Source organism: Mustela putorius, unplaced genomic scaffold, assembly GCF_011764305.1.
Source record: "Mustela putorius furo isolate JIRA1106 unplaced genomic scaffold, ASM1176430v1.1 tig00000281_pilon_pilon_pilon, whole genome shotgun sequence".
NCBI classification, from domain to species: domain Eukaryota; kingdom Metazoa; phylum Chordata; class Mammalia; order Carnivora; family Mustelidae; genus Mustela; species Mustela putorius.
In genome coordinates this window covers 27,070,163-27,358,520 of record NW_025421343.1, presented here as the reverse complement: position 1 = coordinate 27,358,520, position 288,358 = coordinate 27,070,163, and the positions used below count along the sequence as shown (strand labels likewise).

The following is a 288,358-nucleotide window of genomic DNA, read 5'->3' as shown; positions in this document are numbered from 1 at the left end:
ATAGGCAATAGGGCCCCTGGGTGGTTCAGTCGGTTCAATGTCTGCATTTGGCTCAGGTCATGATCTCAGGGTCCTGGGATCGAGTCCTGCATTGGGCTCCCTGTTCAGCAGGGAGTCTGCTTCTCCCTCTGCCTCTGCCACTCTGCTTACTTGTACTCTGTGTGTGTGTGTGTGTGTGTGTGTCAAGTAAATAAATAAAATCTTAAAAAAAAATTTATGCAGCAGCTAGAAGCAAAGGACTACCTGTGGGGCTTGAGCGTGGATTCCCCAGACCAGATCGCCTCAGTCTGCCTGTTGGTCTCAGCACCTGACATTTGACAAGTAACTTAACCTGTTTCTTAGTTTCTCCATCTATAAATGGGAAAAATAATAAAACCTATATTGCAGAGTTATGACAATTAGAGGAATTAATATTTGTAAAGTTCTTGGAACCTTACCTCATGTGAGGCAAATATGATATTAGTGTTTTTTAATTAAGTACAATGTATATCCAATACTGCTGTATTCATTTTACGTTGCTGGGTAAAGTTAGGGTCTTAAGACAACAGCCGCTTAGCGGCTCACAGTTCTGTGGGTCGGAAGTCCCGGCGTGGCCTGACTGGGTTCTCGGCTCAGGGTCTCAAGAGGCTGAAATCAAAACATCCCCTGGACTGGGCTGTCGTCTAGACTCCGGGAGAGAGAATGCACCTTGAGCTGGCTCAGTGGTTGGCGGAATTCAGCCCTTCAGAGCAGTGGATCCTTGGCTATCAGCCAGGGGCTGTTCTAAACTCCCGAGGCCATTGTCTGCCCCCACCCTGTTACCCCACAGGTGCCTCCGTGTTTGTGCCCGTCATGGCATGCTGTATCCTTTTCACGCTTGGCTTCTCTCTGACTTTCTCTTCTGCAACAAGCCAGAGGAAACTGCTTTTACTGGGACTCTGTGAGGAGTTTAGGCCCACTGGGATGATCTTCTTATCTTAATGTCAACTGATTAGTAACTCTAATTACACCTACAATGTTGCTCCGCCTGAAACACAACATAATCGTGCCCCAGGGGCCAAGATCATGGGCCATCTTAGAACTCTGCCTGCCCTAGTTATTGGTTTTAAAAACATTCCTTTGAGGGAAAGTGAGAAGCAGAATGAGAAACATAATACAATATTGAAACGGTTAATTTTATGTGTCAATTGTATGCGTCTAACTTGCTGAAGGTGGATCCTAGATTTCTCAGCCTCCATGTTATCTAATTCCTTAGAGTGAATCTCTCTCTCTCTCTCTGTGTCTCTCTCTCTCCCCCCTCTTGGTTCTGTTTCTCTGGAGAGCCCAGACTATTACAAATGCAATTATGAAAATTAAAATGATGCACATAAAACAACAACACACATTTTGCAAGGAACACTTATCAGTGAATGTATACTCAGCAGACCCAGGGTGCTTCCGAGCCTTGAGCCTTGTCCTAGCCATTCCTGATGGCTTCTCTTGGATAGCCGCACGGATCACGTGCTCGCCTTCTTTACCGCTTTGCTCACATGTCAGATCCTGAGTGAGACCCTGCTTGGACACCCTGTTTGAAATGGCCCCCACCCGCCAGCAATTCCTCTTCCTCTCCTCTGCTTTCTTTTTCTCATAGTGCATATCGCATTTAAACAATATTTACTATTTAATTTTTCATTGTGCACCCTCTGCTAGAATGGAGGCTCTGGGAAGGCAGAGGTTTTTATCTGTTTCGGTCACTGACCTATTCCTCCTAGCTCTTTGAACTGACACGTGATAGTTATATGGTGGGTATTAGTTAAGTGGTTATAAATACGTTAGAATGCTTGCCTGGGGGGAACAGGAATGAGAATGGGGAATTGGAATTAAATGGAATAATAAAAACATTGTAGCAGGTGTCCCGGTTTCTGGTGTGGATCAGCGATGATGGTGCTGAGAATTGACTGCACCCTCCACACCCGAGGCCGGCAGGAGCCATGCCCGAGCAAAGGTCAAGCTGGGAGCCCCAGGGAAATCTCTGAAGCTCTTTAATGAAAATGCAATCACAGCTTCCTGGTAAATGGCCTTGAGCTTGCTACATGGCATAAACTGAACTTGTAGATCGTCCCCAGATGAGAACAGAATTGGTGATGTTTGGTTTTTCCTGATTTACTGCTTGAGATTCTGTTTCACTTATAAATCACCTACAGATGCTTGAAAGCATCAATTCTTTCCTAAATAACTGTTTGTTACTACGTAAACGTAGTGTCCTGGTCTTTACTGTATCCAAGACAAAACCTCAAATCTCTCTTAGAACATTCTCTTTTAAAAGTTTTTATTATTGTCATAAACATTGAACTTGATGGCTCTTTAAAACACGACCTTATATATTTTTTTCCACTCTGGAGATAGAACTCGGGGAAATCAATGCCCTCTTCATATCACAAATCCATTATTTTATGTGACTTTTAAAAATGCAGGATGGCAATTTAAGAGGCTAAGTAATGAGGTAGACTTTTCAGACCCTCCTGATACTTTTACTGTGAGCAGTTATAAAACACAAGAGTTACGCCTTTTATAACACAAGTTCACGGAAATGTCTAAGGCTGTCTCGTGTTTGATGCTACATCAATTTTTCATAGAAATATGATTTGCCTTGGACTCATTTACAGTAGTTTTGAGGCTTTTTTCTCCCTGCATTTTGGTAGAAGCTTATTGCAATAATAAGGTGTTATTTCTGTTTCCTGGACACTTTTGAACATTACTTCCAAGTACACCTGTTTTGTGGAGTGTCAGTGTGAGAATTTGCTACCACAATTAACTTTTGTTAAATTTATGGTCTTGTCTGTCGGAAGCAAAGAGGTTATTACAAGAAAAACACAACTTTCAAAAAATGGAAGGAGAAAAACTGAGAATAAGGATCACTTTTGAACAGATAGACGATGAATTTTGCCATGGAATATAAAAAAGCCTCCAACACTGGAAGAAAGCATTCTTAAGAATATATCAGATGGAAAAATTGACTAGAAATTAGAAAGGAGTTATTAATTATGGAACAAAAGATAAACTCAGTGGCGCAAAGGCGATAGTGGACCCATGGAATTCATCTTTCTCAGCCTCTTTTTTAAAAACAATGTTAGAAAGATTACTACTCCCAAATGCCTCCCTAAAAGAAAGGAGCCGAAATCACTGTAGCAAGTGTTGGACAACACCCCCACTATTCTAGGCCAAATGGACAAAAAAAAATGAAAAATGCAGATAAATCACTGTGTTTGCATTAGCATAAAAGAGATTCAAAGACCTAAAGGATGATATTTGGAACTGGAGGCTCTAACATAGATCCTAGCATTAAAAAAGGCTGCTGGTCTGGCAGATTAGTAAAATGCAAAAGTACCTTATTCAAAACAAGGGCTCAAAATGTTTGGCAGGAGATCATAGGCCTTATATCTCCGTTTTATGCCAAGTAAGCAAATGGAGTCTAAAATAAAGGACTGGCCCATTGAACACCCGTCAGCTGGGGCTCTGTGGGTCTAAGCCGTGTTGTGCTGTGCTCTGCAGCTCTGCTTCTCACTATAAATCTGTGGGTTGGCTGGTCAACCTCTCTTCTATGTCTACTTTTTCTGGTGCCTATATTGCAGAGCAATAGCTGTACAGGGAAGGACTTCTCATGGCAAAAATGGCAAAGTCGGAAGAAGGCAATAGGAAATCTGTCAGGTGTCTTAAGGTCCAGTCTCAGAACTGGCTCAAGGTTCTATTGTTGGCTCATTCCACTGACCAAAACAAATTTCATAAACAAGCCCCCAGTTCGGGTACAGGATATAAGACTCTGCTCATAAACAGGCTATGGCAAGGGTGTGAATGAAGAGAGGAGGGAAGACTTTCATCACTAATATGCTGCCATATTTTACCAGGGTCCATGTTTGCCATGATGTCTTTCTTCTCATGTCTTCTGTCTGGATTCAGATTTCTTCTTGCTGATAAAAGTATTCAAGAATGCAAGAATTGATGAGTACTTTAACATAATAAAATACAGATGCCTTAGCTCTAAAATCCATCATCTTATTTAATGGGGGTACTCTAGAGGCATGCCTACTATACCACTACATAAAGCAGGATATCTATGTAGCCTCAGAGTATCTCCCCAGAAAGGAGTATCTACGAGGACACCTACTATCTCTACAACTATTCAGTGCTGTACCAGCGATGTTAACTAATGCAATTCAACCAGAGAAATCTATTAAAAGAAAGAAAAACTAGCAAAGAAGGAGGAATGCTGTCTCTATTTATCAATACAGAAGTTTTAGATAGATGTGTGAGTGTGTGTACATACACATATGTCTTTGCTCTGCCTCCTGGGGATACCTAGAAGCAATAAAAGCCCATTGCCAACGAGCCTATGTAGAACAAGTGTTGTTCTTTTGTTGGTTTCTGAATCAACTCTTGTTGGTTTCTAAATACCATTCTTCAATAGACAGAATCAAATATCCTTAGAAAATACCTGATTCTGGGGCTGAGAAGGGGAGAGTACAAGATGTTCCAGATGGAACATTTTGGAGCCAGTAAGTGAAGAAATGATGGTAACACGTCAGAAGGCTACAGGAGCCACCAGGAGGGAGCTCTCGGTAGCCAAACCTGGGACAACTGGAAGAACAAAGTGAATAATGGTATTAATGAATTAAAACACAAAAATACAATAATAATTTCAGGGTTTGCACTAATATAAAAAAAAATAAATAAATGGGGGAGTGGAACAGCTTCTCTTTACAAAAGAGTTCCAGCTAATAAATGAAGAAAGGAAGATGGAAAAAGAAACCAAACCGTTGAGCAAATAACAGAGCAGAATGAAATGATGATGAGATACAGGATATTTAGGTAGCCTCAGAGTATCTCCCCAGAAGATCTGTATTAATTAAGTAGGGGGAAATAATATCTCTACAGTGGAAAGACTAAAAGATGTTGCCTGACCTAGCAATTGCATTTTACATCACCAGTAATTAGACAAATGATAACACGTGCCTCTTAGTATGCACTGGGAACACATCACTTCCGTGGGATCCTCACCAAAAATGCATAACTAATGTTAATCACAAGGATGCATCAGACAAACCCAAATAGAGGAACGGTCTACGAATGAACTGGCTAGTACTTTTCAAAAGTATCAAGTCATGAAAGACAGACTGAGGAATGATTACTCATTCGAGGAGAAGGAGACGTGACCATCAATGCAACAGGTGATCGTAGATTTGATCTTGGACAAGAGAAAGGATGTTAATAGGAAAATTGGTGAAATTTATATGAAGTCCAAAGATTACATAATGATGCAGTGTCAATATTAATTTTCTGATTCTGATCATTTTATGTGAAATATTAGTACTAGGGGAAGCTGGGTAAGAAGTATACAGAAATTCTTTGTACTCTTTTTATAACATTTTTGTAAATCTGGAATTATTTTAATATGAAGGGATACATTTTTTAAAAGGGAAAAAGATAATGTACATATGTAAAGTTGGGTTAGAAAGCCATAAGTTTCAAGAGAAATATCATATTTGTACCAGGAGACCTATATTCACGTCTTTTGGCTCTTTAGCCTCAAACAGGTCACGCGGACAGTCAGATTTGTCATTTGTAAAGTGAGGAAGATAATTGGCTTGCTCATTTTGAATATCAAATGGGATAAGTTGATTAACAAAACACCCTATAATCTGGAAATTGCACAAATTATAATTATTAATAACAATGTTGATGGGGCCTTGTTCTGGATAAGATCAGAGTGAGTATTCAGGAATCACATCCTTTTAGTACTATTTATAGTGCTCTGGAGAAGAAGTGCATCGCACATTTTCAGGTTTTCTAATAGCAACAATTGTGCTGGCTTGTAAATCTATGCCGATGTAAAGCCGGTGGCAGCCAGGCTGTGATGCAAGGTGCTGCACCTGGAGAGAAACTAAACTCCTGCCATGGGCTGAAAGGAAAGGCTCCGTGTACCCTGAAAACAATATAGGAAGAGGGCCTGGGTCTCTTTTCAGGAGGGCCCCAGGAATGCCTGCACAAAGCCCACGCAAGCCTTCCGCAGAGGTCACACGGACCAATATGTTTGTCATAATGCTGGGTCTTAATGGGGATTACCACCTGGAAGAGCGTGGCCAGGTGATCCCTACCAGGGTGGAGGGAGCCGAGTGGTGGTAGTTATGCTGTGGGAAGGTGGTCCCAGCAGCCCCCATCAGCAGTGCAATGAAGAGAGCTTCTGTTGGAGAGAGCCAGGTCTGAGATAGGACAGGATGGCCGTGAAATCCACGAAAGAAATGACATAAAAAAAGATCCTTTGGTTTAACAGTATTACCAGTAAGACTATGATATGGTCTGGAAAAAAAAAAAAAAAAACAACCCACACACACACAATGAAAGAATCAAAAGACAAATGACCAAATGGGAGAAGATATTTGTAAGAAATATGACAACTGGTTAATATGTGTAAAATACAGAAATACTTAAAATCAATAAGAAGACTTCGAAAGAACCACCAAATGGAAAAAGAGGCCAATGGCATAAACAGATACATACACACACACACTATAAATGGGCAATAAACAGGTGTAAAAAACCCCATTTAACCCATCTGGACATTCAATAAACACAAATTAAAGTGATACTGAAACACCATTCTCAGCCTGTCAGGTTGGCACGATTTGTTAAGTATTTGGCATCAGTGTGGGGGAAGACCAGTATTCTCGTGGACTTCTCAGAGCAAGCAGGAGTACACCAAATATGTAGTAGCCATGTCAGAAAACATTTTGGCAAGCTGTTCCATGAGGTGAAAAGAGTTTGTATTCTTCGACCAAGAATTCCCCTCCTAGGAATCGATGCTGAAGAGAAAACGAGAGATGTGGTTGTATCTAGGTACAAGGCAAGTAAAAAGCATAATTTATGCTGCTTTCCTGAGCTGAAGGTTACCTGGCAAACATCCGGGCTCTCACTGGGGTGCGGGTGGGGGCCTGGGCGGGGCCTTTCCAGGGTTCTTGGCACAGAGCGCATCCTTGATTCAGTGCCACCCAGCATCCTCCTGGGCATTCACTAATGTCCTGGGTGGTGCCCCAAAACCTTGTTTGATATCAGTCCAGGAACCCAGTGGAAAGCATCGGAACTCCTAATGCAAGATATTATGTGTAATTTGAGAAGCTTTGCCTTTCTGTGCCTCTGGTCTTGGGAAACACTAATAATGATGATAATGACAATATAAGTAATATTTAGTGAGCATTTACTCTATACCAGGTAGAGTTCTGAGCATTTTTCATAACTGAATTCAGTTAACCTTCAAGCAACCCCAGTGAGTAGCCATCATTTTAGAAACGAGAAAACATAGGTAGAGAGAGAGAGTGACATGCCCAGGGCCACATAGCTGGGGAAATGGGGTCCAGGTTTAAACCCTAGCAGCCGGTCCCCTGCCCGTGCTGTTTCTATATACACTGCTATGTGAATCAGGACAGAAAAAAAGATGTAAAAGAGATTGTTTAAAATCATAAAGCAGGACTCACACGTAGGGCCTATTTATTGCTTGAAAGGTAATAATAAAGGACATAATTTGGAGCACTTCCCCTGGCAGCATTTGCAGATAATTTCACATTTAAAAATCAAATAAAGAAATCCTGACTAGATCCAAAAATGAGTATTGAAAATCTTTTTATTTTTTTTTTTGAAAACATAAGCCACTTGAGGAGGAATACCTTGCTAACTGAGAAAAATGGGGGAAAGTGTGGTTCGGAGGAGCTTATTTTTCCAATTTTCTGAATGCACCATTTAATGCAGCCTGGAGAGTCTGTTTTTCAGCCAAGGCCCGTTTTCTGTGGCCTGGTTTGTCTGGCTCTATTTCCACGCTGCTTTTAGGTTGAAAAAGCTTAATTCAATTTGCTAGTAAGAAAAATGTTTGCCTTCCCGTGTTTTGTGATATATTAATACCTAAAAAGATTAATTAGCTTAAAAGATTAATTACAAAGCCCTTGAACTAAATGAATGCTAATTATGATGAAAGCTGAACATAACCACTTCATTAGCAGAACACGGAAAACGAAGATGGCAAGATGGAGAGATCATGACGTTCCCAACCACGTGACAGGGGAAGCCTGGGGGGCATGTCCAGTGGTGGACTGAGCCATGGGGCCATGGCAAGGTTCCAGAGTCCTGGGTGGGTGAACGTGACCACCAGGATTTGCTGATTTAGCAAAATCGTGTTTAGAAATACCCTCAGGAATTTTGAAACCCTGAGTTGGGGCCACTGCTGGAGTCAGTGGGTGTCAGCGTGTAGATTCACCTCTTTCTGACAATTTCTTCTCATCCTCCCTGGAGGGCACGCCTCCTGTCTGTTCCTTCAACAAAACTTTCCTTCCCAGGTCTAGCCCCAGCCTCTTCTCTCTTGGCCCAGGTGCTCATCTTTGTTTGTTGGATCCACTTCAATCTATGGAAAATATATGCTGAATTCTATCAAATCCTAGTTCCCCCAGCTATGGTTCATTACCATCTTAATACTTAACGGGCACCTCAAACCAAATTGTCCAGAAGAGCTTGTCATCCCTGCCCTGGTTTGTGGGTAGCCCCACAGGACAAAATCAGAGAAGTTTTACTACTTGCTCTCATTCCAGTCTCATTGTTTTTCTTTAAAAAAAAAAAAAAGTATATATATATATACATATATATATATATGGGCACCTGAGTGGCTCAGTGGGTTAAAGCCTCTGCCTTCAGCTCAGGTCATGATCCCAGGGTCCTGGGACCAAGCCCCGGCAACAGGCTCTCTGCTCTGCAGGGACCCTGCCTCCCCCTTTCTCTGTGCCTGCCTCTCTGCCTACTTGGGATCTCTGTCAAATAAATAAATAAATAAAATCTTTAAAAAATATATGCATATATATATTTAAAAATTTTTTAGTGAGGTGTAATTCACATGTCATAAATTCTCCTTTTTCAAGTGTACAATCCCATGGCTTTTAGTATATTCACAGAGCTGCGCATCAATTACTGCAATCAAATCTAGAACATTTTCATTATTCGGGCTCCCTCGCCATTCTCCCAGTCTCTCCTCCTCTCAGTGCCTGGAAACAACTCCTCTACCTTCTACCTCTATCCGTTTGTCAATTCTGGACGTTGCCTATGAATGGAGTTACAGAGTACATGGCCTGTTGTGATCGGTTACTGTCATTTAGCAAAATGTTTCCAAGGTTCATCCACATCGTAGCATTTGCCAATATTTTGCCTCCTTTTATGACTAGATAATATTCCATTGTGCTCATTAGTTCTTCTCTGGATGATTGTATAAATTCCTAACTTGTTCCTTTGCTTCCGGTCTGATTCATCTCCCCTTTCTCTGTGTTATTGCCAGAGGCATCTGCGAGCATAAATCTCATTATATCCCGCTTAAATTTTTTTGGTGGCTCCCCACTCCTTGAGGAGGTTCAAACTCCTGGGCATGGCACGTGAGTTCTAGGATGCGTCCATTGACCTACCCAGCTACTTTGCCAGCCCGCTGCTCCTGTATCCTAGGCATGGCCAACGGGGACCACCTGTCCCATTTGTTCTGTGGGAGGACATCTTCCTCTGTGTGTAGGTGCAGCCCTAACACCAGGACCACCTTTCCTCCAGACACTGTCTAGCATATTCCTGTGCATCTTACTCTATTTCCTTTCTAAAAATTTGTTTATTTTATACATATATATATTTGAGAGAGAGTGCTTGTGTGAGTGGGGTTGGTGCAGGTCGTACGCAGGCTCCACAACCAACACGGCGCTGATGTGGGGCTCAATTTTCATGACCCCAAGACCACGACCTGAGCTGAAATCAAGAGTCCAACGCAAACCGCCTCACCCATCCAGGCACCCCTCCTACTCTGTTTCTAGATCATCCCCTCTTCAAGTTTCCATAGGTCCTAGAAGGCAATTCTCTTGGGGTATGTGTCGCTTGCTATAATTATGTGTGAATATCATGAACTTGAGTCCAGAAGCTAATTGTGCTCCTGTCTCTATTCTCCAGGCCTCGTACAGAGCCTGGAATAGAGGCAGAAATTGATAAATGTTTGTCAAATAAATGCTTGGAAATAGAATATAGTATTTTTCATGTTTCTGTGTGTAGTTTACAAAATAATGAAGAATGTGAATATTTTCATCTGGGCAACCTGTGTAATAACTAGAGTGACCATATAGGAGACTGTTCTGTAAAAAAAGAGGCAAAGCTACCACTAAGAAGAGTAGACGTTTCATTGCTTTGGAGTGGCTTAATTTATTTATCAAAGATTCTCTAGGCACTTTGCCCACCACCCTATTTTACTCTAACATTAATAGCACAAGGATCTTAGCAAATAGCTAACTTGTAGAAAGAGTCTGTTTTTGAACTTGAATGTGCAAAAGGGCTTTTACCCACACACAATAAATTTTGATTGTGAAATTCTTATAGAAATCTTGTAGGCATGATCATGGGGTCTGTGGGTGGCTCAGTCATTAAAGCTCTGCTTTAAACAAATACAGCTCAGGTCATGATGCCAGGGTCCTGGGATCAGACCCCTAGTCAGGCTCTCTGCTCAGCAGGGAGACTGCTTCCTCCTCTCTCTCTGTTCCTCCCCCTGCTTATGTGCTCCCTCTCTCTCAACCAAAGCAGAGCTTGTGCTCTCATGAGCTCTCTCTGTCAAATAAGTAAAATCTTTAAAACCAAAATAAAGGCTTGATCACTATATGTAAGCACGTGTTTCTACACGCTAAGTCTAAAAAGGCAAAATAGAATTTCTTCTTTTTAGGAAGTGAGTGACTGACTCGCTTAATTGATCAGTGCTCTACATGGTGTTCTGCTACTGGAGCTAATTTCCATGGTTTGTGTTTGATATTTTTGAGGATTTCATAAAGACTTCAGTTTAATAGAGTTCTGGCTCTCTTTATTTCGTAACAACAGTAGGAGAATGTACTTTTGGAATTCTCAGTTGATGGTGGAATTGTAAAAAGTTAATCGACTTGGCAAACAGATTTGCAGGTATGTAACATTCAAAGGGAGATTGAAGCCTTGTGTGCCAAAGCACAAGAAGTCTAAGTGAAGCAGGGTTCTCAAACATCAGATATGTTAAAATTAAGTTAGGTAAGCTACCCGAATAGTTCTTCTTTCTCTTGTGACTTTCTCCTTCTCTTGCTGGAAAATGACTTGAATGAGCTAGTGGTACTCTTAGAATTCAAATTCTGATTAGTAAAATCCTACAGATTTCCCTCAGTCCCTCTCCACAGGGCCAGTCTCAGTTCTCCTAAATGTTTTTCTGGGTGAATCTATGGGATTTGATGGCTCGGAGGCTTCAAGAAGGATAATGAGTTTCTATGAAGGGCTTTGATTTCAGTCCTAGCCAGGGCAGAGTCTCATGCGTGTTATCGAGATGATCATTGCCTGACAAGATCCAGAAATCCTAGTCCTCTGGCACCTGAGCAGTAACAATGACACTCAGCTTCTGAAAAACCTGACCTTGTGCGTACTCGAGGCTAAACAGAATTTTCAAGAAAAGGGTTTGGGGATGGCATGCAACCTTAGGGTTCATTTATAAAAACATATTTGATTAAATTATTTTCTTTTCTGAACTGTTAAAGCATTGGTTGGTTTTATTATCCTGGTGTAACTAAGCTATACCTTGCCCTTTTTGTTTTCTAGTTGCCTCAAGGGTAAACCTTTTCTTTCCAACTGGATTTTAAGAATACTGACAGCATGGGGTGCCTGGGTGGCTCAGTGGGTTAAAGCCTCTGCCTTCAGCTCAGGTCATGATCCCAGGGTCCTTAGATCGAGCCCCGCATCAGGCTCTCTGCTCAGCAGGGAGCCTGCTTCCTCCTCTCTCTCTGCCTGCCTCTCTGCCTACCTGTGATCTCTGTCTGTCAAATAAATAAATAAAATCTTAAAAAAAAATACTGAGAGCAGAGTCTGGGATTTAGAATTTTCATTTTCTGGCAGTCTGACAAATACAGTCACTACTGAGCAAGACTGGTACTTGTTTTGGACTGACACTCCTACTAGTTAAAATTTTAAATTCAAAAAATGTCAAAAACTACTCTTGGTCTCAACCCAAATCCCAGCAAGTTATTTTGTGGGTACTGATAAAATGATTCAAAGCTTATATGGAGAAGGAAAAGACCCGGATAGCCAACACAATATTGAAGGAGAAGAACAAGTTTGGGGGACAAAGTACTGGACTTCAAGACTTAGTATAAAGTGGGGTACCCTGGTGGCTCACTTGGTTAAACATCAACTCTCTCTTTAAAAAAAAAAAAATTATTTATTTGTTTTTTTGACAGAGATCACAAATAGGCAGAGATGCAGACAGAGGTGGGGTGGTGAAGCAGGCTTCCTGCTGAGCAGAGACCCTGATACGGGACTCGATCCCAGGACCTTGGGATCATAACCTGAGCTGAAGGCAAAGGCTTAACCCACTGAGCCATCCAGGCGCCCCAAGCTTCCAAGTCTTGATTTTGGTTCACATCATGATCTCGGGGTTGGGCTCTGTATTGGGTTTGGGACCTGCTTAAGATTATATCTCCCTCTCCCCTCTGCTCCTTCCCTGTCCACCAAGAAAAGAAGAAGACTTAGCGTAAAGTTATAGTCAGTGCAGTGTTGGCAAAAGCATAGACAAATAGATCAATGCATCAGAATCGAGAGTTCTGATATAGACCCACATAAAGAGCCAACTTTGATCTTTGAGAAAGGAGCAAAGACAATACCATGGAGAAAAGTCTTTTCAATAGATGATGCTACAACTGGACCTCCACGTGGAAAATAAAATGAATCTAAACTCAGACTTCATACCTTTCACAAAAATTAACTCAGAAGGAATCATAGATCTAAATGTAAAATGCAAAACTGTAAAACTCCTAGGATATAATGTAGGAGAAAATCTGGATGACCTTGGGTATGGCAGTGACTTTGAAATACAATCCAAGGCATAACTCATGGAAGAAAGACTTGATAGGCTGGTCTTCATTAAAACTGATAACTTGGGACAGTTGGGTGGCTTAGTGGGTTAAAGCCTCTGCCTTTCAGCTCAGGTCATTATTTCAGGGTCCTGGGATGAAGCCCCACATCGCGGGGGGGGGTCTCCGCTCAGCGGTGAACCTGCTTCTCCCCCACCTCTCTGCCTACTTGTGATCTCTGTCAAATAAATAAATAAAATATTTTTTAAAAATTAAAAATTTAACAAAAAAATCGATAACTTCTACTCTCAAAATTGATAACTTCTACTTTCTCTACTTGAGAAAATGAGAAGATTAGCTATAAACTGGGAGAATATATTTGTGGAAGACATAACTGATAAAGAACTATTACACTGAATATACAAAGAATTCTTAAAACTTAACAAGAAAGTGAACAACCTGATTAGAAGGTGGCAAAAGACCTGAACAGACATTTCAAATAATCCAAATAAGATATATGGATGTCATATAAGCATATGAAAAGATACTCCATATCACACAGCATAAGGACATCATAAGTTAAATCAATGATTAGATAGTACCATGCACCAATTAGAATGGCTAAAATCCAAAAAACTGACAACTACACATGTTGGTGAGGACGTGAGGCAACAGGAACTCTCTTATATTGTTGGTGGAAATGAAAAATGGCAGAGTCACATTAGCGGATAATTTGATAATGTCTTACAAAATCAAACATACATTTATCATACAATTCAGCAGTTGCTTTCTTTGGTGTTTACCTAATTGAGTTGAAAAGTTATCACCACACAAAAATCTACGCATAAAGACTTATGGAAAATTTATTGATAAATATCAAACCTTGAAAGCAAACAAGATGTCCTATTGTGGATAAATGGATAAATAAACTGTGGTACATCCAGACAATGAAATATTATTCAGTGCTAAAAGGAAAAGAGAAAGTCTACATATTGGGTAATTCCAACAATATGACATTCTGAAGGAGGCAAGGTTATGGAGACGGTAAAAAGTCAGGAGTCAAGGGGTAGGAAAAGAATAAATGAAACAAGATGGGATCGGGAGGGAGACAAACCATAAGAGACTCTTAATCTCACAAAATGAGGGTTGCGGGGTGGGGGTGTGGAGAGGGTGGTGGGGTTATGGACATTGGGGAGGTATGTGCTATGGTGAGTGCTATGAAGTGTGCAAACCTGGTGATTCACAGACCTGTACCCTTGGGGCTAATAATACATCATATGTTAAAAAATTTAAAAAAATTTTATAAAAGTCAGGAGTCAGGGGAGAAGGAGGATGAATAGGTGGAACACAGAAGAATTTTAAGGCAGTGAAACTATTCTGTGTGATACTCTTTGTGTTTTTAATTTCGCCGTTAATGGAGCATTCTCATCAGCATACTAACATGCTCTAAAATCTTCCATCTTGAAAAATAGACCAACAAAAATTGTTTCTCCCATGGCTCAGTAATCCCATCTAGGTATGACTTCAAAGCTTGGCTCTACTTCACGTGCAAACTTCTTGAAAGTTGTCCGTATTTACAGTGCCCTCTTTCTTATTCTCTCCCCCACCTTTTCTTTTCTTTTTTTTTTTTTTTAAGATTTTTATTTATTTATTTGATAGAAAAAGATCACAAGTGGGCAGAGAGGCAGGCAGAGAGAGAGGAGGAAGCAGGCTCCCTGCTGAGCAGAGAGCCCGATGCGGGACTCGATCCCAGGACCCTGGGATCATGACCTGAGCCGAAGGCAGAGGCTTTAATCCACTGAGCCACCCAGGTGCCCCCCCCAACCTTTTTAATGGGACTTTGGTCTTCACGACCCTTCTGAAACTGCTCCTGCCAAGGTCACCTGTTACCTCCACAAGGTCAAGTACAGTGACCACTTTCTTGTTCACTCTTACTTGACCTTGCAGTGCATTTGACACGTCCTCTTTCTTGAAATACTCTTCTTGCAGCTACCCTAAGAGCATGACACCCTTTCTGATTTGTCCCACCTCATTACCTCCCCTCGCGATAGTCCTACCTGACTACTCTTCCTTCTCTCCTTTGTTGGCATTTCTTTCTTTGCTTTCTTCTCTACTTGTTGGTATCCCCAAGGCTCAGTCCCAGGCCCTATCATCCATTTTACTCACCTCCTAGGTGAGCCATTGAGTCCCATGATTTTCTCTTTTCTTAATGCCAATAACTTCTTTTCTGCATGTGAGGGTCTCTGACTCCAAGCTCTAGACTTCTGATAACAGCATCAGGGCAGGTGGTACACACAGAGTGTGTCTCTTTTCCTTTACCACAGCAATGACTGTCCTGCCTGGTCAGCAAATTAAGATCTGTCTGGAGATAATAATAATAATAATAATAAAGTAAAATTTATGATTTGGAAAGACTATTACTTATCATTAAAGAAGATTTCTTATGATAAGTTATTTTATGATTTCAACATAAGAAAGCTCATTTCTTACCACAATAGCCGAATGCATTGCAATTTGTTTTAGTCTCAAGCTTCCTGGCTCTAAATATAAAAGTGAACCCAAGTCAAACAGAGTGCACATTTTCTATGTGTGGCCCGCCTTCCCTCTTCCCTTAATTTTGTAGTTGGAAACACCTTAGAAGGAAAAATAGCTGCACTTTGGGCAAAGTGAAGTAAAAATGTAAACCGCATCTTGTGCGATCTTGAACAAACGTATGTTTCCCATCGCTGCGTTTCGTGGCTGGGAGTAGGCTCTGGAGAGAAAATGGGGAAAAGAAATAGAAAAATATCAAAGCACATGCATAAAATCATAAAAATAGAAGAGGCGGCTGTGTGAGAGCTTTAAAAAAAAAAAAGTAAACTGATCTATTTAGTTCTCATGCCAGCTGAATTTTTAGCATCTCTAAGAATAGGTTGGTAAGAATGGAAGATGGGCTTTCTCCATCAAGCTTCCCTGTCTCTGCTGAATTCAGGTTGCTATTTACTCTCCGTCTTTTCAGACAATTGATTCAAACCCTAATTCAGTCCTCCTACCCAGAGGACTTATTCCTTCAGCAAAATTTCCCTTAGCTCATCTCAGTACAATCACTACTCTGCCTCCCCAAGCAAAGGAGATATTCTCTCCCCCTGCCGCCCAACCCACACCCCCCCCCACCTCCAGATCTGCCCAAATGCCTAGTTAATACTCTGGAAATTCCTGCAGAAGCGCCCACACATTGAGCCTATAAACTTTAGAAGCGCTGTAATTATGAATCAATGTGGGGTTGCTAGTAGGTTTAGGAAGGAGAAGTAAAGGATATTGCTGTGAAAGTTAATTTTGGGGACAAGTGGCTGTTTTCATACTACTCTGCAAAAATGTCTCCATTATGCTTTGTTCACAATTGCAGAGGTGGGCTTGGGGGTGAAGAAGAGAAAGAGAGGGTGTTTCTTAAGTAAGATCATACAATATGCATTTCATTGTTGTTCAAATTTTGTGTTTTGCGGCCATAATCTGTGAGGTTATAATCTTTAGGCTATATTCAAAGGCACAAGAACACATCATGGAAAGAAACAAACCTCCCTATCCCTGCCCTCAAAGAGTTTTGCAAGGAAGCAGGTAGCATAATGAAAAAGGTTGTTAAACAATGAAAGTCTAAGGAGCATGCAGTAAATTCTTCCAGAGAACAAATAGTGCAGGATCAGAAAATACGGTAGTGAGTAAGATTGAGACCAGGCAAATCAGTGCTGAAGTTAACAGCAGGAAGAACAAAAAGAAGTTGGGGGAAAGTGAGCAGGCACTGCACTCTTCATTAGCTCTGGGAATTTGGGGGAAAGTGTCAAACTATTATTGAGCCAGAGAGAATTTGGCTTAGCCCAAGAATGGTAATTACTAGAACGCAGAGTCTGACAAGAAGAATGAGGCAAAGCTGAAGTTCAGATATTTTTTCCTTTCTCCTTAATTTTGAACAGCTTTATTGAGATGTAATTTATATACCATAAAGTTCACTTGTTTAACGTGTATAGTGATTTTTTTTTAATCATGAAAAAACTGTATTTAGATTTAGCCAGCTGGACTCAGTTTAGATGATCCCAATTTTGTTGGCAACATGCAAAGCATCATAGTCAGGGGCCAGCCGAACGTATGCCTTCTTCTCTCCATCAGGCCTGATTAAGGTGTTGACCTTGGCTACATCCATGTCATAGAGCTTCTTCACAGCCTGTTTGATCTGGTGCTTGTCGGCCTTGACATCCACAATGAACACAAGCGTGTTGTTGTCTTCTATTTTCTTCATGGCCGACTCAGTAGTCAGGGGGAACTTGATGATGTCATGGTGGTCAAGCTTGTTTCTCCTGGGGGCGCTCTTTCGAGGGTATTTGGGTTGCCTTCGGAGACGCAGAGTCTTGGGTCGTCGGAGCGTAGGTGATGTGCGGATCTTCTTTTTTCTGTGACTGTGGACGCCTTTCAGCACCGCTTTCTTGGCTTTCAAAGCTTTTGCTTTGGCTTCGGCTTTGGGAGGGGCAGGGGCTTCCTTCTTAGCTTTCGGCACCATCTTCGTAAAAGGGCACGTGTACAGTGATTTTTACAGAGTTGTGCAATCACCAAAACCTAATTTTAGAACATTTTTGTCATCCCCAGAATAAACCCCAGACCACTTAGCAATCACTCCTCTTCTCTTCTCCACCCAGCACCTGTCTCCATGGATTTGCCTATTTTGTCCATTCCATATAAATGGAATCATATAATATATGGTCTTTTGGGACTGGCTTCTTTCACTAGGAATCAATCACAATTACAAGGTTCATTCATGTAGTAACATATATAAATTCTTCATTTCTTTAATAGACAAATAATAATCCATTGTTTGGATAGATATACCACATCCATTTATAATGTCATCAGTTGATAGACATTTTGGAGTGTTTCTACTTTGGGGCTATTATGAATAGCCATGTACATTCATGTACAAGTTTTTATGTGGACATTTTTTTTTTTCATTTCTCCTGGGTAGATATCCAAGAACGAAATTGATGGGTCATTGGTAACTCTATGTTTAAGATTTTGGGGAACTGCCAAACTATTTTCCCAAGTGAGTGCATTATTTCACATTTCCACCAACAATGCATGAGAGTTTCGATTTTTCCACATCTGTGTCAACACTTGTTACTGTCTGTTTTTTGATGTTAGCCATCTGAGTGGGTGTGAAGAGGTATCTTATTGTGGTTTTGATTGGCATTTCTATAATGACTAATGAAATTGAGCATTTTCTAATGTACTCATCGGGCATTTTTCTTCTCTCTTGTTACTACACATTTATCCAGTATTCCTCAATCTTCCATCCTCTCTTTTCTCTGGAGATCTGGCACAAAACCTGGATACATAGGACCTATATTTTCTGTGCTGAAGCTGTCTTCCAAGGAAACTCAAGGACAAGTTCATTACTATTGATTCTGGACAATTGAAATTACTAAATTTGGTTCAATTCAAGCCAACAGACTTTTATTAAGTGCTTTGGTGGCATTTGCATTCAGACTATTGAAATATTATACACTTACTGACCATAAGGCTTGAAATTTACTAGAATTTATAAACTATAGGTTAAATCCATTAGTAAGTATAAAATAAGAAAGAGCTAAGTAAATATTATAAGAAAATCACAAAAGTATCTATGAGTGAAGTGAAAGCCTTCAAAATATACTTATCTTTGGTTCAATAATCCACCACTAGAAATCTACCCTAGGGAAATGATTGCATATTTCTGTAAATGGTTAGGTAAGGTGATGTTTGCTTGAGGATTATTTCTAATTGTACAAAATCAAAGAGTTTGAAAGGTAAATAAATTATAACATATTCATAGAATAATTACATATTTATTTAAAATACTTTACAAATACATTTATTATAATATGCATAAAGTATGGGAAATCTCCAGTGACCAGAAAAAAAAAATGAAAACTAGAGTAGTAAACAGGAAAGCTGGTGTTGTAGTTGGCCTGGGGAGAAGGGGTTGGGGAGGAGATTTTTTTTTGTTTGCTAGGGATTTGGGTTTTGACACTCACATAGGGACAAGAGATGAGAGCTAGGATACCTGACTACATAGCATCCAGCTGGACTCCTTGAAAGACTACAGCCACAGGAGTGGGGGAAAATTCTCTTCAGGAGCAGAAATGACATGGAACCATCTGGTTTGGTTAGTCTCTGGGGAGAAGCAATAAATATATTTTGAAAATTTGTAGTCATGGACCTGTAACTCCTGTAAGATTGGGGCCCACATTATACTAAGGTCAAGAGGACCCCAGGGTAGGAAATTAAAAAAAAAAAAAATCCTCCAAGCAGAGGCCCCAGGGTACCTGTCAGAAGACAAGAGACATGTGCTCTGAGGACACATGTCTGCAATGCAGAATGTACCAGGTCACCAGCAGATCAAGTTCAAGGAAGAAAAACACATAATCCACAATTCAAGGTCAGTTTCTTTTCCTTCATGATTTTTTTTTCTTGCAAGATTCTTCATTTTTCCGAAGTTTTAAAGGAAGAACCAAATTCATTTTTATCACTTTCATCTTTAAATGGTCTTTCTTGTTTCTCTCTGGCAGCCTGGAAACCCTGCCTTTGTTAAAGTATAAAATCATGACAAGTCTGTGTCAGTGAGGATGATTTCTGAGTGGAACTGAATGGGCTTTTTAAATTGGCTGAATAACAGCCTGCCACAACTATCCATCAGACGGGAACCAGTTTTCTGTTTTGCCTTTTTTTTTTTTTTTAATGTCCTTGCTCATGCTTTCTTTGTTGTTGGCATTTTGTGATTACCTATTTGCTTGTGGTTGCCGGTGCTTCTAGTTGATACCCACCTGTCTGAACCGTTGTCATCTATTTGATTCACTGCGCGTCAGTCTGGCTTCGCAGATCCCCGGCACTCTATCTGTAATTGCTTTGCTTTGCAACACCCATTCTAGCTCTTAGTTTCTCCTCGGTGTTTACAAGGGGGACACATTCTTTGGCTATCATGACACATCCTGCTTCAGCCATCAGTATTCTTTTAGAGGAGTTAATGTGATTTAATTCATGCCTTGTAAAAAACAGTCTCATTCCTGTTCCACTTAGTTTGGAACATTCTGCTCCAGGTTTCTGCTGACTTGGACTTCTTCAGTGATGGTATAACCTATTTGAACAGAAACTCCTGTTTGTTGAAGACTTATTCGTTGCTTGAGAAACCCACCTGGCATTTTAATTCCTGTTTTATATTCTTGCGGATGATTTTACTTGTAAGTTTTAGTTTAAGCTCAGAGGTGGTGTGCTTCCCAGCAGTACCCCTCTAGATTGCAATGTGGACGGGAGAAGCGGGGAAGTGATGTCTTGTGAGGGTCTGTTCAAGGGGACTGGAGATAGTTCACCTGAAGAACAGAACACCCAAGAAAGTCATAAGGACTGTCCCCAATATTGGGATATCCCAATATTGGGATAATGGGGGAGAGATAGGAATAATTAAGAAAGAAGTTGTAGCGTTAACATGCGGAGCAAAATGGGAACCAGACCTGCAAAACAACCTCATAGATGACTTTGCAAATGAGTGCTTTTTAACTAACCGTGGGGTTTGAAGAATCAAGCACAGACTTTGAGCCCAGATGCAGGGCTTCGCTCCCCTTCCCACCTGCATAATACACAGTCCATAGTAGGAAGAAAAAAAATAGGTGTATGAATTATATATGCAGTTCTCTTAAAATTTAATTGATTTAATTATGAGATGAAGCTTGGAAATAGGGTGCCATTATATTTTATGCTTTTTTGTCTCTTACCTCTAGGGGAAGAGAATTTTGTGATGTCTCAATATTCTTTTTATGATTTAAATGTCCTTACCCTTGGGGTATCGTGTGAAGAAATGAGACAGCACTTTGGACAAGTAGCTTTTATTTTCTCTTTACTCTTTGGACTAATCACTAAGGTATACAAGTTAAGAAATATGAAGAGTATTTTGTTTCTAAAGTAACCTACACTATGTATGTTAATGTACTCGTCGATATGATTGGCTCCTTGCTTTTTTCAACTCTTTAAGAAATTGAGTTACAGTTTCTAAACTAGAGAAAGTTTCTCATATAAAGAGAAGCCCGTAGAAGAAAACAACACAAAACCAGGCAAAAAGAAAAAGAGCAAAACCCTGAGTAGAAGTCAGTTGTGCCATTGTTCCACAATGGGGCACTCTTGAGTTTTGCAAATTGCCCTTTTAATGGGCAGAAAGGGAACCTTGATACAAAGGATCACTTAAAAGGTAATGCTTTGGTTTCCTACAATGAGTTAGGTAATATGTATTTTTCTTAAGTGAGGATAACAAGTCCTCACCAAAGAGCTGATTGTATATTATTTCCCTTTAGAAGTGCCACAATCTCCTGCTGAATGGTATCAGTTGGGCTTGAATTCTTTGGAGATGTGAACAAGCATACAGAAATGTTTAAATTTGCAAGTGATGTGCTAGGTTAACATTTTTCCTCGAGGCTTTGCATCTGTGAATACAGCAAGAGTTATTTCAGTCATTAGACTATTATGTTTCCCAAAGGCCCTGAAGTCCCACTGATTTCTGGTCTTTTCAAAAATAGTACTGGACCAATATTAGGTTGAGGTGCTATGATACAGAATTAACCTGTGAGTTCAAATAATTCAGTGAAGTAGCCAAAAGTTGCTTGGCATCATAGACGTAGACCTAATGATTAACTTTTTGGTTCTATTTTCCTTAAAATGTTTTCTTTTGTCATCATTAATGAATATATTTAAGTACATATTTTTCTTACTAGTGTTTTCATTCCTTTTGGATAAACTAGCTCTTGCATAAAAGCAATTTTGAAAAGAAAGAAAAATTAATGTGTTATGGAAAACAAGCTTTTGTACCTATGTATTACTTCAGAGAGGGGAGACATGTACTCTGTGGGGATCTTGCTCTATCCTTCTTAGCCTGTTGGTTAAATCACTGACCCAGAGATGAACTCATTGGAGAAACACATGGTACATGGAGATAGGAGGAGAGATTGAATGGAAGTCTATACTAAGAGACAGTGTACACATTTTGTAAGTCTTGGTTGCTCTCGGCTGACTCTTGGGACCCTCCCAGTCCTCCCCGATCTTACAGAAGGATGGTATTTAGAGAAGTTCCAGAAGATACTCAATCTGCCCTTGCATCCAATGGGATCTTAAGTATCCCAGAAAGAAAGACAGGTGGCTTTGGCTTACCTACAACCCTGGGGAAGACAACAATTTGCCTGCCAGGGCAGTCTCTTCCAATGGTGAATTTAGGAAGGTCTTATTACTGTGGTCTAGGAAGGGTATGTCACTGTTATGTTATTTCAGATTTGCTGGCCTCTGAGTGACCTCAGAGTTGCAGTAGCTCTCACCATCTATCTCCCTTCTGTTATGTGACCTCCTGTAAGAGAGGACAGCTCCTTAGTCATTGTCATGTCCCTATCACAATGCTTGCAGAATTATAGCTGTTAAAGAAATGTTGATTGCTGTATTAATATTTCTGGGGACTGGAATGGTTTGTGACACCAGACTGTCCATCACTGTTTTGTTACTATTCTCACCTGAGCATAATGGGTCCAGTCCTTAAAGAATATCACATGCAGAGAGGGGCACTTGGGTGGCTCAATTGGTTAAGAGTCTGCCTTTGATTCAGGTCATGATTCTGTAGTCCTGGGATCAAGTCCCACACTAGGATCCCTGCTCAGTGGGAACTCTGTTTCTCCCTCTCTGTCTGCTCCTCCCTCACTAGTATGCACTCTCTCTTTCTCAAATAAATAAAATCTTTAAAAAAAAAAAAAAGAATATCACATGTACGTACCAAATAAAGCTAGTTTATTGGGGAGAAGGAGAGCCAGAGATTTTACATTTGCTAGTTAATTATTTTTCTGATCATAAAAGTAAAATTGATTCATTGGCAAATATTTGTAAAATACAGAAGAACACTGAGAACAAAATGAAACAATGTGTATTTGTATCCCACAGAAGCTTTCTTTCTGCACACATGTGTATATGTACACGTGTGTGCGTGTGTATGAGTTTGTGTGTGAGTGTGTGTTTGTGCATCTGTAAATCCTGAGAATATGTCTTGTATCTCTTCTTGAATGTGTGAACCATCATCTTTGTCTCTGGGAGTCACAGAACGTGAGGCAACATAAAAAGTCCCACTTAATTTTTTATCTTCATAAAATATGTTATAATATATATTTAATATAATGGAATGATTATTTGAAACAATAATTGACTTATTTTTTTCTCCCCATACTTCCTGCTACCCCTGTAACCTTTCCTTAGATGGGTCTGGAGACAGGAAGCCTCCTTTCCAGGGAAGCTTTTTAATATCCAAAACTATAATCTAGGTGTGACACCAATGGATCAGGGAAAAAATATGTGATGAACTCTACTCTCCTCAATACTATTTCCTCTTTCCACAATGAATGTGAGGAAATATAACAAAATATCCTGGGGAGGATAACAAAAGAAAGATCTCAATCCAACTGTAAAAATAACAAAAATTATAAAAATTAGCTTCAAAAGAAATGCACAAGACTAACATACAGAAAATTATTATAAAAATAACTCTACTAAGGGTCTAGAAAGAAGATAGGAGGAAATATAGAGCCCTGTCTTGTTTTTGATAGGAAGGCTTAATATTACAAAAACGTTAATGCTCCCAAAATTAATTTATAAAGCTCATGCAATCCCAAAGATAAATTGGAAGAGCAAACATGCAAGAATATTTGAGAAATTCTGAGTTGGGAGTGGGGGGAAATGTGCTCCACCAGAACTTAAAATGTAGTATGGAGCTGCAGAAACGTGTCCATCACACTCCTGGTGTGAGAACAAAACGTCAGATCAATGGAGCAGAACTGAGATCTGAAATAGAGTCCAAGGTATGTGGGAGTTCTGCTTCCCCAAATCTAAGTCAGTCATTTCCCAATTTTTAAAATTTATTCATTTGACAGAAAGAGATCACAAGTCGGCAGAGAGGCAGGCAGAGAGAGAGAGGGGGGAAGCAGGCTCGCCACCGAGCGGAGAGCCTGATGTAGGGCTCGATTCCAGGACCCTGGGATCATGACCTGAGCTGAAGGCAGAGGCCTTACTCCACTGAGCCACCCAGGCACCCCTCATTTCCCAATTTTTTAAAAAAGACTTTATTTATTGATTTGAGAGAGGGAGAGTGTGCAGTGGGAGAGGGAGAAGCAGACCCCACACTGAGCAGAGAGCCCCACCCTGGGCTTGATCCCAGAACCTGAGATCATGACCTGAGTCAAAGACAGACACTTAGCGGACTGAGCCACCCAGGCACCCCTCCCAGTTTTCTTTACTGTGGTCCTCCTCCTTCTTTTATTAGCCTCTTTCTGTCCTTTCTCCTCCAAACATCTGGAGTCATTGTCTAAAAACATAACTGAGTTTATGTTTTTAGGCTCCTTCCACATGGGCTGCTTGTCCCCTGGTTCTTTGCAAGGGGGACACAATCTCATTTTTTGAACTTTGGTTTAAAATCAATGGAACTTCTTCAAGCAGTCTGTAGGAGGAAGCTACCCTGCATCTCTATCCCATCGTCCTCTCTCTGTACTGTATTTGTTTCCTTCTCAGCATTTTGCAAAGTCATGCTTGCTTGTTTGACTGGTACCACACCACATACCGCCCTGTATGGCACTGCATGGCAGGGACTGTGCTCTGCTTACCTCTGCACTTCCGGCAGCTAACACAGTGCCAGCACTTGTAACTGATGTTTGTTGAGTGACAAAAGGAATGCATGTATAAATGAACAATAAAGGTAGATCTCCAAATCAGTGGATTATTGAAAACATGAAGTTTGGGCCACAGGATAGCTCTTTGGAACAACAAAAAAATAGCATGAACTCTTTATTTTCTTATAAATGATTTCTTAAAAATAATTGCTTAAAAATAAATTTAAGGTGAATCAAATTTTTACATTTAAATTGTAAAACTATAACATCTTGTAAAGAAAACATAATTGAATGTTTTTTGTGTTTCATGAGCTAATACGTGAGTATGATTCTTGGTGAAGACACGAACCTGAGATATCTCAGAGATGTCTAAGAAATTGCTTCTATCTTAAATTAAAATTTAAGCATTATTCTCTCTTATGTTAAAATACACGTTTTGCATTTATATATATAAACCTATAAGCAACATCACTGTCCCTTGTCTTTCAGTGTAAGTTGTAACAGAGACGACTCCAAAGGTAGTGGCTTAATCAAGATAGGAACTTGTTTTGCTTTTAAAGAAGTTCCCAAGCTAGGCAGTTCAAGGTTGGTAGGGTGACTCTTTATCTCAACCTGTACCTCTATCTCCTGGCCAATGGGAAGAAGGGAGGGTGAAGGGAAATATAGATCATTTTATCCTCTCATCACCTAGAAGTTAGTCACACAGACCTTATGTGCATCTTTTTGGTTCATATCCCACTTACTTGAACCTGGTCATGCCTAGCTGCAATGGAAGCTGGGAAATGTAGTTTTTACTTGGATAGCCCCCCCCCCCCAATTCAGAAGTTTCTTTCCCAAAAGACAGGGAGAATGATCACTGACGGATATCCTGGGGGTTTTGCCACAAAGAAGCACTCGACCACAATACACCAAGTTTCGTTTTCCCCTCTCACTTGTGTTTTGCCATATGTTAGTTTTTAAATCTTGCTTTATCTGGATTTTCCTCTTTCTGAAACTCAAAATGCAAAGTTTATATGGAGAGTAATGCTCTTCTTGCCAGTTTCACTTCCCCTGGACTTTGCAAAAGTTTTTCACTCTACCTTCTGTTAAGAAACCCATTGCCCTTGTACTAGGGACAGACACAGCAAGCCAAACCTGATGTTTTAGCACATCTTTGCTCAGCTCTCTGCTCTCAAGATCTTTTTCCTTCTCCTAGAATCATGTCCATTAACCTGATTTTATAGAGCAGGGGTCAGCAAACATTCCCTGTAAAGGACCAAATAATAAATGTTTTAGGCTTTGTGGGTTAAATATGGTCTCCAGGACATAATTTTTTGTTTGTTTTGTAATTGTTTAAAATATACAATTATTGTTAGCTTTCAGACTGTACAAAAACAGAGTGTTGGGCTGCCTTTTGCATGCATGGTATAGTTTGCCGACCCCTCTTGTAGAGCAATGAATGGCAATGTGTGTCTGTATATCTCTCTTGACCAGTGAGGGTGGCAGGTACGGTGTTCCTACACCAGATGATATATACCAAAGATCTAGAAGGAACATCTTGGTCCACCTGAGTAATGACTGTAACTTGATATAGCTATGTGTCCTGCTAAACCCTGAGCTGGATGGCCAAAAATTATGATATAGTCAGTATCATAAAGTTTTATGCTTTTTAAAAAGATTTTATTTATTTATTTTAGAGAAAGAGAGAGAGAGCGCATGAGAGAGAGAGAGAGAGCACGAGAGAGAGAGAGAGAGAGAGAGAGAAAGCATGAGCAGGAGGAGGGGGAGAAGGAGAAGGAGAGAAAAAAAATCCCACACAGACTGTAGATGCCGCATGGAGCCTGACACAGGGCTGGATCCCAGGACCCTGAGATCATGACCTGAACCAAAATCACGAGACAGACACTTAGCTGACTGAGCACCTGAATGCCCCATAAACCTTTGTGTTCTATTTATAGCATATCACCAGATGAAAGTCAGTTTTGTTACATATATCTCAGTGCCTTTTTAAATGTTATAAACATGAACCTATCTATATATATCTTTGTTAGAAATATGATATATCCTAATAGCTGACAATATATAGCTGAGGAATGATTTTCTAATTCCTAACTTAAAATACCTACAGATCGCATTCTCTCTGAACACTCACTAAGCCATTCAGTATATGATTAATTCTCAAGGGTTTCTTGAACAGCGATTTCTACAATACAGCAGGCACTGTACTAGACCCTGGGACTGCAACAGCGAACAAATAAAGTCACTCCCTACTCTCCAGTAGGGGGAGCTCACATTCTAGAGAAGAAAGAGGCAGTTAATCTTAAGCACATTCATTAATGTGTAGGATACTGACAAGGGCTACGGAGAAAAAATAAAATATGGAAGTAAAGATATGGATACTGTTTGAAGGAGCTATCTTAGAGTGGTCAGGAATCTCCAAAATAAGGTGAGAGTTGAACTAATTCCAGAATGCAATCAGGGAGCAAGCTATCCAAGCTTGAAGGGACCACGTGCAAAAGCACTCAGGAATGCTCAGGACCAGGAAGGGGTCAGGTGTCTGGAGTGGACAGAGTGAAAGGGAGGGTGTCATAAGGAAGGTAAGAGGGCTAATGAAGCCAGATAGCATAGCGCCTTGTAACATGGATTTCATTTTGAGTGAGATGGGAAGCCTTTCGGGGGTGTTGAGCAAAGAAGGGTTTTGATCAGACTTAGTTTTTTAAAAGGACCACTCCAGTTGCTGTGTAGGGAACAGACAAAAGGCAGGAGGAGAAACAGGGACACTGGGTGGGAGGTTATTATAACAGGGCAGGTGAGACATGACGGTGCTTGGACTGGCTGGTGGGAGGAAACGTAGCTGTTTTCACGTGGCTCAACACCCATGAAATAGTTTTAACTTTAATTGTGTATATTTCTAATCCTGGAGGAATCCCATACCACCTAATTGTCTATCCCAGAATAGACAATTGGTAACCGAGGTCTCTTTCAATGGAAAACAGGCTAATTAAACTAGGATTTATTATGGTTTACTTATATCTCAAAATCTAGACAGTGCCATATTATTATTACTAATAAAGAGTCCGGGCTATAAATTAGGATGACTTCATGAGGCAGTGCTTCCTTTAATATTGAAAGAGTTGATGGAACGCTATTTAGAGCTGAGTTATGTAGGACACTAATCTTTCAGCAATGGCTTGGTTTCCAGCCCTCTATTTACATCATTGGATTGCTCTGCAGCAATAAGGAATGAACACAAACAAATGTAACTCTATGCCTAACAATGCGAGGCAACAACTGCACATAAACAAAGCTTGGCTCATTGTGGACCTGCAATTACTTGTTGGGAACGACAACTGAATGATGACTTTGAGCATTTAAGAATTAACACGTTCAAGGGCTGAGGACATCTAGGAAATCAGAGGACTCTTATACCCTCCAAATTGACATATTTTTCTTATTTACTGTCAGGAAGTAGTAGGTGCAGAGTAAATGGAAACTCTCATTTTCTGCTGTTTTTTGAAGTTCACTACAGTGACGAGTTCGGGATTTATTTTTTCCTGTCCAGCATACCCCAAACTTACTTACTAGTTGATTTTTGGGTGGTAGCCTCTCTTAAAAAACATGAAGAGAGTATTTTATCAATGCAAATGGGTCCTTTTGTTAAGGCTAATCTTTTCTTTTTTGGACATTTGCAGCTTCTATAAAGGAAAATGTACAGATTTAAATATACTTACAGCTTGATTAATTTTCACACATATATATACACTCATATAACTACTACCTGGGTCTAGTCATAACATATTTTCAGTATTCCTGATAATCCTGCATTTCTTCCAGTCAATACTCCACCAATGGAAATCATATTCTGACCTCTAGCTCCATAGTTTTGCCTTTTTTTAAAATTTTGTAAAATGAAAATTATATAATATGTGTTCTTTTGTATCTGGTTTCCTTTACTCAATATTATGTATATAAAATTCCTCCAAGCTGTCAGGTGTAGCAGAATTTTTCTTTTTTTTAACAGCTGTTTTGTATTTCTTTATGTAAATGTCCCACAATTTACTTATCCATTGTAGTGCTGGTAGACTTTGGTAGTCTCCAGATTGGGGCTACTATGAATAAGGCTGCTATGACTCTCATACCTGTCTGATAAGGAATATACTTACTGGTATATGTTGACTCTGTACCTAGGATAGAATGCCGTGTTAGCAGGTCTCTGCATTGCGGACTTGCATCAAGCACACAACAGTGTTTGATGATACTGTGGAAAGAATTTGAAAGAATGCTTAATTGGATAACTTGGGGTTATTTGCTTGGGTATTATTTTTCTCTTCACAAAAATAAAAAGTGAGGAAACACACTGAGATATCACCCTACAACTGTTAGGATGTTATAAAAAAAAACTAATAAATTCAGCAGCAAGCAACTTGCCATTCAACTTTATCTACATAGAGGACAGAAACTGGGATGTCTAATTAAAATAAGAATAAGGGACACCTGGGTGGCTCAGTTGGTTAAGCGTCCAACTCTTGATTTTGGCTCAGGTCATGATTTCAGGGTTGTGAGATCGAGCCCTGTGCTGGGCTCTGTGCTGCAGCTCCTCTTTCTCCCTCTGCCTCCCCACCCCCCAAATCAGTATAAAGTTTATTTCTAATTATTAGGAAAATAGTAAATAACAAGTGTTGGCCAGGATATGGAGAAGTTGGAACCCTTGTGCTCTTTTGGTGGGAATTTAAAATGGTGCCGCTGCTATGGAAATTGATATGGAGGTTCCTCAAAAAATTAAAAATATAATTGCATGTGATCTAGCAATTCCACTTCTGGTTATATTCCCCAAAGAATTGCAAACAGGATTTCAAAGATATATTTACACACCACGTTTATTGCAGTATCACTCACAATAGCCCAGAGGTGGAAACAACTAAAATGTCCATTGAAAAATGCATGGAAAAAGAAAATATGGTTATCTATCTGTACAATAGAATATTACTCAGCCTTTAAAAAGAAAGAAATCCTACACCATGGAGAGACCTTGAGGATATCATGCTAAGTGAAACGAACTGGTTACAAAAACACAAATAAATTATGATTCTACTGATAAGAAGTAGTTGTGTAGAGTCAAAAATCACAGACACAGAAAACAGAACAGTAGTTGCCAGGGGCTAAGGAGAGGGGGGGAAAGTGTGCTATGGTTTGGCGGATGTAGTTTCAGTTTTGCAAGGTGAGAAAGTTCTAGAGACTTAATGAACGATGTGCCTGTAGTTCATATGACAGCACTGAACACTTAAAAATGGTTCAGAGGGTGAACATAAAAGCAAGTATATGTGCTGCCGAAGCAAGCACTGAACCAAAAAGCTGGATGTTAGAGTTAACATTATCGCTTGGACTGAGAAATACTCCTCTCTGCTTTCAAGCAAACCTGTTTTCAAGAAATGAGATGCAGGACAGCGTCTACTAGATTTCCGTGGTTCCTAAGCATTGTAGAACATCAATGTATTTGGTCGCACGGGCTTCTCTGCTCCCTTGTTACCGCGTGGATAGTTTGGAGGCAAATAAGGTGCTAATATGAACAAAATTCAAAAAGTAATTTTTCTGAAGGTAGTGGAGGAGATATGGCTGATTTATAGAGACTAATAATTCACGAGTACAGGATCCTTATTTTAGAGTTCTCTCTGATTAAATGAATCTGTTTTTGTACTTCTAATCTTGGCATGAAACAAAAAATTCTGAAGTTACAGCGACTCGTAAATAATCTTAGGGAAGCGTTCAGCCCATGACCTAGCAGGTTGCAGGTTGTCAGGAGACGTGATGGAGTGTTAAGGCCTCTGAACAACAGCTGTGCATGAGCAGAGGCCCCGCCCCCCACAGAAGAGACAAGCCTCTGCAGGGAAGCCTCTGCCTGTAACTCTGAGGCCTGGGGGGCGGTGAAGGCACCAGAGATGTTGAGCAAAGCTGAGGCCTTAGTGAGACATCACGGCTTTCCCAAAAGGGTCATGAATTTAGGTAAGCCAGAGAGCATCACAGGCACGCCACTGTTGATGAGGGCAGGCTTTCCAGTCAAGAATATTATTGGCTCTTAATTGTCCTAGACTCGGCTTTCTGAGTTGATCCCACTTGAAAATAGAATGGGCTATTCAGATGCTCAGAAAAAGTCACCATGTAGTACCATGGAATTTGTGAATCTGTTTTTTGTCTCTCTTGGGGCATGAGCCTCTGGGTTTGTCTTGGTACACCCTATGACCTTGGGCCACATGCTGCCCACCTTACCCTTGCGGTGGGTGGGGCCAAGGATCTAATTTCAGAGTTAAAGATTGGAACACTGCCTCCATTTTACTACTTCCTAAATGGACCCCGATAATAACATCGTAATGGCTAAAATAAGCAGCGTTATTTTTCTCATCAGTACTGTAATTTTCCATAAAGCAGATAATCTGCATTATAAAATTGTAATATTATACATTTTCAGTGGGATGAAATAAAGTTATTTTTATTTGGAACTTTAAAAATATCATAAGTATTTTGCATTTTTTCCCCTGAATTTATCTCTTTCCTTTACCTTCTTTCCTTCCTCTCTGTCTCCGTCTTTCTTTCTGTGTCTCCCCCCACCCCCAACTTGGACAGCAGTTGAGTCAGTTTGGAACACAATGTGAGCCCCAGATTCAGACAATCCCAATGGGTCTCTCCTTGGTTGTATAAATCTTACCCCCTCAAGCCATCCGTTTCTCCTCTTTTTTTTTTTTTTTTAAGATTTTATTTATTTATTTATTTGACAGAGAGAGAGAGATCACAAGTAGGCAGAGAACCAGGCAGAGAGAGAGGGGGAAGCAGGCTCCCCACGAAGCAGAGAGCCTGATGCAGGGCTCGATCCCAGGACACTAAAATCATGACCTGAGCTAAAGGCAGAGGCTGAACCCACTGAGCCACCCAGGTGCCCCCATCTCTTTCTCCTCTTATAGGATAAAGATGAAAATAGTATATCCTTTAGAGTTACTCTGGTGGTCTTGACAATCACATAGACATTTTGTGCCTGGCTTATAGCAAGGACTTGATAAATGTTAGCTACTATATAGTATTAACATGCTGAGACCACATAGTATATGCAACATCAAGAACATTGATCTCGAGGGGCGCCTGGGTGGCTCAGTGGGTTAAAGCCTCTCTGCCTTCAGCTCAGGTCATGATCCTAGGGTCCTTGGATCGAGCCCCACATCGGGCTCTTTGCTCGGCAGGGAGCCTGCTTCCCTTCCTCTCTCTCTGCCTGCTTCTCTGCCTACTTGTGATCTCTGTCTGTCAAATAAATAAATAAAATCTTTAAAAAAAAAAACCAACCTTGATCTCGAGTAAGAAAACGAAAAGGGAAAGATCATAAGCTAAAATCAAAGCTAAATGAAAAAGATAAAATGATGGCAAAGCTGTTGAGACAGATCTTGAAACTATAAATTAGATACACAGGAAATAAGTAAGAAGTAGGAAAAATACATACTTTTAGTCAATGAAATAACAATAAGATTGTTGCATTAAATGAACAAAAATTAGTTCAGGCCCTAAGCTAAGCAAGAGAATTTTCCTTATTGTGATCAGCATTTCCATTGGGAAGACTGTTTTAGGGGATGATACTTCTTTGGATTTTATGGGAGATGAAAAAAACTGTGAGCTTACAGATCTCCTGGTCCAACTCATTCCTTTTCCCAGGTCAAGAGACTAGGGTTCCAAGAGATTAAGCATCTTGCCTCGGGTTACTCATCTCCTGATAGCAGAGCTAGATCAGAACACAGGTCCCCTGGTTGGAGCCCAGGGGGATATCCTACTGGGACACACAGGTTTCAAATTGTGACAAGATCAAAAAATCCAGAGAACTTTCATGCTGGAATGAGAACAACATTGCCTTCACATCAGGGATCATTTTTCATCCATGGAATTCAAAGCATTCTAAAGAGATATCATTATATCCATTTTCCATAGAACAGAATGAGAGATAGGCTCTTGGTTGACTGGCTTTGCAATCCAGCCTCAGGCACCATAAATACACCCATCATGCCCATGCAAGCTGCTATTTTAACCAGCAGCAAGTCCCTGCCCTGACTCTGTGCCACCTAACAGCTTGCTTTCTATTGTCGATAGTTTAGCCATTGTCTCCTTTCTACCAAATGTAAGATTCCCAAAGGAGTATTTTCTGTTGTTCATAGAAAGAACCCCAACTTCTTAAATAGTGTCCAGCATGTATTTAGCTATCAAAAAGAGTCATGCTATTTCTTGAATAAATGAACAAAAAAAATTGATAATGTGGGTTTCTATGTCTAGCCACTTGAATTGGCAGGTGAATTTTGGGCCATATGTGTAGACTCTGATTTGGAGACCTCTACTATATATTGTCCAATTCCATGTCCTGCAACCTTGGGTCGAAAGTACCTGCCCTTGGATCATACCCTGGATTCCAGGATACAACATACTGAGCACATTCCATGCTCCACTCAGGGCTAACAGGAAAAAAGATAAGACAGGTATACTCTAGAAGACTGGACTTGTATATTTCAGAGCTATAAAAGGGAATCCTCCAATCCCTATGCATGGTGAGAACTTTGTTGATGGTTCCTTAGTGAGGTCAGTGAAGTCTCCCCTTTGGGAGAAGGAATAAAACCTGGCGCCCATGGACACAAACCCAGCGAATCCAAACAAGTCTTCCCTCCAGTGGAATCCGCCAACCACCATTATCAAGGTTAACTCCACCTTCAGATTGGATGTACAAGGTTTCCTTTAGCCTAAAGTTGTACTTGATTTTCATTTGAAGCATACTCATCAGCATAAGAAGTTTGTTTAACCACTGATGCCAGAGTGGGACAGCAAAACAGCTTTAGGCTTTTGCTTTGTTTCTTTAAGCAAAACAGCTACAGTCTCCCTGATCAAACAGTCCCTCCATCAATGACCTCCAATGTAAACAGAAAACCCTCCACACACTCTGCCTTACTGCAGAACTGTTACAACTCGTGAGTGCCTGATGTTGTCTGTAGGATTCCCCCAACAGGGCCCGAGGGTTCACAGTAACTTAACGGATGTGGTCACCTTACTAGATGGCATATTTACCCCCCAAGGTCCCTGGAACCCACCCCTTTGAGGGATTTCATGTCGTGTCAAAGGTAGGCTGAGTAAAACCTTCTTATGACACATGCCACAAGAAGATGATCAGAGGATATGACGCCTCGGATGTTAGCAAATACACTGCTTATCAAGGAAACACCTCAGAGTGGATATTGTATTTTCATTTCTCACCCAGAAAAAAGCAACCTCCTCCTCCTCAACTGCGGCTGAAATGGACTGATCAAGATCAAAGAACTGACCATCGTCAGGCTGAAACAAACCCCACGGATCACACAGGTAACTGGTGGCACATGGTGCTCCTAGAAAGGATAGACAAGCCATCCAATGGATCTTCAAGATGGCCAACACTTCTAGGCCTTGGGGATGTTTTCAGTGTACTCTCTGCTTCAGCCTTGGTTGCTCCTGTTTTTATACTGTCTTGTGATCAACAGTAAATATGAGGTTTAGAAGGAAAGATGCTGATAAGTAAGTTGAATTGAGAAAAAAACAGCATCTGCAACATGAGCTACTCCATGCACATACCTGACCATGTCTTCCAACGGTCAGATTCTTGCTACCCAGGCCACTAGCAACACCTAATTGGCAGACCCTTCAAAATATCTTGTCCAATCCCCTCAAAAACTGACCTTAGGAGTGCCTGGGTGGCTCAGTGGGTTAAGCCTCTGTCTTTGGCTCAGGTCATGATCTCAGGGTCCTGGGATCGAACCCCGCATTGGGCTCTCTGCTCAGCGGGGAGCCCGTTTCCCCCTCTGCCTCTCTGCTTGCCTCTCTGCCTACTAGTGATCTCTCTCTCTCTCTGTTAAATAAAGAAATAAAAATCTTTAAAAAAAATTGACCTTAATTTCTGACCCCAAGACATGATAATTATAAGGTTGGGAGAAACCTTTTCCTAAAGCAATGCTGGACCCCTGTTCAGCTCTAAAGATAGTTGGAATAAGTGTGAGCGGAACTGAGTTACTATAATACCTACTGTTGAAGAACACCATTTCATGGACTTGGAACATTTGTCTCTCACAAATATGTCCTTTCAAAAAAAGGAAGTCCTTCCAAAAAAAAAAAAAAAAAAGAAGTAGAGGTGGCTTTTGTGGCTTTGACAGGGTTTCATTTCATTCTATACCTGTTTCCCTGGTAAACCATTCTGCCATACACTTGTTCTTGCACTTGTTGGGGAGCCAAACTTTGTGGGTCATTGATGGGTCTTTAAAGAGAAGACCAGTATGGATCTCCCTTCTTCTGCCTGGCCCCCAAGACTAACATGGCAAAAATTCAGATTATTCTACAGGTCATCAGGCTGTAGGCTTAAGACAGGAAGTCTCAAGAATTGTTTTTGCAAGTAGCTTATTATCAGAGGAAATGTCTGCTGAATCAGGAGCTTTATTCTTCAGATGGACCTGGGTGTTCAGGGATTTAATTGGGGTGAATAGTTGAGTGAGACAAAGATGGTTTTTCCTTGGGGACGCATGTACTCTATAAAAGGGCCAAAATAGAAATGCTTACGCAATGACTTTTTTCCTAAAAATTCAGAGCACTTCAGAAATGCCCATTAATATATTCTCAGCTTGACTCTGAAGGTTAGTAAACTTATGACACAAATAAGTTTTCTGGGAAGTTACATATATGCCCATAACTCCTTGTATGGCAATGTATAGTTAGAAAAACTGACAAGTTTTGAGTACCATCATTAAGGACTGCAACAATAAACCTTGTGCTGGGAGAGGAGAGTTTAGAGATATTGGGAGGGCTCCGGAATAATCAGCCCATCAGGTCTACCTACAATTTCTATTTTTCAATTTCAATGTTTAAGCACTGGGTATTTTCCTTTGTTTGGTCTTGTGTGGAGGAATTTGATGTTATTATAGTGGGTTTGCATCTTTCCGTCTTTTCTGCTTTAGGAACATAGATGCTGTATTATTTGGTGGGTAGATGTTTATGATGGTCACAGCTTGGAGTCTTTAACGTTATAAAGCAACACTATCCAAAGCACATTCTAGGACACCCAACCACTTTCTGTGGTATCCAATAGAACTTTTGTGATGATGGATACGGTTTCTGCACTATTTTAGTTAATTAATTAAATGAAATAAAAAATTCACGTCTTCAGTCTCATTACCCACCCTTCAAACGCTCAGTGACTTGTTGCTAGCTGCTGCTGCATTGGACAGCATGGTTATAGAGTATCTTCTTTGTCTTGCCTGATACTTTTTTGCTTGAATTCTATCTTGCCTGTTCCCCAAGACTCGACCCCTGCTTTCTTTCTGTTTGCTTTTGACTGGCACAATTTGACTAACATTTTATTTTTCACCTTTCTGAATCACTTTGTTTTAGGCAAGTTGTCTTGTACAGAGCACAGAGCCGAATTGTTTTTATCTTAGGTTGAGTCCATTTGCATTTATTGATATAACCTCTATGTTTGATCTTACTTCTTTCATTTTTCCATACATATTAGAAATACTAGTCATGCCATCTCTTTTTAGTTAATGCGTGCTGGCTTCATGCTCTGAGCTAACCAAAATTAGCTTGCATCCTCTTCCTTCTCTCATGTCTCATCCGGTTTCCAGCTTTAATCAATAATATTATCTTTCGTGGTGTTTACCTTTGTAGTCTTAGGCTTCTACAGTTCAGTTTGTCAGCATTAAATGATATCCTATGACTTCCTCCAACTGCTTATGATGCAAGGAACATTCTACTTAACACATTCTCTGCTCTCTTTTTCCTTCCAACATTTTATTATGAAAATTTCCAAACTGACCAGTGAAGTTAAAAGAATTTTTATAGTGAACATCAATATACCCACAGGCCAGATGCTGTCACTAACATTTTACTATATTTGCTTTATCAGTATGTGTCCATTCATCCATCTGTCCATCTGTCCATCTGTCAATCCATCTCATTCTTTCCTGCACTTCAAAGTAAGTTAGTATGTTGACCCTTAAATACCTCAGCCTACATATCACTACCTAGAGTTTAAATATTTATTTAAGGTATTTTCCTTTTGGTGCAAAATGCACATGTTGTAAAGCACCTACGTCTTATGTATATCTTTGCTAGTTTGAAAACGCATACCTCTGTGTAACCTGACCTCCTAACAAGATATAAAACATTGCCATTGCCCCCAGAACATTCCCTAGCGCTCCTTTTAAGTTAATCCCCACTCATCAATTCTGACTTTTTTTCTACCATAAATTAGTTTTACCTGTTTTACAACTTCACAGAAATAGAATCAGACAGTATGTACTTTTTTGGGCTAAGGCTTCTTTCACTCAGCATAATGCCTTCGAGATTTGCTCAGGTGATTGAGTCCTATTTGTTGCTTGGTACTATTTTATTGTAAGAACATATGGCATTTTGCATATTCTCTTATTAATGCATACTTTGCTTCCATTTGGGGGGCTATTATGAGTAAAGCTTCTATGAAGATTTTTAAAAATGATTTTATTTATGTATTTGAGTGAGAGAGAGAGAGAGCAAGAGAAGGGGTGGGGCAGAGAGAGAGGGAGGAATGGGAGAAGCTGACTCCCCACTGAGCAGGGAGCCCCATGCGGGACTCGATCCCAGGATTCTGGGATCATGACCTGTATATGAACATTTCTGTATAAGTGTTTTTTTGTCAGCTTCTATGAACATTTCTGTATAAGTGTTTTTTTGTCAGCTTCTATGAACATTTCTGTATAAGTGTTTTTTTGTCAGCTTTTGAAATTGCTCTTTGGTTGATATCTACAAAGAGAATTAACTGGGTCATATGGTATGACATAGGTGTATTTTACGTTATGAGAAACTTGGGACTACTTCTCAACCAGTCTATATCCACACCAAGAATGCTGTTGTCTTCATATCTTCACCAGTATTTGCTGTTGTTAACCTTTTTAAACTTCAGCTATTCTGGTGCAGATATACTGGTATCTTATTGTTGTTTTAATTTTCATTTCCTTGATGACTAATAACATCGACCTCTTCATTTGCTTATAGCCTGTTTGTATGTTTTGTCTTATGAGCATGTATTAAAATATTTTGCCCATCTTACAACTGGGTTGTTTGCCTTTTTGATTTCGAATTGTAGATTTATTTTTTCTAACATGCTGGATACCAGTTATTTGTCAGATAAATATTTTGTGACTATTGTCTTCTATCCCTAATTTTCTCATTCATTTCCATAACAGTATTTTTGATAAGGACTTTTTTTAGTTTGATGGCATTTAACTTTTTGTTTCAAAAATTGTCTAGTTACTGCTTCCAGTGACCTGCCTAGGAAGATTTTGTCTACTCCAAGTTACTGAGACATTTTCTTATGCTGTCTTCTGAATATTCTATTGTTTTAACTTTTATACCTTGATTTCTGATCCATTTTCTCTCCACTTTCCTCCCATATTTTGTTAAATATGCTAGTGCTATCATATCAGAGTGCATAATAATTGTATATCATATTTCCACCCTTATTTTCAAATTTATTTTAGTCCTATTTCTAATGATTTTATGCCCCACCCCCACCGTCCCTTTGTCAGTATTTCTCCAGTCATCCTGTGGTTGAGTGAAGTTTATCCTCTAGTAAGTTTCTAAAGAAGGGTGCATGGGTACAATTTTCTCTGATTCTTAGCCTCCATACTCAGGGGAGAGTTGGGATGATAAAACATCTTTAGTTCATACTTTCTTGCTTTGATTAGTATTTTAAATATGAATTATTTTCCATTGTTTGTTATTTTTCTGAAGGGACTTCAAGTATATAGGCACTGGATGAGAAATCCATTTATTTTAGACTATTTTCTGAAGATCTACACATAGCCATTTCACCTCAACCTTGTGTTCAAGGCCATGTGGGGGGAGCTGCCTTGTAAATTTCTTTGGTACTGATGGTCAGTATGAATTACTCCTTTGTAACTCTGGGTTTCTGCGAGTTTTGAATTTGTGTGTACCCGTGAAAGTATATAGTAAATGTAAGGTACTAAGCAAATATATAAAACAATAATAATAACCAGTCTTAACTATTTTTATAGTAAGAGGTTTATATCTAAGAAAGTAGAGTCTAGATAATTTAGTTTCTTGTATAAACTTGGGACTTAGATATCAATTAAATCCCAAATTACTGACTCTTAGGAAAGCTTTGAGTCATTACAAGCTGGGTAACAAAGCTGAATTCACGAGGTATGCATTTTCCCCTCAGTTAAACCTTTCTATATTTAATCCTTCCTTACCTGGCAAGTCCATATAGGAGTATACGAGGAGTGAGGAATCCATTATCTCAAAATACAAGAAAGATTTTTTAAAAATCTCTCAGGAATAAGCAATCACCAGACATTAGAATCTGATCTAAATGCGTCAATGTGAGATAATCCATGGAATTCAATATCCTTCTCTATTTGTGTCATATGAATATCACAATATGGTATTCAAACACACATCATTCTGTTTAACAAAATTATGGAATAAGACAGGAGAAAGTAAAAAATGAATAGGTAATTTATAACATGCTGGAATTATTATTTACTTGTTTAAAAAAGATTAAATTCATATAGCATCGTGTTGGCAATGGACATACAAAGACTAATAATAAGAGATTTTTGCCCCTTCACACAAGGACAAGGCTTTTCATGAAGACAGCATATCTCTGTTCATTAGGATAAAAAATACTTAAATCTTTACCTTCCAAGGAAATTTTAATTTCAAAATGGAAGTTGTTTTTTTTTTTAAAGATTTTATTTATTTATTTGAGACACAGAGAGAGATATCACAAGTAGGCAGAGAGAGAGGGGAAAGCAGGCTCCCCACTGAGCAGAGAGCTGATGTGGGACTCGATGCGAGGCTCAATCCCAGGACCCTGAGATCACGACCTGAGCCTAAGGCAGAAGCCCAACCCAGTGAGCCACTCAGGTGCCCCTCAAAATGGAAGTGTTTTTTCTTTTAAGAGTTATACATGCTTCTAAAATGTAAAAAATACAATTGCATATAAAATAGGAAGTGAAAGCGTTCTATCACTTCTATGACTGCTGCCATTATTGATCTTATGCCACAGAAAGATCACTAATATTCATAACTTAGCATTTCAGACATCATATAAATATATATTCTATATTATAAACTTATAAATTGTGTAATTTATAAATATACTCTTTTGCCTTACTAGAATCTGTGAATCTTACCTTTTTCCATTCAGCACCGTATCTTGCACATGTTTTATGTTAGTTAATACAGATCTACCTTCTCCTTGTAAATAGACTTATCTCATATATATATTATATGAAGGTGCCTTAATTGAGTTAAAGAATCTTCTGCCGATGGATGAATAGCCAAGTTGTCCCAGTTTTTCAATACTATAGACTGCATTGTAGTTAGCATTCTTATACATATGTTTATCTACTAAGGGGATTTACTGTATTTTTTAGAAGTGTAATTTTGAGATGAAAAGGAATGGCCATTATCAATATTCCCATATGAGGCCAGATTATACTTTGGGTTATTATAGACCTCGGGACTTTGCTTGGCTTGGGAGATGACCAATGATAGTATAATAGAAATTTAAGATGTTGAAGCCACATTATAATTAATATCTGTTGTTTTTGTTATAAAAAAGATAAGAGGATTGATGACAGGATTCAAGGTATTGGTCAATGCTTGTACCACAGGCAGGCATGATGCAATGAAAGGGATACACTTACCTTTAATAAAATGGCAATAAGTATACGTGCCTTACGGGGCTATTGTGATGATTTAAGGAGCCAATGGTTGTAAAACTTCTACACTAGTACTGACACAAAGCAGGTGTTCAGTAAAAGTGTGTTGATATTTCTATAAAGAGAACTTATTCTCATGACAGAGCCCTTTTTTAGCTTCCATGATCACATTTCCAATAACTCCAATTGCCTTCTGTTTTCAAGTATGAGACATTGGTAAATACTTAGTACAATTTCATGTGATCAGGAAAAAAGTTGTGGCGTCTTTAAAAATGAGTGATTGGATTTTATGCTACAAAATATGGGATGTTAGCGGTTACTAGTCAAGGGCAAAACTTAGGGCCAGGAATATCTGCCATATGTCAAGGGTCAGTGCCGGCAGGGTGAGAGGGACCAACACGAGCTCAGTTGTCAGGAAGTGAAGCAGGCCAAGAGTCAACAAGCAAGATGATTCACAGGTAACAGGACACCCAAATGTTGGAAGTCATAAGAAGCCAGGAGCCTGGCTCTACAACCACAGAAAGGCTCAAGATCATCGCAGACTCAGGCCATTGTACAATCCAATGTTTTAACGTTCGAGGTGGGCATCCAAGGGCCCAAGGGGACCAAAGCATACCTCTGTGCCAAGAGACTTGGCTGAGAGTGTTTCTAGGTTTGTCCAGTCTTGCGTGGGTCAGAAGTCAACCACAGAAGTCCTGGTTCTAGATTCTCCAAGGACAGGTAGGTGAATCAGGCAGCAAAAAGTTAGATCACATATAGGAAGAAAGAAGAAATATATTTTCTGTGATAGCTGCAACACACCGTGATAAAACTCTCCCTCGCAAAGCCTTTGAAAAGCTAAACATGCTTGTGTTAGCAAGCCACACATCTGCTATCCTCTCTCGGGAAATGGAATTGCTGCTGTGTTCTCTCCTTTGTGTTTCTTGAACAACAAATATCTAAAATTCTTTTTTTTTTTTAAACAAGACTCTTTTTTTTTTTTTTAAAGATTTCATTTTATTTATTTGACAGAGAGAGATCACAAGTAGGCAGAGAGGCAGAGAGAGAGAGGAGGAAACAGGCTCCCTGCTGAGCAGAGAGCCCGATGCGGGACTCGATCCCAGGACCCCGAGATCATGACCTGAGCCGAAGGCAGCGGCTCAACCCACTAAGCCAGCCAGGTGCCCCCAAATATCTAAAATTCTTATAGCTCTGCTAAGATTGAAGCAACTATGGTACTAAAACCCTCATTGTAGGTTCTGTCCATGGGTTTCAGTCACCTGTTTCTTTCTGGAAGAGGTCGAGGGTGATGTTGGAGGGAGATGTTGGAGGGAGGTGTGCTGCTAAGAGGTAGATGGAGGCAGGCACGAGTCAACTATTGTCGAAGCCTCACTCTTAGACTCGAACCACAAGATGTCTGGCGACACGTAAATAACAGCTGTAGGCCAATTTTCACAGAAAACAGTACCTGAGGCTAAACCTTAAAATGCTTTATTGGGAAATGCAATCCCATGAAGCAAGAGGGAGGCAACGGAGGAAGCAGAGGAAATAAGAAAGAGCCTGTTATAAAGCTGGCCATGGCTTGATTATAAGCACCATTGATTTCTCGTTCTTGCAGGATGTCTGCAGAGAGATGCTATGAAGTTTTTACATCTCGATTTTGGGGGTGTTGGGGGGAAGAATTATCTTCTGGCTTCCATTTTCAATGGATCAAAGTTTGCTCTGCAGGGCGCTACTAACCCCCCACCCCCCACCAAACTTCCAGGTTGTCCCTCCTGGTCTGTCCATCAGCTGTTGGGGAGGGTAGATCCAAGAGAGCAACTGTGGCATCTGCAGCATAAGCCACTTTCCTCAGGGCAAGCCACAGTGTAGACGCGAGCCACTGGCATTTCCCACACCGCTGCCTGGAGCAGGCAACCTCACAGGTTCCACTGGGTGGGTGCTCAGTGGGTTCTGAATCATTTAACTCAAAGCCCAAGAGCAAGAGGGAAGTCTAGGGGAGGCACTGGCTGGTCATACCCCCAAGTGATGTCCCGGCCACAGGAACGGCACAAGCCACTGATCAGAATGCAAAACATGTGTTCAGATCTGGAGTGACTCTTCAACTGAGCCTGGTACTATGACATTTACATGTTTCTGATCACACAATAACTAACACCATGGAGTGCTTTCAGCCCAAGGCACTTTATAGTCGAATGTATGAATCTCACTTAATAGAAATTATTATTATTATTTAAGATTTTATTTATTTGACAGACAGAGATCACAAGTAGGCAGAGAGGCAGGCAGAGAGAGGAGGAAGCAGGCTCCCTGTGGAGCAGAGAGCCCGATGTGGGGCTTGATCCCAGGGTCCTGGGATCATGACCTGAGCGGAAGGCAGAGGCTTTAATCCACTGAGCCACCCAGGCGTCCTAGAAATTATTTTATATTCTATTTTTTCCATTTAATTTTCTATGGTGAAGATTTGCTCGTCTCATTTGATATTCGTCAAAAGCATTTTTCACTGGCAACAGCATATTCCATAATATGGATATATAGCAGGGTAATTTCACTTTCCCATATCACTGAACACATTGGTTGTTTGTAATTCCCTGCTTTCATAAGTCATTCCTGTGTGCAAGCCAGATTTGTCTAACCTATGTTGTTAAAACAAACAACTCTTAAATCTTGGTGGCTTAAAATAACAGAGATTTATTTTTCACTCACGTATGGGGTTAGCAAGGAATCTCTGCACATCATAGTCACGTAGACACCAAGGGTAACAGAGAAGTATCATCTCAAATGTCATTGGCCACTGTGCCAGAAGGAAAAGATAACTCTGGAGAGATTCATGTTGGCAATTAAATGCATCCTGAAAGTGACACATGCCACTTCTGAACTCATAGGTCAAATCTGTTTGCAAGGCTCCACCCGATCACAAAGGAGCCAGAGGGGAAAAGAACAAGACATGACAAGTATTACTCAGCGTGACATCACTACAAATGTCCTTGTACCTAAAACTTTTTGTGTTTTGCTACTTATTTTTGTTACTTATTGTGTTTTGTTACAAATTATTTTAAGTGTAAACATTTTTATGTTATTGACTCAAGCCTTGGTGTTTGTTTTACACTCTCCTCTGTACAAGGGCATAGGAGCCTGTAAACTACATTTCCCAGATTCCTTTGCCTGCTGGGTAGAAGCCATTTTTAGTTGTTGTTGCGTCTGGCTCCATCAGCAGTCATGAGAGCCAACTGCAAGAGATCAGAGTCTCCAGTAGCAAGCCCAGAAACACCAACAGGGAGTCGGCTTTCTGCTCAGGGTTGGTGGTAGTGCTTGTGGACTCTGGGTGATGTCCACCTTCTCCTATTTGTTTCTCCAGGCCATGAGGGAGAGAGTTAGCTTCCTGCAATTAAGCTTTAACTCTAGGTACCATCATTTTCCCCCTTTGGTTATTCCAGCTCGGCTAATAATTTTCTAGCCAACTCGCGTGTTAGATTTCCTCCACCTGAGATGCCTGATTGGACCCCTACTGATATACCATATGTGCCAACTTCCCCCCAGAGAGTTTGTTCCAATTTATATGCAGTTCCTAAGCATCTGAAAATACCTATTCCTTTTAATCTTTACCAAAAAAAAAAGTTATATATTTTCATTTAAAAATTACCTCATGATTTTATAGGCCCTGAATATTTTGTTGTTTTTAATTTGTATTTGTTAGTTGTTGAGACTGAATTTTTAAATTTGTTTGTTAGCCATTTGACCTTTCACAAATTGATCACTCCTGATCTTTACCTCTTTTAGGGCTATCTCTACTTGCCATTGTTTTGCAAAAGATCTTTATATGTTAAGGGCTTTCATCTTTTGTCTCTTATTTATGTTTCAAATATAATCCCAGTGTGTCATTGGCTTTTTAATTCTGTTTATGGTGTTTTATAACATGAAGAAAATAATTTTAAAAATTAAATCAGTTCTACTAATTTTACTATATGATTGCTGCCTCCAGATTGGATTTTGAAGACCTAATTAAGGCCTTAAAAATTTACTTCACAAAATATAGTTTTAACCTATTATCTGTTAGAGTTTAATAGTAAAATTAGAGATGCGTGGCTTCTTACAATGTTTTTATTATTTCTCCTTCCTCCTTCCTCTTTTTATCCAGATCACAAAGGACTGCACAAAGGGAAGAAAGGCTGATTCAGAGCCACTGTCATGAAGTGAGATTTTCTCCACGCAATCACAGGAGCTCTGCTCTCACTGGCCAATGAGCCCTTCCCACAGTTCCAATGGAAAGTGGTCCATGAAATGGCTCTCCCGTGGGTAGGGCTGCGATGTGAGAAGTAGTGGCTGGAAGCCCAGACTTCCGGTCCCAGCTGTCTGATCCTCCTGCTTTACCGGGGCCACCACTTCCCTCATCTCGATATTCTGGGCTCCTCTCTTGAAAAGTAGTTTTTAATTCGTATACAGAGATTTCTCTGGGCACTATCTCACACCCAAATCATGCTCAACATTGTTAGCTAATACTCTCTCTGTTGTCCTTGCAGATGGTTCAAGGAGATGAAATTATGTGTTGGATGGATATCAATAATTTATAAAAATGTCTACTCAGTATTTCACTGAAGGATGTCATTTTTTTCTCTATTGGTTTCTGCCTTTGCTTTTATGCTTAGAAAACATTTTTTCCATCTCAAGATCAGGAAGCCATTGATCTTTCTTTTCTGTTTGTTTAGAAATAGTAGAGTAGTTATCCTGAACAGTGAACAGTGGTTGGGCCCTAGAAAAATCTTACAGCAAAAAAAAAAGGTATTTGCCTTTTCTTTCTTTTTTTAAAAATTTTTTTATTTTTTATAAACATATATTTTTATCCCCAGGGGTACAGGTCTGTGAATCGCCAGGTTTACACACTTCACAGCATTCACCAAAGCACATACCCTCCCCAATGTCCATAACCCCACCACCCTTTCTTTCTTTTCTAAAGATTTCTTTTTTCATTACGGAGAGCATGATTTTCCAATAGTCTATTTCACTTCATTTCTTTCCTTGAGAATGTTCTGTGGGATCAAGAAGAAAAGGGAGGGCTGGACAGGATGCCCATAACTTCACACTTCTCTGTAGCAAATTCTGCCCCTTCCTTATTACAGTGGTAGCCTCATAGCCTGACGCCTCTAGTCCAGGGGTTGGCATACTTCTCCTGTAAAAGGCAGATAGTAAATCTTTGAGGCTTTGTCAGTCTGTGGAAACTACTCCATTCTGCTTTGTAGGATGAAGCAGTCTTAGGCAGTGTGTAAACTAATGAGTGTGTTCCAGTAAAGCCTCACAGGAACCAAAAGCTGTTGACGCCTAGCCTCCGTGCTGTGGAAGAGGGTAACCTGGTAGATGTGATGAATGGACCCTTCAACTTTTGTGTTAGTCAGGAATGCCGACCAGCTTGAATCTCACAAGTTTGTTTAGTTGGGATGTTCGTTAACGCCATTAGGTAAGACCCTTGTGTCCGGTGTGGTTTCTGGGGCTGTGGATTAACTGCAGTACCATTTTGTCTTGGAGGGGAAGTAGGGAGCAGTCATGAGGTAGGTCAAAGACCTCACCTGAGAAGTGGGCGAGTTCTTAGGCCCCCAAGAGTCTGTTCATTATCACAGGTTGAAGCTGTTGGGCTTCTACAACTCGTCAATGTGTCTGTTTTCCCTGATGTGCCTGTTCTTTGGGAAAACATCAGTGAAATCTGGACAGACTGCAGCAGCCAGCTCCCTACCCCTCTTTTAAACGCTATACCTTAGTACTGTACACTCACCATCTCAGTTTTCACAAAAGAAAGAAACTGCTTAATTTTGCCATTTGTATCCATTGCTCAGAGCAAATTCTAGGAGTCTGTATTCTTCTATACTTTTGATCAGATTCCGTCTCCACATTTTTAATACACATCTACTTGAGAGGAAGAATATATGGGTTATAAGAATGAAAAGTTTTTTTAAAAAACCATTTTATTTTATTTTATTTTATTTTTTTTTTTCCCTCCTACACTGTTGGTGGGAATGCAAGCTGGTGCAGCCACTCTGGAAAACAGCATGGAGGTTCCTCAAAATGTTGAAAATAGAACTGCCCTATGACCCAGCAATTGCACTATTGGGTATTTACCCTAAAGATACAAATGTAGTGATCCAAAGGGACACATGCACCCGAATCTTTATAGCAGCAATGTCCACAATAGCCAAACTATGGAAAGAACCTAGATGTCCATCAACAGATGAATGGATCAAGAAGATGTGGTATATATACACAATGGAATACTATGCAGCCATCAAAAGAAATGAAATCTTGCCATTTGCAACAACATGGATGGAACTAGAGCGTATCATGCTTAGCGAAATAAGTCAAGCAGAGAAAGACAACTATCATATGATCTCCCTGATATGAGGAAGTGGTGATGCAACATGGAGGCTTAAGTGGGTAGAAGAAGAATAAATGAAACAAGATGGGATTGGGAGGGAGACAAACCATAAGTGACTCTTAATCTCACAAAACAAACTGAGGGTTGCCGGGGGGAGGGGGTTTGGGAGAAGGGGGTGGGATTATGGACATTGGGGAGGGTATGTGCTTTGGTGAGTGCTGTGAAGTGTGTAAACCTGGTGATTCACAGACCTGTACCCCTGGGGATAAAAATATATGTTTATAAAAAATAAAAAATTAAAAAAAAAAACCATTTTAAAGCCTCAGAATTGGACTCAGATCTGTGTCAAATAAATTAAGCTTAAATCTTATCTCATCTTTATGGGTTTGGATATCGGCTAGCAGTATATGTTACAGATATCTTCTTTTTAAAGGTTTTTTTTTTCTTTTTAAAGATTTTATTTATTTATTTGCCAGACAGAGATCACAAGCAGGCAGAGAGGCAGGCAGAGAGAGAGAGAGAGAGAGAGAGAGGAGGAAGCAGGCTCCCTGCTGAGCAGAGAGCCCGATGCGGGGCTCGATCCCAGGACCCTGGGATCATGACCTGAGCCGAAGGCAGAGGTTTTAACCCACTGAGCCACCCAGGCGCCCCAAAAGATACCTTCTTATATGGCTTTAATAAAATCTCTCTCCCAGACACACATATAGACTGAAGGACAGCCCAATCACTTGCAGTTTTAACTAAAGCTTTAAAAATTATGTAAATATTAGCATATTTAGCTCCTTGCAAATAATGGTAGGTATCAGGCCATACCTGTTGTCATTAGGTGTCATTCAACCCACCTCATCAGCAGAGGCCACTTGATTAAGGGTTGATCCAGATTTTGTGTACTCTGAAGCTTGTATAACTCTATATTTTTTTTAAAAAGACAAAATTAACTATCAAAGTAAATATTTAGAATGAAGAAAATTTATAATAGTTTATTTTCTTAAAAAGTGACAAATAGCACAAACATTAGAAAATCCAGAAAAATAACACAACACTTCAATGTAGTTAACTTTCTAACACATCTCTATAATACCTGTCCCTTACATGTTGGCTGTTACTCTAGAATTGCCTCCATGAGACTGCAGTTTTGTAACATCAGTTTTCATAAACAATAGAAATAAAAGTTAGTCTTCCCTCTAGCAGAGTCCATCAAAATATTTTTTTTCATTATGGATAGTTTAGAAAAGTTACAGGTTTATGACTTGTAAGTAATTCTGTCAGGTAAATGTGTCAGATTATAGTCAAATTTAGAAAAACTTTTCTCAAGTTTCTTGTATGACTTCTAAGATTTCAGGGCAACGCCAGTGGTTTGTGCCGGGAGTCGTCTTTAATGCTGGGTGAACTGACAGCATTCTTTGCTTCGTTAGGGCCTCTCCCTGGGTCTTGGAAGGGTGTTGTGCAGGTGGCGGGAGGGTCCTTGAAGCTTAAGTTTCCTCAGTCTCATGGTAAATTACTAGATTCTACAGGAAGGTTCAATATTTTTTTCATTTTTTTAGATCAAACACCTGGAGAGGCTGGCTAGTTGCCAGAAGGCTACCTTAAAAAACCTAACCTTTTTTCTGCCTGCCTGAGTCTCTAGATATTGCCTGTTCCTGGATCCCTCATCATTGTGCTGTGCTCATTTGGGAGGATAGAGGGCCCAGTAACCCAATCGAGGTTGTTATAGAATCCATTACTATTTTGTGAACATTTTGCCTTGTTAGTAACTTGGATGTGGCCCCTGCCCCGGCTAATCCAATTCCAGTGGCCGGCCTGGCTGCAGGTTGGCCACCATCCCAGTGTGCCCTTCCTGTTAGTGTCCAGTCTAATCACAGGATATGACATGAGATGACAGTAGTGGGGAATCACAGGTGGGTTATTCATCCAGTAGGAGTAGGCTTGGGTTAGCCAGAAAAGACTACATGGATAGGAATTCTAGATGTCTTTCTGAATGACAAGAAAAATATTAGAGTAGCTGGAGAATATATTCACGTGTTCTTAACATATAAATGGCTTGAGTCCAAGTCTCATGAAAAAGATTTTCATGAGAGAGAACATCGGTGGGGACAGTGGAAGAGAATGAAAGAATGGAGAAATAAATGGGAAACTAGAAAGTGATTAAAATAATTGGAGACAAGGTAGTGGATAGAAAAATGGAATAGAAAAATGTGAATGAATGGGGATAAAATGAGGTATATATGTAGAGGGCTTGGGTAAGCGATGATATTTGGAAGCAGTAGTTGAGCTGAATGAATGAATACATGGATTTAAAAATCATGTAACAGCATCTGGTGGCACGTCTTACCTACCTTTCATTCTAACTAATTAATTAATTAATTAAAGATTATTTATTTATATATTTATTTGAAAGAGTGTAAATACAGGGGGGAGGGGGAGAGGGAGAGGGAGAAGCAGACTCCCTGCTGAGCGGGTCTTGATCCCAGCATCCTGAGATCATGACCTGAGCTGAAGACAGACATTTAACGTACTAAGTCACCCTGAGTGGCTCATTGGTGCCCCTATTTATTATTTTTTTTTAGAGAGAGAAAGAGCGAGATGGTGATCTGGGGAATGGCAGACAGAGGGAGAGGGAGAGAAGACTCTTAAGCAGGCTTCATGCCCAGGGCAGAGACTGGTATGGGGCTCTGTCTCACAACTGAGACAAAATCAAGAGTTTGAAGTTTAACTGGCTGAGCCACCCAGGTGCCCCCATGTTTTAACACCAGGTATTTTCAAGTTATTAAAGTGAGCAATATGGTAACACAATTATCAAGCATGAGAAAAAACTTTCAAAGAACTTCAAAGCCTAATTAAAAGTTCCAAGGATATAAATGAAAATATTATTATTCTATGAAACCAATTACAAGGGTTTTATTTTTCAAAAATAGTTTGATGCACCTATAACCATCATTATTTGCAAATAAAATATGTAGAAGAAGCTAGTAATTTGGTGATCCTTCTTTACTCTTCTGACATTTTTGGAGATGTAAGTGCCATATTTCCTTATAAGAGATCTTCAATTAAAGAATTTAATTTCAAAGAACTAAATATTGTTTTTTATTAGACACTGGAGATGAATCCCTGCTCCAGGGTCCTTTAACATGTGTTATTAAATACACATTAAATCAATGCCTGCTTCAGGGAGTATGAAAAGCAAAGTCTTTAGCTTGTGTCACCCTTTGCCTATGGGACACTTTATTTTAATATCACTTTGAGATATAGAAAAAACTTAGAAACAAATCCATCTTCAAAACAATTCACAAAATTTCCACTTTATAAATTATTCATAGGTAGGACACTGCCCATAAAAATAGAGGCTTATCAGTCTCTCCTTTGTTCTCCGAATCTATGCTATTATCTTTCTATGCATTTTACTAGGCATATAGGAGAGATATTTTCAGTTCTCTGTAACCTAAAATATTTCTTGTGTGCTAATGACAGAGAGGAGATGGTGTCTGCTGCCTCTTCAATTCTGGCTGTTTTTATTCCATTAGTGCCAGACTATTGAACAAATGGATGAAATCCTATCAGGAGTGGGAAGCTATAGTATCTTCTGCCCTATTGTTTTTTCCTTCCTATCAATATGTTCCGTGAATGTGCACAGAGGCATTCCTGTCGGGAGGGCTGGGAAATTCAGGCTTGTGACAAAGCAAACTTGAATAACAAAGGAGAAAAACATGAATAACCCTGAAAACTTTGACAAATAAAAAACGGGCATGTATTAACATAAACTGACTACTTGGCAAAGGAGAAAGGGCCCTTATGGGTCAAACACCAAAGCCTGAAATTTTGAGATAGGCATGTCTGCTGCCTGTGCTGACCTGTATCAAAGGATCTCACAGCAAAAGGTAACATTGTCATTCTCACCTATATTGTGCTTCCTTTCAGATTTCTTTTATTCCATACAGCTGGCGTCTCTGGTCCCCTGTAATTTCCAGTAGTTAATACCCTCCATCTATCCCTCTTTTATGATCGTTTATGGACCAGAAACTTGGTGGGTTTTCCCCTTGAGCTGTGACCTACTGAGAGGCAACACTCTGCATTCTTCTTGCAGCCTGGACTTCTGGAGAATTCTTCATTAGAGGGTCCTCAGCTACGCTTTCATCTTCTGGAACCTATTTCTCCTTAGTATTGTCTTTAACTGGTGGTTGAAATGTAAATTAATTATGCTAGAGGGGTGACAGGTGATCTCAGGCAAGGCAGGCAGTGGGAACCAGCCAGGAGTGGGGAGCATAGAGGGCAGGCATAGTGTCTGTTTAAGGTGGTTGGAGCTGAAGCGGTGAGCTGACATATTGAATTGGTCTAATTCAGGTATGTACAACATGGAAAAGATTCCCTCCCTTTCCACACCATTTCAGCCTGCAAACATGCTCTGTCCACTTTCCCGTCACCACTTCTGACTGGTATGTTGGTCAGATTCCTTAGCTTTTCACTTTCCCAAGTCAGAACAGTCTGATTTTGAGGTACAAAGACGTCCAACTCAGTGTAAATAACAACTTCCATGTCATACTCATGTCAGAACTTCTCTCCCCTGCGAAGGTCGACCTTGGAGTCAACAGAGGAGGGGTTTTGCTCCCCCTTTCATGCCTCCATCAAAACCCCTGTTGCTCTGTATCCCCTCCTCCTAGGCTGAGGTGGTCTCCTGGTAAGGCTCCTCAACCCTGCTCACATTTTTTGGTGGGATCCTCTCAAGATGACTTGAGTCTAGCTTCCTTCTGGCATGCCCCTTGGTTCCCAGGGTAAAATCATAACCCTTGCCCAACAAACCATGGGCTGTCCCTTCTGTTCCCTTCTCTCTTGGCTCTGGCATCACAGGAAGTTCCTCCATTCTCCTCCCTTCAGAGTTCTCTAGGTAAGAGGAAGCCCTAGTTCTTATAAGGGTTCACATATACCCCTGAGCTCCAGGTGGCATACCTCAGGCTCTCCTAAGAACTTGCTCATGGTACCCCACCCTGGGCCCATGGGGTTCTGGGGTCTAAGTCCTGCATCTCAGTAACCATCTTGCTGGATGGAAAGACACTGGTCACCTTTCATACAAGCTCTGGCTACTCTCTGGTTCTTGGCTCTAAACCAAGTTCCCCAGCCCCTGTCCATCTGGCTGGCAGCTCTGTGTCTCCATGATGCTAAGCCATCGTTATAATTTCTAGTCTCTTCTCCTGTAATAGTTAATAGGGTACAGCGAAAGTTCTGGTTTTGTTCTTAATTAGTGAGTCACCCATTTAACATCTTGTTACTGTTATTTCTAGGAAAGATTAATACCCAAGGGTGACAAAGAAGCCAGAAAAAGGAACAGAATCGTGTCACCCCTGAGCTCAAGTAAGGTGCCCTGTGGGAACTCCCAGAAACCACTGATAGGTGACTCTGGGAGATACGTTAGTTTGTGAGGACTGCCATAATAAAATACCATAGACCAGGTGACTTCAAACAAGAGAACTTTATTTTCTCACAGTTCTGGAGGCTGGAAGTCAACGATCAAAGGGTCAGCAGGGTCGGTTTCTTTTGAGGCCTCTCTCCTTGGCTTGCAGATAGTTGCCCTCTTTGCTGTGTCTTCACATGGTCTTTTTGATGTGTGGACAAGCCCCAGGGATCTCCTTCTCTTCTTATAAGGATAGCATCAGATTGGATTAGGGCTGCATTCTAATGGCCTCGTTTTAACTTAATCACCTCTTAAACACCTTAACTCTAAATATAATCAGATTCTGAGGTACTGGGAGTTAGGACACCAACCTAGGAATGTTGAGGGAAGCCTATTCAATCCATAACAGGAGGAGAGGGCTGAGGCTGGAGTTTTCTGGCCCCTTATTGCAACCCTGAGGTGCTAGGCCACCCCCAGCACACCCTCACCCAGTGACCTTTGGTATGGCAGTGCCTGGAGTCCTGTAGGCAGACCAGAGGAGATGACCAAGCTCCTGACTAGGCACCGAGGCTAATTCAGTCCACTGGAACTCTCAGTCTTCCAAAGGGCAAATCAGTCCTTCAGAGTCAACGATTATTTTCTACAACACTTAATTAAAATAACATTTCTTGCTTTAAAAAATAACAAGGAATTCCCCAGACAACTAGACTTAACCATCTAATATCAGATTAGAAACAATTCACTTACTTCTGTGTCTATCCTAGTCAAGTAGAACACTGAGTAATTATGTGTGTGTTTGCTTAAATTATGCAAACAATTATCCTAATAGGCCACATTGTTTTGTTTTTGCAGATCCAAACTTTATCTGACTTAAGTGGTTTATTTATTAGATCCACTGCTTTTTAAAAAATTTTTCTTGTTTTTAATTCCAGTATAGTTAACATACAGTGTTGTATCAATTTCAGATGTACATTGTAGCACTTCAACAATTCTATACATTACTCAATGTTCATCATGTTAAGTGCCCTCTTTGATTGCTTATTTTACCCGTCCCTCCATCCACTTCCCCACTGATAACCATCAGTTTTTTCTCTGTAATTAAGAGTCTGCTTCTTGGTTTGCTTCTCTAAAACTTTGTTCGTTTGTTTTCTACATTGCACATATGAGTGAAATCTTATGGTATTTGTCTTTCTCTGTTGGATCTATTTCACTTAGCTTTATTCTCTCTAGTTCTATCCATGTTGTTGCAAATGGTAAGATTTCATTCTTTTTTTTTTTATCATGGAATAGTATTCCATGTATATATTATTCCATTGTATATATACCACATATTCTTTATCCATTCATCTATCAGTGGACACCTGGGCTGCTTCCATACTTTGCTTATTTGCTTTCATACTTCTCCTCCTACTGTAATAATACTGCAATAAACATAGGGGTGCATATATCCTTTTGAATTAGTGTGTTTGTATTTTTGGGGTAAATACCCAGTAGTGTGATTACTGGATCCTAGGTTATTTCTATTTTCAATTTTTTGAGGAACCTCCACACTATTTTCCACAGGGGCTGTACCCATTTGCATTCCCACCAACAGTGCAAAAGGGTTCCTTTTTTCTCTACATCCTTGCCAACACTTGTTGTTTCTTGTGTTTTTGATTTTAGCTTTTTTAACAGGTACAAGGTGATACTAGATCCATAACATTTTGATGTGGCTATTTTGATACAGCAATATTGAAGAAGCTCTTTTGATGACAAGATATTTTGACCACTCTTAAAAAAACAAAGAAAGAGGGGTGCCTGGGTGGCTCAGTGGGTTAAAGCCTCTACGTTAGGCTCAGGACATGATCCCAGGGTCCTGGGATCGAGCCCCGCATTGGGCTCTCTGCTCAGCCTGGAGCCTGCTTCCTCCTCTCTGCCTGCCTCTCTGCCTACTTGTGATCTCGCTCTGTCAAATAAATAGATAAAATCCTAAAAGAGAAGAATTAAAAAAATAAATAAAAATTTTAAAAAACAAAGAAAATCCTGTTAACTTACAGCTTTCAAGATTATAATACTATGTGTAGAACAGGCATCCCCACTCTTAGTCTCACCCATCACAACCCCACTGACAAAAAATTTTCCTTCTTCAAAGATAGCAAATGAATAAAATTTTAAAGATTTTATTTATTTATTTATTTGAGAGAGAGAGAGAAAGAGAGAAAAGAGGGAGAGAAAGTACACAAGCATACAAACAGGGGGAGGGGCTCTTTTTTTTTTTTTTTTTAAAGATTTTACTTATTTATAGCAAAAGAAATTTTAACATCTCTGGTAACAAAACCTTGGAGGGGGAAAAATAAAAAAGAAGGACCCGAGAAAATACAATTCCAAAGGAGTAGAGCACTCCAATTTTAATGTTCATTCTTATAACACCCTCATCCTTGCAAATTTTGGGGGACTCTGGTTGATTTTGTGGAACATTTCTGGATGCTCTGTTTCCCTTGTCCTAACACTCTTGAGACTATGGAAAATTGGGGACCAATACCTTTATAAGAAATTTATATTAATAAGTATACCAGAAAATAGAATGTAATACACATGAGCAACATTAAATGTGTAACAAATGATCCAGGGATCACACAAAAAGTAAAATCATTTCCAGAACCAGTTTATTTCCTCTAAATGTGACCCAAGCCACCTGGTTTCTCTTTGAAAACTCCTCTGAATTGTCCGCATTTATTCCTTTCGATTGACTGGTGGGGCCTCTTGATGCTACCTGGGTCTCCTGAACGCACCTTGCCAGTCTTCCCTGGTGTCACCTTCTGTCAGTGTGTCACTGTGCTCAATAGAGCTTTCTTACTTTTATTTTTTCATTCATTTTCCTCCCAATTCAATATGAAGTGCACTTTGTGTTCCTGAAGGTTGGTACCTTTTCCTCTTTTCTTCACCTTTTTTCCCATGTGGGCCAGAGAGATTTCTCATCTCCACTGAATTTCTTCTCCTCAGAATCAGTCCCTCTGACTTAAGTCTTCAAATTAACAGTCTATTTTGTTAACCTTGGATTGCTTTGAAGTGAAGTTGATCGACGTGATTATAGTATAAAATCCAGTTTCTTTTTTTTTTAAGACTTTTTAAAAATAATTTATTTATTTGACAGACAGAGATCACAAATAGTCAGAGAGGCAGGCAGAGAGAAAGGGGGAAGCAGGCTCCCTGCTGAGCAGAAAGCCCAGGACACTGGGATCATGACCTGAGCCTAAGGCAGAGGCTTAACCCACTGAGCCACCCAGGCATCCCTAAAATCCAGTGTCAATCAAATGGTAAAATGGAAGAGATGATCAAGTTAGCAATTGTTCAATAATTACCATGGAGAAGGCATGAGCTAATTTTAAATGTCTGATTTGGATCCACTTTTAAGGAGGTCAGATGTTAAACAAGGCACATCTGTATAGGGTGGTTCTAACAAGTGATTTAATAATGACACACCTTTTTTAGAAAAAATATAAATAATATAAATAAATATACATAGGATAAAAATGAGCATTTTAACAAATTTTAAGTATACTGTGGCATTAAGTACATTCATGTGCAACTATCACCACCATACAACTCCAGAATTTTTTACCATCCCAAAAGGCACTCTGTACCCATGAAAAACAGTTCTCATTTTCCCCTCTCCAGCCCCTGGCAACTCCATTATACTTACTGTTTCTATGATTTTGACTACTTCATACAAGTGCAATTATTCCACATGGGTCCTTTTGTCTCTGGCTTCACTTAGCATAAGGCCTACAAGGTTCATCCCCTGTTTGTTGAGTTGCATCCCACTTGGGAGCTTCCCACGTGTATCTGAAATCAGCCTCTTAAGGAGGAAGGCAGGGAAAGACCTAAGAAAGACGAGGCCACTCCAACTTGGTAGATGGCAATTTTAATAAGCAAAGGGAGCTTACATACATATAGGAGGCTTGCCTTTGGTGACAGCAAGACAACAGATCCCCACACCCACCTGCCAAATCTTGTTTACTAAGAGGCCTTTAACTGGGTTCATTCATGGTACACCCGGAGGGTGTTCTCAACGCATCATCAGAAGGCTACTTCCTTGGAGCAGCGAGAGGGGAGGTGGAGGGGAGATTTTCAGTGCCTGGGTCCAGCTCACAGGTCAACTGGCAGTTACACCTTTTCAGTTACCTTCCCCAACACTGTACCAAGTGCTTTGCAAGTATTAATTTACATAATCACTCATCTTTGTATGCTCCCCAGGGTCTAGAAAGTGCTTTGCATGTTTTAGATATAAAATATTTGTGGAATGAATTTCGGTAGGACTTCAGCATTTCCAGGTGGCTCTGCTTGCTCTTCTGGTTGGAAATTTACAAAAGGAGTCCGTTTCTCCCAGGGCCATAATCTGACACTAGGTTGCAAGTTTAAAGAAGCCCTTTATTTAAGTCACGTTTAGGTCAGTTTCCCACGAAGGGAAGCTATTCCTGAGTGACAGAGACTATAGGAAGTGACTCAAGGTAATTAAAGTTTTTCTTTCGTTCTACTGAGACCGCAGTCACCTGGGGGAAGAAAACTCCGGAAAAGGGAAGACCCGCCGGCTGGGCGGTCCGGACAGATCCACGTGGTAGACGGACAGAGGAGGCGGGGCCCGAGGCTAGGCGAAGCCCGCGGCGGGGCGGGGCCTGTGGGGCCTGCGGGGCGGGGCCCTGGCAGGGCGGGGCGGGGCGCGCCACTGCGCCGGGCGGCGATGGCGGCGGACGGGGACTGGCAGGATTTCTATGAGTTCCAGGAACCGGCCCGGAGCCTCCAGGACCAGGAGAACTGTAACGCGAGCCCCGAGGCCGGCGCAGGGCCGGGCGGGGGAGGCGACGGCTTCCCGGCGCTGGCCTGCAGCTTGGAGGAGAAGCTGAGTCTGTGTTTCCGCCCCTCGGGTCCGGGCGCCGAGCCCCCGAGGGCGGCCGTGCGGCCCATCACCGAGTGCAGCCTCCTGCAGGGGGACGAGTGAGTGCGGGCCCGGCCGGGAGCGGGCGGGAGCCTCCCCTGCCCCTCGCGCTGCCCTCGTCCTGTCCTCTGGCCCTAAGTCTGCAGCCTCGGGGGGACTCCGGCCACAGGCTCCTCCCCGCGCCCTCCTTCCGCCTCGCGAGTCCCCGCCCCCTCTGCTCCCCCGCCGCGCTCCCTGGGGCTGGGGGGCGGGGGGGTTCGGCCTCCCGGCGCTCTGCAATTTAAATCCCCTGCTCCCCAGCCCTCCCCGCTCCCTTACCCTCTGCCGCTGCGCTCCTCCTGCTCCCTAGAAACCGACCCAGGTTGGGTTCAGAGGGGAACCTCCTTCCCCCGAGCAGGTAGTTAGAAATTGCACCTCCTCGGGCACATGTGTAGCCGCTCATTCATTCAGCTAGCGTTTATTTAAGCGCTGAGCGCCAGAGGCTGCTTCGCGCTGGGAATACCAAGGTGGCTGAACGTACCCCTCCCACGTAAGGCACCACTTAGGTTGGGGGGCTGGATTTGTAAACAGTATGTATGGGTGTGACAAATGCTCTCCTGGACTTATGCGAAATATAGGATATAAAAGGGGTGTGTGTGGGAGAGCCAGGAAAGGCTTCACAGGGAAAGAAATGTGCAAACTGGATCCTGATGGAAGAGTGGGAGTTTGCCTGGCAGATGAAGAAAGGTCTAGGTTTGCACCTCGCGATATAGCACGTGCAAAGGTACCAACGCTGAAGCAGCATTTATGCCACAGGAGTTTATTGGCTCTATCGGAGAGCCCAGGTGGAGTGCAAATCCCGACAGAGGCAAAAAAAAAAAAAAAAAAAAAAAAAAAAAATACAATAATAAAAAGAAAGAAAGAAAGAAAAAGGCTGTAGTTATTAATAGCACGGATCTCCTAATCTGGTGGGACAACACGTGCAAGAACAGGTAATTAGTACAGAATTATCTAAGTGCAGTGTTAGGACATTCTTAAGGAAATGCACCAACTGGGTAAGGGAGAGGCAGAGTTCCTTGGTGGGGAGGTGTACTTCATTTGGCTATCTGGAACCCCAGTTACAATTTGGCTAAATAAGGGTTCTAATTCTGTACCTCAGTGTCACCCCCAAAAGATAGTAAAAGGAATGGTGAGAGTGAGGATGCTGAGTATGTGGTATGGGTCTCTGGGGAAACCCAGAAGAGGAGGCGAGGGAGCTAGGAGTGGAATGAACACTGTGGACATGGGTGGGGGATGGGTTTTTAGAGCCCCTAAGGAATTCAGAGATTAGAGGTTAGGGAAGGATTCTTGAGAGATAGAGAGGGATCCACAGGCATAGAAAGGGGCTTTCAGCCTGATGGCCTCCTTTCGTCTGTGTATAAGGTAGGAAGCTTGACCAGAGGAATTCTGGAGTGAGGGCCTGTAAACATGGCTTAGCAGTGGTTGGCACCCAGCTGTGTTGGGGACCATGTCGTCTTTTTGGCACCTGTCTGCAGTGTTCTGCCCAGTGTGGAGGGAGGAGCTTATGATTGGATTTTGTATATGGATGTATGCAGCCAATAGCAAAAGATGACCTTTTTGAAAGTCTATTCCTAGAGAAGATAGTTTTATATATACATATGTAGATTTATATACTCTGAATCATTGGGACTCAGGACATACTCTGGATTAAAAAATGATAGTTCTGATGCGTTTAGCTTTGGCAAGAGTAACTTCTCAGAACAGATTAGTGGTTTGTACATAAATGTTAAGGTTCCCTATTTTTCTTCACCTGTACTGTCTAGAAAGTAGTTTATGTTAGTCTTTGCTTAAATCCTAGGTTGATGTAAAACTTAAACAAAATATTTTGTTACTCTTGATAATGGTTTTTAGTAGATGATATGTTGGTAGTAATGCCCGATTCTTAATTTGGGAATGCATAACACATTTCTTTCTCTCTTTTCAGAGGCTGGGGCTGGTCACCGCTCACTGTCCCTTTTCTGTTGCATACATCTCTCCGTGGCTTGATAGAGTCTATCCCTGCCCCTCTCAGAGAGAGTTGAGAATTCTTTCACTCAGATTTGCATTGGCTTAGGACACTTTATATTACTTCTCTAAGCCATATCTTTAGTTTTGGTTAAATATGGATTGCACTTATCTGCTATGGTTTTACCTCAGGGTATCCCATAGAATTCAATGTCACAGGACTTTGACCTCCTTGGAAAAGAGCTTTCTTGCTGGTTGTTTATGACTGCTTGTAATATTTTATGATAAAGATAAAGGCAATTCATGTCTTGACGGGAGAATTCTAGAAATCTTTCTCTTAGGTCAGCCCTGTGTCCTTCCAACTACAATTGTTCTAACCTTGGTGGAGATGGAGGACTGTTAATTGTCCTTCACTTTCTTGGGATATCAAATGTACCCACAGTCTCTCCTACTGGGTGAAGTATTCTGCTCCACTTGTCTTCTTCTTCCAGCCTCATTCAAGAAGAAACTAACAAGCAGTCCCCCAAACCATGGACTGTGTTCACCTACTAGAATATCCTACTCGAGTTCCTAACTAAGGTTAGGTATATAGTCAGTTATCCGGTATCTGAAAGTCTTTTACTCAGGAAGGTGTGGGTCAGAAATGTAGCAAGTGTAGCTGATTTTAAACAATCTGGAGTTGTTGCCTCCAGTTGGAGTATTTTGGCATTGGAGAAGGTTGTGTTTCTAACAGAGAGGAGAATGGGAATGAACTATGCATATGGGAGATGTGCTGGGTAAATGAGCCAGTTTCCTAGAGCTTTTTGGGTTCACAGTTTCATTGAGGCTAATGTGCATTCCAAAGCCAAGCATCATTTCGGGATTTTATGTTTTTGGCAGTTATGGTCCCATTGCTTCTTCCCTTTAGCACCAAATCCCAAATTCATTAAATCAAGTATATTGCTTCTTTATTTTTAAGCTTGCATTCTTATTTTTATGCCTCCAGTGGTCTTGTTTTCGTCTCTCAGTGGCTTGCATGTTTGGAAAAAAAGACAAACCCACTCAGTTATTTAATGGCATATTCATGATTAGATATCTGCCATATACTTTAGGTATTTTTTCTTACGACATCTGTGTATCTCTGCCCATTAAATAGATTATATGTAGTCTTTAACGTACCCCAATTTAATTTCATCTCATTTATATCTCTGAAGTCATGTTTTATTATGCTGTTATTACTTTGGTACTAAATCTGAATTTTGGTCATGAAGTTGGAATTTGCTGTCCTTATCCAGTGTGACTTAGGACGTCCCTCAAAACAACTCATTTGAAATAATGCTTAAGAGTAATAGAGCTGGAAGGGATCTCTGTTACTCAGGCCTCTCATTTTAGAGAAGGGTGGCTCTTACTCAGAGAGGTTAAGGAACATGACCAAAGACTTCACTATTTGAAGAAGAAAGGAAATAGAGTCTGTGTTTCCTGAATTTTAGTCAAGCACCCTTTCAATTTACTCTTTTGCTCCCCCAAAATGCTGTTTGGCAATAAGGAAGGGTGATTGCATTGGCTATAACCTTTGTGCATTTTACTGTGAACTCCCTTTTCTCTCATCCTTCATTTTATCTGTCATAGTCCTTAGCCTATTATTTTACAAAATAGATGTTAAACCCCAGTTTCACATTGAGACTGAATCCTTTCTCCAGGAAGAATAACACATTTTTGGTTAGAGAAGATTATTCACCATATGAAACGATCAATAAGCAAGTGTGAAACCCCGTGTCTGTACTACCCGCGTGGCTCAGGACACATTACAGAAGCTCCCTGTATGTCAGTCTCCTCCTCTGTGAAATGGGGATAATAATGGTTCTTCATAGTATTGTTTTTGAGGATTAAATGAGTAATCTGTGTAAATTGCTTAGGAGGATACCTGGCAGCTAGTATTGTAGAAACGTGACCTGTCAACTTTGAGAGAGTTTTCACACCACTGAATCTTCCTTAGCACTTCTTGTCAGCCCAGGGATTCTTTAGGGGGCTCTTTGTTGGGGTTTTTCTGGAAAACTGGAGGCCTTGCATTGTTTTGCTTTGACATTTTTTGTTCTTTCTATCACTATGGGTTTGGTATTTGTTTAACAAAAGACATGTGGAGGGTGTTAACTTCCATTGATTGTAGTTTTCTTCTTTTTAAGGATTTGGAATGCCCTGACAGATAATTACGGAAATGTAATGCCGGTAGACTGGAAGTCCTCCCATACCAGGACCCTGCATTTGCTTACACTGAACCTCTCAGAAAAAGGGGTAAGTTAGGAATTGAGCGAATAGTTTCTGAATAACTGATTCTGATAATAGAACTAAAAAATAGCCTTGCTATTGAACAGATCAGTGGGTTGCCAGTTATTTCCAAGTGTATAGCCATTGGCGTGGCCTTCTGTTGCCAACTTGGCTCCACCACTGTCAGCCTTTGCTAGCACTTTGCTCCAGTTCTTCCCAAGCATACACTCTCTTTTGTATGTTTAACCAAATCTTTGTCACCTGGGAATGAACAACAAAGATCAGCGGTTTTTTTTGTTTTTGTTTTTTTTCTGAGCTTAACTAGCACAATTTTGGTGTGCTGGGAAAACTGGATAATATACTGAGGGTACTGGGAAAGCAACATTGAGTTAGCTTTCTGATGAATTTAAGGACTTGCTGGACATGACACATTTTCTGAAGACTGTGTGTTCCTGTGAGTATTCGATAACCTTTAAAAGACCTTAGAGCTCTTGGCTACCTGTTTGAGCCTGCTGGGGACTCCTCGGGGTTGTAAAGTGAAGGTGCCTTGGGTAACAAGTGTGAGCACAGGTGATGGGACAGCTGGGGTCGGGGGTGGAAAAGGGAAGGTCATTGTTTTAGGTGGAAAAGCACAGTGTTCGGTTTATCTAAAGGTGATGAGAAACAGCCAAGTTATATATAAGTTTCAGGGGCTGTTTAAGTTCCTTATCATATAACAATGTAAACTCAGGCCAGACCTTTGGGAATGCTCTATGTTTCACTAAGTGTATTTGTGTAATTGAGAGTATAATGCATTGGGGCTGTCAGTACCTTAAATAGTATTGTTAATGTTTTATGAAAACGACTTTCTCAATTATATGACTCAGGACAGCCTGCTGCCTATTATTTTTTAGTAAAATGTGGAGTTCTGCCTGTGTTTCCCAGTATTCTAGTAGAGAGAGGAATCTTGCTGTATGTTCCAGTAACCCCACTAAGCTATTCTGCTGACTGACCTGGCATACATTTTGTGAAAAGGAATAACAGCATTCCTTATGCTCTGTCTTCTCTTTGGACCCTAGCTATCATTTTGGGCTTGGTTCAAGTTTCCTTTCCCCTCTGAAGCTTCCTATTACTGTTTTAGCCTTTGCTGATCTCATGGAATTATACAATTTTAGAGTTGGAAGCGACTTTAAAGGACACTTAATCCAGCCTCTCACTTGGGGGGAATCCCCATCTACGGCCTGTCTGACAGATGGCCCTTTAGCCATGGCCTCAATCCCTGTGTGGAAGGGAAATGCAGCTCTCTCTGTGGGAACTGGTTACACTGGTGGGGGTGTGAAAATCTTCAAGGACTTATCTGTCCCACAGAATTTAGCCCCGTTGTCTCCTGGGTTCTGGTCCCCACAGCACTCTGTCCATATCTCAGACCATTACTTTGTTTTCTTATTAATCCTGTGTTTTAGGGTCTGTCATTGTGATTATGATTTGCTGCTAGCAAATCTTTTTAGTCTTTTTAGTAAGTACCACTGTTCCTGGCACATAGTGAGTACTAAGACAAGTGTTGAGTGAACAAAGGAATAATCTTGTCAATGAGACCATAAGGTTAGTGAATATGATGGAAAGTTCTTTTTTAAAAAATAGGCATTTTCGGTATTATTTAACATAGTACTAAATCCATGATAGCCGATCAATGAGTATTTTTTTTGGAAATACTTAAAAATAGCATAGAAGAGATAGAAGTGCATTAGCAGAATGAATGGGACACTATAATATGGTTTCATTGAATAAAATGTATGTCTTGTATTGTTCTTAAATCACATCTTGGAAAGTTGCTCCCTTTTTCTGCCTTCTGATTGTTATTTTCTTCTAAAAAAATTTTTTTTAGTAACTACATTTTTTATTAAAGATTTTATTTATTTATTTGAGAGAGAGAGAGAAGAGCATGAGCAGGGAGCCCAATGCGGGACTCCAGGATCATGATCTGAGCTGTAGGCAGTTGCTTAACCAGCTGAGCCACCCAGGCGCCCCAGATGTTATTTTCAATGCCAGAGTAATGGTATAGCTAAGGGTGGTGATTTGTAATGACTTGGGAATTTAGTACTAGTAACTGATCTTTTTTTTTTAAAGATTTTATTTATTTATTTGACAGAGAGAGATCACAAGTGGGCAGAGAGGCAGGTGGAGAGAGAGAGATGAGGAAGCAGGCTCCCTGCTGAGCAGAGAGCCCGATGTGGGACTTGATCCCAGGACCCTGAGATCATGACCTGAGCCGAAGGCAGCAGCTTAACCCACTGAGCCACCCAGGCGCCCAGTACTAGTAACTGATCTTAATTATAAAAGCCTTATCTGAAAAACTCAGCAGATTAAAGTGGACAAGTGATCATCCATCTGTCATCTGCCCACCGGGACACAACTACCAGGTGATGAATAAGAACTGAAATTAGAACTCTGTTTTTCAGGAAGGAGTAGCACACATTCGGTTCCTGGAGAACAAGGAGCTATGTAAGAAGGACCTTCACATTCTGTTAGATAGCATATTATTACATTTTTTTAAAACCTGAGTTAGTTTATTTAGCATTGCCTACTGTATGCTCTATTCTTTCCATACTGAATTGTGTTGAATTTACCTTTGGAAGTATCCTTTAGATTATTCCATTTTTAAATAGGATCTGTAGGAAATTTCTTCCTTTTCTTTCTTTCTCTCTTTCTTTCAGATTTTATTTGTTTATTTGATGGAGAGATAGCACAGGTAGGCAGAGAGGCAGGCAGAGTGGGAGGGAGAAGCAGGCACCCTGCCCAGCAGGGAGTCTGACTCTAGGCTCTATCCCAGGACCCTGGGATCATGACCTGAGCCAAAGGCAGCTGCTTAACTGACTGAGCCACCCAGGTGTCCCTGGAGATTTTTTTCTGGATGAAGGGAGAGGACCTTTCTTTTGCATTAGGATGAGAAAAACATTCAGGAAAACCACCATTTGCCACTTTTCAACTTTTAATTTTTTTTCCGTTGAGGTTCAAGATGGCATACTTTTAAATTTGAGGAGTCTTTCTGTAGTAAGGGAACTAGTATATTCCGGATTCTTACATGGGCACATTTTTTCCATTTGAAGCAGCTTCAGTTTCGTACAGGGCAATAGAACCACCAGCTCTGTGTCTAACCTGGCACAGGAAGGAGTGATGGGAATGTTTGGCAAAGAGAAGACACACTGATGCCGAAATGGGAGAGTGAATAATGATACCCATGACAGCCAAGGTTAGTTTTCAAAGCCGAAAGGGATTCCAGCCCTTAACATATGCCATCTCTGTGGGGAATGGACTTGGCTCAGTCCCTGGAAAGATGATCTGGGGTCATTATTTCTCTTGTTATGGAAATTTATTCTAATGGTTTACTGGTATCAGTCTTGTGTTTTGGCAATAGCTATAAAAACTATTCTAAATCCAGTGCCATTTTTGAATATGCTTATATGGGAAAAGGCTTCTAAATAATATTGCCTTAGGAACATCTCATGTGCTGTCTCCTTCCTCCTACTGTGAGCGTTTTTTTTTAAGGACAGAGACTTTGTTTTATGCACCTTTTTATCTTCAAGAGCAGAGGCAGGAAGAAGATAATATCTTCCTTAGGAGTCATTTTTAAATGAAAACTTGGATTTGTCTGTAAAAGGAAGAATAAATCTATGGTCTTCCAATTATAATGAAGATTGATTGTGGGAAGTGTTGAAATTTAAGGATCCATGAAGATAATTGCTAGGTCTACTCCCCATCTTCCATACACCCTTGTAACTAGATTGTGGCACTTTTCATCCCCACTTCTATAATCTTGAAGCCAAACATCCTCTCTCACCAAGAGCCTAAGCTCTTGCTCTTTCACATTCCTTATTAAAAGTTGATAGCTGGAAAAGAAAAAAAAAGATAACTGCATTGGTTTAAAAGTACTAGACCTAGTATAGACCTTATCGTGAAGAAGCAGCCTCTGCCCTCCTTACCCCTTCCTTGCTTTCTGCTTACCAGAGGCAGCCACTTTTAGCTCCTTGCACTGTTTCTGCTGACAGGGAACATGCTTTCATCATTTTACTTGATTTTTTTTTTTCAACTTTAGACTTTATCCATGTACTTTCTACTCATCGGTGAGGGTTTAGGTCTCTCTCAGTCCTCCCACTGTCCCTCAACACCATAACCCTCATGGAAACTTTCCCTTCCCTTGTCTTCGCAATATAATTATATAAAAATAATTGGTTAAATTAATCTTCATCATTTATATTGACTATATAAATATTCACAGTTGACCCATTTCCATACATCATGAGTGAATTTCCTCTTGTAATTTGTTTGTTTTTTTTCTTAGGGTAATAATCATTGTCTTTTTGTGGTTCATTTAAGCTATCATTACCTCATAAATTCAGCCTCAACAGAGTCATAAAACTTGTTTTAGTACGTGATGTGCACCAGAGAACCTGTTAATGTCTCTGCCTCTCTTTCTCTTATCCTTTTCTCGATGCTCCATGCAGGTACCATCTGAGCTCTTTACTCTCCAGGTGAACTTCACAGCCATCATTCTGGAACTTTTATTCCACCATCATTACAAGAATTCCCACATTTCATTCTTGGATTACGTCCCAGGTCTGCTTCCTTTCTGGTTTTCCTTCTGGTTTGAATGGAGCTTATTCTGCAGTAGCTTTCTGAGAAAGGGTGAATGAGGTAGAATACTTTGAGATCTTGAATGCCTGAAAATGTGTTTATTCTGAGCTCCCAACTAATTGTTACTTTAGCTGAAGATAGGATTCTAGGCTGAAATTTACTGAAACATGGAAATAACATTGATTTTTTTTCTTCACCTCGTTTGTTGCTGTTGAGAGTTTAAAAGACATTTTGATTCTTGATCCTTTTCATGTGATGGGTTTTTTCCTCTCTGGAAGCTTTTAGATTCTTCTTTTTCTCACAATGTTCTGAAAGTTCAGAATGATACGCTGAAGACCATGTCCAGGCCTTTCCTAGTCTATGGCGCAGTGAAGACACACAGGCCCAAGGAGGTGTGGCTTCACTGAGTTACAACGTGGACTTGCATTATGTGGTAGGACAAGCCTCAGAACCCTGATGTGGCTCCTCTCCCAGACTGACATTCTGAAAGGCAGCACCTGTCCATTTTTACCTACTGCATTTTCCAGATAAGGCTTTACAATTAGGACTAGTACTTAATTTATGGTCATGATTTTTGGAGTGGGCAGCTTAAGGGACACCAGCTCGGTAGGCATGGTGTGATAACCCAGGGCGGGCAACGGTAAGCAGTGGTAGCACCCCTGGGCATGAAGAGGTAAGGAAAGGAGAAGTTACCAGAACCCAGAGAGAGTAGCTGTAGGGGGACGGGTCTGCTTGACAGGTTTTGCTGCTTTTTGGCAGTCTGGCCAGGAAGGGGGCAGCGGAAGGAAGGTCCAGCTCTCATCTTCAAACCCTCCAGTCTGCTGCTAGTGTCAGCCGGCGGTTTTTAACCCACTGGAAGCCAGAAGTCCAGGCCATCCTTTGATTTAGTCCATAAAGTTCAGCGCCCTGATGCCCAGAGCAGGGTGGAAAATGGCAGTGAGGCAAATGGGAACCCCCAGCACGATTGCACTGAAAGATTCTCTTGGAACCTACAGAGATTTTATTTTTGGAAGAAGAGCGGTTCCTCTGTACGGCAAAGTTCGACTCTTGTGGACAATGCCAGGGAACCAATTCCCAATCTTTTATTCTGAATGTTAGAAGTTAGTTTGGCAGTAATTAACTTTATGTCATCTGTGGAATTTTAAGATACACCAGTCTTACTATTAGATTGTGAACTAAATCACATTTGCTGCTAAACCCGCCTATTACCTCCCTCCCCTGTCTCCTGTAATTCCCCACGACTTCCTAACAAACGCTGTAAGTGACCCTCTTCCCCAGGGAGAAGCAGCTAAGCCTGTGTCCGTATTGGGGACGCATGCGGCACCTCAGCAATTCCATGTTTATTTTCCATTCCCCCCGTTGGTGTCTGAGAGGAGTAAAGGACTTCAGTGCTGCCTGGCACGGAGCGGTCATAATCATTTCTCCCTTTCCAGGGAAGACTTCTTTACCCAGACACTGCGAATTTGTTGTGATCAGAATGGCCTGCTTTTAACAGTGGGTTATTTTGCTTTCAGATAAGTGACAGTTTGCTCTTTGATGCATCAGATGACGAGGAGCTGAGGGAACAGCTGGATATGCATTCGATCATCGTCTCCTGCGTTAATGAAGAGCCGCTCTTCACTGCAGAGCAGGTAGAGACGAGACCTTCGTCCAGGAGGGAAAAAGGAAACCTCAAGCTGAAAAACAGTTTCTTCCTGGGGCAGTAAGGGCTGGGTTGTTGGGATTTACTTATTTTTCCTGCATTTTCTGTGTAGGTAAGCTCATCAGTTACGTCCTCCACGGAGAGGAAGAAGAAGGTATATGTAATGTGAAGCAGATGGGATCACGTTAGTTGGGAAGATTTTTCAGTACAAGCACTTTCCCAGCGCGGGCCTGGTTGAAACAGTGCAGCAAGTTACCGAGGGAGGGTTAGTGCTTCACCTGAAATCAGAAAAAATACTGTGAATTGTGTGCTTTTTCAAGAGTTAACAAGACATGGCAACCTATACCGTATCTGTGTGGACACTACCTACTTTCTCTAAAGGCCTGTGTAAAAATCATCAGCACTTATTAGTACATATTGTGCTCCCAGAAAGAAGTGAGCGTGATTCCTGTGGAATGCTCTGATAACGTCAGCCCTGTATTCATTTAAACCACTTGCGTCGGCTTTCTCAGTGTCCGAATACTCTTCCCACTTGGGTTGGGTTGTCAAACTCCTGAAGTAACGTGTGCCAACCCTGCTCTCACTGCGAACCCTCCCAGAGTAAAGCTTTCGGCTGGAAACGTGAGGTCACTGAAGAGATAGGCTGTGGCCAGGTTGGGAGGAGTCCATTAAACGTGCGCCATTTTGATGCTCCTTCGTCATATTTGTGGCTGGATTATTCCAGGCCTGGAAAGAGCGCGGTGCTTAAAATGCCAGATAATGGGGTGGAGGGCTGTGGGAGGTGGAGCGTAATATCCCCGGGAAATAACACGACCCTGAGGGTTCATTGTCTCCTCGGTAATCTCCCTGAATGCCATAAGCCTTCCTGCTCCCAAGACTTAGCCAAGCAGACTCTGCCCTCTTCTCCAGGGTTTCATTGTGCTCTTTTACAATGCCCGTTTGAGAAAATCTTCTTACTAATTAACATAATCCCCACCTCCTTCAGATTTACTCTTCTTTTTCTCAGTACAAGTATTACCTCTTAAGCCTGCTGATTCATCCCGCATTTTTTTCTAATAGTTTTTTTTTTTAAACTCTTAGATCTATTTTTTCTTAACTGTTGAGTAGTTTTTCTGATTCTAAGTTCCCACTGACTAATGTATCCTTTGGAACTTTTAAATGTGGAGCAGGACAAGATAACTATCGTAAGATTCGAGCAGTGTTGCCCACGACAGTAGATTATCGTTGAAAGACAGATATTTCTGAAATTTTCCTGCTTCTGTGCAGCTCTCTTTTTCTCTTTTAGCTTCTATATTTCGGTTAATTTTGAGTATCTCTTAATCTTCCAATGAGTTAATACATGAAAATATTTTTCTGCTGTTAATGGAAAAATTTGCTGCTGTGGAGGTAATTTTTTGCTTTATATAACAATTTTTTTGCTTTCTTTTTTTAATTTTATGTCAATTTGATGAAATCCTTTAAACTGAGCACAGGCATGTGGCATATGGTATATTTTCTGTCATTTGCTTTCTTTTGACTATAATCTGGCTCTAGCACATCTGAAGTAAATTATACGTGTGTTTTTGTGCCATTTCTAAGACATTGCAAGATCTGATAGGGCTTACTGTATCATGAGGGACATTAAATCATACTCTTTAATTTTGTGCTTAGCATATTGTAAATTTTTTTTTTATTAACCACTCACTCTTAAAAATCAAAATTTTGTTTATTCAGAATACCAGCTCCTCCTGCACACTGTTGGTTAGTGGAGAATTAGTGCATTTCTGCTCTGGTTGCTTCAAGTGAGCACCGTGTGCAGATAGGTTGTTTAGCTGAGTGTCTCTGAGTAACAGCGGTATGTATATTTTTGGAAGGTTATTGAAGAAATTGAAGAAATGATGCAGGAATCTCCGGACCCAGAAGATGATGAAACGCCCACCCAGTCTGATCGGCTGTCCATGCTGTCCCAGGAAATCCAGACTCTTCAGAGATCCAGCACAAGCAGTTACGAAGAGAGTAAGACACCCTCCTTAAGTCCATGCTCTTCATACTTCCTGTGTGTCTCCATCTCCAGGAAGCTCAGACTCGTACAGGCTATTGTACACACCCTTCTTCAGCCCTCCAGCAAAGTGCTCGGGCGTATTTTTATCAGTGCTCAGGGACTTTGTCATGTTCACCTTTGAATCCTGTACTAGCCGGATTGGGCTGCTGTAACAAAGTCCTGTATGCCCCCGTCTTAAACAACAGGAATTTATTGTCTCAGAGGTCTGGAGGCTGGAAGTTCAAGATCAAGGTGTCAGCAGGTTTGGTTTCTTCTGGGGCCTTTCTCCTCAGCTTATAGGTGGCTGTCTTCTCCCCGTCCTCATGCGGCCTTCCCTCTCTGTGTGTGTCTGTCCTTGGCTGGTCATTTTGTAAGACAGCACTCATACTGGATTAGGGCCCAGCCTAACAACCTCATTTTTACTTACGTTTTTAAAGAACCTCCATCCCCAAATACAAGCACTTCCTGACGTAGTGGGGGTGAGTGTTTCAGTGATGTCCTAGCCTCGCTCACATGAGCCTCACTCACATGCTGAGGAAAAACCGAAAGGGGGTTTCAGGGACTAGTCTTTTCTTTCATCTTCCCAGTCTTCAAAAAAATTCACACATCGGGGCACATGTGATCCAGTATGTACTTGGTTTAATTTTTTTCAGTTCAACTCCTGTCTTCTGAAGTGTGCTAGAACCCTGCTAAACTGCGTGCAGTTTCTTGTCAGCAGGTAGTTTCTGTACTCGCCTTCGGCTTTTGTGTGTGTGCTTTTCCTTGTACGAGCTTTTTTCCATCTCGACTGGAGTGCCGCTCCTGGGACGGCCGAGTTAGTTAGGCAAGTAAAGAATGTTGTTACACTTCTCAGCCTTTTGAGAAGTAAGTGTGCCCACCTACCTCTGCTCAGTCCTGCCCCCACCAGAAGCTTTAGGATGACCAGAAGATCTCCCACAGTTTAATTGTTTAGAATATGATCCTCGCTCTTTTGGCCTAAAACATCCCATCGTGCCGCTCTCTTGAAAGGCTTTTTGATTTGTACCTGCCGTGCTCTGCTTTTGGTCACAGGAGTAAAGAGGCTCTCAGTATCTGAATTAAATGAACTACTGGAAGAAATTGAGACGGCCATCAAGGAATTCTCCGAAGAGCTGGTGCAGCAGTTGGCCCTGCGAGACGAACTGGAGTTTGAAAAGGAAGTGAAGAACAGCTTTATTTCCGCTCTCATTGAAGTGCAGAACAAACAGAAGGAGCACAAAGAAACAGCCAAGAAGAAAAAGAAACTCAAGAATGGCGGCTCCCAGAATGGGAAGAATGAGAGAAGTCATATGCCCGGCACAGTAAGTGGTGTTCAGCGAGAGTCCCCCTGCGCTGGGAGCCGCTCCCGTGGTGGCCCCAGAGCTCCCGGGCCGGTCACAGGCGGACAGGGCCTGTGTGTGCTGGAGAGCACCGATGGGGCTCTGGGCAGGGAGACCCGGTGCTCAGCTCTTGCAGGAAGGTGTTTTCTTGGGCAGCACGTAACGGTTATATGGGTAACTCGGCACAGAGAGGTTTAGGAGGGAAGTCCGTGCAGGGAACGGGGTAGGGGGAAGTAAGGAAGGAGGCGATCTTCAAGGCGGCCGCTTTAATACCGCCAGGTGTTACTAGTGGTTACTCAGGTTTGGCTGGTGGGCTCACACGAGGTATTTCCTTGTTTTTGCTTCTCTTGTATGACTGGTATCATAAAAAGTGAAAAGGGGTGCATTTAAAGGTAGCTGAAGTGTGCTGAGCCTCAATCGCAGACTGATGTGTCATCAATTTCCTCCCTATTTACAAGTGAAGCTGGAACGTGGCGGCATTAGAGGCAGTGATGTGGTATCGGCCATTTGCCCAGTATTTGGCAGATTAGGACATTTCTGAAAGAAAAGTTTAGAATATGTGAATCTTTGACTCTTTATATGAAATTTCTAGTTTTCTATCTTTTCACTTTGCTTAAGTGGTCCTATTTTGTGTGATTAAACTCCATCGTAAACATTAACTAATTACATGAGATGCATTTCTTTCGTGATTTTAGAGCGTTTTTATTTTTCTTTGATCAGTTGAGCCCTGTATTGCCACCTTCATTTTGTTTGTCTATGAAGAAATGTTGATTTTATTTTTTTGGAGTATAATTGTTGGGCAAAGGGATCCATTTTTCTAAAAGGAGTGCCCCTTTTTCATTCATAATTTTGATAACATGATAATACAAATGACCACAAACTAGACATTATGGTTTGTAATAATATAAGTTCTGTTTTTGATTTAGTTTCAATTTATTTGTTCTAAGGAATACTTATCAGAGAAATGGTTCTCATTAACCAGACTCTGCTGGAACCCAGGGGAGAGAATGATGTCCTAGGTTGCTGGATCACCAATGAGCAGTTGATGCAAATGAAAAGAATCTCCCCATTTAGCCTATTCATTGTCTGCTTTTAGCCTGGGAGTAAATGGACCTTTCCTTAGTGTAATGTCCATTTGTTTGCTGAGAGGACATAGCTCATAAACGGACTTGGAAAAAGTTCTCAGATATGTGGTACAAAATATTTTTGAGAAATGGCAGTATGGATTGCAGAGGTGTTCATTAGTTGCTTCTAGGGACTACTCTGGAAGAGCGAAAAAAAAAATAAAAACAACCCCAAACCCAAAAAACCCCAAACCCAAACATTTGTTTGAATATACAATTCTAGAAGTTTGCTTTAAATTTCCAGAGCAAAACTTCTATGTCTTATTTTTTTTTAAATTGTCCTGTTATTCAAGTGTGATTAAGCGAAATGCCTAGTTGAAAAGTTGTAGCATTGTTGGTAATTTCTGTCTGCTGTTAAGAATTACACGTAAACCTTCCATTTATTAGTGTTAACACTTGGCTGGGGGAAATAAATTTATCCTGAGAGGTGTTTAAAGACTTCTTTTTGTAACTCCCGTATAAAAAGTGTTTGAGTGGGTTCATGGTGTAATTGTACATGGCATTTATATTGAGAAATGGATTTTGCAAGGCAACATTTAGATCTCACTCAAACCTTTATGAGTCTTGAAATAGAGTTGTAGTAATAGTCAATTTTTTTCACAGTATTTGGACCTGTTAAGGTGCTTTAATCAGGTTTCTTTTTTAAAAAAATTATTTCTTTTTTCTAAAGATTTTATTTATTTATTTGACAGACAGAGATCACAAGTAGGCAGAGAGGCAGGCAGAGAGAGAGGAGGAAGCAGGCTCCCTGTTAAGCAGAGAGCCCGATGTGGGACTAGGTCCCAGGACCCTGGCCGGGATCATGACCTGAGCTGAAGGCAGAGGCCTAACCCACTGAGCCACCCAGGTACCATTTAATCAGGTTTCTTTCTTTCTTTCTTTCTTTGTTTAAGATTTTATTTATTTATTTGACAGAGATCACAAGTAGGCAGAGAGTCAGGCAGAGAGAGAAGAGGAAACAGGCTCCCTGCTGAGCAGAGAGCCGATGCAGGGCTCAATCCCAGGACCCTGAGATCATGACCTGAGCCGAAGGCAGCAGCTTAATCCACTGAGCCACCCAGGCACCCCTAATCAGGTTTCTAATGGCATTGCTAACCTTGCAGTACTGGTTCCCTCTATAAGCTGGAAAAAGACCATCCCATCTGTGACAGAAGGAGCTTGAAATCTGTGATTCTGACAAGAAGGGTAGGAGGCTCAAAAGAACCCTAAAAGGAAACCGCCAATTGGATAAACAGATTGCGGAAGATGTTACCTTGTTAGACATTTTATGTAACATGCAGCTTGGGCAAGGCCTCTCTCTCTGAGTTAGCTATCAGCAGTGATACAAATGTCTAAAAATTGGTGACCTTCCTAGAGCTATCATGCATTACCTGTTTTCTAATAACATTGGTCACTTTTTTCTTTTTCCCTTAGATATTTTTGTTTTATTAGCAGGATTTGGTTTTCTTTCCTTAAGCATGGAATAGCTTCCTTCTGTTTTTTCTTAAACATGTTTCATTGAAACAAAACATTCATTTGTAGTTGGTTTAAGGCTTTATCCATATTTGCTAGCTCTTCTCTTTGGTCCAAAACACTGTAAAGAAATACCTGGATGGGAATAGAGCAGAGTTAAACTTGTTAGGTGTTAATTTTGGAGACATTTTGTTTCAAACATTTTTCTGTAGTGAAAAAAGAATTGGGGCATTAGGGATGCTATTTAGAGCATTAGACAGTGTTGAGGCCATGGGAATACTATTAAATATTAAAGTATTGAGTTTCTTATACAAGTGAGATGTTATCCTGCTGTGTTTTATTTTTACAGTCTGCTGCGTGTTGGATAGGGTAAAGCAGCATACGTTCACTCAGCAGGTGCTTGCTGAATGCCTTCCTTGTGCTGGGCACTGCTGAAGATCCAGCGGCCAATAAAACAGAAAAGGCCTGTGGCCTCTTGGAGTTTATATTCTAATAAGGGGCACAGGCAATGGACAGAGAAAGAATGAGTAGGCAATGTAATTTCTGATAGTAATAAATGCCACCAAGACAATAACATGCTGCGTAAGGCAGTTGATAACAATGCTTTTGGGGATCTGTTTCTGTTACAGCAGTCACCATGTCACTGCTCCTTCTTATGAGCAACGTAGGCTTTCCTTTCTTTTTCTAGTTCTCTGTGTGGAGGGGAGGTCAGAGGAGTAGATACTCTCTTTGGGAAATGAGACTCAAGAGAGCAGAAAACTTTCTATCTCTTTTTTCTGTTGTTCAGCATCAGGAGAAAGAGAGCAGTAGGAGTGGAGTTGGGAATGGTTGATGGGTACTGTCTATTAATCACTATGGTGACTTGCATGCATTTTTTTTTTTTTTTGGAACTGACCATGTTGTTTTGGTGTTTTATTTATTTATTTAAAAGATTTTATTTATTTATTTGAGAGAGAGACAGTGAGAGAGAGCATGAGCAAGGAGAAAGTCAGAGGGAGAAGCAGACTCCCCGTGAAGCTGGGGAGCCCGATGCGGGACTCGATCCCGGGACTCCGAGATCATGACCTGAGCCGAAGGCAGTCGTCCAACCAACTGAGCCACCCAGGCGTCCTGTTTTGGTGTTTTATATATGCTCCTCCCTTTTCTGGAGTGGCCCTCTGTTCCTGTTTTTCCCAGTCCAGTTTGGAGATTTTTTTTCTTTTTAACTTGACCTTCACAATCCTGGACAAGCACTGTCTTCCTTTCTTAGAACCTTCCTTGATGACTCGTCATCCAATGCAGAATTGACTACTCTCTCCTTCTTTGGGGGTTAGTATTATACCTCTTGACTATTTCTGTTGGCACTGTCATACTATATTGTAGTTTTTTGTTTTCGCATCTGTTTGACATGGATCACTAACGATGGGAAATGTTGCTTTATCTTAATATCCTTAGGTATAACATTCGGTACTAACAAATTTCTGCTAATAAGTGTATGAAAGAGATAAACTTGTAAATCTGTATTTCTATTTAGGGTCTTTCTGTCAGGTGCCAAGCCCTCAGAGGCTGAAGAACCTGTTGATGAAGAATTTTAGGTTAAGACCTATATTTGAGGTCTGCTCCTGCTGCTGGGTACATCTCCCTTTGAGATTTGAATTTTGGGAGGGTTAAATGAAATAATGTATGGAAGAGTAGCATACATCCTAAGTAAATGCTAGTTACCATATATCCAACTGCCTACTAGTTATTTGTCTCTGAAATTGATCAAACTAAAGTTATCATTTTCCTAGAGTTGAATTTATTTCTTATGTATTTTTCTTTTGGTTAGTTGAAAAGTCTACTCATTCACTGAAATCAGTGGAATTTCTAAGTCAAAGGATATTTAGTTTCTGGAGGGATTTAAACAACCATCTTTTTATATAGTTCTACCCAAATGATACCCAATAATAGCATAAGTGAGCGGCCATTTCCCACACCTCCAGCCAACAATGGGTATTGTTAGCCTTCTGATATATACTGATCTGAAAGGCAAACAGTGGTTTGATCTGTTGCCTTCTGTATTCTTTTGTGAGTTGCCTATTAAGTCACGTTTGAGATGTTTTCTGTATTTATTTAGGAGGGTACATATACTTCTGATCTCATAGTATCATGCTCTGTTGTTATCATTGGATTAAATCTTACCTGGGAAGCTCATTCACATTGTTTCATTGTTCAGCATCTCAGCTAATTTTTGGTTCTTTGCACATCACTTAATGCCTGTTTGTTGAATTGAAACTTTGCTATAAAGGAGATAGAATCCCAAAGGATTTGGATTTGTCCTATTTGAATTGTTGTTCTATCAAGGATTTTTTGTTGTTGTTGTTGCCAGTCTAATGTTTATGTTGTATAGATTCACAGACCATTGGATTTCAGTGGCAGTTCACATGAGTATAAGAACAAGTCAAAGTATACCACTTATGTTTTAATTTAGCAGTGGTTGGCACCTAGAAATATCTGAAGTTGTAAAGACGTGAGTGTTTACTTTCCTGACATCATACATCAGTGTATGGATGAAATGGACATACTTCCTCCTTTAGGATCCTTAAAATAATGTTTTCAAATTAAAAGTTACATGTAAGATTGTGTTTTCTAAGTCCAGAGTTGAGAAGGTAGGAATCCGTAGTATCTTTTCTGTTTGCCATAATCACTGAGCTTTCAAGAGAGAGTTCTCATGTTTGGACTTAGCAAAAATGAATAGTTGCTTCAATCTAACCTGAAGAAGTTTATTTTGAAAACTCTGTTGTGAAAAAAAAAAAAATTGCCCTGTTGCTTTGGGGGGGGCTAGGGCGGTAACTGCTTAAAGATGGGGACAGCCAGCCTTGTGATACTCTTTCTTATATATATATTTTTTTCACAGATGCACTGCTCTGTTTATGACTCACTTAGCTCATACTGTGATAAATAGTCAAATCTATTCTGTTTCTCTTTTACATGCAAAAATGCCCCACTAATAGTTTTTCATTTAAACTTCGTCAAAGCTGACTTTAAGAGAAGTGTGTTTTCGTTTGGATAGCTCTTATTAGATTGCTCTGAAGTTATTCTAATTTTTGCCAGCTCCTAGTTTAGAAGGATCTATTCTGACACAACTACTTGAATTTGGGGCTTTTGTTTAAAATGAACAAAACTAGCTTTTTTCTTCCCTTTTTAATTTGGAATTTTAAAATTTCACATTTGCTAAGATGACTTAGACGGAGGATTGGCAAAGCAAACTACTGCCTGAGGGCCAAATTGGCCCTCTGCCTGTTTTATAAATAAAGTTTTATTGGAACATAGCCATGTCCATTCATTTCCAGATGGTCAGTGGCTGCTTTGGTGTTACAAGGACAGAACTGAATAGTTGTGATAGACTGAGTAGACTCCAAACGAAAATATTAACTCTCTGGCCCCTTATAGGAAAAGTTTGCCAACCCCTGATTTAGACAAAATGTAATAAAATTAAAAAACTAGAAGAAAAAATATATGCAAACCCCAGTTAAAGTGAATTAGTATAAAAAGATCACTATATTTTGACTAAAATTTATTTTAAAATGTAGCCTTGTTTTATCTAAGAGTGTATTGAATTGTTCCTTTCTTCAGGGCCCCAGTCAGCAGCCTTAGTGGTGGCTGTAGATGGTGATCCCTTGGCCATTCCATCTCCAAGCCACTTGCCTAAGCCCCTCTGCCTAGCAATAGACCTTTGTGTTTTTTTTTTTTTTCTCTTTAAGATTTTATTTATTTATTTGAGAGAGAGAGAGAGAGCATGCCCCGACCTTTGTGCTTTTTGTGTCAGATTCCCAGTAGCTAAGTGAAGATAGCTAGCAGGTAGATCAGTTGACTCTAGATTTGGGGCCAAATGAAAAACTTAAAAATGTTGGCAGCCTTCTGGGTACACTATTTATAGACAGTAATAAACAGTAGTCTGAGGAAGGTAGAGGAGAAGTAGAAAAGGAGCTCATCCCCCTCCACCTCTTTTTCTAAGTAGTGGTACTCAAGAGGATCAAGTCTGCCCTATCTATGTAAGTATAAATATCAACACATTTTCAACAGTAATTTGTTGGTTACATTTGATAGCATTTCTCTGCAGGTTTCTTTTTCTCTTTTTTTTTCTGATAGTTGACACACAATGTTACATTGGTTTCAGGTGTGCAGCACAATGATTTGGCAAGTCTGTACATTATGCTGTGCTCATTGCAAGTGTAGCTGCCTCTGTCACCATACAACGGGGTTACAATAATACAGACTGTATTCCCCATGTTGCTCCTTTCATCCTGTGACTTCCTCATTCCAAAACTAGAAGCCTGTACCTCTCTTCCTCCGGCAACCACCAGCTTGTACTCTGTGTTGATGGGTCTGTTTCTGGTGTTGGTTTGTTTATTTGTTCATTGATTTTTTAGATTCCACATGTAAGTGAAGTCCTGTGGTATTTGTATGACTTATTCACTTAGCATGATACCCTTTAGGTCCATCCATGTTGATGCAAATATTAAGAATTCATTCTTTTTTGTGGCTGAGTACTATTTCACCACATCTTCTTTATCCATTTATCTTTTGATGGGCATATTTTTGACTATTGTAAATAATGCTGCAGCAAATATAAGGGGTACATATACCTTTTTGAATTGGTGTTTTTGTTTTCCTTGGGTAAATATCCAGTAGTAGATCGTATGGTTTTTCTATTTTTCATTTTTTGAGGAGTCTCCATGTTGTTTTCCACAGTGGTTGCATCAGTTTACATTCCCACTAACAGTGCATGGGGATTCCTTTTCTCTTTCATTTTGTTAATGTGATGTATCACATTGATTGATTTGTAGATATTGAACCATCCTTGCATCCATGGAATAAATCCCACTTTATCGAGGTGAATGATTCTTTCAGTGTATTGTTGAATTTGGTTTGCTAATACTGTGTTGAGGATTTTTGCAAATATGCTCATTAGGGATATTGCCTGTAGTTTTCTTTTTTTGTAATGTCTTTGGTTTTGTTTTGAGTAATAATGTTTGCCTCACAGAATGAATTTGGAAGCTTTCCTTCCTCTTCAGGTTTTTGGAGTTGTTTGAAGAGAATAGGTATCAACTCTTAATATTTGGTACAGTTTGCCTGTAAATTCATCTGGTCATGGACTTTTGTTTGTTTAGGGTTTTTGATTACAGATTTAATTTTGTTCCTAGTAATCAGTCTGTTCAGATTTTCTTTTTCTTCCTGATTCAGTTTTGGAAGACAGTCTGTTTCTAGGAATTAATCCACCTCATCAAGATTTTCCAATTTGTTGGCATATACTTTTTTATAGTAGTTTCTTACAATCCTTCATATTTTTCTTTATTGTAATAGGCATTTCTAAAAATTAGTGTTAAGGCCATAGAATGGAAAGTCATTGTAGGGTAGAGAAAAACTTGGATGTGTAATTTTATTGTTTTAATAGTTCATACCTATGAATTATGAATTAGTTTAGATGTAATGCAGGTTTATTTTATGAAAGATAGTATTGCCTAGAGAATTGTGTCACCACCAGTTTTTGTTTACCATTATCTACTATTTGTTTTCTACATTTTTCTTTTGGTGACAGACTGGTAATAGTGAGCTTTCATGACCCAGCAGTTAAAAATCAAATCAGGAGTCTGTTCTTGACTCTTTATGCCTTGGAGAGGTGTGTTTATTGTTTGTTAATATAACACAAATTCACATAAAAGCCACAATATGCCAGCAAACTGTAGTCATATTATATACTGAGAGTATTCGTAAGTATCAGGAAATAATTCATAAAATTGCCAGGGTTAATTATTTTACTCTAATTTTAGTAGGTTTGAAAGTGTTTGCCAACACTTAATTACCACATTAATATTAAATTACATAAAAATTTACAAAGATCTTCAAATAAAAAAAATAGATAGACACTATTCCGTTTAACTCCTAACCTTGAAAATCTTCATACTACATCTTTCTGTTCTGAGAGCAAATTCCAAAATAAGTAGCTTAATATTCAAAACATACTCAACTATTTATCTGCTTTGGTATAACTCCTATCTTCTAATTTACTTGGATCTGCTTTTTTTTATGCAGAAACTAGTTTTTGGTAGAATCTGCATTTGTAACTGCTTTATAGTTCACATTAAAAGTATTTGATTTGAAGAAGTGTCAAAATAAACAGATTCAAATTTTATATCTTAGGTAATACCTTACTTATTTAAATATAATGCTTTGTAATTTTTTTTTAACATTTATTGCTTTCTGTTCTATTTTCTTGTGTTTTATGTTTCAATTATTTTAAGAATTTAAAAATTAAAACTATTGTTCTGTAAGTCAATATTTGAAAATTGTGTCATGCAAACTATTGCAAATGATATAATTTATAAGGAACCATAATTATGTTTGAATTTCACTTTCTTTTGAACCTCTCGAGTATAAAGAATATTAATGGAGTCAGAGCATAAATTAGGATACGAGTCGGGAAATAGATGAAAAGCATTTCTTAATTGCTTTTCCTAACCTTTTTTCTGACACTGAGCTTTGAATTTGGGATTTTTAAAAGATTTCCTGATCCTTAGAGATCTGTGCCATTGGGTGTCAGATAAGGCTAAGAGAAAAGTCTGATAGCAGGAAATGTCTGAATTTTCTGAATTTTTCAGAAAAGTCTGGCCTCCTGGTTAGTTTTTCCCTTCCCTGTGTTGGATCCTGCTTTCTGTGAAATGAGTTAAGCTGGTGAATATGCTGTGCAGAGAATGATTTGATAAGTTTAGGACTCCAGAAGAGAAATAACAAATCACATCTCTGTATCTGATTCTTGTTGCTTTTCGATTTACATAGTGTTTTCTAGTTCTTTTTCTTGTTCAGAAAGACCTTGAATAACCTTCAAGTGTTACTTGTTTTCAGTTCAAGTTTTTTGGCTGAGTTGTGTATTTAGTGTCTTTTCTTCATGTTGTCTAAAGCTCCTTAGGCTAGAGAATATAGTCAGGAGTGTATTATTTCTCAGTTGCCATCTTATTTATATGAGGAGAACTAAAATGACTCATTACTTGTTCTGGAGAAAAGTGGAAAGATGTAGTTACTTCTTTTTGGGAGCTACGTCCCAAATGTTCTTCTAGCCTTTCTAGAGGAATGTTAGGAATATTTTTGGATATTTTTGGATTTCTGTATTTGCTGAACTCTTTGCTAAGTGATTCCCATGGACTGCTTCATTTAATCCTCACAGCAACCCTATAGGTTTTATTAATATTCCTGCCATTTCATAAATGGGTAGACAGAAGCTCAGCAGAGGCCTCAGTGCACAGCACCTGTCCACACTGGCTCGAGCACGTAAGACAGAGGTGTGTGCAAGGGACCCTTGGCTCTGCCTTTCTCCTGGTCAGACGTGTAGGCGTTTTGTCTGTGGGCCTGGAGATCTTGGCTCCTTTCCCTCTTTCAGATTTTTCCAGTTTTTGTTTTTAATCTTCTGTATCTTGTTTATACTTTGTTCCTGGTTTTGTATGGGAAAAGATTCCAGAGAATGACTGATTTGGAGCCTCAATACTACTCACGCCAGGGAAGGAAATGGTCATGAGGTAGCTGTGAGTATTCTCCTTGTAAAGCATGTGAATGGAGCCCAGGACTGAGTAAACTTCCCCTCATCCTTACTGTTACTTGGCACTTTGTCAGCAGTGAGGGAAACAATAAAATAAGTACTGTTGTGCTTAATCATTTTCCTGCTTATAAATGGGCTCATATCAAAAATTCCATTCTGAGAAGGACATTTTTCAGAGCTGCTAACTCCTTTGTAAAGATATGGTGAAAAACAGATGGATAGATCACAAAATTTTAGATCCCCAGAATCTTTGCTAGCTCTTCACTTTGCATTTGAACGTTTCGATCCTTCGAATTTAGAAATGGTAGATTAAATGGAGGAAGGATTAGGTTTTCTGACATATTTAATATTGCAGTTGTTTTGTTTGTTTATTTATTTATTATGTATTCATTCATTCGTTCATTCATTTATTGATTTTTTAAGATTTTATTTATTTGACAGAGACACAACAAGAGAGGGAACACAAGCAGGGGGAGTGGGAGAAGGAGAAGCAGACTTCCCGCCCAGCTGGGAGCCCGGTGCAGGGCTTGTTCTCCGGACCCGGGGCTCATGATCCGAGCAGAAAGCAGCTGCTTCACGACTGAGCCATCCAGGTGCCCCGCAGTTGTTTATTTTAATTAAGCTAAATTAAAGTTAGAAATCCTTAATATCCTTTATTTCATTGCGCATTCCTAACTGCGAGATTTCTGAAAGTGCTGTGACGTGCCTGTGGTACTTTTACCATGAGAAATATTCAACAAAGAAACGCTTCTCTCCTTCTCTTCCTCCCCCTGCCCTCCCCGTTAAATTGAAGCATAGACAAAACCCTCCCTCTGGCCCTGTGTAGTACCCTAAGCACCTAATCACACCACGTCCGCTCTCAAGATTATAAATGTAGTGTTTCTAAATGAGGTGAAGTTTACTAAAAAGTAAATTTAATCTGCCTCTGAGGTTTTATCTTTTTAAAGTTCATTTTGCCTTCCAAAAGGGTGTATTGTTTTCTGGAATTTATAGGGCAGTTGTGAACCCATCTGTTGTGTGCTCTCTGGAGCTCTTTTCCTTGTCCTCTGGCCTGGTCTTTCCATTCCTTGATCCTTCCAGCTCATCGATCTTCTGCTTGCTACTTTTTTGTTATCCTAGGGGTTCTGTATTTCTTAGTCACTCCATTGTTTTACAAACCTTGTCAGCAAGATTATTTATCTTACTTTATTAATCTCACACTGACTTCCTAGACCAGGTTCTTCGGTAGACTTTTTCAGAACTCCGTTGTTGACTTCTTTGACAAATAACTTTGTATCTTGTCATGTCATCTTTCTTCTGTTTGCCTTCAGATTATTTTTGCTTTTAAGCACTTAAAAAAAAAAATTCTCTCCTACAAGAAGTCAAGAGAAAAAATTTGTCTCTTCATGGTATGGTTACCCTAGGCTATAAGACTCTTGGGCTCTGGTCTTAGAGATGTTCAGCCGTGGCTTAGCAGACATATAAATGCCATTGGAGTAGATAACTCTGAATGTGTCATTTGGCCATGCATTTTTTCCTTCTAGAGCACTCACATTCTAACCTTAAGTGACCTTGCAGTCCTGTACTCTTGGGTATGTGTGTGTTTTGATTTGCCATCTTAAAGAAACCATGGGTCATCTTGGTTGAGATAATTCATAGATTGACACGATTTATAAATAAGAGACCTTTACAAATGATAACATTTAATCACCTATTTCACTGGTGTGGATACAAGCGTCTCTGGGTTTAGTAACTGCCCTCCAGGCAGATATCAGTGGCAAGCCTGGGAGACACCTCTGAGCCCTGCTTTCTAGTTCAGTATTTTTCTATCCCAGTTGACTCTTAGAAAATTTTCTGATTGCAAATACTTGTGACTAAGGTGTGGTTCCTAGTTCCATCCGTAAATCTGAAAGTATTTCCCTGGTATGGGTAATAATTGATACTTAAGCCAGTGACTGTCCATCAGATGCCTCCTGCGTGCTGAGGATGGGTTGTGCTTTGTTGGTAACGGGAAGAAGTATCTGACATTATTTCTGCCCTTAACGATGGTGAGAACTTAACTGAATTTATTAAAAATTAACCCAACCTGGGGCACCTGGGTGGCTCAGTTGGTTAAGTGTCCTCCTCTTGATTTTGGCTTATGTCATGATCTCAGGGTCGCAAGGTTGAGCCCCTTGTCATGCTCTGTGCTGGGCATGGAGCCTGCTTGAGATTCTCTCTCCCTCTTATTTGCTCCCCAGCCCTGCCTCAGCTCTCTCTCCCCCCCAAAAAAAAAAAAAAAAATTAACCCAAACTTTTTTTCTTTCTCTGCTGTTTTCTGTAGATATTGTGCCTCACCCCCACTTTGAAAAAAGTCTGGATTATCTTTTCTCTTACTACTATGAGACAAGCATGTACTGATCTCCAGTTCTGTGCCAGGCGCAAGTAGTAAGGATGCAGAGTGAACCCCAGCGCGTGGGGGCGTGCTGCGGGTGCGCGGGGGGTCCTGCTGACAAACCGCGCAGTGTGCTTTTTGCAGTGATTCTCAGCCAGGCCAGGTTGCCTCCCTGTACGATTTTAGGCAGTGTCCAAGCACACTTGTCCTTGTCACAAGCAGATGAGGTGAGGGGCAGTGCTACCAGCATTCTGAGTAGAGGCCAATGATGCCATTCAACATGCCGCCCTGCACAGGACTGCCCCCGCGACAAAGGACTGCTCCCTGACTCCACACGTCAGTACTGTCAAGGCTGAGAGGCCGAGGTGTGCGGTGATAACTGCTGTATTCAGAGCAGCTGCCATGCTCTTGGTGTGTTCTGTGCCTGGCCCCATCTCGTGATGGAGGTGTGGATAAATGACTCTTACCCCTGCTTTGGTTCAGGGGTCTGGGAAAGGCTGAGTTGAATCTGGAGGACAAGAAGAAGAAGGGACAGGCATACCAGGCAGAGGGCATGGTGGAGGCAACCATCTGGAGGTGACAGGCACATCTGGGGCCCCGAAGGTGGTTCACTAAGCCTAGAAGTTGAGAGAGAAAGCTGAAGGCAAGAGAGAAAGTCACTCAGAAGAGGATGTGGAAATAGCAAAGTAGAAGGCGGAAGGAAACCAAAAAGAGGTTTTAAGTGGATCATTCCCTGTTCAGATTTGTCTTTTGGCAGGATAACTTCAGTGTTTCAAGGAGAGCTCATTGGAAGGGGGAGTCAGGAAGGCTGGTGCACTTACTCGGGTAAGCAACGAGCCACACAGTTACAACAGGGCTGGGAAAATGCTTGACTTTCAGAGATAGGAAGGAGGTGGAACATATTGGTTGGGCAGCAGGGAAGAGAGGGTGAAGGGTGGGCCGCTGATTCCCGACTTGGGCAAACGTAGGTGGAACCCATGTGTCCCCTCCCCACACGGAGATACACAGGTGTGGTTAACAGCAACTGCATCAAGCCTCAGGCCCAGCATCTCTGGGGGGATACCTGCCAGTCCGCTCTGCTCCGGAGCAGCCTGCCCTGTTAGCACCTCTGCCCACGCGGCCGGAGCCGCAGTGAAAGCTGCTGATGGGAAGGAGGGGAGATCGAGCTACTCGGGAGCTGCTGTTCCTGTCCTGCTCGGGGAGACCAGCAGGGCCCCCGCGCACTGGCTGTGGAATGAACGCCGGGGCTGGCCCGTTTGGCCACTTTGGGTCTTGTTCTCTGAGAGGCTCTCCTGTCCACTGTTCTTTGTAGCTCGTCAGGGAGGGTGTTGACTTCACGCCGCAGCTTAGACGTCACCTCCTCTGAAAGCTTTGCTTTGACATCTGGAATGAAAGTTGGAGTTGTAGCTCAGGGCTGCGCGCACCGTCAGCGCCCTCGCGGGGTTACCGGTTCTACCCCCGCGGCTCTTGGGGCTCTTCTGCCAGCATGTCGGGTCACCAGGGGAGGGGGCGCTCACTCCAAGTCGCTGCTGCCTGTAGCATCTGGCTCCTGGGTTTTGAACGATTGGATCCAGGAACGAGAGAGATCCAGAATGCTGAAGAGCAATAGGACTTAAAACAAACCAACCAACCCCGTTATTTCCGGTGGCAGAAAGGAAGATGAGTTCAGGTCTGGATGTGGGCAGTCTCAGCAGGATTCAGGTGCAGATGGCCACGAGGCCACTGAACACCCAAGTGACACTCAGGAGGGTCGTTTGTTGCAGTAAAGCTGGCTGACGTGACCAGAGCCCTCCCCCAGTGCTGGGCTCGGTTCTCAGCCCATTCCTTCTCTTGGCAAAGGGAGCTGTACATTCGTGACAGCAGACGGGAAAGACGGCGGCGTGGGACTGTCCAGAGAGTGTGCCTGAGAAAAACGGGGGACAGAACCCGGAGGGCACTGGTGTATGAGAGCTTAGCCCAGAAAGGGGCACCTCTCGGAAGGGGCAGCCAGAGGGGCAGGGGGAAGCTCAGGGCTCTGGAGGGACCTGGGTAGGCGTCCAGGGGAGGGGGCACCGGGGAGAGCTTACCAGGGGCCTCGGGGATCTGAGAAGTGTCCCAGGACCTCAGTGTCAGAGGCCTGGGAAGCCCTGGGACGAGCTGTTTGAAGAAAGCCCGGGGAAGGGAAGTCGGTGAGGGCTGGAGAATTTCAGGTTGGCCCCGCGAAGAGCGGGGAGGGAGGACAGGGCTGTGATTCCCGCCTGGGGGGTGGGATTGATGGCAGCCGGAGCCCCAGTGGAGGAATGTTCTCCGACATCTCTCTCAGCCGGTTTTGTTGTATTTCCTGTGACCCTTTAGATGTCACCGTGCGGTCCTTTCCCCGGCAGGACGGGAGGCAGTCCTGTGTTACCGGCGGCAGCATTGCTTCCTGCTCAGGCCACCGCGGGGACTTGGGCGCCTGCCCTGGACTCAGCTGCCCTCACTAGGGAGAGTTCCTTTACTCCTTTGTGGGATCAGCTGTTAGTTTCCTGCTTTTCCAGGTTGCTGTGGCTTCAGGTGGCTGCATCTCCCCTTGCTTCCCCCCAGCCTGGTCGCTCAGAGGTCACCAGGCAGGCTGCCGGCAGTGGCGGCGCTCAGTGGAGCCCACAGCTGCACGATTAAGAAGGAAACCTCAGTTTCATTCAGCTGGAACCTCGGAGCTTCCAAATGTGCATCTATTTTTTATTTATACTTTTGCAGTGACAGACATAGGTTTCCAACTGGGGAGGTACAGCCAGTGTTTCTAGAACGTGCTGTTCAAATGTAAAGTATACCCCAGTCTCCTGATGCATGGAGGCTAAAAGTCTTCACCTTGTTTGACGGTTCCCGAATCTATGTCTGGCTTTAATATGCCTCAGGATAATGGAGTCAGAGTATGTAGAGAATGAGGTACTTTTTCTTGGTTGCTTTTGAGAGAAAATACATTTGATAGAATTTAAGAAATGACTGTAGCTTCTGGAGCCAAAGTAGTTCATCTCTTGATAATATGCTTAAAAATGTGAGCAAATTATATGATAGCATATGAAAAAGCTACAAAACAAAAATCTACGAAAGAGTTATGCGTAGGTTTTCTTTTAAAACTAGCTTACGTCGTCAAAGGGAATATAGTTATGCTATCAGCAAAGTGAAGCGCATTCAATCAAGGGGACAGGACCAGACATTTTGTTCTTGCCAGAACAAAACGGCCTGCAGTCTGCGGAGGAGTCTGTGGGGAGGGACCATTGAGGAGGAGAGGCATGGATGTATATGTTCTCCAAAGATGGTAACATTTGGTACTCAGATTTTCGATAATAGCATTGAGTACTTGACTGATAAAGAGGCATTTAGCTCCTTCATGACTGAAATTCGTTGTGTTTCTCAACTTTTTGTTGTTAGGACTTATTTTTACTCTTAAAATTCACTGAAGACCCCAAAGAGCTTTTATTTATTACATAAGTCATATTGGTGGATAATTATTATATTAGTTGAAATTATTATATATAGATGAAATTTTTAAAAGATTACCAATCATTTTAAAATGCCAATAAGAAATTCATTGATGTTTATACAAATAGCATGTTTTATGAAAAATAACTCTATTTTAAAAAAATTAGTGAGAAACAATGGCATTCCTATGCATTTTTGTTAATCTTGTTAATACCTGGCTTAATTTAAGAGAGCTAGAGCCTTAAATCTGCTTCTGCATTCAGCCTGTCATTTTGGAATATTTCACTATAAGTCATGAAAGAATGAAAGGGGAAAAAGCAAATCATGCCTTATTATATCTGAGAAAATAATTTTGAGCTCATGGACCCTAAGAGTGTTTCAGGGACGTCGTGGGGGTGTTCCTGGGCCACACTTTGAGAACCACTCAGCTAAACCATACGTTCTTGAAAGCAGAGATTGTTCCCGTGGTTTCCTCTTCTGCTCCTGGGGGCCTGGTAAATATTTGTTATATTGACTCCTCAAATGTGTTCACTGATTCAACTTTCCTCTGCAAAAATCCAGAGAGGGGGCCCATTGGGTGAATCAGGACTAAACTCCCTTTCCAGGATGCCTTCCTCCTTAATTAGTCACACCGTAAGAGCCCATCTCAGGCCTCTGACTCAACAGCCAGAGAGGTGCCACTGGACTCTTTTCCCTGCGTCTGATGACATTGCAGACTGGTCACAAATCAAGATAAGTAGTTGAGGGAAAAAATATCCCTTTATAGTACAGTGAATTCTAGGAAGTCTCAGAGGTTGGTGGGGGAAAGAAGCGAGCACCGTTTCCTAGAAACAGAGTGGGAAAGCCTCTGTGGAAGTGAGAGGGGCCTGCTGGCACGTGGGGTCCGCTCTGCTCTCCAGGAAGCACATGTGCTCCTGCAGTTCGCGCTTTCTGCACCAAGGCGGTGGCGGGCGGCCCGAAGAGCGGGTGGGAAGCCGTCCTCAGCTCTCCAAGTAACGGCATCCTCGTTTGCCAAACGCTACGTTCGTATTTCTCCCAACGGGTGGTAGAAGTATGCCAACTTAGGCGGAAAATATGCATACTGTTAGTATTAAGTTCTCAGACTTTTGATAAAATGTAGGTAAATAATATCAAAAGGTAGCTTAAAACTTAGGCAGTAAATTTTGCCGAAGACAGAGGTGTGTACAACTTAGGCTATTGACGTTGGAGCCAATTTAATTATACGTCTGGTGAGGACAGTCTTCGGGAATCTAGTGGCATGATAGCCATTGTTTGACTTGCAAGGAAATGCAAGCAAAAACTGTTGGAAAACAGCATGATTTTGGTCTGCTTTATCTGAATGAGTAGTGGCATTTTCTAACTGCTTGTCTCTTGGGCACGTAAGTCACCGTGGTGCGATCTTACTAACAGTCTTTGAACTTCTTTCCCTGTCCTTGTCTTCCGGCCGCGCGTTGCTGCCTTTAGCGCTTCAGCGTGGAAGGGATCTCCACTGTCATTCAGAATGGCCTCCGCCACACCTTTGGGAATTCAGGTGGAGAGAAACAGGTGCTGGCTTAGCCTTATTTTCCTCATTCTCTGCTTTATTGTTGCTTGTGTAAGTGAAGGTCCTGAGAGCTGGCAGTTTTACTAATGTACTAAGACTGTTGCTTAAAAAGAGAGAAGTGAAAGTTCACCATTTTTACAGTCTTGATAAAGCACACAGTTACCTTTCACATGTTTCAGAGCTCCATTTTCCACTACCTTTAAACAAATTGCGTTGACACCATGAGATGCATGTATAGAATGTAGAACTAAACTAGAATATGCCACGCTAATTCCAAAAGTTTGAGAAACAAGATGTCATTTTGTGGGAAGAGGAAAGGTAATGTTGGTGACTTTTTGATAAGAGTCCTAGGTCAAACATGTCAGTAAGAGTATATGTATATCTTCTCTCCTTTTAAATGAAATTCCAGTGTTTTTAAGGTGTATCATGTAGTGAGCCAACTTACTGCCTGCCAAGTGCGGCATGCAACTGATTTACGCAAATCTATACGTGAATAGACGTACACAGTCAAATGTGTAGCACTTTGCTTTATATTAACATTTTTGTATAATGATTTAAGGAGGATCGTGAACAGAGGAAACCCAACCATATTAGTGAGTGTGCTTAAAATTACTTTTCACAATTTGAAATTTTCACTTTAAAAAGAAAACTTCATTGTAGCTCTTAAGTGTGAGAAAATGTGCAGAATGTAGCTTTTGACAGTTTATTGAAAGAAAACATTTGAGTGTAGGGTTTTTACTAAAAGATAGTTTCTGTATTGCCCAAGAAGGGCAATAATATTAAATAATCCTTCACACTGACATTTCTAGCTCTATTAAGGGATGGTCTAAAATTTACTTATTATTTTTTTTATTCTGGCACCTCTACCTCTCTCAGATGCACAGGATGGCATAGTAGCCTCCAGACTGACCCACACATGCCAGTGGGACAGGAAGCTTGAGAGCGTAGCCTTCCTGATGCTCTCAGAGGCCAGCTTGCCTGACACACACTCTATTCGTGAAACCCCCGGGGGGCTTGTTTCCAGCTTCTGGTGTATTCTTCATAGAGAAACATTCAGTGCTACCGTTGGGTATCACCTTGGAGAAGTCTACACCAAAAGATAGTGGGAATTTTTTCTTAAACATGGAATAATTCACTTTTCCTACTTATCCTCAAAAACTGCTTTACCTTGTCTTTTGATTACGAGGTCACCCACGGATGAAAGCACTCACGGAGGATTAGGAATAGAGCGGAGATAGAGCAAGGACTGAGTAATGGGTGGGTCTCAAAAGATTCTGAGTAAGACAACAGTAGATCTCCAGATGAGCACATGCAGACCACACTGAACTATAGTGGAGTGGTCAGAACAGGAACATCTGGACAATAATATTTAGATTCTGCTTTCATGGGACATATTTATAGGCCATAACTCTGATACTTGTGAGCCTTTATAGTAGCGAACGAGGCCATTTGTCTCGATATCAGATGTGAATTTTTATTATTCACTGGGCCGTCCTCTCCTTTCACTTTTCTCTTTTCCTTTAATGCCTTTAAACATCCTAACTAATTTAAAATAATAATAATAATAATAATAATAATACACCTCTAAAATTGGTATGTGTGTCTGTGGTAGTACATGACCATTTTGTTCAACCAGAAAAAAATGGTCTGAAACAGAATTTTTTGGGCATTGGGGATGATTTGGTTTATGCAGAACTGTCAAAACTATTAAAACTACATTTTTAGTTTTAAATTACTATTTTTAAAGTGTGTTGAAAATATACAAGGAGAATGTTAGGTAAGACTTTAATAATGAATATATTGAACAGTTCACCCTCAGACCTGATTTTGTGAAATTTTCAATAACTGAAAGGTGGAAAAAAATGGATATTTATGTTAACATTGAGCTTGATTAAAGCAGACAGAGGTGGGCAAAAAAAAGAGCCCCAGCTGAGATAGTAAGATACTTCATTTCATGTTATAAAATAGACCTTTAGTAACTGTATCAAATTTTTGCAGATAAGGTCATTCAGATTTAAGTGACTTTTTTTTTTTTGACTTGGCAGTACTTGACAACAGTCATTCCTTATGAGAAAAAAAATGGACCACCATCTGTTGAAGATCTTCAGATATTAACAAAAAGTGAGCAAAGACAAAATTAAACTCTTACCATATTTACTTTTGCTGATTCTGCTGCTTTCGGTTGGTTGATTGTTGCTGTTATTGTTTTGTTTTGTCAATTTAGGGTAGTAAATGATGGATGATGTCATTATTTACTGAGAATGAAACCATGGATGGCTTATAACATCAAACATGACACTAAGTCCAGAGTTGATTTGTATTTTTTGTGCTTTGTCTTACCTTTTGAAATATTTACAAGCTGAACTTTTGAGGAAAAAAATGTAACTTGGTTCGTCATCATCTCTTGGATGTTTAAGAACATATAATTTTTTTTAAAGATTTTATTTATTTATTTGACAGACAGAGATCACAAGTAGGCAGAGAGGCAGACAGAGGGAGGGAGGGAAGCAGGCTCCCCGCTGAGCAGAGCCCGATGTGGGGCTTGATTCCAGGACCCCGAGATCATGACCCGAGCCCAAGGCAGAGGCTTAACCCACTGAGCCACTCAGGCACCCCTCAGAACATATAATTTATCAATAAATAAGGTCTGTCATGGATCTTCTATAAATATGACTGTCAGTAACTCAGTAGGAAAGATTTAGAATGTGGTCTATAGCACTCTTTTTTCTTAGGAATGTAGAACCCCAAATCCAAGGTAATAGTCACAGGTAGAATTTGAATTGATAGTAATATTTTAAGAAGAGTCATTCAGCAAATATTAAAAAGGCCAATTCTGTGCCAGGCTGTGTTCTGGACATTGAGATGTTTCAGTGAACAAAGCAGAAAAGATACTCCACCTTCAAGACGCTTGTATTTTAAAATAATTTGTTAGACTTAAATATATATTCCCCATTGAATCTTTCTTATGGTAACCATAAATGAGCCATGAATTCTAGTTCAGTCCCTGTTATTTACAGTGATATCCTTGGATGTTACTTACTTTCTCATAGTCACAATGAAAAACAAGGATAAAAATATTTTCTGTTTCCCTCATAGTAAAAAATGAACATATGTGTGATTTGGGTTAAGTCACTTGTTTTCCTTGAAGGGGCTGGATTTGCTGACCTGTTAGATTCTTTGCAACTGTAAGTCTTTGTAATAACTGCTGATTTAAAGAGGGAGCCAAGTGAGAGGGAATCACAGGAATGGATATTGGTGATGAGACCTATTTTGGAATTTAGGAATATGGAGGCATGAATGGGGTGAGCTGTTACCTGAAGCTATTATTCCTTCCTTTGGTGAACAATCCTTGAAGAGCCTTTAATAATAAATCAAATAATGCTAGCCAGTCTAAAATAGAGAATGACGAGATTAACTGCGTGGCCAGCCCTCTGATTTTCCAGAGGAACTCACGAGACGTAGTATCTAAGATCACAAGGGGAATGGTGAATGGTTAATTACAGGGCTGGATCTCTTAATTCCCAGTCCACTGTACTTTTTAATAATGCTAGCTTATGGCATGTGATTTTATGTAGAACTGAAAATAAATCTAAAGCATGATGGGAAGCAGAAATACTGAACAGAGTAGCCTTCTCAGAAGGCTACATAAATATTGCCTTGGAAGCCAGAATTATTGAAAGACCTTGGCTTCTCAGATCAAGGACAGACATACTTGGCCAAACCAAAGTCATCATAATTCCCACACCAAAATGTCCTCAGGCTGATTCTCAGGTGATGTATTTGTTGTAGACAGACACCATTTGGAATCTCTGGGTGAGTGAACATGTATGGGGGCATGAACGAATGTCCAAGTTAGCATGACTTTCACTTTGAAAATAAGTGGTTATCTCGGGAAAACTTGGGGGAGAATGGGCACCTCTGCTTCCACCACCTTGTAGATGTTAGCCACGGGAGAAGCCCCGGGGAGATGGGGCGGCATTTCTGGTTATATAGCCTTCCTCAGAAAAGCTGTTGGAGGAACACAGCCATAGTAAGAAGAGTCAGGATTAGTTGTGTTCGTCAGTACGGCTAATGCTTACACAGCATATATTCCGTGCAGGGCACTATTCTAAGTCCGTCACATCTGAATTAGTAACTTGGTAATCACAAGCCTTTGAGACTGGTCTGGGGATGGTTCTTATTTTACAAACGAGGAACTTGGTGCACTGGGTGGCTAAGGAACGTGCTCCAAGTCCCACAGCGGGGAAGTGGGAAGGCCAGGGTGTAAGCCCAGGTTGAGGACTTGCCAGTTACACCATGTCGTTTTGTTCTATTTTGTGGGGAAAGAGTGCAGCATTGTCCGCGGGATGCTCTGAGGAGAGTACCGAGCGAGTGTAGCATTTCTTCACGTGTTTATGTGTACCTCAGTTGCTGAAAGTTTTAACCATTCTAAAAGCCGATTTTTCTATTTGTCTTTGCTTAGAGATAAAATTGTCAAAGAATTCCCTTAGGATAAGGCTGATTCACCAAGGTTCCTCCGTAGTCTAGAAGCAGCCTGGCTGGGTGCTGCTCTGCGAGGTCAGTCCTTGTTTTGGTCTCTCACAGTTTCCGAGAGGGCTGACAGACATCCTTGGAGAATGTAGCTCACTGGTCACTTACCTTAGACTCTCCAGCTTGTGAGATCTGCAGACTGAGGCTCTCCTGTTCCCTAGGGCCCACGGAAGTGCTCACGGCGGGACCTCACTTCCCAATATTTATGATGACAAACCTGAGGCTCTGTGTAAATAAGCCCCTTCCTCTTTCCTGGTTCCACTGTTTGGAAGTTTCAAATCGGGGAGAGGAGTCTCGGGTAATAGGACCATTGTCACCTGAATAAGGACTTAACTACATTCTTGAGCATTTGTGTTTTTATTTCCACACGGATGTGTTATACCATCTAATTAATTAAGGCTACAATGTAATTGAGATTTTCCATCTGAATTTGAAGTTGTTGCCTTATATTTCTCTCTTTTATTTTGTAGTTCTTCATGCCATGAAAGAGGACAGTGAAAAGGTTCCGAGCTTGTTAACTGATTATATACTGAAAGGTGAGTCTTACGATATGTGTGCAACGGTTGGGAAGTTTTGATGAGTCGATGAATGGATCGACTTGCTAATAGAACAAAGAGTAACTTCCAGACATAGTTTTATCAATGTCATTTGTGCAGAGTGAGAGTAGATGCGTGGCTTACTTATGCTACTTACGTTATGAGTTATAGTATATAAAATTCAACTTTTATTTGGGGTCTCGAGCTAGTGGAAATAAGTTGACAATCAGCCATAAGCATGGAGGCAGGCAGTGGAGGAAATATTATGGAGGCATTCCCACACTTCTGTGAGTCTGAGGTGTTGACTGACGCTGGATGGGGTTGAGTAAGGTGGTCTCTGCCATCTTGGGGACGACGGAGAGGGAAGGACAGATTGTGAGGATGTATGAAAGAGGGGACAGTCAAATCAGTGAAGAGTCCCAGAGGGACTGTGAAAGGGATTGCTATAAGGGACAGGGAAGGGAGGGAGGAAAAGAGTGGATTTTCATCAACTAGAACAGTGAAAAATGAGCCATAAATCTTAGCAAGATCAATATCACAGGTTGGGAGCAGGGATGAGGTGAAGGAAGGTCATTTAAGAAGTTAATGAGGGGCGCCTGGGTGGCTCAGTGGGTTAATAAGCCTCTGCTTTCAGCTCAGGTCATGATCTCAGGGTCCTGGGATCGAGCCCCACATTGGGCTCTCTGCTCAGCGGGGAGCCTGCTTCCTCCTCTCTCTCTGTCTGCCTCTCTGCCTACTTGTGATCTCTCTCTCTCTCCCTCTGTCAAATAATTAAAAAAAAAATTCTATAAAAAAGAAGTTAATGAAGACACTTACTTTGCTGAGGAAAGAAAATTTGGATGATGAAGAGTGAACTGATGAACTTATTATAGGCAAAACTAATACTTTTCAATGAAATTATTTTCTGTAAGGCAGCAGTTATTCAGGTGATGGATTTTCCAAGCATCCTAAAATTCACCCTATAGGGTGTGATCCAATATTGAGAGTAGTCCTCTTCTGGTAACATTTTCCTTTGGGTTCTCTCTCTTCTGCATCCGAGTTGCTGACCGAACCATAGGAAGCTGGGGATTTCTGAAATGCTAGGTAATTCAGATGAGAAGTTTCTTCAACCACAACCTTGTAAAGAGGGAACCTTAGAAGGTACTGGAAGTCCAAACTGAGTGATGTGTTAAGTCTCACCTGTAAGAGACTTGGACTGGAGCCAGTCATTAGTAGGTTAGGGGTGGGGTAGGGGTTTGCAAATAATAAATTGAATTTATACATAAGCTGTGTTCTTCTGATAGAGGGCTTTTTCTTCCTTTTACATTCTGAATTTTCTTTTTTAATACCTGACACCTTGGTTTGCTTTTATGTTGTGCTAGCATTGGTGTGAAAGCTGGATTGTTCTGAGGTTTGTTCTTACACATGTGAGACAGGAATGAGATGAACATAAAGAACATGTCTTGATTTTTAATTCTAGCGGGTTCCTAAGGCACTACCATGAGCACCAGAGAGAATGAGCTTCTGATGCATTCTCTGGCTGTTTTATCATTTGACCGCATGGAAGAATTTTATGACCCAGAGAACAGAGTGTTCTGGGGGCAAATGATGTTGAAGTTTTTCCTCTGAAGACCCAGGCCTATAACTGAGCCTATACCACGGGCCTTAGGGAAGCGGCACTTACCCATTCTGTGCCCCCTGCTCCGGCCCATGAGCCAGGCCAGTCTGTTCCCGGGCTGCTTCTCAGAGCCGCTTGTGTGCATGTGCTGTGGCTTTGTCTCAGCCTGAGGTCTGGGTGGAAAAGCAGCTAGGGTTCAGACCCAGCTAGCGACTCCGCCGCCTGAGCACGGAGTAGGCCTGTGTGTGATGCTCAGGTGTTCATTTGCATGTGAAGGTATGGACGGGGGCTGAGCTGACCGAAAACGCTCTCTTCCACCCATCCTGGAAGTCCGCAGCCAGTCCGCGATTCCTCTACCTCAGAGTGCAGGTCCCCGCCCCACTAGAAGGTTCGCTGGCAGGGGGTCCTCCTCAAGGGAACACCCACCCTCCTTTCGCTTTCTTGGTGGGACTTGCCGTAGTTGTAACAGCAAAGACTATGGCTTGGCTGCTCAATGTTCATTTTAATGCGAAGGTGTGAAATGGAAGAAGGTAGAAAAGGGGCCTCATTTGGCCAGAGAAAGGTGGGCTGGATGCTGTTTGGGCTCCTTAAGGTTTTTCTCATACCAGCTGAATGACCCCGCCGAGGCTTCGATTGTACGGAAGGCTGGCCGTGTAGACAGGCTTGCTGCTCTGTGTGTGTGCAGACTTGCAACCCTTCTTCACTTCCTGGGGAGCTGCTTGGCCGTGTTCTAAGCCTGAAGGTATAGGGCTAACGTTACGGGTTCTTAATCTCTTAAGTGGTACCCTAAGTGACATGGCCTTTTGGTATCTCATTTCTGGGCAATTTTAATAAATGTGTCTTGAGAGAACTTTTCACTGTTGGCTGTAGGCTTTTCAAACCTTTTGTAAAAAGTTGCTACTGTAGATTCTTTGTTCTCATGATTAATAGTATATTTTTGTATACATATAGTGTATATACATCGTGTGTAAATATATATGAAATCTACATTTCTATTTAAAAGTCTTTCTTCCTCCTCTAGTTCTCTGCCCTACATAGGGCAGCTTTGCGTCAGGAGCGGCTTTCTTTCGTGGACTACAAGCGACGTCTCGTATAGCGTTGATCTGAAAGCTGGCTACCATTCCCTTCCTGCCATTGGAAACTCAGCACACTCGAACTTGGGTTTGTGATTCAGTATTACTAGATCATGCTTTCACTAATTCTTTATATTATGACCCATGAGCAGTACGGCACTGTTCTCAATTCTAGAGGTGTTTTTGTGTTAAATACTAACAGTTACGAGCTCTTCTCTCCTCTAATTTGTAGAGGAAGGGGGAGTCCTTTTGTGCATGCGCAGTTGTATTTTTTCTGAATTGACAGTACGACCAGTTGAGTGTTTGACTTTCTAGATCTGAGCTGCACTAAAGAACTAGATTAAAGCACTGAGTGATTTATGTTGTAGCTGTTCTTCGATGGTGGCAAGAACCGACACTGATCTTTATAAGGGGACTGTCAGGATAAATATTACCTACCAGTATTGTCCAGGGAGACGGACGCTGACCTGTGGTCTGTTGTTGGAAGAAGCCGAAGTGGAACGTGCGCTCGGTGGCCGCAGAGGGCCCGGGGGTGGGGAGTGGGCGGAGAGGGCCGACAGGGCGGACGCTGGAGGTTGCTACTGGTTTCTCCACTGTTCACGCGTTAACCATGAAGTTGCCATTCACTTTCAGAACTTTGTATTGTTGAACTCTGTATGTTTTTATGTTTTGCTTCCCATGTCTGCGAAGAAGTGTCCTTTACAGGGAGTCTGTGTTCCTTGAGGTGCTTTCATGTCTGCGCAGCACCCCCCCCCCCCACTCCTGCTCTGTGTCCTTCGTGCCCAAGTGTCCTCCCCACGTGCTACCCTGGGAAGCAGCTACTCATCCGCCTGGCTCTGGTCCTGAGACACTTCTCTGCCAGTTCCAGTCAAGTCATTGCCATTTAATAAATGTTGGAAAAAAGGGTAATGTATGTCGGAGAGATTTTTTTGTGTGTGTTTTTGTTGTACTTCTTAAGATTTTTCTTCCCTCGCAGTGCTAGATTCTCCCCTTTACCATTCTACATGTTGTCCATCACTACGGCGTGTAAGCTGGTGAACCTGATTAGCTTCATGATGGTTAAGGAGGGGCAAGACAGACTTTTCCAGGTTGCCCCAGGTTGCTGTGGGATGACAGAAGGCCTGCTCTTTTCCTGGGTCCGAGACCTTCCCCACAGCTATGGCAGCTCCGTCCCTCAGACCGCAGGAGTGTGCGAAGAGTTACAGAGGACCTGGCAAGGGGCTTTCAGGTTCCAGCTCAGCATCTGGGAGCACACACGGCCCAGCCCTATTCCTCCTTCCACTGCGTAACTGGGACACCAGGGCTGCCAAAGCAGCAGCTCAGGGTGGAGCTGGAGGCTGTTGTGGCATCTCTGCGGTTTCCTGGGGCTTCGAGGGGCTTGCGCTTGTCTTGTTTTGTCAGTAGTTTGACAGTGACTATGGGACTTACTCCCTGCCCTCGAGGTGATGAAGATGCATACATACATAATACAATTAATAACTTCAACTAAATGCAAATTTGTGAAAATAATGCCTATACTAAGAAAAATACTACTTTAGAAGGCATATGAGAGAAGACCTTGAGGATAGGTTTTTTTTTTTTTTTACAAGAAATTTAACAGTGTTTTGTTTATAGTTCATTTTTAAGTTGTTGCTTCTAGAGTCTGTAAGAAAGTACAGTATTTTTTTCCTTTCAAATCCCAGTCACCTGATAATGAGATTTCTCTGATTTTGCTTAATAAATTTGCTTCTTCAGTGGTGAAGGGCCTGTGTTTCCCACCTTGGCCTTTCTCGTCTGCATGATGAATGGATTTTGATACCAGTGAGGAGAGGCTGAGCAGGTTTCTGGTTTGTCACTGAGGACAGGTAGGTTTTAAGTCTAAGAGCAGCACTGAAGTGCCATCTCTCCCGACACAGGATTTTTTACAAGGATTTGCAGGGCAAGGCCTGCCCTCTAAGAGCAGCCCCAGAGCTGCAGGGTCATTGTCAGACCGATAACCTTAACACACAAGGACTGCTAGTCCTTTCTGTGATTGAGATTCAAAGTGTTGATTTGTTGTCAAGAACCCAGCTGCAAATAATTCCCTCATGGCTTGTGGTTTGAGGAAAACAAAATAAACCGTAGGACCCCCAGTGCACTCCAAGTGCCATATATCTATTTTATTCTTCAGGAAATTATATTTGTTTTTCTTTTACAAGAGCACAACAGGAACCAAAGTAAAAGAGTAATAGATACAGCACTCAGAATAAATCATATCTTTAAAATAATAATAAAAAAATTTACACCTCATCCTATATCCTGTTAGTATTTTCATAATATGGCCATGATTGAAAAAACAAAAAGCAAGCATTTACAATTTTTTGATAGAGATTTTTTATGCCAGGAATGGATTAATTGTCAACAAAATTTTATACTAATCAGGCTGATGTAAATCTATTTTGGTAACATCGTATCATTAACAAATTTATTTTGGAAATAGATAAAAATATTGCCCCTTGATAATAAATCTTCTTTTTTCCTTTGATGCAAACAGCTAGAACACCTTTTTCTTTTCCTTTTGATATTCTAAGACAAAAAAAATGGTTAATCTTCAGATTAATAAATTAGGTCATTATAATAATAAATTAATTTTTTTTTAAAGTTCAGCAACCTCTGTCCAAGTATTTACAACAATACTTGAAAGTTCCTTTACAAAACAGAACACATTTTCTTTTCACATTAAGCATACTGGGTATCTGTGTCTTTCACAACAAGCATTTTAAAAAGAAAAATCAATGCACAAATGGGTAATTAGTATAAAAGTGCTAAGAGCTGTTTGAAAAGTTAACACTATAGTATACAGTCAGTTCTATTTGAGGCAAACTACAACAAACTTCCAGCTTATTATGGACAATATTCCAGTAGTTGTTTCAAACAGTTGTTTGAAGAAAAAAAAAATCCAGGAGCTGATTAGTGACGCAGATAAACTGCCATCAGTGTTTCTGGCCGTGAGCAAACTGAAAACCAACAGAAAGCATATCTGAATGAGGAAGATTTTAGTAAAGGAATACCTTCTCCATAGCACGTGTGATGCTGACTGCAAAAGGCGTGTGTGTACACACACTCACACTCACACACACTCACCACACACATCTTTCTTCCCAATTAAACTGCAGGTAGAATGAGATTTTGTGTTCATAAAAATTTGTAGGTGATCAAAAGCATTGATATGGAATGCCTGTTTGTCTTTGTTCTGGTTAAAATCTCATAAAAATACATTCAACAGGAAAACATAAATTGTATGTGTATAAATATATATGCATATATATATTATATACACACGCACACAAATACTTTTGTTTTTTTGAAGCGTAAGATAGTTACATAAATATTCCTATAATTGCTAAAGTTTAAGGAGGCATATTTTTTTTTGAGCTTCAACAAAGGTGCTTGAATAATATACAATTAAAATGAAGTAGTTTCTATTTTGTAGAATCAGTATATAATAAGGAAAACAAAAATCCCCAAACAGTCCTTTTTAAAAAAAGTTTCTTCTTAAGCTAGAGCTTCAACAAAAACTATGAACACCCAACAAGAGAACAAAGCCACGACAGACAATGGAGTACAGCCCCTGGAAATACCTGGGGTCCTTCGCCCCTCCCTCGTTCCTGCCACACTGTGGTAAGAAAAGCTCCAGTGCTCACATCAAGAAATGACCTAGGTCTTGTTCACTCGCTGACTCTGCTAGGAACTGGCTGATTGCTTGCAAGAAAACAAAAAGCAGCAAAAAGTTTTAACTATCTCTGTTACAACCCGCATCAGAGAAACGCGGCAGCGCATTTCTCCTGCTTCCTCACTGCCCACTGCAGCGTGACTGTATAGAAAAGAAACTCATGGCTTTAGCCCGGGGATGGCTAGCGACAGGTGCTGGTGCGCTCGTCTGCAGTCCTAAGGTGACCATGGCAGCTGGATCACAAGGCCTTTGTTTCCCGCTCACTTGGCCCGAGCTTTGAAGCAACCAGTGCAGTCTTCAGAGCAAGAGGCAAAAAAAGCTCCTCTGGGCCACTCAATTGCTTTTATTTTAACTGGATTTCTCCCTCCACCCCCGAGCTCAGCTGACCAATCTGCCTTCCTAACGCCACCCGCCCAACCCATCTCCCCCACTGAACTCACTGTCCCCGCCCCCAAATATCTCTACAGCTATATTACAAGCAAATATATCTTAGCAACTTTGAAAACTTTGGTTCTAAGAAAACGCTTGGTCAGTTATCTTGAGGAAAGTGGGAATGCTTTGTTCTGCACACTGCTGTAGACAGAGCCCATCCCGGGGAGTTCTCAGCGCTGTACATCAAGTCACAATCCGAAACGATCCACTAAGCAAGTGCACGAATTCTAGTTTACTCTTAAAAGCAGATTTAGTCGTTTTCTGTCTCTCAAACCCTCAGCCACGTCGCCTGTCTTCACACTGTCTGGTAGAAATTGTCCGCCTGTAGGTGGTTCTGTTTTTGCATGCTGTAGAAGCCACTGAATCTTGCGTCCGGTTCAGCGATTCTTAGCATCCTCTGTGAACTGTCCACCGGGACTCTGCTTCCTTTCTTGCAGTCCACAGACACCAGCTGATTATTTAAGGAAGAAGGCTATTTAATGAGAGGAGGGAAAACCACAAAGAATTAGCTCTTTTATGTATCCTAAGTTAACAAATGCAGTCCCAACTCAAATGAGGTGATCGCTTCGCAGGATACCAGCGGGCAGACTGGACGGGCCATCTACACTCTGTTCTGGCGCGAGCGGTCGTTTTGTAAGGGGTCCTGCCTCACAAACTGTGTCTGCAAGTGAACTGTCAATAAATTAGGTCAAAGGGAGTGGATGAAGGAACTGAGAAAAGAGACTGGGGAAGTCACGGACTATTTTCAAATCCTTAATGTGCGGTAAGGGCCGAAGGAGGAGTGGGAGTCACCAGAGAGCCCGGCCCCGGTCAGTAGCCAGCCAGGCCGTGCATGTTACGAGCTGGTCTCTTTTCCCAGCTTTGTGTCCTGGGGACTGGGTCTTGCCCAGCCCCCACGTCCTGACCCGCAGGTGCCCAGTAAAGGTGGTGCCCAAAGTGTATTTCTTGAAAGAAAATCAGAGGCCAGATAAGCATCTGACGGGAGTTTTATATGGAAGAATTATCTAGATGGTAAACTGGATTAAAATACTTATTCAAGCTGTTTTCAATTCTTAAGGGTATAGGATTTATTTTTAAAGAAAAAAACCTAAATGTGAAACGTAGACTTATGGTTGGGAGTCATGACTTCCTCCCTTTAATGAACATAAACTTCCTTGGCTTTTAAAATAGGCTTATTTGACAACAAATACATGTTCTTTCTTTCTCAATGTGAAATAGAAATATTTTCTCTCTCTGCCTTTTTGAGTGTTATCTTAGCCTTTCCAGAGTCTTCTGCCACCTCTCCCCCGGGGGGTTACCCTGGGTACGTCTCCTTTCCCTTTGGAGTTCTGGACATGCTCAGGACACTGGGTCTTGTGGCTCTTGCCCGAGTGCTGGCACCCTCTCTCTAGGATTTCTTTCCCGATTCTAAGCTGACAGAGCACTGAGAAATTCAAGTTTTAATTTATAATATAAATAATGACTTAGGGATCAATGCAGAAGTATGTTTTTTTGAAATTGTAAATCCAGGACCGGGACGTGTGGGAGGTCAGGATTCATTAACCAGTGGAGGACGGGGAACCGCCCAGTGCGGGCTGCAGCCCCCGGCAAGGACTCTGTAATGGATGGCTCCAGCGTGCCATGCATTTGAGGCCATGAAGACCACAAAATTTTCACGGGCTAACACAAAAGACATCGAGCAATTTAAGTAAATGTAAGCATGTAAGCCTTCCCAGTTTGGTCACTCAGGAGACAGACTTTTTCGGGACGGTACCTTAGTTGGTGTTCGATACCAGCAAAGCAGTGGCATCCACTGTTTCTTCTGATTGATGTACAGGAGGACTATGATAACAGAGAGGATGATTACTATGGGAACCACAACCAAGGCAATGGAGTCCAGTGAAGAATCTCTGCTTGGATGCAGCCTGTTGTTATCTCTGTAATCGGCCTGCAGGTGACCCATGTCTAGAAGAAAAACAAGTATTTATTACTTAAGCAAGATTTTTCAAGGATTACTTTAGTTACACTGCAAGTGGAGATCGAGGACTTGGTTTCATTTCTTCCCAGTGCTTTCAGGCTACACGATTCAAATGTAATGACCCAAGGAGCTCTCAGGAGAGGGCAGAGCTCTCAGGGATGGATGGGAGACGGGAAATACCAGGGCGAGAAGGTTAATAACTGGGCAGGATAAAGCTGGTTCTTGCTAGCCAAGAAAATAAAATTGCTATGTAGACCGTATAAATGGACTAAAACTAGATTACTGAAAAGTGTCTGATTAACATTAACCTATTTGGTCTTCTGTAAGATTTGGGAGCAGAAACATTAGCTTATTAGCTCCCTGCTTACCAGCAAATAGGAGACTAGGACAAAGTACCTTCTTAGATTCACCTGAGTAACAGTCAAGACTAACTACTAATGTAATAGTAAAAACTAAGCCAGAATCATAGTCCTTTTGGTTGATATTCCAGTTTACTGAGTTTTAAGCAAAAATGCCTCCCTTTTCATAAACCTACTGAAAACTCACTAGGCCTATTAGATTATTTTCCTGCCTTAGTTAATATACTGCACAGGGGACAACATTTAATTTTATTTTTATGAATGCACATGTTTATGTTCCTTTAAATCATCGTTCTTGCCATAAATACTGCAGAGATCACAAGGTTAACTATACCAGTCAGGAGAATGCCCGGAAGTTTCCTTCCTTTTATTTTCTTTCAAATAAACTACTGTGGTCAGGTTGTCTAAATGCATCAAAGACCAGGTTAGTGAAAGATGCAAGAATTACACCATCAAAAATAATTGCTTTTAAAATGTTCTGGAAACTCAGCTCATCGTAGCACAGCTCTGTGATATTAAGACTGTGGTTTAAAAATCAGAGTTAATATGCTTATTAATCTGTTAATATGCTTCTTCCTATGTGTATGGGGGGTGGTTTGGGGTTAATAACTGGGGATGGAAAGAAGAGGACCTTCCTGGTCATTCTATCTAGTGCAGATGGTAGTAAACCCTCATATTTATCAGCATCAAGACAAATGCCAAAGGTTAAAAATAACATCTTATTGATGAATTCAGGTTTTAAATACACAATGAATAAAGGAATGAATTTTTGCCTTACTGCATTCCAAATGATAACAGCAAATGGTTTTGGGAATATATGTTATACAAGAAAATTGAAAAGTAAATTAGGGAAAACTTAGTGAAAGGAAAAGGAAGCTTCAGTTCAAGTCTATTTACAAAATTCAGTCCAGTGCGTAAGTTCTGTTTTGTTGCAAAAAGCAGGCCATAACATTGAGCTTTGGGCTTACTGCAGCCAAAGCAAAAGTGGAAACAAGTATCATGAACAAGATTATAGTGTCTTCAACATTAAAAAAAAATCTTGCCCAGGACAAGTATAAATTTGCCTGCTACTGACACATGAGGAAATGATCTCCTCAGGGACTCTGTAGCGGAGATGCTCCGTAAGCATAAGCTGAGTGAGCGCAGGTCCTCAGTACATCGCAGTAAATAAGGCTGTTCTTATGACGAAAGCCCAGCATCTACAATTGTGTGTGGCACAGAGCAGGCACTAATATCGATCGATTGAATGAATGTAAATGTAATGATAAAGCACAATTCAGTCCCAGCCATTATGCAAGTAGCTAAAACACTGAGTCCAGGAGTTGGGCTCTCTGGTTACCTGGCTTGAGCTAAAGAAGCACAGCCTGCAGAATATCTAGAGTAACAACAGACCACTAATCTCTCAAGCAATGGACACCGCTTCTCCTAAAAGATAGGATATAGAAATGGACTAGCAATGATTTTGAGAATGTCCTTGGAATAGACAGGAGGCTGTGCTGAGTCATGGCTAAGAGCAGGTTTATACTCTTGATCAAGAGGTCTACTTTTAAAGAGAGGGCAATATTGACAGGAACCCTGCCTTGCCTTATCACGTAACTACTGAGAGACAGAATAACGTGCTTGTTATACACAACTAAAAGGGCAGAGCTTGGGGGGAAAAAAAGCATGAAATAAAGCTGATGAGTAGAAAAATCAGCACATGTAATAAACAACTCTGATGGAATAAGAACAATCTAGAAGCAGAGGGTAACCTAATGCACAAATGCTTACTCCAGAGTCCACAGGGACTGAATAATTTACTATTCCTCTGCTTACATATGTACAAATATGAGAGCTGTCTTAGAAATTCCAGATACCAGGCTCTTAGGACAAGGAACATCTTTCTTTCCATCATCACCAAGTCTCTTGAGCATGTGAAGCCAGAAGGAGGCATTATACCCAGTTACCTGCAGACTTACTGTACTATTTTGGGTTAAATATGTTATAGCCAAGCAGGTCTTCCCTGGAGTCATTTTTTGTATTTACTTTGGCTTGCCATTTAACAAGATACCCAAAGGAAGTTAAAGAAAAAAAAAAAAAAGTAGACCATATGTAAGATTACAGAGATCTCAGTTGACTTGGGCACTCACCTCTGGGGAGATGGATGATGTCATTTTCACTGGGTGTAGGCCACAATGGGACCTCCAGGTCAATCTCTCCACGGTGATTGGTTTTCTCAATGGGTATATTGGTTGGTTCTGGGACATACATCTCTAAAAGAAAGGGACATTTTTCATAAGAGATGATGGAGGAGCTACTTACTGTTGACTTCCGTTTCCTCACTCCAAATGGATGGTACAGTCAACTCAGTACACTATGCCCTGGGAAATGAAAGACCCGGTTTCTGCATTTATATCTTTACTTCTAGAGAGTAAACATAAAGACAAACAGTTTCCCTTTGCAAGCATGGGAAACAGGTCTTTTAACCATGTAAAAATGGAAAAGAAAGTTTTCTTCCCCACCAGGGTCAGAACTCTGCTTTGTCATGTTAAATGGTGTTGGCCCTAGAGTTTTGTGCAAGCTGACAGGGACTGGCTGAAATGGAAGGTATAATACTATACCTTAATAACAGTTTCTCTCTCATCCATGAATGTCGAATCATTTATGTAAAATATGTCATAATTATGAGTGAAAAAGTAAAAGCATCTTTCACTCTTTGTGTATTTCTTGGCCAGTTCCCCGCCAGTCACTTCCCCTCGATGGGAACAGACTGTAGGCAGACCTGACCAGGTGTGGCCCGGCTTGAGGATGAAACTTCTGCTTTGTCACTACTGGAACCATGTGGACTAGAAGATGATCTCTAACAAATATAGTTCTATTATCTAACCCGATCATGTGGGCACTTTGATCTATAAGATGTGAACATGAAACAAGACCATCTAAGAAGAACAATATTCTTAATCCCAAATATCAGGGTTTTTTTCTTTTTAAAGCTAAGTTTAAAAAGGGACCAGGTGAAAAAGTTCAGAGCTTTCTTTGGCTCCTAACAAATATATTTATATATTCCTTATCCATCTGATTAATAACATTTCAAAGAAAATTCTTGAGAACCCCTATTTTCAAAAGGTGACACAAAAGTCTGCATCAGTCATATGCTCCTTTTAGCCAGATCCTGCCATATTATTAAACTCACTTTCATAAGGTTACTCAACATTGGTAATGCTAAATATTCACTAGTAGCCCAACTGAGACAAAAATAAAATACATACAGTACAAGTTAGAGAAGTTTTAGAGAAATAGAACCAACAGTCCTCTGCTTCCAGTTACTGCTCTCTATCCCATAGTTCCCTGCCCTTCAAGAATAAACCGTAAGATGAGGTACCGAGAAGGGGAAATGACAGGGAAGAGAGGATTTGCTCTGCGTCCGCTGTGTGTTAACAGAGTGTCTGCCCGGGAAGAAAGGGTAAATGAACTGCCCAAGATGACGCATCCAGGAACCAGCAGACCTGGGATTCAAATCCAGTTCTGTGACGCCACTGCTCGGGTCTTCTGCTGCCCCAAGAATAAAGTTATTTTGGCCTTTGTCCCCGAGTCTTCTGCTTTCTTACTTGAATATGGCTGACCTTGAACAAACGGGTCTCAACTGTGTGGGTCTAGTTATAAGTGCACTTTATCAGTACAGTACTGTAATTTTTTCTTTCCTTACGATTTTTTTTTGCTATTCTCTTTTCTCAAAGCTTACTCTGTTGTAAGAATAGAGTATATAACACATAGAACTACAAAGTATGTGTTAATCAACTCTTCATGATACTGGTAAGGCTCCTGGTTAACAGGAGGCTATTAGCAGTTAAGTTTTTGGGGAGCCAGAGGCTATGCAGAGATTTTCAAGTGCTCGGGGTTTGGCATCTCAGACACACGGCAAGGCCTAGTTACTTAAGAGTTTCAGAGGGATACCTGAAAACTCTAGAATTAAAGAGAATTTACTGACAGTGCAGTATTATTTACAGAAGCAGGGGCTGGAGTGCCACCAGTGAGTCTCAGACTTCTCTGTCCTCTCTGAATCACCCGAAGAGCTTATAAAATGTGCTGATTCTCACGGGTCATGACTCCGTAGACCCGCGGTGGGTGATTCTGGGGTGGGTGGGTAAGCATGGCATTTAGTTTCCCCACTGACAAACCCTGATTCTGTGACAGGAATTTCCAGAAGAGTCTGGAAAGAAAAGTGACCTTGACATTTAGGTGACATCTTTCCATGCCATAGCACCTCTGAGCACCTCCCCTGTGGGTCCATGCAGCCCTGACCTTTCCCGTCACAACAGCCACTCCCCCCCCCAAACTGGTGTCAGGGAGCTCAGCAGAAAGGCCAAAGTGAGATCTACTCCAGCTACAACCTGGCAGTGTCGATGGCTAAGCAGCCAAACCCCCGCGGAGGGCGGGGATCGGTTCCGCTTCACCTCAGGGTTTTCCGGGATGAGAGCAGCAGAGAAGCAGCTTGAAATCTTCCTACCGCCTCTCCGCACACGTGCAGACCGCAAGGGAAACCCCACAAACAGCAGAATGCACAGGTGAGTCCTCCTCCCACAGGTGCTGAGGAAGGTTCAGCTTGGCAGCAGTGGGAAAGGTAGAAGGCTGTGCCCTGGATCAGGGAGGAGGTCCCCTAGGGGGGTTAATTATATCGGCCCTGTCCACAGATACTTCCTGTGTGCTCCGCTGGTCCACATTCTGGGGAGGCAGCCCGGAGTAAGACCAGTCTTGCCCTCGGCCTCTCACCGCTGGGCGGCTCACAGCCTGCCCTTGGTGCTGGTCTGCTCCCCTCACCTCTGTATGGCTTGGATTAAAGTCGCCCCATGCCGCCTTCTTCATCACAAAACACTCAGAGCTTTAGCGTGGAGCCCTCACGCCCAAGGGGAGAGGGTCATTTCCCTTCAATGTGAACTTACAAGGGATGCTGTCTTTTTTTTTTTTGACCAAAAAACAACTTGGACAAACAAAAAAGCTACTCTACTTCCCTGCCTAGACAGGGCTTCGACGGCCAAGGCCTGGGTCTGACCCGTACTCTCACGTACAGCTCTTCTGGCCCTTACTGTCAGAGCCCTGACCGCTGCTGGCACTGCACACACAGCTGGCCAGGCCATGTGGATCACGGGCACGTGGTTACAGTGAAGACCCACAGCTGCGGTCAAATATGTTCTCAACTTCAGAGGAACCCAAGGCCACTTACTGGGGATATACTTCACTTTCAGAGATACCTGGCCAGTTTTAAGAGCCACCTTCCTGAAGATGTCGTTTCCTGGAATAAGGGGCAGGATGCTCGGGGCTCATAAGCCGAGGCATCATTTCTTGGGAGATGGAACCTGCAGTCAACTGAGGACCAGAAAGGACTCCTAGGTCTGCCAACTGCTGGCATGACTTCTGATAATTCACTTAACTTCCCTGAGCCTCAGTTTCTTCTGTAGGACGGCGCAAGCACTGACCGGCTCACGGGTTTTGTCCTCATATCCTAAGACAGCAGAGGGGGGAAGTGCTTTGTAAAGGGTGAGGCTACCCAGATCGCTAGTGGATAAGTGCAGAGGGCAACGCGAGGTAGCAGGAGCTACCTATATGAGGAATGGAAGCCTGGTACGTCGGTGAAGGTCCCGGACTAAGACGACACAGTGAGCCAGGGAGAGAGCAGGGTGGGAACCCAACTTCCGGACGGACGCACTTCATCCCATGCCAGGGGGCCAAGCTAGACTGACTGCAAAGTTTGCTTCGAGAGAAGACGGAGAAGGGATTCATCAATAGTACATCAGGTGTAGAAAAGGGAGTTACAGAAATTAAATTTCAATCCAACAGTAAACGCGAGAAGTCACTGGAGCAATCTCTCCTAATGAACAAGGATGTTACACATGCACTCTCTCCTTTCTTAGTCTCAAACCAAGGAGAGTGCCTCTCACAGCAACGTCGCCTGGATGTGGGGCCTTGTCACACACCTGCGATGTCTGAGATGTGAGTTATGGCTGTCTTGGCCTCTCGTCTCCCCCTGCTTTAGTCCCTCCTACACATCAACTATTAATTCTCCCAAAGCACCTTTCTGACCACATCATTTACCTCAAAAATGAGCCTCCCCACTCCACACAAAGGACGGCGTCTACACTCTTCATTTCACTCCAATAAAGGGGACCCACCTGTCCTGCAAGGTCCACCTCGAGTCCTGGCGAAGCCTGCGAGGCCACTCCCCTGACAGCAGTGTCACTTATGAGCCGTGTAAAAGGGCTGATGACCCGTGTCTCCAATCCACCCTCCTCTCCTCTTTTGAAACCACTTTCATTCGACTTAGCCTCCACCACTGCGCCGAAACGGCTCCGGTCAGGGTGATTAGGACAATGCTAGATGACAGCGGTCAGTCTCCGCGGCTCCTGTGAGGCCCTAACCGCGCCCCTGCCCCAGGTGCCCCCGGCTTCCAGGTCCCAGCGCCCGGGCTCCGGCTGCGTCTCCTCTTCCCCCTGCCTGGTCCTTCTCCCCGGCCCGGTCTCCCAAAGCTGGCGGGTCTCTGGGCGCAGTCCTGGTGGCCCTCCACCACACTCACTCCCTGGGGGATCTTGCCATCCAGTCCCAAAGCGTACGAAGCACTTGAGGCCGGCCCCTGTCTAATGGACAGATGCACTCCCCGTCACCCCTGCACCCCGGACGGCACACGGACCGTCGCTCGCGCTCCGACCTGGACGGACAGCGGAGGCCTCTCAGTCACACCGGCCGAACCGGCCGCCGCACCGCCGCCAGTCCGCGCCGCGGCCCACGCCCATTCCAGCCACCTGCGGCTTCTCTCTCCTCTCGCCTCACTTCTCAAATCGGACGGAGTCTCCCCTCACAACAGAATCCCAGCCCGACCGCTTCTCCCACCTCCAGAGCCACGACCGGCTCTCGCCCGCGTTACTGGGGAGCCTCCGGTTGCTCTTGGCTTCCACTCTGGCCGTCCACGACCCCAGCCCCGACCCCAGCCCCGCGGTCCGCGCTCCACCCAGCACGGGAGGCAGCCCCTGAAGGGGAAGCCACACAGCTTCCCTCCTTTGCTTAAGACCCACCCCTCCCCCTCCCCCTCTGTAAAATCCTGTCACCACAGAGAGACCGCACACGGCAGCTCCCGGCGGCCTCTGCTCGCCTGACCCTCCTGTCCGGGCCCAACCACACAGGGCTCCCGGCTGTCCTTCAACACGCACAGTGCGGTCCCAGCCCAGGGCTCTGCCCCATCTCCACCCAGAGGGGTCTGCCTCTGCCCTGGGAGTCCTCCCTTCTTCTGGGTCTCCTAAATGTCTCCTGTTCAGACAAAACCACCCGTCCCTTCCCCTTTGCCCCCTGACTGGCTGCGCTCTGCTTGTTTTCTGCCTGTCCCTCCCCAGGAAAGTGTGAGCTCCGTGTGGACGGAGCTTTGCTGAATTCTCTGCAGCCCCTTGGACAGGCAGGAGCCCAGTGGGCATGAAGGGAATCGATGCTGAACATACAAGATCAAGTCTCGGCATTTGTACCTCAGAAGCATCTTCGTGGGAAGACGGGGATGGAGCCTGTGAGACACAGGTGGTGTGGAGCAGACAAACCAGTTCCCGGGAGACAAACATTCGTCCTCGCTCTGCTCTGCGTGACCCTCAAGGATTTTCTTTCTGCCAGGTAGAGTGAAGAGCCAGCAGAACAAACCTGCCTGTCCATCTACACCATCTACACATACACGAGGCCCACAAGACAAGCAGGAACAGAACCCAAGGGAAGGCTCTGGAACGGGCTTAGCCTCCTGAGCGGGCAGAAATCTCCCAGCCTTCAGTTGGGGCTAGTCTGCACGACTCCTGAACAAAAGGTGAATGAGTGCAGACAGTGCAACTCTCGGAGCTTAACTGTCCCGTTTACTAGCAGACTCCTAGCTCCCTGCACCGCATGGAACTGGATTCTCTAAGATGATGCAGCAAGGAAACACAAAAACCAAGGTGAAGATGGAAAGGAACCCCGACCCCCTCTTAGAGTGCAGGCGCCCTGCGGTCTGGATGGCAGGTGGAGTCTGTGTGTGTAGGGCCGGGGTTCTGGAATGCCGCCAGCAGCCTGTGCTGCCGAGGGCTAGGACTAGGGCATGAGACCTAGACGTGGAAGGAAAAAGGCCTGGGGGGATCTGGGCAGCTGTGGGGGCTGAGGTTTAAGACCTGGAGGTGGGCTGCTAGTGGATATGAAGGGTGGATGTGGGGGGCAGCACAGGTATGGGGTTCCTTGGCTGCCGGGTGGAGTCTCTGTGGGCAGAGACGGGTGCTGGGCAGAGGGCTTGGAGCAGGCGGCCCGGGACAGGCTGGCTACTGCCGGGATTGAAGAACCGAGCAGAGTGATCGGGGCTGATCCTTGACACGCAGCTCTTTTGCTCTGCTTCTGATGTATTTCACCCTGCACTGGCTGTGAAGCGATTCCCTACTGCGTCCGACCTTGGGCCGTTTTCACCAGGCTGGTCCAGCACGCAGCGACACGTGCCACCCAGACAGGATGTGTGTCCTGAAGAGTCTGTTATGGCCCTGAAGCTGTGCTGCCACTAGTGTTTAGAGACTGCTCATGGGAAGAACCAGAGCAGTTCTAGCAGAGAACCTCGACCAGGCACTCACCCTGATGTCACTCTCGAGCTACCCCCACCCCTGCCCCCTGTCTCCACGCGGGGATGCCTCAGCCGGGCACTTGCGAGGTCAGCGCCACGGCCTGGGAACGCCGGCTGAGATACCTGGGCACATCGGGCAGCAGCTTCCTTCCACGTTGATGGGCTCGACGCAGGGCAGAGGGGGGCAGCTGACGGTGGAGCAGAGGGTCTGGCCCTGCAGGCAGTAGCAGTGCGTGCAGCTGTCAATGTCCCAGCGCTCCTCGTCCGCGTAGGCCTTCCCACTGAAGTGGCACACCGCCTTCTTTGGAATCGTGTCTTCTAGGGGAAAGAACAGCACAGGATGGAGTTGCGTGATGGGACCGAGCGCAGTGTCTCGGGACCCTCGAGACAGAAAGGGGAGCAGCTCTGTACAGACACGACGCGCTGCAGGACTTTGGGATCTGGTGAGATGTCTGCGTCCTGAGGTCCCCATGGCCATTTTCCCCAGCTCGGGACAACCTTGGGCGCTCACCCTATGGCCACTGGAGACCAACGCAGGGCAGTGACGGCTACGGCTGGGTGGGAATGGGACCCACTGGGCAAGGGTCCCTGTATCGTCACTGCAGAAAATCAAATTCAGTCACACTGGTGGCTGGTGGACACACTACATGAAACAACCCCAAATACAGAGACACGTTCAGAGGTTTTATGTGGAAGGACATAAAGAAGTCCTGCTGAGTCTATTTATGGAGACGTTTCCTGAAATTCCTACTTTCAGTTAATGTTTTTGTAAACGATTCAGCGGAGTGCTAAGGAATGACCGTGGTGCGTCACCAGGAACGAGGGGGTGTCAGTGGGGGGCACCAGGGCCGCACAACCACTTCTTTCTTCAGGGATGCTGGATGCATTTCCCTTTTGTCAACAAAGGCATTTCTGCTGTAGAAACAACCTCATTTCAGTTTGGTCCATTTTTCCAGCAGACCATGATTTTTGATAACTATATATATATATATATAATTTCTATTTTTTAAGATTTTATTTTAGAGAGAGACCGAGAGAGTGAGTGGGGGAGGGAGAGAGAGAGAAACTCTGAAGCAGATTTTGTCCTGAGCGCGGAGCCTGACATTAAGTGGGGTTCGAGCTCAGACAGCAAGATCATGACCTGGGCCGAAACCAAGAGTTGGCCTTTTAATCGACTGAGCCACCCAGGTGCCCTGACGATGTATTTTTAGGAGCTATTTCTGTGTGTGATAATTTACAGCTTAAAACCCTCTGCTCTTTATTCTCTAGTCTCTCTTATCATCATTTCCTCCCTCCCGCAATTTTTCTCTAGAAAGTTCCTTTCTTTTGGACTCAATGCCACCTCCTAGTTTACCTGACAGGTAAACTATGTGACAGGTCACATTTCTTTTGGACTCAATGCCACCTCCTAGTTTACCTGACAGGTGAACTATGTGACAGGTCACATTTTATAGCCAGTCCTTCTCCTCAGAGCTCAAGAATGGTGGCTCAGAGTGAGGCCTCAGTGCCCAGCAGAGATGGGGCAGACCAACGGGGAAACGGCGGCGAGCACTTCCTCATCACTGGACAGGCCAGTAACTGGATGACCCCTGCTAGCCTGGGGAAATTTTATGTTCAGATTCTAAAGGCACCTCTGCTGACCACTGGTCACTAACAATTAAAAAACTACAAAGGAATCTGGAAGGAATGTTCCTTGGGAAAGGAGTGATATTAGTGGTTCAGGGTTCTTTCTGTCTGGAAGGCTCCTGGGAGGCTCTAACGGACGCAGTGTTTATTGCCCACAATGGATGGAGCCCAGGATGCCCGTGGGAGCAAGGAGAAACGTGTGGGCATCACGTGCCATGTTCTCCGAGCAACCCCCACTCGGAGCCACATGCTTCAAGGTGGCTAGAAGCTGCTGTCTGCAGAGACCCCGCTCAAAGCTTCCTACTGAGCTTTTCCAGAGGCGGCTTGCAGACAGAAATGTTCTCATCTGTTTTTGGTGTCCCTGTTCTCTCCTGACCAATTACTCAAGCACATGCCCCTTACTGAATGGTGCCGATAATGTCCTATTACTCCAGTATGTTGTATTTCCAATAGCTGTGTCTCAGTCCACTGCAGAATTCTGTAAGCAGGTGTGGGAAGGAATCTATGTCAAGTGTTAGAATGCACAATCTCTCTGTTTCTCAACATTTCTTCACAGTTTCTCTCAGTACTGCTGCCTGAGTTCAACAGGGGATACTGAGTAATCACAGGAAGTTCTAGTTGTAAACAGAAATGCTTTCTCCTTATCTATGAAAAAACACACTTTGCTGTCTTTCTCAATGTTCCACAGAAAGTTTTCTGGTGCACTGACAGTTAAGCTTAAAAACTTAACTGGAGGCTTCTGAACCAAACCCACGATAGAAGTTTCTGCTAGCCTAGAATCCTCAGGGGAGGCCACTTCATTAAGATCTCTCAAATGCACATGTCAAACGGCTCAGTAGAATCATTTAATGAACCCAATTCAAGTAATACTCTGACCTCCAGCCAACTTTACATTGAGGACATTAGATGGGCCATCAAATCTAGAGTCTGTTATGCAGAGACTTCTTTATGAAAGGAAGCATCTCTTTATAAAGCAGTATCACTGATGATATTTTACATAAACCTTGTAATAGCCCCTATAATGGACCAATATCATGGCAAAAAACTTGACAAATGGACAACTGTGCAAGGACCTTAGAAAAAAGGTTAAACTCCTTTCCTATCTTGTCCAGCACTTTCTGCCATGCTTTTCCTCCCAAATATGTCTTGGCCAGTCCTCTCAGAGAAAAGGATCAAGGGAATGAACTCCAGGCATGAACTTAGGAAGGATGGGGACTTCATAAAAAGGGGGTCGAGTCAAGCCCAAGCACTGGTGTGTACTTTTTTAGGATCTAGGCAAAGACACATCTTAAGATATTTAATTGATTAATGCTACTCATATTTACGAAGCTAAAATCATCTGTGAAAAATTACATTGATATTAAGAATAATCACAATATGTTAAACATTATAAAGATGTTCGTTCACTGATTCTACAAACTCTTCTCATCAGTGGGAAGGAAGGCAGGACTATGACCCTGACCCAGAGGACTGCAGAGTCGTGGTGGAACAGGCTTGGGGACCGGACACCTCTCCACAGAACAAAGCAACTGACTGCCAGGGAACGGGGGAAGGCACGACTCCAGACTCAATGTTCTCCCTTCACTTGGAGGGATGAGCAGAAGACAAAGCAGCCGGAGGGAGGGCATTCCCAGTGGAAGACGGGGTGTCCAACAGCTTGCCACGCTGGAAGGGCAGTGAGGGTGTCAGGCTGTGTAATTGTGTGTGTGTGTGTGTGTGTGTGTGTGTGTGTTTGCGCACGTGTACATGCACACACACACATGCACCATGGCCTGAGGTGAAGCTGGGGTCGGATGGTAAGGGGCCTTGAGTAACAACAGACATCTTGAGATTCCTTCCTGTAGAGGAGAGGAGGGGCCTCAGCAGCTTTAATGGTAAAAAGAGAGTTCTGGAAAAGGGCAACAAAGAGGACCAGATGGGGAAAGGACGTTGAGGATCCTGTTCATGGGAATGTGACGTGGGTCAGGTTAGGGCAGCATGCATGCAGCCAGACGGGCAAGGAGAGATCTGAGAAATCGGAGAAGCAGCTGTGAGGATATGGATACTGAGGAAGAGGACACCTGAAGGACAGCCCTTCCTACACGGGAGACCGGGCAGAGGCCATTCCAACAGGTGAGTCATTTCATTGCTTCGCAATGCATGGGGAGTTTGTAAGGGACCCGGTCAGGCCTTATCGAACTTCTCAATATTCCAGTGATTAGTGATTGATTTTTTAGTGCAGCAATCGAGCCTCCCACTCTGAGGCCTCTCTGTGTGACCCAACCAGGAAGCTGCCGCTAGGACAGAGCCGATGTGGGGAACAAGGTCAAAGAGGACAAACTTCAGTCACTGGGAGCTTCGGGCAGGAAAGCGGTGGATTGTGTGGGGTCAGCGGCCCGACTGGCGGAACCCTTCCTGTGACTTGACGGACTTCATGCCCCACTGAGCCAATACTTCTTCTAGGACTCTATTCCAAAGAAATAATCAGAAAAGACCTAAAGTAAGCATTTTCTGGTGGAGGTTCATCACAGTGTTCTTTACAACAGCAAGAAGTTCGGGGGGAAATCTGTATCTAACAATAAGAGAATGTTTAAATGACTGAATGGGATGACAGGAGAGAATACTGGGCAGTTATTAAAATGTACAAGCTCCATAGTACATAGTACAAGCTCCAACACGTAAAGAGGAAAATTAAGAACTGTCTAGAAAGAAAATGTTGATAGTAACTGTTAGAACTGGTGAGCTTTTCTCTTCACTTTTTTTCCCGTAATGAATGTCAGTTACTTTTGATAAGGAGGCAGCAATAAAATGGAAATCTCTCTCTCTCTCTCTCTCTCTCTCTCACACACACACACACACACACACACGAGGAGCACCTGGCCATGTGCTGTGGTGCTTTCTGAATGCTAGCGGCTCAGCTCTGGAGAATGAGCGGACTGTAAGAAGACTAAACCAGGAAAGAAACACCAAAGATTAAACTCTGAGCTACAGCATAAAATTGTGTTCATGTAATTGCTGACTCAGCAACTGCAGGAGATCATTTCTAAAATATTTATAAAAGGACATAAGAGAGTAATGACTCTGAATGACTTGGAGGTGAACCAAGAACTCGGACTATATATTGGGGGGAACTGAAGTTCCTTATTTGATTTTGTTACAAAAATACATCTTTTTCTAAATTCAATGAAGAATTCAAAGTAAATTCAAATTCAAGTAAGAATTCAAAGTACTTAGGCATTCAAAGTAGCCATGTGACAGCAAGGAAGACTGAGCTGCATTCTCTGGGGAGCTCCCCACGGGAGACACTGCGCCATGCCCCACACGGTTGCTTGGAGGGTGAGCCAGATGGGTCCCACGTCCGGGGGCTTCTATGGTCCCAATAAGGCCATTGAGTAGGCTGAAGACATGGATGGAATTTCCAGGTACTGTGACAGGTTTATGTCTATTCCACTTAAACTCTGCTCATCACAGATTATCTCAGAAGCATCTTGCCTTCAAGGTCATTTTCAACTAAGTTCATTTCAACTTGAGATCAGGAAGGTTTAAAAAACCAGGGGAGGGGTGGGGTAGTGCACGTTCACGGCAGCATTATTTACAACAGCCCAGACATGGAAACAACCTAAGTATCCGCTGATGGACGGATGGACAAAGCAGCCATGTTTTATACATAGGGCTGGAATATCATTCAGCCATAAAAACGAAAAAAAAAAAAAAATCCTCACCATTTGTGACAACATGGACAGACCTTGAAGGTATTAGGCTAAGTGAAACAGAAAAAGACAAACACTACACTGAAATGTGGCATCTCAACAAGCACACACCAAACTCATAGAAAAAGAGATGAAAATTGTGGTTGCCTGAGGTGGGGGGGAACTGGAGGAAGGTGGTCGAAAGATACAAACGTCTAGTTACGAGATGAGTAAGTTGCAGGGATGTGAAGGCGACGTGATGACTGCAGCGAACACTGCTGTGGGACAGACAGCAAGGCTGTTAACAGAATACATTCTAAAGAGTGCTCATCACAAGGAGATGGCAGATGTTAACTACACCGATGGCGGTACTCCCGTCACAGTGCATGGAACTCAAACCATCTACCTTAAACTTACTTTTAAAAATACTATTTATTTGAGAGAGAAAGAGACCGTGAGACAGAGAGAGAATGCATGTGTGCACAAGTGCCCGAGCGAGGGCCGGGCGGGAGAGAGAGGCTGAGGCAGATTCCACACTAACAGGGGCTTCCCAACAGGGGCTTGACCTCACGACACTGAGATCATGACCTGAGCCGAAACCAAGAGCTGGGTGTTTAACTGTCTGTGCCACCCAGGCACCCCTGTATGCCTTAAACGTATACAGTGATGTATGTGGATTATTTCTCAATAAAACTGTGAAAAAAAACTGGGGGCGGGGAGGGTAGGTAGGGCACAGAAATAGATACCAGTCAAATGTTGGTTGGCAGCACTGCCTCAAAGAATGAGTTTCTCCTTGGAGGTGCCAGAGAATGGAAAGGGGACCAGTGCCTCAAAAAACACCTCGTAAAAAGGCACTTGGTTGCAGGACTGAGGGACCTCAAGGTCTGCACAAAACTCCGAGCCGATGCTGAAGTTCACGGTGCAGAGCTCAGCGAGGCTCCGAGACCTAAGAACTGAATGACACCAGGAAGCATTCTCACAGCTGACCTTTTTTTTTTTTTCTCCCTAAAAGATTTTATTTATTTATTTGACAGAGAGATCACAAGTAGGCAGAGAGGCAGGCAGAGAGAGGCAGAGGGGAAGCAGGCCTAATACGGGGCTCAATCCCTGGACCCCAGGATCATGACCTGAGCCGAAGGCAGAGGCTCAACCCACTGAGCTACCCAGGCACCCCCACAGCTCACCTTCTTAAAGACTGGAGCTCAGAGGAGACAAACTGCAGAGACAAGAGAAACACCAGAAGGTTCTGACAGAGGAACTGAAGAACTGACTGAAGAACTGAAGAGCACCCAGTGAGCATCCGTGGGGCTAAGGAACTCAGTTCCATTCAGCCTCACAGACACCCTAAGAGGGAGGGCAGTCTATGCTCCTCTTGGGGAGACACAGGTTTGCAGAGGGGAAGGAAGCTGATGTAACCAAATCAGTATGTGGCGGAGCCCACATAACCCCTTGGCTCCACCTGCCTGCAAGGCTCGAGTTCTCTACGCTAAGCGCGACCCAGTGGCTCCCTTCCTTCCATCCCAGAACACACAGAACCCTCTTCATGTGGTCTCCAATGTGCCAGGGCCTCTCTGGAAAGTACACAACACCCTCAGGGGAGGGCCAAGCTGGTTCCAATATGCTGCTGTGTGTGGGGGGGCACGTTAGCTACAGGTGTAATACGTCAGGACCGGCAGGTCTGGGATGCGGCCTTCAATCCCTGAGGAGATCCGTTTCAGAGACGGTGACAGAGCAGTGCTTCCCTTCCATTGCTTAGAGGGAGTGTTTTCTATGGTATCTTCACCTCTGATCAGTTTGAACCACCATATCAGTACGCTTCATAATGATCAAGTTGTGTTTCTTCAAAGGTGCTTTAAAACAAAGCCACACGTTAAGACTACTGAACTTTCGTGTGAAATAAATGGAGGATTCTTGGTTTTTGGAAAGCCCGAACCCTTTCCAGAGTGGCTGCAATGTGGCCCAGATTCGTTCATCAGAGTTTGGTTAATGAGGCTTTACAAAAATATTTCTGCTTTTGACTGAATTTTACCTGAAAGGCAAAGATCTAAACAGAGGCCTGAAACCATGGAGCTCCTTGGGCTGTCTGATGGATTTCGGTGTCCCCTAGCTCGCACACACTTTTTGTGCCTGGTTAAGCCACCGCCTTCCACGGTACAGTTGGGTCAATTTGAGAAAACTGTCAAAAGTTTAAGAAATGACCTGGTCTACAGGGAGACAAGGTGGCCGTTCTATACGATGTGAGGTTCTAAATAATAAAGTCACTGTCATCTTCCGTGGGAAGGAGCAGAGTCTGGAAATACGTATGAAAGTATTTTAAGCACTCTGGCTGAAGAAGATGTAGAAATGGAGACTCAGGAACATCCAACTAAAAGCGGTCTTTGTGGTTTATATCCGGATGTAGAGTAGGCTGGACCGCCTGACTGTTCTATTTATCACTCCAGCTGGTTTGTTTACACTGACAATGACATTATTTTTATTCATTGATACCCAATAACAGGAACTCCCACGTGCTGTACTGGCCACTGTGCTAAGTGAGTTCCAGGAGTCGGTTCCAGTGGATCTCTACAGCCCAGTGGGACAGAGTATTACCCCCGTTCCACAGCAAACCGAGGCAGGGGGGATTATGTGACTTGCCCAAGATGCATGGCTAAAAGGTGGCAAGGCCAGGATGGGAACCAACGTGGTTGGCTCCACAGTCCCCACATACCTTCTGTCCACCTGCCAGCAGGGTAACCTCAGGGAGGGCCACTTCCCGGTGCCACACAAATGAACATGTGATTACTCACGAACTCTAAAAGAAAAAACGGGCCTTAGAGTTCCTGCCCCTTGTATACGTTGGGGCTTAAGGTTTTCATCTTCAAAGGTAATTTACCCTTCAACGGACTGAAACATACGTCTGGCACAGTCCTATGAAGGAACACAGATAATGAAGTGGTTGTTGAGGACTCACAGTCTTTCTTAGGCAAATCTCTCTTTAACATCTCTCGGAAGAAGAGGATTAGAGGAGAATGTTCCAAGAAAAACATGAGGTATCACACTAATATAATGAGGTTTATTTTTAGGACAAACACATCAGGAGTTCTATATCCAAACAAATGTGATCCCCTTCTTCTGAGCAGTCACTGTAGACGGCTATAAATGTCTTCCAACGATACTGCCCTTGCTTCACACGGCTTTGGAATTTTCCTTTTGCAGAGGCGCCCAGAGCCAAATTTTGACACATGCAATGAAGATAGTTACTATTTTATGGCCACTCCTTGGTTTAGATCAGCTTTGGTATTTGGTTTCCTCAGCTCAGGCCTCTCTCATCCATCAGACCAGGCTTGAATTGACTTTTGACCTCCTTCAGAAACCAAGTCCCGGCTGTAGATGGATGGGACACCGTGTGTGGGGACACACTCATGTGTGATGGCTCCTTCCATGGGGCTATCTAACTTGGAGTGCACAGACATGTCTTGTAGTCTTTGGATTCAAATATAAGCAACATTATAAGGCACCATGTAGGACTCGGGTTAAAGTGTGCCATGTCCTTCAGTGGTGGAATCTGGAGAACTTGGGTGTTTTTGTTTTCCCTGATTCTGGTTCATAAAGAGGCCTTGAAATGTTAACTCCTCTCAAGATGACTTTTCCAATCGTTTAAACTTTGCCCTCTTACTTAAAGAGAAGAAGTATTAAGATGCTGTTAAAGTTGAACTTTGCTGTTACTCTTGAGCTATTTTACTAATTATACCATAAAACTAATTAACAGCTGGGGAAACCATAGACTCCACAGCTGTGGTGGTTTCTTCGTCTATGAAGATCCAATTCAGTGTTTCAGAATCACTGATGTGGTGGGGCTCAGGCCTTGCTCTGAATCGGCCACGGTGAGGGATGCACATCAGACCCTGAAAAGGAGGCAGCTCCAGACTTTCCCCCCTTTCCTCCGCGGAAGGATCTGAAAACGAAGATCCACACGAGCCCATGCTAGAGCTGGACTCTTCGGTGCTGCCCGGAGACAACTGTCCTGTAGAGATGCTTCAGGTTCTCACTCCGACTGTGGTGGTCAGGAGGCCAGAGTGGTGGTGTGGGAGCCACTTCCTGGGAGGAAGGTAGGCAGCTTTCGACACAGCCTCCGTTCTTTCCAAGCTCCCCGGTACTACTTAGAGTCCTGAAAGGTAATCTCCTCTGGAATCCCAGAGGCCAAGAAACTAAATGCAGCTCTTATTCTCAGAGTAAGTCCCACCACAAAATAATCCACCATAGGAGTGGAGCGGGAGGCCTGTCCTTGCTACGCATCGCTGTGACAGCTCGGTCCCCAACACCGGAGACACAGTAAGACCCGAGGCCGGTGAGGCCTCTGCCTCCAGGGAGAGGCTCCTGGATCGGGAGGATCTCACCAGCTCTACAGGACCCCAGGCCCAGGCAGACGTGCTGAAGGTTTTGGAAAGCTGTGCAAACTATAGGCCCTGTTAACGTTTCATTTTGATTTGGTTTCCTAACTCTGAAGCACTGACAGTAGCATTAGTGAGAGATCCCTCAGGCAGGTGAGAGAAGGTACGAGGTATACTACGGGTGACAGGGAATTCACAAAAAGGGGGTGAAAAAGGTGACCAAGAGTCACCAGTGAAGCAGCGGACTCTGGGAAGTGTAGGGAAAGTGCCTTCAAAAATTTTCGCTTGTAACTTTAACACTGCACTGCAGTGATCTTTCTCTAACTGCCACAAAGGAACAAAATGCTACTATTCTAGTTTATCTTCTTTTAACGGGTAAAATACTCAAATCCCTGGCCTGTGATCTCACCCTCATTTCTGTATCCCAAAGTCGGGCACATGCTGGGCACAAACTCTATGTCTGGAGAAGAAATCGAATGTGTGTGCCTCCTGTTTGAGAAACCAGCTTTATTTCTGCTTACGTCAACAGGAGACAAACAGAAACAGCAGCGGAGAAGGAGTATGAGCAAATAATTTGCAGGAAACAAGAGGTGCCCAGACTCACAGGCACAGATGAAGACCGATTTTCACCAGGCTGGCCCACTGGGCCTTTCCTGACTGGGGACAAACGGAACAGCAGGACTCGACTGGAGTCTTGCTGAAATCGGAGGGCGCACAAACGATTTCAATGAGGCACACAGCTCTAATATCTGTTGCAAATGATTAAAGCTTTTTGGCTAAAAATGCAAAAAATATTTATTGATTCAATTCAAAACCTGAGTTCCTTATTACTCCTAGCTTCTAATAAACATCTGCTGTTACTTCATTTTTATAAAAAGAGAAAACCTACTGCCATGTGGGCCAACCCCTACCTCTGTATCATGTCTCAAACACTTTGAAAGTGGATCTGAGCACCATTTTAAGACCTTTCTTGCAAGTCCATTTGTGCTTTATTTTACTCTATTTCTTGGGGTGGGAATCTAGGTGTATTTTAATAGCCAAAGAACCTTTCAGGTTTCTTCAACATACTGGAAAAAATAGGTAATAAAGTCACTAGAAAAAATTATAAACTTTCCTGAGCTCCAGGAACAGAAATCTCACCAAACTTGGTAACCACAGGGACTTCTGGCTGATTTCCGGTGTGCACAAAGAGGACAGAATCTCTCAGCGAGGGGACTTAATCCGTGCATTAGCCATCTGTTATGGGTCGAGTATGCACTTCATGGATGGAGGTTCAGGGGAATACTCCATTTTCAGCTTTAACGGAGGTCCCATCTCTTACAAGGCTGACAATCCTTTACGGACATTATACAGGGAAAATACGTAATGTAGTCTAAAAGGCGAGCGGGAGCAGTGAAAGATGAAGATGGCCTAGCTAAGGAAAACCGCACACTTGCTTTAGGACATGAGGGAAGCCATCTATGTGGAATAGTTCAGAATCCTGTCAAGAAAACCCTGAAGTGGAAACCACTGGACTTCTCAGAGAAGGTTCTTATTGTCACGGCCTTCGTGGGGTCAGGAGTGCCCCACCAGGGTCCGCCGGCTAATGTCAGTTCTGATTATGTGCCCTCATCAGAAACGTAGCCCTCTTGTAGGGGGCTCTTCCCCGCCCCCATTAGAGTGCAAAATTGGGGTTGGTCTCTTGGACCGAAATAAGAGGTGAAAGGCATGTGCTTGGGGTCTGTGCAAGAGACCTCTTTCTAATAAGACTGTGTGCTGGAGCCCCGGTAAGGGCGATGCCACTCCGAGACATACTGGGATTTCTGTTTACACAGCTGGGACACGGAGGGGCGAAGAGAAAGCAGCATATGGAGTGAGCAGGACAGGGTGCTTCCCAGGGTGCAGGGTAAGACCTAAACAGACTGAAATCAAACACCGTTTATTTCTGTTGCGACAACTTGAGACCCATTCCAAAGTTAGCACAGAGCATGACAACCAGAGTGTTTGTAGTCTTTTACCCTTTAAACAGCACATCCAGCTCCCTCTCCCTTTCCTTCCGCTTAAATTACTTCAGGGCTATCTGGGACCACCCAGATTGCCGTGCTGGGACCTCAGGAACCCAGAGCTCTGCAGAATGTTCAGGAAGCACACTGGGGTTCTTCCTGATGCCAGTGCCCCTGGTAGCAGATGCCACCTGCTCTGTAGGAATCATGGTGGGTCACGTGCTGTAAGCTCACGGACTTCCCAAGTGGGACTAGCCTCTCAAAGTAAACAGAAATGAAAAGAGCTCCATGCTCTCTCCCACGGCTATGTCCAGAGGCAAGAAAGGACAGGGAAGCTCTGAGGCTTGAGGGCGGGGTGCTGCCCCAACCCAGCGGCACTCCAGGGCCTTGGAAAGCATGCTGCCTCCACCTGGATCACAGTCCGGCCACTCAGCCAGTGCTGGGCTGTTTAAGCCAAGCGTGAGCGGGGCGAGGTGCGCCACGCAAGCGTTGCCTAAAATATTCTTGTCCTTCACTAGGTCATCACTGGGAGGCTCTACCCAGGCCTTCCTCTTGCAGAGAGGTAGGTGCTCCATTTGAAGAGTGATACTAGGACCTATTTGGCATGTTACCCACATCAGCTGCACCCCATGCTGGAACAGCGGTCACTGAACGGCGCTGAGTGTTCACAGTGTGTTGACTAAGCACAGTCACATATGGGCATCATGTCACTTCATTTTACTTCACTTCACTTTAGCGAAGCAGAGAACATTACTGTCTCCATCTCAGGGACAGATGGGGAAACTGAGCTAGAGTCATACTGCAGCCCCGAGACATAAAGCTAGCATATGCCAGAGATGGGACCAAAGCCCTTTGGCTCCAAAGTTTAAGCTCTCTTTCCAAAACACAGAAGTGTTTAAGAAAACACACTGGAGGGGTGCCTGGGTGGCTCAGTGGGTTAAAGCCTCTGCCTTCGGCTCAGGTCATGATCCCAGGGTCCTGGGATCGAGCCCCATGTCGGGCTCTCTGCTCAGCAGGGAGTCTGCTTCCTCCTCTCTCTTTGCCTGCCTCTCTGCCTACTTGTGATCTCTGTCAAATAAATAAATAAATAAATAAAATCTAAAAAAAAAAAAAAAAAAGAAAGAAAGAAAAAAGAAAACACACTGGAGAAACAGCTGTGAAAAATGCTGCAACAGAGATGCCAGTCTCGTAACATTATGGCTTAAGAATGTACAACCTTTAATTCTATGGGTTGTATGTCTCAGAGATGCGGGATTAAATATTTGCTATGTTTGACTCCTGGGCTGAGGTAAATATTCAATGATCAACAGATGTTCCACAGAAATACTATTTATATTTGTAATCGCTAAGAAAAGATACCTAAACAAATTAGCATAATCATACACATACATCTAAACAAAAATGAATGGTGTCTAACAGACTGACTCAACAGAAATCGTAGACACCGCCCTACTAAAGACATTCTTTATTAATCATTTTCTAGTTGAAGGTCACAAGAGAGAGGAAACAGAATCGTACCATCACAACCAACGGAGTGTGCCAAGCCAGCCTGACTCTACCTGAGAACTCTACTTCAAATATTAAGACATATATAATAAATATAAAAAATACCTAACCCCTAAACAGAAGGAGGTACGATCAGGTACCATCCATAACAGAACTCATTTTCACAGACCCTTGAAGATAGAGATACTTAAAGACACTTAATAGATACTGAGAAACATGTAATGAGAGTAATCTTAACTTTGTTCACATCATACGTAGGTATTTTTTAACTTGTATATATAGACTTTCATAACATATCATCTCAGAGCTCATGTATAAACACACACACGCAGACACAAACAACAGACTAGCATCCAAAAAGAACTGACCCTTGGCAAAAGTTTCTTAAGTCAGAAAGATGCACTGACTCAGAAATGTCCAGCCAACAAATAGGACTTTAAATATCTGACCTCAAATATTTTCTAAAATAACACACGGTTACAGATAAATAAACACTTGCCAAATCCCAAGTTTCAAAACAATATTCTGTGCACTGAGTAATCAGACTTGGCCGACAGTGGAGCCGCTTACTCTGGAACAGTCCTCAATCAGACGGGCTCAGTCAACAGGCACACCTGAGCACCTTCATTTCCAAAGTCAACAGCAGGTATGAACAGCAGCAATATGGGCTTGAGGACCCAGGAAGCTAAGAAAGATCTTTATGGTCAGCGTAATGCTCTTTTTCTTTATAATATTTGTCCCAGGAATGAATAAGCCCCTGGACATAGTGAAGACCCACTGGGATGCAGATGGTGGTGTTCCTCAGAGAAGCTGCTAGAATCTGGTCCTTGCTAGAAGCATCACTAGCACAGTCATCAAAGCAAGGGTGACATGGTCAGGGTCAGCATCCCCACAGGCTCTTACTATGTAAGGACTGTTGGCTGAATTGTTTACTGTCATCTAGGAGTCAAGGAATAAAGACCTCACTGAAATCATTTTTGCTCTAGAAAGATCCTAGGAAGGCATGTAGGATGTAGTGATAAGGCCACGACGCTATCTTGCACGGTGAAGTGTGTCACACAGAAGGCATCGCTGTTTATATGAAACCAAATACCCAATTTGCCATCACACATTAGAATTCCCACCAGACCTTTTACCTTCACCTGATTTATGTGTTCAAGTCATCTTCTGATTCTTGACCCCCATTCTTTAAGCGATCATTACAGTAAAAAAGCCTATGAAAATAAAATCTAAATTTGTATTTGCACAGAAAACTGGAATATAAAAAATTAGGGAATCAGAAAGTTTTCCATTAAAATGATTAGGTAATTACTACTTAGTTTCTTTCTAGTACAAGGATGAATTCCCAAATGAGGGGTATTATAAGTAATGAGACAAAGCTGTTCACTTTTCAAAATTAATCACCAATCCTATTAATTATGTCTGTATTACACATTCTATTAAACTGGCACACTAATATGAGGTTTTCACACATCAAAAGAAAAGTATTATCATTGCACATTAGTAACTTGATAATTTAGCTGAAAGGAACACAAATATTCGTAATTATACTACTTTTTGTAGGATCACCACTTTTCAATTCTCTTATGGTAAGAAAAAAGGATACTTCACAAGGTGAAAGAAGCATGCTTTTGTTTAGGGGTTTTATCACTAAAAAAGAAGTCAGATTAAAGACTGGTTTGAGGTTTTCAGAAATCTGTCTTTGAGAGACCTAATTAGGGAGAACATCCATCGAGGGACCTGCAGCCACGGTGAGATCAGTCCTGCAGGCTGGGCTGAGGCATGGAAGCTCCCAGCTAACCATCTAGGTTAAGAACGAGCTGGTTCCAAACTGAGGGAGCCTCAAACAGGACACAAGGCAAGCACTGGTCCTGTGGGCCTAGGAGAAATAATCAGGTGCTTTAGGACAGGCAAAATGATGGCCTGTCTCTTCGCTAGGTGATCTGTGGATGGTGACTCAGGCTTGGCAGCTGAGACACAGTCAGTCACCGCCTGCAGCATGTGCTGGCAAGGCCCAGGCTTGGAGCCCTTACAGAGGGCCCAGGCTGACAGGAAGCTGATAACAGAACGAGCCAGAAGAGGCCAAGGGAGCTACCTGGAGAGCCAGATAGGGAATCTTCATGTCACAGTCATGGACTGAACGTGATTTCGTATGCTTGGACATGACGGGGAGGAAGGATGAAGGCCAATCTAACAAGGCTACTTGCAAAATACATATGATGCATAGAGAAAGGGCTCAGTGACTCGAAAATAAAACATGTAATAAGTGCTAAGATGAAGGAGTAACAGCATCCAGTATTAGTCATCAGATGTTACGTCTCCCCAATGTTACCCTGAACATAAGCCTTAGATTCACATGGTACAATTATACCTACAACTTTTTGTGTTTTTGGTGGTGGTCAGGGGGCAGTACAACCGAAACAATTTCCACTGTACTATTATGAGCTTTACAAACCAAAATTTACTGAAAATGCTTGCAAACTAACTTAAAGTCAAAGTAAAACATTTGGACCAAATTGGTATTTCTCTCTCCACACTAAAGGTCGTATAGTCTAAATCACGAAGGAAATGGAAAAGGATATAGGAAGGCCAAAAAAGAAAAAAAAAAAAAAAAAAAAAAAAAAAAACCAAAAACAAACTCCAAAACAACAGCAAAATACAAGAAAGACACAGAATACTGACTTGAAGGTTCCTTTTCATCAATTTAAGTGTGTTAAATTGGTTTTGAGAAAGGAGTGATTTACTATTTATCATGGAAACAAACTCATTAGTTGAATAATTTACTGAGTACAAATTTATCAGTTAAGTAGCAAAACATAAGAACTTGCTTATCTAAACAAAATAATCTGCAAATTTTCAGGACGAGAGAGAGTCACTGCCAGAGTTTTTCCTCTGAAGGAAATGTGGCATTCGCAGCCTCCTGGGACCTGGTTTCTAAGTATTATCTAAGTACCCCTGACTGATTCATAAACTGCACCGAAGTTCTGACGTTTAAATATGGTAGTCCTGGTTGTACAACTCTCCTCTCCACCAATCCCCTGGCCTGAAATAGTGGCCACTCTACACCTTTTATTTGGATCTCAACAAAGGCAGTGACATTTTTTGTATAAATATTGGCCAGTTCTTTGAAAAGCTATGTAGCACTCAGCTGGATGTATGCCTTGATACATTTTTTTGGCCCCACTTATGAATTACGAAGCTTACGGGTATTCTAGCAGAACCCAACATTGTTTGGTCACTAAAAGATAGGGCAGCCGTATGTCCTGATTTGCTTGGGCCACTCCTGGTCTAGAGCTGTTGTCTCATCCTGATTATAGCTTCCATTCCTCTCTCAAAAGCATCACGGTTGGAAGAATGGATCACCGAGACAGTCATTCTATTAAAAGAAGAAAACTCAGCTTTCAAACACACATTTAAACTCTCTGGCTGTTACATGGAGAAAAATCTAGCTCTGTAAAATTCCTGAGAACAGAAATTGTGTTTTTAGAATATCTTTCCATCTCCCTATATACCAACGTGCAGAATGAGACTCTGAAGTGGTTCCCCGTCTAGGGGCCAGAGGTCCGACAGTCAAGGAGAAGGAGCTGTCCGGATGAGCTCGAGTTACGGCCAACATATACCTGAGCACATTCATCAGTTCATCTACAGGAACTGCTACAAAACACCGTGGCCAGAGTTCCCCTTTTCCTCAAGTTATCACCCCAAATATGCGTGATGACTTATATCTAGAAAGCAGGCGACAATCTCCAGCAGTGAATGCACGGTGCCTGCAGTTAGCATGGCTTGCCTAACCGTCACCTGCTTACTCCGCTTACAGGTTCACTACTGGACTGAGATGCATCATTGTCTTTCTCTTGATTTCACAAGCTTCACTCAAAACAAAAGCAATTAAAGAGAGTAAGAGCCTTGGGAGCAGCGACTGTGCCTTTGAGAGAGTTGCCAGCTGTCTGAGCCCTGCCTTCTGGACTCCAGAGCGGCATCTGGCTTATGTCCCTACAACTAGCTTCAGTACAGACGTCAGGGGCAAACGTACGGACGTCTTCTGTTGACGGGCTAGACCCCACGGGTCACAAGAAGCAGAGGACTCTGTCGGTTTCTCAGGCCTCGTGTTGGGTCTCTAGGCCCTCGACATGGACAACTAAGTGCATGGTTGAAATGGGATCAGGGAGGTGGCAGCAGACACGAGGAGCAACCGGGCCATGAAGTCTGTGTCTCAGAGTTAGTGGATCTCAGGGCAGCAGCAAGCCTCCTGTGCTCAGGGCTCTGTGCACATACAGAAGGACCACTGCAAAGAACAGGGTGAAGAAAGAGAGTTCCATCCTGAAAATCCAAAAAGCAAAGGAGCCCAGCCGGGGAGGACGGCGCGGGAACACCACAGCATTCCGAGAGAGCCTCTCACTCCTCACAGGCTGTCTCGCGAGCACGCGTCTCGCATCGCTCTCCTCCTCAGGCACCCCTTGGGGTCCGTGTAACATGTCACAAACATGAACTGATCTAGTCAAATGGCTGCCAACGTCGATTTAACGGCCACTGGTAGGGACGAAAGGTGTTTTCCATTGGTCTTACCTATGCAGTAGGGACAACACTGGCCTTTTCTCAAGACAGGTCTTTCGCAGGATACTGACGGGCAAGACTCGGAGTAGCAGCTGATGACGCTATCCATGCACACGCAGCTGGTACAAACGTCGGGCTTCCAGGACTCGGCCGCCAGGAAGATATCCCCTTCGTCGTTTTTGCAGTAACTAGGCACGCTCTCGTTATGGGGGGAGGAAGGCTGAGGAGGTTCCTCTGGAAAAATGAACATAAGGTCAGTACGGAAAAGAAGACACTACTGGCCACCAATTGTGTGCAACACAGTGTGTTTCATGCCATCTTACAAAGAGCGCACTCAGTCACGTGGGGCTCTGAGTAACTGCTGTGAAAACAACTTAGACACCAAACAGCAAGTCTGACTGTGCAGGGTCTTCCATTTTAAAAGCCAAACAATAAAGACCACAAAAGACCTGTTACAGAGATTCTGTTAAGTAGTTTGTAACAACATTCACTCTAGTCTTGCTTTAACAAAATCCTGGTTTTCTTGGAGGGAGGGGTTGGCGGGTGGGTGGTTGAGGATTCAGATCACAATGGGTGTAAGTCAGACAAGACACCCCTCCTCCCTGCTTTTCCAGGTGGTCATGTCACGTGTTTGTGGCTAAATGAGGGGGTTTCTGGGAAAGCTTCTACTTTCTTAATAGCGTGCCGCCCACTCTTCCTGCCTTGAATCCAAGTGTGCTGCCTGTAATTGTAATATCCTGATCATACGTGTAGGGTAAGGACCTTGATATCTCTGACACCGAATCAATGCTATCAACACCTGCCTCCAAACTTCTTCGAATGTATGGAAAAGAAACTTCTGTTTGTTTAAAAATTGTGGCTGGGTTTTCTCTGACTTGTACCCGTGTGCAGTCCTAACCTCTCGATACCCAAACAGACTTTCGTTGCACCTACTGAAACACCCCTATATGTCCCACCCCGATCTTCAGGCATTCGTGTTAACGGCTGACAGACAACAGGACATCTACTCATAAGGATGTACCCACAGAGAAATCATCTGCAAGTCATTTGTCTTTGCTGTTTAAAGACTTTGACCAGAGGGCTCCCCGAAACAGTTACAACTTGAAACAGAAAGGAGTATTACCGGGAAACCCAGAGGTCTCTCTGGGTCTTGGCATTCAATGAAATTACATAAAAAGGTATACCCTCGAGCAGAAACCTGACTGGAGTATAACAAAGGATAACATGATAGTGAGGTTCCTAGGTTAGAAATGTCACCGTGCTGCTAAGAGAAAGTGCTGTCAACCACCTTCACCACCCCAGAGCTTACAAGCAGCCATGATGTTCCCCCTAGCAAACCTCTGCATTTTCTCAAGGGCTACACGGTCAAATGAATGATCATGTGCCCCTCTTAGAACCAGTTTCCTGAAGTCCGCCATTTTCAGCCACACAACAGACATAACTAGGATAGACAGGTGGTCATCCCTGTGATGTGGAAGCTTTAATGTTCACATTCCCCTTCTATCCACCTCCTGGATACATCCGACAGCCACGAAACTGGACTTGACAAGATTCTCTCTGTGAAGCAAGGGAACTGCTTTGTTCTGGGCTCTCTCTGAGGAACAGAGGGCAGTCGGCAAAATGGACTGGGTCCGTGCCCTCTTCTCAAAATCACAGAACCCTGTCTCGTACTGCCAGTCCCAAAGTCAGTCCTAAGGGGAAAAGAGACACTGGTCCCACTGCTCCCAGTGCGCTCTGGGTCTGATTTTAGGGACAGTTCCACCGATGACATCTATATGGGTTAAAGATGGGGGTGAGACCTTTTCGGGGTCACCCAGGTCCAGGGATAATTTTGCTACTAGGTTCCTCTGAGCTATCTTCGCCCTTGTAAGCAGTGTCCACCCTCCTCATGTCTAAACATTTAGGAGAGGAAGCAGGGACAGCAATGACGGCGCTACGGACAACAGGTGAAATGGATGCGCTAGAGTCTAGAGGCCTCTTGGTAAAACCCGGGGAAGGCCCCAGGGGACACGGGAATGCGTGATCAGTGCTAGAGGGGGTGCCGAAACGGAGGTGCAGGAGACACCTAACCCAGTCCTGGCTGAAAAGGTCATCCGGGAATCTTGCCCATGGCCTCTTCCTTCTTTAGGCCTCTCCTCCTATTGTTCTGCCACCCCAGGGACCCCTTCTTTATATTTCTGATTCCAACTACTAATGCTTGATTTGTTTTTATCTGCTCTTTCACGGGTGCTCGTTCTTTCTTCTGATTTCTACTCTACCTCCCTCTCCTACGCTATGCTTCTTTCCGCCTCTAAACAATAAAGAAGGAAGGAGATTTAATAAATCTTTAAAAAGAAAGACGTATTATTCTCTTCTCTTCCTGTTCCTACCCTGGTGAAGTGTCACCACCCACAGGGACGCTCCATCTTTCTCTGGGAACCCATTTCTGTTTCCAGACCTTGCTCTAAACCAGGGCAGAGGGAAGGGGAAGTGGAAGGACAGTGGGAATGGTAACACGGCACCCGAGGGGGACAGTCACCACGAGGGACACAGCTTCTCTAACTGCACGTGTATCTCGTTTCTGGACTACTTTAGAATGTAAGTATTCTAAGATTAGAGATGGCCCTTTTCTAGATGTGAAATACACCCTTTACCAAAGCTACTGCTGAAACTTACTGTGAAGAAAATGGTATTTTCATTTTAGGACTTTTAAGAATTGCTGCAACACAACTATGAATGGAAAGTTCAAAAAGATCAATTATGGGGCAGGTGACTTATTTTAAAATAAGAGCATTCCAAGAGCGCTTATTCACAGATCTAAGAGTAACCTCTGGAATACTGACGTATAAAGCAGTAAGTCCTAATGTTTAAGATGAAGGCTGGCACTGATGTATCTCTCAAGTTATACAGAAGGAACAGATGAGCCATCCAGGCATTAAGTTATTAAAGTCAATGCTAGTGCTCAGGGGTGTTAGCCTCCTTTAGGAAGAGAACAGAAAAACGTTACAAGGGTTTGCAATATGAACAGAAGAGTGATAAAATATCAAGTGATGAAACACAAAGGTTTATGTTTTACTGAGCAGAACTACTCTAAAGACAGATATTGAGAAGGTAAATGGTTACTAATTTAAATTAAGAAGACCAAAGATTGGGGTGCCTGGGTGGCTCAGTGGGTTCAGCCTCTGCCTTTGGCTCAGGTCACGGATCTCAGGGTCCTGGGATCGAGCCCCGCATCGGGCTCTCTGCTCAGTGGGGAGCCTGCTTCCTCCTCTCTCTCTCTGCCTGCTTCTCTGACTACATGTAATCTCTCTCTGTCAAATAAATAAACAAAATCTTAAAAAAAAAAAAAAGACCAGAGATTAAGTAACAACAAAATAAACTAGTTATGTTGTCAATTCAGTGATTTTACATATACCAAGTACCTTCTGGAAAAAAGAATATATTCCAGTATTAATTACAAGTGCCACTTTAGTTATAAAACCAGGAACTTAGGCTTAAAATCCTGACACAATTTTGTTATATCTGTCTCATGACCATATATTTACCAGTCAGGGCCAGATTACTTGAGTAGTAAAAGAAAACAATACTCTAGGTGCATGTGTAGTACCAGTCAAATTAATACTTTTGATCTTAATTTATCAATCACCCCAGCTTTGAGGGGGTGAACATGATGCATATTTTAGCAATTTCCTGTTTAACATTCTCAAAAGTATCTTTGCCACCCTTATACATGCAAAGAATTTTATTTTATTTTATTTTTAAAAAATATTTTATTTATTTGACAGAGAGTTAGAGAGAGAGCACAAGTAAGCAGAGCGTCAGGGAGAGGGGGAGGGAGAAGCAGGCTCTCTGCTGAGCAGAGAGCCTGATGTGGGGCTGGACCCTGGAATCATGACCCAAGCTGAAGGCAGCTGCTTAACCAACTGAGCCACCTGGGCGCCCCAAGAATTTTATTTACATGACTTATCAATAACTGCTCTTCACATCTGTGAAAGACAAAGACGACTTTTCACCTTTGCAAAATCATAGGGAATGATTTGGTGCAGCAGGGCTGTCTCTTGAGATGCAGAGTTAAGAAAAAGGAATGGCAGAAAAAGAAACCATCTTCCTTTCCCTCAAAGGCACAGCAGATGCAAGGCACATTCATTACATACATCTGTGGCTGACGGAAGGGAACGAATTTGGGAAGTTGGCTGCCAGAGGTTCCTGCCCAGGTTACCCGCCACTGGGGTTGGCGCGCCGCTGCCCCGTGCGGCTCCACAGGGTGCATGAGACCCGCCCAATGACAGCGCCTGCGCCACAGCCTCCCCCACCCCAGGGCTTCGCAGGGTGCGGCGCAGTCACCTGTACACTGCGGGCAGCAAGAGTCCTGGGTGCGTGCAGGGTTCTGGCAGAGCAGCGGCGGGCACACCTCGGTCTCGCACAGCACCCTCCCACTGTGGCAGGTGCACTGTGTGCACGAGTCGATGTTCCACGTCTCTCCTTCCACAAAGTACTCTCCTCCGGGGGCGTGGCAAATGGAGGGGGTGCTGAGCTCTGGCTTTTGCACCACAAAGTCATCTGGGAAATGACAGAAAATGAAAACACAGGAAATTATTCAATTGCAGTCTCACCAGCTCTCGAAGAACCTGGCGTTGTCTGCTCGAAGGGACAGAGAAGAAGTGGCCGTAGAGGGGCTCCCTCTGCTCTTATCAAGACAACAGTGAGGAAACAGTCTATGCACAGAACAGAAGGTGACAGCAGAAGAGCTGGTTTCAAGAAGGGAGGTTCAAGTGGTTCCAGTCTGTCAACAATAATGACAGAATTCAATAAGGGAATTCAATTACCTGGAGAGGACACTTCCTGTCGTGAAGAGAACAGGGCCTCTTAGGGCAGCTCTGACTGTGTGGAAGTGTCTAGAATAGCAATCTCTCACTTACTGAATGCTTACTGTGGTCCAATTTCCATGCTAAGTGCCCTATTTATTTATTCCTTACACCGACCTTGTAAGGTAGTGCTAGGCTCCTGTTTTACATATGAACAACAGAGGTCTCAGTATTAAGGCCAGAGAAGGAATTTGAACCCAAGACTGTTCTTTTGGATCACGGCTATGCCTCCAGATTAAACACGACTTCCAACTGATCTGTGTGCCCCATCCTCTTCTTTAGCTCTGAGATCCTGAGGACGGTGATACTTGGAAATCCATCCTGCTGTTGAGTGGGCCGCACCCCAACTGAGACCAGCCACCAGCAAACTGAACAGGAATGCTCTTTCAGAATCAACAGTCTGGCAACCCTCACCTGAGACTAAACATCTGCTTGGCGATGTCATCATCAGAAGCAGTCAAGGCCCAGAGACCCGCGATAACTATGATTTCTTTCCTCTGAAGAGAGGCGATTTTGGTGTCTTGGTGAGATGATAATAACAGAGAGGGAACTGAATGTTTACATGTCTGCAGAGGTGCTGGGAGTTGCCCTGAGGCTGTGCCGGGCAAACAAGCAGTATGAGGACCTTAAGCATATTCGGGTAATCCAAATACAACAAGCATGTCAAGAGAGCGTTGGCAGTGGTGAACCCTGCCGAGGAACAGTCCGGAGGCACAGTAGCCAGCTCATGCTTGGGGCTCAGTGGAAACCGGTTCCAGGACAGCCACCCTGTCTGTGCAGGGGTGCTCAGAACTGGAATCTCTGAGAAGCTTCCCTGCGGTGACATTCAAAGTGGTGGTCAGCACGGGAGTCAAGCACTTTGATAACATGCAGTGGTGTGGGCTGACTTCCAGCTCAGAAGGGAACTGTGTCTACAGCTTTGTCTCAACAGAACACAGAGACTGGAACTGTGCATGAACCCATTACGGGGAAGGGACACGAGCCAGGGCTGATGTGCACAAACTCTGCAGTTGTGAGCAAAGGGGAGAGGAACAAAATCGGGATGAAAAGGAGTGGGGACGCATGGTTTGCAGGGAAGACCAAAACTTGGACAAAGCAGCTCTGAACTAATGTTAGAAAAGTCCCCCTTACTGCTACTGCCTTTTTCTTTCACAAAGGACTGAGAGAGGCACCCTCAGTTAGCGCCCTTCCACACGCTGACATGTAGGGCAGTGGCCAGGAGACAGCGATGCGTGTTTGTGGGAGTCTTCTCTCGCTCACCTCTCTGCCTTACTCCGTGCCTCATGGCGAACACAGGAGCAGCAGGAGACACGGGGAGAGAGAGAGAAAACACCTGCGAAACAGTATCATTTGGTAAATCTTCTATCAGGAGAGTTTAGGAGCTGCTCACCCATCCCAGAAAGGAAAACAGCTGATCCCTGAATGGAAAAGGGGAGAAAATATTTAAATAGGAATCCCTGAATGCAACAGCTCTGGGGTCTCTCAGGAGAAGAATGTAAGAATAGATATGGATACCTGCGTATCTTCATGTATCTGTGTGTGCGTGTGTGTGTGTGTGTGTTTATACACATATATCTAGATTTTCACCAATGAAATAATACTTCAATAATCCTGTGTGTATTACAGGAGAATTTTCCTTATCTCTGTAACAGAGAAAACTCATTTTGGTTCCACTGACTTCCAATTCTTAAGTCCATCATCTGTTCTTAGTAACATCTCTGCATTTGAACCAGTCTGGCTGAGACCTCTTCACTCAGTACAAGTTTAGCAAAGACCCGGGTGCAATCCACACTCCATACACTCAGGCCTAAAATTAAAGCATGGGGTCTTCATTGGAACAAATGATTTTTCCTTCTCCAAAGAGTTAACATAGAATTGTTTCATTAAACTGCTCATTTATCTTCTGTGTCAATGGACACTAGTGGTTTTTCATATTTAACTAAAAAAAGTGTGAAAAAGGAAACTTTCAATATGGACACAAAGGACTGAACTATGGGGAAAACAAAACAAACATGATAATCTGGTCCTTTACAGGGGTATGGGGCTGTCTGTCACTTTGATACCTTAGTTACTGAGGGGTGTAGACACTCAGAGCTAACAGGGACATCAAGTGTCCCTCTCCTCACCCTGGTCACGGCAGACGGGGCCACCTTCCCTCTCCGGGCAGGCCTGCCTTACTGGAGAAAGGCAGGTTTCAGGTTCCTGATGTAACCCACTGCATCGGTGGATCCACCCGCAGGGGGATGTGGCGCAGGACTGATCAGAGGAGAAGTAATTAGGGCTCTGAAATCTGATAGCACATCCATTCCAACTTTACGAGATGTGATGCAAGAATCAGAAGACTTCATTTCTCCCTGGCCTTCGGGCATACTATTTGACTTGGGTAAGAGAGCTAGTATTTCTATGTCTGTTTTTCCAAACGAAAAACTGTCTGAGCGCACTTTCCCCTAACTCAAGTAGCTTGCAGAGAGGAAGGAATAATAAACGTAAGACTATGTTGAGCTCTTTGGATGAAAGGCACTAAATGAGGGATTATGGTAATAATTACTGTTATTGACAACCGTAATTCAGACCCCCATGAGTTACATAATCTCATCTGTTCTTCTAGCAACATCTCTTGATTACCATCATTAGGATTTGAAATGTTTGGGACGTGTGGGCCCTCTAAATACCACCATTTGGCAGGAATACCACACAGCCGTTCATTTAAAAAGGGGCAACAGCCAAAGACTTCGATAATTCTCTTCCTCTCAAATATTCCTTTGTAAGTAATAAGCTTTTATGGAATAAAGTTCGCATCAATCCTTTCCAATTAACTATACCCCTCAGCCTTAATATATTATCTGTCAAACGGAGAGCTGGAGTTTAAGAGCATTAGGTCTGCAAACCTTTACAAAGATACAGGTCAAAGACCAGTATCATTGAGTAAACCAACAAAAAAACGAGGAGAGTCGTTTTAGGGTTTGAGCATTTTCCCTGGTCTTTGGCAAATCTTTGATAGCACCTGGCTGACTTTGTGGCCGTTGCTGACAAAAGCCACGGAGAGCGGCAGTGTGCTCCGAGGGTCGTCCCCTGCGTGTCCCCCAGAGTCACAGAGGTGATGAGGCCCTGCAAGGCAGAAGTCATTTGCTTAGGGAGCGCACGAGACGGCAGCCAGCTTTTACCTGAACATGACGGGCAGCACTGTCCCGGATGAATGGCGGGGTTGCCACAGGCAGGCACCGGGCAGGTGATCAGAGCACACATTTCCCGTCCACTGTGGCAGTAGCATTCCCGGCACCCATCGTGCCAGCTTTCCTCATTTTTATGGTGACGGCCGTCCATGGACAGACATGTGCCTGACAGGACAGGTGGCCCGGCTGGAGCAGGGACCTCTGGACAGACAGAAGGCAGCCTGGTAAAGAAGCAGCCACTGCACGGGAGAAACAGCCTGTAGTGCCCTCACAGGTAATGCGACCCAGCCACCGAAAATCACGGGTATAAAGGACGGTTCATGACACGGGAAAGGCTCGTGACAAGAAGTGAACAGGCTCTCACTTTTGAAAAAAGAAAAATCGGAAAAAAACCCTGCAAATATGCTAACCTCTGACAGGACTGCGGTTGCTTTTTACTCCTCTCCCTCTACGTCCGCATATTTTGTAGAGTAGACAAGCACGGATTTCATAGCAAATGGTACACGTATGTTTACTGTATGGAGAATAATCACTCTAGGAGTCACCCAGTGGGAAAATCCTGGGCCTCTTGAAACTAACAGATGTTTGTTCAGTGCAACAATCAAAGCAGGGACTAGATTTTTGTTTACTCTGACCCCTTAAAAACACTAAGGGTGAAAACTGCCTAACTTTGAAAAAAAAAAAAAAAAAAAACAACACATGACAAACTTGCAGGATCTTTTACTCCTGAATCTGTGGATCGTGCTGACAACCAAAGCACCCTGGGGTGGGTGGCCAGGCTGGAGCTGGGGTAAGAGCAGAAATGGCACTCAGGGTGCACGCTCGAGGGGCCTCAGGGATGTCTTGAACAGGAAGACCCAGACAAAATGTATGCCCGGGATTTGTGCGTATGTGGAGACGGAGGCTGGCATGTGCTCATTCAAAAGTTTAAATTCTCATGGAAAATGGAGTTACCAGAAAATAGACAAGCAGGCTGCTTAGCCACGCCGGCCTTCACGGGCCCCACCAAGGGCTCTCTGTGGTATCAACTGTATCCAGCTGCTGCTAGACAGAAGCAGCTGTGGAGGGTCAAGGTAAAGGTGCTCTAGGCTAATGTTCCTAAAATGGGTAAAACTGAAGAACTAAGAAGTCATTCATTTGGTCAAATGTGCTTGTCTGTCACATGCTTGCTTTAAATTCTACTCTGAGCTCTTATACCAATGAGATGGAAAGAAAAGGGATGGGCCCACAGAGAGTGACATTTGTGTCTGAGCAGACAACTGTCACTGAACCAGTCTCATTTACATGATGTCCTCTGTTCTCTGTGTCTGAGCCCTGGCTGCTCTGAGGAGGGAAGGGGGGGGGGGTCATGGTTCGCACTTACCTCTGCACTTGCAGAGAAGGCAGCCGTGACTGTCCTGCTGGAAACCCAGGGGGCAGATTTTACTGCATGGGAGCTCCGGGCATTTCTTGCAGCGACAGATGTCACAGCCATGCTTATTCTTCCTGGGTAATTAAAATGTCAGAGGTCAGAAAATCCGAGTCTCAAGTGATGATCAAGCGCTCAGACCAAGGATCGTCGAAGGGATGCTACTATTAAGCAGAATGACTTGACTTAGGCTCTCAAAAACTTGTGGAGTGATGTGTAATTAGCTCTCCATGGCCATGACCACCACCCTCCTGTGGCCAAGGTTTAGAATTGCCCAAGGAGCGATGTGATTCTGGGATGTGACTGTCGGAGCCTCAAAGACATGACTGTTGTTTTAATTAGGAAAAGTAGTACCGTAATATAAAAAGATGAATGCGTAACTCCATGAATGGGACGGCGAAGGGCAGACTGTTGGTCAATGCTGGGACAGCACGGGGGCCAAAGTCCTCCTTTTGTCAGGGTAAGCCTGCCTCACATGACCACAATCTTGGAGAAATTTCAGACACTAGTAGAAATATATTTTTTTTAAGATTTAAGATATTTATTTGAAAGAGAGAAAGCAAGAGAGCAAGCAGAACAGGGGAAGGTGCAGAAGGACAAGCAGATACCCTGCTGCTGCGGGGCTCCATCCCACGACCCCGGGGATCATGATCTGAGCTGAAATTAGATATTTAACCAACTGAGCCACCCAGGTGCCCCACCAGTAGCAGTACCGATGAGCACTTTACTGACCTCAGAGCAGACAGGAGAACCTGAGGCTCCACAGACCTGGGAACGCTAGACCAAGACTAATAAAGAATAAAAGCTCTGAGAAGCCCTGCAATCAAAGTACACTCATGATCTCACGAGCTGGGAAGGAGTTGATCAGCCGAACAGCGCTCTGGACACAGGGTATAAAGAAGCACGTGGGATAAAAGGAAAAGGCTGCGCTTTAATAAACCGCACTGCCTAAATTTTGTGACTGGAAAGAGGATGTTAAATAAATAAATATGTGTTCATGAAATACATCACAGTAGTTCAAGTGAAGATTTTTTTGGAAAAAAAAAAAAAATTCTTAACAAACATTCCTTCTTTTCTGTAAAAGGAGAATGTCCCTGTCTGTTACAGAGGCGCTTACTCTGGGTCCTGTCCACCAGCCGCTGGACGGAGTCTTCTCCTAGACTCCGCATCTCCTCTGTAGGTTTTGCCCTAGTTGGCTTACTAGGCCTCAGACAAGAAGGAGTTACTCTATTTACCCTGTGATTTCATCCCAAGTAGCCCCAAGTGGCAACAGTGGTGTTCAACTACACACACACACACACACACAGCCCTGTTCTTTTTCATCTTGGATAAATCAAGAGACTCTGAGAGGAGACAGCTCTATGGGAAACCCTTGGTATACCACTGTCCAAGTGACAATTAAACCACAATCTGCTAGATGAAATGAGAGCTGAGTGCTAGCATCTATATATTTAGGTCAACATGATGAGAAGAGCAAATTAAATGAATTATTCATACTCATGACAGGTAAGTCATTTTTAAGGTCTTTCAAGGCTTTACCTGATTTGTTGTTCATTCCTTTAGATACCCCTCCACCTGTCCACCCACCCCTTCTGGAAGGCTGCACACACAGAGGGACAGTCCACTCAGCAGGTATGGGTAAGGGGCACAGAAGGCTGCCTTCATCCCAACACTCCCATATGGTGTCTGGCCAACATTTCTCCTTCAGACGCTGTCCTTGAAACACATTCTAGCCGATAAAGTCCTCATTTGTCTGTGGTGGTGGTCTACCTGGTCCTCCTGAATGTGCTCACCGGCAGGAACATGACACGGACTCCACAGTCCTCTAAGGGATTGCTCTCCAAGGTGAAGGTTGGATTTGAACCTTGATTCTGAGCTGTCGTAATACTGCAGCAGGTGGTTATAGTTATTCTTACTATAACAATACTTTATTGTATGTTAGAAGTGAAGCTAAGAAATAATTATACTTTTACTGGTATCATAGTCATATTTTAGGATTAAGAGCAATGACGGTTTATTAATTTGGGGACATTTTAAGGATAGTGAACATTCTCCATTTATCCCAAAATTAGAGTAAAGATTCCCCAATCCCCGCTAAACTGAATTCCTAAGAGGAACCATAAAAATGGTAACTTAAAGACGGCAGGGATGAGATGATGAATCTACATTCTTCATAATTACTAGCATTACACAAATATATTAAAAATTGGAAAGGCAGATGGGCGCCTCGGTGGCTCTGTCGGTTAAGTGGCTGGCTGACTCTTGATTTTGGGTCAGGTCATGATCTCAGGGTCGTGAGATGAAGCCCCGCGTCAGGCTCCGCATTCAGCGGGGAGTCTGCCTGAGGATTCTCCCTCTCCCTCTGACCCGCTCCCTGCCTCTGCGCGCATGCGTGTGCCTTTCTCTCTGTCTCTCAAATAAATAAATAAATCTTTAAGGAAAAAAACTGATAAAGCAAGATTATGAAAGACAATTTTTTAAGGAACTATCTTAATACAAAGGCAGAAATAGATGTTAGTACAGACTCTAAACAAATGTGAACTGCCTTTCCCCCCTGGAATAATTTAGATTTTCAATGGGGTTTGGCTCAACAAAGAATTTTTGAAAATATAACACAAGTTCTTATCTCTAAGGAAATACATAAAAAGCACTGCTACATGAAGAAACAGGTATCACAGACCAGACCCAGGATCAGACAGGGAGGTGCGGCAAATAAGCACGTTCCGCACGGCCACTGAGTGGCTGTCCGCTGATTTAAAAGTACACATTAGTAAGTAAATTACTGCCCTACAGTCACTGGGACAGTGATGAAAAGTTGCGGCACGGGCAATACTCAGGTCTCGTGGCAATTCCATTGCCCCAGGCCCTGTCCAAAGGCCCCTGCCATGAGGAAGTCTCACAGAAGAGGCCCAGAGGACAGTGGCAGAACGAGTCTCTGGCCCACTCTCATCAAAGAGTAAGAGTACGACCCGCCCCTCGCTGCTCTCTGACTCACTGAACAAAGGAGCACAGGTCTTCTGGACTCCACGCATCCCTGATCCCGTCACACACGCACGAGACAATTAACAAAAATAAGTTTGGACGTTTCCTTAAGTTACGGATGATTAAGAAGGGAGCTTCTGGGTCAGGAAGTACTTACAGGTATCCAAACGGACAATGCTTGTCACAGATTATGGGTCTGCACTTCTTGGGCCGTGGGCGGCACTGACAGATCTCACAGTTGTGGGCATCGGTCAGGAAACCGAAAGGGCAGTCCAAGGTACAGCCTCGCTTGAGGCCCGAGCACAGCTCCTCCCCTGTGAAGAGAGGCGGAGGGTGTGAGGTGCTGGTGAACTTGTGGACACGTCGGGTCCTGCCCCTAGTCTTCCGGTCCTCTTCCGCAGATGCGAATGCTAGCCGGGACTGTACTAGCCTACATTATATGCTAGACTGTATACTGGACTGCACTATGGCATGAGGAATGCTCAAAAGTTATGGAGCCGCCATTCCATGGTAATCCCAACGTAACTCCACGTCTTGGTACTAGTCCAGAATCCAGAAAATAAAGCCCAGAAAAATAGATTTCTGAAGTATATCTCCATCTGGTGCTCAAGAGCAGGCTGGTAATGACAATCGGAGGTGTGGATGAGACAGAGTGCTGTTTTTTCACCAAACTTGCTCTTATGAGTTCCTCAAACTACTGATCACCATTTACTGTTAAAATGTGAGAGTTAGACACTTACACCCCAACAGCATTATATATTTTGCTCCTACTAAACACTCAGGATAAAACACATTCTTCACTGTTCACACAATGTTTTCTCTTAGGAGTTTTACATATGATCCTGGGACACTGCACATTGTATGCGGCCTAAAGCATTTCTTTAAAGAGAAACAAGTCTAACAACATGATACAAAATGAAACAGTCAGTGTTTCATTTTGATATCCACCGCCCTACGAACAGCACTTCTTTGGATAGGCCTAATTGACTAAAAAGTGTTATGTGCCAAAACGTCTACGTTAAACTTTATCCACTATCTGAAATGTTCAAACTCTCCACTCCTAGCAGAGTTTGGTGTGATGTGTGTCCTGTTAGTGAGCAGTAACATTATTTTAGAATTTAAACAAGGCGGGGGGCGGGGGAGCTACAGTGGCAGGTGAAAGGAAGTACTAGAGAGATCAGCTTCACCAATGTCTTCTAGGAAGATTTCCGAAGGTGTGAGGTAGGGCTCTGTAGGGAACACAAACGTTCAGGTAAGAGAAGCATGCGGGATGGTGTGCCGAAGCAACCTGTGGCCTGTCTGCATTGAATGCAGAGTCTGGAAGTCAATCAAATGTAAAGAGTTTGACACAGCGACGGCAATAGTGTGGCAATGTTTGGTGACTGCTCTGCATGGGCCGGCAAGGTGGGAAGAAGAGACTATTTTTGTCAGAATAACCAATCTGTTTTATTTGGATGACCTTAAAGCGTATATGTTGTAAATAATGCATGTTACTAAGAAAAAGAAAACGCACGTATCCCCTCCACACGCAAACCTTGTTTATCATCTAAAATTACACCCTGAACTACAATTAATAGGTGAGATGGGTTCAGGGTTTGCACAAATATTTTAAGAGAGCATCTTTTTGTGAATCTTAGCTGGCAATACACAAACATTTAATCTGCTATCTTTTAGAGAGGAAAATGTGATTTATGGTATAATTTTCTACTCTGTCCTGATCATAAACCTTTCATTACACATATTTAATATAACCCTGTGGGTCTGTATCACACTGCGAAGCAACTGATTACTAATTTGCAACCTTAAAAGCAAAATTCTAAATGGCTCATTTAAAAATTTGTAATTATAGGACTTGAAAGGTCATCAGTTTTCCTTTCTTTCCGTCATTAAGGGATGATGAAGGAGGGAGAAGACCTTCACAGCCACCTTTTTTCCTCTGACACTGAATTCAAAGTTGTAAGCCGATTTCTCTAATCCATGAATTTTTAAGTCACAGCACTGTGGACCGGGCCTGTCTCCGTTCTATTCCCTATCAGAAGAGGGCTCTGGGGTAGGGCCTTATTTTCTTTCTTTATACAGCCTATGTGCCATCACGGTGTTTAGCTTGGAATGAACGTTCAATAAACATTTGCTGAATGAATGAATTGATCAAGGTTCCTGCTATTTACTCCTCCACTCTCGAGGCTGCCATAGAAAGAAAAAAACAACAAAATGGAAAAACTTACTCTGCTAGTACTTAAAATCTTCGAAAACACTGGCACCTGCTACACATCTCAAAATACCATATTCTAACTCAGAAAGGAAGAATATTAAAGACTATAAGGTGGTCCTAGGTCCATGTATCAATTACGGATTTTTCTTAATAAATGTATCATTTCAATGATAAATGTATCATCGAGGCAAACCTTTACATAAAGAGCAGAACCAAGCAGAAATACTTTATTTATAGGTGAGTGGGGTTTTAATAAGTTTGTCCGAGGAGCTTTAGCACACCACTCAAGGTAGCAAGAAAGAAAGAACGGTGGCCTTACGTTCAGAATTTTTTAGCATTATGACTTTACTGAGATCTAAAAATGCTTCCTAATCTATGGGGGAGAATTACCACTGAAGAGAAAGTGATAAGTAACGGCAAAGTACACAGCCTGTGCGTCAGTCAGCGGACAGCAGCTATGCAGTCATCTCTGTTTACTCTCTAGAGAAAAAGTGCTGTTAGCTCCCGGGGCCAAAATATGACACAACTGTACCTGTCCTCCGGGGCCAAAATATGACACAACTGTACCTGTCCTTCAGGTTAAGTGAGTACCACGTAACTACATTTGGAACCCAATGTGACAGTGTCCCTTCTCTGTCCATATTCGTGGACACTGGCAATTCCCACTAACCTGTTAGTCAGGAACACCACAAAGGTGCTGAGATGATTAAATAAAGAAATGCAACACTACAAATGCTTGTCCCAGTCTTGAATCTGGGCTTTAGTTATGACTTTGGCTCTGAGTCATCACGAAATGGAAGCCTGGAGTCTGCCTCCCTGTATTTGTTGCCGCAACCTTCCCTGGATGCCAGATTAAGATAAGTTTTTCATGAAAAGTAGGAAGGCTTCCTCTTCTGGCTCCCATTAATTTGCTATGCCTGCATCAGCTTCTAAATAAAAGCATTATTATAGAATTACAAAATGTTAAAACTGGAAGAGAAGTTAAAAATAATCCAGTCAAATCCACTTGATATAAAGTTGTAGAAAATAAGATGCCAAAAGATGGATGGCATTTAATTGATACAGATGTCACTTACTACATATAGTTCACACGGTAAGCTGAAGTGTAGCGTGTCTATTCAGTTAAAAAGTAATGTTATTAATAGCTTGTATCCACAAGTATTAGGTTACTAACAGTACACTGAAATGATTTTAGTTTTAACTTTTGTAGCTCTTGTACTTAAATGTCTTCTACCATATTTCTTTTTTTTTAAATTAAAGATTTTATTTATTTATATGACAGACAGAGATCATAAGTAGGCAGAGGTAGGCAGAGAGAGAGGAAGGGAAGCAGGCTCCCCTAAAAGCAGAGAGCCCGATGGTGGGGCTTGATCCCAGGAACCTGGGATCATGACCTGAGCTGAAGGCAGAGGCTTTAACCCACTGAGCCACCCAGGTACCCCTATCTTTCTATTCTTTATTCTAAATATGGGAAAATGAGTCAGGGATAATTTAAATTCTCTGTATGCCTTTGATGTATTACTTTGCTGGGCAGTGGTATAAGAACGTTGTTATTTGTTACAGGTTAAAGTAGCAAAGCTATGGTATGTTCACACAAGAGAATATTTTGTCCTACATCTTCCATTTATTTTTTGAAGGAGTTGTTAACACTGGGTTTTAATTTCAATATAAAAGTTTCGATCTAAAGTGGGTGTGTATAATATGCTTAAACCGCAATATCATTACAGTCTCTTATTAGTTGAAGATAAAGTCCATTTTTATCTTTTGCATATCCCTAAGTACATGGCATATGGTAGGCAGTCAACAAATGCTAGATGAAAAAAGGGTGAGTGAATAATAAAGCAGTGAACAGGGGAGAAATTTCTATCTGTTGGGCAATGGTCTGATTTTAAGCAATCTTGATGCCTGTGGTTTATATAAACAAGGTCTAATCCCTAAGAGAAAAGTGAGGTATGGATGGTTAGGGCCACAGCATGTGAAATGGGTTTTGTTGGATGGATGCAAACAAAATTAAGACAAATTGAGTATTTATCAAGTAGCTGCAATGGGAAAGAGAACACACTTATGCCATCTTTTAGTGCAAGGAAGTTTCCTTTTTCTAAAACTAGGTGAAAGAGAATGAGAATATCTGACAGTTAAAATTAAAAGGTAAAGGGGAAGTTGTTCGTGTGAGTGTCCTGAGAGGACAGGAAGAAGCAGAGGTGATATTTGGCGCAAAGGTGGGGAAGCCGGGGGCTTTCCAAATCAGCCAGCCTGCGCTGACTCAGAAGTGGATGGATTGGAAAACAGCGATCATTTTCTGTAAACAGAGTAACAATTACCATATGTTGGCTAGTAAAGCTAGTTTTGCATTCATTAGTTTACTCAGTCCTCAGAATAACCCATTAGTTAGGTATTATTATTTGCCCTTTACAGAGGAGGACACAGAGGCTCTGAGCGACTTGTCATGATCAGCGAGATGTGGCTCAGTCTCCTGCCGGAGCCTGGGAGGGAGTGAGGGGACGAACACTGATGGGGGTCTGACAACTAACAATCGGGGCAGTTTGGTTTACTGACTCCCCTCCTAAAGGTGTGGCTTCCAGAGGTGTCAGGTCACTAATGACACGGGAGTGAGAACAGACTGCTTGATGACCACACTTCTGTAGGATACAGACAAACCAACAATGCCACTTGGTGTTTAATTATGTCCTTAGGTACCAGGTGGCAGCAAGTGAGACGGCAAAAGACTAACCCGGTCAAGAATCTCAGTTTGATAAAATGGATATGTGGTCAGAATGGCAAGAACACAGAAGGGGATCTTAAATAAGAATGATGTCCGATGGCGTCCCCAATTCTGATGGCTCCTTGCTCACTGGCTCAACCAACGCCTGCTAAGCACCCAGCAAGGCCCTGGGAAATGGGTCTGTTCCTTCCCACCTTTGGTGCGAACATGTGCCTGGATGAAAAAGACCAAAGCCTCCTTTTCACAGGATTTGTAAGTTACAGAATTTGACTTGAAATGGTGATATTTCATTAGTGTATTGCTTACAGGAGGACATCTTATACTGTATTCACGTTTGTGGCATGAACACCAAGTACAGGACCAAGAACTTGGCAGGTGCTCTATTACACGAGGCAGAAGAAGAAAGGAAGGAGGAGGGAAAGAAGAATAAGACCAGAGATCTAGCTTCCAACTAAGTAAAATCTGCACATAATGAACAGCCAATCAAGATTTCTATTAAAAAAACTGACAGGAGCACCTGGGTGGCTCAGTGGGTTAAGCCTCTGCCTTTGGCTCAGGTCATGGTCTCAGTGTCCTGGAATCGAGCCCCGCATCGGGCTCTTTGCTCAGCAGGGAGCCTGCTTCCCCCTCTCTCTCTGCCTGCCTCTCTGCCTACTTGTGATTTCTCTGTCAAATAAATAAAATCTTAAAAAAACAAAACAACAACAACAACAAAAAAACCCAAACCACTGACACAAAATGCAACAGTCTCCCGTACCTCTCTCTTATGGCAGGTTAATGAACTGTAGGTGCCAGGCAGTCAGTATACATGCACATTCCTGTCACAAAGCCGGAAGGCAACACGACTGCAAAGACAGGCAGAGCAGAACTGTCCTAACAGCCACCCTGCAAAAAGCCAGTGATCCACTTTTGACTCGCTTCAATGACAACTGGAGGAAAATCGTTTCTTTGGACTTAACTACAAAGGGCTCTTTGTCAAGTGCCAGGGGTCTGATATAAGCATAACCACGTGGTGAAAAAGTTCCTAACAGCAAAGCCCCGGTGAAGGTGGGAGGCGGGGGGATCAGGCGCGATGAAATCTGTATTTTTAGACTTCAAAAAGTTCAGAAAAAGATTCGGATATGCTCCCATGATCAGAGAGCTGTGTAGCTCAAGAGAGTTGAAAACTGTTAATATATAAACTCTTCACAATACAATACAAATTGTGTTGGTATCAAAACAACAACAACGAAGTTGGCCAGTTACACAGACATACGTGGATGCCAAGGCAGCTCCCTAACGAATTTAGTTTTCCAAACAGGACAGCCCCGATGCGTGAAGGCTTCTAGGACATTTAAAGATGGTAACCACCAGGGTCCCAACAACAGTTTTGTAAACTCCGTTTTAGCACCAACTCCAGAAGGCAGGCAGAGTTATGGGGACACGTGAATGGAAAAAACTCAATTACTCAACTCCTATTCAGTGTCTGTCTTCTTCATCAGAAGTATTCTTATAAAAGAAAGTGCTGGGTAATTAAGGTTAAGAGGACATAAAGCCTAAGATAACTAATAAATCAGAAAGTAAGCATCTATCTACATAAGTAATTCCAAGGCTCGGAGCCCAGGATAATTATATCCAGAGGCTCATGGAGAACCTGCTTATTATAGAAGCACTGTCTATGTTTGAGAGATCAGAGGGAACAAAGAGATTTCAGAAAACTCAAGGAGGCCACCAGATGTTAATTCAAAAGGGACAAAGGATTCCAAAGCTACAGAAACCAAGCTGGACATGCCCAACTGAAAGTTCTGCAGAAAGAACTGTTAAACATGTTGATTTGTGAGCAAGGAAAGCAATGACCGCCCAGGAGTCGCTGTAGGTTCATGAAGAACAAGCCGTGCCCCACTAACTTCATTTTATGTTTAAAATAGGGTTTCCGGCAAAAGAGTGCTACAAATACAGTGTGTTTTGATGCCAGAGAAGATACAGATGGGAGTGTTTCCAGACTTTCGTGTGGAGATGGAGCTGACATGTTGGCTGAGGGACCTCGCTGAGGGAGGCAGGATTACGCTTCATTCTGCAGGAAGGTCTTCTGTGCAATGGGGATCTGTCCTTGGTTCTGCACAACTTATTCTCCTTCAGTAGTTGGGGTGAGGATGCTCAAGTTATGCTTATCACATCATGAAGATTTGAAAACATTCCAAATAGTTGGAAAATGGTTTAAAATTCTCAGGATAATATCTTGTTTAATTTGGCCCTGTATTTGTATCATTAAAAAAAAATAAATATTCAAATACAGAACGAATGAAGAACCACCTACCAGCAGCTGATGTAAAAAGCACCTACACGTTCTGCAACTTGTAAACTCAGGATTGCCCCATAATGTGTAATTCAAAGTGCTAATGCAAACTTAGGCCACACCACAGCACTGCGCAAATCAGATCAAATTCTGAAGTATTCTGTTTGTTTCTGGGCCACACACTGACATAAAGATAGTGACGGTTTGTACGTACGTCAAAGATGGAAAGGAGAGTTGCAAAATGAACTTTAGAAAGTTCTAAAAACTAGGTAACGTAGCGTGCAGAATGGTGGAGAGGACTGAAGATGTTTATTCTAGCAGAAGAATCAGGGGGATTCAAAATCATTTTAAACATGAAGGGCAATTCATTCCCCCCCACAACCCCCCTGGGAGCAATGCAATGTACTCTGGCTAGAGTTTCAGAGGGCAGGGCCCGAGACATGATTGGAATTTACATGGAAGAGAGCTGGGATAAACAGTGTGAGGCACATTCTGAGAATTATGGCTGCCACACGTGGTATGTGACAGCCTCTGTGTGGGTGACCGCCTTGTCACTGGATGACCCCAACAATGGTGTCAGAGACAGCACTGACCGGGGGGTTAGGAAGACGTGTCCTCCACAGCCTGGGGGGCTGCCCCCGTGATGCAGCTGGACAGGAGGGAGTATCCGAATACAAGGAAGAATAAAGGAGCACCTCTTTCCCTCCAAATGACTACATATTTGGGGGTGTTAGGTATAAATGTTCTTTTCTTCTTTCAGATTGCTAAGGGAATGTCATCAATAGGAATGAAAAAGATATTCAATCACATAATATGCTTTGACAGTACCCTATTAGGCCCAGAAAAAAAGGCACAATCTTCTGTATACTTACTGTTTTTGCACTGACAAGTTCGACAACCATTGTGATCAAGTTTGAAACCATAAAGGCACTCCTTCTCTGTCAGCGTACAGTTTGATAACTCCCCGCATGCAGGCGGATCAATTGTGATGTAGGTTGGTTCTAATAATAAAAAGAGAAAAAATAAATCAATGAAACATATGATTACCTCTTAGACGCTATTCAATCTTTGAAATCCCACACTACAGTAAGTTGCCAAAAAAAAAAAAAATCAATAATATTCATCAAACCCTAAACTTTTATACTTTCCTAATGTTTTTAATCCCTGAAACAGAAAGATTTTTATTTAGGTTTTTGAAAATGCAAAAAACTCTTTTTCTTTATGTTTAAGCAATTTATTTATTTCTTGGTACCCTCCCATTATACTTCCCTGATGGTTACCACTATAGAAAGCAGACAGGAGAGGTTTAATCAACAACATGTAAATTGTTAACTATTCTTCTATTTCCTCTTGTGTTTTCTGCATTCACCTTCTGTAAAAATCAGGACATAGCTTCCAACTGTCAATTATCTCTCCATTTTGCAACTCTTCTGAAATCTGGATTTCCTATCTTCCAGGGGACACTCCTTCAATTATTACAGGTATGATGGATAATAGTGACTAGGAGCTCGGGGTCCAGGGCCAATGGGAGTGGCAGAGTCAGACACAAGCAGTCAGCAAGAAGAGCGAGCAGCCATTCTGGGAAGAAAAGCCTAGAGGACACCAACACCAAAGGTGATGCTTTACCTTCCCTGCCATGATAATAATGAAGATTTGTCCTGGCGATGAAAGTCATTACACACTTCTGTAAAGTGCATTATGGGTCCATATGTTTGCAATGCTCTTTAAAATGCCTCAAGCTCCATCCCATTCCACGGAGATGAGTGCTCTCATTTTCCCCATTTTATGGATGAGGAAATCTAGGATTGCTCACTTGTCCCAGATTGTAGAGGTTAGCACGTGATGGACCCAAGACTCAAACCCGGCTCCAGGGTCGCCATCTTGGTTTCCATGCAGTACAAAGCCCATTGTAATGATCCCTGCTTTGCAGCTCAGATAGGCGACAACTTCTATGAGAAGGTGGTCAGGGTGTCATCAAAAAGGAACAGGGCCACTGACCTATTTTCTGTAGTTGTTTTTAACCAAAAGATACTATGAACTTCTTCAGAGGAAGCTGGTGCTCACAGTATCTTTGTGAAGAGCGAAGTACGGAATGTCTCTACCTATGTTTCCACAAATGGAAAATATGAGGTGCAGAGAGGCTGACTGGCTTATCTTAGTTTACATAGCAACCCAGTAGCAGGCTGGGAATAGAACAGAACAGAGGTTCCTAACCTCCTGTCCAACACTCTATCCATTAGTTCACACTGTCTTCTCTAGTTTCGTTTCCCGTTACCATGGAAGAGAGACTAAAATAAGTATTTTAGCTGCCACTGCTAAGATCAAGAGTTCTAAATTTTTATCCATCTGCTAAAAGAGGCCAATGATTCAACTCTTCACAGGTAGTGGGCAACGATGACTTCCTCAAGAGATGCTTTGATAAGCATTCTCCCTGCAAAAATACGTATGAAGAGGGTGTAGCACATTCTCTATTTTTACTGCAACACAGTGTGAAGAACATCACCCTGAAATTTTGATGTGAACTTCCCGCCACTGTAAAATTTCTAATTTCCTTCCGCCACTCACGTATCCTTTCTGAAAGGTAACTATAAACATCAAAAAGTCATTTAAGTTTAGGCAAGTTTTATGATGCCGTGAATTAAACACAGCTGTGCCGCTTTCTGACATTCTTGTAAAATTTACTGTCAACATCTTTGGTTTTCGAACCTATATGGTCTTTCTTTTATCACCATTGTTCTTAGTCACCCAAAATACTGATTCCATTTCAGCCTTCAGCCACAAGACAGCCAATGTTTTGTCAACATTAGTCCAACCACAAATGTCAGAACAGAGGACCTTCAAGTAATTATACTCTAGATTATCCCACAGAGAAAGGAGTTAGAGGTCTACGTGCTAGAGGTCTGAGGGCAAAGGTCAGGGCTGGATTCTGAAATCTGTGTTCATGCTTTAGGAAATGGCTATGGGTGAAGAAGTGTTGAGCACATCGACTTGGACCAAAACCTTGTGTTCTTACCTGACATTTAAGTTCATGAACGACTTTTGCCTTCAGAAAATGTATTATGGAAAAATATATTTGGGCAGATTACACCGATCCTGGGCATGCATAAAAATCATAAGGTAGTGAATTTTAGGGATTTGTTAGGAGGACAGTGCTGTAAATGCTACTTTTGATACTTATTTTGTTTAATGCATAAAATCAGAATGGTGATCTGTGGCTAGAAAGTCAGGGGAAAAAAAAAATGGGTGGCTTGAGGATCAGAACCACAACACTGACTTGAAAAGTCCCACGCCTTATCCAAACAGCTTCATCAGCTAAGGAGACAGTCACAGGCCTCCACCAAGCACACATTTCTCCAGGAGAGGAGATACACTGAGTCTGATTTCCCACAGCATTCAGGATGATAACTTTTGTTCAGTTTAACAAATGAAAAGAAAATGCAGAGAAGGGCTGTTTATTAGGTATTGGTAAATATTTCAGATAAGACAAGTCTTACTGGATGTCCTCCAAGTCTCAGATAACGTGTAGAAGGCAAGAACAAAAAACTATTTTGTATCTTTAAAATTATGTTTCCCCTTCATTTATGATACATTAGATGGAAGAAATTGGAAGCGTATACATTTCAAATTATGTCTCCCTCAATATTTAATATTAAAACACAAAAAAACCTCAACAAAACCATTTACTCACGAAAATTATCAATTACTCCAGAACTATTCAATTTCCCCTCAAGAGGTTGGCTGAACACAACAACGTTCACTGTGATATACTCAGTATAGTATTTTAACACTTGTCCTCTCATTTTATGACATTTAACAAATAAGTATTGTTCTCCTTTACAAGTACAAACTGGAACAAATTTTTACAAGCCTTTTGAGGGCAGTGATGCATGACTGGGGTGGGGTACTTACTGCCATTGTCCTAGGTCACTGGAGGAAATGCTGATCTGTAAGAGACACATCTGTAGACCATGAGCTGTCTAACATTTCATCTGAAGTCATGCACTGCATGCTAGTCCCTTCCATCATTCTCTCAACATTGTAGTGCCCAGTGTCCTACCCTGTGAGGCCCTCTCTGTATTTTGGTTAGATTCTCTAAGAACAACATGACAACAGGAATATGCAACTATAAACTATCTAGAAAAAGATCTGATATTATCATGAACGAACTGAGAGTCTGCTCTCAGTTCAAAACATTCACATGTAATCTCAGAAGTGGTCCTTTTACCAACATCACGGCAGTGTTTGGGGAAAGAAAGACCACTGCAATTCAATTTCTTCTTCCTAACAATGAACTCCAAAGTGAGAGACACATCTGATACCATCGTGAATTGGAGCATTTAAAAATCAATGTTACATTTAAGTCCTTACAGAGTAGTGACCAAAAGTTAGTTAGATTGTTTGCCAAGTTTCTATCCCAGGAAATTCTTGGGGTGGGAAGAGGTAACTTTAAAGAATCTAAAATCATGGTATCATAATATGATTATTTCTAAAGCATATACATAAAGAAGCTCAAGGAAGTGTTGGTGACATGTGAGAAATGTGTGTGAGCTGCTTGCTCGAGTACCCTGAACTGCGTTTGTCGGGGACTGTGACTAGCTCACGCTTGGTCTGCGCAACGGTGTTCTGAACATGGAGAATATCCTGATGAGTCTTGGCCTGAACACCAGAAGATTCTCATGTAAATCCTGCATTTCTATGATCTTATATTACAAGGGATACTGAGAGGAAAGGCCAGAGAATACGTGCCTTTCTAAAAGGATGATGGTGATGTTGTGCCCTTGGCAGGTCTGGGGATTATCAGTTGAATGGAGGTCCTGCCAAGATGTCTGGAGACAAAGATGCATCTTGGTATACAATACCTGTTGCTTGGAGCAAAGAAAACTGTCTCCCTTCAAACTGGCCGGGGAGAGACGTGTTAGTGGGCCCCTTTCAAAGGAGAGAAATGGTCTCAGATCTCCTCATTTAGGAGATAGAGCAAATATTTTCACGAAGGTTGGCACCTGGCAAGGGGAAGTTCAGTGAGGTGCTGCCTACAGGATCAGCCTGGAATTCCACAACTTGTACTGAATCAGCTGAGGAATTAAAGAAATACCTTCATGTCCTCCAAAGGAAGAAGGCTTGAAACAGCAGGAATTCACTGTCTTTGGCTACAACTATTTCTAAAGGGAACCCTGGAACAGTGTCTTTGTGGAGAAGAATTCTAGAAATATTTGCTGAGCCTAGAAGCAATAAAGAACAGAAACGGGTGTTTGCTACGTCTGCATCCAGTTTGCTTGCTGTCTCCTACCCCGCGTCTCAGTGGAGGACTGCTGCTCTCCTCAGGCCGCGGTCTTCCTGAGTGGTCTGCAAAGACTCTCTCTGAGCACCTGACGCTCTCCAGAAGGGCTCTTTTGACCAGAACCCTTGGGACCGGGTCTGGAGTGCAGGTGTTGGGCCACTGATTCTCATCCTACGCCTTAGAGAACAAAATGCCGGAAGGAGACCTAGCGTAACATGCAATAACATAAACACACCTTAACTTTTTATTTTACATTTATTTAAAATTTAGGGGTTACTATTTTTCATATCTTAGCCCAACAAAGCCCTTCCCAGTAAAAATCTTTCCAGGAAAACATTCATATTTTTCAAGATGTAGAGAGCCTCAGGAACTAAGTTTCTGAAGAACACCACCAATATTTTACATGGATGTTCGTGTATTTCCTAGAGTAAGTGTATCCATTCAATGGAGATGCTCAGGCCCTGTGGTCCCAGTTAATTTGATCAAGAGTACAAAGTTGTACAAGGCCATAGCACTAGATCGTAAAATCAGATATATTTGATTATTCAGGAGATATATATGTGTTACGCAAATCTAAACTCTCTACTGTCTTGCTTTTTGTTAATTTGTGGAAAATTCTCCAAAAACAAAGGGAAGTTGAAACCTAGTATAACCTTTAAAGACACTGATTTAAAGTTTTAATATCAGTCCTATTGTCATATCAGATAGTTTAACACATATGGGACAACAAAAGAACGAAAAGGAATGTAATCTGATCTTCAGTTATTTTAAAGTGTGTAATAGTAATGTGAATTTGCTCCTGAAATAATTTATATAATCACCAGTTTTTTTATTTTGAGGGGCTATAGCTTAAATGCACATGTTAATAGATGCTTTTAACTTGGGGTCTAATCTGTATCAATCCATTGAACTTCTGGTTTTGAAATAATGCATACAAAGTTTTTCTCATTACCTTGATTACTACAAGCTGTTTCTCTCCTGCAAATAATACTAATTATCTCCATTGAGAAAGGTGTGAAGCACTCTTTCTGATTAGCAACTCTGGGAAGGCTGACAGCCAATTAGTAGCTCTTGAGTATGGGTGGGTGACTCTGGAAAAGTACTTGTGGAAGACATCCAGAGTCATCCCTCCTGAGTCTGTCTAAAGCATGGCCTCCGACAGGGAGGTAATTAACTCTAGTTCCAGACTTCGACCATCTCTAGGGGTGCGGCCTCACCCTGCTGCGGCCCGGGTGTGCGGCTGGGCTGGGGGCCGGGCTGTGGGCAACAGCTGCCTACCAGCACCCAAGTCCCACTAGCATGCCCGAGTGTATACATGTGCGTGCCCACACACATACTAAGAGAAGTTTTTCTGGGAAAAAAACCTCACTATCTGCAAATTCTTAGAAAAGGTAGTTTTTTTTTTTTACATTTTATATTTCACAGTTTTTTACATTTTTACATTTTGCAGTTTTTTACATTTCTTTCATAAGTTAAAAAAATTTCAAGTAGAAGCGTAACAAGATACATGAAGATATCTGTATCTGATTTACCCCTGGCTTTTGGACTTTGATAATGATTTGCATAAGGTTACATGGCTCTTCTCTGCAAATTCATAAGCCTGCTTACTCGACTGTTGAGAGACAGAGATGAACAATTACGTTCTCTTTTCAGTCCTAATTCAAGCATTCTCTTAAGATTCTTAAAAAATTATTGACTGATGAATTGATTGGCTGGTCTTGGCTAAGCTACGTGAATAGCTAATGAGTGGGAGAATTCCAAAGAGTCACTCACTTTCTAAGGCTAAATCTCTCAGGTCCTGGAGCCCAGTAGTTACTGTGCGCCTGGCCAGGACCATAAAACTGGAGATAAAGTTGGATAAGACAGAACCAAAGGAGATAACTTATCTGCTTTACTGTGTCTTCATATGTCATTCTGTTACCACAGTGGCTTTTCAAATGTGACCATAACTAGTCAGAAAACCATCCCAATAAATCACCAAATTGTCAACATAATTTCAGCTTGGGAAGAGAAGTACTATCAAGATGAAATTTTCCCAAATGAAGCTAGAGGGGAAACTATTCATGTAGATGATGAGAAGAGACAGACTGAGGATACAAAACTCCCCTAATCTGAAAGGTGGGGATTTCCATGGGGCATGGATGTGTATTTACAAAAGTCTCATGAAGTCATGGAAAAAAATCTACAGCTGGAGTTTTCAAATTCTTTCTGCCATTACATACTTAGTGATCCTTTTTTCCTTTGTATATACTTCTCATAACAACACCTACATCCTTGTAGTTTTTAAAGTACTTATCACAGAGCAGTTTCTTTATTTTAAGATGAATGGTGTGAAAATGTCCCCAAGATCTGTATTATTTTATGGTCAGATAGAGAAATGACCACATATTTACTTTAGACTTATTTATTAACTTTGTATGCTTTTTCCAAGGAACTTGGCTGTTCCAGTTATTTTTCTTCCTTTACCAATCTCATATTTAATAGGAAAAGATAGTAGTAGGATTCTGAGGTTATTGTTAAAAAGACCAACAAAAGACAAATTAAATTTTTTCATAGAGAAGATGTCTTTTTCCAAGAATTCAGCTTGAGAGCTTTCACAAAATGACTGGACTCCAACAATAATTTGGATCTTTTAAACTTGTCTTATGTTTTATTATTATATTATTTTTATTGTTCATTTTCCTAGAGGATGGATCTTGGCAATCATTACCCAGAAATAATGGGTCATATTTATAAATACATTTGTATATGTGTTTAGGAGCTGTCTTGAACTGGGGTGTGTCAGGTGGTCAGAATTTTGGTATCTCAGCCCAACCCTCTGGAAAATGGCTGAGGACCAGAGAGGAAAAGTCCCTGTGTTAGGAACAATTGTTTATTCATGGTTTAGAACCTCAGCACTAAGCCTAGTACTTGGCCCACAGTCATGCTAAATGAATGAATAAAGAAGAACAAAGATGCCTGAGCACGGAAAGTCAGGGCACACTTTTTTGATGAAGAAGGGCTCCCATTCAGTATTGTCCTCAACAGGCTCAATCTCTAATTTCCTACCTTCTGGAGGACTGGACAGCAAGTCCCTTAGGATTCTCATTGCTGCAGCAGTCCCTTACACATAGTGCATGCTCAATAAATGAGCTTCTCTCGAGCAGCAAGCTAGCTCAGAAGGCTGCTGTGAACCAGACTCTCTTAAAAGTCCCCAAACCCAAGCACTCTCTGTGAGAAACCCCGTGATGACACTCAGCTGCCTAAAGTAGGTGAAGTTGTGATCTGGATCTTTGGCTCGAGAAGGCAGGCAAGTGGCAAAGCATTGTACGTCTCCCTCAAAATTCTTCTTCTTTTTTTTTAAGATTTTATTTATTTATTTGACAGAGATCACAAGTACAGAGAGAGTGAGGCAGAGAGGGGTGTGGGGGGAGCAGGCTCCCCACTGAGCAGAGAGCCCGGTGTGGGGCTCGATCCCAGGACCCTGAGACCATGACCTGAGCCAAAGGCAGAGGCTTAACCCACTGAGCCACCTAGGAGCCAGAGGCTTAACCCACTGAGCCACCTAGGTGCCTCAACCCCCTCAAAATTCTTAATGTAAAATCTGACACCCCAAATTTCAGTTATGTGGGGAATTCACTTCTATGACTATCTCAACTCACCCACGGTGCCGTATGAATAAAGCGTTATCATAATGGTCCTGAAAAGAGCTGGGCGCGCACTCAGTTCAGCAACACAACTCGCAGGGGATGAAGAATGGGCACTCTTGCCGAGTGCTCAGCAAATTTACCTTGCAATGGAAACAAAGGTCAGCCAGAATCAGAAGGAGAAAAGGGATGAGTCGAACACCGGAATGCAAACGAGCACTGATGATGTCATCTCAGGGCCCGGCAGCTGGAGCCCACTTACTTTCCTCAGGGGGGACATGAGTGCCACTGGTCAGGACCCAGCGCCTGGAGAGACGAGCCTGGGCAGAGGGCGACCGCATGAGCAAAGAGACAGCCAGGGAGAGCACATCACATGTCCTTGGGTGGGGCCCGTATCCCTGGGCAGCCTCAACGTGCTTTCCTGGAGGTCAAACAGCAAGGTCCAAATTCCTGAGCCAGATGGAGGCTCAGGAAAACTAGCAGGATCAAAGGTTGCCACGACGGTAACTGGGTCTCTGCATTCAGAACAGAGCCAGGAGCAAGAATGGCTTCTGAATCTGAGCCATGATGGTCAAGCACTTCCACATTCACCAACTTACCTTCCTCAGCCTCTCCCTTCTCACAATGGGGGTCTGAAGAGGAGCAATGCCAAGGACATGGACTTGCAGTCAGGAGATTTAGCCGGAGTCGCTCTTCTCTCACTATCTCACATGTGGTGCTGAACCTCTTTGGGCTTCTATAAAATGGGAATATCCACTATTCCAATGTCACTGTATCACTGTGAGGCTCAAATCAGATCATAAAGAGGGGATGACAAACTCTAGGTGTTCCGTGGATATTACTTGTTGCTAGAACTGCCGTTCCATCCTGCCTGTTTTGGAGCTTGACCTGGTCTCCGAAGATGGCTGAGTACATGAATTATGTGCCCTTTTGCAGGCCTTCAATGCTTAGCTGATAAATGGTATGGCCACAGCTTTGGCATTCTGAACCCTGTCCATTGTACCCTAAGCATCCTTTTCTATCTCCAGTGATAACATGAAAAGCATCTAGGATGTGGGTTGGTCCATGACATCCTTTCATATGGTCTGGTAAGCTTTGGAGCGTGTTAGTGACCAGCCACTGGCGCCTTTCACATTTGCCGAGTGGCAGTCTGATATCATTGTTCCACATTTTGACTGTGTCCATGATGTCTCGAAGAGAACAGAAATCTCTTCATAATCAGCTTATCCAGTGTGAGTGGAGACAATTGTCCTGTGTGCCTGGTTGACCCCGTTCTTCATCCCTCATGATGGGGGCCTTGCTGGATCTTTGGGGAGGAGGGCAAACGCATTACATTAAAATAAATAATATTTTGGTAGCTTTGCCAGTAGTTCTGCTACTCTCCCGTTGCAAGAGGATGCAGAAGACCCATCTCTAAAAGCTGTCTTTGATGAGCAGATCCTAGTTTCAGACGTGGGACTGAATAAGACTTATGTCAACAGTAAGAGACAGTTCAACTGGTACTTTCTTAACAACAATACTGGGGGTATCTCTTTCAAATAATAGAACAAGCTCAGTTGAGCATCCCTACTGAATTAATCTGGCCTAAAATCTCTGTCTGATCTTTCCAAAACTTAGTTCCCAGAAAGGATAAAAGAGTCATGATCTTGAAAAGATCTGAACGTGCCGATCCCTCTCAATTTACAAGGCCAATGGCCATCGCAAATGGTTTATTATCATTGCTAAGCATTTTTTAGATGAAATTTTTAATAAAATAGAGACTCCCTGGATTGTTTTAGAAAGTGAGCTAATGTGCAGGGCAACAGCTTTCTAATGAAGGTGAAAAAGAAGAGCACCATATCTTGTCTTCCTACTGATGGCCAAGGTAATAGCATCAGGACCAAATAAATACAAGGCACAGGCATAAGCTAATGGCAGGTGCCAAATATCTCAACAAACATTAAATATACCTTCTTGCTTGATTCCAAAGCAGATCCAAAGCAGCCTCAAATTATTATCATGCATGTACACTTTTTTAAAGTGAGGAAACCAGGGCCAGCTAAATTTTAGTAGAAAAAGAATTCACGGCAGCCAGTAAGGAGGCCAGCACCGGAGTGCATGCCGTGAGGTCCTGGCAGGTTGGGGACATGGCTCACAGACTCCGCTCTCAGTCTGCTCCAGCTGCCAAGGTGAAAAGCCAAATCTAGAGGGGCTCAGCGCTGGGAGGCTCCCCAGGGACCAAGAACTTGTTGGCCTATGAACTTTCTTGGGGATTCCTGACTATGTTTCTCAGCGGAGCAGCACAGTAAGAGCTAGAGCCTTGTCCTGAATCTTATTTTCGATTGGTGACCAGCATTAAATTCTGTGGTCTCCAGTGGCCTGGCCACCTGAATTGGGCTCTGTTTCAAACAAATATGATAAATCCAGGTATGAAAGTAAAATTCACTCAGCGTGTAAATAGATATTCTGTAGATAAAAACGTTAAGTACAAATATGGTCTAACTGCTAATAATTCAACTCAAATTTAAAAAAGAAAATGCCACGGAATCATTATCGCCTTGTGTTTTGGACAAATTTCAAAAAAGCACTCAACGTTCACTACCCCTTATTACCTACTGAATTTCTCTCAAACTGATGGTAGGACCCTTGGACCAAGATGGACCAAGATGTGGCAGTGCTGGGCCCCTGGTGACAGATACCCCAGTGTGCATGGGGTACATCGGTGTGATCCCGCTCCCTGCCCCCTCAGCAGCTACCTCTAATGGAAGATCCACAAATGGCCAAGAGACACTTTTCGGCAGACATTTTCATTCTTGCAGGTTTTTTTTTTTTTTTTTTTTAAACAATAATACTGTAGCAGACATTTTATACACTTGAGTGACATTTTATCTTCAATAATCAGACAGACACAGCATAGAAAATACTTCTAAAGAGGGCCTCTAAAACAATTCACTAGGTTACAGTCTCTGAAGCTGACCCTCATGTATTAAATAATGGGACATCATTTTGTTCTTATAAGATCAACTAAAGACCATAGACTGAAACGGTTTAAAACGATACCACCAGAAGTGGAGTTAGAAAGCTAGGATATTAAAAACAAATCATGTAGGAAGCAGTACTCCTCTTAAAAGAGTTATTTCTATAAGGAAATTATTTTAGTCTAATTCGAAAATATATTTGAATGGAGAACTTCACGAAAATGTTGTAATACATGGCCACTTAAATAAATGCTTCTAGCCCGTAGAAGTCATAAAAAATACTATGCCATAAGTGAATTGATATTTTTTTTTAAATAAACACACCAGGAGTTATACTTACAAGTAAGTGTTATTGCTAAAAGCACTCACTTTCAGAGGCTATATGCTTGTGCTAAAATGCTTTTCATGTTAAAATTCTATTTGAAACTCCTCTTTGCAGTTGCTTTTCAGAGCAAATTACTATGTCATAGAAGATAATGTGCCTTTATTTTACTGTCCCGTTTTGCTTCCTCTGAACGACTTTACCAAGCTAGATCATCCACTTTTTTTCACTAGACCTTGTACGTGAGTGACTCTGGCTGTTTCCTAGAGTCTGATAAACCCTGAAAGTCAGGGGTCTGCCAAGCTAAGGGCGTTCAAAAGGATAGGCCACAGGCTCCGACACCAGTTTCCACAGAGAAATCCCAAAAATATTTGGAACGACTGTAGTTCTGCAGGAAATTGTGCAGTTTTCCCAGAGAACTATTTTGAAAGGAAAACACTTCACTTAGATATGTAAATCTTGCTATGTCTAAAAATAATTTTGCTACTTGATCACTGGACCTTGTATGGGTATCAACAAACATGCTTCCTATGAAAAGGGCTGTCATGTGCTTTAAAACGAGTGTGTTGAGACAGATCCATTGTCTAGAACGGAGGTCAGCAGTGAAAGGAGAGGAAGCTGAGGGGTCTAAAATCGGACAGTCTAAAGAGCGCCATGGTTAGGTAAAGCAGAAAATCTCTGAAAAGTTAGACAATGTGATTACTAGTTAAAATGTTAAATTCTAACAAGCTGACAAATGCTAAAAGAAAACCAATTCTGCTACTTCTGGGTCAATGCCTGTACCATAAAGAAAACGGAATCTTTCTCTTTTAAACGTCCAAGAGCCTTTTCTGAAGGGCATGTTTCTTAATAACCTTCATTAACTTCTGTTTGGTTGCCTAAGAGTTGTCTCTTATCCAAAAAAAGTTTAACACAGTCTCAGTAGAGATTGTGTTTATTTAAGCTTGTTGGAAAAACATTCCTATCATTTCAAGAATGACTAAATATTTTTCATTCACATAGTTAGCATTCCAGACTATGTTTTCCTGCCTCTGTTGATTAGATGAAAATTAGCAGGCCCAAGTCTGAACTATAAGATTCAATTATTATCTACGTAGGAAAATTAGTGGACACCTATCAGTAGTGCCCTTTTAGGTAAGGGAAGTGGACAGCAGGAGAAATAAAGAGCAGCCTGCCCCTCGCAGGCCACATCCACAGGAAAATGCTTAATAGCCAGGACGACGGGAAACTGTAACTTCAGAGGCAGAGGTTTTTCTAATAATGGGTTTCACAAGATGTTCTCAATAATAACATTCTCATGGTATTCGAAATATCTAAAGCTATTGTAAATGACTGGAGAAAATAAAAATATCATGAGATTCATCCAAGAAAAATTTTTGATGCTTTAGGTTAAATACCTACCTAGGTTAACACACAGGCTTCTGCTATGCATTTGTGACCCAACACAGGACCTTATTTGGACAAGCTAAAAAATAGACCGTGCTGTATTTTAATTCCCATTTATGGAGCGGGTTTCCAGGACACTTAGAGTTAAAGGATGAAACAGCATGCCTAACAGTCTTTGAGATATTATGAGTATTTTATTATTCTTGGCCTACTAATAATAGCACTGAAACAATACCACCCATAAACTGATTTTTGATCCCTGTTTGATGTACCAGAGTGTTAATATCATGTGACCTTGCGGCGTCTTTGACTTCACAGCCTCTTGGGTCAGCCAAACTATGTTTGACTCCTTGCCACAGAAGCAGTAGCTTAATCATTTGAGATACTGTTCAGTGAGGAAGTATTATGGGCAGGGCTGGAAACATTTTTTCTTGTTTTAAGGAATTCCCACCCAGATATGTGCCTGGTACAGACTTTTCTGGCAGCCCAGTAAAAATTTCATTTGAAGGGCGGCTTGATTCAAATGATATCATCAGCATTTATGGGAAAGAATAGGGTGTTTCTATAAAATGAGGTCTCAGGAGAAGGACGACAGTATGTCTGACCGCTGACAGCCCTCCAGCCCTCCAGAGGTACTCAGCATTCGCTCTATTCTGTGAGCTGTTGTTGAAGTGGCTTACTCAAGCCACACAGGTCAAGAAAAGCCTCATGTTCTTCAGCATTGTCCCAAGTAGGATCAGGATTACCCAAGTAAGAGATCCGAGAAAGCCAGGTGCCGGGAAGAAAGATGGTTGATTGTCTGGTTCAATCACATTCTGTCCTAAATCCAGAGATTCAGGAAGAATCAATGCACAGGGAATCTTTTATTCTTCTACAGAGTTGGCTTAGACAGTCTGAAACTACATTCAGTTTCATAAAATAACTCAATGAATAGCACTTATTTCCAGCTTTTATTATGGAAATTAAAAAAAATACTGAAGCAGATAAAACAACATGACAGACCTTTATATACCCATTATCTAGCTTTGATAAGCTACAAATAACTCTGATTTCCTGAGATGGGAAATAAATTTGCTTTTGTTTCAGAGAAAGAGAACTAGTAGAAAGAAACTAGCTGTCTGCCTAACCACAAGCATGGAATTTATTTACTGGTAACCTAAGTAGTGATGCTGAATATTACCTTATTAAATATTACCCACGTTGTTTCTAATTTTTGATAGGTGATACTCTTGGTGTTGGGTCTGAAATCCCCCAGGTCATCAAAACAAATAGATCCTCCCAGCAGGCGACCGCACACACTGGGCCTAAAGAACACTCGGCTCACAGTGGCCACCTGGGCGGGGTCTAGCCATAGCCCAAGATGAACAGGCTTGACATCAAGACTTCAAGTGACAATGTAATTCTTATCTCTTGCATCAGGTGTGGGAGCCAAGCTGGCCTCACACCTGTTCACATTTCTTGCATTTTTCTTACTGAGTCATCCAGGGTATGTCACATATGCCTTAGAGCCAGAATGTCCCTCCCCAACACCTTATCTACCCTTAATTATACAACAGATTTTTTTTTAATAGAAAATAGTACTGTGATCTTAGGGTCTCTTTCTGACATTAAGAATCAGCATAGGCAGCATTTATATCTGATGTTATCGGGGCAAAAAAATTAGAGCATTTTCAATATTGAATTGTGACTGTAAGAAACAATTTTGACTGAAATTATAAGGCAGCAGCACCTATATACTTGCAAGGCAGGTCTCAAAAGCAGTACATTAAATGTGACAGCAAGCATTAGCCTTGTAGGATCTGCACTTAAACTCTGTGATTCTGGATACAGGGGCTGAACTGCAGAGACAAAAAGCCAGGATTCACAAACCAGTCTTGGAAGGCCCTGTAGCTGCCCTGGGAAGTTGTCGAGAGCTCAGTGCCCTTCAGCAGGCTGAGCGGTCTACTTGAAGCCAACTGGGCCAACTTGCCTGCAGACATCTGGGCCCACCAGATGTGCTAAACACACCCATCTAAAACAATGCTTTCCATTCTCAGAGTGTATTTTCAAATAGAAGCATTCTAATGGTCTTCTTTCTTCATCTGATCACACTCTGGTCGAGGAAACCCTTATCAGTATGTCACCTCACTCGGCTAAGACGGAGATCTGTAAGAGGAGTCAGCCTCGATTTCCTATTCCTGAGGCTCTCCCTCACTCCCTAAAACTCACTCACACATCATTTATTCATTCACAACTTCCCAGCGCCTACTTCCATGTCAGGTGCTGTTTCACAGATTCAAAAGAATATGCTAAACTCCTATCTCATGGGGAGCAGCCGTGTTCAGGCTACTGGTAAACCTGGAGTGCAGTGCAGGGTCTGGCTCACGGGCACTCCACCTGCGGGCTCCAGAGCCAAGGCTCTGGGAACACCCTGCTCTGCCATCTTTGAGCTGTATGACCCAAGGCAAGTTACATGAAATATAAACTTTGGGTTCTGTGAGGATGAACTAGGACGGTGCTACCAGAGGGGAGCTATGAGGGTCAATGAGTTGTTGGTCTTTAAAGCACTCAGGCTGGCTCAGTCAGCGTGCACGAAATGTTAGCTACCGTTATGGGCTATAAACTCAATGACGCTAACGGTGCTAGATGCTGAGGAAGACCTCATTCTGCTGCCTTCCTTTTCTGTTGTCAGGTTTTTCATTTTTTTGTTTGTTTTTTAAAGATTTATCTATTTTAGAGACAGAGAGAGAGAGCATGAGTGGGAGGGGCAGCGGGACAGACAGAGTCTCAAGCGGACTCCATGCTGCGCACGAAGCCCAATGCGGGGCTCGATCCCACGACCCTGAGATCATGACCTGAGCCTAAACCAAGAGTTGCACATTCAACCAACGGCATCACCCATGCACCTGTTTTCAGTTTTTGAGGAGATAAGGACATATCTTCCATCTGTACACTTAAATTGCAAACTTTATATACTATTCCATTCTCTCCCATCCTAGCTCTTGAAAAAGGGCAGAAAACTTAAATCATGCGATTGAAAAATAAGAAGAAATGAAGAGAAAAGCCAGCAGAACAAAACCCAGGAATATAATCAGTTACAGACTAACAGAACGGGACGGCTTATCTGTATACCTGAACTGGGTGTTGACAATAATGGAGTAAGACTCACTCACGAGAGTACTTAAGTGCCAATTAAAAAAGCACTTAGGTACTTGTGAATCAAGTTAGCTGTCAAGTAACAGCCAAGTCTTGAAGGGGCCCCAGGTTCCAGTCTCCAGTCCTCCAGGAGTAACCAAACGCGTGGTGTTTGTCACTTGGAAGGTATGGAGCTCCAGGAACAACGATGGTCATAACAAGGTGACCAGTCGTCTATGGCAGGTCCTAACATGCTCTGTTTGGTAATACATAATTTATTTAGACAATCTTTGTGGGGGCTCTTTTATCTCATTTCAGACTCTGAATGTGTACCCTAGGATGACAGCTAAATGTGCATGGAGGAATTTGCTGTGTGCAGACTCATCACCACCACTGTTCCTGGTTTCCTCCAAATAATTGCAGCTGATCATGTATTACACATTAACAACTTGACTTTTTTATTTCATCTAATCTACTCTGAGATCACTTGAAATTCTACTTAAATATGCTGCTGACAAAGTATTTTCAAACAGTTCCAGAGACTTTCTTGAGTCCCCTAAACTAAGCAATAAAATTCATTCACCCTGCTTATTTTATAAGTTTATTATAATTATTAATAAGTAATCTTTTAGGATTCACTCTTAAGCTGGGCACTGTTTTTTTAATCCCATACCAAAAGGATTTTTCTGTCTGCCTATGACATCTTAAAACGAGAGTTAATGGAGAGCAAGAACAATCTTATATGAAACTCACTACTTATGAGCAAAAACAAGAAATTCAAGATAATCTAGTTCTCTGAGGACTAGAAAATGGACTGTGCCAAAGGCTAGATGAGGAAGGGGAACAGAGACCAGCAGAAGCTTACAGCTTGAAATCAAGATGCTGAGTTCTGGTGAGGAGACTGTCCCAACACCAAGGCTCGGGAAGGAACTCTGTGATGGGTCTCTCCAAAGGCATAGGTACCCTAAGCTTCTCAAACTGCCACGCCACTCCTGTCTCCTCCCCCAACATAGGACCAAGAGCCGAAAATGAAGAGAGATGAATAAGGAAACTGGAAATAGGGGTAGGAGCAAACAGATGACATCTGGGAGTGTGAGAAACAGAACGTAGCTGAATCTGACAAGACGTCCGTGTATCCCATCAAGGCTACTTAACCGCCACTGACCTGGGAGGAAATTACCCTCGTCTCTTTCACCCTTAATTTCTTTATCTTTAAATGGGATGATGAAGGCTTCAGCACAGTGTTACTGAGAGGATTCAATGACATCAGGTACAAATACAAAGCACTTAACCCCACAGTACCAAAATATGGGCATGCCTTTTCTCATCTAATTTAAAACAGCCTAAGATATTTTCTCTGACTTGAACAAGGAGTGGTCGCTTATTTCTTTGTGTCCACTGCTGTATTTGGACAACCAGACGTTCTTCATAAACTTTTATGAAGTTTCTCACTCCTTCCTCAGACAGTGGGAGATTAGATTATAACTCCACGTAGATGCAGTGAGACCGAACTCTATGTAATCACACTAACGTTCACTCCCTATGCAAACATCTTCACGACGCCCGAATCCGTCAGTCTGCGTCACACACACAGACGCGGCTCATCCCGGACAGTCTCCCTGCTCTTATCACCGCAGTGGTGGGTACGTGCCTGCAATGCCTGCAAAATGGCTTGCCTTCCCTTCATTTACTTTCAGAGGGAAGGTCTTATTATTTTTTTAATATAAACTTTTTAGTCTTATTTTCAATTTATAATTCAAGACTCATGAAGTTAAAGGATTAGTGTTTGCTGGTTAATACACTTAAGATTTAACTTTCTAGTAAAGTTCCCACACGTATATGAACGCGTAAGTATTTCAAGTTGACAGCAGACTGTCCCCAACCCTCAGGGAAAGATATTTCCATCTCTGTTTCAGCAAGGCACCCTTTCTCATAGAGCCGACCCTATACCATCATCCATATTTCCATCCACTCCTTTTTCCGGCACTGAAGCACTGCCTTTAGGGCATGGGAGGAGTGTCTGTGTGAGGGGTGGGTGATTTCCACAAAATTGGTCATCTGGAAGCTATAAACTTTTGGAGTGTGGCAGCTGCACTCTGAGCAAAGTAACGGTGAGGGAATTGGTGATGTCAGTAGACCTAGAGTCCTCCAGCTTAAATCTTTATATGATTTTTAAGTTCTTTAGAATTCTAAGCCCTCAGGGGTTAATGAAGCTAATCAGGCAAACTCTGAAGCCTGAGTTTCTTACAATTAAGGCAGAAGCAAAAGACTTCCTGATATAGAATTTAGTCAACTGAATTTCGTTTGTTTTTTTTTTTAAGATTTTATTTATTTGTTTGAGAGAGAGAGAGCAGTGGGGAGGGGCAGAGCAAGAGGGAGGAAGGGTCTTAAGCAGACTCTGCACTGAGCGTACCATGGGTCTTGAGCCCAGAACCTTGAGATCATGACCTGAGGAGAAACCAAGAGTCGGATGCAGGGTTGGCCGCTCAATCAGCCATGCCACCCAGGCGCCCCCAGCCAACTCAATTTCTGAAAAGATCTGTCAGTTCTTAAGAGCTGTTTTAAAAAAGTCTAGAAGTATCCACCTTCAACATGATCCACTGTAGTTCAATTTACTATGCAAATGTGCTTCTTAATGACAGATACTCTCTACTGGATCTGTAAGTATAAATATTCACTCCCTTGTCTGTACTAACAGGCACAGAGGATTAAGGCTGACTTAAGTGTGCAAAGACACTTCCCAGGATGGGGCAATTGGGCTGGAGCAGGGCTTGCAAAAGGCTAACCTAGAAGCCTGGGGCTCCTCCCCACTACACAGGAAGAGAGACAGTGAAGGCAGGCAACCAAGACTTAAGGAAAAGCCTCAGGATAGCAGAAGAAGGGCTGCTGAGTGAAGGCAGTTGGGAGAGCAAACTGTCTTTGATGGTGGCAGACTTTTTCCTCCAGCCATCAGGACTCCTGGGCTCATGGAAACATGAAAAGTCAAACGTGCCATGCTTGCGTCATGGGTCTTATTTCCCACTCTATTTCACCACGCTGACCTTTGGATGCTAATTAGGCTTGAAGTGAATGGAACTGAAATGTATATATTCTTACATCATAAAGTCTTGAGACAAGCATGTTGGCGGCAGTAAAAATTAAGACCACACGGTTCTCATTGCAAATTTGCAAGATTTGCCCCAAACGATTAGTTTTGGCCGTATAATAAATTCATCTGCAACTGGTAACAGCATGAAGCAGACATCATGCCCGAGGAAATAAAAAACAAACAAGCACACACTGGTAGAAGCTTATCCAACACGAGACATTTGCCAGGGACTCATTAGAAGCAACGAGGCTTACCTTCGCACACAGGGCAGCACTCGCCAGGCACTTTGACGGGGTTCATGCAGCTCTGTCCGCAGGCCGTTGCCACGCAGTGCGGCTCTCCATTGATGCACTGGCAGAACGTGCAGTCCGTCCTCCCGCCACCGGTCTCCGTGGGCGCGGATCTGCCCATTGGCGTAGCAGCCAGCAGGGTTATTAAAAGGATACACGGGATCTAGATGAAAAAGGTGAGTTCCAGGTAAGATGGAGGGCATTCTAATTTAATCTACATTTTATCTCTGCCTGCTGTCATTGGCAAAAGCTCAGGTTGCATAGTGCCTCCAGGGGGACATGCAAAAGCAGCTGTCATCCTGAATTCGTGTCCACCCCTCCTGACGCTGCAGACGGGGCAGGGGATCTGTAGCATAAAAACCAATGTGCAGGTGTTACCACTGCATAAAGTCACAAAACTGTGGACAGAGCTGTGGGCTGGTAATTACAAAATGCAGGTCCATTTTAGGCTTTTGACAAGGTCTTCTGAGCTGCCAATTTTCATGTTTATTATACTTCAATTTCACCACCTGTAAGGTAGAAAAATAATGCCCCCATCCAACTCAGAGGGAGACTGTGGCATCTCGGATAACTGAAGTCTGTCTCACTCAGGGTGCCTGGAGATCCACGTGGACAGCACGTGGATACTGGTGAGTACAGCAAGCACTTGCTGTGGCCTTGTTCAGGACAAGGCTGGTTTAGACATACCGTGGGTCACGGCTTGTGCCCTGGAGGGAAGGCGGGGAAGCCCGGCCATTTTTCTCCCCGTGAGCTGGGTGGCCAAACAGCAGCCCAGGCTGTGGATCAAGAGTAGCCAAGGCTACTGTAAACAAAACGTGTTTTCTGACATTACTGACCAGGACATAAATACTGCATACAGAATCCCCAGTCACCATTATTTTTTTTTTTAAGGTCCTATAAAGTGTTTATTTTTTAAATCAACATATAATGTATTATTTGCTTCAGGGGTACAGGTCTGTGAATCATCAGGCTTGCACAACTCACAGCGCTCCCCACCCCACTACCATGATAATGAGAGCCACCCAATAAACCACTTCATTTTCTTTTTCAGAAACACATAAAATCTGGCTTCAAAAAGTCAGGGCTGCTGAGCTGGGAGGGAAGTCCAGGCAGTTACGAGTTCGGTCCTCTCCAGTCTAAAGAAGGAACGGCACTCTAAGAAAATTAGAATGTCAGAAGTTAAAATAATGCAGTCCCGGCTTTAGAAAGCCGGGCTGCCAGAAATGGAAGCAGTCAAAGACCTGAGCTAGATAAGACTTAATAAATTTCTTTATAAAAAATATTTACACCTCAAACTTCATTTTCTACTCGGAGCCTGGATCTGAATTCCAGGAAGTAAGACCTAACCAGATCCATGCCCAGACAACTCAATATGATTATTACACAGAGGTTCCTATCTGTGGTTTTACACCAACAACCACTACATGGTTTCAGTGACTATTACCAACTGGGGCCAGCTAGGGAACACATCTTTTGGGAAGGTTAGAAGTTTGATGTGATTTTTAAAAAATTAATCCCCAACGACACCTAAAAATTAAACCACCTTTCTCCCATGTTGACCAAAATAACTGCTAACACGGGAAAGAAGTTCCCTATTATGAACAGGTGTTCAGTGTTAGGAACGTAGTTTGTGTATTTTAAACCTTTTCACATTTTGAATATTATGTAGTAAATAAAGCTGGGACACTGAACAGGATTTTAGGAAAACAGGAAAAGGTACGGAATGTGGCATGGTATTTTGTCCTCCTGTTCTCTGTGCGCAGATAAAGACAGGGTGAATGTCAGACATGAGACTGACGTGTCTGATTCCAGATGGAAGGTCTGTGACCTCGTCAGTCAAGACAAGAAGGCTCACATGATCCTTCTTTCTGGGGAACCAGTGTGATGTGGTCATAGCAGAGACACAGTTAGGTGTGGGGGTATCATTCCTGATTTCATTATCAACTCAAACAAATGTTCTACTTTTCTGAACTTCCACTTCTTAAGCTTTAAAATGGGTGGGTTGTAGTGAATGGATATCCAGAATTATTATTCTGAAATGTTTATTATTTACGAATATCAGAGATAAGAGGATAAAGCCTACTGGAAGAATGTGAAACTATTAGTTCCTAGAGGGGTGAGGGGATCGAGAAAAAGCAGGCCCCTGAGAACCTTCAACCCAGGACCACACCTGACACATGGCTGGGCCTTAAGCTGGTGTCACCACCGTGCCACAGAGCCCACTCTCGCCAACACACATTTTCAAAGAGTGGAGGGCAGTGGAGTCCTGGTCCTCCCTGGAGGGGTATGGGTGTGGAAAGGAGGCAGGACAAGCTCCTCTCTGAGCTGCCTGGCTGAGATGGTCAGTGACTAGGGCTGGCTTGCTCTAGCCAAGCAACGTGAGGAAAGCAGGGGGAACTCTGATGTCAGGGTGAAGAGCACTTGCCCCGGAACTGAGTGAGGGCTGCCAGAACCAGAGGGGAGTAACTGACAGCAGTTGTAGCAGTTGTGGGAAATCTCACGTTGATCTGTGGAAACAGGTGGCTCATTTCTACACCCAGGGCATAACTCTTGGGGAGAGATTTTCATACAGCCTTCCTGGCATTATCAAAGTCCTAAAATATGGACTACGAATGTCAAAAAAAAGGGAACTTCTTCAATATTCCACTATTTTTGGATAAGACTGTTTTGGGTGGATTTAGATACTAAAACCCTGAGCCACGTCTATGCGTATTAATCTTTAATCAGCACCTTTTCTTACCTTCGCACACGGGGCAGCACTCTCCTTCAGGCACGTAGTACCTCTCGCAGTTCAGCTCTCCGCACTGGGCCGTGAAGCAGATGGAAACACCCCCTTGGCATCGGCAGAACCGACAACTGTCCATTCGAAACATATCCCCATCGTTATATTCCACGTTGTTGAATACACAGGCTGGCTTTGTTTCTGAAAGGAGTTAAAGCAAACAAGGCACATTCAAAGTCGATTCTGAGTGGTGTCCTTCTGTTTTCCCAACAACCTCAAGAAAATTATGACAGCAGAAAGTTAAAATTTAATAGAAACGTACTAAACTCAATATAATTTTTTTAAAAAACAGAAGCAATAAGGCAATGCAAAATAAACTAAAATTTAAAAAGTCACATAGCTCTCCTCTTTACCCCAAGGAACTGAAATTCTCCTTAACAAAACCTATACTGCCTTCCCCCTCCTCCAAAGAAAGGTAACCCTCCAACCACGAAACTCACCTATCTGATATGTGCTTTAAAGAGATTACATTTGTTTTATTAAAGAATTCTCTGCCTTAAAAAAATGATCTTGCCCTCACATTAGCTTTTGTTCTGCCTCAAAAAAATTATTTAGGCCTTTTTAGAGACAGTATTTTTGTGTTTTCGCAGTGTTCTTTCCTAAATTCTTTTTTTCCCTCTATCTAGCTTAATAATCTATAATAGTACTTAGACTTTTTTTTTTTTTAATAGTACTTGGACTTTAACAAAACACCATTCCACTTCTTGGAAACAACCTAATTGTCTACAAACTGATGTGAAGGACAGACAAATGTGGTATATCCATACAACGAAATACTTCTTGGCTATAAACAGGAATGAAGTTCTGAGATATGCTACAGCATTAATGAACCTTGAAAGCATTATGCTAATTAAAGGAAGCCAAACAAAAACCCAAACATATTACATGATTCTAATTACACAAAATGCCCGTCATAGGCACGTCTACAGAGATAAAAACTAGATTAGCTGTTGCTTAATACTGGGGGCTTGGGAGGCAAATGGGGAGTGAGTTGGGAACTAACAAGTTGGATGAGTTGGGAACTTTTACGGGGATTCATGAGCGTTCTAAAATTGACTGTGATTATACAGCCCTGTGAATATACTAAAAACTCCTGAATTATACAACTTAGTGAATTGCACGATATGTGCCTCAATAAAGCTGGCAACATAAAAAAACTCCCATGTTGAAGAAAGGTCTCCTGCATTGATGTACCCTGTTATATAAGGTGGGAAAAACTGGATCATGATACATGCATTTCTCACGGGTTTCTCTTCCCCAACATCATTTAATATGTCACCCTGCATGTTCACAATTTAGAGAGAGACTTTCACTGCCTCTTAAATTGAGTATATTTGCACTTGATTTGTATTTAAGGACAATGACTTTCTCATTTGATTTTGTAACAGTCCAGTGGAGAAGACAGAGCAAGTGTTACCATCCATTTCTTTGATTAGGAAAATGAGCCTTAGAAGCGGCTGGGTGACTTGCCTACAGTCACGTAACTGGCTGGAGGTGGCCATGCACCCATTTACACAGGCGGCAAACGCACACGTATGAACCTCCTCCCTGCTGGGGTAGTATATACAGTATTCCTTTTCTCCGAAAATTAAGGTTGGGTTAAGTAGCATCTTATGACAACTCAGAATTCCTCCATATGCTTTCGGCCAACACACTAATCTGAGCTGGGACTGGAAGGAACCGGGCAGCCAGAGCACGAGTTTCCAAGTACAGAAGACGGTGGTGCCCTCACAAATCAAACCTGCAGGCTCTGCAGAGAGGTAAAGCCGTCCACCCTAACGAAAGGCTGAGCACCCGTTCAAAGTGAGAGAAAAATGGAGAAACCATCAATATTAATTACTTGGCTGCATTAGCCAGCCACATCTACCATGTGTGTGAAGCTACAAATCTCCACACAAGATGAGAAGAGGTGAGGAGGGGAGAGTCTGGTTACGAATATCGCTGCTGCAGATGAACCGTCTTTATGGTGGGGTGGGGGGGGGTGGAGGAGCTTAAGCGGGAAGGGACAGGGCTGGATGAGGACTTGGCAATTAAGTCTCACCAGTGAATACACAGAGAGGAGGGGCTGGAAGGTAGAGACATGAGGAGTCCCCAAAAACCCAGTCTGGAAAACATAATCGGTTCTTCAGGATGATGAGGATGATAATAATAATAATAATAATAATAATACCCACACGACATAATGAAATCCGTTTGATGTGGAGAGAAATTTACAGAGGCTCTTGAGAAAATACCTGATAAGAAGGACAGCAGGGGTCTTTGAGGAGCAATGATCAATGACTTCCCCGCCTGCAGGGGATAGAGGAATCGCAGAACAGTGGGGAGATGACCACTGCCTCTCTAAGAGGACAACTTAAGTGGCTGTGGAAATGAAAAATATTACAAAGAAATAATTTACTATGTAATTTGTACTTCTCAATACAGAGATGCATAAAAGTGTCTTTTTAGTCATTTTTTGTGTATGTTTTACATCTGTCCAACTGAATTTTATATTTCTAAGTTCTGGAATCTTCTCTTCCCTCTTTAATATATTCCAGAATTCCCGAAAAAGAACCTTACGGTATAGATGGTTTCACTGCCTACCAAATTACACTGGTTGGCAGATGTGACAGGTATATTATTTTGATGAAGGAAAAGACTAAATAAAGCATAGAACTTTAAATCAAATGTGAAAGGGGAAGAAAAATCCAAACAGATACACTTCTGTTACTTTTTCTCTTCAATCTCTCAGTGAAAAGGCCAGTATCTTGCCTCTGGTCTCATCTAACTGTGGGTGAGCTGTGTAGGAAGCCCAGTGGGTAGACAACATAAGCCAAATGAGAGGTAACTGTATGGTAGACATCTACGAAGATCTCCACATGTCAAGAGCAAACAGACAGGTCACAAAGACAGGGTGCATGCAGCTCTAAATACCTGAAGAGGAAAAAGCCCTTGTCCCTGGGTTGGGGAGAGGAAGATACACTAGAATGCCTTTAGGATAAGGAATCCTTATAAAGGACTGCAAAAGGTGGTATCACTCTTAAATAGGATCAGCTTGATAAGGCCCCAGGAACACAATGGTGCTCAATTAGTGCATGTGAGGAAAATTTCTTTCAAAGTACAGTATTCTCTTCATTACTGTAGAAGTAAATATTTTATCTCAGAAACATTACTGAGCATTATTACTATACAAAGGATTCTCAGTAGATGTTTTTGCACTAATTTCTGCAGGTCTGAGTTTTCTAGGCCAAAATTTTACACGAAGCTTAAGTCAGCCTTGGGTATGGCTCTCCCGTGACTGGTGAATTTCACATGTTAGTGTCTGATGCTGGAAGAGTCAGTTATTGGCTATGACACTTGGACTGAAATGTTCTGCTGTTTCAGAAAAAAGTTCAGATGTTTGTACATACACATACACAACTGATCACTTCCACACTGTAGGCCTGAGATTTCAGATCCGAAGTCCTCCAGGAATGAGGGGGTGGGCTCGTATAAGACAACAGGGTGTATGAGAGCTAAATGGAGAACATGCACCCATCTAAAAGTAGAGGCCATCACTCTCTTCCAGCTGACAGATGATGACAGTTTTGTTAGTGGGCCCGAATCCAGACACAGTCCTGAGGGGACTCCAGACTGCTCCACCCCTGTGGAGGTCACACCTCCAGCTGGTGACCTTGATGCCGTCTAAGCTTCTACAAAAGGAGCTCGAGGGTACCACCCGTTCTTCGGGTTTCTAAATAGGCCTGTCCTTCAACCAATACCTCATAGATCCTTTTAGCTCTCCTCAGAGAACTAGTCACAAACTGCCTCTACCTGGTCTGCAACCCTCCAGTCCCACTGCCAAAACCAAACCAAACCAAACCAAACCAAACCAAACCAAACCAAACCAAACCGAAAATAGTTTTTAGGGAGACTAGTCTATCTATTCATCCAGGCTAATGTTTTCAAAACACAGGAGTTCTCAAATTCTCTGTGAACATTTTTCATTTTGTTTTCACTTTAATGCTCGTTTTAACGTGCTCGCGTGCACGCACACACACACATGGATCGTCTCAGTGGCAGCTCAGGAACCGAGTGCTGACATGCTGTCTCCATTTTTACATGTGGGGTTACTTATGTTAACATGCACCCCACTGTCTCCCGAGCAGGGGTTTCTGGAACTGTTCCCACTGGGGGGTTCTCAAGTCCAAGAGACCATGCTCTCGTCATCTAGGCTCCAGCTGGGTGTCCCATGGATCTCTGAGAACTACTTTCATGAAGTTGCATTTTAATATTTTGTTTCTGCTTTCTGGTGACAGAGGAAACCTGTGTGTGCGTTGGTGGTATGAAAGTAACTCAGGACAGGCCCACTGCATCATCTAGAGCTTTCCAAAAACCCAGAGGAGACGAGCGCTGCCCCCTCCAACAGGCTTCTTTCCTCTAAAAATAAGAATTGTGTATCTGACTCTACCTCCTTTTCTCACTTGGATGGCCAGGAGGTGCTGGGGGCCCGACTGACGTTCAGCCCTGGCAATAACACAGACAGACAGGGCCTACGTACCTGCGGGTGCTTTCTTTTTGGTTTTCACTTTCAACTTTTATGTACCAGTCTAGGATTCCCTGCTTTCTCATTAATATTTCAGCATTATGTTGTTTTTGTTATAAAGTTACCTAAAATCTCTTGTGGATAAGGGAAGTTTTATAAATATAAATATATAGACCCCTTCCTTTCTAAGTGATGACAGCAATGAGTTTTTGATATGTAATATCCTATAATGATGAACTTATGACAGGTAAGATTTTCCCAGGGCACTGGGGAGGGGGCCACATATGCACGCACACACACATATGTGCACGCACACATACATACAGATAAGTGTGTATGCATGTGTGTGTATGTGTATACCTCAAAGTAGTAAAATGCAGACCTGCAGGTATAATGTCTTTAAACATCATTGCTGTTCCTTGACTATGAATCTTCGCAGCGTTACAGTTTCTAGTCTCATCTACAACTCAGTGACTAAGTAATAGAGACACTCTAACAGGACAACCAATAAAGCAAAGATGACCCGCGTTTGAGGTGGGAAGAAAGAGGCACCCCCAGAAACAGCGCGAGGATGCTTTGTCATCTCTGCACTTGCTCATGGCAGATGGCAAGTCCCATTCCCGGACAGAGCTCTATGGAAAGTGAGGCCACCCGCGGGGGCAGGCCCCAGAGATCCCCCCGCAGCCCCTGAGGTGTGGGGCAGTGCTCAGCTGTCTGAATCACACCACACTGGGGGGAGATGTGAAGTCAATGTCCTGATAAGAAAGGCATATGCAGGGACACCTGGGTGGCTCAGTTGGTTAAGCAGCTGCCTTCGGCTCAGGTCATGATCCCAGCGTCCTGGGATCGAGTCCCACATCGGGCTCCTTGCTCAGCAGGGAAGCCTGCTTCTCCCTCTGCCTCTGCCTGCCATTCTGTCTGCCTGTGCTTGCTCTCTCCCCCTCTCTCTCTGATAAATAAATAAAATCTTTAAAAAAAAAAAAAAAAAGAAAGGCATATGCACAAATTTCTATAATCAAGATGTAAGGAAAGAAGAAAGGCACACGTCCTCCTCACTCAGAGGACACAACAGCAAATCATATTACTAGCGGTGGTATTTCCAGGGGACAAGTGACTTTCAAGATTAATGTTTCAGGAAGGGAAGTAAAAGATGGAGGAGTCCCACAAAGTAGCCCCTCTGTGGGCTGGTATTTAACAGCCCCCTCTAGCGGGGGGCTAGATGTCACTAAGATGACATGAATCTGCTTACTCACTCCCCCGAGAAGCCCTGGGTGCCCTCTGTGAGGCAGACAACATGCGCCTGCCCACAGGACAGGGACAGACTCTCTGCCTCTGGCGGTTCAGGTGGGAGAACGAGACACAGACATGAGAGCACGTGCAAAGGAAGCGGTCCTGGAAGGAAGCACCTCTGAGAGGCTGGGAGTCCAGGGGAAGCAGGGACTCCCATCTCCAACGGCAGGAGTTAAATACTCACAAAACGTCACCGACAAATACACGTATGCAGCGGTACCAGACAGAAAGCTGGGCCATTAGCTGGTGTTTACCACACATGACTACAGGTGACGAGAAGCACTGAGAATGGACTTTTTCTGCACTTGTGCCTTGGATTCATTCACAAGGTCTGAGTCAGGAAGCTCCTCTCACCTTCTCTAGCCCCTGGGAACATCCAGAACAGTGTCTGTGGATGTGAATAGGAGGTGGGTCCCCAAAATAAAACCATTTGCTCTTGAGGCTCTCCTGCGAGTGCTTCACATAGAAAACCTCAGGTAAGTGACAGTTATTCACTCCATTTGACAGATGTGGAGACTGAGGCCCAGGGAGACCAAGAGGCACCCAAAGTTACACAACCAGTGAGTAGAGGAACCAGTTCTCAAAGCGAGGTCATTCGGTTCCAGTCTACATTCTCTCAACCATGAAGCCATACCACAAGTGTTTCCTCAAAGCAAAATGAACAGAACGACAGGTGGCCGCTGGACTCAAAACTACAGGACGCAATCAAACAGGACTCCATTTTAATTTTCTCGGGGAAAAGGGCAAGCTTGAGAGAGGGCGGAAATTCTTCCGAACTCTGGTGTCTTAGAGGTTTCTGTGTGATTTTGTTGGACTTGTCCAAATGCATCTTCATTTTCCTTGTAGGTAAATGAAGGTAATTTTCCTAGGTATTGACTAAACAGTGCTAGAATTATTGACATTTCACTTGCTTGGCTTTTATTCTTTGTTTTCCTTCTGAACATTCTGAGGGAGGGACAGGTCTTAGGTTCTTCTCCCTTCTAGCATCTAAATTCAATCAGCCCCATGTCACCAAACACCAAGCCCTCTCGCAACAGGGGAAAGGGTGAGGCAGGCATGGATTCTATCTGAAGGAATCTTGTGACTGAGGAAGGCCTTTTCCAGGCCGCAAGGCTCAAGCCAAAAGCAGGCCAATCCGAATGACCCAGCACGGTCACAGACGTGCTAAGTAGGAAAACACTCCATTGGTCGAGCAACGTCTCTCCTGTCTCAAGTTGTGCAGCTTCCATGTGGCGTTAGTTCCACAGACTGGCTCCTGACAGCAGTGGCAGGATGATCACAGGCTCCATGAGCCTTTCCTTGAAATCCTAACATTCCTGCACTACTGAAACAGCGGAGTGTGACAGCTACATGAATCTGTGCCTCCACCTCCGAAATCCTCTCTCTGATGGAACGAGGATCCCCTATCCTCACCGCCTTTGCTGCACTGTGGGATCTCCAGCAGACCTACTTTCTTGAGGGAGTTGCTCTGAGCCCCTGAGTAGAGGCCCTGCCTTACAAAAGGCAGAAGTGGCCAGACAGACCCCTCCCATCCTCCTGCACGAATGTACACTCTCTGAGAACAAGAGAAACCCCACGTACCATTAACACATTCAAAGACATCACAGCACTTTCCAGGTGTTCCATCTCCACGAGAGACTATGCGAGGAGTGGATCCCACCTCACACACGGGGAAACCACATAAGCCAGAGAGACACTCGCATCTGAAACCAAAGAAAAGGGAAGGAAAACCCCATGAATAAACAACAACATAGAAGTCCGAAGCCCACAAGGTGGCGGGGGCTGTGGCATGAGCTTGTCTGTAGGGAAGTGTCCTGTGTATCTGGGGTCACAGGGGAATGGGGAATGGTGCTAACGTAATTTGCATTCCCAATAACTGAGGCTCATCTCCTTAATACACACCCATATTTTTAATTTTAACCATTTTGACAGAAATATTTCTAAAATGTATTATGTCTTTTCTTACTTGACCAGACCAGCATAACCTGCATTTCCTTGATGGTGTGGGGCCGAGTTTATGGGTGTACATTATGGGGTTATCCACAGATCAGGTAAGCTCACATGGGCTCAGGCCGAAGGGGTGCTCTGTGTAAATGACTCTGTGTCGCAGCTTTGCTGTTGACCTTTTGGTGTTTTTCAGGGATTCTTCTGACCCTTCTTTCAGCTATTAAGTTAGTAGCTTTTGAGTCCCTTTTCGTCAGTGTGATTGTGTCTAGGAGCGCCCTTATCTTTAGCCACATTAATTTATAATTGTGTATCACAGAAGAAACAGACTCTGACTGAAGACTGAGGAGGTCTTTAGAAACAGCATAAGCTTCGGTAAGTGGACTTCCTGACAGTCTTAGTCTGGGGCATCTTCTAGGCTACCACATGCCCATTTATGTCTACGCGCACGCATGAGGTGTTCTGGGAACTGTGAGTTCGCTCTGCCGGCTCTCACCCTTCCTTAACTGCAACTCTGCTGGGAAACCAGCCTAAAGAGAGAAGAGTTGGAGTGGAGGGTATCCGCAGGAGAACCAAATGTCGTCAGCTGCCTGCGGATGATCTGCTACAAGGACCTAGGCAGGAATGAGCAGCTCAGGGCAGCAGGATACAAATGAAATAAAAGGAAGGAGCAGCTGGACTCCAGCCCTGGGGTGGGCTGGAAGTGGGGATCAGAAGGCAGAAAGGGAGTTCCCGGGTTGACAGGAGTGAAAGGAAGGCATCCTAAAAGGGGACACCCATGCAGGAAGTATGTGGGTATTTGGGTACAGTGTGGGTCAAGATCATGGGAGAGTAACACTCCCAGCAGGGAAGTAACACTAGTAACACTCTCATTAATTTTGGTGTTGTTTCCCATCCCCTCTACTGAAATGATTGTTTTGTTCTCCTATTGCTCTCTGGATGTTTAACAAATTAAAATATGCATGTAGTCCACAAGTACCTCAATAATCAGACTCAGAGGTCTAGTTACATTTATATAACCACCAAACTAAAAAGGAAACAAATTTCAATTAAAACTTGCACCAAAGACCATGAAAGCAACTGGAAAGGTGTCAACAACCCCTCTCAAGGTGGGCGCTTTCAGCCTTCCTCCCAGTGGGGCAGTGGTTATACCGGGCACCTGGGGGAGAAGAGGGGTTTAGATAGTAGTAAGGTTTTGCTGCAATGTTGTTTCTTCCTACGCTCTAAGATAAACGTTTGCCTGCTCTGTGTGGGCAGATCTGTATTCCCAGAGGACAATCACCTTACGGGGTTGGGTAAAGATGAACCGGTCTTTTAGCTCCTGCAAAGGTTATCCCATAGTGTCATCTGTATGTGCCTTGTCCCTGCAGCTTTAAGCAGATAATCCTATCCCTGTGATGTTACCGTAATGATATATTATTTACATTTATTCTTGATCCTCTGTACAACCTCAGCTCTGCTGTCTTTACAGATAAATGGGGCTCGGGGACTGAGAGGCCATGCCCTGATCCTGTCATCTGACCGCGATTACAATGAAAGCAGCCTACAAGAAGAGCTGACTCATCTTTTCTTCCACATGTTCCGGGATCCGCCTTCCTCCCTGTTCCAGGGAATCATTCTAATTCAAACACCAAAAGAGTATACAATGAACCAAAAAACACCTCTTCAGCTGTCCTTCAGCCCCGTAACCTTTCCTGGACACGTATGGGCACTCACGTGCCAGGCTCTCTTCTAGGCTGTCAGAAATCCCGTAACGGAGTCTGCCCTGTGGCTTCTTTCTTTTCCTTTCACATCTGACCTGCCTCCCAACATTTATATCTCTCTCTTGCATTTGTAGAGATTCACAAAGGTTGTCTGCGGTATGTTACGGAAGGTCTGAAACTACACACAACTACCTAGTAACCTACTTAGCAAAGGAAAACCCCCGATGCAGAATTTTTACTTCTAAACCCAGAATGACTGCATGTTCAAGTTCCGAGGACTCAGGTGTCCCTGGTTTTGCTGGCTGGTCTGCCCCCAGCTCCCTTCCCCTTCTGCACTAGCCCCTTGGCAAGCCTTCCTCACTTCTTGCTATCTTTTGACTTCTCACAGCTTCCCCTGAACCAAAGATGAGCAGGTTTGTTAGAGACCATTGGCACCTGAATAATGAAGGAACTTACTAGAAAACTAGGACAGGTGAAAACCTGGGCTCACATCAGATATCTATCAAGCAACTACCTATTAAGTTGAAACTTTAGGAAAACTATCATTTTCCTATAGGTCAAAAATAGTCAAAGAGCAATTTCCTGTAGTTCCACACAGTACGACTCACATGGATTATGTTTTGACAGATGGGTTTACACTCTCTGTCTCACAAACCGGAGGGGACTCAGCAGGACTCTTACCTGCCACAGAAATTTGTTTTGTCTACAAATTATGTGAGTCCAATGTAGTTGTAAAAAATTCTGTAATAAGATTATGGCAGATTCCCTGGTTTACCTACACTGGAGGTCGGTATTCTTCCCTTTTACAGATGGAACAGTGAGGCACACAGCCTTCACAACTGACCTGAAATTAAACAAGGCTTCCTGCTCTGTGCTCTCCACTGGAAGAGCCTAGATTCTCTTCCAGGGAATCGTGAAGAGGAAATGCTGAGTGACAAAACAACTGAAGCATGCAAACTGCTCGTTTGTCCTTACGACTTTACCCTTCATTTTTATTCTCTTCATTTTTATTCTGTCTCTGTCCCGTCTCCCCAGTCTTCCTCCTACCCTTTACCTCCTGCCTGGATAAAGAGTAAGCAAGAAAATTAAGAAAACGTGTGGATCCCTGGCAGAGGAAACAGAGCAACACACAAGAAAGAGAAGCTCATGACATCCATGTTAACACTTACCCTCACTTCTAAATCCACCCTCTCCCCCACCGATTTCCATGCTCTCCCCTGGCCTCCCCTGGATCTCTCCTTCCCACCCATCCCGCCGCCCCGTTCCTGTACTTCCGACATCAGAAGTCTTCATGGGCTCCTCATTTACCTGCGCAGCTGCTCAGCCCAGCATTCAACACTGTCAAGTCCACGGGCCTTTCCCTCCAATTCTACTCTGTGGTCTTTCTCTTCATTCTCCTTCTGCTCAGGTCACTTCTCGTCTCCACATAAGCCCTCACTCTGCTGCCTTTGCACTGCTCACCCCTGCTCCCTCCTGAGCCGTCCTTATCCAGCTGTCTGTCCAGACGCCATCTGTCCTCCGGGGCCAACCTCAAACGACGGCTTGTCTCGCAGCCGTGAGATCCCACACTTCCCTTAAACTTCCTCTCAGTGTGTTCTGTGGTGACTCAAGTGCGCATTTTACCACGAGCTCTCCTTGCATCTACTGTGCGTAGTCACTAATAAGTAACTTGTTACATTCAGCAGAACGGGAAATGAATAAAAGAGGGGTAACAGGAACTAAACAAAACAAAAACACAGAAGAGAAAGTGAGAAGCAAAACACTGAGATTTCTGTTCCATGAACTCAAAAAGGCTACTTGAGGCAGAGCTATTTGTGGACACCTAGAGCAGAACTGCTGAAGGCTTTTTTTTAAAAAAGTAAATAAAATAACATCTTTATTGAGATATAATTAGCATGCCATAAAATTCACTTCTTTAAAGTGCAATTCTGTGGTTTTATATTCACAGGGTTGTGCAACCATACTACCTAATTTTAGAACATCTTCATCACCTCAAAAAGAAGCCCTGTATGCCCATTCCCTCCCCCAGACCTTGCAACCATGAATCTCTGTTCTGCCTCTGTGGGCCAGCCTCTTCAGGACAGTTCGTATAAATAGGATCATACAATATGTGGGCTAAGGGCTTTTGAACTTCAAACAAGAAGCAACCTGTATGTGCAATTTGCCGGAAAAATCAAGCTTCTAATGTGATCCTCAGTATTAAGATAATGATCAATCAAGGCACCACATTAATAAATTTTGGCATAATGTAATCACAGCTGCAGCCAGGTGGGCTGCTGAAGCTGTCTTTTTTCTCTAGGAGGTAATGGATGCAGCTTAGTGGGCATCTGAGTGCCTGAATAGTGTGAAGAATGACACTCAGAAACCAGCTAAGCCCCTAGAGGGCACTCCCCTCCTTAGGAGGCCTGGGCTGGCTGGTTGCGATGGCTGAAAGGCAATATACAGTGATGCTTTCCCCTCCTATCCTCTGCTTCCTGGGCGAGACAGACAGCCCCAGGCAGGCCAGAGTCCCAGCGCAGCCCCCAGGGGGCTTGCAAGTCCAGCCTCTCATCTTTTCGAGCTTCCATGTCCTACTGGTTCCTCCATCAGCTGCACCTGAGCAACAAGGGCAATCTGCCAGTCACCAAATCCACTCACCCCGCCGACCCCCACCCAACCCGGTGCCACGGCTCGGATGTGCACTCCGCCTCAACTCGTCTGCCCCTGGTGAATTCCATGCAACCCGAAGACCACCCACCGTACAAGGCCTTCTCCGATCAAAAAGCAACCAGGATTACACTATATGTTCACTAACTGAAATTCAAGTAAAAACTTGAAACCTTAAAAAAAAAAAAAAAAAAAAAAGGCGACCAGGATTAATTTTCTCTCCTCTGACCTTCAGTAATACACATGGGTGCTGAACTCTTGGGACGGAACACACTCATCCTACAAAAATCAAAATCTTACTGCCTCTCCTGTGAATGCCTCTAGTGCATTCTAGTCTTATTTGTCTTGGAAATGAAAAGAAAAGAAAAAAGGATAAAGCCATCAAAACAATAATCTGGAATAAACATTTAATTTATGGTAAGTCAGACATTAAACCACGCATTGTTTTTACAGGCATAAATTTCAGACTGAGAGCTAATAGTTAAAGCACTTTTCCAAAATTAGTGTGTGGAGGGAAAGACGATGAGTCCGTCTAGAATGCTGATTCCAGGGAGCCTCCCTCCAGGAGAGTCTGTCTGTGAGTCTGGGGCAGGGCTCAGCATCCGCCTGCATCACGAGCCCTCCAGGAGATACCACTCAAGGGAACCCGGGACCCGCTTTCTGAGCAACTTGCTCCCGGAAGGGCAGGCTCTCGCTGCCATGGCTTCATGTGCACCTCCCGGTAGAAAAAGCCAAGTGCAACAGATCTATCTTGTTAGTAAGAAAGATGATTCGTAGCACTTGCTCTTAATCATTTACAATACCTCCTTCCTGCCCCAATACAGTCTCTCAGGAGGGAGAAGCATGTGGCGGGAAGAAAGACACAATAGCGACTGGGCCATGCCATCGTCTACCAGGAACCTTGTCACCACTGGCAGCCGCACCGGGATGCATGTTGCTCGTCCATAAAAGGAGACGGCTGGAGCAGGATGAGCTTTCTCTCTTCTCACTCCACAACCTCACCTTTGTTCTTGCCCTTCGCTTTCCCTTCGCTCAACAGTCTGATCCTGGCTTGTGCCCTCCCACTGCTCCTCCTGGCGCCCACCCCGGCTTTGGAGCACCTCACACGCCTGCACTCCCACGCCCTGGCTCCTCCCCCTCCCCCTGGCTCCTCCCCCTCCCCCTGGCTCCTCCCCCTCCCCCCCAGCCCGTGACTTTCAGGCCCAGCTCATGGTGGGCCTCCTGCCCTCTGAAGAAGCTTTCTGGACTTTTTTTTTTTTTTTGAGAAGGAGTATACATACACATCTACAGCTCTCTCTTTTTTTCCTACTAAAGAGGACTAAGCAATGCAGCAGAAGAAACGATAGGCCTGATGCTAGTGTCTCCAGACTCCTGGGCATGTCCTCATAACGGAAGTTAGGGCTGCACAACTCAGCTGAAGACGCAATAGTGTGCTTCACAAGAATGACTAGAGACGCCGTAAAGGAGACAAAGCCAGAGGGAGTTAGAAGAGGCCACAGAAGAGGAGTCCTCTTTGCCACGCCCACGGCCACTCAGCACAGCGCAGGAGGGCCCTGTGGTGGGCGCCACGCGGAGCGGAGGCCAAATGTTACTCTAACATTCCCCTACAATAAACTCCCGCAGAGGAGGAAATGTGAAAGCCACAACCCGCGGAGGCCTCATCTTCCCGGAGCAGACCCATATCCTGGCCCACATCCTGGAGGGAAAACAACTCCACGAGGCCCTCTGCAAACAGTCCCTCCCAAACCTGGATGCACGCCACACCTGACCGAAGCCCGAGCCCTTCGCAAGGGGAGAATCGCTGTCGGTTAATGAAACGCTGCCGTCTGCAGGCGGGAGGAAGCTCTCCCTTTAGCTAGGAAAGGAGAAATGTGGAAATAAAAGGGCAAAAGCACTTGTACTACTAGGATTCCATTCTGCGTATTAATGAAATAATTAGTCGGGAATGGAAATTATAGTGACACATAAAACACACTACTATAAAAAGCTTCAAGTTTAATTAAACTTGGTGCACTATTTTTGTACTGGTTAAATTTTTTACCCCTTCCAGGAACGCTAAGTTAAAATGAGAGAGAGAGAGAGAGAGAGAGAGACTGCAAATAAAACATCCCAAAATAAACAGGTTTCCCTCCTGAGGGTCTAACTATCTTTATGGAGAACGGCACTCTTTCCTTGGGAAGTTTCTCAGGGTCCCAGTTTTTCTCATGGCTCACCATAAAAGATTTGCTACTCACTCGGTAACAAATCCTTAGTCACCCTTTCTGGAGCTATTTCTTGCACGATGTCCGTGCATTTCCACCCCCGGGCAGTTACACATGTGCGTACTTGGCTGCACAAGCACGTGGCCCAGCTCTGAGGATCAGACGCTTCCTTCCAGCAGCTGCTTCCCCCTCAACTTCACAATCAGAAACTGCAAATTCTTCCCCACTTGCCCTTTCAGAGACAACAGTAAAATCACTCCGCACTGCTGTTATTGTTACGTCTTGGTTTTTTTTTTTTCCCCCTGTGGAGAGCAATCAAAGGATATGCTCCAATACACAGAAAATATAAATCGAGGGCAATGAGGTAAAATATTCCTTTGCATTTCTAGTATCAGTCATAACGACAAAGTCCATTGTAAGACCTTTATGAATTCATCATTGAAGCCCTTCTCTTCTCGTGTTCTCAAGAGGCAGATGATTATGGCTCCCTCCTCAAGGTTGGCATGTGGGGTAGAAATCTTATCTTACGGTGCGAAGTTGAAAGAAAAGTGGTAGAAATGGTAGGGAAATGGAACTGGTAAGCACACACGGTTCCTGTAAGATTGACAGTCATGTTCTAGAAGCAGGCTCCACAGTAAGCAGGTGGGTTAAGGAGACAAGGGCACTTCCCACACGTCACCACCTCAATGCGATGGCCAAAGAAAAGAGTCAGATGGTTCCAGAGGGATTCAGTCCTGGCAGCTAGTGAACCAGAGTATGAGCCCCACTGGAAAGACTCCCCAACGCCTGGGATCCTGTTAAACAGGAGAGCTGGGACCTTGCAGGAAACCTGGACCATGCTCCTTGTAGCCCAACAGTCTGACAACAGCCAAGCCCCAGGAATGGAAGGCTCTCTGCCTTCAGGTCCTCAGACACCGGCATCTGCTCTCGTGGTCGGCAGGCCGGGCTCAGAGTAAATGGGCAGGAGTAAGGGATGCACAGAAAACCAGTGAGCAAGAAGAGGAAGAAAGAAGGGAAACCAGCCAGTGCACTCAAGGAAGGAGGAGGACTGGGTTTGGATGTGAAGAGGAAGTTTTCATAGAGCAACACAAGGTATACCCACCTCAGAGCTGGGATCACCGATCGCATCAGAAACGGGTGCTGTGGAACACGGAACTAGCTTACGGATGAACATACAATTGTTTCTTAACCATCTGCCGAGTGAACACAAGCAGAGGGCGCTCGGCTTGGCGGGGCTGGGGATGCACATGGCTCTGGCTCTCCGTTTAGGGAGTTTAGTTTAGGAAGGAGTGGGATATACAATCACAAATGAGAACACAGTAGGATGTGAATTCTTCCATTTCCTCTCCGGAGCACATAAACAACAAACACCAAAGATGTCAGGACTAACCTTCTGTTGGAGAACCTGAACAGCTTGGGTGGCTAGCATGCCTCGAGCCCCTGGAGCCCCCCGCGGCTTGAGCTGCTGTGGACACAGCGTGCATCATGAAGAAGCATGTGCCCACTTGGGCCCGTGTGGGGTGTCAATTCCCAGACCTCTCATCCTGCTCATCGGTGCAAAGTCCGAGACCCAGTGGCCTCCTGTCCTCAAGGGAATGGGCCTCCTCACAGAACATTACTCTGCTTCTCTCACTCTTCCACTCCAGCCTCTCTGCAGACAAACTCAACATCCCAACATCATCGCAGAGCGTGCCCCTCAGATAGGTTCTGACACTCACCTGGTGTGGCCCCCAGATGGTATTTCCTTACAGCTGTCTCCAGTGAGACAGCAAATCGCCCCACACTCACTTATCACTTGGGCTGGAAGGGTGGTCAAGTTCCTCCTAGCTGGCCACCTCCCCCATGCTGCCGCGCTCCTCCCGCATGCAAGCCCTCCCTCTTTGTCTTCCCTCTTTCCTAAGGAGCAGGGGCAGTCAGAGAATGCACCTGAAGACAATCTTAGGTTTGAGTTCTGGCCGTAAGGAGCTATGTGACCTTGGGCAAATGATAGCATCTCTCTTAGCCTCATCTGAGCTACAGGTTAGATAGGGGCGATTCAAGTACTCCTAACTCCTAGTCCTGCTCTGTGAACTGAATAAGCTGATATAGGAGAAGCACCTGGGATAGGACCTGGACCACAGACACGCTCGCCTCCTGTTAGCTATTTTATGTGATAATCTGGAAGGCATCCATGTCCATCTGGACGACGCACTTTCAACACCGACTTCACCTCATCTCTTGGAATCACGTCTTGCCCATCAGCAACTCAATCCTAAGGCCACAGCAATCTAAAATCCCTGAAGCCAACACCTTCCTCACTGATCACAACAGTTCGTGCTCTGGGTCCTGCCATGCCCAAACTCCCACCACCCAACTCTCAGCCTCCCCAAGACAGCTGCACCCCAGAGATCTTTCCCTCTTCGCCTCAGCCTGGGCCTCATCCTGACTGTAACTCCTTAGCAAGATAGCCCCAAACCCAGCATTTCACCTGAGCCCTTATCTTCACGATGTCTTTAAACTTCTTACCCTCTTAACCTTCATCCACATCTGGTCCCTCAACACCAAACCCAAGTCAGCTAAACCCAGAGAGGCCAAACCTGAATGTCTTCAGGAGTCAGACAGGAATCCTGAAAGAGTAGAGGGCTACTGTGTAGACAACTCAAGAAGCTCTGTTCCTTATTCATTCCACAATGAAATGCACACTGTGCCACACCTTCCCATTGCTCAAAAGAAGCCACATTTTTACCTGAAGGATCCCAGTTTTAAAATGTAAGTCATTAAAATGGGGGGGGGGGGAGTGAAGCAAAAAGGACACATCTTTGGCTCAAATTCAGCCCCAAGTCTGCCAAGTGCAAACTGTGGCATCAACTAAGTACCTCCCTCTCTGTGCGGAGACCCCAGGTGTCGGCGGCTGCTGGAGGAAAGCCCAGTCGGCGCAGGAGCGGTTCGACATCTTCAACACTGAAGTCCCTGCTGGGCCTCACAGTCCTCCATTCCCTCCGAGAGTCACTTCCTCCATGATGCCTTCTCTGAGAGGCCCAGGGATAAATGCCTGGTGTTGTGTGTGTGTGTGTGTGTGTGTGTGTGTGTGAGTGAGGTTCTGAGCAGCTGTCAGGCATGGGGCAGGTGCGGGTGCAGGTAGACATTCCAGGAAGAGGAAGAATTTACTCAAATTTGCAGAGGCAAAAAAGGATATAGCATATTTAAGTTGCAGCAAAGGGCTCCGCCCACCGGGCACATGTTACGTGTTGGGGTGGGGGCTCTACTGTAGGGGCATCTACAGGAGATGAGACTAGTGAAGCAGCCCAGGGCTGGGAAAGAAGGGGCCTCATGTACCACACTGTGGAGCATCTTTAATCAAAAACAATAGGAAGGTAATAAACCATGTTAAACAAGTGATATATTCCTGAAAAGGGGTAATTGTCTGAGGGGGAAAAAAATCCACAGTCATGAATTCCATTTTTCTTGAATCATAAAGATAGATGGGATTAGTGATACTGTTTTAAGCTGGAAGTCACATTAAAAGTTTAAAAATCAACGACCACAACAGCCTAGAATGCCCTTTCTTCTTTCTCCAGCTGGTGAACTCTGACTCATTCTTAAAAACTCAGCTCAAAAGTCAAATCCGAGAGTCCTCCAAGTCAGAATCAGTATTTCTTTGCTCTATGAGCTAATTGTTTTTTTCTTCTTCACACTTCTACTGCTGAAGCATGTAGCTACTTTAAACGGTAACGATTTAGACATGTTTGTCTTCCCTTTAGAAGGTAAGCTCCTTAAATCGGCGTCTGTCTTTTATTCCCACCAGGTAGCACAATGTCCTGCACTCCATCAACACTCAAATAATCATTCCCTGAAAAGACCAGAAACACAAAAGGGTTTTGATGCTAGGACTTGGCACAGATCAATTATCTATAAACTATCTATAAACTTAATTAAAGGCAATTCTTGAGTATTTATTTACCTGTGCTCAACACTAATGTGAGAGAGACATAGTAAGGTATATCTTTGCTCTCAAAAGTACACAATTTTAAGTCTCAAGAAGTGTCATTAAGAGTTTTCAGCAATCTGTGACCTACAGAGTACAAGATCACAAGAGCCATGACATACAACTTCTTTCCTTTTCAAAAAACAAAACAAAATTAAAAAAAAAAAAAAACACGAAAACAAAAAACAACCAAGACAAAGTCAGCAAAGCAGCAAAGGGCAATTTAAGATGCACTTGTCTGGGTGATACATTCACAGATTAAGTGAGCATCAGTTCAAGCGAAGCAAGCTGTCTTCGCCTTCCCTGTGGCTGCGGTTAAGCAGTTAAACATCTGCTGGGCCCAGACCACCCTGAACTCTCTGCACACTATGTCCACAAAGCAGTGAGGAGCCCTGTCCCTTACAATGAACGTGCGGGGGCAAACGAGCAGGGAAACACAATCCATGAGATCAGTGGTTGCTTTGGGCATTTCCAGAGGAAGGAGGACTTCTAACATTTTAGATGTGCTTATTAGTTACATGAATAACTTCACAAAACATTTTTGCAAAACTGTGTGGAGCTGCTCTGTTTGCCTGCGTCATGATGATGATAACATCAAATGAGGGTGGGTGGGGAAAGTCCTCTGAGGTTCAATATTACCCGAGCAGTGGAGCCTGCTTTCCAAGTTTCCTGAAAGTTGTATGGAATTCGGTTGCGTCGCTCTCTTTCAGGGAGAGTCAGAGGGCTAGGTATCCAGGGTCTGCTGATGGCCAGGCCAAACTGTAAGCCGCTCAAATAGGGCCTTCAACTTTGTTTCAGGATTTACACAAATGTAACAGAAGACTGGATACTGGTCATTTTCATGGTGAAACACAACAGGCGTAAAGCACCAGCATAGGAAGAACAGGGCTCACACATCTGAAGTGAATTATTAACAAATTAAACTCTCTACTAGGGAGATAATTCATCTCCATGGACAAGGGCTTTACTTCTAGGAAAGCATGTTTTCTTCAATCTGGGGAGAAGTCCAATAACAACATGGAATTCCTAAAATTATTTTGTTTTAAAAACATCAGAGTTTAATATAGACTCTGGCTTTTTTAGTTATGAGTTGACTTGCTCTTTTGGGCCAAAAATTACTGTGGCAGAGGGCAACAGAAGAGATGTTCTTTTCTTAGTTGAGAAAGGAGGACTTCAAATATATTTCCAAATTTTTTTCTGGATATGTTTAAAAACAGAGGGAATGCTACCATGATAGCATGTCAAGAGTCAGGAATGTTTTAGATCTGTGCTATGCTAATGCATATTTTACATATTGTATAATTTCATTTTATATATTCCCCAAAAGCAGCTGGATAAATTATCCAAATTCAAGAGAACATCCAAAAAGTGAACTGAATTAGAGAAATCTGTCCTAACAGACTAATCTTACCCAAAAAAAATGTTACTTTGAAACAATGTCTTGGGAACAGATGGATATGATAATTAATTATAAGGCTCTTAATTTGATGAAGTCCTTTCAAAAATGCCTATTCAGGGACAATTTCCACTGGCCGGCTTGGATAGGCATGATACAAGCAACTTAATTACCTAGCACAATGTTAAAAGCATATGCATCTATAATAAATATCATTTGATGATCTAAAGAACTTAACACTGTATTAGAGAAGGGCCAGAGTGCTCTCTGAGCTCTGAAAAGGACCTATAGGTTCCAAGCCACCCTCAGGCAGTTTTTCTGGTTGGGCTGATGTGTCTGTGTTGAGAGTCTCACCCTCTGTATTCCTGGCCCGTATATGATCCTCCCACTTACCATTCCCACCTCCCAACACCATCCTTGAGGCTTCGACCAGCAGAATGACAGACTGAGGCTTTGGAAATAGAGCGCTGAGGAGCTCTGGAAAGATCAACCACCCACGTGTAAGTACATTAGCAAACAGAAACCTACAGGACGACTACTACAGTCACTCCAAAACTACTACTCAGAAGTGGACAGAGGAGGAAGACAATCCACTGTGTTTCCAGTGACACGGGAACTGTATGATCCCAAGATTAAAAACTACAGGCAAAGAGGGAGAGAGATGAAAAATTATAATCAGCTTTTCTGTACGTGTGCTTTTTGAAGTCCTTGACTTCCGAGTTTACAGAAATTACTTTACAGCTTTTTCTTAAATTCAGTTCCATTATTTGGTAGAAAGCCAGTCTTCTTAGGTGATTCTTTTCTTGAAAACAGATCACTCTCTGTATGTTCCCTCTTTATTACCTTCAAAAGTCTAGAACTTTTTTGGAACTGATAGAGCTGATGTCTGTACGGTGTTGAGTTCCTTCAAGCCTAAGCCTCACCTTATTCATCACCATGCCCCACACCACACTAAGCCCAGTGTTTTCAGCCTTCCATGAGGCCCTCAATGAGTCTTAGACATCTGACATTTTCAAAACTGTACCTTGTTTTTACTCACTGAAGCTTTGTGGTTAAATTAATTTTTTATTTGGGGCACCTGGGTGGCTCAGTGGGTTAAAGCCTCTGCCTTCAGCTCAGGTCATGATCCCAGGGACCTGGGATTGAGTCCCACATCGGGCTCTCTGCTCAGTGGGGAGCCTGCTTCCCCCCCTCTCTCTGCCTGCCTCTCTGCCTACTTGGGATCTCTCTCTCTCTGTGTCAAATAAGTAAGTAAAATCTTAAAAAAAAAAAAAATTAACTTTTATTTAACTCAAGTGCTTCCAAAGGGAAGAGAAAACCTGCCAAAGACTCCATCCTGATAGCTTCATCTGGTAGAGTCGATACCAGACTGTGAATTCTGGAACCTTGGAAAAGAAAGCTCCTTCTCTAAAGATCTACGTCTCTTCATAAGAAACAGTGCAGTGGTAATCTCACAAGAGTCTATTATCAAAATACAACATAGCACCAACAAGACAGATTTTTCGTGAGAGCACAGAGAAACCAAGATTGAGGAATGGGAAAGAAGTGTCCTAGATTCTCAACCCGAAGCAGCTGAATACAAACATCTAGATGTTACAGTGAAAGTAAAGGAAATTTATGACTTTTGTTCTGGTCATGGGCTGTGTATCTGATGTATCCTTCAGATACAATGGGGTTGGCATCCTTCCTTTTATCTTATTTCCCTTCCTGGAATTGCAGCGTTTCAAGCTGTTATGATATGACAGGGTATGAGTGGGAAATTGTCTTCTAAGGTCAACGCCTTAGAGAAATAAAACAGGATCAAACAAAGAAAAGGGGAACTTAATTTAATAGATCATTTTTTTTATTTTAAGAGTCGCAGAAAAAAATGGTCCACTCATAACGTCAGGAGTAGAGCATCTAACGTACTTCCACCCAAAGAGTGCTGGATGTGTGTATGTACACAAGTTAGAGTAAAACACAGAAAGATGCAGTAAGAATATGGAGGAGCTGAATAAACACTGACAGGGAGAACAGATAAAGATAAAAACCTCAGGAAAAGTCAAGTAGCAACAGCTGGGGAGAAACAAGTACAAACATGATCCAGGGGCCAGTAAGCGGGCACGGGCAGGCTGTAGATCATGCCCGAGAGTGCAGCGCCAGAAGGACACGACACATCACATTCTCCCCCAGCCCACCCGCCAGGACAGGCTGACAGGCAGAGGTGTCCACCTTCTACTAGAAAGCAGCTGAAGAGAGTAACCCTTTTCTTTTTTTTTTTTTTTTAATTTTATTTATTTATTTGACAGAGAGAAATTACAAGTACACTGAGAGGCAGGCAGAGAGAGAGAGAAGGAAGCAGGCTCCCTGCTGAGCAGAGAGCCCGATGCGGGACTCGATCCCAGGACCCTGAGATCATGACCTGAGCCGAAGGCAGCGGCTTAACCCACTGAGCCACTCAGGCGTCCAAGAGAGTAACCCTTTTCTTGCAGATTCAGCCTTTGACCAGATATTCTCTAGTCCTGCTATATAAAGAACTCTCTATTTACAGATGTAAAAGGAAAAAAAAAAGGGAAGAAAAAAGTTAGCTAGCAATATTCCATTAGCCATCTACTTTACTAGGCTACAACCTAGCTATCACGTTTCACCCAGACTGATTACCCTGATTTAAATCACTAGTCTTACAAGTTTATTTCATTTTACCTTTCCTCCTTTTTTACAATTGTTTTATGACTTTGTTTAGACTTTCTTCTATTCCTATTACTATGAAACCATGTATCTCTCTCATTATCTTGTGAGTCCTGGAATTTTCTAAAATGTTCCTTCTTCCTCACCCAGGAGTTTCCTAGCACCAGTGGCTTGGGTTCTTTCCTCTCTCAAGGGCTTGGGAAAGTCAAAATTAAAGGTAGAAGTTAATTCTGAGATCATCAAATCCCTCTTCCCCTTTATCTCACTCTGAGAAGAAAACAGACCAGATGACATGAGAAGCCTTGTCCAAATTCATGCAGAAGTGGGTCTGGATTCCAGCACGCAACCTCTGGGTGTGTGCGCTCTCTGTGTGTCACCACGTGATGTGTGGAGGAATATTCCTTCACTGTAGGACAGTTTACTCCCATGCACACGTGGGCTTACAAACATGGGTTACGGACTATCATAACAAAGGGAAGTAAGCAGCCCATGGCATGTTAGGTTTCCTAAGTGGTGGGGCCAAGCACAGGTGGGTGGGGAGTGAGCTCAGGGCCATAGGGGACAGTGAGACTGGTGGCTTGTGCCCTGCCACTCACCAAGCTCCATCTGTGAAACAGGAGAGCCATACAACCTGCCACCCAAGGAGGAGCACTCGGGCTCGGATCTGTCTGCATTGCCGGGGCAGGTGCACCAGGAATGTGATGTGCTCAGGATGTTCTAGTAAACTTCTTGGTAAAGACCAAAGTCACATATTAATCAACATTTTAGCTAAGAGATAATCTAAAACTTTTACAAGACTTTGGATAAGAAAAAAAAAGTTAAAAATGCTTTTAAATCTTAATTTAAAAATAAAACCGGTTTTTCAGGGTAGTGTCTCAGAAAGCAAGAGATATAAATGTTCCAGATATAGGTTCTGGAAGAGAATCAGACCTGTTAGTCAGAAAGAGGCTGGAGCCAGGAGGGAGCTTGGGAACCTGGCTGGCTGCACTGTGTACAACCCAGGAAAAACCCTATTTTAAGTCTGAACGTCGTAAACAATGACTTCGTTCATTTCCATCTCAAAATAACCAGATTGGATTTTTCTCAATAACTTTTAAGGAATGCATGTTTACAGAGAGAAACTGATCACAGAACGGTTTCAGAACAAAAAGTTAGGGACAAATTTCATTAAAACAAATTTCAAAGGGGTGGCTGTCGGTAACATATTCCATTCATTCATCTTAATAAAAATATGGAAGTCGTTAAATACCAACTCAAAAGGCATTAGGATTGAAAAACTTATCTGACTTACAGAGAGAGGAAATAAGGGAGAGGTATTATGGTCTAGATTTTTAACTAGTTAATGTCTTCCCTATCAGCCTATATCTACAAAGACAAGGAAAATTAGAGAGGCAATGGGAAGCTTCTATAAAACCGGGCACATAACCCTGGATATAGCAAAGAGCGAGGAATGTAGAGGAAAACAAACCTGTGATCTAGGAGACATCCTCCTTGAGAAACAGCCCAACTGCGTGGAGGTCTGGATGGGCTGACACAGGGGAACACGGGCAGCACAGACCTCCAGCTGAGGCTGATCTATCCTCCGGCTATGTGTGGTGGGTCTGCTTCAGGCAACCATTACATAACCAACCATTATAGAGGAGAATTTCTACACAACATCTCTGAGTATTTGGTGTTTGTTTTTAAGACTGATCTGGTTTCACCAGGCACATCTTACGGCATCCAAAAATGATATTCCCTGTTAAACCAAGTTTAACCGGGTAGTCACAACTTTAAGGAGAGGAGTTAAAAATAATGATCAGCTAAATGACGGCCAAGCTGGAATGGTGCTCAGGAGGTCCTACATTATGGGTCTACTCCCAGCTGAACTGCCTGCTCCCACTGGTAGGCCCAGAGAGCAGCAGAAAGGTTGCTGCAGACAGAAAAGCAGCTTAGCTACGGGTTACCTGAATTATACTTGAGGGGGACAAACCCCAGGCTCGGAAGGATGTTAGTCTTTGGAAAAGAATCCCATAGTTGCAGAAAGCACTCCACAAATTTCTAGAATCAGAGAATGAAATCTAAAGAAACCTATGTGGTCAAATGTATGTTACAGTGGGTTAAAAATGGCCACAAATTCGTTGCAGCTTCTCCCATTAAGAGGTGGCATCTACTGCCAACTCTTTGAATCAGGGGTCACCCTATAGCTTGCCTGGACCAATGGAATATGATGGAAGGGAGGCCGTGTGACTTCCAAGCCCCATCCGTGAAGGCCTTGCTAACTTCTTCTCTCGCTTCTGCCACCACGGGAGAAGCCTAGGATGAAAGACCCCACAGGGGGTGACAGGCCCTTCCAGCTATCCCAGCTGAGTTCCCAGACCTGGGAGTGACGCCACCTTTGACCATCCAGCCCCAGACAACCTGCCAGTGGACAACGGAAGAACCACCCAGTTCACACACAGAGCCACGAGAAATAACAAACATCTGTCGTTTCCAGCTACTACTTTAGGGGGTGGTTTGGTATGCAACGACGAAGAACTGGCATGTATGCATATTGTGTTAATATAGTAGGATGCTAAAATAAATACACATGTTGGTGAACTATAAATTCATAATCACTGATATATTTCCTGGGCTTAAGAACAACAGCAAAAACACTGATCAAAAACAAACAAACAAAAAACAAAAAACAAAAACACCTGCGGTGGAGAGGGCAAGGCTTTGGATCAGAGAAGCTGGGTTGAAGACTCGGACCCCTGCTCTGATCCTTGTACCAAAGAACACTTAGGATTTTACGTAAGTCACTTGTTCTCTGTTTTCATATCTGTAAATTCCTTGTGGAACCAGAATGATGACAAAGTGAGAACAAAAGGGCAAGCGCTCTGTAAACAGCAGGGCGCACTGCACAGTTAAGCCGGCCTCCTTACTGCTATTTCACGTTACTTAAATATTTCGTCCTTCCCTGCAAAGACACCATTTGGATCGATGTATCTGACATAACTTCCTCTGTTCTAAGTTTCCTTTTGCTTGGAGGTGTTTGCATGCGCGCGCACACACACACACACACACACACACACACACACACACAGAGCCTTCCAAAGACCACAGGTGTTGTGAGCCCCTCGAACAGTCCTGGCTTTCCCTTCTGCCATCATACAGTGTTTAGGCCCCCAGCCACCAACTTTCATTCCTTTTTAGTGTCTCCTGAAAGGTGTGATGAACTCACATCCTATTCCAGAGCCAGGAAAAGAGAGAGGGTAAAAAGAACTGGCAGCGTGCTTGGGAATCTAAAACCTAGGTGAGGAAAGAAGAATTAAAAATGGTTAGGAGATAATTATATCACATGTAAGAATGACGTCAAAATGGGATGAAGTTCAGGAAAAGACAGCGGGAGAGGGGAAAATAAAGGCTAGGCCATGAAGAGAAAGCAGAGATGCAGCAAGCAAAGAAGGAATGAGCTCTCTGTAGAGAGGACAGAAGTAAGGTGCGAAAGCCAGGGTTTGTCAGGAGTAGAAGAGGAAAGAGATGTCCGTGCACGGTAAGAACATCTGGAGGGTAGGAGCTGTCCCTTGGAAGAGCTCAATGTACGCTTGACGAAGGAGCAAGTAACAGCTGTCTGAAAAACAAACTACTCAAAAGAAAATTCACAAACTGTGCAAGGACTCGCGCAGAAATAGGGCATTTAGGGGCCTGAATGGGTAAAACAGTCTCACTGGGAATGAAAGAGAGGAATTTGTTCTTTAAGGTGAGGGACATAAACTCCACAAGCCCCTGTCCTCGTCTCTGGAAGTCCAATAAATCCTTACAAAAAACGGGTTAAGGTAAAGCTCTACTGATAATTCACCTTCACCCTTAGTGCCAATGGCTGTCCCCCTGAATCCTCCACAACACTGGTTTTGATCTGAAATGGCTGTAAGTTCTTAATAATGCTCTTTATAAACATCCGGGCAAGTATCAAACAATTGTAACAGAATTTTATGTATTCTAAAATACTCTTTCTACCTAAACACCATGCTGCTGAAGAAGTAAATCACACAAAAGATAAAGTCATGTAGTTTTTTTCTCTTAAAATACTGTGATTACTCCATATTGGGCGCTCTTGTTTTTATTTCCATTCTCACATGGATTGTTTGGGTTTTTATTCTCCTGCCAAAGTATGACCCGTCATCCTCCTTAGTAAGTGGGGAACCCACTTAATATGCTAAACTAGGTTTAGCTGTAGTCTGAGCATATTCTGAATTTACTGATTCATTCAGTATTAATGCATATACAGAGGAAAAGAAGGAAGACACAATTCCTGACCTCTAGAAATGTCCTTTAGTTGGTAAGACAAGACTATGCATCTAACAGTTAAATAACAATGCAAGGAAATATGTGATTAATTGGCAACACAGAAAAGAATATGTTAGGAGTTCCTAGGGAGTAGGATGGGTGTTGGGTGAAGCATGAAGACCTTCTGGATAAAGTGGAATTTAATTGTTGTCCTGCAGGGTGAACAATATTAGAAAAGGTGGACGGGAGAGATAAAGGCTTTGAGAGGTGACCTTGGTGCTTGGAATGGAGAGTTTCTGTAGTACTGAGAAGTGGGCCATAAAGATGGGGATTGGGGGAAAAGCACAAGGCTTTCAAAGTGAGATAAGGAGTAGTATTACCACCCAACAGTAGGGTGGTAACAGGAGACTAAAAATATTCATTTTTTTCCTTCTCCAATAAGTAAATCAGCATGGCTTAGAGTGCCCCTGCTCTCTCTCTTTCATCATCAACAAATGTAGGTGGACACATTACAGCAATGCCTATTCTAGGTACTAGAGACCATAAAATACTCCCTTCCCTTGAAAAATCACAGAGTAGGAAATACTGGCCAGCATCCCCCCCCAAAAAAAATCAATGATTTCAATTTGTTATAAAAAAGTGCTTAAAGAGATACATGGGAATTTGTTTATAAGCAACAGAGGAGGGAACCTAAGTCACCCTCAGGGCTAAAGATGGAAAACACTTCAAAGAGAAGGAAATGCAGTCCTGCAAGGGGAGCAGGAGTTGTAGGAGGGGAAAGTCAACTGAGCCTGCGTGTGCATAAGCCTGCTTGAGCGTGAAGGAGTGCGAGCCTGCATGACTGTGAGTGAGCGTAAGCCTGCGTGTGAGCCCGCGTGAGTGTAAACAAAGGTGAGCCTCCTTAAATGTGAACCTGCATGGATGCGCGTGAGCCTGCGTGAGCCTGCATGGGTGAGCGTGAGTCTGCCTGAGCATGAACCTGTGTGAGCGTGAATGAGTGTGAGCCTGCATGACTGTGATTAAGCATGAGCCTTTGTGCGAACCTGCGTGAGTGTAAACAAATGTGAGTCTCCTTAAGTCTGAGCCTGCATGGGTGAGCGTGAGCCTGCGTTAGCGTGAGCCTGCGTGAGCATGAGCCTGCGTGAGCGTGAATGAACGTGAGCCTGCGTGAGTGTCAGCCTGCATGAGCATAAATGAACGTGGGCCTGTGTAAGCCTGCGTGAGCATGAATGAACGTGAGCCTGCATGGGTGAGCGTGAGCCTGCTTGAGCATGAACCTGTGTGAGCGTGAGCCTGCGTGAGCGTGAATGAGTGTGAACCTGCACGGACGTGAATGAGAGTGAGCCTGCGTGACCGTCAGCCTGCGTGAGCCTGTGTATGAGCCTGCGTGAGCGTGAGTGAATGTGAGCCTGCATAAGCCTGTGTGAGCTTGTGTGAGTGTGAACGAACGTCAGCCTGAGGGAGCGTGAACGAGCGTGAGCCTAAGGGAGTGTGAGCCTGCGGAAGCCTGTGTGAGCGTCAGCCCGAGTGAGCATGAACGAACGTGAGCCTGCAGGAGCGTCAGCCTGCGTGAGCGTAAATGAATGTGGGCCTGCGTAAGCCTGCGTGAGCGTGAATGAACGCGAGCCTGCGGGAGCCTCAGCCTGTGTGAGCGTGAATGAACGTGGGCCTGCGTAAGCCTGCGTGAGCGTGAATGAACGCGAGCCTGCGGGAGCCTCAGCCTGCATCAGCGTGAGATGGCAGTGAGCGTGAATGTCAGTGAGCGCAGAGAGGGGTCTCATCCAGGTGGGAACACAGGAGGATGTGGAGAAGGGGCTGGGAGGGTGCATGGGTCACTGACTAAAATACAAGAAACTAAAGGCTGTGAGAACTTATCCCTTCCTTGCAAATAATTTACAGTGGGATTGTGAATGACTTCCTTCTCTGTTTTCAATTTCTTCATCAGAAGCGCGGTTAGCTGACTGACCACTCCTCAGCCCTGAATGCCAAAGTCAAAACTATGTCAACACAGTAACAACCATCCTAAGGTTTATGTTTACAAGACTCACAGAAGCTTGGAGATAAAACGGAAGACATCGGAAGACATCGAAGCCGAACGTCCTTTCCAATGTTACATTTCTTCTAAGCATTCCTGGCAGGTGGCCATCCAGGCGGAAAGAAATCTCTCCAGCTCTGGGGAGCTCAGGAAGCAGCCCAATTCATCACTGTACATCATTAGTTGTGAGGAAAATTTACCCTTAAACTGAGATTAAACATGTCTTCCAGGAGCTTTTACCCACTTGAACCCCCTAGAGGGACTGAAAAATCACCTACTGTGCCTCCTACACGCAGATGGTGCTATGTTAGCATTTATAACAATGACTTGAGAATTGTCCCTTTTCCTCACTAAAGGACTTGTTAATTAACAACTGGCTTAGTTTTGATTAATTAGGTTCTGTAATGTAATGTGCCACCTTCCTTTTCATGAAGACCTTGAAGGGACATCTGTTACTGGTAGTAGCACTCCCTCGTCTTCCATTACTGACTGGTGATTCTTATGCCTGCACGGTGCTTCACCCTTCCCAAGCATCTTCAGATACGTTACCACACTGGAATGTCACAAGAAGGGGCTGTGCTATTTGGTAGCTTACCTTCACGAAAATCTTTGTGCCTACTTTATGATACAGTATAAAGGATAGGACAAGTGATGTAAAACACATCTGAGAGACTCCAGAGCTTCTGACAGGAGAAAGGGTAGAAAGGGTAGGGGAAAACTAATGTATCTGAAGAGAAGAGGAGTAATGATCAGAACACACTCTGGATGTCTACTCCGTAACTGGCACCTCCCTACAGACCATACATATTCCTGTCTTGACAGGCCATTTGTAAAATCGCAACTACTCCTGCAACACACACAGATGAGAAGTGCCTGCCACTGGACTGGGACTGGGACAGACGTTAGAAAGGGAGCAAAAGAAGGCACCCTTCCAACCGTGGAAATTAAGTGTAGAGCAGAGTAGAAAGAAATGAACTGACTTAGTCAAAAATGATGTCTTAGCGGCCTGGGAAAGATGGAGGAGAGGTCGCGGCAGGGAAGAGGGGATGGCATCTTAGCAGGAGAAACAGAAAATAAACTCCATATTTCCAAGCACAAGGCCAAGCACAAAGGGCCAGCTCCACGGTGGTGCTCTGAAGACTGTCAAGGACAAGACTTGGAGACTTCACGCTCTGGAGTGAGCCTGGTCCTGCTGGGCTAAGTGCACAGTGTCCTGCTACTGTGACTAAAATGACAGCAACTTTCCCCCCCATCAAGCCAAAGAGAGCTGTGTTCATTCCCAGAAGGCATCAAAAGAATTCAGACTCCTCTTTGCCTCAGCAAATAACAAGTGTGTGTAGATGTGTGATTGCAAACGTTAAGGACCCGTGGGGAGCAGTTCCGTGGGGCAGGCAGTGTTTCATTCCACTGGACACAATGGTAAAGCACCTGTCAGAGTCACTGCGGAGGGTCAAATGCCGTGCCTGCTGGAGCCCACACCTCAGTGCCTCCCTGAATGCATGCTACTGGGGGACGTGTTTGTCTGTGTCGTTCCCAGCCTGCGGAAGTGCGCAGGCACCCCAATAATGCGGAAAGCTTAGTAACATAACCTCATGACACCTTGCTTTTATCCAAGGAACAATACATGTGAATACCAAGTCACACTAACAGTTCCGATTTCTCCCCAGAAACAGGAGAATTTTAGGTTTGTTTCCCTGATTCCAAGGGGAAACAAACTGCATGCCTGGAACTGTGCTGACACACAAGACCAAGGAGAGAAGCTGAGAAACCGAGGACAAACCAACCTTGTTGGCAGGGTGCAGCAACCGTCCGCTGTGAGTCGGACTTGAGTCTCGTAGCTGTCCAGAGGGCACACGGCCTGCTGAACGGAGGGGCACTCCACAGTGCTGCAGTCCACGCTGAAAACTGAGAGGGGCAAACAGAGGCACCATTTACTGTTACATTTACTTGCATTTTTAGTCCCAACACGAAACACTGACCCTTTGCAAAGAAAGGGCTGCAGGTTCCCTGTGTCCCAGAACCCTCTCCTAGCAATGCCATTTTAATTTCAGGCAAGAGTAGAGAATTGCAGTATGTCCTGGATCAGTGCTGGGAAGGCAGGTTACCAGACGTTTAAGAATGAGGATGAGACATAGGGGGAGAGTGACACCAGTGGCTGTTACGTGGCTGGAGAGAGCCAGCCAGCCAGAGGCGCTTCTCGTGGAAGAGACAGACAAGGGACTGTTTGGCTTGAGGGATTTATCTAGCAGTTAGGGAAAAAACCACTCTGACCAACGGTTAGAAACTTGCAAAGAGGAAAATCACTATCGCCTAGCCCTGTTCACAGACCATATTAGAAATGCCACAAGAACAAGGATGTTAGAAATAATATAAAGCAAGAGATAGCTGGGACAGTGTAGCGAAGGTGAGAAAATGGTCTAAGAAGTCAGCACAGGCTATGAAGTCAGCGGAGGGCGGTGGGGAGCTGGCAGGGGAAAAAGACCGGGGCCGAGAAGCTCAGGACGACACATCTGGCTTTCTGATGCCTTTACTTAGCCAAACATAACCCGCTGTTTACATACGATGATTGTCTTTAAGTGTAATAAGGTGATCGATACATCTACAAGTTACGGCTCTGATCCACTCTGGGAAGCTGGAGAACCAAATTTGTTAAGCCTGCTTTCCCTGTCAAGCACACTTAGAAGGAAGAGAGAAAGAAGAAACAAAGATGGTCCCTATGTGCAGGCCACGTGTACTAGTGGATGAACACTCTGGCTCTCTGACTGGAAGGCCAGATGTCAGGCTACCAGGACCCGAAGTGGCAGGTGTGCCCATCTTCCCTGGGAGGCTGGCAGTGGCAGAGGGGGCTGCAACCCTGCGACGCGAAGCCGCGAGGCTGCGGAGGCGATGCCCGCGCGTACCTGGTTTGCACTCATAGAGGTCACAACACTGTCCCGGCTTCCCTGAGGCTTTGGACACTAGAATGTTCAGGTATCCCGGCTGGCAGACTTTGCGCAGGCAGCCCGCGGGGTCACACACGCAGCGGCTGGGTAAGGGGCAGCACTCCCCGGGGGGAGCATAGCCCTCGATCAGAACGGAATCTTCAGGACACCGTGGAGAGAACTGGACTTCACAGCGGGCCTTGGAGCAATCTGGCTTCTCTTCTAAATGGGAGAGAAAGAATTTAGCACATGCCCGGAGGGCAGCGTGGGGCACTGGCGTCGTGAGCACACAGTCCTGAGGATTCATGGAGTGAAGAGAAGGGGAGAGAAAGAACTCTGGTAGAAACCAGCGTAGCCGACTGTGAAGATCTCCCCCGAGATCCACTCACGACACGGGAGTGTGAGGCTGCAGTGACCTCCACCTTCGTGCTCACCAGTGCTGAACACTCCTCGTCCAGTGCTCGGACCAGATCAAGAGTGGCTCCGGCAGGTGCCTGCATGATGTGCAGAATCTGGGAACTGGGCTCCAGCACTGACTCACCTGAAGATCTTTGAATTTAAAAGGAGTTTCAAGGGCTGCTCTTTGAAAACAGTGTATGTTTAAAACCCTGAAATGGACCCAGGAAAAAATCCTGGCTACTTCAGGGACTGGGGACAAGGTATGTGACAATCAACACGAAAGAACTCCACTTCTGAGCCCTGAATTTTAAAGAGATGAACTTATTCAGATCATAGTATTCTACGATGTGGAAGCTCAGCAAGATGGAGAATGAGCTGTAATTTCCCTGAACGCCATCTGGCCTGTCTATCTCTAGCAGCGATCCATCAAACGCCCCTCTCTCCTTTCTTCGGTATTCTATACTGACCACGGCTGCACTGCCATTTTAAAAGATAAGAAAAATAGATCGAGCAAAGCCCTAGCTTCTGGAGTCCCAGTCCATAGTAGAGTCTCTCCATTCAAGTTTTTAAGAAACCTATACCAACATCATGCCCTTGAGAAAAAGGCTGAAACGAACTGAAAGCACATCATCATGGTCTCACGATCTCTGGGGCAGATGAGGGAAGTTCAGAAAACACTGGGTGAAAATGATGCCATGTGGTATTGGGGTATGTTATCATTAGCTCTATGTTTCCTCCAGTGAAACCCATACAGAATCACAAAAGCAAAGTCAGAGCCAGATCACCTAGTCTTGGTCTTCTAAACAAGAAACTGTGTTCTGTTTTGTAGACACAGAACCTGGAGCGCAAGAGTTCAAGTGATCTGCCTGCGGTCAGTGGTAAAAGGAAAACAAGAATCCAGGCCTCCTCACTTCCAGCTCACTCAGCTCCTCCCTTTACAAAGGTAGACCTATTTCCAAAACCAAGTCTTCCTCAGGTCACTCCTACCTTGACTGTTGTATCATTCATTCCACTGACCGTCTACCTCGTCTACTTCCTGGCTAATCAAAGTACACTGTAGGAAAGCCTTCACACTCACAGTTCTAGTAAATTCATTAAAAAATAATTATTAGCCCCTGCTGTTCTAGCACCATGGGAGGCACCATGAAGAGAATAAGCATGGGTTCCTGCTCTGGTAAAATTCATAGCACAGTGGAGAGAAATACCAAGTAAAGAACAAACATCATAAATGAGCAAACTGTGTCATAGCAGAGGGTGTCCGTGCCATGGGGGCAAAATGGAATGGAGCAAGGGGGCATCTGAGTGCATGGAAATGGGGGGACAGTTGCAATCTGGTTACAACAGGCATCACTGAGAAGGCAGTGTTTAAACAAAGACTTGAACGATGGAGAGGGTAGGCCATGGGAGAAGAGCGTCCCAGCAGAATGCACAGCTAATGCACCCCTGTGTGTCCCAGGAGGAGAAAGGAGGCCAGTGTGGCTGCAGTAGGATGTACAGAGAATGCATAGAGCCCATTTTCCTAAGGTAACCCCAAGCAACTGCCTTGCAAAGAGAACACAAGAGAAATCCCACTCTTGGATATCCATCAGTGTGGACAGAACAAATCAAAGAGCTGATGAGCAGAAAGTGAATCTTAACCTCATGGGGACTGATGGAGACGGAGTCTGTGAAGTACATTCAGGGGATGGCTTATCGGCAAACCCAAACACATGGTTTCATAGTAAGAGCTCCGTGAATGTAACTGCAAATAGCACTTAATTCCTATTCTTGTTAATACGCTGCAATTAACTTATTCTGTATCACATTCTATTACATTCTTATCCTGCAAAGTATCTGGTATGTATAATCAGACTTTTCATGCTTCATAGAACGTGCTTTCATCATAACCTATCATATTACATCTTCCCGATTATTCTGCTCTTTATGTTTCATGGTCTCAATGTTTTCACCTACTGATGTGTTTTGCAGTTTGAACTTTGAGAGATTTATTTACCTCTTAAGAAGCATCTTTGTAATACAAATGGGGTAAGGTATATAGACATAGTCTGAACCACTGGTCTGAAGGGATTTAGGAATGTTAAAAATGAGGGTTAGGTCTTATTAAGTGCTTTTTCAACTCAAGATGATTGTACTGGTTTTCCCTTTAATTTGTTTTATAATCAATTAGCAAATTTAAAGTTATCCTTGCTTTCTTAAAGCCTCTTTCTAAAGACCCAGCGGGATTTGACTTCATAACATTATGATTTTTAAATTCATAAGCTTAACTAATAGTCACCTGTAGCTCTTCGGGGTGTGTGTGTGGGTGTGTGTGCACGCGTGCACATGTGTGTGCTGCCCTCATCCAGGCTTAGTTCCCAAGTTACGCTAAATTGTTCAAAGAGCTTTTTATCATTCTACCTTACTCTGCTATAAAACAGTCTAAATAACATAAGAATTATCCATTTTTTGATGTTTTCATACAACCCAACTGTGAAACTATCAGAACTCAGTATTTTTGTTAAAGGAAGAAGGGACAGATTTATTAGATTTTAGGCATTCTACTCTTTTAGAGTCATCTGTACTGACATTGCTAAGTGTCTAATTTATCTAGACCTAATTTATAGATTTTCAAATTCATTTCAGGTTGTATGACCATTCTTTTGGTAGATTATGTGCTCATTTGTTCTGTTAGTTTTTGAATCTCTTCCTTCTTCATCTTCCAGATCATTTCACTGACTTTTCTCTACTGCTTGGTTCTCTTCTATTTCCTCTATTTTCTAAGAAATGCAAATAATTTTAATTGTGATTTTAATACTTTAGGCCAAATATTGCTTTGGTTATATTCTGATTTTTTGATATGCATTACTCTCAATGTAACTCATTTTTTTTTTTTTAAGATTTTATTTATTTGACAGAGAGAGAGATCACAAGTAGAGAGAAAGAGGAGGAAGCAGGCTCCCTGCCTAGCAGAGAGCCTGATGCGGGACTCGATCCCAGGACCCTGAGATCATGACCTGAGCTGAAGGCAGAGGCTTAACCCACTGAGCCACCCAGGCAGCCCAATGTAACTCATTTCTAAATAATCTATAATTCGACTCTAATTCCCTCCTTAACTAAAGACTTTATAGAAGCATGCTATTAAAGTTCTGCATAAGTATTTCTGGCTTTCCTCTTGATTTTAATTTTTAGTTTTATTGCCTTGTTGCAGAGAATGTAGGCCATACAATTTTCTACTTCCATTAATTTCTTAAGCTTGTGTTTGTGTGTATGTGTGTGTTTTGGCACAAGTGTGTACACATGTGGTCTAAGGTCAACTTTAAAATATGTGGGTATTTGAAAAGAACATGTATTCTCTGTTTATTGGATGTAAACCTGCAAATCTATTCAATCAAGCTTTACTATGACATTCAGATCACTTACATCTCCCCCTTTTTATTTGATTTGCAAGAAGGATCTGTTAAAATCATCCACTATGAACCAATAACTTCTTGTATTTCTAACAGATTTTGCTCTAAATTTTTAAGGTTGTGTTCTTAACTCCATGACTAGCAGGCGTAAGATTCAAGCCTATTATACTGACTTGGCAAGTTGTAAAATGATGCTTTCGAAGAATCTAGATTTCTAAGATTTGTATCTTTCTTTTTATTTTTGTAGTTGTTGACATTCTTGGCTTTTCTCTTCTTTCAACCCTTTTTTGAGTCTTGATGGATTACCCAAAAGCCCTCCTCACCAGCACCCTCCCCCACCCATTTTCACCTGTGGCTTAGACCCAACTATGGTTACCATAGCATCAGGAAGTGTCTTTCTGATACTTCTTTTCTCAGCCCCATTTCTAAATTAATTCATCCTATGGATTTCATGTATTCATCTATGCCTCCATTCTATCTCTCTTCCATGAAGAAAATGAGAACACCACAGCCACACATGTATTTCCCCTCATTTAGAAGGTTTTTCTGATATTACCTCTGAATTTTAAATTTCATCCATTTGAAAAGAAGTCTCTCCTGACTCTTACCCTATAGAGTCTAACAAAACTATATATAATAGTTAAGTTAATTAACAAGATTTTCAGTCTGGTTGCCTTGGCAACGCTTTGCAACTGGCATCTTAAAAAAAAAGAACAAAAACTGCCCCAGATATAGAAAGATTAAAGTAAAAGTATCACTTGTAACAGGGGTCACTGAGAGAAAACAGCTTCTTTCATCATATTAATTATCTTCCTTTAAGAGGTTAGCCCTTAAAATACTGACAGGGTCACCCCATATTAGAATGATTTTACATTAAAGTGTGTATCAATCTTAGTCACTTGAACCTGTGTGACCACATGTTGGCTCACTGTAGATCTTCTCCAGGTCCATAGGTCAACAGGGAAAGTACAATCATGATCTACAAGTAGCAATCGCATTCAAGATTTTCTGCTTAAACACAGACTGAAATAAAACCAAAGTGGATGGGGATGCTAGATGGGAGGAGGGAAGGAAAAAAAAAGAAAACCATTATACTACCAGATTCTCCCTCTATCTGATTTTTGCAGAGTCCCACACATCTGACCCTGAAGGCTTCCTCCTCTTTCAAAGTCTCTTAAAATGTCACTTAAAATGCACATTTGTTAATGGAAAACAGGCAGCATGAAACAGACAACTGAAATCCAGACAGGTAACTAACTCCAGAGTCCACTCTGCTGAGGGCTCCGCGGGTCCTTTCCCTGACACCTATTCCTGAGTCTCACACACACAAACGCCATGCAGGCAGCACATGGTCACTCGGACACAGTCTTTGGGAGTTCCAACCACAGAGGTATTTCAAGGGACACCAAGTCTGAATCAGACCTGATATCACAGAACTGAGTAGGTAGAGTACAGAGTTAAGAGGAAGGAGCCTGGGACCACTGTTTCCCCTACATGTCACTTTGGTAATCTCGTTCCCTCAGAACCTGCAATCTCGGAGCAGCCATGGCATCACGAGGGGACTGCAGGAGCCACTTGGGAGTCTGGGGGAGGCAAATCTCGCGGTACCAGCTGAGGCGCAGTCCGAGAGATCCTCTAATCCCCCTCTCACGCATTCATCGGACAAATGTTCACTGAAGGACTTCCACGTGCCAGGAGTTCCTGGGCACAGAGCTTCGAGCAGGGAATAAAACCAAGTCCTTGCCCTCCTAGATTCACAATTCTGGAGCGAGACAATAGACCAAGAGTGACACAGTGTGCTGCCAGGCGGAGACAAACGCCTGAAGCAGAATCAGCAAAGCGGGTGCAGCAGGTGGGCGAGGCCGGCACCTGCATGGAGGCCTGACAAAGGAAAAGAGAAGGCAGGCGAGTAGCAGGCCCGGAGTGTCTCAGATGCAGGGACCAGCAGGAATCAAGGTGTTAAGGCAAGAACTCTCCAAACTGAAATACTCCTCACACTTATGAAGAAGAAATCTACACTGGTGTAATTCACCAGTAGAAAATACCGATAAAGACTTACAAGAGGAGGCTTTTGACAGACGTTTCTTATTAAGGATTCGGTTGTCAGGACTGGGCTAGAGAACTGAAAGCCATCTTGATTGACGGGGCACCTTCTATGCGTGGGGCACCACGCCTCTCCTTTTCTCACCCCTCTTTCATACTCCCATGGGAACAGAGAGAACACCTTTATGTCTACCTGGCAGATGAGGAGCCCGGGCACAGAGAGGTTAAGAAGCCTGGCTAAGGTCACAAAGCAAGGGACAGAGCCTCTAACGCCTACAATCTTCCCACTGGTCCACAATGCCAAAAGTAAAAGGAACTTCACCTTTCCTCATCAGCTTTCCTGGTTCTTGTATATTTAGTCAATGGCTACACTTTTACTCACATATAGAGATACAAATTAACTTGCACAGACGGAGAGGTTCAGGGTCTTTGGTATTGTCCTCCACACTTTCTGGTGGCCATGCTCCCAAACTCATTTGCTCCTTGGCCTTACACACACCGCCTGATAAAAGGTGGAGCTTTTTTGTATCCAGCACTATTTTGTTCTGAATACTTCTATTACAAATGTAAGATGTATGTCATCCCTACATTTTTAAATTTAGAGACTGACTCCTTTAAAGTTACACTGTGAATTCTCTTCGTTCACATTCCATGATTTTATCATAACCTTTTTTGGCAAGCTTTGCAGTGAAGACTTGTTCCACACAATCATAACCCCGAGGGGAAAAAATTAGGCTTGTTGATACAGTCCCAGAAATATTTCATATTTCAGCTTGTTCAGAAACACCAGCTGTACTTTCCCAGCACTCTCTTTTACTCTGAATTTAGGATTTAACAGTGAGGGAATCTACATATGCCCTTTTCTTGGCAGTTTCTTAAAAGTGCCAAATTAAACTCTTTCATTATTTAATAAAGTTAGTTTGCATCACAGTAGAATATAAATTAACCAAATATAAAGAAAAAAATTAAATTATCTGTAAAACTGCAACACGAGATACTTCAGTGGTTCTCATGCTGGCTGTCCATGAGAATCACTTATCAAGCTTAAGAATACCACTGTCTAGATGCCACCTTAAATCAATTCAGTCCGAATTTCTAGGGGAGGGGCCTGGGAATTAAAATATTTATTTTAATAGCTCCCTGGGTGATTCTATTGTGTGATTAGAGCTGAGAATTACTGTGTTACTCCTCTCAGCAAACTGGGAATCTTTACAATGAAGGTCCCTATTGACAACAGAGCTTTGCCAAGGGCATGTTCAAACATCCTGTCAAATGGCAGCTGGCTATATGCCCAAGAAGCAATGAGCCCTCCAGATTTCTGCCTGCCACCGAATGGCCCAAGCTCTATGCTGAGACCCATGCTACCTCCAGGAATCTCCCAGACCACACATCTTGTCTAACCAGGATCTAACTGAACTGGGTTGAAAATAATGCTTTATATTAGTTTTGCTACTCAAAGGGTGGCTGGCCCCTGGACTAGCAGCATCATGTTGGGGCTGTAGAGACCCAGACCCTTGGGCCAGACCTAATGAATCAGAAACTGCACTTTAGCAAGATTTCCCCGTGATTCAGCTGTCTTGAGAAGTGGTTCTCAAACAGTGGGTCATCGGCAGGAACATTGGCCTCTCTTGGGGATATGCTAGAAGTGCAAATTCTAAGGCCCCAGAGCAGACCTACAGGATTAGACACTCAGGGGGAGGGGCCCAGAAATCTACCCCAAGAAGCCCTCTGCGTGGTTCTCTGACACAGGGCAGTCTGAGAACCACAGGGCTACAAGAATGATTCTGCACCCTGGCAGCACAAGAGACTCTCTGGGGAGCTTTAACAGTCCGGAAGCACAAGACTACAACCCAGACCAAGTCCATCTACTGGAAGTGGGCCACTGGTATCAGGATTTTGTAAAGTCTCCCAACTTCTCTAAAGTTGGTCCAGTGTTCTAGGCACCTCTCCCCACCAATATCCCACACTCCCAGGGGATTCGAGGCTGCTTTAATTCTCAGGAAACCTGAATCAATAAGTTCTCTGGAGCCTTCCTGGAAAAGAGGAGAGCTCCCCGGGCAGAGTGAAAATAGCCGAGAGGGTAAGGAGTAAAAAGCTAGATCCCAAACATGGCCTGAATACGTTCTATCGAATTTTAAATCACAGTTTACCAAAGGTTATTAGAATTCTGAGTCCAAAGACATTTTATTTTATCATCTGTTAATTCACACCAGGAACATGAATTCAATTTACTTCCAGAGGGATCTGCCACTTATATAATTCAATTTATATATTCATACAGAGTAACACGTTTTCAAAATGTAACAATGAATTTTTTTTTTTTTTTGAAAACTGGCAATAAAATAAAACCTCAGGATGGTTTGGATCAATGTACAAAGAACTGAAGATGGCTTTCAAAAAGACTAATTTTGCCTAATAAACTTCTCTGAATATCTCATCCCCTTTTTGCCATAAACACAAGCCCACAGAGAAGAAATGAAAATTATCAGAGAATGGGAAAATGACTAATGAGGAAAACTTAAATGAACTAAATTTGTGTAGTTGGTTCAGCACCATCTTAAGAGGAATCTTCCTAACAATTTGAAAACATCATAGAAGCATAAACATTAGAAATGAAGAACTCCCCAGGGGGATGTTTAAACGGAAGGCAACATCCATTCCGGGATACAAACAAAGCCTCTATCTTGCAGAGTGGCTCTGACTTTGGGTTGCCTGCTTTCTATACTTCAAGATTTCCTCCATGATTACATGTGTGATCATGATACAGATTTGTAATCATGTACAGATTTGGAAAAATAAAACATAAGATTTATAAGATGAGAGAAGGAAGGGTCTGGCATTCCTCTCTGTGAAATGAGGAGCTGGTGTTGTGGGTGTCCTCTGTGGATGGCGCCTAGCCAGGAGTTCTGTGAGCTATTCCAAGGCAACCAAGGACTCCAGGCCTCTGCTCCTTCAAGGAGGACCAACTTCTTAAAAGTCCAGGATTTGTGGATTTGTTAACAATGTAGAGTTTTAGTAGTACATTAGAAAAATGCAATCTTATGAGACTAAGAAACAAAGAACAGAAAACCAAGGGTGTTGGTAATATTGTCAATAAATTCCCGAGTGCCAGGGATTTGGGGTTTCAAATGTCTTTAGAAGGACTCCAGAGAATATTATGTGATTATATGATTGGAGGTCTTCAGAAGTTCCTGGAAGTGACTATACTTATGGGAACGAACAATGTATCAAGAGGGGCAGCTGGGTGGCTCAGTACCTTGAGCATCTGACTCTTCTTGACTTCAGCTGGCGTCATGATCTCAGGGTGGTGAGACCGAGCCCCGCATCAAACCCCACACCGGGTATGGAGCCTGCTGGAGAGTCTCTCTCTCCCTCTGTCCTTCCCCTCCTAACTCACTCATGCTTTCTCTCAAAAAAATAAATAAATAAATAAATAAATAAATAAAATAAAATAAAATAGATCTATCAAGAATAAGGCAGGCACAGAGCAGCACAAGTAAAGGACAGGTAGAGAGTACTGCAGAATATTGCTGCTGTTTTGTCTCTGCTGACAACAGCAGCTGCAAATAAAGAACAGCACGCTATTTAACTATTCAATTGGTAGTTCGCATGATGGTTTACACATTCTGGGGGAAAAAAAAACATGACCCATGTGGCTAAAAATACAGAAGTAGATTTTTGAAAAAATTATTCTGGCCGTTTATTTCCTCTTTCTTTTCCTCCCTTCTTTGTTTTACTTAAGATAAAATACTTGTTTATACCACTTGCTTGCCATTGAGCAGAGGTTACTTTTTAGATACTTTCTACCTTTCTTGTATGGCAATCAGTCTACCTACCAGCTTACTACCAAGATTTGAGAGCCAGAAAAAAACTATGTTCAAATCTTGGCTCTTCCACAACTAGCTGTGTGATCTTGGACAAGTTTCCTGACACCTGTCTGTGTCAAAGTTTCCTCAGGGTTGTGGTAAGAGTTAAGCGAGACAATATATATATATTGCAAATAATCCTCTCTCTGGCATGATAAGAATCACTCTTATCGTCATCATCATCAGTTACTACAAAAAGTCTAGGCTTGGAGTCAGAATGACCTCAGAATACTCAGTATATGTGTGTGTTCAATGGGGCACAATACTTATTCTACAAGAATGCTTTGGAGATTAAAAGAATATACACATGCTTTTATATTACGTAAGTATGTAATATATATGCTATATAAATAGAAAACATTTCATGTTAAACATATACATGTGATGGGTGTGTACACATGCGCACACACACACACACATACACACAGGCAGGCAGGCACTACCCTAGGCCCTCACGTTGGCTCACTTCTCTCAAGTCTGTTTTAAACCTAATGCTCTACCCGATGCCTGGGACATGGATGTGATCATCCTGTGTGCTCTTTTTGATAATGGTGAAGCTGATTCTGACACACACGTGTGTGCGCCCACACACACACATACACACACACCCATCTATACCTCCACAAGCACATATCCTTAGAACGCTCCACACAGTCATCTTTGGACGCTAGAAATTTTACTCAAGTCCTGGTTCTCTGTCAGCTTCTATTACTTTCTTTATTCCATATGTGTGTGTGTGTGTGTGTGTGTATGCCACTTTTTTGAGAAAACAGTCTCTGCTCTGTCTGGAGAGAAAGAAGGAAGCCGCCCTGTACAGGCAGTATTCCCTGGAGATTCCTCCCCAGCTATCTGTGCATTCAAGATGTGCTGATGGGCCTGGCTCACCAAATTATCAAACTGATGTATCTCTAGCCAAGACGTAATATAATGGTCACAATGGCCGTGTGCCCCCCACCAACATTTATACCCACATCACTAAAGATCCTCTGGGTGAGAAAATGCTTCATTCTTGCAGACGGCCTCCGGTGGGCACCACCTCCCAGAACAGCCTCATTCCCTTCCCACAACTCTTTCTCTGAAGGCCTCCCCACCCTCCTGACCGTTCCTTGGGCTCCAGCCCCCGATTCCTAATCAGCCTTGTGCTGGGCCAAGCCCCTGAAAGGGCCCCACGTTTCTATGCCGTCTTTGTATTTTTTGTGTACCCACGGCGTAAACCCTCATCTACCATGGCCTCCAAGAGGGCACGCAGAGACTACAAATATGTGAGCTGCAGCTGAGCAAAGGGACGTGTTTACTTTCCATCCTGAACGACAACTTGACCTGCAGCGAAAACAAAAATACTGCAATGTGTATTTTTTCCCAGAAATGATAATTATAGTACTCCAAACATTTTTCAAACTTTAACTACCAAAATGGAAAAGGCATTTCAAAAAATAATTTATTAAATAGGCACTTATATTCTTGGTAGCCCTTACATGGAAATTCTACTTTTTCCCCCCTCATAGCCGTTAAAGGGCTTGGCGCCTGGCTCAAAACCCTCTTCCAGGGCAAGGGCAGGTTCAGCCTGCAGAGCTGACAGGTAGGTGGCGGCTGAAGAGGCCTCCTTATTCATTGTAGTCAGCATGAGTTAGTTTATGGCACCTCTTCCACTCAAAAATACCAGCGATTTAAGAATCACAGTCTGTGCACAGAGCGATATAAAGGCAATTCTCCACCTCTGGTTCATGAAACGCCTGAACCAAGAAGCAGAAGCCAGAGAGGCTCTGGGTGCCAAATGCAGGAAGGAGTGCAGGATTTAGACTCCTCTCAGGGGCATGATGTGAATGAACCCCACTCATTCTTACTCCTCTCTCTGACGAGTGTCTCCTCACTTCATTGCCCACCTGGTTGTCTCCTCTAGCCAAAGTTTTTCTAGAGTCTATGCCCCCATCAGGATATGGCCACTGTAACTACCACTCTCGGGCTTTCCAATATACTTTTGAACAGGGGTTCTCACTTGAGTGTGCCGGACAGCTTTTTAAAGCACAGACTGTGAATCTTCCCTCCAGAGTTGCTGAGTTAGTTGGTCTCAGCTGAAGCCCGAGAATGTACATTGCTAACAAAGTCACAGGTTACTGATGCTGCTGGTCAGGTACTATGATTTAAGAACTGCCACTTTAGGCCATGTCTATTTGAAAATTTTTCATCTCTTAGAAGCTCAACCACCATCTATCTTCCCCGCCAGGCACAGCTGTGGCTCTCTTGCTCTCTCCGTGGAGAGGTGCTGGAGCTGGCTCTAGGTATAAAAGGACAGTGACATGCTTAAGGAACCTGATGGGTCTGAACAACAGAGGTCCCAACCAATCTCATCCTCTTCTCCATTTTTCCCGGCAAAGAGTGCTCGCTTGTGCGTGTGCAAGTTGGGGTGGGGAGGGCAGAGGGAGAGAGAGAGCATCTTAAGCCTGATGGGGGCTCCCCGGGGGGCTTGACCTCATGACCCTGATTCGTGACCTGAGCCAAAATCAAGAGTTGGAAGCTTCACCAAATGAACCACCCAGGTGCCCCCCACCCACCCCATCATCTTCTACATCAAATAGCAGACCCCATGGAACTACCACCTCAGACCTGAGATAAAATTCACAGAGGCGCTCTAGGAAAAAGCAGGCACATGGTTCGGACATCTGTGTCAGATGGCATGGAGAGGAGAGGGCTGTTGCCACTGAACACAGTGCTCAGTGCAGCCACCCCCATGTTTCAAGGGTACAACGTAGTTTCCAACTATTTTCAAATACAGCAAAGGACATAATGACTCTACAAATAAGTCTAACCAGAATGAATTAAAGGGAACAAAATAGTATATGATGAATCAACTCCTGCAAATTCACACCCCAGTAATTGGGAATTTGTGATAATTTGGAGTAAGAATGTCATGTTATTTAACATTACGTATCTTATGGGGACTAGGGATCTAAGTCAAAATTGCTAGGGATCTAAGCGCCTTTCTTTTTTTTCTGCTCAAGACCTACTTGTAGCCCTTGTCCATCTAGTCTTCCAACCAGTGTAAAGAGAGGAAAATGCAAGGCGAAGGGCACAACTGTTAAGTGGTATACTGTGCGCGAAGCTGCATTACGGCTTCTGCTCCCTTCACAAGGCCTGGGCTTAGTCACATGGTCACGTCTACCTGCAGGGGAGTCTGATAAATGTAGTCTTTATTCTGGGTGGCCGTATCTGTAGCCAAAATTTTGTATCTGTCAAAGAAGAGGAGAATGGACATATGGAAGCAAGGACTAGAAACCTCTACAATAATTTTTCTAAGAAAATAAACTGTGTAAATAGGGAAGTACACTTTCCTTCAGAGAATCAAAGTAAATAAAGCTTCCTGAAGAATCACTTGAGAGACACTCCAATGAGTTATACAGGTAGGTGTAAGGAACACCTGTCTGTATTGCTTATTTGTGTTAAAAGAAGCTGGAAGATTCTTATTTATTTATCAACTCCATAAATATGGAATAATCAAATACCAAGTAAGAGACATTATAATAAGTTGTATATTTTAATAATTGAGCAAGGCAATATACAGAGAACCTTCAGTCATCAGTGGGCCTAGATTTTCTCTGCACGCAAACTTTAAGCAGAAAGCCTAAGCTTCTTTTGAAATGTTCTAATTTCAACAAATCAGTCTAATCCTTCCTACAATTAAAGTATAAAATAAAGGTGGACTGAAGATTTGAAGATCTAATTACAAGAAAGTAGAGGAATTAATATGCCTGTCCTTGCATAAAAATGTGGGAATGGTTCTATCTACAGGATGCATACCTGTCAAAGGAAAAGAACATTTTTCTTAGCCAGAAATTCTTACATGTAAGTGGAAAAACCAGTGGTCTAGCAAAGCCAAGTGACTTGCCCATTTGGCTAACGATTGGTGAAACAGGGCCAGAAGCCAGGTCTCCCGGGGAATTTTACATTGGTCCCACCAAGACATGTGGTTATATGAACATTCTCATCCTTCGGTCTGTAGTCTGCATCTTTCCCTAACCGTTTTTCATCTTTTCTGCAATACTTAAAATTGCTCAGAATCTAGCTTAAGATTTTGATTACAAAGCTCCTTTATTACGAAATCAGTTAAACATACAAACCAAACCAAACCAAACCAAACCAAACCAAACCAAAAGTAACCCTTTGTAAGTGGAGTGCATAAGAAAGGTCAGGAGAGCAACCTCTGGCCACAGGGGAGCTGTGGTGCTGTCCACCACTCAGGTGCTGATAGGCTACTTGCCCACACAGGCAGAGAGCCTCGTCCTCTCAAACACAGGTAACAAATATGCTGGGAATGGGAGGGATGGCAGGCTCACCTGGATGACATCTGTAAGCACACCAAGGGACTTGGGACTGGGGACCTAGAAGGACACAGGTCCCATGTGGAACACACCAGGGCCTCATACGACAGAGTTCCTTTTTAACAACCCAATCCCCAGGAAGTTTATTTAGACCTCTGACAATTTCCCACAGCTCATTCAGAAAATGAAGGCAGGTCATAGAAACTTGAAGAACAGAAGAGCTGGTAATAAATACCAGAGAACACCTCTCAGTGTTAGAGACAGAAGAAAGCCTCATGTGGAAGTGGAGTATCTGCTTGCAGAAACTTGACTTGGTGTAGCCTTTCTAACAGAATTAACTTCTCTGTCTGTAAAACCCTGTCATGCTGCCACGGCTTCCTCACATGTTCACCAGTGCTTCTCTGCTCTTCTCAGTTTTGCAGTGGACATGACTTAGCTGGATATCTGCACCTGGTGATGGCTGAAATCCTACTGACACTTGTGACCTGTGATATTCAAACCCTGTCCCCACACTGAGTGTAGGGTTCTGCTGGCCCAGTCTTTCCAAGGAACTGTGGATCCCTTGTGCAGCCAACGAGGGGAATGTCCACCTTCTCTATTCCTTCTCCATTTTCCCCTCCTGCTTTTCTTACTATTTTCCTGTAGTGAAGTCACAGCTATCCGTATGTTCAGAAAAGCTACTTTTTAGAATTTAGTGGTTTTGTTAATACTATCCTTTACCCATGTTCCTACTGAGAATATAAAAACTTGCCTTGGAAGAGGGAAAGGGAGTCTTGAAGGAAGTCAGGTTTAAACAAGGGAGAGCAGTAATCTCATAGGTTTTCTCTAGTGATTGGGCGCTTACAGGTTGGTTATATGAGAATTTCTATTCTAAGGTGTTTTGTTGTTATCGTTAAGAAACAAAACCAAAAAAAACAGACTCTTTGGGCACCTGGGTGGCTCAGCTGGTTAAGCAGCCAACTCTTCATTTAGGCTCAGGTCATGATCTCAGGGTTGTGAGACTGAGCCCCACGTTGCCCCATGTTAGGCATGGAGCCTGCTTAAGATTCTTTCTATCTGTCCCTCCCTAAGCCCTCCTCCCTCCCTTTCCGAAAAAGAAAGTAAAAAAAAAAAAAAAAAAAAAAAAAAAAAGAAAGATGTGGCATCTGGGTGGCTCAGTTGGTTAAGCATCTGCCTTCTGCTCAGGTCATGATCCCAGAGTCCTGGGATCCAACCCCACACTGGGCTCTCTGCTCAGACACCAGTCTGCTTCTTTCTCTCGCTCTACTCCTCCTCTGTTCATGTGTTCTCTCTCACTCACTCTCTCTTTAAAAAGAAAAAGCAATAAATAAAAAAGTGTTGATACAAGTGGCTATGGGTATATGCTAGGACTTCTACCTGATCTTAAAGCCTTAAGCAACAGGAGATTTGAGACATCTCAACTGACCTGCAAGATTAATGGTGTAATTCAAGGCTATTCAGTCAACATGTCATTACTGGGGCCTCCAAAAAAAGGGCGGGGGGGGGTGGGTGGAAAGATAGACTCTGGATTTCCGTAAGAGGTAATTCTTGAGGTCTGTGCATACACTAATTGGTGATGTGCCGCTCATTACAGTGGCTCCCGAAAGTGCAGTATCACACCGGCCGGAACATTACGGAGGCACTCCTAGGAATTGCTCTTCCTTGTTTTTGTACCAGGCATTTCAGAGATTCAATCTACTTCCAAATACAGCACACCAACTTTTTAATTTGCCCCAGATTCCTGTTTTCTGGTAAGGAACCATTACTTTCTAGGACTTCTGGACTCCTCTTCCTCCTGGTTTTCTTTTAGAACAGAGACGTTTTGAGCCGTTCACAACTTCCTGCACATGTGGTAAGGAGCTAAAAACTTACTGGGCAGTTGGTTTGTTACCGGCCAAGCGACTTGGTCCTGGCACAGGTGCTTCAAGGCACACCTGGTTCAAATGACAAATTACTACATGTCACAGATCTTCTGGTCATTGTCTCATGAATAATTGAACTAGTGAATGTTAAATCAATGAATCACAAGGGTCTACTATGTTGGTTTCTCTGTAATGAACCCTGCATCAGTCACGGCTATTCCTAGCTAGCAATAACCTCATACCTAACTCTCTCACTGCTGACTTAAGAACGCATTTATTTTTTTTAAACATTTTTTTAAAAAAATTTTATTTCTTTATTTGACAGAAAGAGATCACAAGCAGGCAGAGAGGCAGGCGGAGAGTGGGAGGAGGAAGCAGGCTCCTGGCAGAGCAGAGAGCCCAATGCGGGACTTGATCCCAGGACCCTGGGATCATGACCGAGCTGAAGGCAGAGGCTTTATCCCACTGAGCCACCCAGGCGCCTCTTAAGAACACATATAGAAGGCTCATCTTGGCTGATTTTCTGATGAGAATGTTGGGGACAGCAGAGTTTGTCACCAGTAAGCCTCCTTTGGAGTCAGAAAAGGACTTCTCACTTAGCAATTCCAAGAGCACTGCGGGATCTAATCTCCATCCTTAATTACATCACTATGAAGCAAAAATTATTAAGAAAATGATTTTTTTATATTGGAAATTAATTTAGACTAACTTCTAATCACAACTTAAAAATAAACAACCTAAGTTTAAACTGTCAGAAATCTATAAAGCTGACTGAATTGTTCAAGTGAATTTTAATTAATTAATCAACCGACCATACTTAACAGTATTCCTGGCGAAAATTAGGAAAACTGTCCAGTAGCTGCTCTTCTGATAATATTTCTGAACAAACAGAACTAGTGGCTGAGGTCTTACTCTCATCCCCTAGATGTTATTTTATAAGTTGGGAACCACATTATCTTAACATTAGTCAGAGAGTCAAAGTGGCATTCATTCTCTCATTGACAAATGTCTCGGGCAGCTACTGGTCCACACTAGGTGTGACACAGGATTCCTCACCTCCACAAACTTACTGTGGAGTTCAGGAGAAAGCAGAGCACCCAGACAGCAGGACCAGGCTCTGGGGGCAGACTTAGTCTAACTGCTATCTGATCCATACAGTTCTTTTCAACTCTCTGAGCTTCTAGCTCCTCTTTATCAATGGGAAGGTGAGCAGATGGTTTCTGAGATTCTTTTCACAATAAGAATTCCTTTTCACAGGGAAATTTAAGTAACAACAGATGGTAATTAAAGAGGTGACCTAATAGGTTATTAAGTGGCAAATGAGTGTCAGAGACCAAAGAATGCTGGGACTGTGGAGAAAGGAAAGTCCCTGCAGGGGCAGTTGCTGGGAAAGCTTCATGGAGGAAGTGTGGTTTTTATCAAGACCTTGAAATAAGGGGCACCTGGGTGGCTCAGTCGTTAATCCACTGCCTTGGCTCATGTCACGATCCCAGCGTCCTGGGATCGAGCCCCCACATTGGGTTCCTTGCTCGCCGGGAGGCGTGCTTCTCCCTCTCCCACTCTCCCTGCTTGTGTTCCCTCTCTCACTGTCTCTCTGTCAAATATATAAATTAAAAAACCTTAAAAAAAAAAAAACTTGAAATAAGGGTAGGATTCAAAGCAGGTGTCCTGAGGAGGTTGGACGTAAGGACTATTCCGATCAGGGGACACGGTCCAAGTGAAAGGAAGACGGTCACAATCCCAAACATGCCACTTCTCAATGACACACCCACAGTCCTACCTCAGAAGAGCACAACACGTGCTTACTTGCCCCCATGTTTTCAACGGGGCAAGGGGTGGGAGGGGCAGGGCATCTCCTCCAATGCTCTTTCCCTCCCTCCACCTTGCTGGCCAGACTGCCACCCTTTATCTGTCCAACATTTACTGAGCACTCATAACCTCCCGGTGCTTTGCTAGGGATCTGGAGACACAGCATTGGAAATACATAGTCTTTGCCCTCTAAGAGCATTCTAGTTGTGTTCAACCAGGAGTCATCTCTGTGAAATATCCCTTCACCTCAGTCTCCTTCATGAGTCTGATTCCTTCCTCTAGTCTATTTTTATAGACTTCATACATTTATCAATTTTATAAAATGTTCACATTCCATCATTAATTACTTATATTTTGGCATTCTGTGACCAAATGTGGTTTCCACGAAGGCTGGACTAGAGTCTTGTGTTTCTTTGTCTCTCACTGCCCAACAAAGTGCCTAGACCATTTCATGCAGCCAGTGAACAATTATCTCTCTCACTAACATCCCCTTACTAATCGTAACATCTCCACTTTTTTCCTGTCTACCTATCTCTCTACTCACCTACCCACTAACCTATCTAAGTTCTACCACTCACTACTAGCGTATGACCCTGGATAACTTTCCTACCTCGGTTTCCTTACTTGTAAAATGAGGATAATAAACGTCTCCACCTCACTGGTTTGTTGAGAGCTTTAAGTACCATGTCACGTGGTTACACTGATACCTGGCACATAAGTAAGTAGCTCCTTATCATTAATTGCTGACCTTAAAAGACTTACAAAAGGTTCTTAGAACCACTTACAAAAGGTTCTTACAAAAGGTTCTTAGAACCAGAACAACAACGTAAAGTCAAAGAATCAAATGATACAAGGGCAATGGACTAAAAAATTGAGCACAATTGTCAGACAGCACCAACCCAAAGTATGCAAAAATGTACCAAGTTCCCAAAGCCTCCCTATCTTCACGATACAACAACAGCAAAAGGTCTTGAACTTTTTAATACCTGTGTAGTTACTGCCATCATCTTCCTTTAGAAACACCTGCACGCAATGAACTGCATATTACTATAATACTGTACTGCAACCACATTGATTTTGTTAACAGAGGAACCCTGTAATATTGATACAATGCTTAAGCAGCTGAGCAGAGGGTGTGTCTCATGGTGTAATTAACTTTCTGGACTTTTCAAAGGTCACCAGATCAGCAAGGTAATTATTTTAGAGTTAAAAACATGCTCTATCAAAACTCTTCGGTGGGCATGTGGTTTGATGAGTCTTGATGGACTCTGGTGCAGGTCCCCAGTATGATACCAGTTACCTTATGAAGTACATTGAAATTCTCAGAATCAGTTCTGAAAACAAACCACCTCAATTTATTTGTAATTTTTAAAGGGCTATACTGTACTGAAATGCATTCTAAAGTACGCAAGAATCTCTGATTTAGACAATCAACAGATCCCATCGTTGTAGTGGTAAAATACTCTAGAATGAAAGCAATTCCTTTCTTAACACAGTGCTCTAAATATCATGTCTATAATGTGTATTATTTATGTGCTTAAATGCTCACTTGCAAGAATTTTTTTTAAAAAGGCTTAGGTTGGTTAATGCATTGTAGTATTTCTGTAACCAGTCCTTTGGGGCAGATATATTGAATCAGGCAGCTGAGAAAATATGACAAAGACTGACAATGGACAAGCATCCAGAGAACAAATTTTAGCCCAAGACTCACAGCAGTTAACAGGGCAGATCCTGGTGAGAACAACCATTTCCAAAGTATCAAACATGAGCACTTAGGGAGTTGCAGGAAGAAATCACAAGAATAAAAATGGCATCATTAATTTTGGGGGGAGGAACCAAAAGAGAAGTAGATAATTTAATTCATGAAGCTGACTTACACTGTGTTATTTAAAATATTTTGCCTCAGGTGTCACAGCATAGGTTATGTCACTAACAAACCAAACTAGTATCATAATGGCCTCAAGAACAGCACTATCGGGGCACCTGGATGGCTCAGTTGGTTAAGCGACTGCCTTCGGCTCAGGTCATGATCCCGGAGTCCTGGGATCAAGTCCCGCATCAGGCTCCCTAGTCTGCAGGGAGTCTGCCACTCCCCCGACCCTCCCCTTCTCTCATGCTGTCTCTCTCTAAAATAATAAATAAATAAAATCTTTAAAAACAAACAAACAAAAAAAGAACAGAACTCTCCCTTTCCTTGTGAGTAAATAACTAATTAGCGGTGAATCAGAGGAGGAGTAAGTAGCGGACAGAATGAACTCTGGCAGTTCCCAGGAGCAAAGCTCCTCAGGTGGCACACTGACCAGAATCCAACAGTCTTGTAGATACTCAGAATTTCAAATGGCACTTATCACCACTCTTTTCCTCTTAGAAAAAAGTTTACCCTCACACCTTCTATTTACTGGAACCTCCTACTAACAGGTGTATCTTCACATATACAGTAATATATGGACTAACGTTTGAATTAAAAACAGAGCTGTTAATGTATCCTAAAGTTCTATGTGAGTTAAAAAATATTAACTATATTTAATGTATAAAATATGACAGCAAATTAAAGGGACAAAGTTTCCAAAAACAAAGTAACAGGACTTACTACATTCAGATCAGGTTGCTCTGCGCGGAAAGTCACCTCAGGAAGTTACAGAGTAATCTAATTCTTCCATTTCTTAACACGGTTCTGTAATGTCCCTTCTGATGTTGTCTTTAAAAGCAGTTCATGAGATACACAATAAAAATCAGCCTCAGTGCCTAACAGTTCTAGCTTAGATCTCAGCAAAAACAGAACTCCCCAAAGTGTTCACCTATTGTAATCAGCTATGACTCTGTCGGTCTTCTGGCTATTTCCCCAAATAAAACCCAACTTCAAAAAAATCAAAGTTTGCCATTACCAAAGACATTCAAAAGAAAAGTACTACAAACACGGAGGGCGGTTAAAAACAAAAAAAGGAAGGACAGAGGAATGAAGCGAGGGGGGGGGAAGAAGGAAGGAGCATGAGCAACATCCATCTTCTGTTTTATTTATTTATTTATTTTTAAAAAGATTTTATTTATTTATTTCACAGACAGAGATCAGATGTAGGCAGAGAGGCAGGCAGAGAGAGAAGGGGAAGCAGGCTCCCTGCTGAGCAGAGAGCCCGATGTAGGGCTCGATCCCAGGACTCCAGGATCATGACCTGAGCCCAAGGCAGAGGCTTTAACCCACTGAGCCACCCAGGCGCCCCCCCATCTTCTGTTTTAGGGTGGCCTCACTGGGACAGGCCACCCTGGCCTGAACTGCCAGGGTATGGCTGAAAGGAGAACATCTTTTAGATTTTAAAATTCATTTAATTTTTGTCCCCACCTAAAAATCTCAATGTGAGGTATACCTGCCCATGTTCTATTCTGTGATTTTTGCCAGTTTGGTAATTCCCTGTGGGTAGGCTAGAACAATATATTTGCAATCTGACTGAAATGTTCATAACTCACTGATTATTTTTCTGACTAAAAGTAAGAAAGAATGGGCTTAAAATTTAAAAAAAAATTAAATAACTGGGTCCATATCTAGTCATCTTGTTAAAACCAGAAAAATGACAATAAAAATGTTTCTTTGAAAAAAAGAAAGCCATCAAGAAAGATGCTGCTTGTTTTTTGAAGGTTAATTTATTTTTTTTTAAAGCATCTTGATTTCTTTTTTAAAAAGATTTTATGTATTTATTTAATGGAGAGAGACACAGCGAGAAAAGGAACACAAGCAGGGGGAGTGGGAGAGGGAGAAGCAGGCTTCCCACTGAGCAGGGAGCCTGATGTGGGGCTCGATCCCGGGACCTGGGATATGACCTGAGCCGAAGGCAGAAGCTTAACTGACTGAGCCATCCAGGCGCCCCTGAAGGTTAATATTAAACAGTAATTAACAGAAGTAAAAAAAAAAATTTTTAAACACACTGATTACAGCTCTTCAACAACATCCCAATGCTTCTTCGTAACATCACTTAAATGGGCAATTTCTCAAAAAAAAAAAAAAAAAAAAAAAAAAGTAAATTTAATTAGGAGAAACAAACCCTAACTGCATAAAACCCATATATTTAATCTTACATAAAAACTTCTTAGGAAAATATCTCTGTATTAATCTTAAAAGTTAAGAACATAAGAACTGAAATTAGGTTTCTGTTTATAGTTTTGGATTTAATTTCATAGTAATTGTGGAGAACCAAGGATCAAAAGATTGCATGAAAACACTAGGTTTTGCAATGCCATAGCAATAAACTGTCCCCTCAGCTGATCTCAGCTACTGACATCAGACACCATGGAACTCCTAGGATCTCCAGTGGCTTCTATGGAACAAGGCAACACTGGCAGGAGACATTTAAGAAGGAAAACAAGGCATGGTGACATCAGCTTCCTAATGACTGAAGAAGAAAGTCCAAACTCTTTACAATGGCACTTGAAGCCCTTGGCATCTGGGCATGACCGATCCCAGGCCTCATGGTACCCCGTGCCCACTTCTCCACTGTAGCAGGACCCATGCTTGCCCCAGTTACAATGAGAGCCACTGCCCCCTCAAGGTCCCATCCTCTTGTCTCTCATGTTTCTGTGCTTCTCTTCCTTCTAGTTGGCAAACTCTCAATTACCCTTAAAACCTCAGCTCCACAAAGGTGAAGACTTCCCTGACTTTTGTCAAACATAGGTATAATGGAAGTACACAAACATACCTCCCATGTGACCCTTAGGGTCCCACAGTGCAAGACCAAGAAAGGGTCTCTGCTACAGTTGTAGTGTCTGTGTGTCTAGCATGATGCCGTGACCTCACTGGTGACCACTAAACCTTGATAGACTCAACAGTTGAGACAATGAAGTAACAGAGTCGGCCACGAACATGGAACTGTCTAGGTTCCTATCTTGGCTCTACCTGGTTGTGTGACCCTGGGCAACTTACTTCACAAGATTCTCAGGATTTATTAAGTAAAATAATCCATATAAAGTGCCTGGTGACATCTGGTACATGGCAAGCATGCTACAAATGTTAGTTATTATCACATCCGATTTTCCCACCTAATGCCCAATTGCAGGAATGAGAGGTCCGTTTTTAAGCAAATGAATTAAACTAGCGTAGTTTGCTGATGGGCAAGAGAACCTTTTGAGCAGGGATGATCTACAAGACAAGCAGGAGAAGAAAGAGGACAGGAAGCCGGAGACACAGTAAGGCTGAGGGTGAGTTAAGCCTCAAGCAAACACAAAGATAGGAAACAGTAAGACTAAGAGGAAATAAGAGTCAGAAGTTAAGTGAAGTTTTTTAAAATAAGCAGAGAACCAAACGGGATTTTAATGTTGTAGGTCAGGGGAACAAAGAAATCAATCACCTCACTGGGCTCTAAGACCGCCACTTTGGTATAAATTAAGATTATTTATGAGCTGCCATCATCTCTCGGTCTCACAATGAATAGGACCACTGTACAGGACTGCATTCCAGGCATCTCAGATGTGCTGCCCGAGCACCCCTGTCAGAATATGGCCAAAAGTCCTTCTTCGATTTATTTCCTCATGCATGTCTCATCTTTCAAGGACTGGCTCCAAAGAAAGGAAAATGAAACTGTATGCTCAGATTCTAACATGAGCTTCAGGACTACGGAAAGCAATGTCAGAAAAGCTGGCTCCCCTGGCAAAGACCTCCTGAAAATCAGAGCATTCCGTCTCTTCCACATGATAAATAAGGTATGTGCAGCAAGCACTTGGCATATTACAAAGAATGTGGAATGCAAATGGCCCGGGTGCAGCCTTAACCAGTATCAAAACTATCTATTCTGGGATGCCAGTGAATCCATGTCAAGCGGCAATAAAATCTACTCTTATTAATAATGCAAATAGGAGACTGTAATATTAACATAAGTACTTCAAGAACCATGTGCTCATCCCGACATCAAACTCAATTTTTCGAAGAGAGACGAAATGCAAATCAGGACAAAGCCATTAATGAAACCCACAAAGCATATATGCCTTTTAGTCTTGCAGAGGAGGTCCTCCCTCGACAAAGTAACCATGAAATCCAGTTAACAAATGTATGGATGACCAGAACCTTAGTTTTAAACTCGAGGATCCTTTCTTCTGGGACATGAAAGCCTATAAGCCACTCAATTTTTCACTGAATCGTTAAGAAAATTTCTTTGACTCTGTCAGTGTTGCAACAGCAATATCCACTTGTATATACTGCAGGGGCAGCATCAGGAGAAGTCAGGTTAAGAACTAGAGCAGGAGAGAGGAAAGGAAGTGTGGGAAGGAGAGGAGCTAGAAAGGACAGAGCCTGGATGTGACTCCACCTTCAAACAGTGCAGCACAGTGGCCTAGGACACGGTCCGGGGTTGCCATCTTGTTTGAACAGATAAGGCAAGGAAGGCTTGGAGAGACTGAATGACTTCTTCGAGGTCACAGCAGAAATGGGAGTCCAAAAGAAACAAAACTTCCAATCAAGACAGTCCGCAGTCCACTGAATTCTACCAATACAGTTGTGGGGAGTTGTAGACGTGGTTTCCTAGTGAGTGTAGGCAACGTTCCCTCATCTCTGGGGAGGATTCTCTGGTGGAACAGCTTCACAACATCTCTGTGCTGTGTGGTAAAGGAAGGCCAGACATGGCAGAAGAAGAGCTGACCCATGAAAAGTCTCGAAGTTAGGTTCCAAAGGAAAGTCTGTGGTGCTATCTGGGGCCTTGCATGCTTATATTGTGCCCTGAACTTCTTGCTCTCTGCTAGTTCTTTCCCTTCTGTTTATAAACACGCTCAAGTCCCTAACACGTCCAACCTTCAAAGCTTAAATAAAATGCCACCTTCACTGGGAAGGAACATTATTCCTGATTTTTCCCAGTCAGAATATCATTTCTCTCCCAGCACTCTTACAGACTTCTTGTACCTCTAAATTATAGAAGTACTTATTTCGTCCTACTTTCTATTTTAGTAAATTGTTTTCATGCCTAGCTCCCCAAGAAAACTGGAAATATCCTGAGCTAGGACTATACATTATTCATTGTTGTATATGTGAATGTTTATTACACTACAATCTCCTTAGGTAAGAGTTGAACTGTTAACACATTTTTTTCTGCATCTTCCTATTACTGTTTTTAAGGTATTATAGACAGAGTGAAGATAAGCGCTCTACCTCTGAAGACCCTACAAGGATTCCAAACTCTACTTAGATAACAAGCCCCTGAAATAAAACAGACGGAGTCCAGAATAAGGAAAATGAGAGAGAAAGGTAAATTAACTATAAGGTCAGCTGCAACAGGATTTTTATTTCAGGCTATAATGCTTCCATAAAGCGAGAGGAGTTTGTTAAACTGGTAAATACTTTAGATTGGCTAAAAAAGAAAAAAAAAAAAAAAAGAGGTGTGTTAATACTGCTGGAAACGGGCTGACATACGAGGCGATTTCAGAGTAAAGGGGGGAACACAGGGGTGGGATGACGGAAGGCACACCGAACTCAGGAGAGGTGTGGAGGAAGAGATGACAGGAGAGTGAGAGGAAGGGGGAAGAGAAGAATGTCAGGCAAAGTTCCAGGGCAAATTAATCATGACAGACACAGGAGCTAAGTGGCCTGGACAGAAATCAAGAACAAGAATGAAGGAAGAACTGCAACATCGTTAGAGGAGAACCATGGACTTCTGAAGGGGACGCGGTGTCCGGGGTGAGTGGAGGGCTTCTGGCTGAAGGGTGCCATGTCTGTGCTCTCGGCTGAAACGCCTACATCCACCTGGATGCCCTTCCCCCCTCCGAGCTCTCTGACCACCGCATCTGACCTGCGGAGGGTGGACTCAGAGACGAAGCCCTGGCCGGGGCTTCCGCTGTGCAGCTGGCCATGTGCTGAAGCCAGGACAGACTGGGCTCGGGAAAGCAGCTTTCCAACTGCAGAACAGATTCTCCCATTAATCAGGAATGGTCATGGGAGGGAGGATCTGAGCCAGTCAGCTACTGGTCTGGATATTGCTAATAATTTCTCTCTCTGGTTTCTGGAGGATCTGTGCCAGGGTTTCCTCCAACTGCATACGGCAACTATGATTTGTCTTTGTTTCTGGAAAAATGGGCAGCAATAATACTGAAATGAAATATGACCAGAGACAAAAGGGTAAGCTTGAATGAAATTAGGCCCACATAAAATCAAAGACAGGTCAAAAATACTAAATTTAGTATGTCTCTTCCTTTCAGAGGACAAATAGAGAGTATTACAGTATGAGTTCCTGTCCTGGTTCTATCACCTAGAAATCTCCAATAAATGACATACTTCTCTCCTTATCAGGTAAATGATAATTAACATTCATCATCATGACCTGAAGTACTTCCAAATTCTGAATGTGTTTTGTACTTAAGGATACTTTCTGAGGACCAATGTATTCAGAGCATCTCCTTATTACCTTCTAATCTGAACCCCTCTGATTACAAGCCTCCAATGGATCCTCAAGGGCTACAAGTTAAAGCCCAATTTTTCTTTGTATTTCATGAGTGATCTCTTATCACTGATTCTTAACCCATCATTTTTTCAATCATGAGATATTTATCACCATGAAGGTGCCAAGCCCCATATTTGTCTTCCGGGGAAACAGGCAAGCACGCAGGAGAGTAAAACATGGTGTTAAGTACGCATCCACAGCGCTCCCATCATACCCACGCAGAGGTCTTTGGGAGAAGGATTTAAACAAATGGGGTTTCCTCATAAGCTCAAGGGTGCACCTGAGAAGGGACATGCGTACTCTCAATTTCCTCCACGGGTCTGGGATTCTGGGGTGTGAATGATCATGCCCAAGGGAGGAAACACATGTGATCATAAACTAAAAAAAAAAAAAAAGAATCTGAACAATTTTAAAAGGAAGCTAAGCAGATTTTGGGATGTGGGTTTTGTTGACATCCCTGGGAAAGAAGAAACAGAAGCATTTACCAAACTCAGAGGGAGAAACCCAGCCTCAAATGGAAGAGATAAAGGATTAGATAAACCAGTCAATGGAAGACCAAACTGAGTAATGGCCACCAAGAGCCACCAAGTTGGAATCTTTGGAATTTTGCTCATGCCTTCCAGAGGGTGTAAGACTTTAACGACTTAATTTCCAAATGTCATCACTATATAAAGAGAAGAACTCGAAATCACCTCTATCCCCCGGTACACTCTGATGCATTTTGAAGGCTAACTTTGATTTCACCCAGCTTTTCTCAGTCTTCCCCATCTCAGGAAATTATACCAGCTGTTCAAGGCAGAAGCCCAGGGTCCCATGAGGAACCCACAACTGGCCCCCAAACTTAATCAAGTTGAAACTTTGTAACTATACCCCCAAAAGATATACTGAGTCCTCTCCCTTCTCTCCAACTCCTCTGGGCAGACCCCCTGCTCTGGCTGCAGGATCACCCTCCTGGCTCTCCCTCTTCAGTGCCCTAACCAGTCCCCTGGCTCCACTCCAGCCTCCTCCTGTAAGACCTTCTCCACAGAGCAGCCCAAGCAGATCGTCTTAAAAACGGCATCCTATCATCTCTGTCTGAAGTTTAAAAACCTTCCAATGGCTTCTGATTATACTTAGAATAAAATCCAAACCCCTGGCTTTATAGTCTATTTGATTTCAACCCACCCTGCCTCTCCAATGTCCCCTCAGGTGGCTCTCCTCACCCTTACTCGCTACCCACAACCCCCTAAGATCCTGAGCCCTCCAGCTCACAAAGCTCCTTCCCAGGCCAGGTTGCTGAATACCCGCTTCGCTCTGCCTAGAATGTCCCTCCACAGGCTCCTTGTACAGCTCACTCCCTCAAAACTTTCAGTCCAACTTAAACATTATCTCTTCAGAGACAGACTTTCTCAAACCATCCTACCTTGGTCTTGTTATTGTTGTTATCCACCTGCCTGTAGATAACACTTTCATTTATGGCTTTTATTTATTTTCCCCATAAGACTGGACGCTCAAGGGGACTGGGACCTGTCTTGTTCACTCTGTACATAGAACCATGTCTGACACGGAGCAGGTTCTCAATAAGTATCTGTTAAATGAATGAATGAATGAGTGAGTGAGTGAGTGAATGCAGGAATTAGGGGAAACTACATAGGCATTTGCTAAGCGGATTATCCCCTTCAACACGATTTTATAGGATAAACACATTCCATCCATAAACTTTGGATAAAACACAGTTTTGGGAGTCTGATGGCTTTTGGGAACTACTTTTAAGGCCACTTTTAAGTCTGTTAATGTCTGTGCGTAACAGTATGGATGTATCCTTTTTTGTGTCAGAACCCCACAAATGACCCACGGGCACTGGTGACACCAAAGCCTGGGGTCTGCAACACGGAGTGGCTAAAGGAACTAGCAGCGAGAGAGGCACAGGCTACCAAACTCAACTCCTGCAAGAGAAGGACACCTGGGGGAAGCTGTTTTGTATTATTCAAAATCTCAGGAAAAGCTTATCGGATGTAAAGCTGAGAACACGGAAATGTGAGAATGTCTCCCGCTTACTATTATGATAGGAGTATTTAAGTTAACGGGATGGCAGAAGCCAATGCTCCATTCCCCGAAGTTTTCAGGGAGCTCTCACTGGTGGTAACTGACAATGGGGGCCGCAATGGAGCGGAAAGCAAGCACGCTGTCGAAATACGGGTGTACACTTCAGAGCACTTCAGTTAAACTAGGTTCTCGGCTCAGCTACAGAAGATGCTCTTGAACAAACACCTTCAAGCAGCTGAAAAACCAGGTAAAGATCCCAAACCACATACAGATGATATAATATGGATACAGTGCTAAAGACCTGAGAAGGTCAAAACAACAGGGCCCCGAGAGCATGACGTCGTGATTGCATGGATCTGTACGTGCGATGCTGTGCGACATCTGTACTTGTGTGCGACTGTTTTCATTCTGGGTCGAGGCTTCCTCTGAAACAGCAAGCCATTCAGGGAGGCCCTGCCTTGGAGTACAGGGCAGAGATCTATTGCTCTTGGCCTCAGGACTGTCCCTTTCCCTTATGTGAGAAGACCGTGTTGACTGTGCTGCGAAAAAAATTAAAGGAAAGAAAAGCCCTACTGTTGCAACCATGCCAAAAAAGTATAAAGAAACAAACCCAGATGCTAGAATTTAAGGCATTTCCTCTGTTTTGTGACTATGTCCTTTAACTGAAGGTCAACAGAACATTAAAGGGATTAAGTATCCGAAAGCCCAGAGTGGTTATTTTGTGGCCCCTCCTGGTTTACGCAAGCCACGGAGACATATATTTAGCTGACATTTTGTACACATTTATTCAGCAGCATTCAAGGAAAATCACAGTATCGCTTTCAAACAGGACTGATTTAAATTTCTAGTGCTTTATATTACTACAGATTGGTTCATTTCCCTGACAGTCTGATTCCTTCCACAAAGCCGGTAAGAAAATAAAGTCACTTTAAGCCCACCGCACATATACCATCCCCCAATCCCTCCATATGTCTGGGTTGTCATTTTAGAACTATTTTTTTCTGAGGACATTCATTTATTTTTGATGCTACAGATAACAGTAAATAGTGTGAGATATAATCATTTCATTTCGCTTCTCTTCCAGGAGGTACTTGACATAAGATTTATAAAGACCTCAAACATGTTTTCTGGTAATAGAAAACAGTACTTCAGCCCATGGGACATATAGCAAAAGCAATCATGTTACATTATGTTCAGAAAATGTCTGTCAAATGGGCCGCTGCATTGGGTGGCATGACTCCTATCACAAAGGAATTTTTTGAAGCGATGGCAAAACTCTTGATGGAAAGGTTAATATGACTAAAGAGCAGATGACATGAAATCATAAAGCATCAAGTTAGTATGCGCTTTAATTAAAAATCCCTTTGAATTGATGAGTGATACAACTAAGATATTCTAAATATCTAACATCAACTGAGAGTAGTAATACACAGCAAAGAACTCAACTGCAGAGCTCTGAATGGCCAAATATGGCGACTCCTAAAAAAACAAACAAACAAACAAACAAAAAAACCAACAAAAAAACAAAAACACCATTTCCCTTAGGCCGGTCCAGAAATTGGGCAGCTTTATCCTACATTGATTCTAACCTTCTTCCCCTGTATTCTCCTTCTCCATATATAGAAAATTGAAATGCAGTTCATAACAAGTTAACAACCATTCCGTTTCTGTTTATCAGAATTCTGGGTTATTTACTGGAATGTTTTAAATAATTCTGTTGGGAGTCATCATGGTTACTAAAGGACATACCGTCTAATCGTGACCCGTAGCAGCTCTTGTCTACACAGAGGAAGAAAAGCTTTCTGACTTGTTGCTCTAGAAATGTCAACAAAAGGAAGACAGTTTTTAACTTTATCTCTCATATTTCCCTTGCTACTCAACAGGCTCAGCTTTACCAGCGTGTGGGAAGCAGATAGACAACACAATTTAATAGCAAAGTTGGGTGTGGTTGTTATGGTGATAAGGGAAATGAAACTGGAATAAGTTGGAATAATATTTATTTGAAGACTCTTGCCTTATCTTCCATAAGCTATTCACAGAGTTCATAATATTACACCAGTTCTTACAAAGCACTGTCGGAACATATAGCCGGGGGTTACATTCCAGGATTAACGTCTACCATCCAAGAAGAGAAAAATTTCCAGGAAACTCTTAATCACAGAATGTTAACACTACTGTCAGCACTGTCGTATTTAATAACTTCTAGGTAAATACAGACATACACATATCAGGTAGGATAAAAATTATCCTATGGTTGCACTTCTTTCCATGTTTTAACGTTATGTCAACATCTATGTGTTTATATACATCTGGCTACAAAACCATACATGTACATGGAACATGTATGTATACAAGGTACTTCTGGTACAGAAAATACAGAAATGCACTTGGCAGGATTTTTTTTTTTTAACAGAAAAACAACAACAAAAAACATATTTCCTAACACTCATGGGCACACATGATTAAGAGACCCACATGGGATACACTTTCCAGATTGAATGTTTACTTAGTTACTGAAATACCCAAAGGACCCCCAAGGAAGCCATTATGATAAGCTCTGAATTTAAGTAGACAGGAAGCCAGGCCAGGAGGCATGAAAAAACACATAGGTAACATTTTTGGGAAGTTCCATGTCGCACTGAGGTGTGACACCACGGCCTAATTTCCTTTGAATAATTTCTGGCAGAACAGAAACAAATTGGCTCTCGGTCAGAAAGCACACAAGAAGGTTCCACTGTGATTTGCAATGAGAATGCCAAAAGGCACTGAGAACATATAAATGCAGTAATATAGTATCTTCTCTTTACTACCGCAGAGATAAATATCACTTTAAATGCTACAGGCAAGGTAGTTAGAGAGTGTAAAAACCTCGCTAATTGCCCAGATCTGGGTCAGGCACAACTGAGACCATTAGACTTTGTTTCATGACTTAGAGAGTAAGCAAGCAAGGTGCCCTGAGGCCGTACCAAGACCACCATGGGACAGGTCACCATCTGGCTAAACCTAGTTTCAAGGATACTGGCAGAAGCCCCTCTAAATGCACCTCTGCTATGAGCTCAAACTGCACCAAAACACTGAAACACAGGCATCCCTTCACCTTGCAAAAACAACACCTGATATTTACAAAGAGCTCCATGAGGCAGACTGGGCTTTTTTTTGCCAAAGAAACAGGAATAGTAAATAATGCTTTTATATAATATACATAGATAAACAAGGTCAGAAAGTATTCTAGATATATCTCCCCTCCCTTCTGTTAAGGGGACAAGCAGTGGTCTTACCTATCTTTCTAATTTCCAGGATCTTTACTCTCAACGCCAGAACATGGGAACAGATTTTGAAGAGAAAAAAAAAATTTTTTTTTTTCATTTTCCAAACCGGGTAAAAGAAAGAAACCACATAAACTTGAGAAGAACATGATAAAATGAGTTCATTTTATTGACGCATAGCTTTTCTCTCAGTCTATAAAGCTTGGATTTTTATCTACAAATATATGGATATATTAAGAAGAAGCATCAATTTTTTAACAGCATTAAATTCTTGTATTGTTCTTTTGTTAGTGGAACAGGAAAAGAAAGGCTACTGATAAGGAGAAAGCACTTTACTTGCTTTTCGGGAAATTAAAAAAAAAAAAAAAATTCCAGCGACAGAAGAATAATGAAGTGTTGGAAAACTGGGAAGTTGTCAGCCAGGAACAAAAAACACATCTACGTTTTAAAGGGACATTCCAGTCTCCTACAAATTCATGCAAATATTAATTCATCACGTGTCAATTCCTTCCCCCTTCCAGCTTTACAGGCACTGCTTCTAGCTGTTACTTCCTCCCAATGCAAAAACATCAGCAACAGGAGCAGGAAGTCAGAAGCAGGAAGGCCCACAGTAAGAGTATGGCCCCAGCTTCAAATGGATCAACAACCAATGTGAATCCATTATTAACTGAGAGCACGTACCAGTAAAAAAATGGCCTCACAGGTTTCAAAATCACCCAAATGCTCAGAACAGCATGCTTAGTGGTTGGTTTAAACTAGGGAATGAGTCATCTTATTTTTATTAGAATATTTCTTTAAAAAGCTCCAATATTGAACTTTAGTGCTCTTAAATACTTTTCTTGAGAAAGTTATATATTTCACAAAGAAGACAGAAGTTCTAGGAGTTCTAGGAGTTTACTCCAGTTCTAGGAGTAAACATAATATGCCTATGAATCATAAAATAGCTTTTAACTGAATTAATGTGAGCTTTGATTTATTTGTTTCCCAGGATCTTCTAGGTCTCCCGTGCACAACCACATTCAGACTGGGAAGGGCCACGGAGTTTTACAGCCATCTTCTCAGGGCACGATCCTTTCCACATCACTTCAAATGCAGCCATGCAGCTGGGCTGGCCCCAGGCCCACGCTCCCCAGGTGTGGGGACATGCTCTCGGGAAGGGGGCAGGGCTGACTTCCGGGATCCCTGTTCCATCCTGAAGAGCTTTCCTATGTCTGGACTGAAGGCCTTTCATAGACATTTTTTTTTTTTTAAAGATTTTATTTATGTATCTGACAGAGATCACAAGTAGGGAGAGAAGCAGACAGAGAGAGAGAGAGAGAGGAAGGGAAGCAGACTCCCCTGCTGAGCAGAGAGCCCGATGTGGGGCTCGATCCCAGGACCCTGGGACCATGACCTGAGCTGAAGGCAGAGGCTTTAACCCACTGAGCCACCCAGGTGCCCCCTTTCATAGGTATTTCACAATTAGAAAGGATTAAAATGCAAGCTCTGGCTGAGGTAGCATTCTAGAGTGTAATTAATCAATGAGAGTAAATAATTCAACATTTTGCCTAGATTACAGGAGCTGGCAATAAAGAGAGAAAGAGAATGGCAGGCTTCTGAGGTGGGGAAAAAAAACTGCAAGAAAAGAATGGGGCAGCCATAGAGGGAAAAAGACAAATTGGCAATTTTCACCATTTTCACTTAGGTTGGCTCCGTTAACCTTCACTAAGAAGCGGAAGAAACTGTAGCTTTGACTCAAAGTCTATCTTTCTGTGTGACTGCATGCATTCAGCCCTGTCTCCTTACATTAATAAATTTCTCTGCTGTTTTAAAAATTAAAACCCTCTTTATTCAAAAAAGGTTTGTTTTGTTTTGTTTTAAGAGGATCTCTTACTCATGGTAGTAGTAACTACGTAATACTGGCAAGGCTGGAAAAAGGTTAAAAATCACAGTTTCTACCAGAGAATCCTTACCTATATTGATACAGTTATAAGGACATCTGAAATGATCACTTTTTGATGGACTGCAAATTAAAACCATCAGCTTTGCCAGGGTTGTCCAAGATCCTAGATTATGGTTTTAGAATACTAATAACACTAACTAATGAGATTTTAATAGCCCGAGTTTGGGAATGACAATTCCTGAAGGCCCACAATCTCTGGGCGGTTGATGGGGACACCTGGGGCTGCGGCAGGAGGACACAGAAGGTACAACTCCAGCTCTTCTATGGGGAGTGGTCAGGCTCCCCCTGTAGCAGCCCAGAAGGCCAGGATTCCAATCAGGAAAAACCCTTGTGGGGGCCGGGATTTAGCAGGACACAGCTGGGCAATGCAGCAACTCAGCAGCTCTTCACAACAGAGCACACGCCAAGCCCTGGGAATAACTGAAAGGTCACCTACAGCCAAGTCAGAAACCACAAATATGCAAGGGCCTGCTCAGGGTTACCCAGAAGCTGAAATGTTCACCTGCTAAAGGCAAGCCTCAGACCAACGTTTCTTAAGCGTTTCTGGTAGATGGAATTAGAAAAGCTTGGCCCCTAAAGAATACTGTTTCTCTAAATGAAAGCATCAGGTTCTTTTTTTGTCCCTTTAATACTAAGTGTGTTTTAAAAAATATAAACTAAGTGCATGGTATTTAATCTTGAAACAAGCATACACTTGTAGCAAAAATTGTTCCCCTACAACTTCTGGAGCTCTTGTACCAACGCGGGAGCAGGTATAGACGGGAAGGGGACAGACAGACATCTGGGCTCTACATAATCTGGACAGAAGAGACAGCTTGAGAGCACAGAGAATGAGTTAAAGCAAAGAAGGGGAGGAGCCATTAATAGGAGGTACAGAACATTATTGGCTATTTACATTTAACTGCATAGAAAACATCATTCTAAGGGTCAGACTGAAGGTTTCTTTACACCATTTCCTGGAACCCTAATGCGGCTGAATAAAACACGCTTCTGCACAAACACAGACACACACACACACACTCCCCACCTAAGCACTAGGATATAAAGAATTTCATCATAACAGGGTTTTTTGTTTGTGTGTGTGTGTGTGTGTGTGTGTGTGGTTTTTATTTATTTATTGTTTTGGCTAGGCACAAGAAATCACAACAACCAAAAGGTCACTGTATGACCTCCAACAGTTAAAATGCAGGTATAATTCTTTAAGCAACTGTTCCTCTCCAACTGGTCTCATGCCAAGTTCCTTGAGTTTCCTGTTTTGATTTCCCAGATATTTGAAACTGGTTTCCGTCTTTTGGTAGCCCTTTTCTTCCCCTGTACGAGTTATCAAGACATCAAAACAACAATTTGTAACTATAGCATAAAATTCTAAAATACTGATTTAGTTGTCAACCTACATAAGAAAAGTCTACTACTTAGGAAAATAAATAATGGTGTCTATGCTTTCCTTCCCTATGGCATGGCTGGAATCTAAAATGAAATACATATATTTAGATTTTAAAGTCACTTTAAATATTTGCTCCAAAAAAGAAAAGGTAGATCATATTACTGATTTCTGATGGTTTTAACAAAGAGAGGGGGACAGACAGCAACGGAAGTTTAATGTTGCATGAAAGCCTTACTGTCTTCAGTAAGCATGCATCTTTAAGGACACTTGGACTGCTAAGGGGAAAACCAAAATTGGGGACCTTGATGGTAATGAGGACCCTCAGCCACCTGGAAGGTACGGTTAAGTGGTTTTTTTTCTCCTTGGTCATGTGTCTCCATACCTGACAAGTACTGTAAACTGAATACCTTGAAAAACCTACCCTAAGAAAAACAATCTGCAATGTGTAATTTTAATGAAGCACGTGACTAACTTAGAAATTATGAATTGGTGGAAATCCTGGAGTAGGGCAGGCCCAGCCCCTGCAATGCAGCGTGCTTGGCTTCCAGAGAAAGAAGAGTCAGAGCCTGACAGGTCAGCTTCTTGTTGACTGTTATCACTTCAGTAGTAAGTAAGTAATGGAATAAGTACATATATTCCATTATCAAGGATTATATAAAGGTTCTTTCCCTAAAATGTTCTACACTCACCCCATTTCTGTCCTCCCTCCACCAAACTGTAAGGACTTAATATATTTCACTCTGCTCTATCATAATCTTACAGTCTACAGAAGTCACATTTTGGGGAAACATATGAATTGACTTTCAGTGCCCCAGATCCTGTGAATTAATGATTACACTGCATCATTTTTACTACAATCAATATTATGTAGTAGGAAAGATTTGGGGATAATGACATTTAATACCATGTAGACCGATATAATTAAAAAATCCACAGACCAAAGACCAAATAGGTGAATGTCTAGAAAGAATCACCTCTACTAAAAGCTATTTCCTCAGCATCCAAGTCTTGGGATTTGTTTAGCTCTTCATCGTGTGATCCTACGTGTGGACGATGAAATACTTCTACTGGGTTTTAATTTCTTTTAATATTTACTTGGAAAAAAGTTTTAAAAATTATATGATAAAATCATTGCTATGTATTAATGTTTGAAAGACAGGCTTTATGACAGATGCTCTGTAACGATGAAAGTAGTAGAAATCAAGAGTAAGTCCAACGATCACTTAAAGATAAGATGTTCTTTCCGGGGGAGGTAGATTCACATCAACCTTCCAGGACTCCTGCTCAGTGCAGGGAAGAACTAGCAGCGCAGCCTCTCCTGGGGGCTCCCAGGAAATGCAGACTAGTCCAGTCCCTGTAAATCAAAACCTCAGTGTGTCCACTAAGCCCTCTCTAGTCTAAGGAACCTAGGGAACTCCCTGTGCACCTGGCGCCCGGACCTCCCCATGGCCTGCGAGCCCCACGTGGGAACATGGGTCAGGGCAGAGCCGGGTGCCTCAGTCATCTTTGTACTTATAATGGGATGGTAGCAGACGTCCTGCTACGGCGGACAGTGTCTCCATCCCACACAGTGCCAGTGCCCAGAGGGTCAGGAGGGAATTCTGTTGCACTATCTCAAAGACAGACGAATGTTTAATAACATGCCCATCTCCATTTGATCACATTTCCTTGAGTGTTGTGAGTGTGTGTGTGTGTGTGTGTGTGTGTGTGTGTGATTCCCTACAGCACAAAACGTTTGAGAAAAAAAGTTCTGTGGATAAAAGGATTCAGTATCTGATTTCTTTCTACATACTAATTAAATTTTTGTCTACTAACAAATATTACAGATGGCATCACAAGGCACTCTCTCTGATGAGGCCACACACAGCACAGGTTGTACCGTGGGCTAGATTGAGAAAACGGTAAGAATAAAATGTAGCACTTACACTTGTGTGAAAAAAAAAAAAAAAAGGGAAACGTAAAACGCTAAAAATGGAATAATAAGCTCACATAATATTAACATTTCCTCAGGTACGACTGAAAGAGTAAATTTAGATCACAGAATAATTAATAAAATTGAGGTTCTGAAGCAACTGTTATTTAGGTTTTTAAAAACTGAGAGGAAAAATTCTGTAAAACAGAAGTCATTTGTCTGTATCGAAATTAGTTTAGCATCAGAACATACAGCCATATAATATAAATGTTCCTCTTGTTTTAAGCAGAAGAGAAAAAAATACAAGTATCTAACTAGCTACATAAATTCTCTCCTCTTTTTTCTTTTTTTTAAGATTTTTTAATTTACTTACTTGACAGAGAGAGAGAAAGCACAAGCAGCGGGAGCAGCAGGCAGAGAGGGGGGAGAAGCAGGTTCCCTTCTGTGCAGGGAGCCTGACGAGGCCTTGACCCCAGGACCCTGGGATCATGACCTGAGCCGAAGGCAGATGCTTAACAGACTGAGCCACCCAGGCATCCCTCTCTCATCTTTTTTTCTAACCTTTAATTTTTGCCTAAATATATACAGTCCATGCAACATAAGTTTACAGAACAGATAAATGCTTAAAGATATAATTTAAGACATTTATAAAATATCTTTGAAAAAATTAAGAGCAGGGACGCCTGGGTGGCTCAGTTGGTTAAGCAGCTGCCTTCGGCTCAGGTCATGATCCCAGTGTCCTGGGATCGAGTCCCACATCGGGCTCCTTGCTCGGCAGGGATCCTGCTTCTCCCTCTGCCTCTGCCTGCCATCTGTCTGCCCGTGCTCACTCTCTCTGACAAATAAATAAAATCTTTAAAAAAAAAAAAATTAAGAGCAAGTTCCCGTAGCCTATCTAAAATGTGATTCTGTTTACACCTTTCTATCTGCACCTTTAGGGTCATTTAGAATACGGCCCCTCAGTTAAATGCAAAACAAAGTCAAACTGGTAGACTCGAATGTAGTGACATGTGCTCAACACTTACTTTCTGAATTAATAAATGAATAGAAAACAAAGATGAATGAAGAAAGAAAGCAGCTCCGAAGTGAAAGAAGGAACCTCAGAAGGTTACAGACAACACTGAGAGGACTCTGCTGGACCGAAAGCGGCTACAACTTTCGCGCTCTTCCCTTACTTTCCCATCCAACTATTTACTCGCCTTAGCGTCCTACCCTGGATGGCTCTGATCTCAGGTATGGGTCTGACCAGGCCCACTCCTGTATTCTCAAACACTTTAAAGGCTTTTCTGAATAAGGGAGTACAAATCAGTCAATCCACCAATAATTGATCATTAAAATGATATACTCCATTTTATACCTCCCACTCCCAGGGGCAGCGACACTCGTGTTTAAGGCTAACTTGGCCGCCAGCAAGGGTTCCTAGGCTTTCCCTCCCTGTGCCGAGGGAACACTTCCTGCACTGCCATCACTGCACTTGCAGTGTGCCAACACGGCCAGCCATGTGTGTCGTCTGTGGAGCACACACACTACTGTCTCATTAAACTTCCTAAAAACACTCACACTCCTCACATCACTTGCGTACTCATTAACAGCATGACACTCTCGCTGGGAAGATGACTCACAATCCTTATCTCCAGCCCAGATCTCTGAGGTCCAGACTCCTAGGTCCTGTTTTCCCCTTGATCCCACGACACCTCAAACACAACAAAACAAACTCAATAGCCACCTCATCCAGCCTCCCATAAAGCTGCTCTCCTTGTGGTCCACATTCTAATAAATAACACCACTAAACAGCCTGTCCTCTATGCCCTCTTGAGCCTCTAGCTTGACAATCACCTCCTCCTCCCCAAATTTGGCCATCTTCAATTTCCTCATGCTCCAAAGTCAATCAGCCACTAAAACCCACTGCCTTGACCACTGTAGTTTCCTCCTAATCTACACTCTTCTGCCCATCCTCTCTTTTCTAGCTCCAAGGCTGTTCTCTCTCTCTCTCTCTCTCTCTCTCTCTCTCTCTCCTCCTTTCTGTTGAGCCACCCAACATACTTCTCACAGCTGAACTCGATTCCCAAGTCCTCCACAAAGTCTTCCTTGATTCATCCAGCTTATTAATGTGGAGATTTTGTCTACTCCATATGTAAGGTGATGATGTAAAGTATCACATCCCAGTTTCTTTGATTATCTTTTCTCTAAAATATCTTGTAGAGAAAAAGTAATTAAGTGAAGCCCCAAATTATAAACCATTTAATGTTACCGCAAATGCTTTTTAGCTAAACTAAAGGAGGAATTTCTTAATCCTCCTAATCTTCCTCCTTTTGCAAAATATTCATTGTGTCTCCTAATCTTCCTCCTTTTGCAAAATATTCATTGTGTCTCCAAACAGGAGTAAATTTCACATTATCTATACTATCCCAGTAATCCACATGATGAATATGCAGCAATGCCTACAAAGTATATTTAAGAACACACTTTATGGATCCCACACAGGTACCCCTTCAGCCAGTCTCCGCGGTGTGGACTGGGTTTTTATTTTTCTCTAGAATCTCTCAACAAAGTTATACCTTCTTGAAGAAAGGAAGGGCTGACCTCCTCTCAGGGATATCTACCTTTGTCGTCCTCAGTATACCTACCACTGAGCTTGAAGTCCACTTACTGGGTTAATTACACACAAAAAAATAGCTTAAGTGACAAATAGCTCTACTTGGGTGTCAGATTTAATTCGTCTAAAACAAAACCCTTGAATCTTCCTTACATCTATTCCTGCTCCTAGGAAAAGGCACCACTTTGCTTAAAACCCAACATCTAAGAGTACTCCTTGGTTCCGTTTTCCCTTACCCCCAATGCGTAATCCAACAATTCTAGTTCCAGATTATATCTGGAATCCACCCATCCCTTCATCTCCGGCTCTGAAGTCTGAGCCACCACTACCTCTTCCCCGAACTACCGAAAGAACCCCTACCTGCCACTCAGTTCCATTCTTGCTTCCTGCGGCTTCCCACAAGTCTCTGCCTCACCAGACACATTGTTGAAGACACACAAAGCAAGTAATGCTATTCCCTGTTCATAGCCCTTTAACAGCTTTTTAAAATAGCTTTCCTATGTCCTCATGATAAAAGCCATTCAGTCTAACTTACAGGGCATCACGTGATCTACGCTGCAACCTCCTCTTCCTCCCCCACAACACTCCAATCTCACGGACCTTCTTGTTTTTTCTTGCTATTCCTCCAACACACCAAGCTGGCTTAGAACTTTCCCATTTGTGGTTCCCTCTGACTGGAATTCTTTCCTGCGAGAGCATCCTAAATCTGATACTCTCTTACATTCAGATTTTAATGCAAATGCTCTCCCTTCATGGAAAACTTCCCTGACCTCTGTACCTAAAAGCAGTTTTCTCGCTAACCCCAGCAATTCTCATATCATCCTAATCACTGTTTTTCAGAGCTCCCATCTATCCCATTATACACTATTTCCTGTTCATGTCTGGGTTTCCATGTGACCCCCTCCTTCTGAATGTCAGCTCCATGGCAGCTGTATCCCCATCCCGGAGATCTGTGCCCAGCACATATTAGGCACTCAATAAATAGTTGTCGGATGAATGAATGTCTGAATGTTTTCCAGGGTGTTTTTCATCCTTCCTGAACTCGGTTTCATATTTCTGACTACTTTTTGAGCTTCTGACCACTCTGAACTATAATAATTTTTTTTAGAAAGTAAAAGCCACTGACCGCAGCACGGAGTCATATGCATACCTGAAGGTCCACCTCACTCAGTGCACTGTGGGAATCTTTGGTGGCCACCCTGACTATGGTTATTAAGCTTGGAGTGGCTCCTCCAGAGAACCGGGCGCTGCAGGGACTGGTACTGCTCTTGCGTCCCCTCCTCTGATGATCCATCAGTTTAACTCTTGTGAAGTTCGGCACAACATTTTACCAAATCAAGAATGAACAGAAAGTGGAGCATAAAATTATGAGCTTCATTAAGATCAAGGTGGGGTGACCTGCAGGTCATTCCCTTTATCAGACTTCCTGCTCTTCGGAGAAACACAGAGGATTCTGACAAGCCCTTCCGCGCAGCGCCAAGGTCGGCTGTTACCCAGGGTCCTGCTGCCCCTACATTTGTGACCAGCTGATCTTACAGTGAGGTGTTCATGAATTTTAGGCAAGAAAACTTGTGGTAAAATCCCGGACCAACTCCTTCCCTTTTCAACGTAACTTGTTTAATGCCCAGAAATTGCGAGTATTCTTTATCAGTCTATAAATATGATACGGAAATGCCCTTCCATGACTTCCACACATTTTTTTTAAATGTTGCTGTGGTTATGTTTAGAACTCATGCTCAGAATTTACTCTCAAAGCACAGAAGTGGAGACACGTGCTTTCTCATTATGCTCTGGCAAGAATACTACTCTTCCTGCCCCACCCCCAGCCCTGCACACTTGAACACTAGAAACCACCCGGAAGAATGGACCCAAACAGAGGGCTTATCTAGAACAAACTACTTATCTTCCCACGAGAGAACAACAAGAATCAAGTCTAACCTACTAACAAGGAAGTCTACCTACTAACGATGAGGTCACTCATCATTACTGGACTCTAATCCTCACTGGGCTCTGCAAAATCGTCCATGCCCATGCCCCCCCACCAAGTCCTTCTACTGAGCCTTCTAGGACTAACGGTCATCACCACAGTCCCCTCTGGCATCCTTCTCCCCTCACCTCCATGTTTTAACGGAAGTACAGGTACCCCTGGTTCCTTGGCCCCCAAGGCCTCGCGTGTAGGGGTGGCTTCCTTTCCCACACTCCACAAACCCGAGGCTGGGGCGGTGTCTCCTCTGTTCTCACTACCCTTTCAGGTCACTCTTCCCGCCCCCCTTTAAAAAATGAAACCTTGTTCACGGGAAGCACATGCGATGGGATTGTGGACGTGCTGCAGGGAGCTGTGTCTTCCTCATTTCCTGCTCCTGTCCTTCCTGGCACAGGTCACGCACGACCACAGGCAAGACTCCTGCATGACCCTGGATCTCAGACCTTCCCTTCCTATCAGACACACCAGGAAACGTCCTAACCCCACTTAGATGCCCCTGTCCACCTACACTGCGTCTGCACTGGAGCTGGAGGAAGCAACAACTGTGTCGGGGGGTGGCCCTTCCAACGGGTAGGTGCGTGCCTCCAGGCTGCAGTGAGCTGTCCATGCTGGTGGGTGAGCAGAACCTGCGTTCCTGGTTAAGGCACTCGTCCCTCTCTCGGAGGTCTAGGTCACATCCTCCTCCTCAGTACTTCACACCCCCTCTCCCACCTCAGTGTCAGCTGACAACCTTGTTTATCGTGTCTGAGAAAAAAACAATTTTGCTCCTCTCTCCAACACTTGGCTCCTACAATGAGTGCTATCTTGCATATCCTCATATTTTTAAAGCCCCTCTTGACCCTCCACGTCCCTAAAACAACCACCCCGTCATCCAGTTCCACTTCAGCACAAACATCTCAAAAGCGTCCCCACCTCCGTGACTTGGACTAGCATTCTTGTGCTATTTCAGGTGGGGAACCCTAGAATCATCTTTGTGCATTTCTAGCCCTGTCTCTCAGCAAAATGGCGTGTATGCGCCTCTTCCCTGATGTCTCCCTGCTGGTCCCCAGTTCAGTCTCCAGTGGCACCACGTCTAAGTACCTGAAACAGCTCTCCAGGGAGCCTCTGGACCGCAGTGTCTCCCCTGCTAACCCACCCCACATCCCCCCAGAGCCGCCATCTGCCCATCGATCGACGGCCTCGCCAGGCTCTGATTCTCTCTGCTCATAAACCTGCAATGGTTCCTGAGAGTTCCTAGGACCAGGCCTAAGCTCCCTCTGAGATGTGAAGGCACTCTATCCTCCAGTCCCAGGCTGCTCCCCATCTTTAGTTCCTCTGACCTATCAACATAAAAGCTTTTAGACCACCATCCCCTGTGTCTTACAGAAGTCATGTAAGTCCTACTTCAAAGTTTCATTCTTTTGTCCATATTGTTCTCCTTCCCAGAACCCATCACCACGCAAATCCCAAACTGTTCAGACTCCACCCGCTCCAGGACACCTTATCCTACAATTCCAGGTCACACTTTCCCGGCCTTAAATTCCTAGAAGCAATCTAAATCTTCATTGCTTTTAAGGACTCCCATAGTATACAGTACTGTATCACCACTAATTCTTTCATATGCCAATACGCACTCGACTACCGGCAGGGCTTTCTCCTTCCAACTTGTTTCTCAGGAGAAGGAAATCCCCTAATACTGACTTCTTACAAGATCTTGAATATTGCAGGGTGCTTTATTTTGAAAAACCAAAGTACTCTGTGTAGAAGGTAGATTAACTTTAAATGAGCTCAACCAGTTCTACTTTTGGATTATATAGAGGTCATCTAACAGAATCTGTTTAAAAAAACAAAAAGTAAAGAAATTTACTCAGCTACAGTAATTATTCCTGAGGGAATGCTCTCAAAATTGGAAGTGCTGGATCTTGTACACAATCTACTTAGAATCACTTTAAAAATCAATGCCGTTAATCTCCACATTGTAAAGATCATAAATATACACATAACTAATTTTAAAAATGCAATTGTCCCACTTTTATGTGAAAAGACACTGAATTTTGAACAGAACTTGTTGTGATACCTTAGATTCACAACCTGCTGCACGGCAGACCATTCAGTTGGTGAAGACGGCGTGCTGGGGAGCAAGGCGTTAAGGGTCCTGGAAGGGAGCCTGAACAAAGATGGTGGCAGCAACAGAGATAACATTTGAAACGTTTTAGGGGGTTGAGGGGGGGGGACAGTTTTGTGAAATATAAGAGTGGCAAAAATCGTCTGAACTGCCGTATCATTTTATTTCAGATCATGTGATTTTCAGTATTATGAGAAGTAAATTATTTAAATAGATATTTGACTGCTCCATGTATATCCCTGCAGGTTTATTTATGCTAAAATTGGCAAAATACTCTTTTCTCTTTTTTGACAAGCAATGGGGTAGGGACAGGGGTTAGCAAAGAGCCACAAGATGATAAGAATGAACTAGGTTACACGTTGTCCAATGTCCTTATGTAGTAGGAAAAATATTTTACATGGTTCGTCCTGGGCTTATTACTGAGGAGTGGTACGGAGCTCAGCTTTCCAGTTTTCTAATTTAAGGGCCAGACTAAATGTTACCTAACTAAGACTCTCTGTAGTTCTAAAATTTTACTTTTACTGTTTCCTACTATAATCTCTTTTAATGCTTCAGTAGCATTGGTAAATACAAAGAGAAAAGCTATTTTAGAGGCTGCTATAAATTTCTTTTTTTATTACCATTTAACAGGAACTGGAAACAATACAATTCAAAAACTTCAGTCTTCCTATACTGCCCTTATGAGATCTCACATATCCTCACTATTCCAAACCGATTACCAATCTCTCCACCCTAGAATGACATCATGCTAGAGATAACGGGTTTACTTAAGAATGTCTGGCTCCTCTCTTTTTGTTCGACATGAGGAACATGGAGCTAGGACAGAGTTTCATGCTGGTCTGGGGCCTTATCCTTTGTTAATCCTGGTTTCGAGCCATGGTACCAAGCTCTGGGCATGCCACTCACAGGTACTGTAGCTAGGAATCATACTTCCATGTCTCCAATCTATTGCCTAGGTTTTCTGCAGGAATGTACAAAAGTTATAGGCCATAGGAGCACAATTTCGTTATTTTAATGTAATGTCTGACTTCATTCCACAGGAGAACCACCAACGACCCATCCACACCTAAGTGGTTTTGCTCCACGGCAAAACCCACCCAAGCCTTCAGCTATCCCTGTGCAATCCTCCCATCTCTGCTGAAGAGACACCCTTTTTTGCCAGATGAGCTGCATTTCTCATTAGCACTCCCCTCGTGGAGCGCCTGCTACAGTAAATCAAGCGGAACGGAGCTGGCGACAACAGATGCCCATCGTGAGCACACCGCTTGTGAAGTCATCCCGTATGCAGAGGTGACCTAAGCAAGGTGGCGCAAAGGACGCAGCTCGTGAGCCACAGCAGTACCAAATGCACAGCCCGCAGGACCCGCAGACGCACATGGCACACACATACACACGCCATCCCTTCAGTCATCGGGTGCTTCTTGTTTGGGACTATAAAAGGTACCCGTCTCGTAAGCGTGTCTCTGCCTCTTTGAGCTCCAATACGACACAGCGCGAAGCCTGACGACTGGGAATCAGTACTTACCTTCGATCCTCTTCAAAGCTGAAAGGCACATATCCTTCCTGGGAAACTCGAAGGGATTGTTGCAGGTGCGAATGGTGTCACATTCACATTTCCCGTTGATTATATTGCATCCAGAGACAAGGTTCTCGTTGCAGGGTTCAAAACCAAGCAGCTGGTCATCGTCCCAGTTCTCGTCTGTAAAACAATGAACAACCATAGAATATTGCTTGCAGCTTCATTCAAAGGCCTGTCTCTGAAAGCAAAAATGTGCGAAGATGTCAAGATTAACACCGAACACTGACACCTCGATTTATGAAAGGTGGTTTTGGCTGCAATTTGACCAATGAATGAAATCCAGCCTCCGAATAAGTGAGAAAAAGGAAACAGAGCCATACATGTAGACATTAAATAACCACATATACAAACGTGTATGATCAAAACCCACCACTTCTCTTATGTGTTATTTTACAAGGATTCCTGGATTTTATTTTGAATAAAATTACAGGAGACACTTCTGTCAACTTACAAAATGATTCAAAAACACCCACAGCTTTTTGTTGTTTGTTTTGTTTTTTGTTGTTGTTGTTTGTTTTTTTTTTTTTTCCAGCCCATCTGGTAGAGGCAAGCTTTGGGTTTAAAACAGCTGGCAATTTAATACATCAAGACAGCTAATCAGCATAAAACCTCAGACACCACCAAAGAAGGGAGAATGGATACAGCGGTAAAGGAGTCCTCCAATGCATTTCAGCTCAGATGCTAATGTCCACTGGGCCCAAAACCAAAGCCAGAGAGGACAACAAAACTGAGGGCTACAGCTTAGGGAGAGGCTAAGGAAGTCACACGCTGAAGCTGGGACCAAAATCACTATCCTGGTCATGGAATGACAGGAGTAGACTGTAAGAAACAAAGCAGATTTCAAAATTATGTTCATGGGCTCCAGCTCAGACAAACGAAACACGGAAGAAGCACGACAGGACCATCGGCCAACTCAATCCTGAATGGTATTTCTCACAGCTGAAACACCTCTTACAGGCAATCCGACTATTTATGAGTCTTTGGGTCACTTTATGCATTTCCCCCCTCTTAACATTATCTTTAATAGACACTTTGTCGTACCTTAACTAGGTACTACCTGTTAAATAGTAAACATGTTTCTGATAACCGTATCTGGAGAAAATTTTTTTAAAGTACTTGAATCTAAGATACCTTAAACCTGCTGCTCACACAAAGGCAGGTATAAAGCTACCCTAAGAATGTGTTTTCGTGGAAGACAGTGTAAACAGATGGCTGTAATTTTTTTCACAGCTAAAACTTTACTTCTGGTGACATCATTAACTTAATGCAAAAGACTGTTCTCCCTTCCTGAAGTAAATAAATTTTTTTGTCAAGGGGTCTTTAGAAAGATATCACTTACAATATAAAGAGCTTCATAGCAATTCTTTGAAAACCTCTTCTGTTGTGATTCCAGGTTCACTTTCTTTTTTTTTTTTTTAATATTTTATTTATTTATTTGACAGAGAGAGAGAGATCACAAGTAGGCGGAGAGGCAGGCAGAGAGGGGGAGGGAAGCAGGCTCCCTGCAGAGCAGAGCACCCCATGCAGGGCTTGATCCCAGGACCCTGAGATCATGACCTGAGCCGAAGGCAGAGGCTTAACCCACTGAGCCACCCAGGCACCCCCAGGCTCACTTTTTTGATCAACGTCTCAGCTCTTAGTAAAACGACTTTACAAGTTTAAACAAAAGCACAATTAATCTGTTTTAAGATGTTTTCCTGTTTAGCCTATATTTGGTTTTTAGAAATAACATGTAAACCCACAAAGGTACATTCCTACCTTCAAAACAACACTGAAATTACTAAATTATCCTGAAAGGAAAACCAGAAAAGAACATAATTAAAGAACTTGACGTGGGAAAGTGGTTAATAATTTAGGCTTCAGTTATAATACAGAATACATTGGACATATAAACGATTTCCCATCTCTACATTTATTTGTTGGACAAGCTATTAGTACTACTCTCCTAATCCAGTTCAGTGAAATCTGTCATGAAAGAATTTTTGTGATTTTAGATTCAAATCTGTAACTCAAAGTTAGTTCACCCCAAGGAACCTAAAAACTTGAAAGAAATCAAGTAACATTTGAACCACTGGAAAACTAGTCTCTTCTATTTCTCATTTCCCCCATCATATTCAGAGAAGAAATCTTTTTACTGTTGGTTAATCCATCACCAAATCGAGCGGATACTGATTTTTTTTCCCCACAGCAAACCTCCTTTCTTTCCATGAGAACTAGAACTCCCTGAAGACTTCATTCTCCTGAAGGACTGCAACCCTAGTCTCCCTACCACTATCCTCTTGCCTCTCTACTAACTCCCTTCCCCATGCTATCATCAGAATCATTGTCCTCAAAAAATAAACCTGCTCAGTGGTCCTTACCAACAAGAAAAAGCTGGAACTTTCTTAGAGTGGAATAAAAGGTTCTTCATGATAACGGCTTGCACTTCTACAGACTCAGGTTTCACCAATCCCTCACACACCCTAATGCGCTAAGCACCCTGAGATTCTCACTACAAACCCTGAGTAACTACTTCCCCACCCAGCTGCCTACAACACCTCCCCCCTTCTTCCTGTGGTAACTCCTTTTCATCCATCAAGACCCAGTTCAAATGTTACCTCTTTGGGGAAGTTTTCTCCACTATTAGCAGCTCCATTTTCCATGCCCCCTCAGGCAGGTGCACAGACCTCCAGTCTCCTATGGTACTGGCTTTATGTAAGTCAAATTTCCCCACTAGGTAGAGTCCTTGTGCCTAGGAGCCGGGTCTTATCTAACTTTGAACCCCCTTAACCCTAGAACTTAGTTCAGTATTCATTACCTACACATAAGGTACTATAACATATATACACACACACACACACACACACACAAATATGTGTGTATATATATGCTTTTTATATATATGTATGTATGTAAAATTTTTTATATATATGTATGTATGTAAAAAATAGGACTACATATCTAGCCACGAATTTCATCAGTGGTATGGTCAATGCTGCTGTTCATGTGTTTTTTAGGGAGACCATTTTATTTGACTGTGAAATCCGAATTAAAAGGCTGTTGATGCTCTTCCCAACTTCTTCCTGATTCCTGCTTTGTTCCCAGTAGGAGCCTGTGGGCAGCAGCGACAGGCCAATGGAAAGACGCATAGCTAAGCTCGACTGTCCCCTCAAAAAATGCACGGCCACCATGTCCAGTTAGGAAGCAGTGGACTCTGAACCCCAAATGTCTTATATACCTTTTTCTTTTTTAATTCTATGCCCCCACCCTAATCAATACTTCTTCTTCTTGGCAAATAGTTCCCTTAGCAACCGTTGCACTACGGGATCAAGTACAACACTTCTGAGACAAATGCTTTTATGTTTTTCTAATACAGAACATCATACTTTAAAATAATTTAACAGCCAACCAACAGGAACTCAAAGCAAAAATTCAGTGAGGTTTGAGTATAGAAATAAAATCTGAGCCCAATAGTTCTGCAGAGAGGGGCTGGCAAATTTGATGTTTTTAAATCTCTCTTAAGTAAATCCATCTGTACAACGCAAAGACGAAGGCTTTGATTCTCTGAATCCTGATTTCTCTCCTTGGATTGGTCAGGGGGTAAAAAAAAGGAGTTACAAACAGGAGTACTGCCCTTTAAATATTTATTTCAAGTAGTCTTTTTTCCCCAGTACTCTCCAATCAAGATAAAGTCTCCAGCCAGAAGAGACAACTGAGATACCTCTGCGACTATACTTTTAAGTTTGTAACTTCTGCAAGACACGAAATCGGGACATTGAGCTATTTTCTCTCAATGTAAGATGAGAGAAATCTAATAATTTCAAGTATGAATTAAAATTCATGTATGTTTGAGTATGTCCAAATGTGTTAAGTCCCTCAGTGAGGAGACAGTCATACAGAACTGCTGCCCAGACAGCTCCACTCGGAGGCTTGGAAGACATCCCGAGACGTGGTGCTCTCCACCATGAAACACAGTCACCTCAAACACACTTCCCATTTCGTCCCCCAGAACGACAGTACGAGATGCGAATCAAGGGTAATGAGGGGCAGGAGACATACGCGATGACTGGCGGTTGGTGCCGCCGCCTCCCTTCACGCTGAGATAGCAGCAGCGTGACCACCACTGCCTTTGAAGCCCCAGTGCAAAGGATGACACACAGAATAAAAGAAACACTTTAATACTGCCATGAAGACAGTCTGGACCTCACAGACTACCTGAAAAGGTCTTGGGATCTGCCCCCAAGGGGCTGCTGTTGTAAAGAGCATGTCTTGCTGATACACCTGGGCCAAGGCAGCACAGGATCCAGGTCTAAGAAGTAACAAAGGTCATGGGGTACCTCTTCTCCTAATGCTTACCCTAAACCACAGACATGTGTCCTCATGGGGATTTAGCTGCTACCGTAATCAGGGGGGGAAAGGAAAATGAAGTTAATAAAATGCAAACGTTGTGTTGATTCTTACATGATCTTTCTCAGCACATTAATGCTATGAAAAGATCAAGAGCAAGTGTTCTCACAATGAAAGGAAAAGTCTGAGCAATAATGAACACTTTAATTAAAAGCTGATAGTCTTCTTTAAATTCCCTCCTCTGGTGCAAGAAATGACGGCTCTAGTGAATGAACTTTCCATGACATTCAACTACCCAGGGAGGCTGCAAACGCAAATGCAAAAAACTAGAGATATTTCCCCTGTATTTAAACATCATGATGAAGAAACTACCCTTAGATTTGGGGTTCAATTCGGATGAGCCTGGTCTCCATTATAGGTGAGTGTCCTCAAGTGTGACTCTGCCCTGAAGGAAGCAGTAGGGGTGGGAGGTAAGGCTGCGAAGGGTGCACTGTCCAGGCTCCAGGTGCAAAAGCTACGGGTGGCTTACCGTGGTCAGTGTTTTCATTTGGATTCTTATTGTCTATATCTACCTCTCTGTATACAGTTCCGTAGGTTTTGAGTGTCCTATCCCTACTCCTATCTTTCCCCATTCCTCTGTTTTTAGTGTAGTAAATGATTGTGCAGAAGGCTGGTTTTTGTTTTAAGAGCACACATGTGGTGCCAAAGCAAAAACACCTGTTCTTCCAACAGCCACATTCAGTCTCATCCTGCACAAGGCATCTTCCAGTTTTCTCAATGATGCCTGACATTCCTTCCTTCCGCATGTTACACTGATGATTTTAAATGCCAGGGCGAGTTAGGAGCTTCAATCCCAAGGGTAGGACGGGGGAGGAGGATGTGGGGGCAGAGGGGTCTCAGAAGATGTGCGGAGTCATCCGACTCCAGATCTGGGAAGCAGCTCTAGGAACCAGCCGTGGCAGCTCTGGCCTGACTGGTCCTGGCTTCCACCTCTCTGCCCTTCAAAATATCTTTCCATCCGCATGCTGGTGTCTGAAATTCCACTAATATGTAATAAAACATTTCAGGTGTGACTGCACTTACTGGACACGTTACTGTGTCTTCATCTCAAATCTCTTGACTTCCTGGAGGCACAGGCATCTGTATACTCAAAGCCTTACCTTTTCTACCCTGTATCAGCTTAGGTTAATGGAGTTTACTCTAAACCAAGATAGAGCTGCACCCCATTATGTGGCAATCCACTTACCAGAAATATGCTATAGCAGATATTAAAAGGCAAGAAACAAATTCACAGTACACACTCAGAAGCTCACAGTAATGGAATTCTGTTGGCAGAGGAGAAGCTTCTGGGAATATATATCAAATTAATTCTCCAGCTGTTCACATATCCCTGTGGCTACAGTAAGATGCAAACAGCTAATACTGGCATTTCTTTCCATGCCAGCCCAGAAACTCCAGTGTAATGTAAAATTGCTGCTCTTAACTCCCCCAGCTCCTGGCTGGCTGTTATCAGGCATTCATTTTGCTCAAGGAGGAATCCAATGCTGTGAGCTTTCATTCTCTCTGCTTCAAGCTTAAGGCGGATGTTCCAAAAGCCAGTGCTTCCCTCTCCCTCTCTTCCTGGTGCTGTAATCAGTGCAAAGCAGGAAGGGCAAAATTATGGTTATCAGTAGAAATGATTCATGTTACAAAAATCTGTTTTACAGGCATTTCCACAAAGTGAAACTATGTTAAGCATATGTAACTGTATACCAGAGTGGACAGGCCCTGGCTCTAAAACAATGGGAATGCTAAAATGTGCTCACAAATATTTTTTTGAAGACCGACTTCTTAAACTGATGCAAATCTCTAAATTTAGAGCAAACAACCATGGCCACTGACTCGTATTATGTCCAAATGGGGAATTCTCTGAAAAACAAACAGGACTGATCCAATTTACTAAATCAATTTATGGTAAATGTATGTTCCACTGCTATAATTTTTGTCAGACACCTTAGCAATACATCTAACGGAAGAGGTCCAAAGATGTACTACGGAATGCAAATTCACTCAGCCATCCAACCAACCATTCTTCCTTCCTATCATCTGGTCCTCAGATTGTGGTCTCTATTAGATACATCAAGAACTGAGCAAGGTGCTAGGAAGCAGGAGTTTGCAGTACAATTTTCTGCCATTTTAATCAAAATCACAAGTGTTAGGAATAAAATAATAATTTCCTTTTTGATAGCAGGAAGCTACTAGGAACAGACAGGAGCTAAAGACAAGGCAAGAAGTATCTTTAGAAGCAAGGAATTCATGGAACAAGAAGAGAAGTGCAGAGCCTGGGACTACAGGACCCAGTTCCCCTATGTTGCAATTCTGCCTAAATTAGGAACTATCTGTCTTAAATTGCATATAGAAAAACGGACAGCCCAGACATCTGTTCTCCTCATGGACAGTGCCTGACCCAGGAGACCACAGACTAGTGCCTGGCCCTAGTTCTGTCATTAGTTTGCAGAGTAACCTTGAACATGGCATTTAGCCCTCAAGGCTTCAATTTTTTTATTAACAAGGATGTCAAGTGGACAATTCATGAGGTCCCTTTAGACTTTGCGCTCATGTTTCCTTGACTCTGCCATCCTGGATGACACTGTCCAATGTTAACAATTTATTGGGAACAGTGTCAGAGAATCACACACTTGTAGTGGTCATGGTTTAAATTTAAAATAGTTCCTTATTTATCAGACCCCTATGAGGTTTGGAGAACTGTCACAAGGCACAGGAAGGCAAGCCAAGGGTGCTTTTACTATAACAAAGATCACCTTGCAGGACCTTTCTAACACCTCGGTCCTAGAGGATTTACTCTAGCTGAGTTCTCAATATATTAAAACAGGATTGGGCATGAATTTATTTAAAACTAATGAAGTTTTGTGTCATTATACAATTGTCTCTACTTCTATACAGGTTTAGAAATTTCTATGATAAAAAGTTTTTTGTTTGATTTTTAATGGGAGGGGATTACAGGTAAAGTAACCAAATACTTAAAAAGGAAGAACAATAGAAATAGCCATCAACATTGCTGGGAAACAGGGAAGGCAGCCTTTAAAGGGAAATTTCACAGGAAAAGAGGTTAAAAAAAAGGAAAAAAAAAAAAAAGAGCAAAGCATTCAGCTGAAGAAATTAGAAAAAGAGCAACAGAGCAAGTCCAAAGAAACAAGAAAGGTGGAAATCATAAATGTAGGAGGGAAATCAACATAATAGAGATAAAAGTAACACAGGTGATTAACAAAATTAAAAAGTGGCTCTTCAGAAAGGTTATTAAGACATCTCATAAATGGCTTATGATTAACACTCCTGTATAGCAGGTCAACTCATCCAGGTACTGTGATGTATAAATATATAGAAACATATATATAAATATATACAGTTAATATACATATATTAGATGTATACATTAATTTATATATAATACATACATCTAATATATGTATATTAAATGTATATATTAATTAATATACATAATATATATTAATATGTATATTAAGCATATATATTAAGATTTTTTATTTATTCGTTTGAGAGTGAGCAAGAACGAGAAAGAGAGAGAGAGCAAGAGCAGGGGAAAGGGCAGAAGGAGAAGCAGGCTCCCCACTGAGCAGGGACTCACTACCAGGACCCTGGGATCATGCCTGGAGCTGAAGGCAGACGCTTAACCAGAGCTAGCCAGCTGCCCCTATAAATACATTTTTAAAATCAGTTTCTCTTTGGTGGTTTCACCAGGAAGTTACTCAAAGTCGGACATTAAATGGTTATATTTTGGGAATTTTTTAAAATAATGAAGGTATTCGATTGCTCATGGCAATGTTTCCTGAGCTGTAATTACTTTGTACCCTACGTTGTAAAACTCAACTCCCTTATATTTCCCCTGCTTTGAGCCTAGATCTCAGTATTTTTTTAAGGAAACTCTCACGCATTCTCACCCAGCCCATGTTGGGCAGTGCGGGGCCGGCCTTCCATTCAGGCACAGGTCATTATTGAGCAACACAGTCTTCTCTTGAGCTTGAGTGTCTATTAAAACATGTAACTCCCCATTTCGCCAAACTTCAAAGAACACTGGTTTTCAGCTATCAAATATACTGCTGCTTGAAAGCTAATACATCTTGTTCGAGGGAAATAATATCTCGAAGAAATGCCTAATTGTGTCACATTTCCTCTCTTCCCCTAGATACTCTGAAAGCCAGCTGCAGATTAAGCCCAGTGATCGGCCATCTCTAGGTTCACAAGGATCTGTTCTCCTACACAGGTACGTTAATATAAAACACACAGTGGGGATGTTATAAGAATAGCCCGGATAAACTTCCTAAGGAGATGGGAGTTGGGAAGCAAGGTCTCCAAAACAAAGTTCAACATCCTCCCAGCCAACTCTTGGGCATGGAAGACCAAGCCTGCTTAGATTTGACCCGAACCCACTTCTTCAGCTCCCCTCTTCCATTCCTCCCCACTTGCTCCACAAGACTCAAGTGCTCAATGCCTACGTGCTCCCAAGCTCCCTAAAGGACCCAGGTGGTTTCCTGACTCCCCAGCTGTGCACAGACTGTTCTCTCCGCCTAGAAAGCTGCTTCTCCTGACTTGCTTTGAAAGTTTCTATTCAGTTATTAATGTTTTCTCCAGGTATCACCCGCTCCATAGGGACGGAATTAAGCATTTCCTCACCATGGGACGGCTACTGTATACCTATTAAAATCATTTCGCTATGGCAGTATCATGAAATCGCTCATCTAATCTCCTCTACCAGAAAGTGGGTTCTTGGAAGCTAAAGATCTAGCGTTTCTCTTCTTCTCTTTTTATCATTGTGACTTTAGGTCTTGGCAAATAGGGTTTAACAAAATAAATACCTGTGAAGGAAGTGAACGGGAATGGGTTAGAGAACAAGAGTTCTTGTTTTCTAGTGCCAAACTTTTCTAGGAAAGTCGGTTTGGTGATAGGGGAAGAAACATCTTTGGATATCAGTCTTCCTGATATTAAAACATTAATACTACCTCAAATTTTCTTTTAACCTCAACATTGTATTAAACAAAACTTCCACATATCAATAAATATTTATGACATGTTGAGTTAATGAGTATACCTCAACTATGTTAGGTAAATAAATAATAATAAACTATTATCTCTCTTTCTTCGACTTCCGTCTATCACAACCATAATAAGATAATGTGACACAAATTAATGCTTCTTGCCAGAAAGGTACTTGTGGCTATGAATAATGCACAGTCTCATTTTATAATTATTAATGTATGCTCTAACCTAAAATCTGTTAGTCAAATGACCGAGAGCAAAACAGAAGACTAGATATGGGAATGTCTTTTTTCTTGATTGCACTCATCCAAAAGTGTGAACCACTAGAATGAAAAGAAGAAATGTGACCAGAATCTCAAACAAGAACAAAACGAACACGGCGTTCTGAAAATAAGCTCTTTGACGAAGATATATTTTCCATCATACTAGCTGAACAGTTAGCACAGGTAACGCCTTCTAGGTCAACAGAAGTGGAGTTGCTAGAGGACCCTTGGAAACATCAGAACAGAAAACCCAACAACATAAACATGATCTCAACTACACCATCATCCCGGAAACAAGGGTTTCTTTGCTACGGCAACGATGCCCTCACAAAGAGGAGTCCTCCTGAGATTCAAATGGTGATTATTTTAAAAGGTGTAGAATCCTTTCAGGATAATAATTTCATGAAATCGGTTAGCAGTCACTTTGTAAGGGCTGTTTTTATAAATCAACCTGAGCACTGCTGTGAACTTTACCTTAATAATTTATCTGACTTTTTGAAACTAAGTCAGGTAGAAGAAGAGAATGAATGCGCAAGATTAATTCCAATGACTTTATTTCTTATCCTTACCACTAACTCTAGTACTGTTCTTCAAGGAAATACCATCCCTAAATACTGCACCTAAAAGTGTAAACCTTTAACTTTTTTCATAAATCAAATTTATCTCTATATTTGATCTTATTTTTATTACTACAAATGCCAAGATCTCCTGCTACCTGGTCCTGGCAACAAAGCACAACCTGCCAGCAATATTCGGTGAACATTGTTTTGCATGCTTGGTTTACAACTTCCTACTGTTACCTGGTTTCATCAGAAGTGAAAGTTTGCTGTGTATGTCTACATCTTTTTTATTCTTAAAACACAAATCCGCATTGCTACAATATGTGTATGTGGGAAGTAGAGCTATAAATCAGAAATGAAAATCAGAGAGACAACTGTGGCCTAGAAGAAACCTCATGCAACACAGGGCCTGTCTGATACACTGATTTCTGAAGGCACCAAGTCCTTGAAATCCATCCTAGAAACTCTCTACCTAAAAGCAAATGTAGATTAGGGGACAATGAAAAGCAGGACTCCTGCCTTAGGGTAGGTCGGGAAATGAACATTAGTATCTTGGGAGTTACGATGATTTACAGAGCCATGATTTAATCCCCAAGATTCATGTGAAATAGACCACGTGACGTGAATATAACAAGAACACAGAAGATGAAGAAACTTTAAGAATGTGTTTGAAGACGTATTTGCACATTTCTCATAAAACTGGAGTTTTCTTGGTGTAGTAATTGGACCCCTACGCCTATCAGGCACCAAGCTCTGAGTCACTGGGTACTTGGGTTTGGGAATCTCAGTGATGACAATAGTAATGACTACCAACACTATCCAAAAAAAATAATAAATTTTTTTAAAGATTTCATTTATTTATTTAAGAGAGAATGAGGCGGGGGAGGGGCAGAAGGACAAGGGAGCCACACGGGACTCCATGCCAGGACCCCAGGATCATGACCTGAGCTGAGGGCAGATGCTTAACCGACGGAGCCACTCAAGCACTCAACACTATCCAAACATCTTTACTGGCTCCCACCAGCCCACAGTCTCATGTCTGACCCCTCCCACTGATAAACCAGGCCTGTGCCCAGCACCAGCTAACCTCCCACTGCACCGGCGGAACCTCCTATCTTACCAGTCCAAGGAAGCCTTGGGGCCTGGGCACTCATGTCACCAAATCCGGAACGCCCATCTCCTGGTTTGTGCCCCCCCACACCGCAACCACTCCCCCAGGTCTCTGATCACACCCCATTTCTCAGTGAGACTTTCCAAGGCCACTTCATTTAAAACGTGTCCAATGGTCCCTGTTCTCCTTCTCTGCCTTATTTTTCTGCACAGCACCTAACTTCTTCTGGCATGGTATAAGTTTTATGACTAATTTTGCTCACATTTTCTATGTCAGAAAGCTCCAGGCTGGCAGGGATTTATCTGTCTTGCTCACGTCTGAACAGGGCTTATACACAGTAGGTCCTCCTCCACAAGTACTTACTGAACCCATCAGTTCTATCAGTAGACTGTGCACATCCACTCTGGTGGGCCTTGGCTGATTCGGTTTCCTCTGGGAAGGCAAGGCACCATCTTTCTTCCCCCATTCACCTGGAAATCTGATATTACCTTACTGGGCTCAACTGGTACCTTCTCAGAGTTGACTTGATTTTCTCCCACCTACAAACCCTTCACTTATCCCCAGGCACTGCAGCTGCTTGTCCACAGCTAGATTGTGAGCTTCCCGGGGGGCAGACACAGCGCCTTCCAGATTTCCACAGTCACTCCCTGCTGAGATGAGCTGACGGCACACAGCAAGCCCCACGCCCCACTTGCTGAATGGAGAAATGAATGGTAACCTGGAGAAGGTGGCTGGCACGAGCGGACCTTCTGTACTAACAATCTCGTGTGAAAGAAGAGAGCGGCAGCTTGAAAGATGCTGTGCGGGTATCTAAGATTCTGGTTTGCTTATGTTTGTCAATACTTAATGCATTTATCTGTAACATTTATATTCATAGATAATAACCTTCCAGAATGTGTGAGGTGCAAAAAAAAAAAAAAAAAAAAAAAGAAACTGTACAATAATTCATGCCCACCAGGGACTTAGGAAGCAGGCAAAACATCTTTTCAAACATTGCAGTGTCAAAATTATAGAAAAAAGTTGATCTATCTCTACGTTTTAAAGTAAAACACATGCATGCATAAACACACACATAGAGAAGTATCTGTTTCCAAAAGGAAACATAAATAAAACCCATGTAAATCACCCAGTCCTTTTGCTACACGCTTACAGCAACACGCATTCCCGTACTCAGCAAGGCAGGTGGGCTGTACTTCTGCAATGTTATTCTATTTAGTCTTTACAGTGTTAAGTCATGAAAAACTGCTCGAATGAGCCATTTGTGGAAATACATCTACCTTAACTCCTACCTGAAAGGTTAAAAATTACTGTCTATTAACTTCAGTATATGTTTCAAAAACTAATGGTTTTTAGGATATAAAAGGAAATATCAAATTCCCAAAGGATGCTGTGATGCAATCCATAACCTATTTAACTAACAATAAGAATCACCAAGTTTCAAAGGATTAGAATATACAGAGATAAGTAGCTTTAAACTTACACTTAGGCATTGAACGTAACCTTTAATAATTCAGTGGTTTTAAACACCCAAATTTATGGAAGAGCTATTGGTTCTCAAAGCAGACTACAAGACGCACACCTCGAGGAGTGAACTGCTGACCTGCCCACCTGCCCGAAGCATCCCACTGGACCTCACCTGGCGGCTTTCGGTCTTATTTGGGTAGACGAAGGGGTGTCGCATACCGTGGTTTACAGGGCCAACCAATGAGTCGAATAACCGCATTTCTTTCTTAGCACCAGGGCCACCCTTCCTAGGGCTCTGTACCATGTCATGTGAGGAAAGAGAAGAGGAGATTAGCAGCCTGCCTTCAGACAGGATGTGGCAGGACCAAGACAACCCTGGGTGAGGGAAGAGTCAACAGACTCAGCCTGGGGAGATTCCGGAAGCAAAGGAAACCCAACCCCTTCAAGTCCGGCTGCAGTTACAATTTCTCTCCTCCTAAAAAGGTGTTTCAGGGGCACCGGGGTGGCTCAGTCATTAAGCGTCTGCCTTTGGCTCAGGTCGAGAGGTCCTGGGATCAAGCCCAGTTGGGGGCTCCCTGCTCAGCGGGAAGCCTGCTTCTCCCTCTCCCACTCCCCTGGCTTGCGTTCCCTCTCTTGATGTCTCTCTCTCCCTGTGTCAAATAAACAAAAGTGTTTCAAAAACACTCTGACACCTGTAGTTCCTGCTCCCTTCCCACAAGCACAGAATTTTAAACACTTTCAACAAGCTGGCCTGCTGTGGCGGTGAGCCCCACAGACAGCGCGGCGACTGTGACTGCCCAGTGACTGCCCACAGCTCTACCGGGGCTCCACGACGAGGCAGTCCCACTCCACCGCTCCGCACCCGCCTTCTCAGCTTTAACTGGGAAGGAGCTGAGGAAGAAGCAATGTTCCTTTATTCTGGAAAGGGGCAAAGAGCTAGCAGGTGGAGACATCCCCTGAGGCTGACCCTCAGGGTTTTTTAAAATCTCTTCGAGGGTGGTAACTAGCTGGTAACAGTCTAAGGGTGCTCCAGAGCCCGGTGCGTCACTGACAGGACAGAAAGCGACAGCTAAGGGTCAAGAGGACAGCCACCGGAAAGTGCAGCCACCCTCTCTACTAGCCCTGCCTTGCCAAGGGTAAGCATGTTAAAAAGCCCGGAGTCTCTAAAGAAGGGTGGAAGTTTAAGGGAGTCTTTCCTACCTCCCAACATTTGGTTTCTGAAGTAAGAAATGCATCCAGTCTGTACAGTGACTGGACATTCCTTCTTTCCATCTACAAGCTTCTCCTTCATTGCCTCTTGTTACAATGGTTTCCTCTGCCTTCTGGTCTGCGCCTCCCATCTTGCCCTCAAATCCTTTCCTCTTCACCCCAATTCCCCCGGCAGCTCACCTCCGGGGGCCCAGCACTGCCAGTGGCCCCCACCCATGGGCCTGGCCTGAGGAAGGCTGCCTGTTCAGTCGGCCAGCCCAAGGCCCCCATCGGCCTGGTCTCCCCTGTTGTGAGAGTCGACTGGGCCTACTTGGGGAGGTTACACTTCCCTGTACTTCCTCTCTCTGTCCCACCCCAAGTCCATGAGGCACTCTTCTCCCCACCCGCCCTCCCCTGAGTCCTTCCTGTTTCCCAGGCCAGGTCCATCCAGGACACACAATGCCAGGGGTCAGAGTGCTACATTCCAGTGGCTTCACAGGCAAGGAGGGTTCTGGATTCCTTCATGGGGGGTGGGGGTGGGGCAAGAAGGCAGGCAGAGAGGGAGAAGTTCAGCAGAGGAGGATTCAGCCGGCTGCACCCACGACTCAGGGACCAAGGTCATGGGGCAGTGAAGCCAACAGGGGCCCCCAGAGGTCCCCCCAGAACAGGTAAGAAGCGGCCACTCCATCTCCTCAGGTCTGAAAAAAGAGGCTGTCACTTGCAGGCACACTGTAAAAAGCTCAAGAGAACACAACAGACTTTTACGAGCCTCGGTTCCTCAATCTGTAAAACAAGGGGGCTGGCCTAGAGCTGCTTTTCCGAGGACCATTCTAACTCCATAGTTGTGATTCCAGGTGTAGCAGCAGTTCTCTGACCTTAGTCATTCTCAAGGCCTGAGGTCATTCTGACTAGCAAACAGGATGCCACTTTCACTCAGAAGGCAACCAAGCTTCTTTCACCTCCCAGAGCAAAACTGTCCTCTTGCAAAATCAGATTCCTGTGCCTCTGACTCAGTGTCTCCCAGACTCTCTTGGTGCCTTTATTGTGATCTGTCTTTCGGATTTTAACTTTGTAGAGGGCTGGGCTCAAACCCTCAGGCTCTGGCCTCTCAAGGGCCTCCCAACTTGTCCTGCTTGCAGGGCCCCAAGGCTCACGAAATCAGGCTCCAGGACACGGTCACCCTCTGGAGCTGAGGACTGAAGCAGGATGCCACTTAACACCTGGACCCATGGAGGGGCAGCTTGGGAGCACCATAACACAGCGTGCACCGTGGAACTCCTCAAACCCAGAAGCTCGAGTCCACTGAACCCCAAAAGGGGAGGCTGGGGAGGACTGAGGAGCTGTCCCTGTGTAGGAAGGTAAACAGGCCAACTTCAGCCTGCGTGCAGGACCGCCTACTCCCTCCCAAAACAGTCAAGGTGACTGTCCTCTCCTGGAGGATGGGCAGTGAGGGCCCATGGCCCATGGCTGGACTGGCATCCCACCATACTAGGGACAGGGGTCAGTTTGCTCATCAACCACCTGATGACTGATGGGAATAGAATTTGAGAGGGAAGGAAGAGAGAAATAGTGCCAGGGGGGCTGGGGAGAGAGGATGAATGAAGAGGAACCCACTGAGGGCTGCCATTCATGAGTTAGACAAAGTCACAAGAAGCATCTGTCAGCCGGGCTCTACCTCCGGAAGACACTCCACAGAGAAAACAACACACTCGAGTGGTCAAATCTGCCAACTGTACTTCAACTAAACATCTATCTTCTCCCTTTCTTTAAAACCAACAATTGTTTCTAGTAAGTCCCTATGAGTAAAGGCTGACAACAGCAAAAGAGTAATTCTGTATAAAAGATAAAAACGATCCTACAAAAAGGTATCCTGACTCAGAGTCATCTCATTCTAAGTAATCCCTTTTATTGAAAACAAACAAAACAGAATCCCAGATCATTTACCACCTTCTTCCTGTCAGACCAGGACTCAACACCGAATACTCCTTTATTTACTAAGATCCAGACAGTATCGAGAGAACATGCCTTCCATGTGGTGAATCATCTGGAACTAACTGCACTCTGGACTTCCTCACCCTGCCCCAAGTCCACACCACCCTTCTAAGAAAGCAGTCCAGTGTCCTATGCAGTAAAACGTGCATGTTCCCACCACATGTTGTCCCCACTACTGTCGACAGACGGCTCCTCTGTGGCGGCTGATTCCTGCACACAAGCACGGTGTGCGCCCAGAACAGACGCTGCTGGGTGGCCCATAAAGACTGCCCTATGACAGCTCTTCTGTGAGGAAGGTCAGCTTTTCAATGGGCCACTTCAATCTGAGTGAGAGAGATGTGAGAAAGAGGGAAGGCAGTTCTACACTCTTCTTTTTATAAAATGATGAATCCTTCAAACCACCTGTGAAATAATCTCACCATGTAAGAAACACACAGCACTCACTGACACTGAAATAAAATTTTTTTTTTTTTTTAAGTTGGGTAACAAGGGAGAACCTTAATGGTCGAAAGAAAAAAATTCTGGAATATACCAAGACCTAAAAAAGAAAAAAGAAAAGAAACATTATTAAAATGGCACTAGACAACAAAAATGTCATTTAAAAGGGCAGGGCAAACGGTTTTCTTTGAGTATGTATGTGTGTTAAAGTTCTTCCAATTTCTCCATAAAGAAAAAGGATTCTAACTATTGTTGCAATCCGGTCACATAAATCATTTCTTGAATCAATAAACACTTTTAGAATGACAAGAAGCTGGAGGACTGCCGGAGGACCTCAGGTTCATGTTCTTGTCACCTTTGCAGACACGATCACTCTCTTAAAACCATCTTTTCCTAACCCTAATCGCCAGGGCCTGGGTCAAATACTCCCACCCTTTAGACCACAGTCCCTACCAAGAGAACATAAGGATGTATCTTCTTCAGTCCTTGCCACATGAAACAGTATCAGCAGAGACTTTTAAACTTTTTAGCATGGAAGCAATGGCTTACCTCTTCTCGCTAGAGCTGTGGTCTTCACTGAGGATGGCTCAGGTGCCTCATGACAGAGGAGTGGCAGTGCTCCTTCCTGCACCATCTATCAGGACCCCTTGGGGACCATTTGTTCTTCTTAGGGTAGATGGGCAGTGACTCTGACAGCAGCCCTTCACATTCAATGGTCTATCGCCCAACAGCAAGAGACCATCACCTTAGGGCACCTGCCTGGGGGAAAAACACGAACAAGACCTCCTCACAGGTACCTTCGAGCCTTCAGTGTGATGTAATGTGAAGAAAAATGTGCCATCAATTTACTAATTAACTTCAAATATTATTTACTGAGCAAGTACTTCTTTGTTGGCACCACTGTAGGCACTGAGGTGGTGGCAAAGAAGCAGTGACCTATTCAATTACAGAGCATCTTTCTACCCATCTTCCACCTCCAAAGCAAACATAAGTCAGAACAGAGTGAACCCGCAAAGGGCAGAGCCGGTTTTAATACAGTCATCAAACATGCTGGAATCTGAAATGTGCCAGTAACAATGCTTACTGGAAACAAATCACTATGAAGCGGTTTTGTCCTTTCAAAATTATCTTGGGAGCCAGTAAACATTAACCAAACTACTGGGAGACTGGGCGTGTTGGGTCTGATTAACAAATCACAGCACACAGGTACTGATATTTAATTTGGAAAATCCTCCTATCCTGCCCCCAACCAGGGGGGAAGTATCTTCATGTGGACAATGTCTTATTTCGACCAAATATTACTTTTATTTTGTGGTAAAAGGAGGGGGGGAATCATTCTTTCCACCTTCAGAATATTACGTTTAATCAACAAAACATTTAACGAACCCCTGCTCTGTACAGGCCATAGTGTACAAAGCTGAGGGACAAAGAGCTACCATGACAACTAACATTTACCACCTGCTTATTATGTACAAGTTAGTATCGCAATGCTGTACACAAAAGAGTTAGCTTAGGTCTGGCTCATCACCACCTCAGTGAGGTAGATTCTATTATTATTCCCATTTTACACATGGAAAGCATGCACAGAAGTCAAGCAGCTCGGGCAGGGTAAGGCACCAGGTAAGTCACTAGGATGGACTACGAACTGACCTCAGGGCTTGAACCCCTGCTAGTACATAATACTGCCTCCCCCAGATAAACGTGGTTTCTCCATAAGGAACTCATTTAGCAACTACCTTTCTCCTGAGGAAGTCATCTCCTCTGGGCAGGTTTTCCTGAGACCACATCCTCCATGCTCTGTGGCAAATGGAAGGAACACAAGCTAGCCGTATGGGTAAAATGTCCCAAGACAATGGTGACTGCTCATCCGGGAAGGAAGCCGCGGGGTTGAGGAGGCAGCGCCAGTGCTCGGAGTGAGGCCAGAAGCACCATGAGGAGAGCAGTGGTCGGGCTGGCTGGGCAGTGTCCCCAAATTGCTAAGGGCAGAGGGTACCCGCGTGCAGAGCTGGGGGTTGAGTGAGGGCAGCAGCTGGAAGTGGGACTTCCTCAAGGAGGGTGGGTACGAGAGAAAGGGACTCAGACCTGCCCAGGGGAGATCAGTAACCAACCCATAAAGAGAAAAAGACTCGGCTTGGGGGAGGACAGAGGGAGGGGGCTTGGGGCTCCAGTGGGCTGTGTCTGCCCCTCTCACTCTCTCTCTCTCTGGGTGCGCGGAGCACTGGCGATGTGCACACACAGGCAACAACAACTGGGTGTGTTGGGTCTGATTAACAAGTCACAGCACACGGTTACTGATATTTAATTTGGAATATCCTCCTTTCGTACGTATTATGTACAAGCACCTCCCACAACTCCAGCCCCAAATGCTACAGGCATTCAGTGTTCACGGAACTGCCTTTCTCCAAGACGCATGGTGTTTTGTTCTTAAAACTCAAGTCTCACGGGCGGCCAGGAAGTTAGTTATTTGACTACAAATTCGGAATGAAAAGGGACAGAGTGGCTGTGGTTGGACTATGGTTCGGGGATACATCCAAGACACTCGCCACACTAGATCCAGACCTTGAACGCTGCCCCTTGGGAGCACCACGTCTGAGAGGTAAAAGTGTGAAGAAACGATAAACACATCCATCCACCATTTACCCCTGGCTTGAACCTCTGAGTCTGCAACCTCCCTCAAACTATATTTATACCTTTTCCCACTGCCTCACATCTGAACAGCCAGAAATAAACCCAGGGCTCTCAAACTTGAACCCTTCCTCCTCTGCCTCATCGAAGCTGGCCAAGTTCCAGGGCTCTGTAAGCAAAAAAAACAAAACAAAACATGCAGCTCAGAGGCACTGTACTAGCCCTCGCCAACTGCTGAAATGTTCTCCAAAAGTCAGACGCTTTACATTCTACCATAGGACAAGAAACATACAAATCGATTTCATTATCCATTGATTTAAACATCTATAACCACATTGTTAAGAAGCATTTGTAATGAAAACACAAGTGATTTTGGATGATAATAAAGATCAGCTGATTAATGATTAACTGTTTAGTATGAAGATAATCTACTGATGAAAAGACTTAAATTAATTTTATAAATTTGTTACAAGAGGAACTATAGGCCTTACATAGGGCCAAAGCTTAGGACAGTCCCATGCTCCTTCCCCCTGACAAACCTTTTCCCTAAAAGCTGTCAGCTTTCCCACACATTTTTATTCACCCTAAAGACCCAATGTCAGCACACATATTTTGGTGCTGGTGGCGAGTGTCAAATATTTGCTTTAGTACTGTTGGATGTATCTATTAATCTTTGTGCTTTAATTAATTTTTAAAAAGATTTTAACAAATTTTTAAAAGATGTTATACACTTGACTTTAATAAATGCTACGGTCCCATAATATTACCTAAAATTCCACAAATATCCAAGGTTAAACTATTAAATCTAATGTGATTTCACCTTCAAATTGCTTTTTCAGTACAAAGTGTGCTTATTTTAAATAAATGTTGACCCAATATGCGTTAAAATCCAGCTGTGCAAATGCATTACTGAGCTCTAGATACTGTGGTTTAGTGGCATGTTCCTGGGTTCTCTTTCCAACCAAGCAGCAGCCAGAGAAATCTCCAGTATTTTCTGGATTGGAAATGTTGATTGGTAGTGATCACATGCATGAATTATAATTTTTGAAAGACTTATATTTCAGAAACAGTCATTTAATTTAAAGAGGTAATCAAAATTTGTGTCTTCCTTTTGATAATCCAAAAAGCACCTCAAATTTATATAAAATATATCTGAAGCCTGGAGATCTGGTTTTCAATACTGTTTGTACAACTGGTTTTGAGTGAGAAATTTTTAAACAAAGACTACAGAAATGAATCTGAAATATTAAAACAGATGCTATCTATACATTTTGAATAGGCAACCAGTATCTGAGTTGTAAAAACTATTAAATAGTTTAATAAAAAATAACACAAGGAAAAAAAAGTCTGTTTTCCTGATAGAGTTTCAACAAACTTAATTCCAAAAGCGATCCAAGGTTTTCCAAATTTTATGCATGTGCCTCATGGGATAATTTCTAGGCCTCCGGTTTTCATTTATAAATTGGTGGAAGTGGAAAACGTAAATTCTCAGGTAAGATCCTTGGTAACAAGAGCCTGTGTCTCGTGCATGCAAAGCATGCTGCAAATTCATCTTGAAGTCAGTATCTAGTATCTATTTAGAATGTAGTTAATTATATCCATCTTTCGCTCTAAATAAATATTTGCAATCCAATAATGCACTGCAAAAAAAAGCAACAGCATAAAAATGTCCCTACCCAGAGGGCTGGCTATTTGCACAAAGCCAACAAATCATTAGTTAACAGAGGAAAAGGTTAAAAAAAGCTTCAGTGTCCTCAGAGTCAACATGGTCCTGGTGGTAGCAAAGATATATGACAAAACAGCTAAAGGCCACCATCTTCATGCCAAAGCCCCGGACACAAAGGGCCACAGACACAGGTAGCAAGTGGTCAAATCCTCAGTGAGGGAGAGAAGACAATTGTTTTCATGTCTGGAGAGTCTAGGTAACTCATGGAAACAAATTAAGACTACAAAGAATTCTGCCTTAAATTCACCAGAAGTGGTGCTTTATTTTTTCTTTCTCTTTTTGCCTTTTATATAGTCCTGAAAGGAAAGCAATAAGGAAAATGAAGTAGAAAGATACAGCCAGCACATCTTGGTTAATAAGCTTAAATTATAGTAGTGAGATGATGTAGCAACATAGGAAAATTCATTTGATATAATTTTAAAGGAAAGAAGCAATATACAGATGTGTGATTTTAAAAATGTATGTATACAGAGGAAGAGCAGACGAGGTATACACATACACAATAGCACAAAAACTAGTTCTTGGGTTTGGAGCAAACACATTTTTGGATCATTGTTTCTCTTCTCTATTTCCCAAACTGCCCAGTAAAGTTAGTTGTCTTTATAAGACAGTTTCTAGTTTCTAGTTTCTCTCCCCAGCACATAGAGCTAGTTAAGGGAAATAAAATATTCAAGAAATAAAATTACAGAAAAAGAATTTAGGTAATACCTTTCTAAGTGACCATTCAAAAGACTTGGGCCTTTTCCCCCCTCTTTACAGGGTTAAGACCCTTTCCCACATGCAACTAAGCTCTGAGAATCTGAGTACAAAAAGTTCTAAGAGATTTCTGTTTCAGTCCTTTCCAATGGTCTCCTTGGCATAAGCAAGACATCAGCAACTCCACATCAGACAAGGTATCCTAACTACAAAGAAGCAACACAGGGAGGAGATGCCTAGAGCTTTATAGAAGCCTCTTGGGAGACAATCTACAGGTCTTTATGCATATAAATTATTGAAGGATGGCCAGAGACAGAATTTTTTCTTCTGTTGGGATGAACAGAGTCTAACATTCCACTTAGAAGAAAATGCTATCATAGTAGAAAAATGGACACAAAGAGATGATCAAGGCAAGACTGTGCCCTGTAGGGAATTTGTGTCAGTGTGAGTGTGTAAGCACACGCACACATCACATCACATGCAATGTGTGTGCAGCTGTCCACTTAAGGACACAGTTTTCCACTGTAACAAGACAGAAAGAAAACGTCGTCTGTTTCCATTAACTCTAAAATCATGCACCGACACAGGGATGCTGTCCCACCACGTTCTGCCGGTCCATTGGCTCCCCCACACAGTTTTCCCTCGGTCATGGTGACTTCATCTCTACCCTTCAGAGAGCCACATCTATTTGCTTTCTCCAGCAGAAAGGTGACCTTTTTCTCCCCCAGCCCCGTCCCTGGGTCCAGCTGTAGGCTCATCAAAGGCCAGTTAGGAAACTGATTTCCCCTAAAGATCTCTGAGGGGTTCTTTTTTGGGACTCAGGGCAACTTGGCTATCTCTGTAGCTGAAAACGGTACTTGCTGGTTGCACTTGACACCTACTTCTCTGGTTCTCACCTTCCTGATAGTCTACTTTTCAGTTACAGAACTGTTTACTTTGGCTTTCAACAAGATGGGCCCTCCCTCCTTCAAGTGTGTTTCCCCATTCTCCGCCTTCATTCATTATTTTATTAAAGACTGAGAGTCAACAGTCTCCTCTAACTGCAAGAACAGTTCTGGGTCCTTCACCTCTACCTCAAATTAACAAAAAGCCACAGGTTTTGCGATACACCTGCCTCTAATCTGGGCAGTATCCAGCATCAAATTAAACACTGTCTGCTGATAAGGTCTTAAAGAAGGCCAACTCTTGAAGGGGAACAACTTCCCAATGTCTGGAAGCTGACTTTTAAACTTTTAACAGTAATGAAGCCACCTAAAAGTAAAAAATGTATTTTTGAAGAGATAATCATCAGTGGACACACAAAAAAATTACCTTGCTTAAAACCGTCAATCTTTCATCGCCAACAAAGCATCATGGAAAACTAGAGCTCTACTCCCATAACCTTAGCTGTCAGTTCCAGCTTGCCCTCCTCCCCCTTCCCAAAGCTTTTAGGACAACTGGTGCTCTAAAGTGGGTTACTGCGAAGCTGCCAGCCATGTCACTGATATTATAAACAATTACAATCATGTGTGAGATGAGCACCTTAAATATGGGAAAGTCAAAGGCACATGCTGTACCAAAGACACCAAAATTAAAACTGCACTAAGGAAACGGGGCTCTCTGGGCACACTCACTAAGGTCACAGAAGGTTACAGATGCCTGACTTCCACTGGGATAATTCTGTATATGTGTCTGTGACCCTGTATCCTTTATCTTGGGCCAATCGCTCTCTCTTGTTTCACAGTTGAAAAATTCAATATCAAATGTATCACCCCAAAGGTTGTACTTTACTGCTGTGTCCTTAAGTGTCTAATGTCTTAGTGTCTTAATTTGTAAACCACTTTAAGACCTTCAGGAAAGTAAACAAACAAACAAACAAAGAGTTCATGACTGGTGCTAAAGGAAAAACAATTCCACCCAGCTTAATAACAAGTTGGGATTCCAGCCACGAGTCATCAAGAATTCCTCAGTCCCTGAAGTCATAGGGTTTGGAGTAAATCCAAATGGAATTTTGCTTTTTTAAATTCCTTATATTGCATTCCTATGGACTTCCTGTTCAAACTCTTGTGAGGCATTCTTATTATTCACAGTCACACACTTCCACCCTCATGTTGTCAGCCTTGGAGCTCCCTCCCCAAAGAAGGTGCACAGTTAAATTCCTGAGGACATTTGCAGATCACCTGCAGCAGCAAACAGGCTGTATCGATCACTGGCACAACACTCAGATGGAAAGTTCTATCCGTGTTTCTTAACTTAAACTCCTTCCTGACCAGGCCACATACATGCTTCAGACACAATCCTGGATTTGCAGAAATTACGGACATTTACTATCATCAATTATTCATATAGTCACTTATCTAAAGCGTGTCTATATAATAATTCATCATTGTTTGTCAGTTACAGTTTACAAGCAGCTGATCACTGCAGCAATCGCCAACTGCTCAGTGTCCCAGATCTCTGGTGGTAAAGAGGTTGGTTACAAGCTGCCGCCCACAAGGAAAATTCTTACGAGCTGATGAAAGGTTGGCGAATGAAAGGTGACACCTTTATGGCAGACAGGCAAAGAAGGAAAAGTTCTCACAAATAAAAATTACCTTTAAATATTTGCCAAAATAAATACCACTGAAATTAACCTATCACAGCAAAATTTAAAAACTGAATTCTAGGGATGCCTGGCGGGGGGGGGGGGGAGGCGAGGGGAGCTGGGGGGAGGGGTGAGACAGGAGAGAGGACCTGGTTAACCAGTTCCAAGCTTCTTTCTGCAATGATGAGACTTTTCACTGGGATTCTCACAACAGCGTTCATTTGTTTCACTTTCCACAATGCAAACCAAGCAGTTCAGATGGAAAAGTTTTTGTATAATATCTTGGATGACCTTGAGTCTAGATTTAGTCAACAAATGCTCATTGAGTTCTTCCTGTGTGCCAAGCGCTAGAATAACACACAATCCTGGCACTCGAATGGGTCGCAATGAGGCAGAGAGACAGAAATGTGAACTCTAACACAGTGTGAAAAATGTTATAGCAGGGGAAGGAGAAAGTGCTATTTATGGGCACTGGGGGTGGGGGGATGGCATTGCTTTTTCCTGGGCAGGGCAGGAAGTCCTCACAAAGGAAGCAGCATAAAATGGCAGGCTTTGAAGGATAAGGACACATTCTGAAGGATGTAAAGATAATCTGGGGGAATCTGAAAGCGGACACCACACCCATTTTCCAGTTGCTGGCTTTGCCCCCGAACCTCTAGTTGCCACAGATATTAGGAAGCATGTGCCGGACAGGTCTCCTAATTTTCTGCATTCTCAAAGGGTCTTTCCCAACACAAATTTGAAACAAAGTTCGAAAGCCTACACCTTGAGAATAGTCAGGTTCTGAATTTAGGAGTCTAATTTTCCCTTACCTGTGGGCTTTTAGTAATGACATGCAAATCACTAAGGCTCTATGGAAGTTAAATGCTTATTATACTAAGATTATTAAAAAAAAAAAAGGAAAGTTGGAACCATTATGCAAATGAAATATATCCCCTCCAAAGAAAAAGCCAATTCACTGTTCCTCCTTTACTACTAGTCATCCTTTATGTTTTCGCCCTCTTTGTAGCTAATACCTTCTACTTTTCCATTCTCTCAAGAAATGGTATCAGCCAAGCATTTCTGACTCCAGGGCACATGCTTACACATTCACACACAGTTTAAAAAATATAATACACGACTATTTTCAGTGCCAAACGTAGCTGTAACTATATATTTCTTTTGGACATGTTTTATGTTATAAAGCATGTAAATACTTTTTCTCCCTCAAGTTTTCCAGAACTCTATTGGCAGAGTCTTTTTCCTTTCTTTTTCCAAAGCATTGAATACAATTTCCTGAACAGATAGTCAATAAACTTGGTTGCTGAGCGCTCACTCACCTTTTCCCAACATAGTCTTTGAAAATAATTTCATCTCCTTCCAACCAAAAACACCTCTGGCTTCTTTTATTTGCTTATTTCCCTATAGAGGTATTCCATTTCCCACCCTAAATTTCTGTTTTTCCTTTCTGCTATGACATCTAAAATTCCTGTGTAAGGCCAAAAACTATATTTAGTGATAACCTACTATCAATCATCCCACACTGCCCTTCGCATAATAAATCTTTTGTTCCAATCAGCAAGAAATTAAGTCAATAATTTTCCTGAGCTCCACTGGCCCATGTGTAGGTATCCCAATTAACTAGATAGTTTAAAAGCCAAAGCACTTTAATTAGAATTGTTTTTTCCACGTGTAATAAAACAATGCACAATCTTTATTTGTTAAGAAGTCATTTTCAGTTTGCTGATCTACAGAGTAGATAGTATACTTAATTTGCTCCAACTATGCAAGTGGTTTTCAGCACATAGACAACACAATGCAAAGTATTCTTTGTATTGTTCTCTCAGTAGCTGTACACACACACACACACACACACACACACACACACACACCACTCACTCACTCACTCTATGTCCAAAGGTACGAAGTTAACTACATCTTGAAAGAAGGAATTATCACAGCTTCTTGTCTCTCAAAGTCACATCTGTAAGGGTACCAGAGGCCCAGCTGCTGATGCTACAGATTTTGCCAACCTGGGCACAGCTTTTTAGGCCAGCATATCTACCACAACCCTGTAAACCCTGTTTCATGAATTTTTATCACTTGCTGATTCCACAGAATCAAATGAATCACATGTACTGGCAACACTTCCCCTCCAAACATTTCTACAGAACTCCTCTCTGCCATCATACTAGTGTAGACACCGTTACTGGAAGAGGTCCTTACAGAGGACTTTTGATGGTTGGCACCAACTTCTCTTACTAGTCGGGTCACCAGTCGCTGGAGAGCTGCATACAACCATGCCTGGAAGAACGGGGAGGCAACCGGAAAGACTAGGGGAAAGCAAGCCTTTCAAGGAGAGATCCAGCTCGCCCTCCGTCATGGCAGGGTTTCACCGGGGAAGGAGGGCCAAAGCACAGCACAAAGACACAGGCATGAGAGGTACCAAATGGACCTTCTAGCACAGACTCTGACGGCAGCAAACACACACCCAACACCCTGGCCACTTCCAAGAGAGAACCGCTCTAGAGAGAAGGCCCTAGGCATCGAGACCGTCATTACTGCCCCCCACCCCACCACCATTTTAAAAGTTCTTAAGTTCTCAAGCTAATATGCACCAACCAAGCAGGAAGAAACCCAAATAAAGACCTATTGATACACCAAAGGAGAGGAGACTAGAACCTAGCTTTTCAGCAAAAGCTCCGGTGAGTAAATGAACACCAGCCACCCCTCAATGGCTATTTCAGACACCACCATTATTAGCGATCCAGAAATCTACCCTGGAAGGACAGATAGGGTAAGATCCGGATTTAACTTCGGATATCATCAAAGAAAGAAAGAAAGAGCAAGTCACAGTACTCCACAGCCCAGAAAGGTTTTCTGTTAAATGAAAAGATGTCTATCCAGTTATTAGTAATCTCAAAGCAGTTTTACAGACTGGAGGTGGGGGGAATACTCTTCGGGAGCAAAAAGCAAAATATCACAGAAAACTAAAAATTAAATAAGTTCACATTGCTAAGGATTGGTGGCTTAGGTAATTGAACTGAAAGTGAGAATCACAGAAGAGATCTACATAATAATTAGCTGCTGAGTTTTCTCCAGTCGCATACTCCCAAATGGAGTATTTAGCATTCAGCAGACTTATTAGCGAATAAATGCCCGACTGGAATTAACTAGCACCTCATTCTGGAAGGCTGCTCTTGGCAAAAACGTAATATCCACAAGGCAGAGCAAGTTGATTGCTGGTGTACACTGCAGGCTGGACTGAGCGTCCCATTCTTTGGAATAATTCATGTTACATCAAGTTTCAGAGCCACAGGTCCACACCACCTGGACAAGAGGCAAAGGATGGGTGAGGCTTCTAGACCCCCTAGAGACAACCTTCCGAGCTTCACAGCTGGCCTGCTCTCAAACAGTCAGGGTAGGCTTGCTGCCTCGCAGACACACAGGGCTTCCCGCTCTCGTGGCTCGCAGCACACAGACATAATACGGGGGCTGGGGCGGCGGGGAACACGTCCTTGTGCAGACACTAATCATCCCACCCTCCGGGTGTGAAGCACCCAAGGGCCACCTGGGCCAGAACCTAGTCCCAGTCCCCAATCCTCACGTGCAAGGACTGCTGTGTCTTTAAATCCAGCCTGCTCCTTAAGGAAACTCCCTGGCAAGTGAAAACAGCAGCAAAGGTAAAAGAATGCTGGGAATTTGGCTGCCGCCTGCAGTATTAGGAAGAACAGCAATTACTCAACTCTCTCCTGGTGTCAGAGGCAGAAATGAGCATGTGAATTTGGGCAAGTTTCGGCCTGTCTCTGCTCAAGCTTCTCCCCTTGCGGTATCTGTCACCTACCTTCCTCATGGTCGTCATAATTAACGAAGTCAAGGAGGAAAAGGGACAGAGTGAAGGCAGCAGGCCGGCACATTCACAAAAGAGAGGCATAAATTCTGCCCTGACTCCAGGCCGGGCTAACAGTCACGATGGCTTAAAGATTGCCAGCATTTAAAGACGTCAATAACGTCCCGATAACTGTGATTCGCCCTCTCCACCGCCTCGCCATAAACAGAACTGTGCGAGAACGCTTGATCTCTTCCTGCAAGCCCTTCCGTCGACAGCACTTGGCAGAGTCCTGGAGACACGACCACTATCTCCTTCTCCCTTCCCTGGCTCTGCAAATACGAGGTAATATTTGACTCCTGTGCCCCACTTCTAGGTCGTAAAAACATAGATCTTATGACCAGAAGGGCCTTAAGATATCATGGGTTCAAGTTCCTCCGCCTTCAGGTAGGCAACTATCTAATTCCCTTTACACAAAGTAAGGCAATGCCCAGGGAAGCGGAGGTTTCATGTGAATTACGGAGCTACGAGAGGCCGAAAGCAGATCTGAAGGCACAGCTACTTCGTCTCCTGTATCATGTATATTCTCCCGAGCAGGAATGTTGTGTCCGTTCTCTCTCTGAGCAGCCGTAAGTCCTCCCTGCCACAAACCGGTACACGCGTGAACCCATTCGTCCTTTTGATTAAAACATGTAAATTCCTTTGGCCTTTCATTTTTAGGTCACAGACAGTGGTAACAAATTTTCCCAAGATCTGCCTGAGATAGAAGAACTCAGTAGTTCTGAAAAACGCACAGAATACTCAGTGTTCCTCAAACCATTTAAACATCCTTCTACGTTGGTTTTTGGAGGCAGAACTACCTACTTTTCCCCTTTTCCCCCATGCAGAATGTAAATGTCCATGTCTTCATGAAAGCAAAGATGCCAACTACGGGAAGGGAGGAAAAAGGGGAGACCACGTGAAGGTTTTCTAGGTCTACACCTGGCCAGAGGATGGGATGTTGTCTCTGCGGAACCCAGAACACACACCGTGGGTACTGAGCGCCTGCATCCTGGACGGACGGTCCCTCACGTGTGATGGGTCTGAAGTGGTCCAACTAATCCTTAAGATGAAAAGTCTAGCTCAGGTCAAACTTTCTTAAGGTAGCTTTACCTTATTTTGGCAGGTCTTTTGTAGTCTTAAAAAAGAAGTATCACAACTCTCCAGTGTCGAGGTGCCTTTTGTTTTATCACAGCTGGGAACCGTTCTGCTGGCGGCCTTTGGATAAGAACCTAAATAAGTTGCCTCTAGCAGACCCAGGACTTTGCAGGCTCAGGTTTCACCCTGCCCTGCCAGAAATTCCTTTCTGTTTTCAATCTGAGATGTTTGTTTATGGTTTTTGTTTTGAAATGCTAAATAAGACAGGCACAATCTCTAGTTACAGCCTATATCCTTTTCTTTTTTTTTTTTTAACCTTGCTATAGCCAGAGTGGCTTGTTGTTAAGGACTAAGGACTTCCCTAAAACTTCCAAAGAGCAGACTCTTCAAATTATCTTCTCAGAAATTTGAAATGTAAAATAACACCTTGAAATATAATTAACACTTAAATTTTTGTTCTTAAATGTTCATAAGACAAATGTTCCCAGGTGATTTCAAATTAGGGTGTTATTTTGGATTTGAAAAGCACATAAACAAAACCTTGAAATTTCAAAGTTTATCTCCCCTTGCTTGTAGGTTACATGTTTGAATACCAGCACTCTTGATGAAAGATAGAGGCACAACAATGATAGGTAGTGAAAGAGTTTCTGGAAGAAAATTCAATTTCTACTATGTGATAATAAGGTCTGGTTGTCAAGAAGAAAATAAAAAACAGTTGCAAACTACTGATTGCAAGGACTGTATCTTCATCAAGTTCTTTCTCCTTGTTCCCTAAGAGCCAGTATAAAGCATTTGCTTTTTGAGTCCTCAGCCCCTATTTACTGGATAAAAATGATACTCATTTGCAGGCATGAAGACAGTGCAGCAGTTCTGTCTTCCGAAAGTGGGGGAGGGGGCGCACCTATACCAGGAACTAACGAGATGAGAACTCGAGTATTTTACTTCTAGGTGTTTTTTCCTAGCCTTCCGCTGTAGCACAAAGATGCTGCAGAGAAACCACACGGCAAGTCCACAGGAAGGATGGCTGGAACGCATGGGATCAAGAAAAGCAATGCAGATGTTCTCTGTGCTGCACCCCATCTCCTGCTCATTCTTAACCTGCTCTTGTCTTTGAGCCGGCTAGGACAGCAGCTCCTTCCTTCCTTCCTTCCCTCCGTCTGTCCATCCATAACTGCAGTGATCCCAGCCTTGACTTGGTGACACTCCCAGGGTCTCACATGTCTCCAGGGATGCCCTGAAACCCACAGAAAACTTCTAACAATAAAAGGAAATTTAGGGTGCCTGGGTTACTGCCTTTGGCTCAGTTCATGGTCCTGGAGTCCAGGGATCGAATCCCACATCAGGCTCCCTGCTTGGCAGGGAGTCTGCCTCTCCTGCTGACCACTGACCTCTCCCCTCTCATATTCTCTCTCTTTCTCTCAAAATAAATGAATAAACAAATAAGTCTTTTTAAAAAGTAAAAGGAAAGTTAATATGCTTCCATTAAACCACAAGCCATTGATATTAAGATAGGTCACCTTTAAGAAAAAAAAAAGATAGGTCACCTTTTAAAAAGTCTTAGTTTGAAAACAGCTCACAGGTACTAAGAATTCAAACCACAAAATCAAGTAAATGCCCATATTCTGCAGAAACAGCAAAGAGGCTCGGGACTACAGCAGTAGTGGATGTGAGTGTGAAGGAGCTCTGTCACAAAGCGCATTTTCTTTAACTTCTATATAAAGCTAACAAAGAAAAAATGAAAAAGGAAGACAGAATGAAAATGAGAATTAACAATATCTTTTTAAAATCTACTTGGTACCAGGAATTATACTCTACACACACCAACACACGTTACCTGTGTCATTATATACGTACACGTACCCTCTCCAACCCTCATTTCAACGTCCACCTCACAGAAAGCTAACAGTATTGCATTTTTACAGATGAGGAAACCGAAGCCCAAAACAATGAAGCAAGCTGGTTGTTCACAGTTAAAAAATAAGAACTGAGATCTGAACCCAGGTTTGTCTAGTATCAAGACCTCCCCCCCCCAAAATATCCAGCACAGAGGAGTGGGAAGCCAGAAGGAAGACAGCAGAGAGCACACCCTCCAGACTTGCGTGGTGCCACCCCCCCACTTAGTCCTTCCTGGTAGGTAGAGTCAGAGCCCCTCTTCAGTTGCTCTCCAGATGCTCAGCACTTTCTTATCTCAGGGCTCAAGAGTTGCAAGTAACTGTCTTGGATAGAACTGTTTTGCCATTAGACCATGGTCTCTGTGAAAGCAGGTCCCTATCTTTCTTACTTTGGCTGAAAAATAACTACGGTAGCAGGTAACATGATCAGGTCTCACAGGCCATGCTCTGTTCTATATGCTTTCCATGGACTAGTTTTTTGCTCCTTAAAATGTGGTCTCAAGATCAGCAGCTTTGGCATCACCAGGGAGTTTATCAGAAAGGCAGAATCGCAGGCCCCAACCCAGACCTACTGAATCAGGACCTCCATGCTGAATGAGATGCCCAAGTGATTTGTGTGCATGTTAAAATTATAGAAGCACAGCGTTATCTCATTTAATCCTCACAACACACAAACACACACGCTGCCTATTACTATTTACTAATTGGGAAACTGAGGCTTAGAGAGGCAGCATCACAACAGTGTAGCTCAAAGACGGGACCCACAGCAGCTGCTCAGGAAACAGTTGTGGGTGGACGGACGGCAGGGAAACAGGTAGGAAGGAAATGACTGACTCAACGTCTGACCTCTAGTTCTGTCTAGCTGGTACCAATACACCAACTGCAGCAGCAGGTGCGACTGGGGCCCCAAAGCAGGAGAGCTGCAGCAGCCCACACCGCTTCCTGAGCCCAAGTCGGGTAAAATCCTGTGCTGGCCGGCACGTGACCACTCCAGGAGCGAGGGCCCAACTCTTCCCTCAGAATGTCACGTGAAGGAAAACACACAGTACCAGCTGCAGTGAGGTTAGGTGCCTTCCTCTTCCCCAAATGAAATATTAGCCCACAAATTAAATGGTTACATCTACAACTCCTACAACGTAATGCAAAAATTTTCAGGTTCCTCCTTCTTTATGTTTACCCCAAATATACAAATTATTTAGACAATGCTTAACAAATGGGCATCTGAAGAAAGGCAGAAAATAGCTTTAGAAGCCCTTAAGTAAGTTCTTTACTAAATGCACTTATGGTGTTGGGGGAGAAGAGTGGAGGGGACCGGAACCAGATAACGTGCTCTTTTTCTAAGAGCCCGAACTTCTTAACTACTGATGCCCCTACTCAGGTAGATGAGGATTAAGCAGAACAACATAACGCACCCATGTCAAGTTGGTTTATTTATGCTCCTTACTCCCTCATTGTTACTGTTCATCACCTGCCAGTCACTCTTCCAAGGGCTTCATAGCAATTCATTCACTGAATCCTTACAGCAGCCCTACTGTTAATGCCAATAAACAGACAGAAAAAGGAGATGCACAGAAATAGATGCAGAGATTTGACCTCAGAAACCAAGTTTCCACCCATGACACTCTTTTATCAAGGTGTGAGTCTTCTGCATGGGGAATTAACTGGGGCTGGGGAAGGGAGGTAAGGAATTGAAATCTGTTCGTTTTGTAAAAGAAAAAAAAAAGATCTTTTAATATTTTTTTTTTCCACATGGACCCAAAATGAACACTTGGAAGTGTTAACCCTGTGGGCTTTCTTAAAATTTACATCTATTCAACTACTCCTCTAGCCAGAAGACTGAGGAGGTCTTGTTGAAGCACAGAGGTTTTTCGTAATTTGACCACGCTAACTGGCCAAGACAAGCAGCAGAAGAGTGGGTGAGATGGGAAGGTGCTTGATATAAAGGGACACCTCTCAGCTCACTGCCCACGTTCATCTGCCTAGTGGAACAAGCTAGAACAAGGAGAAAAATCACCCTGGAAAGGAAACTTGCCATTCTGAACCACAGCTAGTAAAGCATTAAGAATGCAGCCTCATTCTCAGATGTTAGGAAACACTCTGATGTATGTTGCACAGGCTCTAAGAAGAATGGGTAGGATCTCATCCCCCAGCAAAAAGAGCTCCTATCATACATTTACGCCTAGTTTGAATTCAAATTCTCCTTTTCAGCTATGCCACCAGAGCCTGAAAAGATCATTTCAGATCCTAGGATTCCTAGAATAAATTTTAACCACTTATTTCACTCCCCAACTAATCACACACACACTTGCAAAAATCATTTCTACTTGGCTTGAACTTGTATTATGAAGTAGACCCTTTAAGGTCTTGCTACCTTATTCTTTATTGAGATGAAAAAATTGTCGAGGAGGGGTGACTGGGTGGCTCAGGTCGTGAACCCAGGGTCCTGAGATCCAGCCCTGGGTGGTCTGGCTCCCTGAGAACCTGCTTCTCCTTCTCCCTCTGCCATTCCCACCACCTGCGTTTTACAGGGGAGGGGACAGGGAGAGGAGGGGAGAAAAAGGAGGGAGGAAGGGAAGGAAGGAGTGTAGAGGGCAGGGAGCACACATCTGAGAGGTCCCCAAGCTCCCCAGCTGCCCTCTGCCTCAGCAGAAGGCCTGGTACAAAGTAGGAAATTGATGAATGAGTGATTGACTTCTGTAAAATGACAAGTCAGATCTCTGAAAATTCAGCTTTGGAGAATGCAACCTCTGAAAAGGAAGGCTCTCCGTTTGTTACTCATGCATGCTTGGCTAGTCCAGTTTCCTCTCTGAATAATTAATTGAGCTGTACTGGGGTGTCTCTAAAATCCTGATAGTGCACATGCCACACACGGAACACAGTGTCACCGATCAGCCCTGACCGTCCATCCGTCTCACCATGGCTTACCCACACGCGAAAGCAGCGCTGCCATCCTGCCACGTTACTGCCGTCGCCTGAAAGATGTTAAACACACCCACTTTGTTTTCCCCCCCAAGAATTTCACAATTAATGTCTGGAATGTGTTTTGGATTATTCTTCAAAAGATGACACAGTTGCTCTAAGATGAATTCAATATTTTTCCTTTCTCCCATTTGTCATTCTTTGGTCCTCCCACTCCCTTACCTTTTTAGGGTCATCTACTTACTCCTCCCAACTTCATAATATCTGTCCCCAGCACCCCCCAAGCCGTTCCCTTGTTTATCCAAGTCATCAGCTCTAACCAAGCCACACAAAACTGCAGAAACTTGCTAACTACCTCCTACTGCTCGATGCAATGCTCACAGCTTAAGGCGTCTTCAGACAGTTTTCTTCCTCAATTACCCTGTTCACAGCGGCCTTGCCAACACACTTGCATGTGGGTTCTCCTGGTCACTGTTGGGCATGAATTAATGGCAGCAAATAGCTCTAGACATGCTATTTTTGCCTTTCTGGTACTATGCAATTCATCTGCCCTTTGCCAAGTGTTTTATGTGACCGGATTCCTGAATAACAGTGTAGATTCTGTAAGCGTGAGAGTCAAAGCGAAGGTCACCGAGTCCTGTCATTTGTATGTGTGCAGTGAACAGTCTCTCCATATTCTGTCAATATTTACTTCTGGGAGGGACTAATTATTTCCTTGTTTACTTGCATTGGTTTCTCTTCCCATACCCTAGTACTGTAATTTTATAGGCCCTCTGCTGGCCTTCTCTTTGTAAGAGCTCACTCCACCTGAAGACTTTGGAGATGGAAAGCAAAACACATTCCTCAAAAACAAGGAGTCCTGGGTGTTTCAAGTTTTCAAATGCTAATAAAGGAGTACTAACTTTGTCCCGCCCCTCTTTTTAATTAGTAAATTTAAAATCCATGGACTCTCGACTCCAAGTCCTACATTTCAGAGCAACGAGAGGAGATCTGTGTGGCTTGTGCATTAACCAAATGGTTTGGTTTGGGAAACAAACCTGGCTCCTGAGCAGCCTGACCTCAGATCCTCCGTATATTCTTTTCCAAGGAGCCATCATCTCCGACCCCAACACATTCTTCCAGGGTTTTGAGGAAAAACAAAACAAAACAAAACAACCTATAACTTTCGAAAGGCAGCAGATCCAGCAAACAACAGGAGCTGTAAGCAGCCACCACATAACTTGGTGTGGTTCTGCTCCTCACTGGCCTCGTGAAAACTCGGTGGAAGGAGAAGTTCAAACGCCTGGGAGAAATGAAAGGACTGTGTTTTGAAGGAGATAGTTTGGTAGATGCCATGTTTAAAAAAAACCACGGCAAGTTGCATAAAGACGAAGCTACTGCGTAAAGATGCACATGGGAAACAAAAGCTGGTACTTACCTACGACAGCAAACACCTGGCTCTACCACAGCCAGGTTCCCGGGGCAGAGCCAGTAAGGTCTGCCGGCTTCCATGTCACTCCGTCCTCACAAACTGTCAAACCCAAGCCAGCATGTGCTCTTTTACTATGCAGAGAGAGAAGGCTGCCCATGTTCTCCCCAGCTTGCCCCCACGCCTCACAACAGAAGCATAATGTACTATTCCCCTTAAGAGGGAAAATGGTCCTCACCCCCATTGCAAAATAGAAGCCTCACGGTACCATCAAAACATTCTTCCTAGAAAATCCCGCTGTGGTCATTTTGCAGAACTGTGTCTGATCTCCCATGCAGTCTTCTTCCTCAGGAGTTCAGAATTCAAATTTGTTTCAAACTTGTTTCTCTGGCTTTTAGGCGATTTACCTGGAGGCAGGCAGCCCAGCCAAGGGAGAGGCCACTTAGGAAGTCAGAAACCGCCACAGGGACTAACCCAATGAGTGGAAACAGTAAAGACTTGTGTCCCCCCCACCCCGGGGGGGCCAGAAAGCACTTTTTAGACCGCAAGAGAGAAGAGAAAAAAACTTTAGGTACTTGGCTCTATGGCTGATTTTTAAAATGCACTTAAACCAAAACCATCTTTAAAAAAAAAGGTATGATTTGGTTGATAACCATGTAAACAATGCCAAAAAGAAGACTGAGTGTACATGTCACATGACTCATAAGGCATGGCTCTTCATATTATTTAATCTTTCAGATAATTTTTTTCCTCACTATTCTTTCTATGGAGAAGGCTGTTCATCCATTTGCTCAATGAACATTTACTGAGAGCCTACTATGGGCTGGCGTGCTTTAAAAACTTAAGACAGTGAGCCACAGGTTGGAAGGGGTCCATCTTTGCTTCTGATTTACCTGTGAACCACAGTAAAAAAACATGATTTTTTTTTTTCACCACAAAGCCAGAATGGAGAGTTAACACAAGTAAGAACTACTGCAATTTGGCAAACCGAACTATAACTGGTATTTAATTTATGTCCTTGAAAGCCGGTAGATTAGTCATGATAATATTTCTTTAACATGCAATATGATTTCTCAGTGAATTAAGTAAGTTTTCAGAACAGTTTTCATTAACAGATACAACCAGTAGGGGTCATTTTAGTGCAAAAATCGCAACGAAATAGACTTCAACATGAAGTTCCTATTCATGTCAGTTACAATAATCGTGCTTCAGTGTGTGAATTTCTGGATAAAAATGGAAACTGAGGGAAAGACTAGCTGTTGAGAAATATCTTGCAAACGAAAAAAAGAAGCCTCTTCTAGGTAATTACTGACATTGAAAGACTCCTCTAATTTTTATAAAAAGAAAAAAAGGTTATTTATCCTACATTTCCCCTAAATTCTGTAGTAAAGTGAAAATACTTTAAATTTTAGACAGACCATTGACAGTATCTGTGTAGATCCAAACACCGCATCATGCCAGGTGTTCTTACTTTGGTTTAATGGATTTAGAATACAACTTGACTGCTGCTTTTAGAATTCTACAAAGATTAGACAACCCCCCCCCCCAAATGCTGGGTGCCCAGTTTTGGCAACTGCAAACAGTCTTGCTAAACGAAAAGTGTTGCTAGAGACGGCAAATTGAGATACAATCACCAAAACAAGTACTTCCAAGCATCTTTGAGGCTAACACCAAGTGCATGGGGTGTTACCAGAAGAAATCAAACTAAGAAGAATGCCATCACTTCAGAGGAATGAAAAGCTCACCGATAAACTGCCAGAGTAACTCTATACTGTGATGCCGGAAGACTGGTGCCAAAACACTCGATTACAGTGTATGTTCCCCCAGCTCCACATTTCATTCACCAGAACCAGAAATACAAAAACAAGGGTTAAAATCATTAAAAGCTCCAAGAGTCCTTCTCAGAGCCTAGCAGTTTCCACTGCAGTTGGCCTTGTTTCATGCTGCTTGTTCTTTTCAGATTTATGGGAGGTTGGCTTAAGTAAATCATACACTCCAAGTGGCAGGGTTCAAAGATGCATCTTCTAGTCCAACTCATTCAGAATTCCCCAAATCAAACACATAAAATTGTATCAGAAGTTAATCTCCTGGCCATTTTTTTTTTCCTTATGTGAGAAATAAAAACACATGTTTTAACACGGGACTTAACCTCTGAAGGCTTTTGTGTTTCAGGCAAATCAACTCTTTTCATCCAATGTCCTAAGGGTGCAGCAGTGCAGGGCCCCTTTCCTCTGAGTTCCCTTCACTCCATACTGCCCACTAGCTTCCAAACCAGAAAAGCCTCCTTGATTTTCCAGAACTGTCCAAACTCTAAAAACTACAGGTATAAATAAATGTGCATGGATTTAAAGAAAGCCATAGAACTGAAGTCTTTTAATAGACCCATTTTACCCCTAAGATTGCTACCTTCTTTTTCAGTACCTCCGCACGATAAATAAACACAGACACACAGAAGGATACCTCAGAAGAAACCCTTCCCCGGTGTCCTGGGTCTGGACAGGGGGAGTAGTAAGGAACCGACCAGGTCAGGGGGCGCCTGTCCCTCCTCCTCGCCGCTCCTCCAGAAGTAAGGCAGCTGCTCTGCACCAGGACGGCCCGGAACAGCATCGTCACCCCGACGTCAGCCGGAGCAGGGATCCCGCTTTTAACTGGTGCTCACCGAGTCCTGCCCATTAGCCAAATAAAAAAGAACTCACTGCCTCTCCCTAGTCCCCCAAGCAGACCAGCACCCGGAGAGCGAGGCAGGAGGGCGGGGCTCAGGGCCGACCCCCGCTCTCAGGGTCCACCCAACGAGGTTAGGCTCACTACTCTAACCGCTTTCCCCCTTGGTCAGTGTCCACACCGACGTGCACCAGGCTTCGTGGAGAAAACAGCAGAACCGCCCTCGCTGTCAGACAAACAGAAGGAACCCGCAACACGATAGGAAACACGCGGATATCCGATCTTTAAGCAGCAGCCACGAATATAGTCAGCAACAACTTTTCACTCGGAGGGGCAACACCCCGCATCCCCCTCCCCGCCCCCATTCAGAAGAGAAAGCCTTTGACTGTTTTCAATAGGCAAATCAATGAGTAACCACCGTAGGTAACTTCCCCTGGGCTGACATATTCCGGAGCTGAAAACTGATTTACACGCGAAAGAGGAGGAAGGCGGTGAAGGAAGAGCGCAAGGAAAAAATAATAAAAGAGTCACGCAGGGAGTGTGAGCTGAAGACACGTCTCCTCGCCAACAGAAAAGGGACTTTCGACAGCGGTGTGCAGCCCTCGGCAGCCCACTGCGCTAGTGCGGGGAGGGCGGCAGGGGCCGGACTCCCCGAGGGGCTCGCGACAGCCTCCGCAGGGCCCCCCGCCCGCGACGCCCCCACTCCGGGGAGCGGGACCCGCCCCTCCGCCCCACCCCCCCGGCAGTCCCAGCCCGAACAGCCACACGTGTGAGGGTCTCTGCACGGCCACCCCCACCCGCCCATCCCCACCCACGAAATCCACCCTCGCCCGAGGCCGGCCGGCCGGCCCAGCGTCCGGGGAAGCGGACGAGCGGGAATCAGGGGACCCGGGGGCCCTCTCCCGGGGGCGGAGGCCCCCTCCTCTGGCGGAGCCCTCTCTCCTCGGCAAAGTCTCGGCCAAACTTTGTTAGGCGCAGCCAGGTGGGAGGGGGCCCGCGGCGGGCGGCCGTACCTTCGCATACGCCCACTTCGTACTCGGTGATGGAGTCGCCATTGAGCGGGGGGCGGATGACACAGCGCAGCCCCCGGTCGCAGGCTCCGTGGAGCCCGTAGGCGCCGCCGCAGCTCTCGTTCCTCTGGCGGGCGCACATGTAGCAGCAGCCGCAGACGCCCTGCACGATGCTCCCGGGGCAGCTCCTGGGCTCTTCGCACTTGGACTCGTCGCAGGGCAGGCAGACCAGCGCCCGGGTGCCGGAGCGCGCCAGCAGCAGCAGCAGCCAGACCAGGAGGTGCCCGCAGCCGGCCAGCCCCCTGCCCCCCGCCACCAAGTACATCCTCCTGCGCCGCCGCCGCCGCCTCCTCGCAGCCGGGCCGGGAGCGGGGCGGGCGTCCTCCCCTGCGCGGGGCACACGCGCCGCCGCCGCCGCACCCGCAGCCCGCGGTCCTCGCCGCCCCCCTCGGGGCCTCCGGGGCGCGCCTCCCCTCGCGGGGCGAGGCCCCCGCCCCCCGCTGCGGGCCGCGCCGACCCCGAGCCCACTAGCGTTGGCGCCAGCGGTGGCTTCCCCTCCTCCTCCTCCTCCCGGGAGGGAGGGGGAAAAAAGAAAAAAAGTTTCCTCCCGGCAGCTCCGGTTCAACCCAAACTTCTGGCGGCGGCGGCGGCGGCGCTGGGCTCCAACCCCGGCTGGCGGCGCCTCCTCCCTCTCCTCCTCCGCGTCGGCCGGCCCCGCGGCGGTGGTGGCGGCGGCGCAGCCTCCGGGCCGGTCCCCGCCTCCCGAGCCGCCGAGTGGGCGCGGTGGCGCAGCAGAAGGTCCGCGGCGTCCGCTCCGCGCGCCCCGCTCGCCTCACTCCTGCGCGGCTCCTCCGGGCGCTTGTTTATGGCTCGAGCCTCCGCCGCTCGGGCTGCGCCCTCCCCCATCCTACCTCATCCCCAGACCTCGCCCCCCACCCCCCCGCGCCGCGCGCCGCTCATTGGCTGCCCCCCCACCCCTCCCGGCCCGGCCGGCCCCCTCCCCCTCCCCCGCCCCGGCGGGCGGCCGGGCCCTTCCTCCCTCACACGCCTCCTCCTCCTCTCCTCCTCTTCCTCCTCCCCCTCCGGCTCCTCCGGCCGGAGCCCGGCGCGCCGAGCCGGCCCTGCGGCCGAGCCTTCGCGCGCCTCCCTCGCCCGGGCTCCGCCGGCGCGCCGCGGCTCGGGCTGGGGGCGCCCACGGCTGGCAGCGAGAGGCGCGGCGTCCCGAGCGCCCGCCGGCACCTCGGCCACCGTGGCTGTGGCCTGGGCGCCCCGAGGGCGAGCCGGCTGGCCCTCCTCCTGGGCCGGGTTTGGGTTCGGAGAGCGGCGGGGACCGCCGAAGCTCGCTGGCGAGGGGGTGGCTGCAGCCTTGGCTGGGGCACCCGCCGGATCGAGAGGGAAGCGAACGCACGGAAACCTCCGCAAATGGATGAGAATCCATCTTCCACTCGAGCTGGGGTTAGACTTTGTGAAAGATATTATGTAATGGAGTCTCGGGAAGCTCGAGACGCCTCCAGCGAAGCTGCTGGTGAATTAATTAAGTGCTTTAAACGGTCTAGGTAAATGTTCCGCAGGGGGTGGGGAGGACGGTCGAGGGCTGCAGGAGCTCGAGTTGAATTTTAACTGTCCGCATCCTGTGTGTTCGGTCGCTCTGCCGTCTGTGCCGAGGCGCTAGGTTATGGGAGGGGGTGAATGGAAAGTAGCAGAGCTGAATTTCTCTCCCTTGAGTAAGGCCAAACACTGGATTACTACAAGTCTTGACATGATTGGACCCGTGTATCTCATGCATCATTAATGTCATCTGACATTGCCCTGTTCTTTCCCAAGCTCCTGTCCAGAAGTGGTGGGTTTTCTTTCTTTCTTAATTTTTCCGTTTACTTATTTATTGTTCATGTATTAATAAAGAAGATGTGTGGCAAATGTTATTTGTGAAAACCCTGGTGAAGAAGTAACTGAAGTGATGCAAAATGCGGTGTGTGGAGATTGTTTCCCTGC

At 43.3% G+C, this 288,358-nt stretch overlaps 3 protein-coding genes across 5 annotated transcripts; 1 reads left to right on the top strand and 2 right to left on the bottom strand.

The window, feature by feature from the left end:
- Positions 1-16,914: 16,914 nt before the first annotated feature.
- Positions 16,915-17,385, bottom strand: LOC106007121 (60S ribosomal protein L23a-like). Its single transcript, XM_045079339.1, has one exon. It carries the CDS (start codon positions 17,383-17,385, stop codon positions 16,915-16,917), a length of 471 nt encoding a protein of 156 aa, XP_044935274.1.
- A 39,280-nt stretch (positions 17,386-56,665) lies between these two features.
- On the top strand, positions 56,666-96,851 carry FEZ2 (fasciculation and elongation protein zeta 2). 3 transcript variants are annotated; one of them, XM_004765454.3, is made up of 9 exons: positions 56,666-56,963; positions 61,050-61,158; positions 67,257-67,373; positions 69,238-69,379; positions 70,455-70,723; positions 88,128-88,208; positions 90,252-90,327; positions 93,207-93,272; positions 95,891-96,851. In XM_004765454.3, the coding sequence occupies exons 1-9, from the start codon at positions 56,710-56,712 to the stop codon at positions 95,905-95,907; spliced, it is 1,131 nt and encodes a 376-aa protein (XP_004765511.1). In that variant the 5' UTR covers positions 56,666-56,709; the 3' UTR covers positions 95,908-96,851. The 3 variants fall into 3 exon arrangements, 2 of the variants coding, with proteins under 2 accessions (XP_004765511.1, XP_004765512.1); XM_004765455.3 differs by lacking the exon at positions 88,128-88,208; XR_200413.3 differs by lacking the exons at positions 88,128-88,208; positions 90,252-90,327.
- Positions 96,852-98,054: 1,203 nt separating this feature from the next.
- On the bottom strand, positions 98,055-286,812 carry CRIM1 (cysteine rich transmembrane BMP regulator 1). The gene is given in 18 exon segments (XM_004765456.3): positions 98,055-100,537; positions 101,819-102,009; positions 104,511-104,633; positions 111,083-111,277; positions 128,678-128,899; positions 132,989-133,204; positions 136,674-136,883; positions 138,046-138,167; positions 141,230-141,386; positions 149,154-149,282; positions 168,307-168,421; positions 168,423-168,505; positions 171,083-171,265; positions 178,500-178,621; positions 201,510-201,630; positions 202,626-202,868; positions 247,471-247,644; positions 286,370-286,812. Coding segments are annotated over 18 exon segments (3,105 nt in total). The 5' UTR covers positions 286,692-286,812; the 3' UTR covers positions 98,055-100,360.
- Between the last annotated feature and the right edge of the window lie 1,546 nt (positions 286,813-288,358).

Excerpts from the sequence above, each read along its gene's own strand:
- FEZ2 (XM_004765454.3), top strand. The coding sequence starts at position 56,710 with ATGGCGGCGGACGGGGACTGGCAGGATTTCTATGAGTTCCAGGAACCG. Across the intron at positions 61,159-67,256 it reads TGAACCTCTCAGAAAAAGGG|ATAAGTGACAGTTTGCTCTT; the intron begins GTAAGTTAGGAA and ends TTTTGCTTTCAG. Across the intron at positions 70,724-88,127 it reads GAAGTCATATGCCCGGCACA|CGCTTCAGCGTGGAAGGGAT; the intron begins GTAAGTGGTGTT and ends TGCTGCCTTTAG.
- LOC106007121 (XM_045079339.1), bottom strand. The coding sequence starts at position 17,385 with ATGGTGCCGAAAGCTAAGAAGGAAGCCCCTGCCCCTCCCAAAGCCGAA.